The 284,813-nt window shown below is 51.0% G+C and overlaps 4 protein-coding genes across 5 annotated transcripts; 2 read left to right on the top strand and 2 right to left on the bottom strand.

The window, feature by feature from the left end:
• Positions 1 to 80,050: 80,050 nt before the first annotated feature.
• Positions 80,051 to 219,072, bottom strand: PI4KA (phosphatidylinositol 4-kinase alpha). The gene is made up of 55 exons (XM_062182106.1): positions 218,872 to 219,072; positions 189,519 to 189,635; positions 186,168 to 186,261; positions 181,352 to 181,440; positions 176,894 to 176,966; positions 175,766 to 176,025; positions 175,299 to 175,365; positions 170,207 to 170,355; positions 165,691 to 165,756; positions 163,241 to 163,337; positions 160,965 to 161,156; positions 160,203 to 160,303; positions 158,592 to 158,721; positions 157,498 to 157,630; positions 156,497 to 156,592; positions 155,946 to 156,129; positions 154,805 to 154,908; positions 151,529 to 151,697; positions 150,495 to 150,545; positions 129,072 to 129,180; positions 126,993 to 127,129; positions 126,774 to 126,907; positions 123,741 to 123,823; positions 117,732 to 117,802; positions 117,526 to 117,650; positions 116,161 to 116,242; positions 115,885 to 115,968; positions 113,387 to 113,476; positions 111,263 to 111,382; positions 109,569 to 109,661; positions 108,921 to 109,077; positions 108,532 to 108,659; positions 100,034 to 100,192; positions 99,705 to 99,856; positions 97,313 to 97,420; positions 96,588 to 96,715; positions 94,988 to 95,107; positions 94,752 to 94,831; positions 94,447 to 94,640; positions 93,412 to 93,502; positions 92,943 to 93,110; positions 92,189 to 92,242; positions 90,253 to 90,373; positions 88,036 to 88,165; positions 86,002 to 86,072; positions 85,187 to 85,259; positions 85,029 to 85,099; positions 84,159 to 84,268; positions 83,726 to 83,830; positions 83,527 to 83,652; positions 82,966 to 83,086; positions 82,543 to 82,702; positions 81,915 to 82,004; positions 81,424 to 81,507; positions 80,051 to 81,008 (listed from the first exon to the last, which is right to left on the bottom strand). The coding sequence occupies exons 1-55, from the start codon at positions 219,043 to 219,045 to the stop codon at positions 80,957 to 80,959; spliced, it is 6,327 nt and encodes a 2,108-aa protein (XP_062038090.1). The 5' UTR covers positions 219,046 to 219,072; the 3' UTR covers positions 80,051 to 80,956.
• On the top strand, positions 135,312 to 146,442 carry SERPIND1 (serpin family D member 1). 2 transcript variants are annotated; one of them, XM_062182108.1, is made up of 5 exons: positions 135,312 to 135,466; positions 140,389 to 141,230; positions 143,227 to 143,500; positions 145,436 to 145,580; positions 146,251 to 146,442. In XM_062182108.1, the coding sequence occupies exons 2-5, from the start codon at positions 140,399 to 140,401 to the stop codon at positions 146,440 to 146,442; spliced, it is 1,443 nt and encodes a 480-aa protein (XP_062038092.1). In that variant the 5' UTR covers positions 135,312 to 135,466; positions 140,389 to 140,398. The 2 variants fall into 2 exon arrangements, with proteins under 2 accessions (XP_062038092.1, XP_062038091.1); XM_062182107.1 differs by lacking the exon at positions 135,312 to 135,466 and adding an exon at positions 139,873 to 139,955.
• A 256-nt stretch (positions 219,073 to 219,328) lies between the features above and the next one.
• SNAP29 (synaptosome associated protein 29) lies at positions 219,329 to 253,845 on the top strand. The gene is made up of 5 exons (XM_062182280.1): positions 219,329 to 219,655; positions 231,106 to 231,302; positions 238,859 to 238,944; positions 243,163 to 243,261; positions 250,758 to 253,845. Exons 1-5 carry the CDS (start codon positions 219,416 to 219,418, stop codon positions 250,913 to 250,915), a joined length of 780 nt encoding a protein of 259 aa, XP_062038264.1. The 5' UTR covers positions 219,329 to 219,415; the 3' UTR covers positions 250,916 to 253,845.
• LOC133752231 (small integral membrane protein 10-like protein 2A) lies at positions 247,265 to 247,608 on the bottom strand. The gene is given in 2 exon segments (XM_062182637.1): positions 247,265 to 247,578; positions 247,581 to 247,608. Coding segments are annotated over 2 exon segments (225 nt in total). The 3' UTR covers positions 247,265 to 247,381.
• Positions 253,846 to 284,813: the final 30,968 nt, after the last annotated feature.

Genomic DNA, 284,813 nt, shown 5'->3' with positions numbered 1-284,813 from the left:
TTTCCCCAGGCCAAAGCAGAGTAGGATCAGAAGTGGAACAGCTGGGACTTGAACAAGTGCCTGTAGGGGATGCCGACGCTGCAGATGGCAGCTTAACCCACTACGTCACAGCACCAGTCCATTTCATTTTATTTTATTTTTTAAGATTGATTTATTTGAAGACAAGAGTGAGGGATATTCCATATGCTGACTCAGTCCCCAATAGCCTCAACAGCTGGAGCTGGTCCAAACCTAAGCCAGGAACTTGGAGCTCCATCTAGGTCTCTTACCCATGTGGCAGGGGCCCAAATATTGGGGCCATCCTCTGCTGCTTTCCCAGACGTGCAGAGTGGGATCAGAACAGAGCAGCCGGGACTCGAACTGGTGCTCTGATGTGGGGTGCTGACATTGCAGGCAGCTAAAGCTTAGCTTGCTGACCCACAGTGCTGGCCTGTAGTTGCACTGTTTTCCCTCCGGATATCTTACTGTTACTGATTCCTCACTTAATTCCAGACAGCAGCATTTGTATGTCTTTTACTGAAGTTCTATCTACGTATCTGAAAGGCGGAGGGGACACAGAGACCTTCTGTCCACTGGTTCATTCACCAGATGCCTGCAACCCTGGATGAAGCCAGGAGCCAGGAGCTCCATCCATCCAGACCTCTTGTACTTGAGGCATCCTGGGGCCTCCCCCTGCTGGGGTGTGCATCAGCAGGAAGAGGGGATGGAGAGCCGGCGCCGCGGCTCACTAGGCTAATCCTCCGCCTGTGGCGCCAGCACACCGGGTTCTAGTCCCGGTCGGGGCGCTGGATTCTGTCCCGGTTGCCCCTCTTCCAGGCCAGCTCTCTGCTGTGGCCCGGGAGTGCAGTGGAGGATGGCTCAAGTGCTTGGGCCCTGCACCCCATGGGAGACCAGGAGAATCACCTGGCTCCTGCCATTGGATCAGTGCAGCACGCCGGCCACAGCAGCCATTGGAGGGTGAACCAATGGCAAAGGAAGACCTTTCTCTCTGTCTCTCTCTCACTGTCCACTCTGCCTGTCAAAAAAAAAAAAAAAAAAAAAAAAAAAAAGGGGATGGAGCCCAGAGTGGGGCATTGAACCTCCTATCTGGGCATCTTAACAACTAACTGCCCACCCACGTAGTCCCTGCTTTTTAACCTTTTTTTTTTTTTTAAAGACTTGTTTACTTGAGGGCACAGTTAAGAGAGGGAGAGACAGACGAGGCCTTGTTGCTTAGCTGGTTAAAGTGCCTGTCCAGTGAGAGGGAGAGACAGGTCTTCCATATTACTGGTTCACTCCCCCAAATGGCTGTAATGGCCGGAGCTGGGCTGACCTAAAGCCAGCAGCTAAGAACCTGAGTCTCCCACGTGGGTGCAGGGGCCCAAGCACTTGGGTCATCTTCTGCTTCCCTAGGCCATCAGCAGGGAGCTGGATCGGAAGTGGAGCAGCTAGGATTCCAACTGGTGCCCATATGGGATGCCGGCACCGCAGGCCAGCCCCACTTTTTAATTGAATTGTTCAGCCCATGTTGAACATAATTATTGATATAGTTGGGTTGAGGTCTGCTCACTATGATTTCTCTGTCTCATCCATTATTTTTTCTATTTTTCCTTTGCTGCCTTCATTTGGATTAGTATATATTTTTTAAAAGATTATTTATCTGAAAGGCAGAGTTAGAGAGGGTGTGTGTGTGGGGGGGGAGGGGAGACAGGTTTTCCACCTGCTGGTTCACTCCCCAGATGGCCACAACTACTGGAGCTGAGCCAGTGGGAAACCAGGAGCTTCTTCCGGGTCTCCCATGTGGGTTGCAGGGGCTGTGGAGCAGCTGAGACTCGAACTGGCACCCAGATGGGATGATAGCACTGCAGAGGGTGGCTTAACCTGCTAGGCCACGGGGCCAGCCCCTGGAGTCATATTTACAAACCTCATTTAACTTACATACATATTGGCTTCCATCTCTCTCCATACGGCTAACTCACACTGTGCCTTTGGAACTGTGTAGATGTGGTTTTCATCACGTCTTGTTAGGTTGGTTGAGTGCCTGAATTTTTAAAAAATGATTCATTTTTCAACTCCTTGAATGGCAGTGTGAGAGAGAGGAGACAGCTTGCTCTCCCACAAGTCAGTGCTGGGCCAGGCTAAAGCACACAGACCAGAACACCACCAGGGACCCCGATGGGAGCCGTCGGGGCCCAAGCACGCAGGTCATCAGCTGAGCATTAACGGGGCGCTGGACAGAAGCATGGGAGCTGGGCCCGGCCCGGCCCTGGCCCCAGCCCTGGCCCTGGCCCCGGCCCTGCGCTCCGATAGGGCGTGCAGGTGTCTCAGGCGGGGGCTTAGCCCAGGGTGCTGCCAGCCACCCCCCTCCCCCGGTTCAGTTTGTCTTAATGCCCACGCTCACTGTTGCCTGGTGACTGGTTTCTTTGCCCCATTTCCTGTGTGCTTCAGGTAACAAAGCCACGGTGGCTGGGGGCTGCTCATGCAGGGACCTCGGTCCCGGAGCACAGCACCTGAATGGCGCAAACACGTGCCCAGGAGAACATGGCTACCCGGAAGGGAGACTGCACCAACCCAGAGCAGCACTTTTTTTTTGCTCCGTGCCGTGTGTGGAGCTCCCATCTGTGAAGCCACATCCTGTGTGCCTATGACCCCAGCGGCCTGGGCTTTACCCTGGGAAAAGATGGCAAACTCCACCACTAGATGTTTTTGGCTTTTTATTTTGTCCCCATTGGTAAAATCTGAAGTTGAATACTTTTTTTTTTTTTTTGACAGGCAGAGTGGATAGTGAGAGAGAGAGAGAGAGAGAGAGACAGAGAGAAAGGTCTTCCTTTTTGCCATTGGTTCACCCTCCAATGGCCACTGCGGCCAATGCATCACACTGATCCGAAGCCAGGAGCCAGGTGCCTCTCCTGGTCTCCCATGTGGGTGCAGGGCCCAAGGACTTGGGCCATCCTCCACTGCCTTCCCGGGCCATAGCAGAGAGCTGGCCTGGAAGAGGGGCAACCGGGACAGAATCCGGCGCCCCAACCGGGACTAGAACCCAGTGTGCCGGAGCCGCAAGGCGGAGGATTAGCCTGTTAAGCTACGGCGCCGGCCTGAAGTTGAATACTTTTTAATACACAAGAAAATACTTCATGTACCTATGAAGTACATGGGAGTGGAAGGAAGTAGTGTAGGTGGATGCTCTCAGAAACACACACATGCATGCACACACATACCTCCCACATGCACGTACTCTCATGCACAGGTGTGCACAAGGCACGTGAGCACACATGCATGTGCAAACACACGTGCACCCAGACACATGCATGTATATACATATGCACACATGCCTGCACGTGCATGTACACATCCTTATGCTCTCATGCGTGCACACACATGTGCACACGTGACCCCACATGCTCCCGTTCATGGGTGTGCAAGGGCACATGTACACACCTGCACACACTTTCGTGCCCCATGAGCACAACCTGATGCACGCTGTACACAGATGTGACAGGGATGGTCCCAAGGTGCCCACAGAGAGAAGCTGGGGGCAGCCACAGCCTGAAGCTGCCGTCCCTAGGGCAGGAGGGTTGCCTGGGTGGCTGCTGATGGTGCCTGCACCCCACCCTCACTGTGGGGCCCCCAGACCACAGGCTGAGAATCCCGCACTCCTCCTGGAATTCTGGGTCTCCTGGCGTGGCACATCTGGGGCTGAGCTCATCACCTCCCGGACACGCCCAGGTGGCGTGGTAAGGGAGGAATGAAGGAGCTGACACTGGCTGCTGGCTGCAGATGTGCCCTTGCAGTTCTGTAAGCTTGCTGCAGGCTTGGAAATTCCCAGCACCTGGGCTCAGTGGACAAGTCTGTGGGACGTGACCTGGGGGGGCTTCTCCGCCCACCACTGGCGGCCTCAGTGTCCTCAGTCAGGAACATGTACGAACTCACGAGGGGTGCTCGCAGCAGCGGTACATGCAGTGGGTGGTTCACAGATTCACACGTGTGCCAGTGAGGCACAGGGGCTGTCCTAGGAGCCTCAGCTATCCCAGGACACTCAGGGGCAAGCAGGGTTAGCATCAAGGTCGAGGTCAGGGGCCCCAAGAAGCCAAACACCATGGAGAAGACAGGAGTCAGCCTCATAGTCCCCGGGGCCCCATCTTCCGGCAGCGGGGAAGGCCACTGAGTCCCTGCACAACCCTGCAGTGGACAGATGTCCAGCAAGCGTGCAGGCTGACAACAGGGGAGGGGCCCCCTTTCCACAGACAGCACCGCCGTGACCACAGCCTCCAGGGTGGGGACACTGGAACCCACCACGTGGCCAGTGAGCGAGTGGAAGGTCGCATGAGCAGCAGACAGCCTGTGGGCTCTTCAAAGTGGGAAGCCAGGAGACAGGAGGGTGTGGGCATATGGCTGTCCTGGTCAGCGGTGGTCAGGACACGTGCCCCTCACGTGGGATGGCTGACACAGCGAGGTCTACCCATGTCCCTGAGGATGCCGGATGACGTCAACAGTGTGAGCCGTGAGGACAACACACCGTGGGAGGCCAGCAGCATGAGAGACACAGGCCACAGGAGTCTGCTCCTGGGAAATGGGAAGAATCCACCAGAGCAAGAACAGAGCCTGGCTGCTCCACTTCCAGTCGAGTTCACTGCTCTGCGCCTGGGAAAGCGGTGGAAGATGGCCCAAGTGTCTGGGCCCCTGCACCTGCATGGAGACCTGGAAGAGACTCCTGGCTTTGGCCTGACGCAGCCATGGCCATTGTGGCCATTCAGGGAGTGAACCAGCAGATGGAAGACTGACTCTCTCTCTCTCTCTCTCTCTCGCTCTCTCTCTCTCTCACACACACACACACACACACACACTCTACCTTTCAAATAACCGAATAAACGGAAGGAAGGAAGGAATCGATGGGTACCTATGGGTGGGTGTTGGGAGTGGTACGTGGCTGGAGGTGGGTGCACGAATGTTCTGGACGTGGAAGTGGTAGCCGACACCCAGCTGTGGAGATGCACTGAACGCCAGCCAGCTGTGCACCGTGCCTCTGACACCATGGACAGAAAGAGCCTCGGGGTCCTGCCCTCATCCAGGGCCTGCACAAGCACATCACGGCTGCCCTACACCCTGGGGAGACAATGAGGAAGTCATTTTTCATCTGGTTTGACCTTCAACTTTATAGTAAGGGGCGATGTGTGCAGCTTGTGCGAACGTTGTCTGGGCGATGTGGAAGTGCAGTGTTGTCGTCGGGGCCACAACTGACGTGGATGTTGGTAAGCACATGGAATTGCACACAGCAGAGTCCCAGGAACTGGCACCCTCCTGGTCTCTGGGCAGGAGACATGCTCAGAGCATTCTAGAATGCCAAGCCCAAGCAGGAGGCACCTGCTGTCCCGGTTCCTGGGTCTCCTCCTGGTCATGGTGGACGCATGGCGTTCTTCTGCCATCCTCGCTTGGCCCACAGGTCTGAGGGAGGGAGGAAGAGAAGGGCGAGGGAAGGAGGAGGGGACGGCATGGGAGGGGAGGGGGAGGCCCACACAGGGGCCTGCTCCTGGCTTGTTCCAGGAAAGAGCACCTTGGAGACTGCCCAGGAGCAGCCTCCCCTGGTGGGCTGGGCCAGTAGTGGGCGTGCGGCTGCCCCTGGGATACTTGCCCACAGACCTGTGTTGTCTGGAGGACACACTCCTGGCAGGAGGCACTGGGCATTGGGTGCTGCACTTGCAGCTGTGCCCTTGTCTGTCCTGGCCCTTTAACCTTCACCCTTTAACCTTTGGTGAGGCAGGGATTTTAATCTGCCTGCTTTTAGAGTGTGCAGGGGTTGATCTGTTTCCCTAAGTGGAGAGTGGGTTTGACCCGGTTATGGTGCCAGTCCCCTCCCCAGCGGGGCCCCTGCTGGGCCAGGACGATGCTGCAGGCACAGCTGGTATCCTTCAGAGAGGCGGACGGGGCCGAGGACAGAGCTGTGCCCAGGAGGAGGCACCAGCCCTCGCGCCAGGTGTGCTCTTGGTGCTGGCTCAGCCAATTCACCTCAAGAGACACAGGTTGGTGGCTGCCAGGCAGAACATACAGGCGCATGTGTGCTCCGTGTGTGCACGCTCATTTTGTGCATGCTCTGGGTGTGCACTCTGTGCTCTGGGTGTGCGCTCTGTGCTCTGTGTGTGTCCTGTGTGTGCACACTCTGTGTGTGTGCACGCTGTGTCTGTGCTCTGTGCCTGCTGTGTGTGCGCTCTGTGCTCTGTGTGTGTCCTGTGTGTGCATGCTCTGTGTGTGTGCACACTGTGCTCTGTGCCTGCTGTGTGTGTGCATGCTGTGTGTGCTCTGTGCCTGCTGTGTGTGCACGCTGTGTGTGTGCTCTGTGCCTGCTGTGTGTGTGTGCATGCTGTGTGTGTGTGCATGCTCTGTGTGTGCTCTGTGCCTGCTGTGTGTGTCCTATGTGTGCATGCTCTGTGTGTGTGCACGCTGTGTGTGCTCTGTGCCTGCTGTGTGTGTGCACGCTGTGTGTGCTCTGTGCCTGCTGTGTGTGTGCACGCTGTGTGTGCTCTGTGCCTGCTGTGTGTGTCCTATGTGTGCATGCTCTGTGTGTGTGCACGCTGTGTGTGCTCTGTGCCTGCTGTGTGTGTCCTGTGTGTGCATGCTCTGTGTGTGTGTGCACCCTGTCTGTGCTCTGTGCCTGCTGTGTGTGTGTGCATGCTGTGTGTGCTATGTGCCTGCTGTGTGTGTGTGCACACTGTGTCTGTGCTCTGTGCCTGCTGTGTGTGTGTGCACACTGTGTCTGTGCTCTGTGCCTGCTGTGTGTGTGTGCACGCTGTGTGTGTGCCCTGTGCCTGCTGTGTGTGCTGTGTGTGCACGCTGTGTGTGTGCACGCTGTGTGTGTGTGCACACTGTGTGTGTGCAGATCAAGCATCACTGACCACTAAGCGCCGTGAGCGCCAGTGTTTAATTTCTGGTTGCCCATTTAGCAGCTATGGCAACCTCTCAAGCCCTCCGTTTTTCTGCCTGGGAAATGGAGCTATTGGGCTCCCTGTGAAGGTCACTGTGGACACAATGGCAGGGGCCTAATGAGTGGGGGCCCATGGGGGCATGTAGCAGGGCTGGCCAGCTTCCAGGGGCAGACATCTGGGGCATTGGGGGAGCTGGGGTGTAAGCAGGCATGCACCCTGTGGGTATAGTGTGTCCACAACACAGGCTCCTGTGAGCACATGTGTCTGTTGGAGGGGAGGACAGCAGGGGAGGGGGTGGAGGGGGAGGGGAGATGGGGCTGGGGCATGGAGGGCGTGCTCCAACCTCCTCCACCTGCCTTCTATCTTCTCCCTTAGGGTCTGCCCTGGGGTCTCCGGCTCTGTCCTGGGGAGGGGGTGTCTGGCCATTTGGGGGTGGGGGTGGGGGCACCGCCTCTGCCTGGGAGAAAAGGAGCAGATTTCAACAGGTGAGAGGGAGATGGGGTGAAATTCAGGGGTCAGAGGGCGCTGCCCAGCAGAAAGTGAGAACAGGCCACAGGGCCTGGCAGGACAGCCCCAAGGCTGGGCTCCCCCGAAGGCTGCCTGGCTCCCTGTGCACGGACTCCTGGACAGGAGGGTTCCGGGGAAGGCCTCTGGTCTTCCCCGCCCCGCTTTGGTCCGAGAGTCCCAGAGAAGGTGGTGCTGTGTCCTCCATCCCCAGCACACAGTGCAGGATGTCAGCCTCTCTCACCACAGCCCGCGGAACGCCAACAAGGTGCAGGGTCAGGTGGAAGGATCGCCTGGCACAGGAGGTGGCACTGCAGGCAGGTCGGAGTTTATGGGCTGCGAAGAGGCTGCCATGCCCAGCCGCTCTCCTGGCAACCTCCCATGCCATCCGGAGGCCTGTCTCCGGACCTCCAACGGGAGAGATGGGAGGGATGCCCCAGGGGGTGACCCCTCTGTAGCGGCTCCCTCCCCTTTGGGGGTGTGCGCAGCCGTCGGGCAATCTCACTCGGCCCTGAAGTGGGGGTGCGGGGTCGCCTGGTCCCGGAGGCAACGGGCAGAGGCTCACGCCTGGTGTGGGCCAGAGACCTGGGTTCCCCCAGCCCCACTGCCACAGCTCCGGAGACAGCCCACAGCTCATGGCCGGGCGAGGGCACTCTAGAGCTTGATTTTGATTTTTTTTTTAACCCACCGGGAGCTGCCCTGAGAGACATGGCTTGGAGCCTGTGGGTGCGATTTCGAGTCCCCCAGGGATTCAGGAGGCGAAGGAAGGGAAAATGGCAGTGGTGGGAGAATGTGTGCCCCAAACCTTCCGGGAATCGCCAGGTGCCGGCCGGATCTGCACGCCCCACCGGTGGCACATGGGGCGGTGGCGGGAGAGGTGGGCAACCTTGGGGGAGGGCAAGGTCCCCGGGGACCGGACCACCCCACACGCGTCTACCTTCACGCGCGCCCACACAGGGTCTGACTTAGGTCAACTTCCACGCGGATCCTGGGGTGTGTACGGCCCTGTTGGCATGCTAGCACTTATTGCCGTCAAGGGTCTCGGCCGCTGGGAGCATCTCTGAGGCCTTGGGGCACTCAGGCTGGACCGGCAGGACGCAGGCGGTGCTGTCTCCAGCTTCCCACCCGCACCCCCCTGCCCTGCTCTAGCTCCAACTGACTCGCGAGCGGCCACGCTCACGGGAGGCAGTGTTGTGGGCTCTTCCCTGTCTGCGTTGCCTGCTGGCACCCCGGGGAAGGCTGTGTTCCCCCATCCCAACCCCCAGCTGAGAGAGGGAGTGGGGGACAGAGCCCAGCCCCCCACCAGCTTGGCGAGTCCACCTCCCAGACCTTCCTAGCCGCTCGCAGAGTGCCCCAGAGCGAGGCATCACATCCGCCCCCACGCTGGGTCTGGGGTCACCGAGTGCGGTGCTGAGTCCTGACAGATGTCCCAGCAGAATCAGAGTCAGAATTAATGACTTCGGCGCAGGCGGCCTTGGTGGCAAGGCTTCGGGGGAGGGGCGACCCAGCTGGAACTCAGGGGCCCAGCCGTGCGTGCGCCTCCCCTGGGGGCGGTTGAGGGGTGCAGCTGAGAGGTCCCGACTCCTTTGTTTCCAGTCCAGGAGCCCCTAAGCGCCAGGCTCCGCTCCGCAGGAGTTCCGGACCCCTAGGCATCTGGGCACGCCTCCGCGGATCCCTGCCTCTGGGTAGCCCAGTGCAGGTCAAGGGCACTCAGACCTGGCCTGGGCTGGTCACACAGCGGGAGGGTGCTCACATCCCCTGCCTTTGGGGGTCCTGAGTGAGCGGATGGCTCTCAGCACAATACCCCCAGGCAGTGACCATGCTCCCTCCCGGGGTGGTGGGGAGGGAGCTGAGGCTGCCTCTGCCCGTGCCCACCCGTGGCCAGCTGACCATGCTCTAGTGCAGGGCCTGCCAGACCAGAAGGCTACTCTCCTAGGCCTGCCAAGAGTGACCCGGGAGGCACCGGGCATTCAACAGCCAGTTGGAGCCCAGGAGGCCTTAGACGGGCAAGGAAGACCCTCCTCCCAGCACCTCACACCGGCCAGGCTTGACCCAGTCCAGCTGCTGTGTCTGGTGGCTAAGCAAGGGCCTATTGTTGGCCTGGGCTGTGTTGAGGACACTGCTCAGGTACCTCCCATGCCCCGTCTGCCCCTGCCCTCAGGACTGTTTTTGGCACCCCTCACCCCGTGCTTGTCTGTAGCTGCAGGGGACACAGCGACCTCAGTACCCTGGGCGCCCTGCGGGAGCACAACAGCACTCAGAGGTCCGGAGGGCCTGGCCTGCCACAGCCTCCTGGGGCCCCAGGAGCCCAGGGTGTCCGGGCCTTTCTGCGGGCGTTCCTTCCTCCTCTCCCATCCCAGACACGGTAGGATGATCTTGATTTGCTGCCTTTGAATGGAGTGGAGTCTTCTGTTCGCCTGGTGAGTCGCCCAGATGCTGGCGAGGAGCCAAGAGCGAGGGTGCTGGGGGTACAGAGTGCAGGGAGTCAGAGGTGGGCGGGACAGGAAGCGGGAAGGGCAGGGGCAGCGAGGAGAAGGGTGGGCCCGGAGCGAACTGGCTGGAGAGCCCCCCAGCTTGCCTTTGGATGGGCTGGCGCTACTTCCCGGCCGCTGCTGCCTCAGTTTCCCTGCTGCACAGGGCGTGCGCCTGGACAGAGCCCCTGGGCTTGGCGTACACGTCAGGGTGAAGGGTGGCACCGCGGGGCCGGGGGCGGGGAGGAGGGGGCAGCCTTCCTCATGCTCCGGATTCGGGCGGGACAAGCGGGCGCGGGAAGTTCCGGCTACAGCTGTTGCACCCCTTCCCCGACCGTTCAGACGTGGGTGCTAGGGGCCGCGAGGATCTCCCCCCACCCCACGCCGCGCGTTTTGAGGCGGCCCCTCTCCCAGCCCCTGAGGGTGGGCGGGAGACGCTGCCCTTCCGCGGTGGGGAGCAGGGATAGCTCAAGGCCGGGAAGAAGCGGGGCGGGTGGGACTCGCGTGGGCCTGGGCCGGAGGAGCCGGGGGCGGGCGGCGCGCGGATCCAGGAGCAAAGCTGGGCTGGAATTTCGATCAAAGCGAAGTTGGAGCTACCGGACCACGGCGGACGCAGCCCGGAGCGGTGACTAAGCCAGGCGGGGCAGGTAAGCGTGGGGCCCGCAGAGTCAGCGTGGAGCCCCGAGGGCTTGGGACCCCTGCTCTCCTCGGGCGGCCACACATCTGGAGACCTCGCGCCCCTGTGAGGCCCCTGCGCTTCCCTGCGCCCCGGGCCCGGCGCCAGATCTGAGCGCCTCAAGCAAGTTTGAAGGCGCTGGCCCCGCGGGGCAGACCAGGGGCCCGGGTCGCAATCCCGTCCCCAGGCGCTGTCCCCTCGTGGTCCAGCTCCGCCGCCAGCGCCCTGGGACCGACGCTGACGTCCTTCCGTGGCTCTGCCCTGGTGGACACCCCCTGGGCCCTGAGCCCCGAGCCCCTGATCCCCTGATCCCTGGCCAGGCGGCATCCCCTTCCCTGCCAGCTCTGGGCGCACACACGGGAGGCGCGCGTTTCTTAGTTGGGGGAGGAGAGTCAGCGCCTGACCTGGACAAGGGCTCTGCTGGGTGTTCTCCACCAGCCCCCACAACCACGGACCCAGCTGTCCTCTTAGGGCGTGTGGGGGGGGGGGGCGGTGCCCGCCTCCAAGGCAAAAGGCCTCCACTGTATGCATGGAAATCGTGGGTCAGCTGATTCCCGCTCAGGGTGGAGCCCCCTCTCCCCCGCCCCACAACGTGAGCCTGACAGCATTTCAGATCCACGTTGGCCTCTTCCTTGGGTCGTGTATGGGACAGCTGGGAGCCTCAGTGTCCGTATCTGGAGAACAGGCATGTCAGGGAGTGAAGGCTCAGGGCCGGGGTCGGGGCAAACCGCTCCCAGCCAAACCTCAGGTGTGCCAGCAGGTCTTCTGCACCGTGAACACGTGTCTGCGTCTCCTCTCTGGGGCTGCGGGTTTGAAGCTCCGGGAAGGACAGAGATGGGAGAGGGAGCGTCCACCTCTGTCTCTGGGGTTGCCTCCCAGAAGCACCCCCCACCCCCAGCCCTGGGAGTAGACAGCAGGAGTGGGGCTTCTGTTCTTTGAAAGCCACAGATTCCCTTCTTCTGCCTGGACAGCTGCCTGCTCTTCTCTGCCCTGTGTCCCTGAGCAGGTGCAGAGAGAGACTTGTAGGTCCCAGGTCCCTGGGGGTGCCCACTGCGACCAAGGCCAAGGGGCATGTCCAGGTGGCCCTGTGGGTGAACTTGGGGCATTTTTGTGAAGATTAAAAGAATGAGCTTAATGCCCAGCATACAGTAAGTGCTCAGCGAACACCGGCCCCCCGCCCCGACCTGGTTGGGCTGCCTGGACTCAGCAGGGCAGAGCAGGCTTAGCCCTGAGATCTGACTCAGCTCCGCAAGGGCCCCTGTGCTGGTCCTCACCTCACAGATACTTGCTGCATGAACAAGTAAGTGAAGTCGTGGCTTTTCCAGCGACCTCCAGACTGTACCTCCTTACGATGAGGTCTCTTCTGTAAGCAGCCTGGCCTGCTCAGGTCCTTCAGGTCCTGGTTGTGGCAGAGAGGAATGGTGGGAGGGAGATGGTCGCTGGCCATTGTGTCTGCACATGGCCACCATCTGCACCCCGTTACCTAGCCACAGACCTCTGTGGGTGCCAAACTGCAGAGCCCTGAACGTTGGGAGGGACTCTGAGCGTGGATCCCTCATGCTAGGCTATTCTTGGAAGCTGAGCCCTGCACCTGCCACTGGGAGATGAGTCACGCTGAGGGTGAAGGCTTGATGGATTTCTCCATGAAAGCAGCTATTTTTCAGGGTAGATCTTTATTCCATGGATCCTGGAGGGAAGGACGCAGCTCTCACTCCATGCTGCTTAAAGGGAAACCACCCTCACTCTGATCCTTGCACTGTAGCCAGATGATAACACTGGGGACCTCCTCCCCGTGCAAACACCCCCATCCCCTGTCTTCCAAGATTCTGCCCCCCACCACATTAGGTGTGAGCAGCCCTTTGAAAAGCTTGTCAACTGTTTTCCAGTCACATCTCCACCCTCCAAGCCAAGGCAGCCCATTCATTCATTTATCCATGTGCTCATTCCCTTCAATCCCATGTGGGATGCCAGCGCCACAGGCGGAGGATTAACCAAGTGAGCCACAGCGCCGGCCCCTGAATGTGGTTTTGAATTAAGTTGCCTTCACTCGGAACAACGCTCTGGTGGCACCTGTGGGGAACAGAACTTCAGAAGTGTGAGGTGGGCCTGACTCCTGGGTTCCATCCTTGCCATGTGGAGTTGGGAGGAACAGAGGACACCAGGCACGTGGACTGAACCAGGTGCCTAAATCCCATGTGGCAGATCCCACTCCACTCCTGAGTGGCTGGCCCTGGGGCTAAGTATGGGAGGTCTCATCATGGTGTTTTTTTTTTTTTTTTTAAGATTTATGTATTTGAAAGAGCTGAAGAAAGAGAGAGAGACACAGAGAGAGAAATATAAATGGAGTGGGAAAAAATAGAGAGAGCATGCACTATCTGGGCATTTCGTAGGAAGGATGGATTTGGCCCGGCTGTGGGATGCCCAACATAAGAAAAGGGGAGGGCGTAACTGTACCTCCATGACAGCCTCACCAACTCCAGGGAGACAGAAAGGCCCAATTCTCAGAAAACAAAACTTCGTAAATACTCCCTGAAATTCGTGGTCTCCCACTTCTTCGTGTGACCGCTTCCTGTGTGACACGTAGTCCCCAGGCTGCTGAGATGCGCCAATAAATTGCTCAACCCTAGGCAGCTGCCGTGTAAAGAATAAGGAACTAGCCCGCGTGTGCAGTGACGGATGAGCTCTTGCACGCAAGCGTATAAGAACGCTGAGAAGGAGCGCGGCGGGGCTTCTCACCCCCACACTGCACTGTGTTGTGTGCGTCGGTGGGAGCCCCAGCCAGCTGCCAGTAAAACAACCAATGCTCTTGCTCTCGCATCTGTGACTGTCTTGTGGGTTAACTGGGAAAGGTCTCGGACCCATAACTCAACAGTAAGACATTGTATGTCTCTCCCCATTAGAATGACAGCTCAGGGAAGGCAAAAAGTATGGTCACTTTTGATTACTGTTATATACCAGGAGCAAATGGTTCACAGCAATCATGTATTAAAGACTTAAAACTGGCAGAGTGAGTATACTATCCTCTATAGAGAGGAGTGAAATAGGCGTGGTGCAATAAAAGAAAACTGTGGCCGGCGCCGTGGCACAATAGGCTAATCTTCCACCTGCTGCGCCAGCACACCGGGTTCCAGTCCCTGTCGGGGCGCCAGATTCTGTCCTGGTTGCTCCTCTTCCAGTCCAGCTCTCTGCTGTGGCCCGGGAGTGCAGTGGAGGATGCCCCAAGTGCTTGGGCCCTGTACCCACATGGGAGACCAGGAAGAAGCACCTGGCTCCTGAATAAGGATTGGTGTACCGCGCTGGCCGTGGCGGCCACTTGGGGGGTGAACCAATGGAAGGAAGACCTTTCTCTCTGTCTCTCTCTCTGTCTCACTAACTCTGCCTGTCAAAAAAAAATAAAAGCAAGAATATATATATTTATATGAAGTGTATATATATATATACGTACATATATCAATAAGAAAATGGAGCCGGCGCCGTGGCTCAACAGGCTAATCCTCCGCCTTGCGGCGCCGGCACACCGGGTTCTAGTCCCGGTCGGGGCACCGATCCTGTCCCGGTTGCCCCTCTTCCAGGCCAGCTCTCTGCTGTGGCCAGGGAGTGCAGTGGAGGATGGCCCAAGTGCTTGGGCTCTGCACCCCATGGGAGACCAGGAGAAGCACCTGGCTCCTGCCATCGGAAAAGCGCGGTGCGCCGGCCGCAGCGCGCTACCGCGGCGGCCATTGGAGGGTGAACCAACGGCAAAAGGAAGACCTTTGTCTCTCTCTCACTGTCCACTCTGCCTGTCAAGAATAAATAAAAAAAAAAATGGATGAAATAAAGATGAAAAGTAATATAAGAAAAATATAAATGATCAGTAAACACAAACAGATGTTCAGCTTCTTCTAATAAGCTTCCAAATATTAAATGTTCCATTTTTTGGCCTGACTACTTAATTAAATAAATATTTGATAACATTCAGTGATAGTGAAAGAGTGATAGTATGATAGTACTCCTTAACACTTGGTGTGGGTAGATATGAGTTTTGAAGAGCAGCTTGGAAATACATTTGAAATTTTTTTTTTTTTTTTGACAGGCAGAGTGGACAGTGAGAGAGAGAGACAGAGAGAAAGGTCTTCCTTTTGCCGTTGGTTTACCCTCCAATGGCCGCTGCGGCCAGCGCATCATGCTGATCCAAAGCCAGGAGCCAGGTGCTTCTCCTGGTCTCCCATGGGGTGCAGGGCCCAAGCACTTGGGCCATCCTCCACTGCCCTCCCGGGCCACAGCAGACAGCTGGACTGGAAGTGGAGCCACCGGGACTAGAACCCGGTACCCATATGGGATGCCAGCGCCACAGATGGAGCATTAACCAAGTGAGCCATGGCACCGGCCCCAGTCACAGGAGTAGGACTGACCAAGTCAACATAATGAATTTCACTGTGTAAATTAGGAAAAAAATGAGTAATAGATTATTTGCTTTTGCTCTAAGTTTCAAAAGCAAGAGAAAGAAAAGATGGTGGTATTTTTAACATGAACCTATGTATTTCATAATTATATCAAATTAAATAAAATCAAAGCAGCCTAAATATATGGAAGAACCAAAGCAGACGTGTAGTTGGATGGTGGCCCACTGAGAAAGGCTCATCCCTGGAAGCCAAAATTCAAGAAAGCACAAAGTTAGCGCCAAAAACCTAGTAGGTAAATCCAGCACGACTGGATTAAACCTCAGGACGGGGTTTCTAGAACGAGCTTTCCCAGGTCTGTATCACATTCTCCCAAAGATCATGTCAGACATCAATATTTATTCAATATCAGCATTTGTTACTTAAAAATAATAAATTAATTAAATAAATAAAACTGGAGGAAGTCCGGAAAGCTCCAAGTATCCTAGAAACCGAGGAGGAGAGGGGTCAGGGGTGGCCTGGTTCCTTTATTGGAACAGCAGCCACACAGTCACAGCTCCAGAAGCTGCACGTTTCACCCTAGGCCCAGGGCAGAGGGCCCTGCCTTGTTCTACTAGATCACACACTCTCTAAATGCAAAGGAAAAAGGCACAGAGTGTCACTCCTATTGGAACCTTATAGATCTCTAAATGTAGCTACATATCAATGGCACTGATACTCAACTTTGGAAGCTTGTTTTCAGGATTGTTGTCAAGATACGAGGGGAAGAAACAGAACTGAATGCCCATCATGGTGGTCTTTCTCCAAAAGTGGCCTCAGAGAGTCTCTTTCTCAAACTACCTCCCAGCTTCTTGGTTTCTAAAGCTCCTGAGTGGATCAGTTGTTTATTCAGTAATTTTTTTCACTCAATTAACTGATACTGATAAACTGTTCTTGGCCAGGCATTGTCTTCAGTATTATACTTCTTCAATGGCTCCCCATGTGTCTGCCTAGAAACTCCTTATAATCTGGTGAATTACAAGCAAGTGGTTATAGGACTACATGAGCTGGACGCACGAGGAGCTGGAGAGAAGAATCCAGAGGTCGAGAGAGAGTTCTCAAAGGAGCGCCATTTTAGTTGATGTGACACCATGGGTGAGTATGTCCTAGGTGTGGGTTCGGAACGGTGAGATAGACAAGTCTTTAAGAGAACCGTCATCAGATCATTGTGGCTGAACTGCAGATCTGCAATGGAGAAGTGGGGAGACAGAATCTCCCCGTGAGCAATGATCGTTGAAGAGCAGCGCACATGTGTCTGTCTGCAGTGACGATAGGATAATGAGATCAGACAGACAAAGCTGATAACTGTGCAAAGGATGGACTGGGGATGAGGGTGGTGAGCTGGAGTTGGGGACACAAAAGGGAAGCCACAATCCAGAGGAGAAATGGTGATGTCTTGAACTGAAGACCTTCCTGGCAACACAATTCTAATTCCATGTTAGAAATAGACAAGGGGGGGAAAAAGGAACTCATAGCCTCCAAACAGAATATCTGCAATGTGGTTAATGTTCTGTCAATGCTATTTTCCTAGCAATTCAACTTCCAAGTAGGTCAATGTTAAAAACATTGAGGCCAAGTTTTCATTATTTTCCATTAGCTACCAGTAAAAAGATTATATTAATGAGGGATTGACCAAGTCTACCGGGAAGGTAACTAATAGTCCTGTGTTTGAGGGTACCCACAAGTTTCTACACAGCTCTGAAGGTCTTTACTTATCTCGTCTCTGACATAGTTCTGGGGTTTTCAGAAAAGTGGCGTGCGACGTCAGCTCTGTACTGAAATCGTAAGCATCCAACCCTTGGGAACTATCACGTCATCAGGCTTTACTACTGACAACATAGCACAGTTCAAGGGGAGCTACTCCAGATGGTTCAGGTCACACTTAGGTAATATTTTGAGTGAGATGAAGACAGAGATTTTCACCCAAACGACTCCTTTAAATGGCCTACATTGTGTACCAGATTATGTTATTGTGTGAAGTCAACCAAGGGTAGAAGAACGCTTCCTTCCCAAGAACGGAAAGGTTCTTTGTGTTGATGAGGTCTAGACAATACAGTCTCAATACATTTCTTCCAAAAAGAAACAGAAAAAGGGACATTATTTGTGACCCCTTAAACTTCTTCATAGAATTTTTAAAGCAGTTGACCCCACAGGTCTTTGGGATCCACAAATATTCTTTCATTTGTAGTTCATCTTGGAGGTGACATGTAAAAATCAAAAAAACCCAAGGTGAATAATTATGCTTTTTCTTTTTTTAAAAATTAATTTAGTTATTTGAAAGGCAGAGTTACAGAGAGGCAGAGGGAGAGGTCTCCCATCTGCTGGTTCACTTCCCAGAGTGGGCAATGGCTGGAGCTGTGCCTATCCGAAGCCCAGAGCCAGGAGCTTCCTCTGTATCTCCCACACTGGTGCAAGGGTCCAAGGGCTTGGGCCATCTTCTATTGCTTTCCCAGGCCATAGCAGAGAGCTGGATCAGAAGTGGAGCAGCCAGGACTCGAACTGGTGCCCATATGGGATGCTGGCACTGCAGGCAGCGGCTTTACCCACGATGCCACAGCGCCAGTCCCCTGATGCTTTTTCTTGTGTGTGCTAATAAGGAAGTTTTCCAAGTGTTGAGTGTGTTCAGTCACCCCCAAGATGCTTCTGCATCACCTTGGAGATTGGCTGGCCCTCTGCCTCACAGGCTGGGCTGGTCCCCAAGGTGACAGAACCTTTCTGCTTCCCCACTGGGGTATAGAAAAGCAAGACGTCTTGGGCCCCAAAGGACATTTACTTTCAGGTGCTCAATAATTCCTCTGCTTCTTTCAGAAGAGGAGGAGAAGGCGGGTAAGGAAGTGGGGGAGTGTGCAGCCAACTGACTGCTGGCCTGGACAGCAGTGCGTACACCACACGCCCAGGAGAGACTCGGGGCTTTTCCCTGCAGCAGGGCTCCAAAGCAAAACTTAAAATAGTTCGCTTCCGATCATGCAGGCTCCAAGCCGAGTGACTGCCCAAAACCAGCCTGAGATGATGCCTGAAGGACTTAGCAATGTCTCATTTCCATCACCTTCCAGTTCCCCAAGTGGAAAATAAAGGCCTCCCAGGCCTGTGTATTTCAAGCTCAAGTACCTGCCGGGGAGAGAATTTTTTTGGCACTGTAGCATAGCATGCAGAGGCCAGCAATGCCGGAACGGACCCTCTATGTGCCCCTGTAGTTTATTGGAAGTGATTCAAATAAGCTGAATTTTCAAATGGTAACTAACTTCTGAAGCTGTGTTTCTGTGAGATCGTAAGTTCCGCACAGCGATTCACAAACTGCATCCTCTTCCTTACCTAGAAACAGCTGCAGCACTTGTTATGAGGCCATGGTAAAAGTACAAAATGATGAGTCTAAAGTGAAATGTGCCATGTGTTAGGCACAAATAGTCATTGCGTAGTTCCAGAAGTATGTTTTGCTGGTTTATAGAGTCCCCTTTGAACGAGGTTGGGCAATTTTTTTCCGCTGCAGTTTGCGCTGCGACCGCTAGATGGCGGTGTCCGGATGGAGTCACTGCTGCCGGTGACCGCGCACCCCAGGGCCCTAACTCAGCATTTCAGGGCCGGTGCCCTAGCGCAGTTTGTAAGGCAGTTATCCCAGGTGCTCACCGTACCGAGCGATGATTTTCCGGGGAGCTGCACATCGTTTTTTGCTTTTGCTTGTTCCAGGTAATTAAGATGTCTATTTCTGTATTCCCTACAGAGTCTCACTTCTCCAGCACTTAAACATATTTTCCGGTTTTTCACTGGTGTGGTTTTTCGTTCTTTCTTTCTGTTTTTTTGTTTTTTAATCTTTGTGCTTCCCCTTGCCACCTGGTTTCCTGGGAAGGGAGGGCCGGGACTGGGACGGCAGTGCTCCTGACCTACGTGGTCCCACGCGCCGTGAATGCTGGGAGCGATCTGCACTTGCTCCGGAGGTCAGTGAGTGGTCAACACTGCATTGAGGAGTTTATGGGAAAACAGAGCGACAAAACAAGGAAATCTTTCAGGCTCCACCGCCCCAGCTGAGAGTGGCAGAGTCAGCCATTTTGATGAGTCAGTCAACAGGGTTAGAAAACATCTCTCTGCTGTGGCCCGGAGGGCAGTGGAGGATGGCCCAAGTGCTAGGCCACTGCACCCCATGGGAGACCAGGAGAAGCACCTGGCTCCTGGCTTTGGATCAGGAAGATGCGCCGGCCACAGCGGCCATTGGAGGGTGAACCAACAGCAAAAAGGAAGACGTTTCTCTCTGTCTCTCTCTCTCTCACTATCCACTCTGCCTGTCAAAAAAAATAAATAAATTACACTGTGTAGTAATTATAAATGTTTAGGTGTATTTGGTATACGATGATTAACAACAAAATGTCTTTTCATGTTTCTCTACACCTAAGGCTGGTTTAGAAAGATATTTTTGATATAATGTATTTTTGATGTAGGCTAACTTTCTTCAGGTTAGGAAGGTATCACGAATTTAAAATAAGTGTTATTTAAAATAAATTCATAGAAACAAGTAGTTTTTCATATTATGTCATTTTCAGTTTTTTTAAAGATTTATTTATTGAGAGGCATAGTTACAGACATGGGGCAGGGAGAGAGAGAGAGAGAGAGAGATCTTCCATCTGCTGGTTCACTTTCCAAATGATCACAACAGTCAGGGCTGTGCCGGACCAAGGCCAGGAGCCAGAAGCTTCCTCAGGGTCTCCCATGGGTGCAGGGGCCCAAGGACTTGGCCATCTCCCACTGCTTTCCCAGGCCCAGCAGAAAGCTGGATTGGAAGTGGAGCAGCCAGGACTTGAACCGGCGTCCATATGGGATGCCGGCCCTGCAGGCGGCAGCTTTACCCACTACACCAGAGCGCTGGCCCTGTGCAAGGTGATTTTCTAAGTGGCACAAGAGCCCCGCTTCTCAGCAGCCATTGTCAAACCTACGCTCTCCCCCCCCCCCCCCCCGCATGTCTGTGTGCCTGTATGTGCACGGGGTGACCTTGTGCACCACAAGCAGCCCCAAAGCCTCTGGAAGCCAGGAGGCGGTGCCCAGCTCCTCTCCCTGCTGCCGCTGCCCCAGGCTGGCCCACCTAACATGCCTGAATGGAACAACAGGAGACGCTGAAAAGCAAAGCATTTTCTCCAGTGGCCGGAGATGGGGCCGCGAGGAGATCTGAAGCTTGAAGGGGCATGGCCACTAGGGGGCGCCTTCTTTGCTGAGCTGGAGGTGGCGGTGGGGTGACAGCCTGGAAAGGAACCCTCGATGACAGCAAGCCACCAAGCGGCAACCTCAGTCCCACGGCCACAAGGAGCCAAATCCTGCTGCCAGCCAGAGCGAGCCGGGAGGTGGAGTTGTCCCCGGGGTCCCCAGGCCTGTCCTGGCGTGCCCTGGTTTTAATCTTGGGGGAGCCCTTGGCAGATACCACAGTGGAGACCTCCCTGCCACCCCAGAATCCAGAGATGGCAAGGTGGATGGACCTGCCCTGCCCAGAGGTCACGTTCCCTTTCTCTACGGCTGTTGTGGAGCGAGGCCAGGCAGGCTGCAGGCTTCCTGTGAGGGCCGGGTGCAGCCCACAGCCGGGCCAGCGCCCCCCCCCCCCCCAGATGATTTCTCTCCTCTCTTGTATTCTCTTTTTTTTTCTTTTTATTTATTTCTCTCTTTGTTTATGTTGAAATCACGATAGATTCACAGGCGATTGTAATAGCAATGAGATCCCTGTGTAGCCTTCACCCAGCCTCCCCAGAGCTTCTGTCTTATGTACGACAGAGCACCAGCAAAACCGGGAATTGGCATTGGCACAAGGTGTATGTGTGTGTGTGTCTGTGTGTCTGTGTGTTATCTGTGTGTATCTCTGAGTCGGTGTGTGTATGTGTGTCTGTGTGCATGTATCTCTGTGTGTCTGTGTATGTGTGTGTCTGTGTGTGCATCTGTGTGTGTGTGTCTCTGTGTGTGCATGTGTGTGCATGTGTGTTATCTCTGAGTATCTCTGAGTGGGTGTATGTATGTGTGTCTCTGTGTGCATGTATCTCTGTGTGTCTGAGTGTATGCGTGTGTGTCTGTCTCTGAGTATGTGTGTATGTGTGTGTGTCTGTGTGTGTGTCTCTGTGTGTCTGTGTGTTATCTGTGTGTATCTCTGAGTCGGTGTATGTATGTGTGTCTCTGTGTGCATGTATCTCTGTGTGTCTGTGTATGTGTGTGTCTGTGTGTGCATCTCTGTGTGTGTGTCTGTGTGTGTCTCTGTGTGTCTGTGTGTTTCTGTGTGCATTTATGTGTGTCTGTCTCTGTGTATGTGTGTGTGTGTGTGTCTCTGTGTGTATATCTGTGCGGGTCTGTGTATGCATGTATCTGTGTGTGTGTTTATCTGTGTGTCTGTGTGTCTGTGCATATGTGTGTATCCGTGTGTGTCTATGTGTGTATCTGTGTGTGTATCTGTCTATATCTGTGTGGGTCTGTGTGTGCATGTGTGTGTCTGTGTGTGTCTCTCTGTGTCTCATTGTGTGTGCGTCTGTATCTGTGCGTGTGTGTGTGTGTGTGGCTCGGAGGACTTGGCCGTGACATCATCTAGGCCATCCTCGTGCGTTCCGTGGCTCCATGCTCGCTTCCTGCTCCATTTCCCAGACCCAGTGGGAAGGTCCTGGCCTTACCTCATCCCACGTCCCAGAAGCACCTGGCCCTCTCCCTTCTCGCACGTCCCCGGTCGGCATCTCTCCTGGTTTTCCCACCACAGCAGGGCGGCTCTGAGTCTTTTTTCTAGAACGTTCTCATCGTCCCAGCTGTTGCACTGTGGGCTTCGGTTTTCACTCTGGTCCTAGGTGGTCCCGTTTGCGCTCATGGACCTCATTGTCTCCTTGAGGTCGATGCTGTGGATGGCAGTGCTCCCAGCTCGGACCTCTCCCCCAGCTCCGGGACGTAACCGCCTCTGCGTCCTCCACGCAGGTGACAGCTGGCAGTCACCCGCAGCCTCCGCTCCCATTCCCCATCCGAAAATCGACCTCTGAGTCTCCACTCTGTTCCATCTCTCACCGCTCTGGGTGACTTCATACTTATTCTGGCCGGCTCTGTGGCGTGGTAGGCTAAGCCTCTGCCTGTGGGGCCGGCATCTCATAATGGGCGCTGGTTCGTGTCCCAGCTGCTAAACTTCCGATCCAGCTCTCTGCCATGGCCTGGGAAAGCAGTGGAAGATGGCCTTTGGACCCCTGCACCTGCGTGGGAGACCCGGAAGAAGCTCTTGGTTCCTGGAGCAGCTCTGGCTGTTGTGCTCATTTGGAGAGTGAACCAGAGGATGGAAGACCTCTCTCTCTGTCTGTCTCTCTCTGCCTCTCTCTGGCTGTAACGCTGCCTCTCAAATAAATAAATAAAATAAAACCTTTTAAAAAATACTTATTCTGACGCTCGCCAGCCTCTCAGCACGTCGGCCCAAACACCACCACCCTCCCATCTCCCCACCTCGGGAATACCCGTTAGTCAGTTAAGTAACGGGCCCTCCCATCACACGTCGTATTCCGTGGCGTGGCACCAGCCCCTGGGACTCTCATAAAGCACATAGTTCACCTTCCATTTTGAGCAGCCCCTGCCTCACTGTAACCGCCCCACTGGGTCTGCGTCTACTCACAGCCCCAAGTCCTTGGACGCCCTGCCACTCGCCTACCCCCGCCATGCCAGGCACGAACCCCGGAAAAGCCAGCCGCTCCTGCCCGTCTCCCCTCCTGGCCTGCAGCATGGAGCAGAGGCCGGCAGCTGTGTGCCTTGGCTCCCTGCTCGCCTCTGCAAGCCCCCAGTGGGGCCCCAGCCGCTGTTCCCAGTCTCCTGCCCTCCCAGCCCACGAGGCCACCCCCACTTCCTGAACTCACCACAGACGAATGCGTTCGAGAATTTATCGAGAACGTCATCCGACAGTGACACGCTCACCTCCTCTCCCCTTCTCCCCGCGATGTCTCTGTCTTCCCCCGGCCTATATTTTTTGGAGAAATAGCCTCCCGCTTTCCAAGACAAACTTCTCCCCTGGCCTTCCTCGTGACTTCCTGTCCTCCTTCCGTTTTTCTTACAACTTCTCTTTCCAAATGTAAAGTTTTTTTAGCCTTAGTGAAGCGTAGTTGAGCTACGAAAGTGTCCCAGTTTTAATGCACACATCTTGAGGAGTCTGGGCACCTGCACACACATGTGGCATTGTCACCGTGACCAGGACACTGAGCACGTCCGTCCCCTCCAGAAATGTCCCTGTGTGTTCTTCTGTGGGTCGTCTGTTTTGGTAAGAACACTTGACATGAGCTCTGTCCTGAGTGGATTCAACATTGCGCAATACCACATTGCTACCACTAGGGACCATGGTGCACACCACCTCTCCATAACGCACTCCGAAGATCCAGTCCCCATGTTGCCCTCTGCTCAGTCCCTAGTGGGCAGCTTCCTCTCTCCTGCTTCTAAGAGTTTTGCCATTTTAGATGTTTCGTGGGAGAAGCATCCTCTGGTGCAGACCCTGGCGTGCCTGGCAGAATGCCCGCTACGTCCCTCTGTGTTGTCACCCAGGGCGGGACTGCCTCCTCTGTCAGGCCGAGTGATAGCACTTGGTGTGTGTGCACCCCACTTCCTTCTTCATTCGTCCGTTAGTAGACATTTGGATGGCTGCTACACCTTGGCTGTTACGAAAATGCTTCGGTGAGTGTGGGGTACAGTGACCTCAACGCTTTCGGATGGCCACTTACGATTGGGATGGCTGGGCCACGCGGCAGCTCCAGTGTCTACTGTTCTGTACCCCACAGTGGCTGCACCATTGTGTGGTCCTAAAATAGTGCACGAATGTTTCAGTTTCTCCACATCCTCTCTAACACTGGCTATCGTTGTCTTTGTCTAAAAAAAATTATTTATTTATTTGAAAGTTATAGAGAAAGAGGGGGAGACAAAGAAAAAAAGACGTTCCATCCGCTGGCTCATTCTTCAGATGGCCTCAATGGCTAGGGCTGAGACAGGTCGAAGCCAGGAGCCAAGAGCTTCAACCAGGTCCCCATGTGCTTAGGCAGGGCCCAAAGACTCGGGCGATCTTCCGGTGCTTTTCCCAGGCCGTTAGCACGGGGCTGGATGGGAACTGGAGCAGCCAGGACACAGCCAGAGCCCATATGGGATGTGAGCATCACAAGCCGCGGCTTTCCCAGCTGCACCACAATGCCAGCCCCATCATCTGTCCTTCTGATGATAAGTGCGAGGTGATAAGTCATTGTGGTTTTGACCGCATTTCCCTGATGATCAGTGAGACTGATTACGTCTCCATAGACCTGGGAGTCATCATCTGTCTTCTTTGGAGAAATGTCTGTTCAGGTGCTTTGCCCATTTTTAATTGGGTTGTTTGTCTTTGATATTGAATTGTAGGAGATTCATAGATTTGGTGGTGTTAACCCCCTATCAGACAGCTATGTTTAAAAAGATTTATTTATTTGAAAGAGTTACGGAGAGAGGTAGAGACAGAGAGAGAGGTCTTGCATTTGCTGGTTCACTCCCCAGATGGCCGCAACGGCCAGAGCTGCCCCAATCCAAAGCTAGGTACCAGGAGCCTCCTCTGGGTCTCCCATGTGGGTACTGGGCCATCTTCTACTGCTTTCCCAGGCCATGGCAGCGAGATAGATCAGAGAGGAACAGCCAGGACTAGAACCGGCACCCACATGGGATGCTGGCGCTTCAGGCCAGGGCTTTAATCCGCTGCGCCACAGTGCCGGTCCCACAGACAGCTATTTTGCAAATATTTCCTCCCATCCTATAGGCTGCCTTTTGACTCTGCCTGTCGTTTCCTTTGCTGTGCAGAATTTTCAGTCTGATGTGCTCCCATCTGCCTGTCTGGGGGCTTGTGCCGCAGATGTCAGATCCTAGAACCACTGCCAAGACCAGTGTCGCGAAGTCGTCCCCCTGGGTTTTCCTGACGGAGTTTTATAGCTTCGTGTCTTACGTGCCTAATCCATTTTGAGTTGCTCCTCGTGTATGGTTTAGACAAAGGGTCTTACATCATCCTCCTGTGGATTTCCATGTGTCCCAACACCATTCCCTGTTCTGACTATGTCTTAAATGTACCTTCTTCCGCACAACTCATGAAAACGTAGCTTATCCACTCCAAGCAGTTCCTGGACCCTGTGATCGCCCAGGCTCCTGCCCCCCCGCCCCCGCCCCAGGCCCTCCATGCTTGCACAGCTGAATGGTGAGCTCCACCATGGCAGCTCCCACCTGGCCCTCCGTTTGCTCTTGGACCACAGGCCTCATGGCCCAGCCCACCTCAGCCTCTGAAGACCAAGGAGTCCAGTGGTTCCCGCACGGTTCCATCACCATGGTCCCACCGTGGTTCCCAATCTGCCTCCTCCACAGCGTGGTGTGCCTTCCTGGGGCTCAGTTGCTCTGTTGCCACACGTTCCAGCTCTTCCCCCATTGCATGGCAGCCCTCAGTCTCCTTCCTGGAAGTCTCTAGAATTCTGCCCTCATCCCTGCTCTCTTGCCTCATTGGCTAATGATGCTCAGTGCGGAGGCACGGCCCTTTGTGAGCTGTCGTCCAAGCAGGTGCATTTGTGAAAGTGGTGTCATCAGCCATTATACGGGGCAGTGGGCACCAAGGGTGACTGTTCTGGCCACTGTCCACATGGGCTGGTACAAGGGTACCGGAGATGTGATGGGACACACGGGGCTCAGAAATGATGGTCATGCAGGAAGGTTCTCACGGGCCCCTAGAGACCAGAGGCAGGGGCACAGCCTGCAGGGTGGCATGGGGAAGCCCCGGGGCTGGTCAGTGGGCAGCAGGCTCCACTGTGATTTCTTTGGGAGAGGACAGGCTAGACAAGGCTGGCAGGTGTAGGACTGGCAGGTCTGAATACTTTCGGGGAACTCTGGGGCACAGGGGCTGCCCTGGTTGCCTTAAACCTGACTGTGGGGGTGATCAGGGCAGGTGGATAGTGATCTAAAGTATGAGAGCCCAACACTGGAGGTGCCAGGGGCAGAGAGTTCTTGGGCCATTTGTTCACCATCTTTAGGGAGGTGCAGCAAGGCCCCAGGCCGTCAAAGCTTTGGAATACAGAAAACCAAAGCCATGGGTCACACAGGAGCTATCAGTCACTGAGAGGCTGTTTCCAAAGACCATGCTTCGCTCGCACCCTCTGCGGTGGCCTTGGAGAGAGGACAGCAACAGCAGGGCTGGGGGATGTGCAGATACGGCTGCCCCTGGCCCCTGCCATGAGGCTGACGGGGTGTGTGGGTGGGTGGGAGTGCAAACCTCACCCCCCCACCTCAAGCTTTCCCAAACAGAGCTATGGAGGCAAAACCACCTCCTGGATGCTCTCACTCCTCAAATGACTATGTTTTATGATGTGCTGAGTTGGGGGGGCGTGGGAGAAAATCCCTCCAGCTGTGGACTCTCCCAGCTGCAGGCAGCCCAGGGCTGGGGATTTATGAGCTGCTGAGTGCCAGCTGTGTGCCCGGCTCCACAGAGCACCTGGGAGGGGGAGGCCTGCCCAGGGTGCTGCACTCACACCCCAGGGGCCACAGCCCCTTTGAGGGTGGGTGCCTGGCGGCCTCCAAGCTGGGGGCTGTTGGTCTGCGACAGAAGTCAGTGACCCACTGGGATCTCTCAGGGCCAGGCATCGGTCCCTGGAGAGTCCTCAGCCAGAGAAACGGCTCCTTCAGCTGCAAGCTGCCTCTCCCCCAGCCAGGGTGAGCAGGGCTTGGCGGTCCTGGAGCCCAACAGGTGACCCAAAGGCCTTTGCTTCCAGCTGCTCTCAACCTGGGGTGAGGCTGCTCCCCGGCTTCCCCGCACAGAAGGCAGAAGGCAGTGCTGTGGAGAAGGCCCGCCAGGGCCGGTGGGAACTCCACCAGGCTGGTAGCATCACCTCCTGAGAGGTGTCCCTCAGACACTGCTCTCCAGGGACAGCCCGTGCAGTGGACACTGGGGGAGTGAACCGCTGGATGGAAGACTCTCGCTGTCTCTCTTTATCTCTCCCTGTCACTCTGCCTTTCAAACAAATACATAAATAAATATTTTAAAACATGTATTTAAACTTGAGTTATCGAATGCTTGTATTTAAATAGTTTCATGCTTTCTTTATATTTGTACTCATATATGTGCCAATGCAAGTTTCACATTCATACCCTAGAAGAAGAGCACTTAACACTGTATAAAGCCACGATTTCAAATAGTCAAAAACATTTCCATTCGGAATTCACCTTCCGAGAATGAAATGCAATCAGTACTTCCATGTTTAATTGTTGTATTTCTCTGGAAAAATTAAAAATTTAGTCCAACTGTAAAATTATGGGACACCCAATATAGAGATGATATGTTTAACATCAAGAACTGTGAAATCTTGGTTTACAAGAACATTTAAAGAGCCATATAAATAAAAACACTTCAGGCAATCCATATGAAATATTTTCATTTAAATAATAGCACAGAATCCTTATTCAGAAGCTTGTTATACATTATGCCTATTATTTTACAGTAATAAAAAATAGGTACAAATATTATAGGCAAGTCATTAAAATGAAACTGGTTAGCACTATTATTTTTATGAGCAAAGTAAATAGCTAGAATCATCGATGTGATTTAATGTCAAACACATTTCTTATCATTATTTTTAAGTGAGAATTATCCAATTCAACCAATTCAAGTATTCCTTCAGCCAAAAGAAACCACTTAGAAATTGAAGATTTGCAGAATATTACAAATTTTCTCAACACATCAAATATTCTGATCTGCACTGAGCTACACTGTACAAAGACATCTGTCAACTGCTTTGTAGCTTATAATTACTCTGGTCACCAAAACTCCTCGACCAAAATGTAATTATATGAGGCCAAGTCCTATAGTAACAATGGCCAAGATCTTTTCAAAACAGAGTGAGGAAGTTTTCATTTAACAAGCATGAATTTGGTTTCCCAAAATCCAGTTCCCAAATCCAACTTCTAAATGTTTCAGCAGAGTGGGGCAGTCATGGAAAGAAATGACTTAATGGAATTCTGGAAAGAAAATATCCTAGATCTTGGTTTGAAAACACATCCCACGTAACAGCTACCACTAATGACTCAGAATTATGTAATAATGCTTATATCAAAGTTTATCGGTGAACTAATGGGCAGAGTAATAGGCAAGTAAAATGTAGGATTTGCTTTTAACAAAGCAGACTGAGTAATATGTTAAGTGTTAGGGTGGGACCGGAACAAACTCAGGCAGGCAAACGTTTCCTCTTGGGCTTCCGATGTAAACATCTATTTAGTTCTGGACTGTTCACCAAGGTGCCTACAGGATGGAGAAGAGAACTCAGTCCACCCATGAAACCCCTCCCAAACCAACAGGGCCTTGTCCAGCTCCTCCAAGGAGTTCCCTGGAGCCCCACAGGAGTGTGGAGTAAGGAAAAGAAATTCAATGTGTACCCAAGGTTAATCCAAGGTTAAATTGGATTTTCAACTGGGTTTTTCAACTACCAGTTAGAAGTGCACTCTTGTTAATAAACATGGATAAATGTTTGTTTGAAAATGCCTTTGGCCAGCGCTGCGGCTCAATAGGCTAATCCTCCACCTTGTGGCGCCGGCACACCGGGTTCTAGTCCCAGTCGGGGCGCCGGATTCTGTCCCGGTTACCCCTCTTCCAGGCCAGCTCTCTGCTGTGGCCCGGGAGTGCAGTGGAGGATGGCCCAAGTGCTTGGGCCCTGCACCCCATGGGAGACCAGAAGCACCTGGCTCCTGGCTTCGGATCAGCGCGGTGCGCCAGCCGTGGCGGCCATTGGAGGGTGAACCAACGGCAAAGGAAGATTTTTCTCTCTGTGTCTATCACTGTCCACTCTGCCTGTCAAAAAAGAAAAAAAAATGCCTTTAAAAATCGTGCAGTGAACCATTGGCCCTCTATTCTCCCAGAATAAGGGCTTATAAAGTCTTGGAAATCCTCCGTTCCCTTTAGTCACTTTTCCAAATAAAGTCTTAGTGGATATGTTTTAAGTTCTTTACGTAGCTAGGCTGTGTTACTTTTGTCTCACTGGGAAGCCTAGGAGGGTATTTTGATATTGTTTAGTAAGATTCATGGGTAAACACTTTTCACCCCACATCAACTGCTGCTGCCTTAAGCGAGCTTTCAGGAAGAAAATCCGTGGATCCAACCAGCACGTTCTGTTCGCAGCAGAACCCTTGGCGCAGCTCCCACGTGTCCTTTGCGAGGGAGTTCCAAGCCACTTCATCATCTCAAGCCCAAAGCAACAGGAGTCTCTTTTAATCCAAAGTGAAAAGCTTCTGAAGAACTTCAATTGCAACTTGACAACAAAAGCTGTATCGCTCCTATATATGTACATACAAAACACAGCAGGATGTTAAGTAATTCAATACTGATCTCTACTTTCAGAGAAAACATTTGTAATTTTCAAATGTTTTGAAAGAAAGCAAACATTTACCTACAATCACTTGAACAGTGACTCTATGCAAAAATGTTTTTAAATATATGAGTGAGATAAATCACTGTGATATAGTTCTCGGGCTCTCATCCTACAGCCAGTGAACTGAAGGCTTAACTGAACTAAGGCAAATGGTTCAGTCTCAACTTCCTTACGTTTTCCCTGGCTAACTCAAATTCCAACAAGTCTCTTACATGAATCAATTATTTATATTCTCTTGGTCTTCTGATTAATCTATGATATAAACAGTAATTTTGTATCATGCCAATAATTTTGACATTATAGTGGCAAGTCAGTATCTCAAACTGCTACTTGAAATGTATTAAAAGCAATGCTTTGTATATCACATGGACTACAAGGCACACATTTGGGCATCCGAAGACTTCAGTTTGCCCCCCGGCTCCACCCATGGCTCTCCAGGGGACCCTATGGGCAGACTTCTGCCGCTCTGAACCTGAAATACTTCATCAGGAGTATCAGAGCAAAAGTGATGCCTACCAAACTTCAGTGGGATCATGAGGGAAGAGGCTCACGAGCTGTGAAGTGCTGCACGTTAACCTTGCAGTCCGTCACCCGCACTAGAACTTGCGTGGGGAAAGCTTACCTTCGTCTTAACCATGCCACGACGCTGCCGTCTCATGTGGGTCACTGGATGTTGAACTGTTAACTAGGCCACAGTGATGCTGTATTAGCCACGTAGCAGGTGAAACACAAACTCCGCATTACCAGATGAGTGCCCCGTACCTCTTTTCAGTAAAAGATCTCAAGAGTTAACCACTCAGGTCTTAATCACAAGAAAATGTGCTATATTTTTAACGTAGTTCAGTGAGTAAGGAAGACATGTTTTTTAGGAGAAATGGGGAAGCAACCGCTTAATAATAAGAAACGCTCACCAAAAGAAATACCAAAGTTATCCTTGTGTATACCTTTTGGTTATCCAAAGAGAGACCTAAAAGCAGCACTGTAATTCTGGAAAACACAGAAGATGTTCTCTGCCCCCAAGAGCAGCACAGCTGTTTCCCCTATAAAGAGTGCAGTGGAGATCCTGAGCAGCAGGCGCCCGGCACCTGTGGAGAGTGGCATGCCTGTGGCTGAACTGGTGCCGACCGCAGGGGTGGGTCCAGAAACGTGGACTGTGTTTGGAAACTCTTATGGCAATCTGATGCTAGTGCAATCCGCAGAGCAAGACAGAGACCCTCTCTCCTGCGGCTGGGCGTGCCTGCCGAGTGCCACTGCTGCGGTCTGAGCACCACTCGGGGACGGCAAGGCCATGGTGCTGTCAGCACAATTGTGTGCAGTTGTCAAGAACTATCTGACATCCCTAATGTGTCAGCGACTTAACTCAGCAACACAGACACAATCAATACGGTTAGGAGATGCTCAAAGGGTCTTAATGGACAGTTCTCAAAAGATGAAAAGAAATGGCCAACAAATATATGAAAAAATGCTCCATGTCACCAGCTGTCAGGGAAATGCAAATCAAAACCACAGTGAGGTGTCACCTCATCCCTGTGAGAGTGGCTAAACTCCAAAAGACAGGACCAATCCTGCGAGGATGTGGAGAGGGGACACTTGTACCTGATGGAGAGGATGTAAGTTACTACAGCCACTGTGGAAAACAATGTGGAGATCTCTTAAAACCAAACCCAAACCAAACAAACAAACAAACAAAACAAAACAGCTAGAAACAGACTTGCCGCATGCTCCAGCAATCCCACTTCTGGATATGTACCTCAAATTCATGAACACATTGTACCAGAGAAGTTCCTGCACTACCATGTTTATAACAGCACGGCTCACAATAGCCACGTTTACAATCAACCTGGGTGTCCATCTTCATCATCATCAAAATTGATCCCACCGGGGACTTCACGCTGAGTGACGTCAGGTGGACACCGCAAGGCAAATACTGGATGTTCTCCCTTATACGTGGGAGCTCAACTTGAAAGAAAAAAGTGAAAAAACAAAAAGAAAAGAAAAAGAAATGCCTGTGTGTGTCAATATTGCATATACAGCTTTGTAAACCTTTGTTTTACACCTTTGTCAAACCAGTGGCTACTAAGAATGCTATATCATTATTGTAATAATGAGCTGTGATTACTGCAACATGTATTGTATATGGGTAAAATGATCATTTTTCAACTCAATTATTGTTTATAGCCATTGCCTGTATGCACACTGAACTAGAGTCTTTTTGCTTTTATTTGTTAAACTTATTTGGTAAGCATCAAGCCTTTTTACTGTAATGTAAATTTAAAATATTATCTCAAAAACTAAAAAAAGAAAAAGGGGAAGGAGGAAGGAAATAAAATTCAAATCTTATCTACAAACTATTGATTATTATTTTTTTTTTTTTGACAGGCAGAGTGGACAGTGAGAGAGAGAGACAGAGAGAAAGGTCCTCCCTCACCGCCAGTTCACCTTCCAATGGCCGCCGCGGCCGGCGCGCTGCAGCCGGCACACGGCACCGATCTGAAGCCAGGAGCCAGGTGCTCATCCTGGTCTCCCATGGGGTGCAGGGCCCAAGGACCTGGGCCATCCTCCACTGCACTCCCTGGCCACAGCAGAGAGCTGGCCTGGAAGAGGGGCAACTGGGACAGAATCCGGTGCCCCGACCGGGACTAGAACCCGGTGTGCCAGCGCCACAAGGCAGATGATTAGCCTATTGAGCCACGGTGCCAGCCAACTATTAAAAACTAATTAAATATTTTAAAAACATTTACTCATTAAAATGTTTAAAGCATTGTTTATTTTTATGATGTCATTTTAATAACAAAATTTTAATTTTTTGAAAAACTTATTTTCAAATATTGATACACAGTAAGCAAAGTGGTCCTATGTATCCTTCACTCAGTTTCTCCCAATGGTAACACCAACAGGATTGACATTGGGTCAATCCATTTTATTTGAACTTCACCAGTGTTACATGCGGTTTGTGTGTGTGTGTATGTAGTGCTATGTAGTTTTATCAGATGTAATGAGTTATGTAACTGTAACTGTAACCACAGACAAGATATAGAATTGTTGCAACACAAGACTTCCTTGTCCTATCCCTTGAAAGACACCTTCACCCATCCCAACCCCTAATCCTTGGCAACCAACGGAAGGAAGACCTTTCTTTCTCTCTCTTTCTCACTGTCTAACTCTATCAAATAAATTTTTAAAAAAAGAAACATTACATTGTACTCTAAAAGCAGGTACATATGTACCAATTAAAATAAAATTTAAAAAATAAAAATAGAACTTGCACAAAATCCTGCCATCTCACTTCTGCATATATATTCAAAGGAGGGGAATCAGCATCACAAAGAAATATCTGAACCCCCCCCCCCATGTTCTTCACAGCACTACTCACAATAACCAAGATATGGAAACAATGTGTCTATTGATGAATGGACAAACAATGTAATAACATTCCATTGGACAGAAGGAAATCCAGACAGTTGTAATGAATCTGGAGGACACTGCACAAGTTAAATAAGCCAGACAGAAAAAAGATACATACTGGCCGGCGCCGCGGCTCACTAGGATAATCCTCCGCCTTGCGGCGCCGGCACACCGGGTTCTAGTCCCGGTCGGGACACCGATCCTGTCCCGGTTGCCCCTCTTCCAGGCCAGCTCTCTGCTGTGGCCAGGGAGTGCAGTGGAGGATGGCCCAAGTGCTTGGGCCCTGCACCCCATGGGAGACCAGGAGAAGCACCTGGCTCCTGCCATCGGAACAGCGCGGTGCGCTGGCCGCAGCGCGCTACCGCGGCGGCCATTAGAGGGTGAACCAACGGCAAAAGGAAGACCTTTCTCTCTGTCTCTCTCTCTCACTATCCACTCTGCCTGTCAAAAAAGAAAAAAAAAAAAAAAAGAAAAAAGATACATACTGTTTTATCTCAACTTACATGTAGAATCTTTAAAAAGTCCAAGTTATGAAAAAAAAAGTCCAAGTTATGAAAGCAGAAGGTGCCTAGGCTTGAGGGTAGGGTAACAGGGAAATGTGTGTCAAAGGGCATAGATGTTCAGTTGCAAGATGAATAGGTTCTGGGGATCTAACATACAGCATAGTGACTAAGTACCATGATTTAATAATTAATATTAAATCAATATTAAATTAATAATACTATATTGTTTATTGGAATTTGCTATATGAGTAGATCCTAAGTGTTCTCACCACATACACACACAATTGACAAACATGCTAATTAATTTGACTGAGATAATCAATTTAGAAGCAGACATGCATCAAATCACTGAACTGGTGGACTTGTGGACTGAGGGTCTAATGGAGTGCGTGGGCTCGCCCATTGGTCTGTGCCTGCTTTCCGTGTCCCTCCACAGACCCCCAGTGAGATGGTGAGGCTTCTCAAGGGAAGGCCTGCCCTCGAGGTTGTGTGCCGAGTGCCGCTGGCCGCAGCATGGACGTCACATGGTCTCATGGGAGCAGGTCAGACGTGTGTACCTCCACCTGGGTGGGCAGGGTCTTGTGTGCTGTGGGATGGTGCGTCTGGATGCACCAGATGGCTGCTGGCTGCCCCTCACCTGCTGCCAGGCACCACCGGGACATGGTTAAGAAAGCAGCTGGCCCTCTGTGACTGTCTCAGAGGGTGAAGTGCCGTAGCTCAGACACCGGGAAGTCCACACAGAGGTACACACCTTGCTGTGGAAGGAGACGCAGAGCCTGCTCACAGCCTGCACAGGGACCCGTGGAGAAGGGCAAGCTTGGCTGTGTTCTGACAGGAAGGAGTCTACACGTCACCGGGCCACAGACTGGGCAGCCGGCAGCTCTCACTGAACTGCTTCAAGATCCTGTCCAGCTTGTCTGGAGAGCACACACAGATGGCGTCACAGTAGCACACGGAGTGACCATAATCTGTCCCTTTGCTGCGGTGGGTGTGCAGCAGGAGCCTCTGTGTAGCAACAGACTGTGTACAGTTCAGAATCAGAGAGCGCTACGGAGGCTGGGAAGCGCTCCTAGCGAGTGTGTGCAGCCACCGCCCTTGAGTGGCAAAGCTGCCCGCCCCAGGACAGCCCCAAACAAGCCACCTTGGACCCGGTGATTTCTGTATTCACTCACTTCAGCATTATTCATTATGTTTCATGGAAAGACAAGAAGACAGATCTCCCATTGACTGGATCACTCCCTTTGAATTTGCCTCACTTGACGTTATCGGACTGCCTCTGGTCATGTTGCCATTCTTCGTGTGGCAAGCACTTTGTTGTGTCTGTCTTGTGGAGACTTGGTACCCTTTGCTTTTTAATTTGAAGGCACCTTTATGAGACTTCCAGTGGGCCGCCTCTGTGGTCCTCCAGGGCTCGTGGTCTATGTTACTGGGACCTGGCTGGCCTTCAGATGTCATCCAGCATCCACCTGTGCCACGATGTTGAGGCCATCATTTCAGCTGGTAATCAAGAGGAGGAGGAAAGTAGGAAAAATGGGCCTGGAACAGCAGCAACTGACTTCCTGACCCAGTGGCTGGGGGCCTTAGTCCCAGAGATGAGCGCTTGCAACCTCAGATTTTTGGTCTATATTTTGAAAAAGGAGTTCAGAAAAATTCATCACAGATCCACATGTATCTCCTTTTCCTCGATGATTCGCTTTCAACCCAGGAAGCCCAGCATAGTTTACTTCCTAATGACACCAGCTTCCTCACCCCTACTGGATCCTAAGACCCACCTGTCTCACCAGTCACCCACAAGGATGCGCCTTGGTCCGGTGTACTTCCGAAGAAAAAGCTAAGGACTGCTCTGTGGATAGCTTTTGGTTCTGAGGGTCGCATGGGTAAAGGACTTCAAATTAGCTTGGAGCTTTTAGTGACACAGAGAGTTTGGACTACCTCACCCAGAACTGTGAGCCGGGCCCTCCAGCCACTGAGAATCTCTTGTGAAGTGGAAGTGCTATTTTCAGAGACCAAGCAAAGTCATACCTGAGGGGTCTGTGTGCTTGATGAGGATGTCAGCCTCTGACGCGTCGTCTATTTGGAGAGCCACCATTCGTCATCTCACACCAGACGCCTCCTTCCAGATACAGGGGTTGTGTCATGTGTCCCAAGGCGCAGAACTTGTGAGCCTCCTGCTGGTTCCTGAGCAGCGCACCCTCACCAAGGCCATCTTGAACTTCATATGTCCACCAATTCTTGGGACATCACCAATTGCTAGTGGCCTTTGTGTGGCCTCGAACTGGACTGTCCATACCCTTACACCGGAGTACCTCCTTGGTGGGGCACTGCTGCTATCTGTGCTACTGGCCTCGCCTCCCTGACCAACTCTCAGCTGTTTTCGTTGCCAGAATTCGACTGCCTTTTAAGGTAGCAAAATAGCTGCATCCTTGCTTTCACAGTGGAGCCTCCCAGCCTTGTGTGCCTTGGGACATCATAGGCCCGTCAACTTGGATTTCAGCTTGTAGCTTTCCTGTTGTATCCCAGTCAGCTGTAGAAGTGCCTCAGGAATGCCTGCTGTACAGACAAAACCGTCATTCCTCTTTCTCTCATGGTCGTATTTAGAGCGGTGACTACTCGCATGCTACCTGGCAGGTGCATTTTAGTGACCTGCTGTGGCAAACGGCAGGTGCTTACTGTTGTGTGAGCCACACCAGACTTCGTGCTTCTTTCTTCAAGGCTGAAAACGTCATCAGAGTCTAAGTGCTTCATCCCCGGTGCCTTAAACATGGGGCCAAAAGATTCTGCAATACTTACTTCCTGGCTGTTTGGTGTATACACAGTGATGCAGTTTCTAGTTCATGTGAAGATTAGTTTTTTGAACATGTTGAAATTAACAATAGTTGTACAGACGTAAGGGCTGCTGTGTGATATTTTGGTACACGTCTGCAATGTGTCCTGATTAAAACTGGGATGATCAGTATTTCCCTTTACTGGTCAGTGCTTATGTGTGAAGACTTGGAATGTCTTCTGTATGCTCATACAACACACCCTCAGGTACTGTGAGCTGTGCTCTCCATTGTTCTGTGTAACATTAGGAAGTTACTCCTTGAGCTAACTCTGCTTTGGTACCCACCATCCAAACTCCTCGAATGTGCCCTCCAACCTCTCACATCCTTTCCAATCATTATGTATTCAGATTGGTGTTTTTTGAAGATGTATTTCTTTTTATTTTTCAAGGCACAGCAACAGAGAGCGGGGAGGGACAGAGAGTTGTTTCCCTTCTGCTCATTCACTACCAAAATGGTGGCACCAACAGCAGTGGAGCCCATTGGAGCCAGGAGCCAGGAGCTTCTTCTGGGTCTCCCGCAGTGGATGCGGGGCCCGAGCACTTGGGCCATCTTCCGCTGCTTTCTCAACCCATACCCAGAGAGCTGGTTCCGAAGAGGAGCAGCAGGGACATGCACGGAACCCACATGGGATTCTGGCACCACAGGCAGAGACTTTGCCTACCATTCCACAGCACTGGCCCCCGATTGTTCTAGCCTGTGCTCGTGAGGGAGTGGGCGCGGGATTTGTCTTTCTGTGTCTGGATTGTTTACACCCACTTCGAGTTCCATACTTGCTGCTTCAAGTGACAGGATTTCATTCTTTTCAAATGGCTGCATAGTATTCCATTTTGTATATACACAACAAACTCTTGAGCCCTTCATCTGGTGAACTCTCAGCTCATTTTGTTTGCCAAGATACATTTCCCTTTTAGTGAGACAAAAATGCAGTCTGCTTTATCTACATCCCTGCCCTCATGGTGGAGACCGTGGTACCAGAATGAGTTTCTACCCCCGGGCATATCTGATTTGGAGACATCTTATGCCTGTCAATTTGGATTTCTGGTTGTGGTTTTCCTATTCCATCCAACTCAGTTGGAAAAGTCCCCCAGGAATGTAATGTCTGCTTTGTAGACAAAACTTACATCATTCCTTTTTCTCCCGTGGTGGCACTTGGAGAGGTGATTACTCGCACGTGCCACCCGGCAGGTGGAGTTTATTGGTCTGCTGTTGCAAGAGGCAAGTGATTATTATTGTTGATGACCACACCAGACTGCTCCCTGCTCTTCCCTTCATGGCTGAAAATGTGCTCCAAACGTGGGACTAGAGATACACGAGCTACTTAGTTCCTTCCTATGGGACTGTACCCAGTGGTGGTGTTGCTGGTTCGTGGTATGGTTCTGTGTTCTGAAAATTTGGACATTAACATGATTTCACACACTTAAAGGCTACAGTATGATGTCTCGGTGCCTGTCTGCAATGTGTCCTGGTGAGAAATGGGATAATCAGCATTTCCCTTTCTTTGCCAATATTTTATGACTGAAGGCTTGGACTTTCTTCTGTGTGTTCGTACAATACACACTAGGTCGTTGTGAGCCAGCCTCCTCACTTGCTGTGCTACAATGGGAACTTAGTTCTTTGAGCTAATTCTGATTGTGTGCCCATCATCAAAACTCTCTCCATCCCCCTCAGTGCCTGCCGGCCTTTATTAATCATTACGCAGTCAGGTGTTTAGCTTCCCTATGTGAAGATGTGCATGTGTTGTTTGTCCTTCCGTGTCTGGCCCTTTTCAGTTAACATCATATCCTCCAGTTGCATGCATTTTGCTGCAAAGGACAGGATTTCATTTTTAAATGGCTGGATAGTACTCCATGTAGTGTAGTTTTTTAAAAAAACTTATTTATTCACTTGAGAGGCAGAGTTACAGACAGTGAGAGGGAGAGACAGAGAGAAGGGTCTTCCCTGCGTTGGTTCACTCCCCAGATGGCCACAATGGCCGGAGCTAGGCCAATCCAAAGCCAGGAGCCAGGTGCCTCCTCCTGGTCTCCCACGCAGGTACAGGGGCCCGAGCACCGGGGCCATCCTCCACTGCCCTCCCCGGCCACAGCAGAGAGCTGGATTGGAGGAGGAGCAGCTGGGACTAGAACTGGCACCCATATGGGTTGCCGGCACTGCAGGCAGAAGATTAACCTACTGCGCCACGGTGCTGGCCCCTTCATTTAGTATACATACAACACATTCTTGATCTCTTTATCTGATGATGGCTACTGGTTGATTCCACATCTTGGCCATTGTTAACAGTGCTGCAGTAATCCTGGTGGAGCAGGTGTCTCTTAGATACAATGATGTCATGTCTTTTGGACATATACTGAGTATTGAGATTGTTGAGTCATGTGGCAGTTCTTTTCTTTTTAAGAAATCTCCGCGGTGTTTTCCACTGTGGTTGTACTCATTTGGATTCCCACACTCAGAATATTTGAGTTCTCCTTTCTCCATATCCTTGCTAGAATTTTTTACTTTTTTCTTTATGATAGGCATTCTATCATTATGAGGTGACATCTCATTGGGGTTTTGATTTGCATTTCTTCTTTTAAAGATTTTTTATTTTTTTGAGAGGCAAAGTAACAGACATACAGGGAGGCACGCAAAGGTCTTCCATCTGCTGGTTCAGTCCCCAGATGGCTGCAATGGCAAGAGCTGAGCCCATCCAAAACCAGGAGCCACGAGCTTCTTCCAGGTCTCCCACGTGGTTGTAGGGTCCCAAGCACTTCAACCACCTGCCACTGCTTTCCCAGGCCATATGCAGAGGGCTGGATCAGAAGAAGAGCAGCCAGGAGTGAGCCAGGCCCACATGGACACCAGCCCTGCAGGCATAGGCTTAGCCTAGCATGCCACAGTGTGGGACCCTATTTTCATTTCTCTGATGGCTAGTAATAGTTTTTTTCATGTGTTTGTTGGTCATTTGTATTTTTTCTTTTGAGAATTGTCTTTTTAGGCCCCCTGTGCCCATTTCTTGACTGCATTGGATGCTTTATTTTGAGTTTGTTGAGTTCCTGATATATTCTGAATATTAATCCTTTGTTGGATAAGTAGTTTGCAAGTATTTTATCCCTCTCTATTGGTTGGGTATTCACTCTGTTACTGTTTTCTTTACTGTACTGAAGCTTCAGAGCTTGATCTAGTTTTACTTTTGCTGCCTGAACTTCTGGGGTTTTAACTAAAAAGTCATTGCCTCTACCTATTTTAAGAGATGTCTCCCTATGTTTTATTCCAACAATTTTGTATTTTCAGGTCTCAGATTTAGGTCTGGTCCATCTGAGTTGATTTTTATATGTGGTGAAAGGTAAACATTTAATTCTGTATATGTATATCTAGTATTGTCAGCACCGTGTATTGAAAGTACTGTGGGATTTCCATCAAAAATCAGTTAGCTGTTATCTATGAATATTTGTATTTATGTATTTTTTCTCTGTTTTCATTGACCTTTATATCTACTTCATGCCAGTTTCATCCTATTTTAATCACTATACCTTGGTGAAATCAGGTATTGTTATGCCCCCAGCTTTATATTTTTTGTGTGTAGGATCGCTTTGGCTGCTCTTGGTCTTCTGTGATTCCATATGAAAGTTAGAATTTTTTTCTGACTGTATAAAGAATGTCATTGGTATTTTGATAGGAGTTGCATTGAATCTGTAGATTTCCTAGAGAAGATGAACATTTTAATGTTAATTCTTCTAGTTCATGAGCAGGGGATATCTCTACATTTTCATGTGTCTGATGATTTATTTCATCAGTGCTTTGTAATTTTATTGTGATCTTTCACTTATTTGGTTAAATTACTAAATATTCAATGTTGTAGCTATTGTAAATTTAAGTTTCTTTTTTCCTGTCTCATACTTTTTATTTTATTTAAGATACACAGATTTCATGTATTTCATATATACAGATAGAGGAAGATGGTGACACATTCCACTCCACCCTCCACCCCTCCCGTGTTCCCACCCTTCTTCCTCTTCCTTCTCCTATTCGCATTCTTACTTTTTACAAAGATCTTAAACTTACCTTTAGAGAGGATCATTATTGGTGTGGAAGAATGCAACTTTTTTTGTACATTGATTTTGTATCCTGTGACTTCCAGGTTTATCACTCCCAACATATTTTTACTGCAGTGTTTTAAGTTTTTCCATCTAAAATCATGTCTTCTCGAAAAACTGATATTTTGTCTTTCTCCTTCCCAACTTTCATCCTTGATTTCTTTTCTTTACCCGAGTACTCTTGTGAGTACTTGAGGTATTACATGGACTAAGAATGGTTTATGTGGGGTTCTTCTCTTGCTCCAAAACTCAGGGGAATTGTTTTCTGCTTTTTCCCATTCGGTGTGACATTGGCTCTTGTTTTATCATATGGATTTGATGATTTTGAGCTATGTTTCCTCTGTGCCTTGTTATTTGAAATGTTGTCTGTAAGACCCCGAAAGGTGTCTCACGATCCGACCGACCCCAGAAACACGAATTCCATTCCAATCGATGCAAAGTGCATGAGGAAGTTTATTACATCTGCGCAGATGGGCCAGCTCTAAGCACAACAGCACCCTCTAGTGCAGTGCGAGAAGAGAGGCCTCGATCATCAACCGCACAAAGTATTTAAGGCTTAAAACCACAACATTAGCATATCTCCACAGCATTACAAAAGATCACAAGATAAACCACAGTATGACAAATTATCACAAGATAAATTTTTCAGGGTAAGGGACAAAGACCTTGAGCAAGCACAAACACGGGGTCATCATGACCAAAAACTTAACATAGCTCCCAAAATAATTGTCACATGCTCAATTATCTCATGAAGGCATTAACACATCACATGCTACAAGTTCAGCTACAGTTTAGTTATCTTTAAAAAAAGCATTTTGCAAGCCCAGCTATTTTGTACAAAAGCAGAACAATATGCAGTTAGCCAAGCGACTCCATATTAAACCCAGCCTGCCTTATTCTCTCTCATTGTCATCACGAAGGGACGTTGAATCTTGTGGCAGAAGCATCCTCTGCATCTGCTGAGCTGCTCACTTGTGTCTTGTTCACTCTGCTGATGTGATTGCATTGATTGTTCGTAGATGTTGGACCAGACTTGCATTTCTGTGATAAAACCCACTTCATCAGATTACATCATATTACACACACACACACGTCATAAATATGTATATATATGACATCTTGTTAATGTAGCGTTGCATTCATCATGTTTCCAAAGCCTTACAGCCTAGAAATTATTTTAAATAAGAAAGCTTGAACTCACTACCAGTGCTTTTTCATTCACAGAAAGTCCAAAACGTTTTCCCAAGGCCACAGAATGACAGAATGTACTCAAGAAAATATTCAAAACCTAATTCCAGGGACTAGCACTGTGGTGTAGTGTAGTAGGCTATGATTCCACCTGCACCACTGGCATTCCGTATGGGCACTAGTTCATGTCCCAGATACTCCTCTTCAGATCCAGTTCTCTGCTATGGCCTGGGAAAACAGTACAAGATGGCCCAAGTGCTTGGGCCCCTGTGCTCATGTAGGAGACCCAGAAGAAGCTCTTGGCTCCTGGATTCAGTTTGGCCCAGCTTTGGCTGTTCTGGCCATTTGGGAAGTGAAGCAGTGGAGATAAAACCTTTCTCTCTGTCTTTCCCACTCTTTGTCTATAACTCTGTCTCCAGATTCTGTCCCGGTTGCCCCTCTTCCAGGCCAGCTCTCTGCTATGGCCCGGGAGTGCAGTGGAGGATGGCCCAAGTGTTTGGGCCCTGCACCCTCATGGGAGACCAGGAGAAGCACCTGGCTCCTGCCTTCGGATCAGCGCGGTGTGCTAGCCATAGCAGTCATTTGGGGGTGAACCAATGGAAAAGGAAGACCTTTCTCTCTGTCTCTCTCTCTCACTGTCCACTCTGCCTGTCAAAAAATAAAAATAGAAAAAATAATAATAAAATAAAAAAACTACTTCCAGTGACAGTAAATCTCTCTGTATGGATATAACAATGTTAAGTTCCTTCTGTATGGATAAGAATAAGTTGCATGGTCTAGTTTTGTATTCATTCAATAAAATGGCTTTTCATACATTTCAAACTTAACCATGAAAAATTCACAAATAGTTGGGAATTTAAATCAAATGAATAGGGGCTCATATAAATTTCATCAAGATTTTTCTAAAGCCATGAGAACAAGCATCCTGACAAAAGGAACTAAAAATGTCTTCCAGAATTTTGGTAGAAAGGAATCATGTTTTCCTTGGTTGTTTCTACACAACAAGCAGTAGCTTTCTGCTGCTTATATTCTGAAGATAATATATAATATATATACAAATATATCTTCTATATGCACTTCTATTCGGAATCCTCTGATAGGATCGCTGGCCACAATCAGCCAAGCGCTATCAGGTTTGCATGTTTGCTGCATTACCTGCTGTCTTTCTGTGACCTTGGGAAATGTCTTCGACTTTCTGGGATTAAAAAAGCATAGGCAGCGAGTTCCAGCTCTCTGATGTCAGTTACTGTCTAGGCTGAGGCTCTGGGGATGTTATGAAATCTCAGTTTGGTTGTACTATTGTGTGACTCTTCAAGTCTGAAATGATTTCCCATAAACAGTGTAGAAGCATACAGTGTTTATGAGTCAGCACACACGTGAATGAAACCCTCACGTCATCAGATTTTTCTCTGCGTTCATTTTTTATAAAATACCTATTTTCAACCTTATCTAGTTGAAGGGGTGGGATGTTCTAAGTTCAGAGTCTGTTTATCATAAAAGTCATGACTTTTGTTTGTTCAAACTAGGGAAATGATCTTTGTAGCTAATCTCGGGTGACACCAAGTTGGCATTCTATTTCTGGTTAAATTAAGAGCTTCTAGGCCGGCGTCACGGCTCAGTAGGCTAATCCTCCGCCTTGCGGCACCGGCACACCGGGTTCTAGTCCCGGTCAGGGCGCCGGATTCTATCCTGGTTGCCCCTCTTCCAGGCCAGCTCTCTGCTGTGGTCAGGGAGTGCAGTGGAGGATGGCCCAGGTCCTTGGGCCCTGCACCCCATGGGAGACCAGGAGAAGCACCTGGCTCCTGCCATCAGATCAGCGCGGTGCACCGGCCGCAGCGCGCCTACCGCGGCAGCCATTGGAGGGTGAACCAATGGCAAAAAGGAAGACCTTTCTCTCTGTCTCTCTCTCTCACTGTCCACTCTGCCTGGCAAAAAAAAAAAAATTAAGAGCTCCTTCATTTTCCTGATTACTAGTATATTCGTAGTCAAGGGCACACAGCTGAATGTTTTAGGATATTCATCTGTCTGTTTCAAAGGTAGAGTTAAAGAGAGGGGGTGCAGAAAAAGCAGCTTTCCATCTGCTGGTTCACTCCCCAAATGGCTGCAATTGCCAGGGAAGGACCAGGCTGAAGCCAGAAGCCAGGAGCTTCACATGGGTCTCCCAGAAGGGTGCAGGGGCCCAAGAACTTGTGCCCATCTTCCGCCGCCCTCCTAGACGCATTAGCAGTGCACTGGATCAGAAGTGGAGCAGCCGGGACTCGAACTGCCGCCCAGCTGGGATGCCAGCACTCCAGATAGTGGCTTATCTCACAGCACCAGCACCACACCATTGAATTTTTAATTTTATGCTTATCTGCCAACATCATTCCTTTCTTCAGATAGAGGAAATCTCTCTCTTTTTACAAGGACGATTAAATAAAGGAGTTGAAAGGTGCTTCTGTTGTCTTTTCAGATTGTTTGGTTATCTTTGCAATAAATTCCTTTTCCTTCTCAGAAATAAACATCGGAGGAGTTATGAAATGAACATTTCCATTTCTTTATATGTTCGGAGTTTACTACCATCGGAGGAAGTCTTCATTGATTTCTCTCATCAGTACAATCCCAGACATCCACCTTAAAATCCACCTCAGCAGCTGGTTGTTCTTTACGGTGAGAGCTCTTGTGTTTAGATAACTAACATTGTAGGGGTTCCAACGCTGTGGCATAACGGGTAAAGCCACTGCCTGCAGTGCTGGCACTCCATGTTGGTGCTGGTTCAAGTCCTGGCTGCTCCACTTCTGATCCAGCTCCCTGCTATGGCCTGATAAAGCAGTAGAAGATGGCCCAGGTCCTTGGGCCCCTGCACCCGTGTGGGAGGCCTTGGAAGAATCTCCTGGCTCCTGGCTTTGGATCGGTGCAGCTCCAGCTGTTGTGGCCAACTGGGGAGTGAGCCAGCGGATGGGAGACCTCTGTCTCTCTCTGCCTCTGCTTCTCTCTCTGTGTAACTGGCCTGCTGGGTCTCTTTGTTGGCAGATCACTGTGCAGACCAGCCACTATTGGCCCGCCACCTATCTTTACATCGCTTCTGATGACTGGCTTTCTTTTCCTCCTGGTTTTTGTGAAAGCAGACCAGAGGATGAGAATCAACGCGGTGCTCAAGTCCCATCTTTAATCATCAGTGGCCTAAACTAGAAGTCTACAGTCACAGGCATGTTCTGATAGTGTTTTTTTCTGAGGTGGACAATACCCATGAGGAAAGCTATGTCCTCACTTAACACTTTGTCTCCCTTTGTTTGGTCTGAAAGGGAGGTTTTGCCTGTTTACTGTGTCTATGGCAAAGTAAATCTAGCTGTGATATTATAACTAAATCTCTTACTTTGGCTATGCTATTACACCTAAATGATTTAAGATGCTGATATTATAATCTCTGAATTCAATTAACATTCAAATTGCATTCATATAAAACAATTACTAATTAATCATCGCTATTTCATTGAATACTGATTACCTGGAAACCTGTTAAAATAAATTGCAAAGTAAGTTCAGCAAGTTACAAAGCAATATTCTAAAAAGGCAGTGATCTACCTAGATTCAAAGAGAGAAATTTCTTCAAACTCAGTGTCTAGTTACAGTTGCTTTTTTTACACTAAAAACACCTTAGGCCCATCATAGTCAGCCACATGGGGTTGCCTCTGAAAAATGGTTCAGGCAGCTGCAAGACAGTTCCCAATGGTGATGTTGGGCCAGAGGCAGGACAAGAAGTGGAGGTCGAAAGACCTGATTTTTGTGTCTGGCGTGCTCATGATAAAACAAAAGAGCCAATCAGAAGGGTGGGGTACCCAATTTGTTTCTCAATAAGCAGGGAGCTCACAAGGATGGGATTACTGCTCCCTCCCTTGCTATTCTTATGGTAAAACTGCAACAAGAGAGGGAGGGGCTACGACTCGTTGGAGGACGTGGGCTGAGCAGTGAAAGGTGGAGACATCCGTTCCCTAACTTGCTGGAGGGTCACTGATAAGACCGGAGAGTCGACTTTGAACCAGGCCTGGTTCTAAGATAAAGCCGGAATTCCTGGGTGGGAGGGGAAGGTACAGTGAGGCAAGATAGTGAAGAGTTGGGGCTACAAACGCAGGAGGCAGAGGTTTCAGCTCAGGCCTTGACCTCTGGTGGAAACTGGAAGCCAATAGGCCCGGGATGGAGAGCAGGAAGTGCACATAGAAGGTTTAGCTCGAGCCTGTGGGTCTTCCATTTCCCCACTGAGAAGGGATCAGGATCTTGAATGCTGTCAGGCATACCTTGGAGGGGCCGCTTTGATTGACTGTTAAGGTCAAACATGGGCCGAGCTCCTACAGAGGAAGATGAGGCATCGACGTTTGTGGGCGGGAGCCAATTTGAGAGGGACCATATTACTTAGGGGGCTACCAAGCGGAGAATCAGACAGAATGTGGTAAGAGAACCCATTGTGACTAAATAGAGTCAGATCAGTCGATACTGAGCATCCTTGAAGTCCTGGCCATCTGACTATCGAGAGGATATGAGAGCAGAGGGCGGGGTCATCACCCAAGCACCTACTGGAAGCCCAGGGCTTAGCCTGTAGAAGGGAAACAGGAGGTTGAATAATCACCCACACCCACTGGTGCCTGGACATAACGTCCATAGAGACTAAAAAGCCTTTGGGAGTTGTGGTTGGTGCCCAGTACTAGGACTTTCAGACAAATGTAGACGAGAGTAGAACCACAAGGAAAAGTAGAAGTCACTGTGGGAATGTCCCGTTCCATGTCTGACCTCAGCATGTGGAAGGCCGGGGTGTGGATGGAGGTCATGGAGCATCAGTGGTGTGGAAGGAGCTCTGGGGGTGTGTCTTGTGACTGACAGAAATCCAGGATCCCAGAGAAGCTCAGAGATCCCAGAAGGGAGAGCGAAGTCACTGGGGAAGCCTGGATCCGAGTCACTGCACCAATGGAAGGCCGCCACAAAACACACCGAACGCTGGAGTGAGGGAAAGAGTTTGTTTTGGGAAACCCGACAACCTGGAGGGGAGGGGTGACGAGGGACAAGAGGCAGGAGAGTGAGAGAGAGAGACAGAGACAGAGCTCCAGTTAGTTCCAATGCAAAAATCATGATATGTTTGCTTCAATCCAGAGAGGGATGTCAGCAAGCTACAGTTTTATATAAGGCTTAAGATAGCAATGTTGTCCTTGAGTCATGTGATGTGTATAGCTACTTTTTTACCATAGATAATTTCATAAATTCTCAAAAAGGAGCCTAGTGTAAAAAATCAGAGCATTGGGAAAAAGATCCATGCTTTGTTTAGGATGCACACTGTATGTATTTGCAATCATGACAGTTAGGGATAATTTCTCCCAGTTGCAAATTTGCAAGTAGTATCTTTTCCCATACATGCTCCAAAAATTTGCTGTTTTTTTATTTAATAAATGTGAATTTACAAAGTGCAACTTTTGCATTGTTGTGGCTTCCCCCCCCAACCTCTCCCACTCCCTCTCCCATCCCACTCTTCATCAAGTTTCATTTTTAATTATCTTTATATACAGAAGATCAACTTAGTATATACTAAGCAAAGATTTCAACAGACTGCACCACACAACCGCACGAGATATAGAGTACTGTTCGACTAGTAGTGTTATTGTTAACTCTCATAGTAAAACACCTTAAGGAGAGATCCTACGTGGGGAGCATGTGCAGTGACTCCCGTTGTTGATTTAACAATTGGCACTCTTATTTACGCCGTCAGTAATCACCCGAGGCTCTTGCCATGAGATGTTGAGGCTCTGGAAGCCCCTTGAGTTCACCAACTCTGAATTTGTTTGGTTAAGGCCATATCACAGTGGAGGTTCCTTCCTCCCTTCAGAGAAAGGTGCCACCTTCTTTGATGGCCCGTTCTTTCTGCTGGGGTCTTGTTCACAGAGATCTTTCATTCAGGTTGTTTTTGCCACCATGTCTTGGCTTTCTATGCCTGTGAGACTCTCATGGACCTTTTAGCCAGATCTGAATGCCCCAAGGGTTGATACTGAGGCCGGAGTGCTGTTTAGGGCATTTGCCATTCTAGGAGCCTGCTGTGTGTCCTGCTTCCCCCGCAGGATCATTCTCTCCCTTTTAATTCTATCCTTCATTATTTGCAGACACTGGTCTTATTTGTGAAATCTCTTCGACACTTACCCTATCTTTTTGATTGGCTGTGTATTTATACTTATCACTTTACCAAGTGAGCTGGCATTGGTACCTGCCTCCTTGATAAGATTGAATTGGAATCCCCTGGCACATTTCTAGCTCTACCATTGGAGGTAAGTCCGAGTGAGCATGTGCCGACCCGTGTATCTCCTCCCTCTCTTATTCCCACTCTTATTTAACAGAGACCACTTTTCTGTTAATTCTAAATGCCTAAGAATAATTGTGTGCTAATTACAGAGTGCAACCGGTGGTATTAAGTAGAACAAAAGGAATAACAACAAAAAGATAGTAAAAGGAATAAAATAGTAAGTCGTCCCTCAACAGTCAGGACAAGGGCTGATCCTGTCATTGTCTCTCATAGTGTCCATTGCACTTCAACGCGTTTCCTTTTAGGTGCTTGGTTAGTTGTCATCGATCAGAGGACATATGAACAAGAATGGTGCCAGAGGGGGTGCCAGTGTCTGAGGGTGTGGCTTTCCATGTTGTCCCACAAGGCTGGCCCCCTCTGGGTCACTGCCACATTGTCCAGGATAGGAATCCTCACAGTGGTGATCTGCACTGGCCCCTGGTGCTGTACAAAGCATCACACATGCGGTTCACAAATGCTGGTTCCTTTTAAAATGGGAGGGGAGGGGCTGGTGTCAGGACACAGCGGGTTGAGCTGCTGCCTGTGACACCAGCATCCACACTGGAAGGTGTGGTCTGACTGCCTGACGGAGCTCCTGGCTCCTGGCTTCAGCCTGGCCTAACCCCAGCTGTTGCAGCCATTTCAGGCATGAACCAGCAGATCTCTCTCTCCCTGACTCTCCCTGTCTCTGTTGCTCTGCCTTTAAAAATGATTATTTAAACATCATTAAAAAAGGTCCTGAAGGACCCTTATGGGGGAGAGGGACAAGAAACTAGGCCTGGGCAGATATCAGGGGCTTCTTAAGAGGTTAGATGTTCCCCAGGGTCCAGCGGGCACGTTCTCTGGGAAGGAAAAGTCTATCCCCTTTAGAGAACCTCTAGGCATGCCCAGAGCAGAGCTGCCACTCCCCCTTCGGAGAATCTCAGCACTCTCCTCAGCATTCTCCTCAGCTGGTTCCCTCAGCACTCTCCTCAGCATTCTCCTCAGCTGGTTCCCTCAGCACTCTCCTCAGCATTCTCCGGTATGCTAATTGTTCCTCCGAACCGGCCAATCCCATATGCTAATTTGTTGACTATATAACCTGTGTGAAACTGCCGCTCAGGGCTCCTCACCGCCTTAGGTGGGGGCCCGTTTGCGCAAACGTACAATAAATACCTCATGCTTTTTGCATCAACTGGTCTGGAGTCTGGATTTTTGGGCGTCCTCTCGAGCAAGTGGGCATCTCTACAACTGAGAGGTCCAACATTTTGGCGCCCAACGTGGGGCTCGAGGTCGCCCTCAGACCCATTCTCTGCAGGACCAGTTGGAGGTATAATTAAGTGTTTTCTGTTTGTTGTTCTTCGTCTTGAGTATTCTGACTGGAGTATTCTGACTGGCCAGTACCTGACCTGACTCTGTGGGACCAGTGGGGGAGGCAGGCATGCCCAGCAACCCCTGGTCCGTTCCCCGGAGGACGCTCCGGGTTATGAGGGGAAACCCTCGGTCTGTTCCCCCGGAAGACGCTCCCGGGGTGGTCTGGAGGTGGGTCGGAGACCAAGTCTCCCTCCTTCCCGGGGAGGGCTGGTCAGGCAGCCGCTCCCAAAACTAGCGCAATAGCGTTCGATTTGTCCTAGCCATGTGGTTTGTCTTGCTTACTGTATATGTTTGTGCATTGGCTGTTCTTTTTGTTTGGGCTAAAATCCTTGCACACATGGGTCAACAAATAATCACCCCTTTAAGTCTCACTCTAGATCACTGGAAGGACGTTCGAGAACGCGCGCGCCACCTCTCATTGGAGATTAAAAGGAAACAATGGGCAAAATTCTGTTCCTCAGAGTGGCCGGCCTTCGAGGTCGGCTGGCCAAGGAACGGCACTTTTAACCTCGATATTATTTTACAGATTAAGGCGCGGGTCTTTCAGCCAGGATCCAATGGACACCCTGATCAGGTGCCCTACATTACTACGTGGGAGGATCTTTCACGTAATCCCCCTCCCTGGATAGAACCCTTCTCCTTCCCGACGGAGCCCATACGGACCCCGTTACCCCCTCCTCCTATCCCGGTTGTGCCAACCTCCTCCCTATACCCTCTGAAGGAGATTCGAGATCCAAAACCTGACAAGCCACCGGTTCTTCCGGCTGATCAGGACTTTCTGCGCTTTGACTCTCCCCCACCCTATCTTCCCGGCCAGCCTGCTCCCCCGCAGGGACTCCCACAACAACCAGAGCGGGATGTGCAACCTTCTGCACCATCCCCTGATTCCACGAGGGCAGGGGAAGAAGTCTCAGCGCCTTCCCCGCCCTCCAGCCGCCTGCGCCTCCGTCGGGGGCAGGCAGGGGGCTCGGGAAGCGTTTGGACTTCACAGGCTTTTCCTCTTCGCTCGGTGGCTGGCCAGATGCAGTACTGGCCATTTTCTGCTTCCGATCTTTACAATTGGAAAACCCATAACCCCTCTTTCTCTCAGGACCCCCAGGCTCTGACTGGGCTGATCGAGTCAATTTTATTGACTCATCAGCCCACCTGGGATGATTGTCAGCAGCTTCTGCAGACCCTCCTCACTACTGAGGAAAAGCAGCGTGTCTACCTTGAGGCACGGAAAAACGTCCCTGGAGCAGATGGCCGACCGACCCTACTGCTAAACGAAATCGAGGAGGCGTTTCCCTCAACCCGTCCTGATTGGGACTACACCACCGTTGCTGGTAGGGAGCGACTTCGTCTTTATCGCCAGATTCTCCTTGCGGGTCTCAGAGGGGCTGGAAAGCGCCCCACCAATTTGGCCAAGGTACGTGCAGTAGTACAGGGGGCTGAGGAAACGCCGGCAGGCTTCCTAGAAAGATTAATGGAAGCCTACCGTATGTATACCCCGTTTGACCCCCTGGCAGAGGACCGGCAGGGAGATGTAATCATGTCCTTTATAGGACAGTCAGCGCCGGACATCCGCAGTAAATTTCAGCGGCTAGAGGGGCTTCAGAGGTATACTATACAAGATTTAATAAAGGAGGCAGAAAAGATTTACAACAAAAGGGAGACCCGAGAGGAGAAGGAGGAAAGGATCCGCAAGGAGCAGGAGGAAAGGGAAGACAAAAGAGACAAAAAACGTAATCGAGAGCTTAGTAGAATTTTGGCCACCGTAATGCAGGATACAGAAAGGAGTAGACCAGGACAGAATAGGGACTTGGGAGACAAACGAAAGCCTCGGATGGAAAGAGATCAATGTGCCTATTGTAAAGAAAGAGGACACTGGGTCAAAGACTGCCCGAAGAAAACACAGGGACCAAAGAGGAGACCAGTTCCAATCCTGTCCCTGGAAGAAGACGACTAGGTGAGTCAGGGCCAGGAACCCCCCCCCCCTGAGCCCAGGATAACCCTTGAAGTGGGGGGCAGACCGGTAACCTTCCTGATTGACACGGGAACCCAGCACTCGGTACTGACTTCAGAAAAAGGGCCTTTAAGCTCCAAGATTTTCCTCAGGCCTGGGCAGAGACTGCGGGAATAGGGCTGGCCATTAACCGGCCTCCCTTGATCTGAAGCCCACGGCCATTCCCGTGTCAGTTCGTCAATATCCGATGGGCAAGGAAGCTAAGGAAGGTATCCGGCCACATATCCAGAGACTGTTACACCTAGGCATTTTAAAACCTTGTCGTTCACCTTGGAGCGCCCCCCCTACTACCAGTAGAGAGGCCTGGTACGGGTGACTGCCGCCCGGTACAGGACTTGCAGGAGGTTAACGGGAGAGCGGAGGATATGCATCCCACGGTGCCCAACCCCTACAATCTGCTAAGTACCTTGCCTCCGACCCACGTGTGGTGCACTGTGTTGGATCTAAAAGGTGCATTCTTTTGTTTAAGACTGAGCCCTCAGAGCCAATCCATCTTTGCTTTTGAGTGGAAAGACCCAGAGACCGGGTTTTCAGGACAACTCACCTGGACAAGGTTGCCTCAAGGATTTAAAAACTCGCCTACCTTGTTTGATGAAGCTCTGCACCTAGATTTGGCCGACTTCCGAGTCAACCATCCGGACCTGGTCCTCCTGCAATATGTGGACGACCTCCTCCTTGCCGCTGAAACTGAGCAGAGCTGCCACTCTCCTCAGCATTCTCCTCAGCAATTCATTGCCCCGGGCACCAACGAGGAGACGACCCCGTAGCAAGGGGAAACAGGATGGCAGACGAGGCCGCTAGGGCGGCAGCCCTGAGCCAACAGGTGCTCCCGTTAAAGACAATTGAGCCCACCCAAGTATCGAGGGAACCACCTTTCCTCTATTCGGACCAAGACTTAGATACGATTCAGCGGCTCGGTGCAGAGTATGATGAACAAATAAGGGTTTGGAGGCTCGGAGAGAAAATAGTCCTGCCACACCAATTGGCTAAAGAAATAATTACCAGCCTCCATCAATGGACTCATTTGGGACACAAAAAGCTAAAAGCAGCCTTACAGGAAGATAGGCAGTCTTACTACATCCCCGGACTTGACTCTTTAGCCCAGCAGGTGACTGAATCCTGTGTTCCGTGTGCCAAGGTAAATGCCAGACACCTCAAGCTCCCGGAGGGAGCTAGGGTAAGAGGAGACCGACCAGGAATCAACTGGGAGGTCGATTTCACTGAGATAAGGCTGGGCAGTTATGGGAATAAGTATCTTCTAGTTTTTGTAGACACCTTCTCCGAATGGACTGAGGCATTCCCCACAAAACGGGAAACCGCCCAGGTGGTCGTCAAGAAGATCATAGAGGAGATCTTCCCCCGGTTCGGCTTGCCTAAGGTAATCGGGTCCGACAATGGCCCAGCGTTTGTCTCCCAGGTAAGTCAGTTGGTGGCCAAAGCATTAGGCATAAATTGGAAATTGCACTGTGCCTATAGACCCCAAAGTTCAGGACAGGTAGAAAGAATGAACAGAATAATTAAAGAGACCTTGACCAAATTAGCGTTGGAGACTGGTGTTAAAGACTGGGTCCAACTCCTCCCTATGGTGTTGTTCCGGGTCCGAAACACGCCCTCTCATTGCGGGCTGACACCATACGAAATCCTTTATGGAGGGCCCCCACCAGTAGCAGGCTTGCTTGACCTTGCTAGTGACTCCGTTGCCGATGCCCCTAAGTTACAGGCCCGGTTGAGAGCATTCCAGATCATCTAGAACCAGGTCTGGAAACCTCTTGCAGCAGCCTACCAACCCAAGACGACAACCATCCCACATCCTTTCCAAATCGGTGATGCTGTGTATGTCCGAAGGCACCAATCTAAGACTCTAGAGCCCCGGTGGAAAGGCCCCTTCACTGTGCTGTTGACAACTCCCACCGCTCTCAAGGTCGACGGAATCGCTGCTTGGGTCCACGCCTCACACGTGAAGCGAGCACCACCTCCCCAGGGCCCCGAGGATCCGGATAGACCAGCCAAATGGAAGCTCCAGCGCACTCAGAACCCACTCAAGCTAAGACTTTCAAAAACTGTTTAATATTTATGATGTTCCTGGCTTTTCCCCATTGTTTTTCCAATCCCCATGCTCCGCAATTGTTAACGTGGAACCTAACCCAGTCCAGCAAGAACAGAGTTTCCTCCCTCCAGTGAGGCAGGTTCTCCCCAGGCCGGTTCAATAGATTTTAAGATTAAAATCTTTGCAAAAAGAAAAGGAGGGAATGAAGGACCCTTATGGGGGAGAGGGACAAGAAACTAGGCCTGGGCAGATATCAGGGGCTTCTTAAGAGGTTAGATGTTCCCCAGGGTCCAGCGGGCACGTTCTCTGGGAAGGAAAAGTCTATCCCCTTTAGAGAACCTCTAGGCATGCCCAGAGCAGAGCTGCCACTCCCCCTTCGGAGAGTCTCAGTACTCTCCTCAGCATTCTCCTCAGCTGGTTCCCTCAGCACTCTCCTCAGCATTCTCCTCAGCTGGTTCCCTCAGCACTCTCCTCAGCATTCTCTTCAGCTGGTTCCCTCAGCACTCTCCTCAGCATTCTCCGGTATGCTAATTGTCCCTCCGAACCGGCCAATCCCATATGCTAATTTGTTGACTATATAACCTGTGTGAAACTGCCGCTCAGGGCTCCTCACCGCCTTAGGTGGGGGCCCGTTTGCGCAAACGTACAATAAATACCTCATGCTTTTTGCATCAACTGGTCTGGAGTCTGGATTTTTGGGCGTCCTCTCGAGCAAGTGGGCATCTCTACAACTGAGAGGTCCAACAGTCCTAGGAGTGGGTGGAGGAGGGGTAGCGTTGTGCCATACTCCGATAAGCTGCTGCCCAGAGTGCCGCCTCCACAGTGGGCACCGGTTCCTGAGCAGGATGCGCCACTGCTGACCCAGCTCCCTACTCAGGGCCCACGTTCTTGGGGCCCTGCCAGCAGGTGGGAGACCTCAGTGAAGCTCCTGGCTCCTGACGTTAGCCTGTCCTGGCCTTGGCACTGTGGCCTTCTTGCAAGTGAACGAGCTGATGAATCTCCCCCCCACCCTACTTACTCTCTTTCTCTCTTTAGCTCTCTCTCTGTCCTCTCTCTCTAACTCAGCCATTTAAATCACTAAAAATGTATGACGGGAAACACATTCCCACCAATTTTGGCTGCTTCAGGAATATTGTAACAAGATGTCTCCCCATTTACTTCTCAAGAAACGTTTTCAACCTATCCCGGCATACCTATTGTTGAGTTCTAAAATAGATGCAAAGTAAAATGTACTGATGAACTCGATTTTCAGATTTTTTTTCTTTGACAGAACCAAAGATAGTATCACAGTTGCAAGAGAGTGGGTTAAATGACTGTCAGTGTTTCTTGGCGAGAATTTTGAAAGGAATCTGAAGTGTTGATTTCGTCCTTTTGTTCCCTTACCCAGCACTTGAGTTTTGTGTAGGCAATAGAGGATGACTAAGATGTCACAGTCTCCTCAGACTGTGACAGGGAACCCTTACAATGAAGATTTCTCCCATCCAAATGTCTGTGTTCATATGAGAAACATAGGAAAGCTACCAACCAAGCTAAGGAACTTTCGAATGAACTTTGTTCTAGCTCCCCACCTGGATAGAAACTTGGAAGGCAGGTTTTAAATACCCAATTATTCCTTAGAGCTTCAAACTACTGAGGGAGCCCCGGGCTCATGGCCTGTCCTGCCCCATGAGGGGCAGGTGTGTGGACATCCACTAGGTCTTATTCCCGCTCCGCCCGTGCCTTGTCCGGTGTAGGAGGCCACACCCTGCGGAGTCTGCCCTCAGAAAGACTGGACTAGGAACCGGTCCCTGCACAAGGCCTGCACGCAGGTGCAGGGCAGCGTCAGCAGAAGATGCTGGAGTGTGTACAGCAGGGTCCAGGCCAGGACGTGGAGGGCTCCAGCCTGGGCTGCTCCTCTAGATCAACCGTCTGCGAACTGCAGTCCTGCAAGTTCAAAGTGGAAAGCGAATCTGAAATAACGTGCTGTTTAGTCCTGCTCAGCACTGCAAGCATTAGACAGTCCTGGGAATCTGGTATTTCAGTAGAGTTGTGAAACAGCCTGCTGTTTGTTTTACACATTAAATAATAATAACTTAGAGCACGCTAAATACCAGCGCTTATTTTACAGTGACCAGGTCAGACGTATAGTCATATCAGAGCTAAATTCAGGAATAAAGTTAAAGATGAGATTCTCCAAAATATCTAGCAAGACACTTATTTCCCAGGAACTGACCATAAAACGCTACATTTAGTATTAACACAAATTTTATTAATACAATGAACTGAGCTGCCTCTTCAAATTGCATCTGGAATTTGAATATTTAAGAATTTTCTCAGAACTTTGAGTCCCACACTTGTTGAAGGTGTATTAATCAAGTATTATTGGGCAAAATGACCAATTCATTTTATATTTCAATAATAAGTATGGAAGGAGAATTCAATTCATTCTTTTATCAAATTGTTAAGATAATAATTATTCTTAATCGGATCTTAAATTTGACCATAGAAATGTTAAAAAAACAAACTGCAGTTTATCAAATTGAAGAACAGTATCATGATTTTGAAAATTACTGCAATAAGAATTTGCAGCAGTTTGATAGAATTCTAATGTCTAGGTTTCAAACATAATCGTCTACTTCAACTAGAATTGTATAGCATGTTTCCAGAGAAATATTCTCCCCTCACACCTGGGATGTTCTAGTGTTTATTCCGTACCAGAAATATTGAAATTCTATGAGATTCCTACATGTTTTTTATTTATTTTTATTTATTTATTTATTTTGACAGGCAGAGTGGACAGTGAGAGAGACAGAGAGAAAGGTCTTCCTTTACCGTTGGTTCACCCTCCAATGCGCGCTCGGCCGGCGCACCGCACCGATCCGAAGCCAGGAGCCAGGTGCTTCTCCTGGTCTCCCATGCGGGTGCAGGGCCCAAGCACTTGGGCCATCCTCCACTGCCTTCCCTGGCCACAGCAGAGAGCTGGCCTGGAAGAGGGGCAACCGGGACAGAATCCGGCACCCTGACCGGGACTAGAACCCGGGGTGCCAGCGCTGCAGGCAGAGGATTAGCCTATTGAGCCACAGCGCCGGCCCCTACATGTTTTTTAAAGTACTCTATCCACAAAACATTTAATAGGTGTGTGTGTGTGCAGATAGAAGAGAGGGAGGAAGAAGAGGAGGGGGAGGGGTCATGATTACATTATACTTCCGTTGTATGGGTTCCATGAAGAGTGTTTTTTAAAAGATTCATTTATTTATTTCTGAAAGGCAGAGTGACACAGACAGAAGGAAAGAGAGAAAGAGAGAGAAGGCGCTTCTATCTTCTGTTTCACTTGGCAAATGGTCCCAATGACTGGGGTGGGGCCAGGCTGAAGCCAGCAGCCTGGAATCCCACCCAGGTATCCCGCCCGAGGGTCCCAGGTACTTGGGGCCGTCATCTGCTGCTTCCCCATGTTCATCAGTAGGGAGCTGGGTTAGAAGCTTGGAAACCAGGACGCTCCCCTGGGTTTAACCTGCTGCACCTCAGTGCTGGTGCAGGGTATTCGATGAGGTGTATTTCAAGAGAGATGGGAGGGGAGCAGGGCTGTGCTCTGGAGGGCAAGGAGGGGAGCGGGGCCAGGCTCTGGAGGACTAGGGAGGGGGCGGGGCCTGGCCCTGGAGGGCAGCTAGTGGAGCGGGGCCCGCCCCTGTAGGACAAGGAGGGGAGCGGGGCCTGGCCCTGGAGGGCAGCTAGTGGAGCGGGGCCCGCCCCTGTAGGACAAGGAGGGGAGCGGGGCCTGGCCCTGGAGGGCAGCTAGTGGAGCGGGGCCCGCCCCTGTAGGACAAGGAGGGGAGCAGGGCCTGGCCCTGGAAGGGAGCGAGGCCCGTGCCTCAGGAGAGGGGGGCCCGGCCCTGGAGGGCTGTGAGGGGAGCTGGGCTTGGGCCCTGGAGGGCAAGGAGGGGAGCAGGGACCAGGCCCTGGAGGGTGGCAAGGGCTACACCCTGAGGGAGTGGGGCCGGCTCTGGAGGGCAAGGAGGGGAGCAGGGCCAGCCCTGGAGGGTGAGGAGGGGAGTGGGCCTGGACCTGGAGGGTAAGGAGGGGACCAGGGCCCAGCCATGGAGAGTGAGGAGGGGAGCAGGGTCCAGCCATGGAGAGTGAGGAGGGGACCAGGGCCCAGCCATGGAGGGTGAGGAGGGGAGCAGGACCATCCCTGAAGGCGAGGAGGGGACCAGGGCCCAGCCATGGAGGGTGAGGAGGGGAGCAGGGCCATCCCTGAAGGCGAGGAGGGGACCAGGGCCCAGCCATGGAGGGTGAGGAGGGGAGCAGGGCCATCCCTGAAGGCGAGGAGGGGACCAGGGCCCAGCCATGGAGGGTGAGGAGGGGAGCAGGACCATCCCTGAAGGCGAGGAGGGGACCAGGGCCCAGCCATGGAGGGTGAGGAGGGGAGCAGGGCCATCCCTGAAGGCGAGGAGGGGACCAGGGCCCAGCCATGGAGGGTGAGGAGGGGAGCAGGGCCATCCCTGAAGGCGAGGAGGGGACCAGGGCCCAGCCATGGAGGGTGAGGAGGGGAGCAGGGCCATCCCTGAAGGTGAGGAGGGGACCAGGGCCCAGCCATGCAGAGTGAGGAGGGGAGCAGGGCCATCCCTGAAGGCGAGGAGGGGACCAGGGCCCAGCCATGGAGGGTGAGGAGGGGAGCAGGGCCATCCCTGAAGGCGAGGAGGGGACCAGGGCCCAGCCATGGAGAGTGAGGAGGGGACCAGGGCCCAGCCATGGAGGGCACCACGGCCCATGGCTGAGGAGAGCTGTGCCTGTTCCTGCAGGGTGGCCAGCACTGCCTGAGGGGAGCGGGCCTGGACCTGGAGGGCAAAGAGGGGAGCGGGCCTGGCCCTGGATGGGGACCAGGGCCGTGCCTGAGGGGAGCTGGACCGGGTTCAGGAGAGTGGCATGGGCTGCGCCCTAGGGGAGCGGGGCAGCGTCTTTAGTCCAAGGAGGGGAGCAGGGGGCCAAACCCTGGAGGGTGAGGAGGGGAACAGGGCCGGCCCTGGAGGGCGAGCAGGGCCTGGCATTGGAGGAAGGAGAGGGGAGCGTGGCCAGCCCTGGACGGTGGCCAGGGCCCCACCTGAGGGGAGTAGGGATTGGCCCTGGTGGGCAAGGAGGTGGGTGGGGCCATGCCCTGGAAGGTGGCCAGGGCTGCACCTGAGGGGAGCAGGGCCTGGCTTTGGAGGAGAGGAGGGGTATGGACCTGGCCCTGGAGGGCAAGGAACAGAGCCGGGCCAGCCCTGGAGGGCGAGGAGGGGAGCAGGGCCTGGTCCTGGAGGGTGAGGAGGGGACCAAGGCCCAGCCATGGAGGGTGAGGAGGGGAGCAAGGCCAGGCCCTGGTGGGTAGCCAGCACCCATGGCTGAGGAGAGCTGGGCCTGCTACTAGAGGGCAAGGAGGGGAGCAGGGCCCCGCCCTGGAGGGCAAGGAGGGGAGCAGGGCCCCGCCCTGGAGGGCAAGGAGGGGAGCAGGGCCCCGCCCTGGAGGGCAAGGAGGGGAGCAGGGCCCCGCCCTGGAGGGCTAGGAGGGGAGCAGGGCCCCGCCCTGGAGGGCTAGGAGGGGAGCAGGGCCCCGCCCTGGAGGGCAAGGAGGGGAGCAGGGCCCAGCCCTGGAGGGCTAGGAGAGGAGCAGGGCCCAGCCCTGGAGGGCTAGGAGGGGAGCAGGGCCCAGCCCTGGAGGGCTAGGAGAGGAGCAGGGCCCCGCCCTGGAGGGCAAGGAGGGGAGCAGGGCCCAGCCCTGGAGGGCTAGGAGGGGAGCAGGGCCCCGCCCTGGAGGGCTAGGAGAGGAGCAGGGCCCCGCCCTGGAGGGCAAGGAGGGGAGCAGGGCCCAGCCCTGGAGGGCTAGGAGGGGAGCAGGACCCAGCCCTGGAGGGCTAGGAGGGGAGCAGGGCCCCGCCCTGGAGGGCAAGGAGGGGAGCAGGGCCCAGCCCTGGAGGGCTAGGAGAGGAGCAGGGCCCAGCCCTGGAGGGCTAGGAGGGGAGCAGGGCCCAGCCCTGGAGGGCTAGGAGGGGAGCAGGGCCCCGCCCTGGAGGGCTAGGAGGGGAGCAGGGCCCCGCCCTGGAGGGCAAGGAGGGGAGCAGGGCCCAGCCCTGGAGGGCTAGGAGAGGAGCAGGGCCCAGCCCTGGAGGGCTAGGAGGGGAGCAGGGCCCAGCCCTGGAGGGCTAGGAGAGGAGCAGGGCCCCGCCCTGGAGGGCAAGGAGGGGAGCAGGGCCCCGCCCTGGAGGGCTAGGAGGGGAGCAGGACCCAGCCCTGGAGGGCTAGGAGAGGAGCAGGGCCCCGCCCTGGAGGGCAAGGAGGGGAGCAGGGCCCAGCCCTGGAGGGCTAGGAGGGGAGCAGGACCCAGCCCTGGAGGGCTAGGAGGGGAGCAGGGCCCAGCCCTGGAGGGCTAGGAGAGGAGCAGGGCCCCGCCCTGGAGGGCAAGGAGGGGAGCAGGGCCCCGCCCTGGAGGGCTAGGAGGAGAGCAGGGCCCCGCCCTGGAGAGGGAGGAGGGGAGCAGGGCCCCAGCCCTGGAGGGCAAGGAGAGGAGCAGGGCCCAGCCCTGGAGGGCAACGAGGGGAGCAGGGCCCCGCCCTGGAGAGCGAGGAGGGGAGCAGGACCCCGCCCTGGAGGGCAAGGAGGGGAGCAGGGCCCCGCCCTGGAGGGTAAGGAGGGGAGCAGGGCCCCACCCTGGAGGGCTAGGAGGGGAGCAGGGCCAGGCCCTGCAGGAAAGGGAGGGGAGCAGGGCCCTGCCCTGGAGAGCGAGGAGAGGAGCGGGGGCCAGGCCCTGGATGGTGAGGAGGGGAAGGGGGCCTGGCCCTGGAGGACAATGAGGGGCACAGGGCTCAGGCCCTGGAGGCTGGCATGGCACCAGCTGAGGGGAGCGGGGCCTTTCTCTCTCTCTCTCTCTTACTGTCTAACTGCCTGTCAAAAAAAAGAGAGAGAGAGAGACCGGAAGGCAGTTAGGAAGATATGAAGACTGACTGGATACTGTAGTCATAGCAACATTTGAAGGGTGGTGATGCTCGTGTTTAGAAAACAATGCCAAATTACTAGTGCACGCTGAGATACCTACAGCTGCACTTGACTGTAAGTTATTTGCCACTGGGGGAGTGGGTGTGTGAGCCTGGGAAAGAGACTGCTTCAGCTACCTGTAGGAACTGTGGCGATGGAATGTGGGCTGTGTCACACTGTTCATTCCTGATTGTTGTGATAGATTGGCTTAGTCAAAATAAAAAGGGCAGAAATATGAGATCACAAATAGTAAAACAGGGCCTAATTTGGATGGCACTTACCCTCAATGTATTCCATGCCTATCCTAGTCCAACCTGATTGTGCTCCCGGCTAGCTCTTGGTGGTCATAGACCCTTCACTCTGCACTCCGGCCCTTCTCCCAACCTCCAGGTGGCCGACACTTCCCACGACCTCCACTCCCCAAGCTCTGCTCTCCAGGACACCTGTTAAATCACAAGATAGGGCCGGCGCCGCAGCTCTCTAGGCTAATCCTCCACCTGTGGCGCCGGCACCCCGGGTTCTAGTCCCGGTTGGGGCGCCGGATTCTGTCCCAGTTGCCCCTCTTCCAGGCCAACTCTCTGCTATGGCCCGGGAAGGCAGTGGAGGATGGCCCAAGTGCTTGGGCCCTGCACCCCATGGGAGACCAGGAGGAAGCACCTGGCTCCTGGCTTCGGATTGGCGCAGCGCGGCGGCTACAACGCGCCAGCTGTAGCGGCCATTTGGGGAGTGAACCAACAGAAGGAAGAAATTTCTCTGTCTCGCTCTAACTCTGCCTGTCAAAAAAAAAAAAAAAAAAAAAAAAAAAAGAAGCACAAGGCTAACCCTGTCTCTCTAGGGCTGGCCTCTACCTTCACCTCAGGGGTTTCCAGTCTACATCACCCTAACACTCTGAGGCTCCTTCCCATCTCACCTGCCTGCCCCAGGACCCCCACTTCTGTCCCTCCACTCTTCCCACGACCACCTCCACGTCACACTCTAGGGCTCAGCTTCCCTGCTGGCCCCCGGAGCCCCTTGTTCTGATGTCCAGACAGAAGGTCTTCCCCAGATCCACACAGGTCCTCCAGAGCACCTTGCTCTGGGCAGCATTGCTGTGTTTGCTGCCTTCATTATTAGTGAATGTCCTGGTCCCAACTGCCCCAGCCTGGGGCTTGGTAGCCCATAGCTTCTGAGGACGATGATGGCTGATCTTTGTGCTAGGAGAGTTTTGGGTATATGCTGGTAACCACATCTTCCAGACCCTTGACCCTTTCCGGGACTCCCATACCTCTCCCAAGACCCCTGACCTCTCTCGGGATTACCTTTATCTCCAGGAAGCTAGGGTATCCCGTAGTACCCCTAACTCCTCTCCCACATGTGACCGTAGCCTCGAGGTAGGAGGTCTCTGTTCTTGGGCCTGGTGTCAGTGCTGGGCCAAGCGTCACAGAACAGCCCATCAGGGAGAGAGGCAGGCTCTCTGTCACGGAGTGTGAGTACCCATGGCCAGCCAAGTCTGGGAGAGTCTGAGAAGGGGCTGGAGGAGGTTCCGGAGAAAGGAAGGCAAGTCAGGGAGGAGGCCCTAGAAGTACTGGCCATCCCTTGGGCTGCACTTTACAACGGACGGGAGACTTTGGCTGTGACAGTGTCTGGCTTGTTAGCGCTGCCTGTGTGAGAGCAGGTAGAGGGCCCGCACCTGGTGTTTTCCTGGACTCTTGGTCTTTACCTTGTTCACGTCTAGCAGCAGTGTTGACTTCTTCCCCCACCCCTGGGCAGTGATCCCCGTGTCTGTCTTGTGACACAACTACAAGAAAGGAGAAGCTTGGGTGAGACAAGGCCCCAGGGATGGAACAGGATGGGTGGAGAAAAGCCTGCGGCACTTCGAGCGTGGGAGCCCTGGGCTCCATGGTGTCTTGGGGGAGGCCGGCTCTGCCTGGACTCTGGCAGAGCCCCCTTGTCTGGGGCGGGGCTGCACTTGCCGTCGGCTGCCCTTCCTGGGCAGAGTCCTCACCTCTGCTGGAGCGTAGTGAGGGCTGCTCTGAGAAGGGCCGGGCTGCCCAGGAGTGGGTGGGCTCTGCCCTCACAGCAGCTGCTCCCTGAAGTGGCCTTGACCCACAGTGACAGGGTCTGGGGGCCTAGCCGGAGCACTGCTTGCTGCTGAGAGCCTTCCATCTGGGCACCCACCCATCCTGGTGTTGCCACACCCCATGGAGGATGCCCCCTTGTCTGCCTGCTTCTCCTGTATGCCTGGAATGCATCGCGCCCCGTCCTTGTTGGCCCCAGACACTGTGACAGTGGCCACACTGGCCATGGCCATTCCTTTGCTCTGTGTCCTGTCAGATACTCAGGCAAGCTACCTCCCATCTCCCCTACATGGCTTGCAACACCTAAGTCCTCCAGCAGTAAAGGTGGGTTTTTTATACACTTCCAGAAAAATCCCCCGGGGCACTGTTCCAGGTGCTGTGCTGAGCCCACCTCCTAGTGTCTGTGCGTCTGTCCAGTCCTGGGATGTCAGTGCAAACAGATTCAAGTCCTGCGTCTTCCGCAGCTGGTCCTCCTCCCAGCACAGAACCAAGGGCAGGTCACTGTGCACTGCAAACCCGCTTGTTCTGCTCTCCCTGGGATGGGTCCCTGGGCAGCTTCTTAGCCCCCAGTGCCACAGCCATGGCTGTTCCTAGGACCCTTCTCCAAGAGGCCTTTATCCCGACCCTCTGGGACCCAGGGACCTGCTGGACACCTGCCCACAGGCCAGGCAAGGCGCCCCTCACCCCGTGGCTCCATGCTCTGGAATGTGGCTGAACTGGTCTGGCTCCACCAGAGACAGGGGGGACCTGCAGGCTGCCCCCTCCCCTTGGGAATCCCTGAGCCCTCAGCACCTGCTCTGCCTCAATGCTGTCCCTACCAGCCCCCTGCGTTGCTCGTGAGTCACTCAGCTCTGGCCTAATGCTGACCAGGGTGAGCACTGCGATGGGAGCTGGGGACAAGTTCTCAAACAGGTGAACACCTGTCCTGCTTCAAGGGATGAGTATCTGAAAATGACCCCCCTCCTGGGACAACATGGGGACAGAAGGCTCGCCGCAGGATCCACAGCCTCCCCAGAGCCAGGCAGTGGCTCACTCCTTCTCTTCCCCAGGCTCCACCTGTGCCCCTCCATGGCGACTCTGCAACCAAGGAGGGGGCCTGGAGAGAGGCCATGGCCACTCAGGGCAGCCCCTCGGTGTCCTGTGTCCTGAGGAAGCCCACGACCCTGCCTCCATGGGGGCAGTATGTGAGGCAGATCCCTGGCTCATCCATATGCAACCTCCAGTTCTGTACCTGCTCACACTCAATGATGTCTTCTGCCTGCTGGGCAAGAGAGACCTCCAGGGCCCACAGCTCTCTGGAGCTGAAAGGCAAAAATCCTTTCATGACACAACCCCAAAGAACCACAGGGAACTGCTCTGCGTAGCTCCTGGCCATCAGATCAGAGGGGTCAGCCCCACAGGCAGTGCCTGATGCCCAGGTCCCAGAGGACAGGGACCATGAATGGCCCCAACCCCACTTCCCTAGGAAGGTCACTCTTCATCCTCCTTGGCCATCCAGCTGTCCTCCCATGACCATCACTGCGCCTGTGCAGAAGGCTCCCTGGGAACCACATGCCTGGTGGACTCACAGATGGGCTCACCCCACACCTCAGTTCAGTGCTCACCATATTGCCTGCCCAGACATCCGTGTCCTGACACAGGCTCATACCCAGGGCACACAGGCACCCTCGCTCCGTGGTCACTCTGAGGAAGCAACGCCATGACTATATCCATGGTCAGCATACAAGGAGCACCACTGAAGACTCAAACAGCATCACCCTCAGCAGCAGCCCAGAGAGGCCTGGGCCACCCACCTGGAAGCAAATGTCCCCAAGTCAGCAGGACACGCAGAGAGCAAGTGCTACTCATGTGAATACTGGACCCATCCAGCTCTGCCAAACATGCCTCCTGTCTAGAAAATGAACCCCAGTCAGTCAGTTACTGGACACACTGGTGGCCTCTAGCTGCCAAAGAGCGTGGAAAGAGGGGGTTCTGGATAATGGTAGCATTGTGGAGTTCTACCAGCCCTGTCCCCGTGGTGCCCTCCCAGGCCAGGAGGGCCCAGTATCAGCCTCTTCAACCTCAGAAACAAAACCCCCTCTAGGGGGCTGCTTTGGTCTTTCCAGGGCTCAGGAAAGGGGAGAACTGTGGCAAATGTGCCATGACACAGCTGTGCCACCACTCTGTCACCTGCTTGATAAAGTCACAACCCTCTGCAGGGCTCTACCTGTAACCTGTCCTCTTCCTCCAATACACTTCTAGTTTGCAACAATGTATTATATTATTATTAGTTTTATTTGCAAATCAAAGCAACAGAGAAAGAGAGAGAGAGAGAGATTTTTCTAACCTCTGGTTTACTCCTCCAATGGCTGCAACAGCTAGGTCTCAGCCAGGCATTCTGTCCGCTTACATGGGTGGCAGGGACTCGAGTCCTTGGGTCATCCTCTGCCACCTTCCCAGTCACATTAGCCGGGAGCTGAACTGGAAGAGGAGCAGCCAGGATTCAAACCACCACCACCACCACCACCCGCCCCGTATGGGATGCCAGTTTCCCAAGCTGTAGCTTAATCTGCTATGCCATAAAGCTACCCCTTGTAACAACTTCTAAAGCCTTGACATTCTGAATTCCAGTTCGTGCAATGAGCTCCCCCTACACACGTCACTCAGCTGCCTGAGTTCAGTGTGTGCCCACCGCTGCAGTCAGCAGGACCGCCAAGGCTGCAAACTTCTGACACAGGACAGGTCTCGCCCTGCTAGTCCATTCTGTGTCCGCTCACTCTGTTCCCGTCCTGTGCCTCTGTGTTGCTGTCAGCCTTGGTCACCAGAGTTTCCCAGGGAGAACGGAAAAGGAAGAAGATGGCTGAGCATGGCCTTCTTTGGGTCCTGTGTTGGCCCCACCTAGTCTGCCTGTGGGAGGAACAGGGCCCCTGCCCGGGTGCAGGTGCAGGTGAGGTGATTTCAGCACAGATACCTGACACACATGCAGGTAACCCTGAAGCCAATGCTGACAGTAATGGCGTGGCAAGAGTGCGGGGAGGGCAGGAGCACCTGCGAGAGCTGGGGGCTGGGGAGACCACCAGGGAATGCTAGGGATTCCAGTCACTAGGAGCAGCTCAGCCTTCCCTAATGCTGTGCTCCTCCAGGTCACCTCTGGCCCCTGCAGAAGTGTGGAGAACCTGGTGGGCTTGGACCAGCTTTGTGGGCTTGCTTCTGCTGCATTCCAGCGGCTTCTGCTCTTCCCAACACAGCGGATCCTGAACTGCATTCCCCTGTGGAGTGAGCCTGTGTGAACCTGTGTGTATGTGTGTGTGTGCATATATGTATGTCCTAGCTGTGTGGGTTCCACTGCTCCAACTGGGCCTGGCTGCTCCACACATTAGCATACAAGTCCTTGTCACTATCACCAATGGCATGAGTCTGTGGATGCTCCCCAGTTTCCCCACCACATTTTCCTGGGACATCCTAGGAGCACAGCTGGAGGTTGGTGGATACTCCCGTTTCCCCACCACACTTCCCTGGGACATCCTAGGGGGTACAGATGGAGGCTGGCAGAGTTCACAGCCCCATGATTAAGATCAGCCTCAGATGGGGCGGTGCAGGTGGGTGTCAGGGGCTGGGTCTACCCAGCACGGCAGGAAGCCACACACACGTTCAAGAATTCAATTCTTCCTTAAAGCAGTTCTTCCGGATGGACGGTGCTGAGATGAAGTGCCCCAAGCTGGTGGGGGCCAGGGAGTGAGAGGTCTGTCTATTCTCAGCCAAGGTCATGGGGCAGCGCCTGACTTGGTCCTGCTGGTGTAAGCTAGGGTTAAGGCTATTCAGGAGGAAGGTGGTCAGACTCACCTGAGGAAGGTCACGTCTGTTCTGTGGGATGTCAGGTTGTGTGTCGGGGGGTCCAATCTGTCTTCTCCACCTTCTCCATTTTTATGAACCCTGCAGAAGAAACGGAAGTGAGTCAGGGTAATGTTTCACTCCAGCCCCTGCCACCATGGCCCCAGGCCACCCTTATCTGCTCTTCAAACTCTGCCCTGTCATTGATAACCCCAGACCCATTTGTGTCCTGGGCTCAGGCACACAGCCCTTCAGGGAAGTGAGGCAGCACCTGATTCTCTCGCCAGAAGGCCTGCTCCTTTGGCTGACAGTTGTTCAGGCGTCACCAGTGATGCTCTTAGATCTGGGTCCCTCAACGTCTCCATTACAACACCTTCCTGCCTGTCACCTCCTCTTGGTCCCGCCTCTTTTTGCTCACCTGCTGTAACCACTAACCTTTCCCTGACACAGGGACCACAGTGTCCAGAGACCCTATGGAATGATGTACTCCATGCCACATTCTGTTCAGGATGCACCACCAGCTTCCCCATCCCGTAGACACCCACTTGTCTGCATGAACCCACCCAAATGCCCCACTCACTCCCTTCTTGCCCCATTTTCAGTTCCCCAAACAGCACTTGCTGCCCCTTCTAGAAAGTTCTCTCCAGGCGGGGAGTGGCGAAGCTTCTTGAGAACTCTGGGAAACTTCAGAGCTATCCTAGCCACCCTTACTCTAGGTTCTTCTTGATACCTACTCTGCGCAGCTGCCGCTCGTGTCTATGTCCTTACTTCTCGAAAGCCACAGGCAGGGGTGATGTCTTTCTAGTTTGCGTCTTAGTGTCTGATGCATGGCCAAAGCCTAATAAATCAAACACATTGAAAAATGTATGATTCACAAACACAGCGGTGTTGAGTGGCACTTTAGGCAGTAAAGAATCCACCTAGGTTTGATGTGCAAGCATTTCTTACAGCTCATGCTTCAAAGCTGTCAGCAGCTGGGTCCAGGGGTCAGAAGAGCTGAACTGTGACTTCCACGCCCAGGCCACCTGCTCCACGCCTACTACCCAAAGTGATTTACAGATTCAGTAAATACCTACTAGTAATTCTACAGCATTTTCCAAAAAATAGGAAAAAAAAACTACTCAAATGTGCAGAGCCAAAGTAATCTTGAGTGAAAAGTTGTAGGAACTGCCTGACTTTAAAATATACTACAAAGTTCTGGCAAGTAAAACAGCATGATATTGTCACAAAAGCACATACAGCAAAGGAACAGGGGTCAACACTGTGGTGCAGTGGGTGAAGCTGCTTCCTGCAATGCCAGCATCCCATATGGGTGCCAGTTCAAATCCCAGATGCTCCACTTTGGTTTCAGCTCCCTGCTAATGTGCGAACATTGAGTATGTCCTAAGTCCTTGAACTCCTGACCCACCTAGGAGACCCAGATGGAATTATAGGCTCCTGGATTGGGCCTGGCTCAGTCCTGGCTGACGTGGCCATTTGGGGAGTGACCAGTGGATTAAAGATCCCCCCCCCACTCACTCATTCACTCACCCCTCCTTCCAAGTAAATAAGTAAATTTAAAAAATCTAAAGAAACAGAGAGCCTAGATATAAACCCACATATTTATAGCCATGTGACATTTGTCAAGGTGCTAAAAATGTACATTGGAAAACCAATAGTCTCTTCAACTGAAAATCATTTGGGAAAACTCGGTATCGCATGGAAAAGCATGAAACTAGATGCTATCTCTCAACATGCACAAACATAAACCAAAACGGATTAAATATCTAAATTTAAGACCTGAAACTATGAACTAGTAGAAGCAAACACAGAATTCTTCACCACATTGGAATGGGCGACCATTTTCACCACACCCTAAAAGCATAAGAAAGAAAGGAAGCAAATGTAATCAAGTGTGATTTCATCAGATTAAAACGCTTCTCCATCACAAAGGAAACAAAGAGACAACTTACAGATTAGAGGAAATATCTGCAAGGTACACATTGAGAAAGGATTAATAATAATATGTAAGAAACTCAAATCAATAGCAAAAACAACATGATTCTATTATAAAATGCACAGATCTAAGCAGAATTTATTTCAAGGAAGACAGAAGTGACCATCAGGTGCACGAAGAAGTGTTCAACATCACATCATCAGGGCAATGGCGATCAAATCCACAGTAAGATGCCAATCACGACACTCCAGTTATCTCGGCTATCATCAAAAAGACAAAGATAAGGGCCTCGGAGGACATGGAGAAAATGGAATCTCTGCGCACTGTTGTTGGGAATGCAAACTAGCATAGCCACGGTGGAAAAGAGTACGAGGTTCCTTAAAATATGAAAAAAACAGACCTACTGTGTGATACGGGAAAGAAAAGAAATCCATTCCCCTAAGAGATGTCTGCATTCCCTTGTTTATTCATCACTCTCCGTAATAGCCAAGAGAGAGAGACAGCCCAAGTGTTTAGTAGCGATGGATGGATAAAGAAAATGTTGAGCACATGCCCAGTTTTATCATTTAAAAAGAAAAAAGAATGAAATGCTGCCATTTCCCCAACATGAATAGAACTAACGGTCATTACGTCAAGTGAAATAAGGGAAGCGCTTCACACGAACACAACACGATTGCAGTTTTACGTGGAATCTGATACAACTGACCCCTTAGAAATTGGGAGCAAGCCGGCGCCGCGGCTCACTAGGCTAATCCTCCGCCTTGCGGCGCCGGCACACCGGGTTCTAGTCCCGGTCGGGGCACCGATCCTGTCCCGGTTGCCCCTCTTCCAGGCCAGCTCTCTGCTGTGGCCAGGGAGTGCAGTGGAGGATGGCCCAAGTCCTTGGGCCCTGCACCCCATAGGAGACCAGGATAAGCACCTGGCTCCTGCCATCGGAACAGCGCGGTGCGCCGGCCGCAGCGCGCCTACCGCAGCGGCCATTGGAGGGTGAACCAATGGCAAAAGGAAGACCTTTCTCTCTGTCTCTCTCTCACTGTCCACTCTGCCTGTCAAAAAAAAAAAAATTAAATAAATAAATAAATAAATAAATAAAAAGAAATTGGGAGCAGATTCGCAGCTACCAAAGGCTGGGGGAAGGTGGGAAGGGGAATAGGAAAAGGTTGACTAATGGGTTCCATGTTATATTTAGACACTGAGCTGTACACAGGAGATGGAAGTGGTTTTCTGTTTCACAGTAGGGTGACTACAGATAATGATAATGTGCTGTCCATGAAAGTTATTAGAAGATAGGACTGTGAATATATTCACCATAGATACTTGTCTGAGGGGATAGGTTTGTTTACCCTGATTTGAACTTGTGTGAAAGCACTGTGGACACATCTAAAAGATTTGTTTATCTGAAAGGCAGAGTTACAGAGAGAGAGAGAAAGGGAGGGGGGGTGTGTCTTTCGTCTGCTGGTTCACTCCTCAAATGGCTGCAACGGCTGCAGCTCCGCTGATGTGAAGCCAGGAGCCAGGAGCTTCTTCCAGGTCTCCCACGTGGGTGCAGGGGCCCTAGGACTTGGACCATCTTCTACTCATTTCCAGGCCATAGCAGAGAACTGGATTGGAAGTAGAGCAGCTGGGACTTGAACCTGTGCCCATATCTCATTCTGGCATTGCAGGTAGCGGCTTTACCCGCTACACCACAGCATTGGCCCTGGGAAAAATTGAACAAAGGACATACCCCTATGCTAAGAACAAAATATTACTGTGAGAATTTTAAAAAGATCCAGTTGAAGCAGAGAGACATACGCTTATTGGTTTAAAAACAATGTTTTTGTGATGTCCATTCTCCAAAATTGATTTAATATATATAGAAATGCTATCAAATCCTAAACAGTGTGTATGCATTCATGTGAAAATTCATCTGCTAATTCAAGTTATTTAAAAATGCATAAAACAAGAAATAAGCAGATTTTGAAAAAGAACAAATATCATGATATTAAACTGTCAGTATCAAAACTTACAACAGAGCTGCACCAATACAAACGTATGATCACAAGAAAAGATGAAGGAGTCAAGGAAGAGACAAAGCAGGCAGGGCAGGAGACGTCTGGGCACAGGCTTAGGGGATCCCAGGCCTGGTTCCTGGGCGCCTGCTGGTGCCAGGTTCTCCCAGGCCTCCATGTCCACAGGCCCAGCGGTTTCTGAGAGCAGCTCTTTTTGTCAACCTCAGACCAGCTGGCAGAACCTTCTGAGAAATTCTTAGCTGTGAGGAGACGAAAATGTGTTCTGTTATTTATTTGTTTACCTGACTGAGCCACAGTATTTTTAAATTTTTTTGAAATTTTTTTTTCTCAGAACTAGACAGTTTTGGAATTAAAATGTGGTAACCATGGAAATTAAAGTCCTTGGCACCTAAAAATTATTTTAGGTGATACAGTAGTTCATTTCTATAGTGAGCTTATCAAAATTATTTTAAAGTCTTTAATTCTTGTGATGTGTGGTTGCTGAAGTTTTTATAGCATTATCTGTGGTCAGAGTGTTTCTGATATTTTGTTAAACAGCAAATTGCTGCAATCACTCCTTTAAACAAGGGCATTTCTGGTGGTTGGGATGGTCATATTAGGAAAAAGAGTTTTCCTGAAGTTGCTTCTGATCCTGGTTTCTAACCTACTGTTTGCGCCAATGAAATGACATGTCCATGAATCTTCCTAAATCAACATTCCATGTGGGACCTTCAGTTCATTTTATAAACTTAAGGGAAGATAATTTTTTACTTATGGTCTGTGAAATAGAAAGGTTTTACTCAAGAAAATAAGAAAGTTTGTTACAGATTATATATGATTTTGTCATTAAAAGCAATGTGGAATGGAAAACCAACAGGAAATTTTAACCAGGAGTGTATAAGTTGATATAACTTATGAATTTAAAGCGCATTGAATATGGAATATGGAAAATGGAATACAGAGGGTTAAGGGTATAATATGTCAGATTCTTATAAGAGATACATTAATACAAGACTATTAAGTGAATCAAGACTATTGAAATTATTGTTTTCCTATCGTCCAGAAGAGAGATTGTTGTGTATCAATTGATGCAGAACGTTGATATGGAGAAGTGGATGGAATTGAAATCAGGTTTGGATGTAAAGTCAATAAAACTATTGATTAATTGAACATCTAGGGTTACTCAAATATGATGGATAAGTGTGTGTGTGTGTGTGTATGTGTGGAGAGAGAGAGAGAGAGAGAGAGAGAGAGAGAGAGAGAGAGTGGGTGTTCAGAGGGAGAGGAAGAGGTATAGAGAGAGTCAGACACGGGCACCAAGAGCTGTACCAGGTACGTTTGGTGCTTCCTATTAGACATACTTGAATATGTCATGTAGGGGAGTGAATTTAGAAGTGAACGCAAGTGGTTTCAGCTTAGGGAGAGAGGACACCCAGGTTTTATCAGCCTCCCAGTGGTCTCTAATGTTGGGGGACTGAGGAAGATCCCCCAGGATGCAAGTGTTGACCCAGGAGGCTTGTCTTGCCCTTTCCTGCAACAGATCCAAGACACAAAAATCTGTCATTTCTTACAGCTTCCAGTGTACACGTCACTCCTGAGGGCAAGTCTTCGTGAGTTTTGCCCAATCGGTGTTAGTGTGTCCTTCTCCAAGTCCTCTGTAGACAGCAATACATGCCTTTGTCACTATACTCATAGTATTGCTTCATGCATAGAGATGTCTCCATAGCAGTCTTCCCCACACCTCTGTGGGCTTCCCGTGGGTGTTCACGCACTACTAGTTCCAGGAATTCTGCTGTGCTCTGTGTGCTAAGGCTCAGCTCAGTGTTGTATTTGGGGGAAGAGAGACCTGATCCGTCCCCGCTGAGCACATTGGCCAGTCCTGGGGACTCTCTGTAGAGAGATGATCACAGTAAAATCAGGAGAGGAAGCCTGTAGGACCTTGCCATGTTGATTTACCTGTATCCTTGAGGACATGCCTTTTGCTCAGGATGCACAACTGGATTATTTAACAGCACAATCTGTTGTGGCAGCAGTAGCCTCACTTGGGGACCTTGGACTTAACAGTGGCAAGCATGGACCAGAAGAACCCAGATCTCCTGACCTCCAGTCTAACGTCCACCCAACCAAGACACCAAAATTGACATAGGTAAGTGAGTTCTTGGCTGAAGGACTCACTTCTAAATACTCTACAGTGTTACGTAACGTCATGGGCTCAGGAATTGGGAGTAGGCCGAGACGCTCCCTTTCTTCCCTTTCTTCATGGAGGTTATGGATGAAGAAGATGTGAGTGGAAATGACATAATTACAAAGCATGGCCCTACAAATCCCAGCAGTCGAGGTTGATACAGAGTTCAGGACATGTTGGGTGCTGTCTGAGGAGTATTTGCATGTAGAAGTATTTTTATTCTCACCAGTTTTGGCAGTGGAGTCCCTTAAATCCAGGATAAAGCCTGTAACTCCTCTGACCTGGTGGTGTTAGTATAAGCTGAGTGCCCCACATCACTGGACTTGTATGAGTACTGGCTTAGGGGCATTTGGATACTTTCCATGGGGAGAGTATAGAGTTGACATCATTAGAAAAATGACCTGCTGCCCTAACACTCTGGAGGCTCCGGCCACTGTCTCCTGAACCACACAGCATGACCTGCCTGGCAACCTGTAACCACGACCCCTAGGCAAGGCTGTGCAGGCCCGGTCTTTGCTTTCTGATTGGTTGGAGTCTGTGGGTGGTGATCCAATCAGAGTTGGCATACTCCGTTGGCTACCGAGTTTGTGTAAGGGCTGCTCAGGGACGCTGTTGCCCTTTGGCATCCTTGGGCTCCCACGTCGCGGCTTGCTTTCTTCAGGTGGATGCTGAGTGCAGGTGTGGCTCCACGGCGCAAGGAGGTGAACGGCGAAGAACCACAACTGCAGGAAGAGCAGTCCTGCTGGTGGAGGAGGCGTGGCAGTAGGTTCACCGGAGTCCACAGGGTCATCCATCCTGGCCCGGTAAGCCCTGTGGAAATCTGTGCACGTTCCCTCTGTGGGCCCTGGCCGCAGGCCCAGGAACTCGTGCCTTCAGGAGCGGGAGGAGGAAGAATAAATTGTGTATTACATTGTATGCTATAAATGGTAGATTTGATTGTATATTATGAATTGTCTATTCCATTATATACGCTAGAGTGTAGGTTACATTGGCGGGATCATGTACAGTTGCAGGATTTAGCCTACCTGTTTGCCTTCTGATACTAGGTTGGGGGAATGTCAGGTGGGCAGTCTGCTGTTGAGTGCGGGAATCAAGATGCCCTGACACTGTGTTAATCTCTACCACTTTTCAAGTTATTCGAGTACTGATGCCATCCCCCCACTGACCTCTGATTCTGCCTCCGTGATGTGCAGGGTTTTCATAATTATGTGAAAAGTTCTTGAGGAACATATCCTATTATAATTGCCTGTTTTCTATTCATGTAACAAATGTGGTAATATGAAGAGACATATCATCTAAAAATCTACATCTTCCTTGCATATTTTTACATTGACTAAGAATATGGGCACTGTTTATCATCAGAGGCAATTCTATTAGAGAACTCCTCCAAAACTATAGGAAGTAATGGCTGCTGGCTGAGTACTCATTTTGGGAAATTTTAGGAAGTAATGGTCAATTGCTGAGTATGTTTGTTGCAGAAAGCTGTGAAAGTGTAAACTCTGATTAACTAAAAATAGATTATTTTTTTCTTCTAAGCTAGATTTTGAAATATTGAAATAGTACCACTATGGTACTATTTTTTAGACCTGAGGGAGAAAGAGGGCAAAACACAGTTGTATCCACAAAGGGTGGCATATAATTGGTGCAAAAAATTGAGTTGAGGAAATGAAATCCCTGCTTGTACCTGTAGTTTAAAAAGACAAAATCTCAAACCCACAGGTGTTATGCTTTGTGGATTGCTTCTCACGAGATGTGGTGAACTAAGCCGTTGTTCCCTTGGTCATCAGTAACTGGTGGTGGCATCTGAGAGTCTTTCTTGGGCTTCATCTTTTTGTTTTTCAAATATTTTTTGACAGGCAGAGTGGACAGAGAGAGAGAGAGAGAGAGAGAGAAAGGTCTTCCTTTGCCATTGGTTCACCCTCCAATGGCCACTACAGCTGGTGTGCTGCGGCCGGCCCGCCGCGCTGATCTGAAGGCAGGAGCCAGGTGCTTCTCCTGGTCTCCCATGGGATGCAGGGCCCAAGGACTTGGGCCATCCTCCACTGCCTTCCTGGGCCATAGCAGAGAGCTGGCCTGGAAGAGGGGCAACCGGGACAGGATCGGTGCCCTGACCGGGACTAGAACCTGGTGTGCCGGCGCCGCTAGGCGGAGGATTAGCCTGTTGAGCCATGGCGCTGGCCTGTTTTTCAATTTTTAATTTTATTTATTTGAAAGACAGAGGTACAGAGAAGGGTAGAGAAAGAGAGAGATCTTCCATCTGATGGTTCACTCCCCAGATGGCTGCAATGGCCAGAGCTGAACCGATCAAAAACCAGGAGCCTGGAGCTTCTTCCGGGTCTCCCACGTGAGTGCAGGGGCCCAAGGACTTGGGCCGTCTTCTACTGCTTTCCCAGGCCATAGCAGCAAGCTGGATCAGAAGAGGAGCAGCCGGGACTAGAACTGGTGCCCACATGGGATGCTGGCACTGTGGGCCAGGGCTTTAACCTGCTGTGCCACAGTGCTGGCCCCAGGCTTCATATTTTTTTTTTTGTTTAAATTCTGTTTCCAGCAGTTTTTTTTTAAAAAGATTTATTTATTTATTTGAAAGTCAGAGTTAACACAGAGAGAGAGAGAGAGAGAGAGAGGTCTCTCCCCAAATGTTTGCAATGGCCAGAGCTGCACTGATCTGAAGCCAAGAGCCAGGAGCTTCCTCTGGGTCTCCCACGTGGATACAGGGGCCCAAGGACTTGGACCATCTTCTACTAATTCTCCAGGCCATAGCAGAGAGCAGGATTGGATGTGGAGCAGCTGGGACTCGAACCAGAGCCCAAATGGGATGCTGGCACTACTAGTGGCAGCTTTACCCACTACACCACAGTGTGAACCCCTGGATGTGTTCTTGATAGGCTTCCCCCTATCTTTAACTTTTTGAATACAAACCTCTTAAAATTTAGGTTAGTCAAATTTATGAATATTTTAAAAATTATTTCTGTCCCATGAAAACTTCCTAATCTACTAAATGTAAGCCTACTTTCTTTCAATTTGATTTGTATTTTAAAAGTAGGTACCTATTTTTTTTTGTTTTGTTTTCCTGATTTATTGTAGCATAATTGACTAAAAAGTGTATATATTCAAGGCGTGCAATGTGTCTTTTGATATGAGGCTTCTTAAAAAGTTCAAGTAAATTTCACATTATCTCTATGCATCATTTTCACTCAAACATTTTGGAGTCTCCTGGTACTTCCACACTGTGAAAAGATTTGTCCAATCAAACTAATTAACATATCTAACAGTGTTTTTTTTTTCTTTGAAAATTCCAATTATACAATACAGTGTTAACTGTGGTTACTGTGCTGTATATATTAGATATCCAAACCTTTATCTCATAACTGTAAATTTGTATTGTTTAACATCTGTTCACTTCCTTCAGTCCCAGTCCGTCACACCCCCATCCTGTCTTTTTTTTTTTTAAGATTTATTTATTTATTTGAAAGTCAGAGTTACACAGAGAGAGGAGAGAGAGAGAGAGAGAGAGAGAGAGAGAGAGAGAGAGGTCTTCCATCCGATGGTTCACTACCCAGATGGCCCCAACGGCTGGAGCTGTGCCGATCTGAAGCCAGGAGCCAGGAACTTCTTCCCGGTCTCCCACGTGGGTGCAGGGGCCCAAGGACTTGGGCCATCTTCCACTGCTTTCCCAGGCCATAGCAGAGAGCTGCACAGGAAGTGGAGCAGCCGGGTCTCGAACCGGCGTCCATATGGGATGCTGGCGCTTCAGGCCAGGGCATTAACCCACTGTGCCACAGCACCAGCCCTCCTGTCTTAGCTTTTGTAACTTTGACTTTCTTGTATTCCACATATAAATGAGATCTTATTTCTGTGTTTCATTTCACTCAGTGTAATGTCCCCCAAATCCAAACATTTGAATGCACGTTGTGACAAAGAGGATTTCCTTACCTTTTAAGATTTGAAAAAGATGCTATTGTATGTGTATCACATTTTCTTTTTTCATGTCAATAGACACTTGGAGGCCAGCGCCACAGCTCACTAGGCTAATCCTCTGCCTACAGTGCCAGTACCCCGGATTCTGTCCCAGTTGATCCTCTTCCAGTCCAGCTCTCTGCTATGGCCTGGGAAGGCAGTGGAGGATGGCCCAAGTGCTTGGGCCCTGCACCTGCATGGGAGACCAGGAGGAAGCACCTGGCTCCTGGCTTCAGATTGGCACAGCGCGCTGACCATGGTGGCCATTTTGGGGGTGAACCAATAGAAGGAAGACCTTTCTCTCTGTCTCTCTCTCTGTCTCACTAACTCTGCCTGTCAAAAAAAAAAAAAAAAGTCACTTGGGACTTGGGTTATTTCCATATTTTGGAATTGTGAATAATGCTGAAATGATCATGGGGGTGCAGGTAATTCTTTTAGTTGGTGATTTTCTTTTGGATTCATAAGCACTAGTGATAGTTCTATTTTAAATTTTATTTGGAGAATTTCATACTTCTTTTCATAATGGATTTAGCAATTTACATTCCCACCAGCAGTTTTTATTCCCTTTTCTCTACATTCTGTCTGTCCACACTTGCTATTTTTTGAATTTTGATAACAGTCATTTTAACAAATATGAGGTGACAACCATTGTAATCTTGATTTGCATTTTCCTAATAATCAGCAGTGTGGAGAACTGTTTCACATGCCTGTGTTGGCTACAAAGTGTGTATCTTCGTTGGAAAAACTGACCTGTGCTTTGGCCATTTTCACTATTCTTGGCTTTTTTCTTTTTCTTTTTTTTTTTCTTTTTGACAGGCAGAGTGGACAGTGAGAGAGAGACAGAGAGAAAGGTCTTCCTTTTGCCGTTGGTTCACCCTCCAATGGCCGCCGCGGTAGCGCGCTGCGGCCGGCGCACCGCGCTGATCCGATGGCAGGAGCCAGGTGCTTCTCCTGGTCTCCCATGGGGTGCAGGGCCCAAGGACTTGGGCCATCCTCCACTGCACTCCCTGGCTTTTGATTTGTACGTATTACTCTCTTATTCAGATATATGGTTTATTACATTTTCTGTTTCTTGTTTTGCCTTTTTATTTTACCGATTTTTTTCCTTTATTGTACAGAAACTTATATTAGTTTCTTGTAGTTCCATTTCCTTATTTTTGCTTTTGTCTTTTGTGCTTCAGTTGTCACATCTAAACAACCATTGTTGAGAACAATGTCAAGGATGTTTCTTTTTTTCTAGGAGTTGTGAGTGTTGAGATTTTTCTGTGTAAACCTTCAGTCCGAGTGATTTTAATGCATGGTGTAACAGTGATATAGTTCCACTTTTGGACACGTGGATGTGTAGTTTGCTTCTGCCTCAGATGTGATCCCCAGGTCCAGTGATATTATCTATCTATTATCAAAATTGGGCCACCTTAGTGGGCCGGTCTTCCTGGTACCATGTACTGGATCCATTACCACAGATGCTGCAGTTGGAGCTGAGTAGGAATCTGGTAGAAGCTGGCAAATGCCAATTTGGCCTTAACCTGCTGCCTCATGGTCTGCATTTGTTGCCTCAAGCCTGTCCTTCTGTGCCTTGCTGACCTGTTTTGTCTGGGTTACAGGGTCCAGCAGGTGACACTGAGCAGCATGGCATGCTGGGGTTGTCAGGTGGAGACAGACTTGGTATCCACATACCAAAAGTTGATGCTGTATTGTTATACTATACACAAAAGTGGAGGCGATAGGCTGATGGGGGATAAGAGATCATATCACAGTCATGTGTGGAGGAGTGTGAAGTTAAGGCGAAGCAGGAGACTACACAGCGATGGAGTGGACCCAGAGGACTATGGCTCATTCCCTGGAAGCTGGAGATCTTTCAGAATATTTCTGAAAGTTTGTGGAATGACAGGCATTTGGCATTGTGAGAAAGACTCTGCTCTGGATACCAGGGGCAGTAGGTAATGAATTCCCAACTCCCAGTTTCATTTTGGCCCAGATCAGCCCTGCTTGTTTTGGACATATGGGGAATGAGCCAGTGGAAGGGGTGTCTCCCTCTTTCCCTCTCTCTCCCTCTCCCACACACACATGCACACATATTCTCTCTGTGTCTTTGCCTTTCAAACAAATGCATTCTTTAAAACTATACAGGAAAACATTTTGGATATTTGGTGCCAGAGTTACATCAAAGGAGTAAGTTCCCAGTGTCATACAGTATAATTGGGTGACTAGTTCACAGTAATCTATTACCTATTTTGTGAGAAAATAGAAGAAAGGAGCTCAAGGACTTCAACCATAGAATAATGTCAAAGAAGAATAAATGTTTATTTGATCAGCATATGCCAATGTCTTGTAGGGTTTCCCCGAAGTTCTCTAGTAATCTGATGGTATTATGGTGAGGATTTAGGTCTGTGATCCATTTTGAATGGATTTTTGTGTAAGATGTAAGGTAGGGGTCTTGCTTCATATTTCTGCACGCAGAGAACCAGTTTTTCCAGCAGCATTTGTTAGAGACTTGTCTGCTCCAGAGGTGGTTTTTGTACCTTTGTCAAAGATACGGTGGCTGTAAATGCATGTATTAATTTCTGGAGTTTTTATTCTGCTAAATTGGTCTACACGTCTGTTTTTGTGCCAGTGCCAGGTTGTTTTGTTTATAACTGCCATGTAGTATGTTTTGAGGTCCGGTATTTTGGTTCCTCCAGCTTTGTTTTTGTTGCTTAAGATTGCTTTAGCTATTCAGGGTCTCTTCTGTTTCCATATGAATTTTAGCACCATTTTTTCTAGATCTGAGAAGAATGTTGTTGATATTTTGATTGGTATCACATTGAATCTATAAATTACTTTAGGTAGTATGGACATTTTGAAGATATTGATTCTTCCAATCCATGAACATGGAAGATGTTTCCTCTTTTTATTGTCTTCTGCTTCTTTTAATATTTGGTGATTTCATTGTAGAGATCTTTGATACCCTTGGTTAGATTTATTTCAAGATATTTAAAAATTTTTTTAGCAGATAGACCCCAGGCAGGACATAGAGTTCCCTGCCCCCACTCCATGCTGCTGCTCCCCCACCCAGCTCCTGCTTCCCAGCCACCGCGAGGGGTGGGGGTCTCCAGGCCTTGTCCATCGCAGGCCTGGGGCAGCAGGGACTGGGAGCAAACAACCTACTACTGACCCCTACTCAGTAAGCTCACCCCCAAACAGGAACGCTGCTAGGAGGCATGTGGGTCAGGGCCCATGAGCCCCAAGACCATCTCTCCTGCAGCCCCCGCCGACTCAGAACACAGTGCCTGTGCCCCTTGCTGTCTGCTAACTTGAGGTTCAGGACAGAATGGGGCTGGGCTGTGGGGGATCTGCATCTTTACAGTGGGCATCACCTCTCTGGTCAGGGTCCCTGAACACGGCTGGCAGCTGAGTCACCAGAGTGTCCCCAGGCTGGTCCCAGCTTCCCCCAAACTCTGGGGTCTGCCAGGACCCTGCCACACACCCCCATACCGCTGTGACAGCTTTATGCAAAACAGCCCTGTGCTCATCCTGTAGACCCCATCCCCGTGGTCCCCGTGTCCTGTGTCCAGCTCAGCCTTTCTAGTCACCTCAAACCACAAAGGCTTCCCGAGCCCTGAGCTCTGGCCTGGGCCTCAAACCACATGTGGGCTTCTTCACTGTCTGGGGGAGGTGTGGCCTCAGCGACAGGTGGCAGGGGAGGGGTGGCTCCTAGCCCTGGATGACCAAGCAGAGCAGTCGAAGACCAGGCAGTGCCTCCCGGATCCGCTGTCCATGGTGGCAGCCCCTGGATGGTCAGCGCTGGGACAGCAGCCCTGCTGGAGGCTTCCCCCACGGAACCCAGACCTGCTGCTCCTTCCTCTCCTTTCTCCCGCCCCCACGGGATGAAGAGAAGGAGGCCGAGACAGGCGCAAGGCTGAGCCCCAACCGGGTGCTGCGGACACCCTAGCATTTCATGCTGGGGATGGAGGGAAGGTCCCCTGCACTCCCAGGCCAAGCCCCCTGGCCTGGCCTTGGCTGGCCTGGCTCAGTGCATCCCAGCCCAGCCCCAGCCCCTACCCTAGCCCAGCCTAGCTCAGCTTGCCCCAGCCTAGCTCAGCTCAGCCCAGCCCAGCCCAGCCCAGCCCAGCCCAGCCCAGTCTGCCCTAGCCCCAGCCCCAACTTAGCACAGCCACAGCCACAGCCACAGCCACAGCCAGGTTCTCATGGCAGCAAGTTAATTAGATTCACAAAGTTGATGAAAAAACCAGGATATAAATAAATATTCATAGTCCACTCCCTGCAGGTGTGAACTTAGAATAACTGGACAGAATTAGGTGGAGGACTCATCAGAACATATTTTCTCTCCTTTTGCTAATTCTGGGTTGCATCAGTGTCAGAACCTAATCAACTCCAGAGGTCTTAATTGACTCTTGGGAAACGCCAGTCATGGGAGAGCTTGGGAGCCCCTGGGGGGTACTGGTGCTGGGTGGGGGTCCCAGGTGCCCCTGGGGGTGCTGGCAGAACCCCAGACGAGCCCCTGAGTGGCAGGGGTTTTTACAGAGGTGCACGTGGTCATCAAGGTCTCTTTGAAAAGGGGAGCCTGGAGCCCCAGGACAGGGCCACTGTGAGCAGGAGAGGACAGGAAGTGGGGGAGTCAGCCTCTAGTGTGTGGAGTGCTGTGTGTGCGCCTCATGACCACACGTAGGCTGGCTGGGGAGACCTGGGGCTCGAACCAGCCCACACAGTCTCCCTCCATGAAGCTCGAAGTGGAGGCGACTCCCTCAGCCTCCCCAGCCTCCCCAGCCCCGGCCCTGCCTGTGGGTGCCAGTGAGACAGAGGGAATGTGTCCAGTGCAAAGGAAGGGTCACAACTGTGCAGATGGCACCCATCCGATTGTCGCCGCAGCTCGCTCTCTGTGACACGCCCCTGGCCGTTCAGCCGCTCTGACCGCGGGGCGGGGTGGGGGTGCCACCTGGAGGGACAGCTGGGCTGAGTGGAGGCGGGCGCTTGGCTCCATGATTGCAGGGCAGCTTCTGGCCGGGGCTGCACGGCCCCGTCAGTAGGGGATGTCATTCTGATAGTACTGGATCATGTCGTAGGTCCGGCTCCTGCAAGGCCGTGGGCAGAGCAGACAGGCCGTGAGGGGCTGCCCAGCCTCGGGCTCCGGCTCCCCGCGGTGATGGCTGCCTTCTGCATGGGGGAGTCGCCGAGCCCAGGAGGTCCGCGCACCCCTTGTGCTGCCGCCCAGGGACGCTGCCTGAGCCTCCCCATGGCTGCCCTGGGCCACCTCCACCTCCGCTGTGTTCAGGCCTCTGGCTCCAGCCCTCCTGGCCTGGCTGTGGAGTGTCCCCCCGACCCACCCCAGCACTGGCCAGCTAGACCCCTGCCCGCCCTCCTCATCACTGCCTGCACAGCGGCAGGGACGGAGAGGTGGGGCCTGACTTCCTGACTGCAGCATCCTCGCCCTGCTTCCGCCCTGCGCCCCCCGCCCCGCACCCTGCGCCCACGCAGCCGGGCACGTGCCTGTTGCTGAGGAAGCAGCTCTGGATGACCTTCAGGATGAAGTTCGCAGCCTCCCGCTCCGTCATGTTGGGGCTAAACCTGTGCCTGCGAAGAGACCGAGTCCGGGGCTGCTGCTGCCCGAGACCTAGGCGACCCAGGATGACAGCAGTCCCACCTGGGGGCTGGACGCCGGTGCCTGTGGGACTCCCCTTGCCACGAGTGCATGCTGAAGATGGGGCGGGCTGGGAGGGCCACACCTGACCTGCCGGGCCCTGGCCCGGGCCCAGCGGCCTCCTGGGGGGGAGACTAAGCCTAGGGCGCTTCGCCGCAGGGACGTAGGGCCCAGAATGGCCCGTGTGGCCGGCAGAGCTGGGACTTTCCGGAGTCTCGCCCAGGGACCCTGATGGCTCTGGGTTCCAAGGAGGTAAGGCCAGTTACAATCACACCACAGGTTCCCATCTCAGCCAGTGGACATGGGCCCCTGGGGGCCGCGCATCTGCCGAAGAACCTACTTCAAGAGCTTGATTGTCTGGCCGCGGAAACAGGGCAGGCCCGTGTCCAACATGAGAGTGACCAGGGAGACGACTGCATCCATGTAGGGCCTGGGGGAGAAGGTGGGAGGTAGACAGAGGCCAGCCTGGGTGACGGCCCTGCCTGAGGTCCTGCAGCCGGGCCGCTGCCCAACTGCCCCACGCCAGCCTCGCCCCACCTCCCGACGACACCGTCCACATCCCTCTGTGGAAGCCCTGCTGCCCCGGTCCCTGACACCCCCACAACATGAGGGGATTCCAGCTGGGGCATTTGCTCCCTACTGGGGGAGGCAAAGACGCCCTGATCATCCTTTTCCTGAATGGTGGTGGATGCTGAGTGGGCTGGGGTCCAGGTGTCACCATACTCCACTGTGTGGCTTGGCCAGGTGACCCTTGTGGGATCAGGACAGTGCTGGTGTCCACTGTGTGGCTGGGGGGTGGCAGATGCTTTGGCTTTGGTGGTAGGGTGGGTGGGGTGCCCAGGAAGCCATACCGAGGAGAGGCTGCTGGTACCGGGGCAGAGAGGGGTAACTACCAGGTGCCCTAGCTCTGCCTTCCTCCATCCTAAGGAGGGCCTTAAGGACAGCCCCCATGGAAGCCCCAGGCTCACCGCACGGCCAGGTAGCCACGGACGCACATCTCCATGAACCACTTGAAGGGTGTGGCCTCCATCTTGCCCCCCATGATCATCACCATCTCGTCCGTGAGCTTGATGTCTGGCTCCCAGCCCAGGTTGCCGCCTGGTGAGCTTTCAAACATGAAGCCGAAGTCTGCCAAGCCCCAGAGCGTGTGTTACAGCAGTGCCCAGATGTCTGGGCGAGGAGGGGAGGCTGGCTGGTGGACACGCGCCAATGCGCCACCCCCAGGCCACGTGTTCGCGGGGATGGGGGCGGGGGCGGGGGCGGCAGGCAGGGGTGCTTTCACCCTGTCGCTCCAGAGGCCACTTGGGCAGGGCGCCCCTGCCGCAGGGCTCGCGTGTCCACCGCGCCCCCGCCCCCGCCCGCCCGCAGGGTGGGGAGGGGGCCCGGCTGACCGATGTGGATGATGTGGCCCTTCTTGTCCAGCATGATGTTGCCGTTGTGCCTGTCCTTGATCTGCAGCAGGAACAGCAGCAGGCTGTAGGCGGCCATGCTCCGGATGAAGTTGTAGCGCGCCTGCAAGGAGAGCCGCAGGTCACGACGGCTTTGCCCACGGATGCTTCCCCGCTCCGCACCCCCGGGGCCTGCAGCACTTCCCTGGATCGGTGCAGCCCCCTGGGAGACAGAGTCCTGCAGTGAGACCTGGGCAGCAGGGGCTACCACTTCCCTCTGGCTTCCAAGGGAGGTTAGAGGTGCCCTGATTTTTTTTTCCCCATTAACATATTTGAAAGAGTGACAGAGATTCCGTCTACTGGCTCACTCCCCAGATGGCTGCATCGGTCAGGCCCCACGTCAGGGGCAGGGCCCGGCCACTTGAGCCATCACCTGTTGCCTCCCAGGATGCTGGGCTGGAAGCCAGGCCCCCGATGTAGGACGCGGGCATCACACCGGCAGCTCAGGCCGCTGCACACAGCAGCCCCTGAGGGACCTGCTTCTGTGAGGACGCGGAAGCGCACCTGCTGGAAGGCCAGGGTGGACTCGTCCCCGTACTGGCGCGTGAAGTAGTCGTACATGCCGAAGTCCGTCTGGCGGCCCAGCTGGTCTCGGGAGGTGCAGTCAGGGATGCACTCGATCACGCCACACTAGGAGGAGGGCTGTGTCCAGAGGCCACCAGGGCGCGCGCCGGGGCCGCCCCTGCCGCGCTTAGGCACTTACCCCAGGGGCGGTGGCCACCACCCGGTAGGGAAAAACGAAGAGGTCCAGGCCGACGAGCTGGAAGATGTTCTTGAACAGGTCGATGATCTGCAGCGCCAGCATGTCCTAAGGGCGGGGGGGGGGGGGGGGGGGCAGGGGACCTGGTCAGCTGGCCTCTGCGGCCCTCACAGGTCAATCGGACCGAAGCTGAGCGCCCAGCGTGGGCGGAGGCCACGGCAGAGCCAGAGTACGGACGGCCTTGCCTCCCTTCCCAGCGAGGCTGCCTTGCCCCCACTTTCCTCGGGGTAGGTGCTGGAGGTAGAGTGGGAGGGGGGCAAGGAGAGGCCTCGGTTTGGTGGCAGTTCTGATTCACTCTGGGACACCCGAGCCAAACAAGGGAAGCGGTTTGTGTTTGCTGGTGCGGTCTGCCTCTTGTCGGGGAAGCCGCCATCACCTGCCGACAGTCGTCTCCCACTTTGAAGATGGCTGCCTGCCAGCAGATCTTCTGGCCGTCGGCCTCCTGCTCGCAGCCTTCTTCCTCAGAGTCGGAGCGGCACCGTAGACCTGTGCGTGGGCAAGGCCACCCGTCAGCCTGAGGGCAGCGGTGCAGCCTGTGAGGGCGCTGGCCTACCCTGCTTATGTGTCCAGGAGGAACCCCAGGGTCGGCTGTGGGCGTCATCTCTCAAAGCCCCATGGAGGCCGATGGGAGGCCTAGCAGGGCCCGGGAGAGGTCACAGGTCAGTGGGCAGAGTCCCGGGCCAGGAGGTCTTCTCCTAAGAACGTTTACATTTAAATGGAACTCAGATCCCAGTCCCATTTTCATCTGAAGTGAGGGCCCAGGTGTGCCTGGGGGCGGTGCTGGGCACTGTGAGCTGAGGGCATCAGGGGAGTGCATCTGCTCCCGGGGTGCCTGGCAGGGCTCAGGGCCAGAATGTGGCCAAGGTCCCAGACAGTACCCCTACCCTGGCACAGCTGTCGCACCCCCTCTGAGGTGAATCCCCCTCCGATTCATGCTCCCCAAACCGTGGGCTGTGACCACATCTGGAAACAGGGTCTCTGCGGATGTGGCCATTGTGCAGCAGCCCCGGAAGTGGACACCCACCAGGATCCCCCAGCCTTAGGAAGGGGCCTCCTGGATGTGCCGGCTGACTGGGGCTGACAGGTGGGCCCATCCACCACTGCCCGCAAGTTCCCCGTCGCGCCCTGAGGGTGGCCGGACATCATCTTCCATGGGGAGCTGGCGCCACACGGAGCAGGGCAAGGGCGAGGACCATTCATGAGAAAAGCATTTCGGCCCGAAACTAAGTTTGAATTCTTCACTGACCTTCCTTCTCGAGCTCACTAACTCCACATCGCTTCACCTTGAACTTGGCCAGGTACGGGGCTTTCGCAGCACTGCAAGAGAGCAACACAAGGGCCGTGGCAGGTGATGGCTGACAAGCTCCTGCTGAGGCCGCGGGGCGGGCGCGCGCGCGCGCTCACCTCTGCATCGGTGTCCCCGACTTGTAGTCGATGTCTAGAACGATGGCCTCCGGGTTGCTGGGCAGGTAGCAGCCTGCGCGGGACAGAGGGATCATGGAGAAGCCACAGCCAGGTTGCAACATGCAGAGCCCATGCCTGGCGCGGAGGCCGCCGGTCCTTGTCCCTACCACTGTGGACGTGGATCCTGGGGCCACTCGGGGTCCTCCCTCCCTCTGTCCTTTCACAGATCCCCCAGCGAGACTTCTCTATGAGGACACACCGAGCCACGTTCCTCACAGACACCCCTTCCGTGTCCTTCCACTCTGGTGCCCTGCCTGGCTTCCCTGGGCGGCAGCCTGGGGTGGGGGCGGACATGCCTGCACTGCACAGTGCCATCCTTTCTGTCACCACCCTCCCTAGAAGCTGTGGCACCCCTGACAATGGGACAGAGGCTCTGAGCGCGTGTACGTGAGATGTGCGAACTGTTTGAAAAGACGAGTTTACACCACAGCTCCAAACGGAACAGAGAGGTGAAGCCTGGATTTCCATCTTCCCTTTACCCCACATGGATCTGACACCACCAAGCAGTTTCACACAGCAACAGCCAACAGGCACCAAGGAACAGATTCCTCTTGGGGGCCCAGCACACCACCCTCTCGGCCCTGCACCCGGCACCGTGAACTGGGGACTTGGGAGCCCTCTCCTGGGGGGACAGCTGCCGAGGACGGTGTGTAGCCTTCAGAACGCAGTGTGTGACTCCGGCTGGCCAGCCACCGCCTCCCTGCCAGCCCTGCGCTGTGCTCTGCGCTCACCAGCCCCTTCGGGCCACTGCTTACCTGGTTGCACCTTCACTTCAGACAGGGCTGACAGACAAGCCTTCTTCCTCTCATCACCTTTAGGGTAGGGTCTGAGAAACAAGACAGATGGTTTGCTTTGTCCCCTGTAAGAACTGACCTCTGGGAGCTGGTGCTGTGGCACAGCAGGTTAATACCCTGGCCTGAAGCGCCAGCATCCCATATGAGCACCAGTTTGAGTCCCAGCTGCTCCACTTCCAATCCAGCTCTCTGCTATGTCCTGAGAAAGCAGTGGAGGACGGCCCATAGTCCTTGGGCCCCTGCCAGCCATGTGGGAGACCCAGAAGAAGCTCCTGGCTCCTGATCGGCACAGCTCCGGCCGTTGCGGCCATCTGGGGAGTGAGCCAGTGGATGGAAGACCTCCTCTTTCTCTCTCTCTGCCTCTCTGTAATTGTCTTTGAGTAAAAAAAATGAATACATCTTTAAAAAAAAAAAAAAAAAGAATTGGCCTCTGTAGCACAGCCCAGAGCCTGCTCCTGTCTGGACTGCCGTCTTCATCTATTTTCATTTTATTTAAGGGGGGTAGGAGGGAAGTAATGGAGAGGGAGAGAGAAGAGAAAAATACAGATCTTCCATTCACTGGTTCACTCCGAATGCCTGCAGCAGCCATGGCAGGGCCAGGCTGAAGCCTGGAGTCGGGAACTAGATCCGGGTCTCCCAGACGGATGGCAGGGGCTCAAGGATTTGAGCCATCAGTGCTGCCTCCCGAAGTGCACAAGAGCAGGCACCTGAACCATGTGAGGTGTGGGTGTCTCCAATGGTGTGCCAGCCACTGCACCACACCCTACCCCAGCTACCCTGGAAGGCCCTGCCAGGCCCGCTCCCGCCAGGACACCACTGGCAGCAGCCCTCTCCGGCTCAGGCCCTCGGGTCCCTGGCCGGTACTCCTCATCCAGAAGCCCAGACAGCCCGAGCGGAGAAGGTGGAGCTGTGTTCTGGCTGTCTGCGGCCCTACTCGCGTGAAGTGTGAGCAGCTGCTCTGGGCGGGGCCGGGCAGCCTCAGGCTGAGACACTGGCCCCGTTACTGACCTGCCGCAGGGCCCTGGGCAGCCCTGTGGGCTGCTTGCCTTCAGATGAGGATGAGAGGTACAACCTGGGCAAGCGCCTGCTGTGTGAGGCGGCCCAGGAATGCCATCCCCGCCCCCACCAGCCCAGCATTGCTGCCCTCTCAGCGCCCAGCCCAGGGAGAAGTCTCGGGAGATGTGGGCAGGCCTCGTGGTAACCAGGGTAAGAGCCATTGGCGCTGGAGACAGCCCAGGCCAGGAGGCTGCTAAGAGCAGTGCCCAGTGTTTCTTGCCTGGGCTCATGGATGATGTTGGATCCACAAGAGCCAGGGCCCAGAAAAGCGATGACGAGAGCTGCACAGTCTAGTTTTCTGGACTCTACGTAGGGCCCTTTGGAGCTTGGAGAGAACAGAGTGGCCTCAAGCTGGGTACAATGTGTGGAAGATAGCTAAGACCTGTTTTCTGAAGTTAGCAGTGCACGCTGCCTGGAGTCCTCCAGCGTGGTGCCTCCTCCCAGGCTGTGCCTGAGTCAGCGGCGGTCATGGTTACCGCCAGTCACTCCCATTTATCTGGTGGGGCTGGCCTGAGTCTAGACCTGGTTTTTTTTATTTCAAAGGAAGAGCTACGGAGAGGGAAGAGGAGAGAGAGAATGCTTTCATCCACTGGTTCACTCCCCAAATGGTGGCAATGGTCGGGGCTGAGCCAGGCCCAAGCCAGGAACCAGGAGCCTCCTCCTGGTCTCCCATGTGGGTACAGGGCCCTGAGCACTTGGGCCATCCTCTGCTGCTTTTCCAGGCTCATCAGTAGGGAGCTGGATTGGAAGTGGAGCAGCTGGGACTCAAACCAGCACCTCTGTGGGATGCTGGTGCTGCAGGTGGTGACCTAACGCACTGCACCACAGAACTGGCCCCTGGACCAGGGTATTTTGTGAAGCCCCCCAGGGCAATGGCAATGAGCAGCAGGGGTTGGGAGGAGACATCCCAGAGATGGCTTCTGAGGCACCGCCACTTACTTGATGATGGCCGACACGTTGGTGATCTTGTTAAAGAAATCGAACTCCCGCTGGTAGAAATCCTTGGCTGGACCCGACAGGGAGCCTGTGATCTCCTCCACTAGCTGCTCCAGGAGGTCGCCGATGTCAGCTGCCAAAGAGACAAAGAGCTGAGCCCCTGTGGGTGCTGCAGGCGGCTCCTGAGGAAAACCCCAGCCGGGGGTCCCAGCACCCGGACCAGCGGCTCACGCAGTGTGCCCTGCAGACTTGGCGTGGGGCCACCCCAGTGCCGTTTGCCCTTCCCTGGACGGGGAGGCAGCCGGCGCCTGAGCGGAGCTCTGCTGCAGCAGGAGCGGAGCCGGTGCCCCTTGCAGACGCGCTCGGTGCGGCAGCACAGCGTGCTGTACGTCCTGCAGGTCCACCCGAATCTGTCTCCGGCACGTTCTGTGTGATCAAACAGGACGAGGACCAGCGCCCCTGGGGGGCCTGAAGCAGGCGCTGTCCTGAGAAGCTTCCAGCATTTGTCTTGCTTTCGAGCTGAACTAACCTCTCAGGCAACGTTTTCTTGGAAGTGATAAAAAAAAGAGTCTGCCACTTAAAGGAGAACAGCTTATAGGCTTTTCGAAAACTCTTCTGCCAGGAGCTCAACAGCTTCCTGGTGACTTGGGGGTGTTAGCTAGCAATGCTGTACAATGAATACATCCACACCTGGGTAACCCCCCGTGTTCTTTGATACACAAGCCCTGCTGAGGTTAGTGAGGGGGACCAGGGACTGAGGGGATCAGAGCATGAAAAGCCACTTTGTGAGTAAGCCTGAGACTTACACTTGCCAAACCTGATGTGCAGAGCCAATGAGCTGACAAGACGATGAAAATGCCCCTCCCCTCCCAGGGGCAAACCCACGCAAGGCTGACTTTTCTACATTTGCTTCTGCTGAAACAATGTATGGAAGAAACACAGAATAGAAAGACGAGGCAGCCAGAGTCCAGCCGTCTTTGATGAGGCCAGAAACGAATTTTTTTTATTTATTTGACAGAATTATAGACAGTTGAGAGAGAGAAAGAGAGAAAGGTCTTCCCTCTGTTGGTTCACCCCCCAAATGGCCACTACGGCCAGAGCTACGCTGATCCGAAGCCAGGAGCCAGGTGCTTCCTCCTGGTCTCCCATGCAGGTGCAGGGCCCAAGGACCTGCGCCATCCTCCACTGCCCTACCCGGCCACAGCAGAGAGCTGGCCTGGAAGAGGGGGCAACAGGGACTAGAACTCGGCACCCATATGGGATGCCAGTGCTGCAGGCAGAGGATTAACCAAGTGAGCCACGGCGCCGGCCCCAGAAATTTGTGAAAATGTAAATAAGTGCCATTCTTCTCGCTCATATTTGAGTTTTTTGGGAGAAAGCTTACTTTTTTTTTTTGACAGGCAGAGTGGACAGAGAGAGAGAGAAAGGTCTCCCTTTTTTCCGTTGGTTCACCCCGCAATGGCCGCTGTGGCTGGCGCGCTGTGGCCGGTGCACCGTGCTGATCCCATGCAGGTGCAGGGCCCAAGGACTTGGGCCATCCTCCACTGCACTCCCGGACCACAGCAGAGAGCTGGACTGGAAGAGGAGCAACCGAGACAGAATCCGGCGCCCCGACCGGGACTAGAACCTGGGGTGCCAGTGCCACAGGCAGAGGATTAGCCTATTGAGCCACAGCGCTGACCTAGAAAGCTTACTTTCTAGAAAAAGGTGTTACTTATGGTAACATGTAATGAATGGCTTATTTTTTAAGCTGTTTTAATTTCTAATTTTAATTTCTAATTCTGATCGGCACTGACAGCTGATGGCCACATAGACTACAGTTCTTTGGTGGGGTGTCTCAACAGCTTCTAGGAGGGCCTGAGACCTGCTACCCTGGTGGGGTGTCTCAACAGCTTCTAGGAGGGCCTGAGACCTGCTACCCTGGTGGGGTGTCTCAACAGCTTCTAGGAGGGCCTGAGACCTGCTACCCTGGTGGGGTGTCTGTCGTCACAGGCAGCCGCAGCTCTCAGCGGGAAGCTCTCATACACACTTGGACACTGCGGGGTGGAAGCACAGGAGGGGGGCTGCTCCCTCAAGTGTTGAGACAGGGAGAAGCGAGAAGCACCTTGCCAAAGGATGGGAAGTAGAGGGATCCGCAGGCTGGGACAGCACGCACGCTGCAGACTGTCCAAAGCTCTGGGCAGCCGCTGGCGGTGCCAAGGCGGGGAGGGAGACACTCACGGTCTTTCTGGTGCCCCTCCTCGTCGAGGTAGATGTTAGTCTTCATGTTCCAGATAAACTGGTGTGCCAGCAGCTGGGATCTGGATGCTGCCCACAGGATATACTCGCGCACGTAGCCCATCTGCAGGAGAGCACGGCCACTGTCACCCCAAGCATGGGCCCCCCCACTCTGGCAGACCCAGCCACAGTGAAGCCACACCGTCCGTGTGGGTATGCTCCCCAGGGCTGGTGGGCGGCTGGAGTCTGCAACGTGGGCTGGCGTTGGCATCTGTCTCCTCCCACAATTAGGAACCATGACGTGCAAACCAATTTTTGAGACTGTCAGATATGAGAAACAAATGGGCCAGGAATCAAAAGCTCGTTTGGAAGCTGGTTGTTTAGAATAATGAAGCAAAATGATGGGCAGGTTCCAGAAAACTAATACAGAGATAGTGCTTCCCTAGGCAGACCTGCAGTCACCCCCTAGACATCTTGCACCTTCTTCCTCTCCGGTCCTTTTCTGCTTCCTCTGCCACTCGCTGGAGTAACCCCAGTTTAATGGGAAGACGCCTGTAGGAGAGGCCTCGCCTCACCCCACCCCTGCCACAGTCCGAAGCCACCCTCTGGTGGGTGGGGGTGCAGGTTATCACACAGGCAAGACTTCAGATACCTTGCTGCTATGGGTTTCCCAATCCTAACTCATACATGGACCTCAAGACAAACCATAAATGTTCAACCTGCAGTGCTTTTAAAGACACTTTTCTTGCTTATGTAGGGACGTATAAACCATGAGGCTAAAAAAACAGGGAGGGAGAAGAACAGGCTGGAAGCGGCTGATGCTGTTCATGTTTAAGAGAAGCAAACTTAAACTGACTCCAGGGGTCACACACAGGAGGTGGGTGGGCTTGGAGTGAGGCGCTGCCCTGGGGGTATGGCCCTGGGCCCGGGGTGGTCCCCACCATGGTATTTTCTGTGGTGTGTCAGGGGCATATAAAGGACAGGTCCACCACTATGGGCCAGTGTCCCCCAAATTCCTGCTGAAGCCAGGGGACGGAGGAGAGGGCCCATCCAGTCTGACTAGTGTCCTTAAGAAGGGAGATCAGGACCATGTGAGGACACAGAAGGTGGCCAGGACAAGCCCAGGAGAGGCCCTGGGAGAAGCAGCCCTGCAGTCACTCCTGTCTTGGACTTCCAGTTTCTAGATTTACATGAAAATAAGGGGCTGGCATTGTGGTGTGGCAGAGAAAGCCACCACGAGGGACGCCAGCATACATATGAGCATCGGTTCAAATCCTGGCTGCTCTACTTCCCATCCAGCTCCCTACTAATGGCCTGAGAAAGCAGTGGAAGACGGCTCAAGTCCCAAATACCTGGGCCCCTGCCACCCACATGGAGACCTGGAAGAAGCTCCTAGCTCCTGGCTTCCGCCTGGCCCAGGCCTGGCTGTTGTGATCATCTAGGGAGTAAACTGGCAGATAGAAGCTTGCTCTCTGTCTCTCCCTCTAACTCTGCCTTTCAAATGAATAAAATAAATAAATACGGAAGTAAATACAGGACAAAAGAAAAGAGTAGGTCTATTGCTTGCACTGCCCAGCCCACACTAACACCCACATCACCTCGTGGGCTCCTCTTCGCCACACTGAGAGGGCTGGACTTGGATTTCAGGTGACCTACGGAGACCTCATCCGGAGGAGCCCAGGCTGCCGCCCAGAGGAAGAGGCTGGCAACAATCCCAGAGCCCGCCCGCCCTGCAGAGCACAACTGGGCCTCAGGGCAAGGCGGCAGCAAGTCTGGCTCTCCTGTCAGAGTACTGGTGACTGAGGGGCAGCCCTGGGGTGCAGCACTCAGGGATCTGAGGGAGGCGCTGCAGAGCCTGAATGGGGGGCACAGGCTGGGTGTGGGGGCAGCAGTGCGCACAGCCCTGGGGTGGGGAGGAGTTCGTATCCGTCCAGCCTACCTTGTCATACCTGAGGGCCTGCACGATCTGGGGGATGTAGAACAAGATGGCGTCCTGCAGAGGAAGAGTCGACCGTGACCTCTGAGGTTAGGAGCAACACAGACGACACATGCAAGGGGCCCTGAGCCCCATCCCTGCTTCTGCTCTGCCCTCAGGCTGCTGCTCTCCTGGGAGCCCCACAGCAGGGCTGAGAACTAGGGAGGGCCGGGGGCAGCAAGAAAACGACCCATGGCTTGAAACCCTTGCTGGGTGAGAAAACCGAAGGCAGGCTCCTGTGCCTACGATGAGAAGGCTGCCTCTGGGAAACCGACCCAGGATTAGGGCATCTAGTGCTGGCCCTGCAGTGGGTCAGGCTCTAGAACATTCTATAGACACCCTCGCCCGTCATCACAGCTGTCCTACAGGGTTCCTGTGAGCATTCACTGGCAAGGTAAAGAGGCATGGGTGGTTACCACGGGGGAGTATGCTTACGACCGACCCATGCAAGGCCTCTGAAGCCAAACTCAAGTAAACTTTATTTCTAAAACACCTGATTAAAGCTGAAAAACAAACGCTAACATCTGAACTAGACTGACATCCGTCCTCTACATCTACACGAACAAAATTGGGGAATGATGATGCATTCTAGGTTGGACTGGTGTTCAGTGCAGTGCCTTCCAGGTTGGCCACAAAGCCCTGAACCCCCTCCTCCGTCCACTCAAGCACTCCCGGAGGGGCCCACCCCAGGCCTGCTCTGGAAGAGCCCCAGGCTCACCGGGGGGAAGGACCGCAGGACTTTCACCCCGTACTGCGCTGTGAGGGGGTGTGGGGGGTACATGCTGGAGAAGTAGGAGAGGCCTGTGGGCGGGTCCGTGGGTGCCCAGCACAGCACGTGGCTGAGCTCAGGAGCATCGGCGTCGATGGTGTGCCAGGTGACGAGGAACTGGGGAGAGCAGGAGACGGGTGGCTCAGGGGAATGGCCACAACAGGTGATATTTATAAAGGTGCTTGTAACTGTGCTGCTACCTGACACGTTACGTGTAACAGTGTAACTGCAATCAGAGTGAATACATTCCATTTTTCCTATTGCAAACACAAGTGCCACATACTAGGAGTGGAGAACACATCATTAAGGGAAATCATTCATTCCAATGAGGTCACATTGTTTTGTTTATTTTCTTGTTTCCTGGTGCTTCTGTTTTTGTGCAAGATAGACCTAGGCCCCTGGGCATGGGTTATGTTACCTTGATAGCTTCAGGGACATCGCTAACAGCTCCTGGGTCCAACCGAACCAGACGGGTCACTTCATTCCCGATGGCCTCTGTGTTCTTAAACCTATGACACACAGAGGGTGTGGGTGGGGAGGCCTCCCAGCCTCCATGGCAGGAGGGAAGCTGGAGGGTGAAGCTGACCTGGAGGGATTCTGGCTGATCTCGAATGACGAGTAAAGGTTCTGTGCTATGAACGTATTGGTAAACCTCGACGCTAGGGCTGAAGAAGTATGAGCCAGATCTTTTCTTGAGCAGGAGCTGCCACTGTGCAGTCCCTGCCTTTAGAACACCCAATCCTAGCCGGCGCTGTGGCTCACTAGGCTAATCCTCCGCCTAGCGGCGCCGGCACCTGTCCCGGTTGCCCCTCTTCCAGGCCAGCTCTCTGCTATGGCCAGCGAGTGCAGTGAAGGATGGCCCAAGTGCTTGGGCCCTGCACCCCATGGGAGACCTGGTCTGGTCCTGCCCTGAGGATCAATTCAGGACCAGGGGGGAGGAAGCAGTAAGGAGGCAGCTCTGGGCTCACAGTGAAGCAACATCCATCTGCCAGAGGAGCTGCGGCCGCCTGGCGGGACTGCGCCATGGGAGTCTCTGCAGCCCTTCTCTTTTCATCGGCCCGTTCGGTCCCTTTGAGGGCTGCCCCGGGACGGTTCCCAGGACACTGCTGCTCAAATGTGACATCCAGGAGCAAACCCAAACCCTCCGGGAGACCACCTCTGCGGCCTACATCCCGAGAACGACAGCTCCTGGCCAGCCCTCTCCTCCATGAATCAGATCTCGGCACTGGGTTCTCCCTGATTTGCCTCCTCAGGCTCCAAAGTGCTGGGCCCCCAGGTTAACAGTCTCACGAGACTGCAAGGCTGCCGTGCGGCCCTTCAACATAAAGATGGCCTGAATGTCCTGGGCAAGAACTGGCTGCCACACAGCTTCCTGGCTGTCCTCGGACTCGTGACCCAGCAGGCAAGCGCCCCACGCTGGACGTCTGGCCAGGCCCTCGGCCCGGGGGCCCACCTGGCTGGCAGCTGCACGGCCAGGTAAGGAGAAATGCTCCAGGCGAGGTTCACATTGTCCTTCCACTGCTTCTCGCTCAGGCTGATGTACTTGGACCTCCAGTTGGCCACGCTGTTCTCTCCAGCCTGGTCCAGCTCCAGCTCCGGGGCCGACAGTGGATTGTACCATGTGATGAGACGCTCAATCTCGGTGGCCTGGTGAGACCATACACCGTGCCCTGAGTGCCTTCTACAGGCCTGCACACGCCACTCCCACCCTGGTGTACTGTCTGCCCAGGGGGCAGCGGCCATGCCTAAGGGCCTTACCAGCAGGGAGAGCAGCAGCGTCCTGCGCTTCATGTAGTACTTGTGCAGCTGGGAGCCCCGGTTGGTTTTCTTAGACATGCCTAGGGAGGAAAGCACAGGAGTGGTCCCGGGAGCCCCGCCCACCCTTTGCTCCTAGAACCAAGTGGGAGCTGTCGTCAGTGCTCTGTTCTGCCCTGCAGTGCATGTCCATCAGGTTGCCAGGATGTGGCGGATGTAGGAGTGAACCTCCCACCGACCTGACTTCTTGGAGATGGTCGACATGCCGCTGGACAGGGGGTAGGTGTTGATCCAGCCTTGCGTGGCTTGTTGCCGGGAGCCCACAGTAATGTCCAGGTTGCTCCGGGTGTCTTGGTTATCTGTGGGCAAACACAGCGTCGATTCTGGGATGAGTCGGCTCAAGGAAAGGCAGCACAGAGAGAAATGTGCATTTTCACCAGGGAAAGGCCAGTGGCAGCCCAGGCACTTTCTGCAGCACGGGAGTTGGCGGAGGCGGGCTTTGCAGGACAAACTCTCCTGGATGGCGAGAAGTTGTTCATCTTAATTATTCTAGGTGGACAGCTTTCTAGAATTCACTGGGCTCCAGCTAGCCTTTCGAGCAGAATCAAGCAGGCATTTGGTGCAGCGTTCAGCTGCGGCTTGTCACAGTGCCTCGGTTCAAGTCCTGGATCTGCTTCTGACTCCAGCCTCCTGCTAATGCACACTCTGGAAGCCAGCAGGTGATGAGGGCTCAGTACTTGGGTGCCTGCCACCCACATGGAACCTGCATTAAGTTCCTGGCTCCCAGCTTCGGCTTGGCTCAGCCGTGGAGGCACTTGGGGAGCGAGCCAGCAATGGAAGATCTGTCTCTCTCTCTGCCTTTCTGATTAAAAAAATGAAAATATATAAATCAATGAATCATTTGTCTGCTTTTTCTTTTCTTTCTTGCAGTTGGGGTGTCAGCTGTGGGTGTGGCTAGAGAAACCCATCTCATCTCTCAATCCATGGTCTGCAATCAGCCACAGGCCCAGAGAAACTAGGACAAAGTTTCCTTTGGAGGTGGGCTGCTGGCTTACGCTTCAGTGTGGCTCCAGGAGCGCGCCCTCACGCAGGGCTCTTTGTCCCTGTGCACTCTGCTAGTCCTGTTCATCCTTCCAGACTCAGCTCAGATGTCATTGCTCCCAGAAAACCGTCTCTGACCCCCAACTCTGGCTAGACCAAGTGCCTATCCGTGATGGGTGTTCCCGAGGTTCTCTCATATGGCAAGCACCTGTCTGTCTCCCTCCTACCAGATGGCAAGGCCCCGGTTTTTTTTTTTTTTTTTTTTTTTTTGACAGGCAGAGTGGATAGTGAGAGAGAGAGAGACAGAGAGAAACGTCTTTCTTCCTTTTTGCTGTTGGTTCACCCTCCAATGGCCGCTGCGGCGGGCGCATCTCGCTGATCTGAAGCCAGGAGCCAGGTGCTTCTCCTGGTCTCCCATGCAGGTGCAGGGCCCAGGGACTTGGGCCATCCTCCACTGCCTTCCCGGGCCATAGCAGAGAGCTGGCCTGGAAGAGGGGCAACCAGGATAGAATCCGGCGCCCCAACCGGGACTAGAACCCGGTGTGCTGGCGCTGCAAGGCGGAGGATTAGCCTGTTAAGCCACGGCGCCGGCCAAGGCCCCGGTCTTAAGTCATCTGAGCACACTGGCCTGAGCCCAGCACTGGCTCAGCGGGTGCTGGGAGCTGAGCTGGCACGTGGAGAAGAGAAGCCGTGGCGAGGGGGTGTCTGAGGCCTCCTGTGCTTGCCACACTCCTTGGCACACCCGTCCCACCTGTCCCCACCCCTGTGAGCGGGTGCACTACTAAGAGCAATGGTTACCTGGGGGGACGAGCTGGCTGGCGGTCAAGTACTTCTTATCTGAGAACATGGCGGTCCAAAACTTAATCATTATGCTGATGTCTTCTCGCAGCCGCTTTTCTCCTTGAGTAGGGAACTTTGGGGGACAACTTCAAACAACCACAAGAGGACCAGAGCTGAGCGCCTGGGGTCAGGGCCGGAAGCCAGTCCCATAAAGCGGGGAGAGGTAACATAGTGGTCTCTTGACAACAAGAGGTTAGCACGGAGCTGGTCACCAGCACCAGGGATGTCACGGACTCCCACGGGAAGGTTCTGGAGTCCTCTCGTGCCCACCCCCGCACTACCCTCAGAGACTTCCAGAGCTCTCCACTGGTGATGTGCTTGGGCAGACGGACAGCAAGCAGCACCTGCACAGCCCCGGGCACTGCATAATACAACTCCTCACGTGCTAACTACTCACACTGACAGGAAACACAAATGGCATGCACTCGATCTCTTAAATCAACTGAACAGAGAGGAGATCTGCACACATCTCCCAGGAGGTTAGCTCGCAGCACACGCATACACACAGGTGTATCCACAGGGCACGCACGCACGCACACGGACACACACACAAGGGCTGAAATTATGTACATCAGCGGCATCAAGGCTAACAAACACGGAGGTTGGTGACCATACAGCGGGCAAACTGTGGCTCCTGTGGGTGACCTCCGGGGCACCGGGCTGTCCTGGACCCTGTGAAGTACCTGAAGTAGTCGAAGGCCGTGGAGTAGATCTTCTCACGAAGCACGTTGCGGATGGTGGCATTCGGAACCACGTCGGCATGCAGCAGTGACAGTCCCAGGGTCAGCAGCCTGGGAGGGAGCGGCAGGCAGGGCCAAGTCAGTGGCAACCCTGGACGGGGCTGAGCTGTGAGGGTCCTGGTCTCCCACGCAGACCATGTGGCCTCTGGGTACAGGGCACACATCTGGATGGAAGAGCCTGGACTGGGACATCAGCCAGCTGATTACTGGTCACAGGTTTTTGTTTGCTCGTTTAAGTTTTTGAAAGACAGAATGACAGATTGGGGGGGGGGGGGTGAGTGGGAGGGTATCTTCTACCTGCTGGTTCAATCCCCAGATGGCTGCAACAGTTAGGGCTAGGCCAGGTGAAGCCAGGAGTCAGGAGCCCCATCCTGACCTCGCTCGTCAGCAGCAGGGACTCGAGCCTGTGCTGCCGTCTGCTGCCTTTCCAGCGCATCTGGGGGAAGCTGGCTCAGAAGCGGAGTAGCTGGGACTTACCTGAGCTGGCACTCAGCTGATACAGGATGCCAGGGTCAAAGCAGAGCTTTGGAAATTTTTTTTTAACCTTTACTTTTGTTGGAGAAAAGTGTGTAACTGGTGTGGTAATCTGCCTGCCTGGGCCACAGACTTGTCTCATAAACTATCTGCAGGCCCCCACAAAGGTAAACCATCTGATTCAAGGTAAAAAGAAAAAAAAATTCAAGCACCTGGTTTCTGTTGAGCCAGGTCCCAAGCAACGTGGTATTAGGGACTGTGGGGGAGGCACCATTCCTGCGGGCAGTGAGTTTATAATCTGGGGTTGGGTCGGGGAGATCAGGGGTCTTCCTGAGCAGTTTCTACAGAGTAAAAAGCCCGCTGAATCTTACAGAAGGGGACTCTCCGGGGCATAGGCTCCAGCTACTGAGTGAGGTCTGGAAGGGCTGGCAGTGAGATGGGCCCTGAGCATCAGTGTCTTGTTAGGCAGAAACAGGGTGCCCAGGTCCAGAGGCGGGTGGCTATGGGAGCCAAGGCTCAGGCGTAGCCAGTGCTGGGGCATCATGGACATTCAGGCTGTCCCCAGGTGTAGTGTAGGAGAAGGGATGGTGTGATGAGGCCACCCTACAAGAGAGCCATCCCAGCCAGCCAGAGCAGCACCTGCACTCCTGTACGCAAGCCACAGGGGCCTGCCAGGGTCAGGTGTTGGGGGGGTGGGGCAGTCACTGCTGGGCAGCTGGCTAGTCCAAGGAGATTGGTGAGGAGAAACTGAGGCCACAGACACGAGGTCAGACATCCTGCCTGGAAAACCAAGTGCCTACACCGGGCACACCTGAGGACCGGGGCCAGTGGAAAACCAAGTGTCTACACCGGGCACACCTGAGGACCAGGGCCAGGGAGCCATCCTGGAGGATGCAGAGGGAGGCAGGAGGGCCAGTTGAGGGTGAGGCAACACCCCTGTGTACATCTACAGGGCTGCAACCGCACTGCATAGGCACGGAGACCCACAGGGAGTGCTGTCCGCTCTGTGACAACTGTCCATTGCTGTGATGGCTCACTGAGGACTGTTTTTCAGTAACGCATTCTCATTTTATAAGAACATAGCTCAAGGGGCCGGCACCATAGTGCAGGTTAATCCTCCACCTGCAGTGCCAGCATCCCATATGGGTGCCGGTTCTAGTCCCGGCTGCTCCTCTTCTGATCCAGCTCTCTGCTGTGCCCTGGGAAAGCAGTAGAAGATGGCCCAAGTGCTTGGGCCTCTTTACCTGTGTGGGATACCAGGCAGAAGCTCCTGGCTCCTGGCTTCGGATCGGTGCAGCGCTGGCCGTAGCGGCCATTTGGGGAGAGAATCAGTGGAAGGAAGACCTTTCTGTCTGTCTCTCCCTCTCACTATCTATTACTCTACCTTTCAAATAAATAAAATCTTAAAAAAAAATTAAAGAATATAGCTCAAGACAGATGAGAGATGAGGAGGCAGGAGGAACTGGCCTTGCCTATGGCTTTCTTGAGAAGCACAGCCCAGTGGGTGGCCCGTGTTTTGAGGGGATGTGAGCTGGGTGCTCAGGGGAGGGGCAGACGGAGCAGATGGTGGCAGTGAGGGCCCCCACTGCAGCGGGCTGCGGGGACTGGGTGTTGCAGTCCTCACAAGTAGGACCTGACTGTAGGAGTGGGGGTGGGGATACTTTAGCAAACTCGATCAAGTTCATGGCTTTGTGCAATTAGGAAGGATGCCTCCGACAAGCTTCTCCCCATCACCCTAGGGATGGCGTTAAGTCCCACGCCACACCCTACAGAAGCGAGACAACACACGCCAAAGACCCACACCGTATGTGATCCCCCCAACCGCACCTGGGACCCCAGAAACCCCAAGAAGAGCCCTCACTTGAAGCGTGGTCCGATGGCTGCCACGTGCCGGTTCATGCTGCCCTTGGCCCCGCCGATGTTCAGGGACAGCGAGCGCTGCAGCAGGCTGGAGAAGATCTCCACCTGGTCAGAGCTGCAGTACTTGGCGATCTCAAACCGCTGCACCAGGAACTGAATGAGAAGGCAAACAACGCCGTGTGAGGCTGGGCCAGCGCAGGCCTGGGGCCGCCTAGCAGGGGCCCTGGGCTCCGAGGTGACAGGAGTGGTGAACAAGGTGGGGCTGTGGAGGGGGTGAGAAGGCACCCCCCCCCCCAGGTCAGGCTTGGCGTGGGGGAGGTGGCTACGTACATCAATCCAGATGTAGTGGGGGGTCACTTCCGGAGGACAGGGTCTGGGCTGGCTGGCTTCCGAGGCTGCCAGGGGATCTGCCTCCTTTATCTCAGCAGAGAACAGGCCAAACTTCTGCTCCACGGTCATATGCCAGGCCCCAGCCATCTCCCGCATGAACTGCGAGCAAAGGGAAACGTTAACTCCTCTGAGGAGCACAAAAATGGGGCCAGCGTTTCTCTTTTAATTACAGAAAGAATGTGTATTCCTGGAGTGAAACCCAGAAACCAACGAAAGTAGGAAGGAAAAATAAAGATCACTCCAGCCCCCAACCCCACGGTCTTCCACGTCCGTGTTTGGGGCTGGAGTTTCCAGCCCACATGCTGTGCCCCAGTCTGTGGAGCCTGGCAGGGCCGAGTGGGGAGTGGCAGCACACCTGTGACATGCCAGATACCACAAGGGTCCTCCACCTGGGAACGCTTTTTACTGCCAAGGGCCATTCAGACGTTACTAACATCATTCCAGGGCCATACTAAAGTATCAGTTTATCATTTAGCCTGCTAAACATTTCCTGAATTTTGAGTCCCACCCGTGGTTGCCTTGGCAGGGTCAGGCCAGCGATTTCTTGGGAGCTTTATGGTCTGCAGGCTGGATGTCCCCCGCCCCTGTAAAATCTCTCCAATAATCCTGAAGGCCACTTGTGGTTGCAAGGTAAGACCGCCGGCTCGGGGCCTCCGAGCTGACAAGGCAGGACCCGAGCCTGGCTGCAGAGCCCAGTTCCTTTCTTTCAGCTCACACAAGGCCTTCATTCCCCCAGTCAGAACTGGGAATGCGCAAGGGAGTCAGGGGAGGCCTAAAGCCACTGTGGCTGGGCTGCTCCCATGGCCCAGCCACACTCAGCCTGGCCCTCTTCTGGGTGAAGGGACGGGATGCCCAGGCAGAGCCAAGTGGTGGCCTAGAAGGGATGTGGGTGTGGGAGGGAGTACCTGTGCTATGGCTCCCAGGTGGGAACCTGAGTTACAGGTGTTTCACACAGAAGACCAGGAGGCAGCATCTGGGGCTGGGCCAGCAAGCTTTCATCCCTCTGTTGGCCCAAATGATGCCAGCTGGCTACCTGGGCTCCAACCCTGAGCAGAGTGGCAATAGGGCCAGGTGGGAGGAGCAAAAGCTCTGGCTCCCTCTGTCACCATCCCCCTTTCCTCTTGATGTGGCTCAGGGTGACCAAGTGGCCAGTCCCACACACTGTCCCCCAGGCTTGCTGCCGGGTAGGGTGGCCCCAGGTGCTCAGTGGCACTACTGAGCAAGGCGGGAGTGAAATGGGTGAGCCCCAGGAAAGCCAGGCGTGCTTCTGAAGGTCAGAGCATATAGCAGGTATCCTCTGTCTGGCATGCAGCAGGTATGCCTTCCTGTCTGGGGCTCAGAACCTTCTAGAGGCCATGAAGATGAGGACAAAGGATGGCAGAACTGCTCAACGGCCCCGGATACCCACGGGCCACTCAGTCTGCACTTCCCTGTGAGCAGCCTGTGACACAGAGGAGAAACTCCTTCTTGTTTCCCACAGCCACGTGTTAAGTCTTGGTATGACAGAGGAACAGAAGTGGGGGGAAGAAGGAGAGCCAAACTGATGGGGTAAAGGGCCCCAGTGAAAGCCACATTCCCACTCAATAGTCTGACAGCCATGTCCTGATGGCTGCCTTGGTGTTGGACTTTCTGGGGTCTGGGAACAGAGCTGCAGCCACGAACAAAACAAAAATCCACATGGTCTATGGTGAGGGCCATGGACAAGAAGAAATAAACGATGGACATGGGACACTGACAATGCTGCTTTAATCTGAGTATTAGTGTGGGTGCCCCCAAAGGCCCACGTGTGAGAGGCTTGGTCCCCAAAGTCTTAAATCCATGGTTAATGGATTAAGGGTGGAGAATTAATCCCATTGTGGTATCAAGCTGCAGACTTCAGGAAGTGACCAGGGAGATTGGATTGGACTGGATTAAGCTGCTGAGATGGAGCCAGCAGTTGGATCACCGTGGCTTTAGACAGAGATACCTGGACACGAGGACAAGGGTCCTTCCTGTGTCTGCTCACGCTCATAGACCCTAATCAGTCACCAGACGACTGCGGTCCCCTGACCCTGGACTAAGAACTGGAACTAATTTCTCCATAAGCAGCCTAAGTATTTCACGTGTAGTAACTTGGAGCTAACAGTTGCAAAACTGAAGAGTAGAGCAAACAGGAGTGTGTGTGTGAGATGTGGACTGGGTGGCCATGAAAAGGGACACCAACCCCAGAGGAGACGTAAGAGGGAGGCGTGTGCCCTCAGAGGAGAGGGGACAGCAGACACGGCCTGTGTTCTGGAAGGCAGGGCTGAAACACAGGATCCCAGGGTGGCTTCGGAGGAGGAGCGAGCATGTATTTGTGGCAGGCCACTGTGCATCTGAGTAAGTGGTGTTAGGGGCATTGATGGAGGTGGGCACAGAAGGGACCTGACTGGGCCTACGTCTTACTGCTGGCTCTCACTGCATGTGGAGAAGGCTGAGAGGGGTAGAAGCAGGGAGACCAGCTGCTTGAGGGACAGTGTTCGGGATGCTGGGAAATTAGGTTCTAGATCTATGTTAAAGGTAAAAGATAAGGCCAACGGTTAGTGGGGAAATGGGAAAAGGGGAAGGGGGTCAGAGCTGGCTGAAAGGACTTGGTCTGAGCAGAGGAAGGGTGACGCTGCAACTTCCTGCAATGGGGACAAGTGGCCAGTAGAGGTGGCATCGAGGGCTGATTCTGGGCCTGTCTGGCTGAGGTGCAGATCAGCCAACTCCATGGAGTTGTGGGGCAGGCAGCTGGAGGAACACACTTGGCCTGGAGGTGATGACCCTGGCAAGACCACACATGCTGATAGTCCCACCTGACCCTGAGAAGCATTCACAAAGGCTGGGGACGGGGGTGGGGGTGGGGGTGGGGTGGATCTGCAACCCAAAACACTGTCGGGGCTGTGAGTAGCTGGCCCTGGGCTAACCTGTCCTCCTACTGCCTGGGGCCTGTGGGTGAGGTCTGGGCTCACCCTCCTTGCCACCAGGGATCCTTAGGGGCTCTTCTGAGCCACCTGTATCTGAAGACCAGATGGTGAGATCAGAGGTTCAGGGGCACCCGAAGCCTCAGACACGATGTGAGGGCTGGCACCTTCCTGCCCTGTGAAGTGAGAACAGCCACAACGCTCTGCTCCGAGGGTGTGTGTGAGGTCTTCACCAGGCACTGATGCATCCTCAGGGCCATAATCTGTGGTGGAACCTGAGCTTCCAGAAGAAAGCCCAAGAGGAGGCCTATCCTGGTCCCTTCCTGGGAAGTGGAGGTCCCCAGACAGACAGGGTGCAGGCGGCTGGTGCTTTGCTCACTGCAGGCGCTGGTGGGGCTGGCAGGCTCCAGGTGGACGATGCACCCTTGTGCTGTGCAGCTATGCTTGCTTGACAAAAGGTCGGATGTCCCTGGCCCCATCAAATAATCACCCAGCCACCAGCATGACAACCAAATACCACAGGAAGAATTCTGGTGAACTAGAAGGGATTCTGGTTCCAAAAACAAAGTCCCTGAAGCAAGAGCACTGGGCTGAGGCCTGGAAAAGTCCTCAGGGGTGGGCGTGGGTGTGGGTCAGGCACTCCAGAGCCGGTGCCTCCTGAGGACTGCACTCCTGGGCCACAGCAGAGAGCTGACCTGGAAGAGGGGCAACCGGGACAGGATCCGGCGCCCCGACTGGGACTAGAACCCGGTGTGCCGGCGCCACAGGCGGAGGATTAGCCTAGTGAGCCATGGCGCCGGCCTGAAACAGTCATTTTCTTGGCACATAAAAAACCTTTCTGGGATCAGCGCTATGATACAGCTGCTGAAGCTGCTGCCTGCAACACTGGCATCTCGTATCAGGGCAATGGTTTGAATTCCGGCTGTTCTGCTTCCAGCACAATTTCCTGCTAATACACCTGAGAAGGCAGCAGATAATGGGCCAAATACTTGGGCCCCTGCCACCCACATGGGAGACACGGATGGAGCTCCTGCCTCCTGGTTTCCGCCTGGTTCAGCCCCGACTATTGTGGCTATTTGGGAAGTGAAGTAGCAGATGGACGATCTCGGTCAATCTGTCTTTCAAAAAAGAAAAATTACTTGCACTGACTCCTCTCTCAATTTTGTTGGAAATAAAAAGAAAAGAAGTGAAGGTGGGATGAGAAGCAGAAAGACCCTTCCCCTACTGCCAAGACTAGCCCCACCCCTACCCCAGGGGCACCCTTCCCCACCATACCCCAGGGTCAGCCAGATTAGACCCTGGAGAAACAGAATTAGCAGAGCTCTTCAGCAGGCAGGATTTCTACGCACAGCCGGCCCTGCACACACACAGGTTACATATCTGGAGCCAAACAACAGTGGGGCAAAAATATCTGGGCAAGGGGCCGGCGCTGTGGCATAGCAGTTGAAGCCGCTGCCTGTAGTGCCGGCACCCCATGTGGGCGCTGGTTCAAGTATTGGCTGCTCCACTTCCAATTAAGCTCTCTGCTGTGGCCTGGGAAAGCAGTAGAAGATGGCCCAAGTCCTTGGACCCCTGCACCCACATAGGAGACCCGGAAGAAGCTCCTGGTTCCTGGCTTCGGATCAGCTGAGCTCCAGCCATTGTGGCTATGTGGGGAATGAACCAGTGGATGGAAGACCTTTCTCTCTCTCTCTCTCTGCCTCTCTGTAACTCTGCCTTTCAAATAAATAAATAAATCTTAAAAAAAATATTTTGGGAAAAAAGTTGGCATCTGCACTGAACATGTACAGAATTTTTTTCTTCTGGTCATTTCCTAAACAATACAGTAGTATTACTACTTGCACAGTATTTGCACTGCATTAGGTACTAAAATCTACAGCTGATATAAAGTACAGGGGAGTGTGTGCGTAGCTTCCATGCAAATGTTATGCCATTTTCTATGGTGGATTTGAACCAGTCCCAAGAATGCCAAGGGCCAGCTGCACAGTGTCCAGGATACAATCAGAAACAAAGGAACAAATGAATAGAGATTGATCTAAAGATGACACAGACACTAGAACTAACACATCAGATAAGGACTTAAAAAATAATTGTTATAGGGGCTGGCGCTGTGGTATAGCAGGTTAATGCCCTGGCCTGAAGCACTGGCATCCCATATGGGCACCGGGTTCTAGTCCCGGCTGCTCTACTTCTGATCCAGCTCTCTGCTGTGGCTTGGGAAAGCAATGGAAGATGGCCCGAGTCCTTGGACCCCTGCACCCGTGTGGGAGGCCCAGAGGAGGCTCCTGGCTCCTGGCTTCAGATCGGCACAGTTCCGGCTGTTGCGGCCAACTGGGGAGTGAACCAGCAGATGGAAGGCCTCTCTCTCTCTCTCTGCCTCTCCTCTTTCTGTGTAACTCTGACTCTCAAGTAAAAAATAAATAAATATTTAAAAAATAATTGTTTTAAGTATGTTCAAAGGTTTATAAATAACAATACAAAGAGTGGGTGAGAAGAGCAATAATCTGAGTAGAAAATACAAACTGTAAAAGTAAATAAATAACTAAATACAGGGGGCCTGTACTGTGGCATAGTAGGCGAAAAGCCTTCCGCCTGCAGCAGTGGTATCCCACATGGGCACCGGTTCGAGTCCTGGCTGCTCCTCTTCCGATCCAGCTCTCTGCTATGGCCTGGGAAAGCAGTAGAAGATGGCCCAAGTGCTTGGGCTCCTGCACCCATGTGGGAGACCTGGAAGAAGGTCCTGGCTCCTGGCTTTGGATTGGCCCAGCTCTAGCCATTGTGGCCATTTGGGGAGTAAACCAGTGGATGGAGGACCTTTGTGTCTGTCTCTCTCTGTAACTCTCTCAAAAAACAAATAAAATCTTAAAAAAAAAAAATAGAAATCCTATATCTCAGAATTGAATCTGAAATAAAGAACACATAAGAAAATTTTATAGCAGAATGAACAAGGCAGAAAAAAAACAGTACACAGGCCTGAAGGGAAGCTAAATGCAATAGGGAGGGGAGAGGGATGAGAGACTCAGGAGGACGTCAGTGACCTGAAGGACAACCGACCTCAAGTCACCAACACGTGTGTATGGAATCTCAAAAGGAGAAGAGAAAGGGGTAAAAATACATTTAAAGAGATACTGCCTTAAAAATGTTCCAAGTCCGATGAAAAAGCTAAATCTCTCCATTTACGCTTAATGAATCCCAACAGCATAAATACACAGGAAACCACACCTTGGGGCACAGCATAGTCAAACTACTAAGAGCCACAGATAAGGAGATTCGTCCTGAAACTAGCCAGAAGAAAAACAGTAAGGACTGTTGACTTCTCCCTAGAAACAACGCAAGGCAACAGGCAGCAGAAAACATGACACGCCAAAAGCAGTAACACAAACTGTCACCTGGATCTAGGAGAAATATCTACATGCATCAAAAACAAAAGGTGACAGCCGGCGCCGTGGCTTAACAGGCTAATCCTCCGCCTTGCGGCGCCAGCACACTGGGTTCTAGTCCCGGTCGGGGAGCCAGATTCTATCCCGGTTGCCCCTCTTCCAGGCCAGCTCTCTGCTATGGCCCGGGAAGGCAGTGGAGGATGGCCCAAGTCCTTGGGCCCTGCACCTGCATGGGAGACCAGGAGAAGCACCTGGCTCTTGGCTTCGGATCAGCGTGATGCGCCGGCCGCAGTGGCCATTGGAGGGTGAACCAACGGCAAAAAGGAAGACCTTTCTCTCTCTCTCTCTCTCTCTCTCTCACTGTCCACTCTGCCTGTCAAAAAAAAAGGTGAGAGTTTATTTCCAGCAGACCTAGGGGAAATGCTAAAAAAACAAAAACACACACGAAAAACCTTGTGTATATAGGAAGACTTAAAGAGTAAGAAACAGCAAATATTTGGATAAACTTATAAGGCTTAAAAAAATCCTCTTCTTGATTTCCTGGAAAGACCTCTGACTTTTAGAACAACAACAACAACAAAACATTATCAGGCACAATCCATGCAGCAGGAGACACGCAGGCTGGGGGGAGATGAGGCTGTACAAACAGCATGGGCTGTGTACAGTGGTCCAGGGCTGAATGCAGAATCTCTCTGGCAATAATGCCAACTATCGTAACAGCAGCAGTCGGCGTTTACTGGTCACTCCCAGGGTCAGGTGATTTTGCTGTGACTGTCACCATACAGATTAGGATTCTATATAACGCTGCTTTGGGTCAACCCTGCAGGCTGCTCACTTGTCAGGAGAGCCAATCATGCTGGCAAGCCACGCTCACCTTAGCCCCACAGAGAAAGAGGGTTCAGGAACCACTGGGGGGGCCAGGTCCCTGTCGCCTTCTTCCAGCCCCTCCCTAATGAAGTCAGAAGCCCACTGGACTCAAATGTTGCCCCGCAATTCTGAATGGTGTGACTGACACAAACCCACACAGAGGCAAATGTGAGATATTACAATGACTAACATCACTACCTGCCTGGAACTTCTAATTCTGCCTTTTAAAGTCATCATTTCCCTGAGAGAACAAGAAAAATAAAACACTCTCTTTGGACACCTATCTCAACTGATCTTAAGAAACAGTGGAAATGGCCGGCGCCATGGCTCAATAGGCTAATCCTCCGCCTGCAGCACTGGCACACGGGGTTCTAGTCCCAGCCGGGGCATCGGATTCTGTCCCAGTTGCCCCTCTTCCAGTCCAGCTCTCTTATGTGGCCCGGGAAGGCAGTGGAGGATGGCCCAAGTGCTTGGGCCCTGCACCCGCATGGGAGACCAGGAGGAAGCACCTGGCTCCTGCCTTTGGATCAGCGCGGCAAAGGAAGACCTCACCATTGGAGGGTGAACCAACGGCAAAGGAAGACCTTTCTCTCTGTCTCTCTCTCACTGTCCACTCTGCCTGTCAAAAAAATAAAAAATAATAATGATGAAAAAAGAAACAGTGGAAAATTACACCCTTGACCTCATGTGACAAATTGCATCAAAACTTGAGGTGCACTAAAAATACTGCAGAAAATTACCTCCAGGCCATGTGTATAAGGCACATATGAGACAAATGAAATCTGGGCTTATATCTGGGTCCCAGCCACAAGAGATCTCATTGTGCATATGCGAAGATTCAAAAATCCTCCAACGTTTTACAGTCAGCACACCGACATCACAGCCTGCCCTGCAGGCCCAGGCAGGAGAAGGCTCAGAACTGACTCACAGGAAGGCAGCTCATCCCAAAGTTGGCAGGTCAAGAAAAACAGCCTTGACGACAATCAGCTGCTCCCAACCAAACCTGAAGTCAACAACGTTCAGACCGCTGGGTCCTCCGATTTAAGCAGAGAAATGGCTCCCCCTACCGAGAGCTTGAAAAATATCTGCCTGTAGGCCCCACTAGGATGCTTTTAACAGATTGTATCTACTCCCTGGACAGTCAGGCATTCATAACGCAGACTAGAGGGAGACAGGTGTGAGAAGGTGAGGGGTTTGCCTGGGGTCTGGCGGTGGAGCGACCCTGACCCCGCCCTATCCCGGAGCTGACCCTTGGTCAGTGTCCTACCGGCACTTCCACTCCATTCTTGCCGGCCAACAGCCACTCCCAGCAGGCCAGGGCAGTCTCCATGCCGTGCTCGTTGAACATGCGCAGGGGGCCCCAACACAGATGATGCAGGAGCTGTGGGTCACAATCTGGAACCAAACACACGCTGTTCAGAGGTCTTCAGCCCCGGCTGCACCCAAATAGGGCTTTCCTGGGTCAAAAACAAAGAGCCCTGGCCTGGGCCCATGAGGACCTTTCCTTTCCTTTCTATGAGAGAGTCCACAGGGGTCTCCACCTGGGGCGAGTCGGGGAGGAGCCAACTCCGGCCCCTTCCTTCTCCAGGACTCCACTGTTAGGACAGACATTCATCTGGAAACGACCCAGCCCTCACGGTTCGTGCTGTATGTTACCTCTGCAGCTGATGAGCATGGCGGTCAGCTTGAACATGGCCTGCGTGTAGTGCTGAGGGCTGCTGAGCTCCAAAGCCGAATTCAGATCCTGGACCAGCATCTTGTTCAGGTCGGACCTCTGGCCTGTGGCACCCGAGAAACGGATCATTCCGTACACCTGCAAGAAGCGCGCTTGTCAGCAGCCCCGCATGTAAGCCAGGCATGTGGGTGAGGGCCTGGCCGTGACCTGACCACACTCTTGGCAGGCCCAGAGGGTACCTGCTGTCCCAACATGCAGCCCACGCATGCAGAGCGCAGGCTCGTTTCACTGCTTCTACCACTGCTCACAGCTTCTTTCTCAAAGAATTTCTCTTCTAGAAATGCATGTCGGACCATCTCTGTACTCGGTGCCGTCCAGGATAAAGCAAACGTTCGTTACCACTTTCAACAAGAGCCCAAAGAACAGAGTTCTCAGTGGTGGCTGGTGTGTGGGTACCTACAGTCACCTACTGTGGAGGTGGTAAGCTGTCCTAAATGCACAGGCTGGGCCCTGTGCCCTTCAAACCCGCCAGCAGTTGGTGAACTCCCTATCACACAGACCCTGCCATCAGTGGCACCAGAACACGAGGATATTTTGAAGGGCCTTGGACACAAGGGCAGGAGAAGTACCTCGCCTGCGTAGCGGTTGCGCAAATTCAGGGATGCCATGAAGTTGGAGTAATCTTTCTTCACGCAGGCTGGGCGCTCTGTTAGCTGAGTGGCCTACAGACGAAAACAGCAAGTTATTTTAGACTGCCACAACATGGCCATTTGCTTAGGTTTACCATGGCTAAATTTAAGTCCAATTCAGAAGTTAATTTCAAATTTGTAGGGTTATTAAAAATTCTCAGGCCAGGCAATTTAATACAATGAAGTACTGTAGAACATGCTGCTGTCTGATAACGTACCAGGGGCAAACTGTTTTTCTTAAAAAAATATTACTTATTTAAAAGGCAGAGAAAGGCTGGCGCTACGGCTCAATAGGCTAATCCTCTGCCTGTGGCGCCGGCACATCGGGTTCTAGTCCTGGTTGGGGCACCAGATTCTGTCCCAGTTGCTCCTCTTCAAGTCCAGCTCTCTGCTGTGGCCCGGGAGAACAGTGGAGGATGGCCCAGGTCCTTGGGCCCTGCACCCGCATGGGAGACTAGGAAGAAGCACCTGGCTCCTGGCTTCGGATCAGCGCAGTGCGCAGGCTGCAGCGTGCCAGCCGTAGCGATCATTGGGGGGTGAACCAACGGCAAAGGAAGACCTTTCTGTCTCTCTCTCTGTCCACTCTGCCTATCAAAAAAAAAAAAAAGAAAGAAAGAAAAGAAAAGAAAAAGAAATAAAAGGCAGAGAGAGAGAGGGCTGGCGCCATGGCTCACCAGGCTAATCCTCCGCCTACAGTGCCAGCACCCCGGGTTCTAAGTCCCGGTCAGGGCGCCAGATTCTGTCCTGGTTGTTCCTCTTCCGGTCCAGCTCTCTGCTGTGGCCCAGAAAGGCAGTGGAGGATGGCTCAAGTGCTTGGGCCCTGCACCCGCATGGGAGACCAGGAGGAAGCACCGGCGCGGTGCGCCGGCTGCAACGTGTGGGCCGTAGCAGTCACTTAGAGGGTGAACCAATGGAAAAAGGAAGACCTTTCTCTCTGTCTCTCTAACTCTGCCTGTCAAAAAAAAAAAAAGAGAGAGAGAGAGAGAGAGAGAGAGAGAGAGAGAGAGAGAGAAAAGACAGGTGTTCTATCTGCTGGTTCACTCCCCAAATGGCTGCAACAGTCAGGTCTGGGCCAGGCCAGAACATGTGGTTCCTCACATGTATGACAAGGGCCTAAGCGCCTGGGCCATCATCTGTTGCCTTCCAGGTGCATTAGCACAAAGCTGAACTGGAAGACGAGCAGCCAGGACTTGGAACTGGCATTCTAATATGGGATGCTGGTGTTGCAAGCAGTGGCTTAACCTGTGGTGCCCCGACAAAAATTTTCTTACATTTTCCTATGAGAAATGTCTTCGCAAGCCAGTTAGGTGAAAAGAGCTTTGCAAGAGAGTCACTAGAGGAACCGCGAGGAATGGCAGCCCACATTCCAAACAAGTGTGGCCATGGAATGTGCTCTCAGCCCTTCCTCTGGGTGTGGAGAGGCTCAAATCAAAATCCACTCTCATCAATGAATCAGGCTTTGGGCTCCACAAATCCACATGCTCCAAGTACAAAGCCACCTCTTCTTTAGGCCGTGCCGACAGACACACACGTGTGGCCTGTGGGTGCCAGGGGCCTATTGTGAAAAGCCACACGTGAGCGTGAGTCCTCCCCTGGTTTAAGGGGTTCCTGCTCTGCAGGAGGCCTGCACGTACCCCAAGAGTTGTGTTCTGTTTGTTGTAGCCGGCAAAGTGCAGGATGCTCTCGGTGGCCATGGCCAGCCCTGTGTGCTGGGACAGGCCTGACACCCAGTTCTGATGTTTGTTCAGATATTCCTGCAAAAGAAGAAAAACATGCTATTTCACTGAAAGGGAACAATAAAATGTCATTCTAAGATGTGGAGTGGAGGAGCAAACCCCAGGCTTTGATCCCAGGCCGACCTCCACTCCAGCTGTGCCACCGTCACTGACTTCAGGCCGCTCTCACCCACTACTGCTCATCTGAGAACGTGGGCAGGGCCCGATTCCCAGACAGCCACCACACAGTGGGTGCACTGCCACGTGGTCAATGGGCCAAGGCCATTTATTTAGCACATCCTTGCTGGGCATCAGCCATTTGCCAGGTGCTGTGCTGAGTGCTGGCAACAGGCTGTGAGGACTTAGTGCTCTGTCACTGCGTGGATGGCCTGTGTGGCACCCTGGTACAGGCCACCTGTCCACCACTGCAGTGTCCCCGTAGCACCTGAGAGGCAGGAGTGAGGGACAAGAGCGTAGAACAAGCACCTGATTCTGCTTGGTCCACCACTGGAAGAAGAGCAGGGGCAAAAGGACACCTGACAGAGCCCAGAGGTGTGTGGGGGCTCCTGCTCTGGGGAGGACGGGGCCTCAGCACTCAGGATCACCAACCACCAGAGGGTATGGGGCAAGCCTGGGCCAGACACAGGCTATGCTGGAAAGGCCTCTAGGCCTGGGAAGGCAGTTAGGGTGACTCATAGACCCTTTGCAGTGAAGTGTACACAACTCTACACCCCAAATTGCATCAATGATGTTGGGGGATTCCTGGAGCCCCAGAAACCCACTTATGTACCCCCATGGTGAGGGAAGTGGCTAAAGGTGAAAAGGGAAGTACACTGAGCAGATCTGATCTGCTATTTAAACTGTACGAACCAAAGGAAATCAGACATTCCCTAAATACTAATAGTGTGAGAAACAGCGCCGTCTGAAGAATTCGCGTGTGCAGCAAATGGCAAAGGTGGCCTAGATATGAGGACCTGCTCTGTCCAGCCTCACCTGTGGGCTCACCTCCTCCCATCCACCCCCCAACTCAACTCTCACTGCTCGGCACTTTGGTGGGGCCCAGCCCATGGGCTCCTGCACGGTGCACTTCCAGACGGCCTCAGAGGCCCAAAGGCAGACACCCCGTCCTTCCTGGGCTCCACACACACAAACACTTCCAAAATCTGGCTTCACCTTGGAAAGTGGTCCTGAGGTCAGCTTCCAAGCCGCTCCCCATGGCTGCTCCCTGCTGACCAAGACTTCTCCTACAGGCCTTTTTCTTATCTTTGACCCCTTTCAATGTGACTCTTTCCTCGTGTGTCATGTGCCATTTTTGTTCCGTCTCTGCTTGACCAAGTCCAGACAAAGGCTGACCTTGCAGCCTTCCGTGTTTTGCACCCCAGGGTCGCTGTCTGTAAAGACTCCCCCGCCCCTCCATGTGCAGTCTGGGTGGGGCCGTGGCCAGACACAAGTCCCTGTTCAGCCTCCACTTCACAGCCCCTGCCGAGCCCATGCTGGGGGTAGAGGTGCAATGAAGGCCCCGGTCCTCAGATGGCAGGACCTGGTGGCCATCCACACCTACCACACTGTCTACAGCCCCTGAGTACTGTCACACACTCTACCCCTTACCCTGTGTTGAGTGGTCAGGTTCTCTGCCCCTCTCCAAAGCCCTGTGACTCTGAGCCTAATAACAAAGTGGCACTCTTTGAGGACATGAGGCGACGCCACAATCATGCTGGCTCAATGCAGACTTGAGAGAACATGACCTGGTGGCTGAAAACCTCTCTGGCAGTGAACGCAAGAACACAGGCAGAAGGCTGTGAGGGCCGGTGCTGAGAAATCCCTGACGGTCTCCTGCTCGCTGGCCCCGACCAGCACACTCACCCCTGCAGGTGCTCCAGCACAGTACTGCCGCTGGGCACCTGCTGCTCCCAAGCACGGACTGAATGTCTGGTCTCTGTGCGGGCCCACGGTGCAGTGCTGTCTGGGTTCTGAGTGCTGTCTGTAAAGCTCTCTGGATAGTGCACAGCTTACTGAGAACCTTGGACGATGCCAAGCAGGTACCTGCAGGTGGGACTTGGTGACTGTGGGCGCCCACTTCATGGCCTCCTGCAGGATCATTCCACAGCGCGCAGCGAAGTCCTTCACAATGCTCTGGAAGGGGAGAGGTGGCTTTTCAGAAGTCTGAAATGAGCTCCTCGGGCTGCTGTGGCGACTGACGGGCTGAACTATGTCTCCTCAAGTGCCTACCCTAGGAGCCTGAGGGTGGGTCTGCATTGGGGGGACAGGGCAGGTAAAGAGGTGACTGAGTAAACAGGCCCTTCGGGTGGACCCTAACCCAATCTGGCTGACGTTCTTACAAGAGGAGGAAATCTGGACACGGGCACAGAGGGATGTGAGCACAGGGGAAGGCCGCGTGGGAACTCACGGCGAACGCAGCTACCTATAAGCCAAGGACTTGTAACACTGTGGACCTGCAGCACGTAGACACATGAGAGGATGATTTCCATTAGTTAAGCCACCAGTCGATGGCACGTTGCCACAGCAGCCCCAGCAGACTGACACGACCATGTCTGAGCCCAAGGCTCATGGGGACAGGAAGCCCACAGCCACTGTGGTCTGGGATTCCTGCAGAGCTGTGTGGCAGAATCTACATGATCAATACACCACACTGTCCTGGGACAGTGACTGCAGGAGAAGGCAGGTGACAGGTGCAGGAAACAGGCGTCACTTCACTGTGTGGGGAAACTCCCCACAGACAACCTGGTCTGTCTGGGAGGCTGGAGTTGGGATGTGACCCTGCCCCAGGGTGAAGGAGACCCAAGTTGAGCTGAGTCAATCCCAAGTTAGACGCCTGGCACACCTCCTCAAGTTGAGATACTCTCAACCCCCTTTGTCTGCAGGAGACATGTTCCAAGTTCCCCAGGGGACAGCCTGAATCCATGGAAGTACTATACATACACACACATCCCCCCCCCCCAAAAAAAAAGTACATGGAAGATGGAATAAAAAGTCTAAGTTTAGGGGCAGGTATTGTGGCATGGTGGGTTAGACAGCCACATCCTCATCAGCAGTTCTGCTTCTGATCTAGCTTCCTGCTAACGCCCTTGGGAAGGCACAGACGATGGCTCAAGCACTTGGGACCCAGATGGCAGTCCCTGGCTTCTGACTTTGGTCTGGCCCAGTCCTGGCTGATGTGGCTATTTTGGGGGTGATCCAGTGGATGAATATCTCTGTCAATTTGCCTTTCAAAAAGATAAATAAAAATAAAATAAATAATAGATAAATCCTTTTTTAAAAAAAGGCGTGAGTTTATTTTGGTGCCAAAAAACTTTTTTTAATATATGGAAAATGTGCACGGATTTCAAACTTTCATTTGCACCAAAATTAACTCATACTTTTTAAAGATTTATTTATTTGAAAGCAGAGTTACAGAGAGGCTGAGGCAGAGAGAGAGAGAGAGGGGCGTGGCGGGGAGGAAGGGAGGGAGAGTGAAAGTTGTCTTCCATCTACTGGTTCACTCCCCAAATGGCCACGATGGCCAGAGCTGGGCTGATCTGAAGCCAAAATCTGTGAGCTTCTTCCAGGTCTCCCACGTGGGTACAGGGGCCCAAAGACTTGGGCCATTTTCCACTGCTTTTTTCAGGCCATAGCAGAGAGCTGTATTAGAAATGGAGCAGTGGGGACTTGAATCAGCACCCATATGGGATGCTGGCACTGTAGGCTACAGCTTTACCTGCTATGCCATGGCGCAAGCCCCAAATTAACTCATATTTTTAATTGCATTTCCCACGTACTTTCCGAAGTAGCTTTGTGCTGTATTTTTTCCTGTACGTACATACCTGTGCTAGTGTTTAATCTATAAATTAGGCACAATAAGAGATTAAAAATAAGAAATAACAATAACACAGGACAACTACAACAAAACACTTGAGTGACAGTTACATAATGTGGTCTCTTAATCTCTCAACTGCCACCAGCAGGTGGTACACACAGCATGGTTATTGTGGACTAAGGGCTGATGTGTGCTATGGGAGGAAGAGTGTGACATTTCATCACACTACTCCGAACAGGAATTATTTCAGGAATTTTCTACTCCTATTTTTGGGCTGTAGTACACAAGGATAAATGATACCACAGCAAAGCACAAGTGCAGATAAGAGGAACGGCTGTACTTCCTCTGCCCTTCCCCACAGCACAGCGTGAAGCCAAAGCCATGTGACTCCAATACCATAATAACAAGGTCAACCGCTTGGAGGAAGCAAGGTGGTATGAAAGGTAGATTTGACAGGACATGAACTGCATTGTAGCTGAAAAGCTCTGGCAGTGAAAGCGAGACTACAGCCAGGAGTCAGCGAGGCCCGGAGGTGAGCATGGGCCTGGAGGACACGTAAGCCTGTACGGGGGATCTCAGCACAGCTCATGGCTTCTCTGTGGGCCGGGACCACCCACACTGCAAACTGCTGGGGACAGAGGGTCTGCCACACCTCGGGCACCTGCCCTCACACACTTAGGGAATGGTGGTGAGAACGGCCCTTGCTGCGGGACCGCGCTGGACCTACCTCCCGGGCTTCACATGTGTCGGGAACGGTGATCCGATAGGGGGCGTCGGGGATGTCATAGTAAGGCTGGTCCTTGTGAATGTCCTGCAAGCACAGGGAGACTCCCTCTCCCAAACCGCCTTCCCCAGGCCGCCGCCGCGTCCCCAACAGGCCCCCACCGCTTCCCACCACATGTCCATCTGGGCAGGCTCCCCAGCTGGCGGGGGCTTACTGCGAACACCAGGGTGGGATTTGGGCCCCATTCCCAACTCAGCAGGTGCAGGGGCTGACACTCACGGCGCTCAGCGACAGCGACAGCGTCTGCAGGATATCTAGCATGGCCTTCAGGACGGTCCCGCTCCACAGCAGGTGGGGAAACCTGCACAGAGAGCCGGCTCTCAGGGCCCGTCCCGCCTGTGCCTTGGCGGGCGCCCCACCTCTGCCGCCTTCCCTTGCACCACTTGCTGCTGGCTGCTGAAAGTGGGGGTCAGGAGGCCCCGAGGCAGGACACCCCTACCCCAGGACTCTGCAGTGAGGTGGGTAGTGAGTGCCAGCTCAGAGATGCTCTCCAGGCCCCGGGCAGTCCCACTCCTCAGGGGCAGACACAGTCTAAGCGGCCTGCTCTGACAACACCAGCTGGCCTGGTTATATAGCAACCAGGCCACAGCCTTCTCTCCCCAGAGGACTTCTCCCTCCATGGCACAAACAGAAAACAGCAGTAGCTGCCTGACAGCCCCAGGGTAAACAGAGGGTAGGGTGGGGTCCCTTATCAGAGGGCCTGGGTTGGAGTCCCAGTTCTATTTCCTATTCCAGCTTCCTGCTAATGCACACCGCGGGAAGCAGCAGGTGATGGCCCATCCACATGGGAGACTGGGATTGAGTTCCTCGCTCCCCCAGCTTTGGCCTGGCTCCGCTGCTGTGGGCATTTGGTTGGTACCTCCGTGAATGGGAGCTCTCTCTCTCTGACTCTCAAACAAAAATAAATTTTAAAAAACATTTCAAGAGAAGATGAAAATGACAGGCTCTGGCAGCCCCATAGCTGCAGGAATGGTATCCCATGTGGCTGTAACTCATCATGGCCCACTGCTCAGGGAGCCCAGCGCCAACCATGCCAGGTGTGTGTTGGACTGGCTCTCATGGCCCCTGGCTGCCTGGACCCAGCATGTGGCGTCTGTGGCAGGCTCGGTGTGCCTGTCTGTCGCCTCTGGCTTTCACGTCTCAGACGCTGGCCCTGCCCACCTCTGACTGGCCTGCAGAGCTGTCCTAGGTGGGTCTGCTCCGGCTCCCAGCACGGAAGGCATGAAGCAGAAAGGGATGAGCATGGGCTTTTGTTTCTGGACGCCCTGAGGACACCAGACCTCTGCCTGTGCCCTTGGCTAGGAGATGGTGGGCTGGGTGGCACCAGGGTGGGACTCAGAGACACAGGGACTGCAGCCCCCTGAATAGTGAGACACACTCTAACAATGACAGCTAAGAGTGGGCGGCTCTGTGGCAAACTCACCACCATTCTGTGGGAGCAATGCCCTGAGCGTTTTCACTCTGACTCCACTGTTGTCTGTACTGCTGAGTCAGGGAGATTTTTGCTGCATTCTGGATCACAGCTGTGTACACACACACACACACACGCGCGCGCGCTCCACGTGAGCAGGAACATGAACTCACTTATCCACCAGGCCAGACAGGTATTTGTCCGCCACCCTCCTGATCCTCTTGTGAATGTGGTTGAAGTTCACCAGCAGGAACTGCGCGTGCCGCTCCAGTTCCTCCTCATTCTCCTTGGTCTTTGCCTGGAGATTCAGAAGAGACAGGTGCGCCGGCGCCCTTTGAGGGCCCCAGAGGACACACGCTCACACTCCGGGGAAGCTTACTTTGTCCGCCATCATGTTCAGGAAGGCATCGAATACTTTGTCTGCCACGGCAATCACACACTGCATCATTCCTGGAACGAGAAGGTTTCCACGGATCAGGCGCAGCAACACAAAGGGTCTGAGCTTGGCTATTTGCAAGTGTTTTCTTTTGAATGATTTTACAGTTCAGAGCTGTCGAAGATGGCCAGGTTCCTGCAGACCCTTCTCTGGCTTCCCCAGATGTTAACATAGGCTGCAACCAAGGCTGCGTTTGCCAAAACTTTAGGCTCCACCTGCATTTTCCCAGTTCTCCCAATCATTTTCCTCTCTGTTCGAGGAGCCAATTCAGGATGCCCAGCCTCTGCTGGTTCCTTGCTCGCCCTTGTCTTTTGCCACCTCGACACTTCTGAATACAGGGCTTTTTAGAATTCCTCAATTCAATCGTCTGGTGCTCAGATCTGGGGAGAGCAGCACTGTGGCCCTTCTTGTCACATCCTATCAAGGTACATGCCATCAGCATCTCCTCTCATGGCTGGGTCAACCTTGGTCGCCTGCTTTCAGGGATAACTTTCCCTTTCTATTCTCAGCTCTTTAGAAGCCAGTCACTGGGTCCAGCCCACACGTAGCACCAAGGGATTCAGTGCTAGTCCCTGAAGAGAACTTGTGGATGAGAGTTACAAGTCCCACAGCAACTGCCCAGCACTTGGGTAAGACACTGGAGGGCGTGCAGAGATGTTGTTCCTCTTTAAAGTCCTGCTCACCAGCAGCCATCAGCGGGTTCTCCTGCAGGGTGCTGGCCACCCCAGGCTTCCCTATTTTCCTCATCCTATAGAAAGGAGAAACTTACAGGAATTCTTGGGTTTGTCCTTCCTTCTCTAACTCTTGTTCAATGATCTAATATGGATTTGTATGGACTTGTGGAATTTTGCCGCAGAATTTTCAACACCAGCTACATTTCAAGTCATTGTGTTGGGGCACTGGGGAGTTTTCAATTAGCAGCAATTGTGCCTTGGATGCATCTCATTGGTTATGATACTGCCACTGGGCAAAGCTTGACTCGTGGGTATGTTATTCATCAGGTTATGATCGATACTATCATTATTTTGTTTGCTCACATCATTCCAGCTTTGGGGTTGGCTCCTGTGGCCTCTGACACTCCCCACGCCTTTTCTGCCCCTTCTCCTTTCTTAGCACATACTTACTTTCTGGCACGACAAAGGACCCCAGGCTCATCTTATATTTCCCTTGTTCCAGCCCTCCCTGAAACAAGCCATTTCTCCAAAGAGCCCCAGTTCCTATGCTGGAGACTGGCATTTAGAAACCAAGGTCTGAGCACCAGGCGTGTTCGCTGTCACAGAAGCATGAGCAACAGCCTTTGGCCTAGAGGTTAAGACACTGTGGCTGGGTCACCCGTAGTCCATGCTGGAGTGCTTGGGTTCGAGTTCCAGCTCCACCCCTGAAGCCAGTGTCCTGCTAACGTGCACCCTGAAAGGAAGCAGTGATGGCTCAAGTGGTTGGGCCCCTGCCACTCATTTGGGAAACCTGGATTGAGTTCCTGGCCCTTGGCTTTAGTCTGGTCCTGGCTATTACAGGCACTAGGGGAATGAATGGGAGCACTGTTTCTTAAAAAACAAAAACAAAAATCACAAAAAGCAACAGAACACCCTGAGAGTGATAGCCCAGAAGCAAGCATCTTAAGATACACCAATTCATACCCCACAATGCTGTGCTCTACCCAGTGTCTTTCCTTTTTTTAAAAAATTTTATTTATTTAATGTTCACAAGAATCAGAGATGGACCATGCTGAAGCTGGGAGCCTTGTACTTGCTCGGACCCAGGTACTTGGGCCATCTTCTGTTGCCTCCCATGGTGCACATTAGCAGGAAGCTGAATTGGAGACAGAGGAGCCAGGACTTAAACCAGGCGCTTGGACAGGGGACAAGGGTGCCCCGAGCAGCAACTTAACTGCTATGCCAAAGGCCTACCCCACTTGCAGTGTCTTTAACTAGGATGGCTAAATAACAGGGCTGTCTTCTGTAACAGCAGAGACTAGGCATGACTACCAGCACTGTATCCCTGGGCCCAGCTCAGAGCCTGAGACATAAAAAGGTATTCACAGCTGTTTGTTACAAGGCTGACTGGGTCCTAACACAGCAGTCAGCAGTCTGAAAAGTGTGCCCCAGACAGAGGCCTAAGGGTAGACACAGGCTTTTTTTTTTTTTTTTTTTTAAGATTTATTTATTTTATTTGAAAGTCAGAGTTACACAGAGAGAGAAGGAGAGGCAGAGAGAGAGAGAGAGAGAGAGAGAGAGAGGTCTTCTAACTGCTGGTTCTCTCCCCAGTTGGCTGCAACGGCTGGAGCTGCACCAATCCTAAGTCAGGAGCCAGGAGCTTCTTCCGGGTCTCCCATGCAGTTACAGGGGTCCAAGGACTTGGGCTGTCTTCTATTGCATTCCCAGGTCATAGCAGAGAGCTGGATGGGAAGTGGAGCAGCCGGGACTTGAACCGGCACCTATATGGGATGCTGGTACTGCAGGTGGCGGTTTTACTGGCTACACCATAGTGCCGGCCCCAAGAGGCTGCTTTCTTAAGAGGGTGGCTGGGGTGGGTGAAATTTTAAGGATATATATTATAAAATTTTTCCATATAGTTCTTAGGAAACTAAAACTGTATGTTCCCTAATTTAAAATAATCAGCGCTGGATGCCAATCACTGTCACGCAGTGGCACCTAAGGTTGGCTCTGGACTCACTGTGTACTAACTAGACGGCTGGCAGGTGAGCGGCTCCTGCCCTCACACCCCCACGCAGCCAGCAACATGTGGAGGCAGAGTTCACTCCTGCGCAGAAGAGGCAGGGGCTGCTACACTTTCATAGGCCACCTCCTGGGTCAGTCCTGAAAACGCGTGAGTAACAGAGGTCTCCTTCCTACCTCCCTCGTCTTGGGAGAGAAGAGGAAGGGAACAAACCCCAGAGCTGCATGTGTGCTGGCTTAACTCAAGTGCCACACTCAGAACAAAAACAAACAAACAAACAACTGGAGCATGAAGTGCCGGTGGAGTGCGCCTTTCCCAGCGCAGCTTCACTTCCTCCGAAGACACAGTAACAGGAGGGCGGGTGAGACGCCAGCGTCTGCAGGGCTCTCATTCCACCCACAGATGTTCCCTTGGAGGCTGGCAGAATGTGCCAGGTCCTTAGGTCCCTTAGGGATTGGCAGCTTCACATTTTATTATTTCTTTTCCTTCTCACTCTCCCTGCTGGAGCCAAAGCATCTCAGGGTGAGCCAACTGTCTGGCACAACCAGCTGCAAATGGGGGTGGGGTGGGGACGGACAGCGCCTCCTCTCCACCCCAAGGAGGGTGTGTGAGAGCCTCGGAGCGGGAGGCTGCTTCTGGGGTGTTCTCTGCCCTTCCTTCCATAGAAACGGCCACTCTGGCTCACTCCAATCCTTCCAGCAGAGGGAACTTCTAAAGCCCTCACCTCCTTCTTCCCGGCCAAGCCCACTGGTCCCCAGCTGCAGAAATAAATCCAAACACCTCCTTTCCTGGCTGGGGTGCAGCAGTGCGAAGGGCTCTGTGAAGGGCTTTTTGGATCAAAGTCTTATGTGAAACAGCATCTCAAGAGTCCCTAGAGTGGCTTTTTAAAACACATTTTCTTCAAGCATTGATTTTTCAACCCAGGGGAAAAAACAGTATCCAAAGTACCTGGCGATAACTCCACCACTACAAGAACAAACTGACAGATTCATCAATGTGCCAACAGCTTCAGGCATGAAAAAGAAGGACTTCTGGCATCAACTACTCACTAGTAGTTGTACTTAATTGATACTAAATTTGTTCACGTTAAGACTTTATTAATCAGGGCCGGCGCTGTGGTGTAGCGGATAAGCTGCCGCCTGCAGAGCCGGCATCCCATATGGGCATCGGTTTGAGTCCCAGGTGCTCCTCTTCTGATCCAGCTCTCTGCTGTGGCCTGGGAAAGCAGTAGAAGATGGCCCAAGTCCTTGGACCCCTGCACCTGCGTGAGAGACCTGGAAGAAGCTCCTGGCTTTGGATCGGCTCAGCTCCAGCTGTTGTGGCCAATTGGGGAATGAAAAAGCGATAGAAGACCTCTCTCTCTGCCTCTCCTTCTCTCTGTGTGTAACTCTGACTTTCAAATAAATAAAATAATTCTTTAAAAAAAGAATGTATTAATCATTATTCCTCAAAAATTGTGTCTATACTGTTAATCAAAAATTTGTGGATTCTACCCAATTCCATTGCATATTTAAACATGATCACAAAAACTAATCAAATTACTGTAAGCATTTAATTAAACCAGGTTTAATATTTCAACATCTCAATTTGTTTAAAACCTTATGAATTAGACATATTAGTCTCCTTAAACTAAAATTGGTCAAAAAGTGTTTGTATCACTCATTTAACTTTTTTCTTTGCTGTATCTATCCATTTCACTATCTCTTCTTCTTAGGCTAAACTTTTCCAAAACTCTAGTGTTAGTCTTTTGAAACGCTTAAAAACTGAGGTACAACTTGCACATGTGGCAATCCACAAACTCCTGGGTTTAATCTGAGGACACGAAACAACTGTATTCACCCATTTAGGCACCACCCAGACGAGGTGCAGAACATTTCCATCCCTCTGCCGACTGTGTGTCCCCGGCCAGTGTCTGGTGCCTTCCCAGAGTTCCTGTCACTTCTCTGTCCTCTGGGTGGGGACCGCTGACAGCCGAGGCCCTCTGTGCAGGCAGCTGCAGCTAAGACTTGCGTTTCATCAGAGCTCCACGTCCTGACGTGTTCCCCGCAACGACACAGGGCCTGGCCTGCTGCCTGGTGGCCCTGAGTGGGTTCTCTCCCTACTCTGCAGGGCTCCTGGGGTGTGCAGACGCTCACGATGAGGGCTGAGCTCACTGCCAGCTCTCCGTGGAAGCTTCAGTGCGCAGAGCATCTTTCACTGGCTATTCTGTGCAACTGGATGCCCACTGGACACCCTTTCTGCCTGGTCACTGAGGCCAACGGTAACAGTCCCCTGTTGCTGGTGCTGGAACTTTATTTAGACCGTGTGGCTCTTTCCTGGTGTCTTCTCTCTTCCCAGCTTATTAAAAAGAGAAACAGCTACATGTCCCCACTTCACAAAGACTTAATGGAAGAAACAAACATCATGTGTGTATAGTTAGCTCTCCACTCTGCATCCCTGGATGCAACCAACTGTAGGCCGAAAATATTTGGGGAAAAAAATTATGCCTATACTGAACATGCACAGACTTTCATGTCATTATTCTTTTAATAATATGGTATAACAATTATTTACATAGTACCACATTAGGTTATTAGAAGCAATCTGGAGATGATCAAAGAATATGGCAGGATATATGCAGATCATATGCAAACACTTTGCCATTTTATAAGGGACATGCGCATGGTGGTTTTCGGTATCAACGGAGTCCTGGTACCAGACCTCCAAAGATACCAGGGGATGCCTGCGTTCTTTTTGTAATTACAACCATCTTCTGTTTTTTGTTAAGTTTTGCTTATTCTGGAGTACCATTATGAATTCATACTTTCTAGGATAAATTTCTTTCAAATAAGTAAAGTATTAAGAACGTCTTACTTATGTTCACAGTAAGCTAATCTGTCCACCAAGGGTTCCTTTAAATTGGTCCCCCTGGTCCTCCCAGCCTGCTCCTGACATATACAAAGCAGGGAGTGCTCTGCCAACAGCGAGGTCCTCCAAGTCCAACAATGTGAGTGGCCCTGCAGGACAGCACTGGGGCCCAAGTCTGGGTGCTAGTGCACACTCGAGCATGGGTGGTGGGCTGCTTCTGCTTGGGCCCCTCACAGCAGTGGCAGGGCTGGAAAAAAGGTCATTTTTAAGCTCATATGCTTCATACTGATCTTTTCAATGCACACAACTGCCTAATGTATATAACTACCTAAACTATTTTCTCCAAGCAGACAAAAAGCATGAAGCAGCATTCCTTTTCATCCCATGAAAGCGCAATTGATTATGCAAATACCATAATAATAAGCTTACCCGATTTGTCTTTCTGAATAGCTTTATCCTCAAAGTAGCAGAACATTACCTGGAAGCGGTCAGGATCTGTTGAACGCAGTACCCTAACAAGGAGAACAGTTTTAAACTAAATTGTGAAAAACCCAGGCCCTCCCTGTCACCTATCCGATACTGCCCAGTTCCTGCTGGGGCTGCAGGAACACAGGTCTCCATCAATTTACAGGAGCACACTCCCACGTGAACACTGCAGGGTAAGGGTGACATGCACCATTGAGCACAACCCCCCCCCCCCCTTTTGACAGGCAGAGTGGACAGTGAGAGAGAGACAGACAGAGAGAAAGGTCTTCCTTTACCGTTGGTTCACCCCCAAAGTAGCCGCTACGGCCGGTGTGTTGCAGCCGGTGCACTACGCTGATTCGTCTGGAAGAGGAGCAGCCGGGACAGAATCCGGTGCCCCAACTGGGACTAGAACCCGGTGTGCTGGCGCCGCAGACGGAGGATTAGTCTAGTGAGCCGCGGCGCTGGCCAAATTCCCTTATTTTCAACCAGCAACCCTACCACAAGGATATACCTTAAGGGTTATATCCTCAAATGGCTGCAAAAGCCAAGTCCGGGCCAGGAGCCAGAAACTCCATCCGGGCTCCCATGTGTGTGGCAGGGCCACAGGCACTGAGGCCATCATGTGCCGACTTCCTAGGTGCTAAAGGAAGCAGCTGAATCAGAGAAGTAGAGCAGCTGGGGCCTGAACCAGCACTCTGATATGGGATGCTGGTGACACAAGCTACAGCTTAAACCCACTGCACCACAACGCTGGCCCCTGACATTATTACTTTTACAGGAAAAAATACCTTTAATCTGAGGGAGAAAAGGAAAGAAATGAGTGTACTTTGGTTCAACCACGGCTCCCCTACCATTGACCTCCATGCAGCTTTTCAAGAGTTAAGCCTCAGGGCCGGTGCTGTGGCACAGCAGGTTAACACCCTGGCCTGAGGCACCGGCATCCCATATGGGCGATGGTTCAAGTCCCGGCTGCTCCTCTTCCAATCCAGCTCTCTCTATGGCCTGGGTTAGCAGTAGAAGATGGCCCAAGTCCTTGGGCTCCTGCACCTGCGTGTGAGACCTGGAAGAAGCTCCTGGCTCCTGGCTTTGGATCGGCACAGCTCCAGCCATTGTGGCCAACTGGGGAATGAACCAGCGGGTGTAAGACTCTCTCTCTCTCTCCCTCTCCTCTTTCTGTGTAACTCTTTCAAATAAATAAATAAATCTTAAAAAAAAAAAAAAAAAGAGTTACGCCTCACTGGGGTAGGCCAGGTGGCAGGAAGCACGTGCCTCCTCGAGTGCTCATGTTTACACGGCTTGACTTCCCACGTTTTCCACTTGGTGGTTTTAAAGCTCTCCTAGTGACCAGGGGCTGGGGAAGCTGAGCCGGGTTCTCGCCCGAGGCTTTGGAGTTGTCTCTCCACACTAGGACACGGCTCTCAGGGAGCTGGCAGGCAGCCCAGGCCGGGGCAGGGATCACATAGCTGCCTGTGGGCTGGCCTCTTAGCATCCTCGTCTGCCAGTTACCTCGGAATCTGTCCCAAGAACCTGAGACCAGCACTCAGGGGCACTGGCTGCCATGGAGAGGCTGCAGCCAGGCCTGCCTTGGAGCACATGGGCTTGAGGGGGTCTGGAGACATCTCTTCAGCCATCCACACTAGGGCTAGAACTATGGCTTTGTTCTGTTTTGTTCTGGCTTGTTTTTCTTTGAAAACATACTCTTAGCAAAAAAAAAAAAAAAAAAAAGAGTATAAGGGGCTACATTAATATGCTACAGAGGATGGTGGTGAGCTCAATGACTTCTTTTCCCTTGTACTAATAATGGAAGTTTTTGTGCAATGTTCCCAAATGACTTTTATAGCTGAGAATTTAGAAAAAAATTTTATAATGAAAATAGAAAAGAAAGTCAAAATTCTCTAGGTTCTGTGGGGCTCTGGGGAGAATGAGTAATTAGTTTTCAAATTATGCTCTGCCCTCTGGCTGCTGAGAGGAGCAAAGGGGACTGGGGGGGGGGGGGGGGCTGCACTCCCACTCAACCAAAACACCTTTATCTTTTTTACATTCAAGTAAGCTACTTCTTACCAGAGTGTTTCATGGCACCAAAGAAAGGTTAAAAAAACGTTTTCCAAAAATATCTCCTTTTAAGAACTTACATTGTTCTTTCTCAAATCACTTGGAAAAGAAATTATCATGTGGTTTATTGCAGCCTTCCTGTGACAAACAAGCTAGGTGTAATGTGACCGTCACAGGATGGCAGGAAAGCATCGCTCTGTTAAGCTATCATATTTGGGCACAGTCCTAGGGTGCCTCAGCCCTCCCACAGTGGGTCTGCGGGACCCATGCTGGCCAACTCCAGGCAGCTGGGCTGTGGGCTGCTTTCTCCAGTCTTCACTTAGGACAGGCTGCAGGGCACAGTGCTCAGGAGACTGCCTGCCTGGGCTTCAACCCACATCAGGGATTAACCCTTGAGCAGTTACGGCCTAGTATCTCCATCTCCTTGTCTGTAGGAGTATGTAACAGCGCCACCTCACAGACTGCTGGAGGACGAGTGCATCAATACGGTGACTCAGCACAACGCTGGTGCAGCCTGAGCACTCAGTCCACGCCAGCTCCCGACGTTACTGTGGCGGCAATCAGACTTGCTAGGATGGCCGCGCTCACAGGGGCACCCTCAGCGTTAGGCCACCTGCAGGACGCTGAGGATGCCAGCCTCCCTCATCGCACCTGCTGATGTACTCAACTATGGACCAGCTCAGTGAGAGCTGGCTCCTCAGCAGGGCCCTTGTCCAATCAGGGATCGGGGACTGAGCTTGTGGCTGTGACTGCTCCCGTGAGAGAGGGGGTGGTGAAGTTCAGACACCGGGATGTGTTGTCAACGTGCTGTTTGGCACTCAGGAAGGAGGGTGCTTTGCACTTGTGTGGAAGGGTAGTAGAAACAAGTGCCACGGCTAGAAGGACGTCAGAGAGGAACACCTGCTCCGGTGTGGATGGGCATGGAGGTGCGGGCTGGCGTACCTCATGTACTCCAGCCGGTACACAGACAGGAGATAGGTGGACATAGCGAAGTCCAGCTTGCTGATGAGGGCGGACACTTCAGGAGCGGGGTCCAGCAGGTTGATGATGGTGCTGCGGAGCTCGCTCAGCTCAGCCTGCGGGGAGACAGGACGATGACAGAGCCGCCAGAGCATTCCACACCACGGCGGCCCCGCGCGCAGACAAGAGGAGAAGCCGTACGGGGGTGACCGTGTCGTTCTTCATGGCTGAGTTGTACTGCAGCACGGACCGCAGCGGCTCCTTGCTGGGGAAGGTGAGCAGGGGGGACTTGGTGGCTATCTCACAGACGCCCTCGTACCACTCTTCTGGCCAGAGTCCTGTGAGAGAGCGAATGCAAACGGAGACAGTTGCCATGGCTGGGCAGCACTGCGGTGGGGCACATGCTGACTACTTCTAGAGGTGTGGCTCCGTTGAGGCAACTATCCCAAAACAGGGCACAGAAATGCGGCTGGGAGAAGGCATCTGGCCCAGCGGTTAGATCCACCGTCCCACGCTGGAGTGCCTGGGTTCATCCTCAGCTCCAGCTTCTGGCCAATGTGGACTCAGGGGCGCAGCAGACGAAGGCTCAGGTAATCGAGTCCCCATCACCGACCTGGGAGGCCTGGACTGAGTTCCCGGCTCCCGGCTCTGGTCCTAGCCTAGTCCCTGGCCGCCATTGTGGACAACTGGGGAGTGAGCCAGAGGAAGAGAGCTCTTGCTGTCTCTTTATTTACTTATTTATTTAAAAGCTTTTATTTATTCTAGAGACACAGATAGAGAAGGAGACAGAGAGAGAGAGAGAGAGAGAGAGTTCTTCTATCTGCTGATTACTCCCCAAATGGTTCCAACAACCAGAGCCAGGCCAGGCCAAAGCCAGAAGCCAGGAGACTCATTCACGTCTCCCTCGTGGGTGCAGGGGCCCAAGGACTTGGGCCATCCTCCACTGCCTTCTCAGGCCATAGCAGAGAGCTGGATTGGAAGTGCAGCAGCTGGGACTTGAACTGGAGCCCATATGGGATGCCGGCACTGTGGGTTGTGGCATAACCCACTGCACCACAGTACTAGCAGCTATTTACTTATTTTTAATTAAAGATTTATTTACTTATTCAAAAAGAAGAGCAATGGAGAGAGAGGGGAGAAAGAGAGAGAGACAGGTGTCTTCCATCTGCTGGCTCACTCCTCAAATAGCTGCAACAGCCAGGTCTTGGTCAAGCTAAGCCAGGAACTCCGTCCTGGTTTCCTCCCTGGGTATCAGGGGCCCAACCACCTGGGCCATCTGGATTGGAAGAGGAGTAGTCAGACTTGAACTGTTGCTCTGATGTGGGATGCCTGCATAGCAAGCAGCCATTTAACTGGCCATGTCCCAATACCAGCCCCTCAGATCTTTTTTTTTTTAAGATTTATTTATTTGAAATTCAGAGTTACACGCACATACACACACACACACACACAGAGAGAGAGAGAGAGAGAGAGAGAGAGGTCTTCCATCCACTGGATCACTCCCCAGTTGGCCACAACATCCGGAGCTGTGCTAATCTGAAGCCAGGAGCCAGGAACTTCTTCTGGGTCTCCCAAATGGGTGCAGGGGCCCAAGGACTTGAGCCATCTTCTGCTGCTTTCCCAGGCCATAGCAGAGAGCTGGATGGGAAGTGGAACAGCCAGGACTCAAACTGCCACCCACATGAGATACCGACACTGCAGGCGGCGGCTTTACCTGCTATGCCGCAGTGCTGGCCCCCTCAAATACATTTTTAAAAATGTAAAACTTAGGGCCGGCGCCGTGGCTCACTAGGCTAATCCTCCGCCTTGCGGCGCCGGCACACCGGGTTCTAGTCCCGGTTTGGGAACCGATCCTGTCCGGTTGCCCCGCTTCCAGGCCAGCTCTCTGCTATGGCCCAGGAAGGCAGTGGAGGATGGCCCAAGTCCTTGGGCCCTGCACCCCATGGGAGACCAGGATAAGCACCTGGCTCCTGCCATCGGATCAGCGCGGTGCGCCGGCCGCAGCACGCTACCGTGGCGGCCATTGGAGGGTGAACCAATGGCAAAAAGAAGACCTTTCTCTCTGTCTCTCTCTCTCACTGTCCACTCTGCCTGTCAAAAAAAAAAAGTAAAACTTAGCTACCTTGGGCAGCTTTTCCCTCCCCCATGTGGTATTCTCAGTACCCTAAGCTCCATCTGGGAAGTATGTTTGCAGCTGCATTTGGTCTCATTCGCTGCTCATGGTCACGATGAGGGAGACCTGCCTGCCTCTGTTTCCACTGGAGAGGGATCGCCCCCTACCTGACCCTTCCACAGCGAACCCCATCAGGACGGAGTAGAGCCAGAAGTCCCGGAAGAGCTTCTGTAACCGAGGTTTGGCTTCCTTGATGGGCGGCAACCGTCGAGTGAGCTGAGGCAGAGGGAAGAGAAGAAAGCAGGTTATCTGCTCACACACCTTAACACCTGTCGGTGTAGACTACCCCAGACTTGTCTCCAAGACCTTTCCCGGAGACTCGCGCAGTCAGACTGGGTGGGAAAAGGCACACTGAGCAGCGACAGATGCGCATCGATAACATTGCCAATCCAAGGTTTGTTTGTTCTCCATTCAGCCATGCACCGAGTTCCTACCGTGCACCCAGCACTGTGCAAGGGAGGTGAAGAGCTGCACCCTGCACTGCCAGGGCTTTCTATGCAGTGTGGAGGCAGGGACGACACAATCACAGCACAGGGCAGACTTCTCGGAGAAGGTGCCGTGGGCCTCAACTGACAGGCGAATGAGGTAAGTCACTGATGAGGGGCATCGAGTGTGAAGTCACGGCTGCAGAGCGCAGGAAGCACTTGGGAAAAGGCGATGGACAGGGGCTGGTACTCAGAGGGGGGGTGCGATCAGGGCCCAGAGATCGACCGTGAGAAACCTTGTGGGCTAAGAAGCGGTTTTCAAATCTTGATTTTTTAGGGGTATAACTTCTTCCAACAGTATCTTAGGCAAAGTCCGTCCCTGGCACGTACAACAGGCAGAGGCGGAGCTGCTTGGCAGCAGGTGTGAAGTGCTGATGCTTCGCGGTTCTGCTCCCCTTGGTATCCGGCCGCGAGGCGAGCCCAGGAGAGTCACCTACAACGGCGAAATCTGTGTACCACACCCAGCTGGGCAGGTCAGTCCTCACAGACCCCCAGCAGAGGTCAAGCCTCTGTACAGCGACCATCCGCCTGCAGGGAGGGGCTTTGTGATCCAAGCACAGGATGGGCCAGGCCTGGCCAGGGACGCAGAGGTGGACCGATGACCATGCTCGTGGAGGGCACGTTCACACTTAGCTGTAGAACTACGAATGGGCGCATGCCTTCCTGAAAGCAATGTGGCAATATTCATCAAAAATCATAAATGTCCCCAACCTGTTTCACCCAAAATCTCATCTATAGGAATCTATCCAAAAATATTCATTGATTTGGGCACAAAAATGTTGTAGCATTTGTTTTTAACACTGAAACAAATGGAAAAACACTAAATGTCTACCCAAAGGGGGAATTTAAGTAAGTTACAGTATATTAACAATCATCTTTTCCAAGACTATCTAGTATACAGGTAGAATCCACAATATTTCAGGTGAAAAAATGCCAGATGTAGGCCGGCGCCGTGGCTCAATAGGCTAATCCTCTGCCTGCAGCACCAGCACCCTGGGTTCTAATCCCGGTCGGGGCGCCAGATTCTGTCCCGGTTGCTCCTCTTCCAGGCCAGCTCTCTGCTGTGGCCCAGGAGTGCAGTGGAGGATGGCCCAGGTCCTTGGGCCCTGCACCCGCATGGAGACTGGGAGGAAGTACCTGGCTCCTGGCTTCGGATTAGTGCGGTGTGCTGGCCGCAGTGTGCCGGCCGCAGCGGCCATTGTGGGGTGAACCAACAGAAAAGGAAGACCTTTCTCTCTGTCTCTCTCTCACACTGTCCACTCTGCCTGTCAAAAATAAAAATGCCAGATGTATAAATATGATGTAGATTTAAAAAGAATATGGTTGGGGCCGGTGCTGTGGCTTAACAGGCTAATCCTCTGCCTTGCGGCGCCAGTACACTGGGTTCTAGTCCCGGTCGGGGCGCTGGATTCTATCCCAGTTGCCCCTCTTCCAGGCCAGCTCTCTGCTATGGCCCGGGAAGGCAGAGGAGGATGGCCCAAGTCCTTGGGCCCTGCACCCGCATGGGAGACCAGGAGAAGCGCCTGGCTCCTGGTTTCGGATCAGCACGATGCGTCGGCCGCAGCGGCCATTGGAGGGTGAACCAACGGCAAAAAGGAAGACCTTTCTCTCTGTCTCTCTCTCACTCTCCACTCTGCCTGTCCAAAAAAAAAAAAAAAATATATATATATATGGTCTGAATAGATATGCATAGAACAAAGATGGGGGAAAATAGCTATGTATTATTAGTTATTTTTATCTTTAACTTTTATCTTTAACTTTATATTTCCTAAAGTTCTGCTGTGACTGTGTGCCTCTACAAGCAAGAGAAGACCCAGATGCTGTTCAGGGCTCAGCAGCCTGTGCAGGAGAGGGTGTGGTCTTTGTTTAAGGGTAACAGGGTGCTGTGTCCTTGGGGAGAGGGGACCAAAACCTGGGGGTGCAGGGTGAACTCTGGGAAGGCACCGAGATGGGCTGGGGGAGAGGGCAGCAGCGGATAGAAACACCACAGTGCAGGAAGCCCAGAGCTGCACAGGACATTGGCCACAAAAAGGACAGCTGCCTGGGATGAGGCTCCAAATGATGGTCTGGGAGAGACGGGGTTTCCAGACCGCAGAATTGAAGGCGTATGAGCCTAAGAGGTTCTGGTATCTTAGAGAACTTGCCTATGGGGTTATGGAGAAAGTCAGGCTTCCAGAAGGCTTCACTCTCTGTGGAAACAGAGGCTCCAGGTGTCTAGGAAGCCCACTGTGTTTTTTCTTTTTTCTTTAACAGGCAGAGTGGACAGTGAGAGAGAGACAGAGAGAAAGGTCTTCCTTTGCCGTTGGTTCACCCTCCAATGGCCGCCGCGGTAGCGCGCTGCGGCCGGCGCACCGCGCTGATCCGATGGCAGGAGCCAGGTGCTTCTCCTGGTCTCCCATGGGGTGCAGGGCCCAAGCACTTGGGCCATCCTCCACTGCACTCCCTGGCCACAGCAGAGAGCTGGCCTGGAAGAGGGGCAACCGGGACAGGATCGGTGCCCCGACCGGAACTAGAACCCGGTGTGCCAGCGCCGCAAGGCAGAGGATTAGCCTAGTGAGCCGCGGCGCCGGCCCCCACTGTGTTTTTAACACAGGTAAGACAAAGTGACTCAACTCCACCAGTGTTTGGGTTCCTACTCCTAACCCTGTGGACATCTTAGTTCCCTCCAAGGATCTGGCTGTCCAGTGGCCCTGCGGTTCTCCCTTCTCTTAGGCTCCTGGTCTGTTGGCCATCATCACAGCTGAGGCTGCACTGACCCCCAGAAAAACTAGGGTCGCATCAGAAAAAGTTTCAGAGGCGCTTTTGCTATGTCCTGAGACAGAGACCTGATAAAACTATGGCTGGTTAGGACCCCGTGCAAGGAAATATTCCTGTGCTTCCAGAGAGACAGAAAGAAGCTGGCATGTTCTAGAAGAGTCTGGCCTGGCCCCTAAGGCAAAGACAGAGACTACAAGAAAACTGGAAAAAAAAAAAAAAAGGTCAGGGGAAAGACTGACTTGGATAAAGGACTCTCGAGAGACTTAATGGCCGACACATGAATTCTGACTGGATCTTGGACTTAAAGGAAAAAATAAAAAGCTGTATGACATTTTTGGAAGTTACAGAGCAATCTGACTTGGACTGGATCCCTGACACACATGAGGGCTGTGATCTTCCCTGGAGCAGCAGGGCAGGTGCCCTTCTGTCTAAGAGGAACAGGTGCCAGTGGCCACAGCTGACGTGCTGCCCTGTCCTCTGCCCTGCCAGCACCCCAGGAAACAGTCCCCCCAAACATGTCACCAAGCAGATCTGACAAACCAGTAACTGCTTGACTTAGGCGGCTGCATGTTCATTATTCAATTTGCCAACTCGCTTATTTTCTAAATTTCATATTCAAAAGGTGGGAAAAAAGTCGAACCATGAGGTAAAAGCTTTACACTGGAATAAAAATGATGGAGGGTGTGTGACAGGAGGTCCCGCTTTACAAGGAGGGCTGAAGCCCCCACTGTTTCCTTTCAAAGGGGAGCAGACTGAGAAACCAAAATGTTAAGAAAGAGACCCAAATCCAGCCTTTTCAAGAGTGGGTGTGCGACCAAAAAGCTGGATATGCAGGGGATGCCACGGGTACTAGTTTAAACAACAAAAACAGTGCATACTCACAGCCAAGAAACCCCAGTCTGGAAGTATGCAGAGTAAGAAAGGAAGCGCCCTGTGAACATGACGTGCTCAGCATGCGGGGCACCCGGCGCTACTCTGCTTTCCTCGCATTCACGACTCTGTTCGTGCTCACAGCCACTTCATGTGGCAGGGGACTTATCGCTCTCGTTTTATTTTCTAAAAATGTATTATTTCTTTGAAAGGCAGAGTGACAAAGACAGAGAGAAACAGAGATCTTCCGTCCACCGGTTCACTCCCCACATGTCCGTTAGCAGCCAGGTGTAGGTCAGGGCAAGGCTAGGAGCCAGGGGTCCATCTGGTCTCCCACGTGCGTGGCAGGGGCCCAAGCACTTGAACTATCTTCTGTGGTTTTCCCAGCAGAGATGGCAGGAAGCTGGATTGGAAGCAGAGCACTCAGGACTAGAACTGGTGCTCCGATATGGGATGCCAGTGTGTAAGAGGCAGCTTAACTGGCTGTGCCACGATGCTGATCCCTTTTTTTTTTTTTTTTTTTTTTTTGACAGGCAGAGTGGACAGTGAGAGAGAGAGAGAGACGGAGAGAAAGGTCTTCCTTTTTTTGCCGTTGGTTCACCCTCCAATGGCCGCCGCGGTAGCGCGCTGCCGCCGGCACACCGCGCTGATCCGATGGCAGGAGCCAGGTGCTTATCCTGGTCTCCCATGGGGTGCAGGGCCCAAGCACTTGGGCCATCCTCCACTGCACTCCTGGGCCACAGCAGAGAGCTGGCCTGGAAGAGGGGCAACCGGACAGGATTGGTGCCCCGACCGGGACTAGAACCCGGTGTGCTGGCGCCGCAAGGTGGAGGATTAGCCTAGTGAGCCGCGGCACCAGCCGATCCCTTATTTTCATTAAGACAATTATCTGTCTATGTGAGAGGCAGAGAAAGAGACAGACAAAGCCTCTAGGCACTGGTTCACTCCCACATGCCTGCAGTAGCTGGGGCTAGACCAGGAGCCAGGAGCTATCTGGGCCTCCCACATGGGTGGCAGGACCCCAGGTAAGCACAGCCTTCCAAGGAGTACATTAGCAGAAAGCTGGGGATGGGATCCACAGCCAGGAGTTAAACCGAGGCCCTTGATGTGGGACGTGGACCTCTCAGCCAGTGTCTTCACTGCTGGGCCAAACCCCTCCCCAGCCTCATTTTCCAGGGAGTGTGCAGAGCGGGAGATGGGAGCTGTGACTTCACCAGGGTAGCTGGCACGGTTCATTGAATGGAGAGGCAACAGTGAGAGCGCAGTAGCCACAGGCCAAAGCTCTGCCCAGACTGGGTTAGAACGTGTGAGAACAAGACAGAGAGCCAGGGAGCAAGCAGGAGCAGAATCTAGCAGGCTGAGCAGCAGTCTAGACACGGGGGACAGCCTCTCTGAGCCGCATGGTGTGGCCACGCTGGAGACTCAGGACTGAGTTGGACAGGTGGAGGCTCTGAGGACACAGCTCTGCAAAAGCCACAGAGCACTACGCCAGACTCCAACCCAGCCACTTTCTGTGTCCTGCACACAATGGCCCTTTACATGCCAGCATTTCTCATGCCGAGCCACATACACTCCCACCACGTGGAAGGGCTCTGGGTGCCAACACAATGCTCTCAGGCCCAATCTCAGGGAGCAGTGCTCTGGGATGAGCTGGTCTTCCAGACAATCCGGAATGTCCTCACAGCTTTTTAGATCATAGAATTAAAAACACAAATTAAAGAAATGTATCATGGCTCACAGATCCTTGTGAATCCCTAGGCGGACCTGAGTGTGGGAAGGACTGCTCAGGAACACCTCTGTCCTACAGCAGAGCAGAGCGGGGCTGCAGGTTCCGGCAACCACACAGTGATCCCCGGTTGAAGAAAGGCCTATGCCACGGCCTCGCTGTCGGTGAAGTCACTAATCTCATCTCATTTTCCTGGCTCCATTTCTCACTGAGGCGCAAGCTCACGGAAGGGTGGTGACAGCTGCCTAGTAGTCGAACCAGAGACAAGACCAGGGCAAGGTCAGGTGCTGCAATCATCGCAGAGGGGTAAGACGCAGTTTCAGGGCAGGCACGGCCTCTACTTTCCAGGGAGCTATAAGCTACCCCGTTGCAGCACCTCGGTGACGTGGTGCCCCGGTGGGGGCTGCTCCTTGCAGTGACGCTGCCTACGCACAGCCAAACTTCAAAACATCAGCTGCATACAAATGGGCTGGGAGTCTCCACCCAACAGCACAGACACTGGCGAGGGGGTTTGTGCTGACAAAGCTACTTGAGTGGTGTTTGAATTGGGACATATTTACTTTGGAAAATACCCAACAGCCCAGCAATCAAAGTTCACAGTGAACGCCTGCTGGTGATCTTAGCGGATTTTGTCTCTGGAACGCTACTTCTCTGAAGCATAGAGGTAAGTTCGGGTTTACCATTTTGTCAGTAATATTCCTAAGTTCTTATTTGGGGCACACAAACATGGGCAACTGATTTGCTTCTCTATTGAACCATGAGTCCAAATGCTTTCTACGCTTAGAAATGGGGAAAAAAATGTTTATCTCACAGCCTGGCGATTTCTGTTAGCTATATTGTTAGGACGCTGGCAAGGCTCGAGCAGGAACTGTGAACTAGGTGAAGGCGCTGCACCTGTGTTGTCAAGCGGGCACCTGTCATGTGCTCCTGAGAAGGGAAGGACCCTGATCTCAGCCACTCTCCCTGAAGGGTTCATGTTAGAGAGACATGGCACAGGAGACCTCTCAGTGGTTCAGAGAACAAAAAATGTGTACGTGTGTGCCTGTGTATACACACACAAGTGAGCAGACGTGTACAGGAAATGCAAAAACCTGCTGAATCCGGCGGCCGTTCTATTACACTATTGCTTTCAGTTTTTCTTGAAGTTTGAAATTATCTCAAAATGCAGACTTTTCCAAGCTCCAGGAAGCTACTTCTCTCCCGTTCTGCCTGCTCTGGGCTTGAAGACTAAGCTGTGTGTGTGTGGGGGGGGGGGGGGGGGGGAGGGTGTGTGCTCTGCCCTGATACAACGACAGTGGAATGCCCAATCTCACTCCTTCCAGCTAGCAGGAAAGCGCCATGTGAGGTTCTCAGAGACACAAACTCTGGAATGGTTACCCTCCAAAATGTACTGCTTCTTGAACACAGTAATCCGGGTTTAGATACAACCTAGTGATGCTCTCGAATGCCTCACCTAGTTGCCGTTCTACTAAATAGCACCAAGGAAGACTGACCTCCAGAGTCTTCATTTCAGAGATACGTTCTCCTTCCTCTGCGAAGGAACAATGAACAGTGTCTGGCATTTGATCACAATGTGTAGGAAAGGAGTGTAAGAAACTTCTAAACTATGCCCTGGGAACCACGCACGATAAAAACATGAATGTCTCCACCCTGCCTCCCCATCTGGCCTCAGATCCGTTCCTGAACACTTATTTATTCAAGCTGGTTTTTTTTTTCTTTAACCTTATTTTTTTAATCAGAGGAGACACTATACACTATTAAGTGCAATCAAACAAGCAGACTTCTACTAAGTTGTTAACCTTCTCCTCTTCTTTGTCACAAGTGCATTGTCGCTGACACCCATGCCTGATTCTGCCTGGACACTGGGCCAGGTTCTATTCACAGCCAAACACATCAGACACGTCCCTTGCATGCAGACTGTACGTGTGGCCCTGGACCATGAGCAGGGTGCTGAGAGGGGGAAGGCTGGGGAAGACAGCAGACATTTTCAAAGTCAGAAACTAAGTGACCTTCCCTTTCCAAAACGGGCAGCTCACAAGTTTCCCAGTGGCGAGGCAAACAATGCTTGAGTTGAGTATTTGAACAGGACAGAGGACAGAACATGGCAGCAGGGAAACCAGGCTCATGTTACTCCCCCAGCCTGGGCAGCTGGGAACATCCTAGAGCTCTTGGCATAGGGGACTTGGGGGACCGAACCAACAGGACCAGATTTAGCCGCTGCCACTTGTTAGTGACAGTGACAAAGGCTCGGTCTCCTGATGTAAACTGAAGTTACACAAAGGGCCTTGTACAATGTCTGGCATCCAGCAGAGGCACCATTAACAGCTGTTGCCATTCTCAGCACCCACAAAACCAAGTTGGATACCTGTACAGTTAGCCCCATCTTCAAATATCTGCCCAACAGGAGCCAGGAACTCATAGCGGGTCTACACTGGCAGCAGACATTTGGCCCCCAAATATCTACCTAACAGGAAATGGCCGTGGATATACAGTAAACTTAACAAAACACAGTGCTTCAGGCCGGCGCTGTGGCTTAACAGGCTAATCCTCCGCCTTGCGGCGCCAGCACACTGGGTTCTAGTCCTGGTTGGGGCGCCGGATTCTGTCCCGGTTGCCCCTCTTCCAGGCCAGCTCTCTGCTATGGCCCGGGAAGGCAGAGGAGGATGGCCCAAGTCCTTGGGCCCTGCACCCGCATGGGAGACCAGGAGAAGCACCTGGCTCCTGGCTTCGGATCAGCTCGATGCGCCGTCCGCAGCGGCCATTGGAGGGTGAACCAACGGCAAAAAGGAAGACCTTCCTCTCTGTCTCTCTCTCACTCTCCACTCTGCCTGTCAAAAAAAAAAAAAAAAAAAAAAAAAAAAAAAAAAAAAACCACCACAGTGCTTCTTAGGATGATCAGAAGTTGGGATCCAGGGCCAGCAGTGTATGTATTTGTGTGTGTGTGTGTGTGTATATATATATATATCTTAAAAATTATTTATTTGAGAGGCAGAGAGACAGCAAGAGAGAGGGAGACAGAGATGTTCCATTCTCTGGTTTACTCCCCCGATGTCTACAACAGCCAGGACTGGGCCAGGCCAAAGCCATTAGTAACTCATCTGCATTTCTCCCATGGGTGGCAGGAGCCCAAGTACTGGAGAGCCACTGTCATCTTAACCTACATCTTAACCGCTAGGCTGAACGTCTGCCCCTGGCTCAGCATGATAAATACCTACATCCACTGTGCTGGCCAAATCATGGGTGCATCAAATAACACCTCATTTACTAGGGTACAGAAGTAAGAAAAAGACAAAGGCATGTGGTGGCCAACCTGGATTTGACAAGCCAGGTCAATCCTCTTTGGAACAAGGCAGGGGAAGAGTAAGGACAGGCTAGCCACAAGGCCTATGTGTTACATATCTTGTTTACCTAAATAAAGAGAACGCCCCTCGGGCCCTCAGTGAGAGTTTTCTGACATCCACCTTGCAAAGACAGGTAGATGAGAAGCAGTGAAGGAGAACATATTTACCCTCCCCTAACACCTGTGGGAGCCAACTGGCTAAAGATACAAAAAAGCACACCAGCGGCAAGTCAGGAAGGTACTGCAAAAGGGTCAACAAAAATGAAACGGAAAGATCAACTTTGGTTTCAAAAAACTGAAATTCATGCATAATTTTTTTTCAAAGTACTCATTTCCATCAACTTTTAAAAGTACCCTCATATGCATGAATCACAAAGTTTTTGCACCAAAATAAATTTAACTTTTCATTCCATTTTTCATGAACTTTTGAAGTGTCTTCAGAAAACCTCATAGCCTCTGGAGTTGGCAGTGTGTGACAGGCCACCAGCCACACCTCACCAGGCCTCAAGGAGGGGCTTAGCATTAGAGACAAGTTCCAAGTCTTATGGAAATTAAATAACCCCAAATGACTGCATAAATTTCAAGTATCTTGAGGATATCTTGTTTTCAGAAAGCCTGGCCCATGCACACTTTTCTTTCTTTCTTTTTTTTTCTTTTTGACAGGCAGAGTTAGACAGTGAGAGAGAGGTTGGTTCACCCCTCAAGTGGCCGCTACGGCCGGTGCACTGCGCCGATCCAAAGCCAGCAGCCAGGTACCTCCTCCCGGTCTCCCATGCAGGTGCAGGGCCCAAAGACCTGGGCCATCCTCCACTGCACTCCCGGGCCACAGCAGAGAGCTGGACTGGAAGAGGAGCAACCGGGATAGAATCTCGCATTCCAACCAGGACTAGAACCCAGGGTGCCAGCGCCGCAGGCGGAGGATTAGCCTAGTGAGCCGCGACACTGGCCAATGCACACTTTTCAACACCCCTGCTTCAAGGGTGGAGTAGTTTGCGGAGTGCAGGTAGGGAAGAGTTCAGCCACTGGAAATTAAGTGCTGAGGCCGATCTCTGTCTCAAGCCTCAAGCCCTAGTGAAGCTTCCCCGCTGTCTGTCCTCCCCACGCCTGCTATGCAAGGCAGAGCACTCACAGGTCCTGGCGCTGTGATTCTGGGAGCCCTTGCTTTACTGTACGTGTCAATATGTACAGTAGCTCAGTGGCCCTTTAGTTTGGATCTCTGCAACTCTAGTGTAAAGTAAGCTATCTGGAGATGGAAGACAATGGTTGGTGCATACATGAAAAACAAACCCCAGGTGGCATAATGGGTGACGCAGGCATCCATTTGAGCATTAGTTCATGTCCCAGCTCTACTTACGATCCAGCTCCCTGCTAATGTGCCTGGGAAAAGCAGGAGAAGATGACCCAAGTCCTCGGGCCCCCCACACCCATGTGGGAGACACAGATGAAGCTCCTGGCTCCTGGCTCCGGCCTGGCCCAGTTCCCAGCTGTTGTGACCATCTAGGGAGTGAGCCAGCAGCAGATAGAAGATCTTTCTCTATATCTCCCTCTATCTCTGTAACTCTGCCTTTCAAATAAAGAAACTCTCTGAAACCTCTGAGCTGCCAGGATTCTAGAAGGGTAGTTTTGCAAACCTTTATTTTATTTTTTTAAAGATTTATTTATTTATTTCAAAGGCAGAGCCACAGAGAGGCAGGGGTGCAGAGAGAGAGAGCGAGAGGTCCTCCATCCGCTGGTTCACTCCCAAGATGGCAGCAACGGTTGGAGCTGAGCTGATCCAGAGCCAGGAGCCAGGAGCTTCTTCTGGGTCTCCCACGTGGGTACAGGGGCCCAAAGACCTGGGCCATCTTCCACTGCTTTCCCAGGCCGTACGAGAGAGCTGAATCGGAAGTGGAGCAGCCAGGACTCAAACCGGCGCCCATATGGGATGCTGGCACTGCAGGCGGCAGCTTTATCTGCTATGCCATAGCACTGGCCCCTTGCAACCCTTTAAAGAGGGGATTCTGATCTAGGTAAGGGTCCATGGATCATTTGGGGAGGTTTATGAAGCCCACACAAAATATTGTGCATGTTTATCTCCATCAGATCATTTTGAAGTCCCTAATCCTAAAATGGTTTTGAGTTGGTGCTGTGCCCAGACGTCGCTCTCAGCCAGAGCTGCAGCAAACCTGGTATCTGAGTGCTGCAGTGACGTGGGGGTCCGCCTGGCCACCTCTCACTGTGTCCTCTGTTTTCACTCTTGGTTTCAGCTCTGCAAAAATGCACCATCGACCCCACCTGCTTCTCATTTCTCTCACCATAATGTCTGTGTGTGGTGGGAGCAGAGGTCTCACGGATAAGCTGAACAACAAGAACCTGACCATGCCCATGCTGCCAATCGAGTTCCACAAGGAAAACACGGTCACCAATGACTGGATTCCAGAGGGGGAGGAGGACGACGACTACCTGGACCTGGAGAAGTTACTCAGTGAAGATGATGACTACATAGACATCATCGACGCCGTTTCCCCGACCGACTCGGAAGCCAGCGCCGGGAACATCCTGCAGCTCTTCCAAGGCAAGAGCAGGATCCAGCGTCTAAACATCCTCAATGCAAAGTTTGCTTTCAACCTTTACCGAGCACTGAAGGACCAGGCCAATGCTTTTGATAACATCTTTATAGCGCCTGTGGGCATTTCTACTGCCATGGGGATGATTTCCTTGGGTCTGAAGGGGGAGACCCATGAACAGGTGCACTCCGTTTTGCATTTTAGAGATTTTGTTAACGCCAGCAGCAAGTATGAGATCCTGACCATCCATAACCTCTTCCGGAAGCTGACGCATCGCCTCTTCAGGAGGAACTTTGGGTACACACTGCGGTCAGTCAATGACCTCTACGTCCAGAAGCAGTTTCCCGTCCGGGAGGACTTCAAGGCTAAAGTAAGAGAGTATTACTTTGCTGAGGCCCAGGCGGCTGACTTCTCGGACCCTGCTTTTATATCAAAAGCCAACAACCACATCCTGAAGGTCACCAAGGGCCTCATTAAAGAAGCGCTGGAGAACGTAGAGCCTGCTACTCAGATGATGATTCTGAACTGCATCTACTTCAAAGGTAAGAACAGCTGCACAGCTCGCCAAGCAGGCTCACCATGTCCTCTTCCCAGTGCGTGGGCAGACACAAGGCAGAGACAGCAGCTCAGCTGAGATACAGGGACAGGGGATACTGTTGAGGGGTGAAGCATAGTGAGTCCTAACTCTGCTTCACAGTCATCGGATTTCCAGCACAACCTTGTGAAATCGTCACTGGACCAGTGTCCCCACTTTGACAGAGCCACCAAGGCGCAGAGAGAAAAGGGTGCTCCAAGGGCCCTTGGTAGTAAGGGGCAAGGCCAAGGTGGAATCCAGACAGGTCACCTCTAGTGGTTCAGTCAACCAGAACAATGCAAAAAAACTTTTTAGCATTTGGCCAACCTCGATCTGAGTTGGTTTTTTTTCCATTTTCTTTCCCAATTATCAACACTCAGCATACAGACAGACAAAAAGCTGAAGAAACACGTGAAGGGCTCAGCTTGGCGAGCTGACACCAGCAGCTGCTGCTCCTTCTCAGGACACTGCCACACTGATGGCCAGGCGTGAGACTGTTCAGAGAGGGCTTCCCCTCCCCTTGACTGCACCCCCCAACAAGCAGGATCTCCTCCCCACCCCCATCTGGAATTCTAGGGAAAAATGGGCTTGGATCCAGACCTCGTCTTTCAGATGCCCTACTGGGACGTGTTCAGAAAAAACTTCTCCTTCACTCTCTAAGTCCCACACACACTCTCTTAGGAGCACACACAAGGATGCTTTGGCATCAGAGCCAAGAGCAGTGACACATGGTCCATCTCCCCTTTGTCACCAAACACACCTTGCTGGAGCTGAACTGGTCCAAAGCTCGGAACCAGGAGCTGCTTCCCAGTCTCCCACGTGGGTGGCAGGGGCCCAAGCATTTGAGCCAACTTTATTGCTCTCCCAGGCGCATTAGCAGGAAGCTGGATCAGAAGTAGAGCAGCCGGGACTTGAACCTGAAATTTGAACTGAACTTGAACTTGAGCTGGGAAGCACAGTGATTCCCAATGGGGCCCTGGCAAACGCTGGAAACCCGGGGTGAAGGAAGGAAGCACTGCTGCTGGCTAGAGTGGAGACCAGCAGTGCTGCTCAGCACCCAACGAGGCCTAGAACAATCCCCCACCACAGAGAACTGTCTGCCCAAACGTCAGTAGTGCTGAGCACCACCACGGGCAGGCAGGAGCTGTCTGCTTTCTAACCTCCTCCTAAGGCACCTCCTGTTTCTCATCCTGGCTGCTCAACCCACGAGCGGGAAACCTTGGATAGGTTACTTCAGGTACTTGTGCTGTCTCCTCATCTACAGAACAGGGATAGTAACGAAAAGCACACACCTCCTAGGTTTGCTGGGAGCGGAAAAGACACGATTCAAGGGTGTTTCAGAAAGTTCATGGAAAAAGTAGAATGAAATGGTAAAGTTTTCTTTAGTCCCCAAATTTTTAAATACCTTTGCATATTTTTCGTACTATGCATTTTCCATGAACTTTTTGTGAAGCCCTGGTATAGGAGAGGCGCTTAGAGAAGAGGAGCCTGGCATGTCAAGCACTCATCTGCTGGTTACCCAGCATTACTAGTTTCAAGCATCTCAGAGCATCTTTGGACTTATCCCTGGATACACTGTGCCGCACCCACACCTATGGTGAAGACCCCGTAGGCAACACCACCTCATCCACATATCCTGCTGGTGGCTGCGGAAATCAGAGTGTGGGAGGGAAATCACCCACACAGAGCAGCTCCAAGCCACTCACCTTACAGATGAAGCGGAAGCCCAGGCAGAAGCCACACAACTCATCAGGGTCAGGTTCAGAATCTCACTCAGAACCCACTTCAGTCTATTTAACCTCACTCGTTAGAAATGCAAATTCTTGGATCAAACCAGATCTAGGGAATCAAAGATCATGGGATGGGTGCTGCAAAGCCCTTCAAGGACTCTGGATGCAGCTCAAGGGTGAGGGCCACTGCTCTCGGACATTCTAATAACAGGCCCATTCCTATTGGCATTACAGGAACCTGGGTGAATAAGTTCCCCGTGGAAATGACACACAACCACAACTTCCGGCTGAATGAAAGGGAGGTGGTCAAGGTTTCTATGATGCAGACCAAGGGTAACTTCCTCGCAGCAAATGACCAGGAGCTGGACTGTGATGTCCTCCAGCTGGAGTACGTAGGGGGCATCAGCATGCTAATTGTGGTCCCACATAAGCTGTCCGGGATGAAGACCTTGGAAGCACAGCTGACACCCCAGGTGGTGGAGAGATGGCAAAAAAGCATGACAAACAGGTACGTCAGGACATGAGCTAGTTCTCTCCACCTCCCAGAGGCTGGGGGTGCCCAGGAGTCCTGGGACTCTGGGCATCTTAAGAAAGGGGAGAAGTATGACTACGCACCCAAACCTGCCACAAGGGCTGTCTGTCCATCTGCTGCTTGGCGATGCGATCAGCGTACCCGAGAAGCTGTCACCTGCTCTCCACGGGGCCATTGCAGAAGTGGAGGCAGGTGACTTAGAGTGAGCTCAGAAACAATCCCACCTCTGCTATGCACTTGCCGTGTGGCTCTGAGCCCCAGAGCCCCAACTCTAAAATGGGGACAACTGTATTACTTTCCAGGGTCACTAGGAGAAATAGACAGAACAAGGGACTTGGAACATTCCTCCCAGCATCTGGAACCCAGGTGGTGTCCAACAAGATTAACTGCCCTTCCCTCATCAGGAAACTCCAAGGTCCTCTCAGCCCTCTGAGGATGCATCGTTTACAATTTCCTCCTGTTATTTATTGCTCCAGAGTTAAAACTGCAAGTCTGAAATCTGGGGGTACTTCAAAAAGTTCATGGAAGATGAAATTCAAAGATAAGTTTATTTTGGTGCAAAAAAGTTAAAACTCATGTGTAATTTTTTCAAAACATGCATTTTCCATGAATTTTGTAAAGGTCCCACGTATTAGTTTGCTAAGGCTCCTGTAACAGAGAACAACAGGCTGGACCGAGGCTTAGCAAGCACTGAGGACTTCAGCCCTGTCGGGTATACATATGACCAGAAAACTCAACTCTGGTCAGTAAAATAAGCGTCTGAAGTTAGGGAACCACACAAGAGGACCGTTTTATATACCTTCTCAAACATGCTGCTGACTTTAAAGACAGTAAAGGAACCACACAGCATCAAGGAAATGGCCACACAACAGTAAACAAGCCCCAATTTTAAGTTACAAGGGTCCCTTGGTATCCATGATGGCTGGGCTGGTTCCAGGACTCCCTGTGGGATACCACAGTGCATGGATGCTCAAGGCCCTTAACACTTCAAAATATCTCTAGATTACTTACAATATCTAAAACACTTGTTATGTAAATAGTTTCTACACTGTATTTTTTGGGGGTGGGGGAATAATGACAAGGACAGATGTAATTTTTTCCTCTGACTGTATGTGAGCTCCAACTTGTTGAATCTGAGGATGTAGGTCTAGGCCTGGAGGGCTGCAGGTAACTACAACCACAGTGTGGGCTGGAAGGCTGCCGTGACTGAATTCTGGTGGGACAGGGGTGCAGATCCAGTGAGTGTGGAAGGCTAGTCTTCCCAAACGCTCACTTTACAGTACCAGCACATACATACTTTTTTTTCTTTTTTTTTTGACAGGCAGAGTTATAGACAGAGAGATAGATAGAGATAGAGATAGAGATAGAGAGAGAGAGAGAGAGAGAGAGAGAGAGAGAGAGAAAGGTCTTCCTTCTGTTGGTTCACTCCCCAAATGGCCACTATGGCCAGGGCTGTGCTGATCTGAAGCCAGGAGCCAGGTGCTTCTTCCTGGTCTCCCATGCAGGCACAGGGACCCAAGCACTTGGGCCCCTGCACCCACATGGGAGACCTGGAAGAAGCTCCTGGCTTTGACCTGGCCCAGTCCTGGCTGTTGGGGCCATTTAGGGAGTGAACCAGCAGAAGAGTGCTCTCTTTCTTTCTAAGTCTTTCAAAAATAATAATAGTAATAAATCTTAAAAAAAAAAAAAAAGAAGAAGTGGAGGTAGGACTCGATCCTAGGTACTCTGATATAGCATGCAGTGTCTTAACCTGCTGTAGCACAACACCTGTCCCTAGCATATAAATGTTAACAAATGTTGTGTCAACTCTGGTAAGAGCAACCTGGGGAGTAGGCTCTGGACATTTAAAGGGAAAGCATAATTCTCTCGTAACTTGTAGTTCAATAAACAAGGCCCTTCTGCTCTGTCTAGAACCCGAGAGGTGCTCCTTCCTAAATTCAAGCTGGAGAAGAACTACAACCTGGTGGAGGCCCTGAAGGCAATGGGGGTCACAGAGCTGTTTGACAAGAACGGCAACATGTCAGGAATCTCAGACCAAGGGATCACCATGGACCTGGTAACCATCCCTTCTCTCCTGTCCCCAGGGGCCACTCTCAGGACAGCCCCCACTTCCACTTGTGCTCCAGCTAGCACCCGCTGTCTGACTCTCCATGTTGGGGGGCCCTGGGGGTGGCTCTCCTGGCTTGGCTGTGACACATAGAGCACTCAGTTCTGCAGCTGCCAGTGGCGGGTGCGGGGTGGGGGATCGGGGTGGGGGCACTGCAGTTGCCAGGCACTCAGCCGGCAGTGCTGCCACAGGGAACAGCCTTAGAGTGAGCTCCACTCCTGACACCAGACGGGGAGGCGTGTGCTTCAGGCTGTGAAATAGCTACCAGTCTCAACAGTGCAGCAGATTCCAGGCTCTCGCACTCCTCTCGGTTGCTGCAGGGGGCGGGGGCAGGCAGGGGCACCTGTGTTGGTGCCCCAAGCCTCACAGACTGTGGGCAGGGCCAGGAGAGAATGTGGTTCTAGACTTTAAAGGGATTTGCTACATGACACAGCCTCCAAGCACAATTACTGCACTCGACAAGTAATGACAGATATTATCAGGCTAACTGTGACCAGCTGTGATTTTCACGGCTCACGTGGTCTTCAGACCCCTTCCCGAATGAGATGGGACACTAGATTCTCTGTCCTTCTGTGTGTCAACCTACGGAATCTGACACATTCCCTTCCAATTCGAACAGTTCAAGCACCAAGGCACCATCACGGTGAACGAAGAGGGCACCCAAGCTGCAGCTGTGACCACGGTGGGGTTCATGCCACTGTCCACCCAAGTCCGCTTCACAGTTGATCGCCCCTTTCTGTTCCTGGTCTACGAGCACCGCACCAGCTGCCTGCTCTTCATGGGGAGAGTGGCCAACCCTGTCAGGTCTTAAGGTGGAGCTCTGGGCATCTCACGTGTTCTGGGGACGTGCTGTGGTTCTGCTTCTGTTCCAACAATGAGGACACAGATTTCCGGCACCATGACCTCCGTGGTCTATGCCTCCAATCTGAACCCGAGGCCAAACAAGAGAAGAAATGTGCTAAGGACTGAGAAGCAGGTGGGAATCAATGCTACGGAGTAAATCACGCCGAGAACCCACAGGAGACAGGTCACTGCAGCACGCAGCTGCTCCCCCAAGGGTCTCAACAAGAGCCAGACCACCTTCCTGCCCCCTTCCTCCAAGACACCTGCACAGCACGCCCTGGGCACCTCCTTCCCGGGCAGCCTGCAGGGTGTATCTACTTCTGTCACTCAAAGCCTTTCTCAACTAGGGCCCCTTTCTGAGCTCAGAAATGAGGAGTGTGACAAAGTGTTCACCATCTGTGGTGTTCCCAAGGGAGAAGCAACCTTGAGACAGACAGGAGTGGAGTGCCCTGGGCTAACAGAGGGCTTAATTCTCTCAAGGCCCGACTTTCCAAATCCACGTGGAGTCATCTGTCCCTCCTGCTGGTGCCTCGCTGCGACCCAGAGGACAGTGCAGCACGTGGCCATGTCTTCCACCCTAAAGATGAATAAATGTAGCCACTTTTCATGTGACTTTGGCACAAATTCTGTCTTTTGAAACTCAAAGAACAAGGGCCACACCCAAAAGAGCTGACGTCCTGAGAGTGACGAACACAGAAAGTCACTCAAGGGCCACACAGTGATGGTGCACTACCCAGGGCATGTTCTCAGGACCAGCCCAAGTGTCACACAAACCCAAGGTTCCCAGAGTCTACGTGGGGAAAGTGCTTTGGTGTTCATCCCTGGGATCCGATCCTATAGGTCTAGTTTGGTAAACCAGGCGGCACATGAAGAGCATGTTTCTGGATCCTTCACACCTGGCTAAGACAATCGGAAGGGAGCCCACAGAACTGTTCAGGACGCAGGAGCAGCATGCTTTCCTCGAGGGGGAAAGCCAGCAGCCAGCAGGTTATTGTCTATAGCCCCTAGAGCCTAGCAGGAGAGGCCTCATCTTCCCCACTTTGCAGGAGCGCAAGACAGGGCTGACAGGGTTCTGAGAGCTGCTGTAGTATGTGGCAGGGCTGGGGTTCAAGGGCGGGTTGGCCTGACTCCAGGGTCATGCTCACAGTTTTGTCACAGAAGGTTTCTAAACAACAAGACCAATACCAGTAACAGGGTAGAGAAAAGGGGAGCATGGAGCATTTGCGATGTAACACACATGTAGGAACTGCTCGCATGGCTGTGTCTGTGGGTCATCTCACTGAGTTCTCAAACCAACCTTGGGGGTGGGCAGGGTCACGCTGTTAGCAACTCTTTTTCAGCTGAAGACACAATTAAAGTTCACAGAAGGGATCCAAAATCAGGCAAGTGGGCCCTGGAGCCCCACTTAACCCTCTTTACCTGCTCCTGTCCTAACTTCCTGTGCCCAGGGCTGCCCCGGGACTTGACTGAGCAGGGACAGCACAGGGCTGAGGCCAGGTCTCCCCGTCACACGCTCGCAGCCTCTCAGTGACACCTGACGGTGCTGCTGATCCGTTCTTTCACCTTTTAGTCCATTTGCCTCGGCACTGTTCTTCCGGGGCCCTTGTCCCGTATCTCTCCTCTTGCTGCTGCTTTCTTTTGCTCCTCCCTTGACTAAACATAGTTGTCTCCAAAAGCTCTCGGTTTTGAAGTCCTTTACCAAGTCTGTCCCCTCCCCAGAAAGGCAATGGTCTCACTGCCAAGCCCCTGCCTGACCTCTGCTACAGCCAGTCCAGGCTCCCCTGTGCCCTTGCCCAGGTTGACGGCATTCTCCCCCGCCCCACTCCCTGCGCTCTGGTTCACATTCAGCCACTCAGAATCCCTGAGGACCCCCTCCTACAGACACCAGACCACCCACTTCTCAGGCAGCAGAGCACAGACTCCAAGCCAGGCTGCCTGGGTCTGAATCCTGGCTCTGACATTAAGCAGCTGTGGGACTCGCTGCCAAGTTCCCGCTGCAGGGTTCTCACCTGCACAGTGGCGATAAGGAAAGGGAGTACGTGGCTTTCAAAAAGGGTGTATGACCAGGAAAAAGTTAACTTGCAAGCCCCATTTTACAGGCACCGAGAGAATAAGTAACCTGTGCAAGGCCACAAAGGCCACCAGTGACAAAGGTAAACGTGCAGTCAGGGACGTACGGGGTGCTTTTCAAGCAAGAGGCACTTCTTAATCGAAGCACCACTTCTCCGCAGTAGAGTGACTAGATAACTCAAAACGCTTAACCAGTGCGTTAGATAACAACAGGAACGACTGAGTCAGTGATACTTCTGAAGAAGCATTATTAACTAAGGCACAGGACAAAGATCACCAAACCAAAGCAGGAAGGAGGCTCAGAGACTATGCGACCTGCCCTCTCGGTGACTCTATCCAGCTTCCCCAGGTCACCAGGGAGTGAACAGCTACCTTTGGACCAGAACCCAGGCTTCCCAACCCACTCAACAAACTAAATCCCTATACCATGTCATCAAAGGCCAAAACAAAACAAACAAAAAAGCAAAGTGCAAAAACCCACAAAAGAGAAATGCCTTTGGATATTATACAGCTCCTCGCTGATGGTCCGAGGGGTGAGCATCCAGCAAATGCCAGAACCTGTGATCTCTGCTCTCTGTTGAGCAACACAAGCAAATATTTGTTTCCTCCCCCATAACATAACCATTAACTTTTGTTAAAAACACCTTTTTCATGTAAAGATCAGCAAGAAGTATTTACATGGCTGTGTTCTGAGCCGCCACTGATAACCATAATGCCAACACTGACCCCGCCGTGTGGCAAGGCGCAGACGCCACGTGGGGGCCACACACAGGACCAGCAGTTCAACCTGGGCCCTTGTGACCCTGAAATCCATATGCTCACAAGCTAACCTCACTCCCCAGCAGTGCCCCCAACAGGTTTCTTCTAAATGACCATCACTAGACATGTTTGCAAGGTCACAGGAGTAAGGGTCACGGCAGCCTAGTGTTCAAAGACACCAGACCTCACCAAGCGTCACCCAGCTCCTCCCTCTCTGCTCGAAACCTGCTCTCCCGCGGAGCCAGTGGCTGAGCCCCTGCCCCTCCCACAGGCTGTAGGCCTCCAACTTCCCTGTCACCCCTTCCTCTAGGCCAAACACAAGGCACATCTAACACACAGCTGCAGACCAGTTCACGATGACTACACGATAAGCACTCGGACTGGTGGGGACACAGGAGCCACTCTCTACTGAGATGGGGAGTAATGTTTGTGCATGCCCTCAATTCTACCTGCCTATCCAACCTCTCAACCCCGGTTATCCCATCAACTCTGCGGCCAGGTGGACTCCTTGTGCACACGGTGAAAGAGGCACCCTAAGTGCTCAAGACACGCCTGCTGGGGGCTGGCAAGGTGGGAAGGCACTGGTTGGTAGAAAATAAGGGATGAAAACAAACATGAGAACACAGAGACCCTGGGCTCAGGAATGCAGTGGGGAACAACTGAAATGGGGAATAGGTCGCATGGGAAGAGGCGGACACAGGCTAAGATGGACATGATGGAAATGGCACCTCTACACGGTGGGGCTGCATCTAGAGGCTGAAGCTATGCCCCCATGCTCCAGGGGCTCTGGAGGCGTAGGCAACAAGAAGCCTCTAGGTCTCATCTGGCAAGGAGGAGCTGAGGAAGGGACAGAAACAGAGCTTGGCCCTGGAAAGGTCAGAGACCAGCACAGGAGGATGGAAGTGAGTCAGACCCCGGGCCTGGGGGCCCTGCGGGCCCTGCGGGAAGGGACCCACAGGGAGTTCCAGTCAGGTGGCTGCCGAGGTTTGGGTGCGACACAGAGGTCGGGTGGGGAGTGTGGCCGCAGGTGACACACGCCAGTGGGTCTGACATGGGAGAGCTGATGGTGGCCACGACAGCCACATCCAGAAGCACTGGAGTCTCCAGAGAGCATTTTTCTAAGGAATTTGCCGCACGCCATTGAAAACACGAGCACGGTGTCTGGTTTAGCTGTAACTGATGACCACTCACCACAGCTATTACAGGAATGAGCACTCCCAAGTTCCCCGCACTGCTAGAAGCCTAGAAAAGAACAGAACTGGTGTCACTGACAAGCATGTGTTGCTTGCAATACAACAAACAAGACGAAACACAGTGTTGGGTAAATCTGGAATTCTTGACTCTGAAGAAATGAAGAGAGACATACATAGAAAGACAGGTATAGATTCTCACCCAGCACAATTTTAAAAGCAAAAAAAACAAACCAAAACAAAAACCAAAACACTGAAGCATCAAACATGAACAAGTATCTGCATAAGTCACAGTACTTGTGCAGGGAGCAGCTAAGTTTTATGGGTGTTTACCACCGCCCACGACTGTGCTCACGCTACTACGGCACGGCTGAGTAGCTGCAGGAGACCCCATGGCCCACAAAGCATCAGATATTTAGTCTGGGCCTTTCCAGAAAAAGCGAGCTGACCTCTGACTTAGGACAGTGGCAAAGAACAGGTGAAAAGCAGCGGTCTGGGGAAGGAAGAAGATCCAGATCCAGTAGAGGGACCTGTGCCCTGACACACCAACGGGAGGAGGTAAGAAGCCTCCCCTGCTGCGACCCCCTCCCAAATCTGAGTGAGTACTAAACATGTGACGTCTCGTCTGTCCCGCAGACCTACCTTCCTGGATGGCCTGAGGTTAGGACAAATCTTGCTCTTCCTGTGTTGTCACCGTTTCCATGACGGACACTTAAAATCCTCCTAGGCCCAGCCACTGTCCTCCTGCCCTCCCCCCCAACCCCGGCCTGGGCTTTAGGATGAAGGAAAGAAAGGAGGGGCTCGGAAGCTGGGTTGTTGTCAAGTTGCAATCTGATGCAAGCAGCAGCAGCCCTCTCCCCAACCCACACCAGCAACTCTAAGAAACAAGACTCACCCTCCCCTTTCTTGCATTCAAATCACATAACCAAGAAAGCACAATACTTCAACTAAGACGGTGCCCTGAGACTGAGTCAGCCCAGGCCAGCATGGACAGATGCCCCGATGGGAAGCTGGTGACAGTCCCCTCCTTCCTACCTTCAGGGCCGGCCCCTTCTCACTCGCCCGCTCACTGGCTCGCTTCCCTTCCAGCCCCAGCTGCACGAACAATTCCAGCAGGTTCATGAGCAGCTCATCCACAAGGTGCTCCTCCTGGATGTTGGCTGCGATGTTGGCCAGGGCATTAATCACCGCCAGGGAGCAATGCCTGCAGGGGACAGAGCACAGGAACACTGGCAGGCTCTCCTTCATGCAAGGGTGAGGCAGCTGACTGTTGGGAGCCCGCCTGCCTCACCATGCTCCTCTCAGTACCTGCAGACAGAAGAGCCCTTGAGGCAAGGAACACTCCATCTTCATGTAGAGGACCCCTAGAAGAAAGGCTGCGGAAATGACCGTGAGCTTCTCTCCTGAGATGTACTGAGGGCCCCCAGGGGGCTGGAGAAGGCTTGTGAGAGTCTCGGGACACTTCCCTCCCGATGTCAAGGGCCTGCCACACTGCCACTGTCCCCTCTGCCACTCAATGTGTACCAGTAAGGCTGGCCAGGCTTCTGCAGTCCTGCGTGACCCTGGGAGGGTCACCTAAGTCTTTGAGCCTCAGGCTGCTTCCTAAGTGATACACAAGGATGACAATAATTTCCTCTCACAGGACTTCAGGAGGAGTTGAACACGCTGTGAAGCATCAAGCACGGGTTTGGCCCCCAGAAATCTCAGAGCAAATGGTAGCTGTGGACAATCAAAGGGTAGTCAGTGCTACCCACGGTGAGGCAGAGGACAAATCATTTGTGGTGGCAAAAACAAAAAGTTTTGGGGCCAGCATTGTGGTGTAGCAGGTAAAGCTGCTGCTTGTGGTACTGGCATCCCATATGGACGCCTGTTCAAGTCCTGGCTGCTCTACTTCCGATCAACTCTCTGCTATGGCCTGGGAAGAGTGGAAGATGGCCCAGGTCCTTGCACCCCTGCACCCATGTGGGAGACCTGGAAGAAGCTCCAGGCTCCTGGTTTCAGATCAGCACAACTCCAGCTCTTGCGGCCATCTAGAGAGTGAACCAGCAGATGGAAGACCTCCTCTCTTTCTAACTGTGCCTCTCTGTAACTCTGCCTTTCAAATAAATAAATATTAAAAAAAAAAAAAAAAGAGAGAGAGAGAGAGAGAGAGAGAGAGAGAGAGAGAGAAAGAAAGGAGAGAGAAAGTTTTATGGAAGGAGGGGCAACTTGAGCCAGGTGGAGAACGGCAGGCACCCACTCACAGCAGGGATACAGAACAGCAATGAGGATGCACTTGAGGGTCAGAGAAAGCCGGCACAGACAAGCACAGGGAAGGAAGGCACCAAGGAGTGAGGAGCCCAGCAGAAACTCTCAGAGCAAGGAAGCGACACGGGGAGAGGTGTGCGGGCCCGCGCATCAGGACGAATGGAAGCAGGAGGTGAGTCTGGTCCTGCCATTCTCCTGGTCCTCAGGTTGGCCATGGTGGCAGTGTGAAGGCTGAGACCTTGTAATGACTGACAGCTTTCACATATATGATCTCATGCCACAACGCTAGCCCCATTCTTCTTTTTTAAAGAAAATTATTTTATCTATCTGAAAGGCAGAGTGAGAAAGAGGGAAACGCAGAGAGAGAAAGAAAGATTTTCCATTTGCTAGCCACTTTATAACTGCCATGATGGCCCGGGTTGAGTCAGGCCAAAGCAGCCAGAAGCCTAGAACCCCATCTGGGTCTCCCACATGGTGGCAGGTGTGACTTGGGCTATCTTCCACTGCTTTCCCAGGTGCATTTGTAGGGGGCTAGATCAGAAGCACGGTGGCAGGGCCGGCGCTGTGGCTCACTTGGTTAATCCTCCACCTTGCAGCACCGGCATCCCATATGGGCACCAGGTTCTAGTCCCGGTTGCTCCTCTTCCAGTCCAGCTCTCTGCTATGGCCCGGGAGGGCAATGGAGGATGGCCCGAGTGCTTGGGCGCCTGCACCTGCATGGGAGACCAGGAGAAGCGCCTGGCTCCTGGCTTCGGATCGGTGCAGTGCCAGCCATAGCGGCCATTTGGGGAGTGAACCAACGGAAGGAAGACCTTTCTCTCTGTCTCTCTCTCTGTCTATAACTCTACCTGTCAAAAAAATAAATAAATAAAAAGAAGCACGGTGGCCATTACTCCGATATGGGATGCTGGCATTGCAGGAGGCAGTGACAGGGGATAAGGTAGCTGGCTGAGCCTCAGGACACAAACCACAGCCACAGGGCCCTGCCCTGTGTAATTCTAGCCTATCTGTCTGTCAGAACACTCCATTTCCCAGGATGCTTCATTTCCTTCTGGGACCTAGGGAAAAGGAACCGTGTAAACACGTACATTAGCTCCATGTGGAGTTTTACGGAGGTGCCATAAACCTCCAGGTGAACACACCACCTCCTGAAACACCGTGCTGGCAGGTGCTCGCTCTCTTCTGGAGACCAAGGGCTGCCATCCCTTCTCTGCTTCCCTCCTCCCACTGCCTTCTCTCTCTGGTCCACTCCACTCTTCAACTGTGCCCACGTGTGTCTGTATGTTTCTTTCTCATCTTTTAAATAAACTTTATCACTTTGTGCACCGTATCCATGCCTGAACTTAAAATGCTTTTTAAGTAATGGCAAGGACCTGGATTAAAATTAAACCCCACTTCTCCCACATCAGCAGTTTAATCCACTGTACCACAATGCCAGCCCCAAGGCTACGATGCTTCTGATATGGCTTCCTGCTGCTGTGCTGGGACATAGCAGATGATGGCTCAGGTACTGGAGTCCTTGCCAGCCATATGAGAGACTTGGATGGAGTTCCTGGCTTCTGGCTTGCCCAGTACCAGCTGTTGCAGGCACTTGGGGAGTGAACCAGCAGATGAAAGATTTCTCTCTGTCACTCTGCCTTTCAAATAAATTTAAATATAAATGCTCCTAGATAAGCATTTGGTTTGGTAGTTAAGACAGCTAGGTTAAGATAAGCTAGGGACAACCAAATCGCATAGGGTGCCTGAGTTCTAAGTCCCGGCTCCACTTCCGCTCCTAGCTTCCCACTAATGTGCACTCTGAGAGTAGTGGTGATGACTCAACTGGGTCCCTGCCACCCAAGGAGGAGACCTGCACTGAGTTCCTGTCTCTTGGCTTTGGCCTGGTTTAACCCCTGCTTTCACAGGCATTCGAAGGAGTGAACCAGTGGATGGTAGCCCTCCTTGTCTTCTTCTCCACCCCTCAAACAAACAAACAACAAGAAGACAAATGCCCAAGCTTCACATATTCTAGGAGAATTAAACACTTTCAGGGTCTGAGCAAGACCGAGGTCCAGAAGCCATTACCTGTAGCCGTGGTCTTTGTAATCTTTGGTGGCCGAGTACACGACGGAGCTGGCCTTCACGCTGATCTGCTGGAAGAGGTTCCACACTTCCTGATAAATGTATTGCTGGAAGACAGCCAGGGGCACTGTTAGCACGCTGCGCCTCCTGCACCAAGCCCAAACAGGAGCAGCTCTGGGATCATGGATCACAATGGCCAAAAAACAGCAAGGGCAGCCATTTCTAAAGCTTGAAGTAAACTCAAAACTCAAAATAGCTTTAATTAAATCTTGTTTTCCATTATTTACATTGGCAAGATTTTTTTTTTTTTTTTTTTTTTTTTTAAACAGGCAGAGTTAGACAGTGAGAGAAAGAGACAGAGAGAAAGGTCTTCCTTCCAATGGTTCATCCCTCAAATGGCTGCTACGGCTGGCGCTGCGCCGATCTGAAGCCAGGAGCCAGATACTTCCTCCTGGTTTCCCATGCGGGTGCAGGGCCCAAGGACTTGGGCCATCCTCCACTGCCTTCCTAGGCCACAGCAGAGAGCTGGACAGGAAGAGGAGCAATACGGACAGAATCCGGTGCCCCAACCAGGACTAGAACCCGGGGTGCCAGCACTGCAGGCAGAGGATTAGCCTAGTGAGCCGCGGCACCAGCCAGAATTTTTTTTAAATAAAAAGATTATTTATTTGAAAGGTAGTCAGAAAGACAGAGAGAGACTGAACTTCCATCTGTTGGTTCACTCCCCAAATGGCTGCAACGGCCTGGGGTGGGCCAAGCAGAAGCCAAGAGCCAGGTACCCCATCCAGGTCTCTCATGTGGGTGACAGGAGCTCAAGTACTTGGGTTATTCTCTGTTCCCGTCCCAGGCACATTAGCAGGGAGCTGGATGGGAAGCAGAGCAGCTGGAACTTGAACAGCATCACAGCTGGTGGCTTAAACCCCCTGTGCTGCAACACCAGCCCCGGCATTGACAAGAAAGTACATTGCTTTGCTCCCAGCACTCAGGGAACCATTTTATTATTCTCACTAATCAGTGTTAAACCAGTTGTGAGCACTCAGCTCATTTATCTACATTTTTAAATTCCCCATAGTCAATGGATGTTAAAGGGGCTGTTTGTGTAGGGTGAGTGGGGCTCATGGGCCCAAGGCAGGGGCCCCCTTACATTCCCGGTGATGACCAGGCAGCCCAGCTGGTCGATGATGAGCACGTCGAGGGGTGAAGGCGGCTGACAGAACTTCTGCTGCAAGATCTGCAGAATTGGCTCCATGACCTTCGGGGTGTCCCTCAGGGCCACGGCGATGTGTCCCAGGGCTCGGATGGTGTGGTCGGGAATCAGGTGAGCATCCCTACAGGGGAAGAGCAGGAGAACCCTAGGAACACAGCTCCAGCACACCAGGGTGAAACCAAGCCCGGAGGTCATGATCTGGGCATCAGTTCCACCATGGTCTTGATGAAGTATAAATCTGTTGACAGCCTAGGATCTCTGCCTACTGGTGAAAACACAGAGCCCAAGGTGCCAGGCTAGGGGACAAACACCTTTACTCCCATGTATTGGTCCAGGGTGGACATACCTACAGGGCTTCACCTTAAATTTTCCGACACATCCAGTGCAGCCCTTGCTCTAAGACCAGGAGAGAGGCAGATACGCACAATGCCAGGTACCCCCCGTGAGTCAGCTGAAACACGCGGCTGCCCCGAGGGACGGGCACGTACTTGTCACTCTCCTGGGAAATGTAGAGCCGGTTGGAGAGGCTGGCCAGGAAGGCCTCCACGATCACAGAGTCCACCGTCAGGCCGGCCTTCAGGCACCTGAGCAGCAAAGAAACCCGGGTGGCATCAGGAGCACAACAATGAAGTGAGCTGCTTTCAACTGTTCTTTTCTCCGATTTATAAAGCGTCAAGAAGTGCTTTGCATTTTCTGTCCCACAAATGTGGATGAAAGTCATTACACAGAATGAATTCACAGAATTGCTGCAGATGGCGCGCATGTGATAAGTATCTCAGCTGGAAACAATACCTTCATTATTTTGCCCAGAACAGTTTCCTGTGGAAGGAAACTCACCCTAATCCCATCTTACATTTCTCGTGCTGTTCATTAACAAGTCACATGACTGATTCAAGACGCAGAGGGTCCCGGGATCACTCAGGAAATATTACAATTACAATTTAAAATTGGAATAGTAAGGAGAGATGCTTCTGTTACAGAAACAAGGGGGATATTTTAAAAGCCCCTAAGAACATAAAGCCCCACAAGGAATCTCCCCATCTGTTTGGTTCCCAGTGTCACAGAACAGCAGGAGCCTGATGGGGCGGGAGCTACCGTCTGGATCAGGCTCTGGGAGCAAGGAGCCAGAATCTGGAGGAGAGAGATGCTTTCAGGAAAACTGGCATGCGTTTGTTCCCGGAGTCAGGAAAGCAAGAGTTCATGTGGCAGGAGTCTGGGCATCAGGGATACCCGAAAAATTAAACAAAAAAACCTCTCTCATTTATATTAAACATTGCATGGTGCGGGGGGAGATCAAGAAAACACAACATGCTGTTACTCTGGTTGGTGGGTTAATGGATAACTGTTCTTCTTCTCTCTATATCACATATTTTTTCTAATAGATGTTTCTATTTTGCTTTTTAAGCAAACAGGTAATAATGAGAAGTACTTCTCATTTCGTAATAAGCCCGTGTGGGAAACGCAGCGCCCGCCCAGTCAGGCCTCCCACCTGCAGATGTTGTCGATGGCGATGTCCCGGAGCTGCTCGTACATGGAGGGCTGGTTCTTCTTGCCCGACATGACATTCAGGGTCGGCTCGGAATGCTCATTGGTGACACTGATTTTTATATCATTGCCAGCAACTAAACAGAAACACTGACATCTGTATCTGGTTCAGCTTCACTCCCCAGCCTCCTCTTCGTCATTTCAAACCCAAGATAATCTGCTGAACATTTTTTAGCTTACAAAAACAATCATCCTGAAAACATCTGACCAAACACTTCAGAAACAAAAGATCCTGAGAGCAACAGGAGGGCTGACGTGAACATGTTTCAATTAAAAGGAAGAATATTTAGGTTACAAAGTGATAGGACTGAAAAGAAAAAAAACAGCGATTTCTCAATAAATTGCTCAAAAATATGGATGAGCACCCATACGACTGGTGAGTGAGGCATGGTCCTGTCCCAGGGGCAGACCAGGGCAGGGGCCCAGCATCAGGGCAGGAGCATATCAACCTGAGAGCCTTCCTGGCTATAAGATCCAAGGGAAGTCTTTCAGCTGCTCTGAGTTTGGGTTTTGTTCTCTGAAGGGAGGAGATGAAAATGCCCACCTGCATAGGAGAGTGGGTCGGGTGAGCCAGGGCCGCTAATGAGAGCCTCCAGCACACAGCTGGTATTCCCTGTCAACCACTGTTGACATTTCCAGACTCTCTGAGCCCACAGCCTCACCCGTGGAAACACTGCGATTCTCTCCTGAGGTCAGCAGGTACTGGATGAGAAGAGGCTGTCCACATGAAGCTCCTGGCCCACCACTGGGAGCACAGTGTACTCACACTACAAGCCATCTCAGAGAACGAGAAATTCCAAAAAGAAAATGGGGCTCGGAGGGGCCTTCAGCGGCAGGGGTACAGGATGGGGGATGAAGCAGAAGGAAAGGTCTATGGCCGGAAGGGAGGCGCACAGGGATAAACGAAGCAGAGGTATGGAGGAGGAGTGAGCCCAAGGACATTCACAGAACCCTTCAGGGCTCACACGGTCCCAGAGCCTCAAAGGCACACAGGGACTGGATGCTGAGGATAAGGCAGGACCTAGGGTCGTCTGTTACCTGTGTGGTACTGACTGTGGTACTTATACAGTTTCACCAGCACTGGGGATGGGATGACCAGGAAGTCTCGCAATGACGGTGTCACCGAGTGTACCACCACCGGGAACCTCTCACACAGGCGGCCCAAACCCTGCAACACACCATGACCGGTCATGAGGCCTGGAGGGGGTCTGAATGAGAAGGCCTGAGCAGTGAGAAGCTCCACCCTTCAGACACTCAGGTTTTACAGGAAATTTCCAAGGTCAAAGCTCCCAGAGGCAGGTGGCCTCTGGGAACCATGGACGGAGGAGGAGGATGGTGTGGAGTTTTCTCTACCCAAGTGGGACAAACGTGAGAAGTGTGCTCATTTCTGGCAATTCTCAAACATCAAGACAGTGTTTGTCATATTATTATTATTATTACATTGGATGCAATTCAAAAAGCTGAATGACAAAATATATATTATGTTAATAAACTGTCTACTGGAAAAAAAAAAAAAGTGAGTAGGGCAGGCGCTGTGGCACAGCAGGCTAAGCAGTAGCTTGGGATATGTGCACCTCATACAGGAGTGCCTGAGACTGAGTTCCACCTCCATTTCTAATCTAACTTCCTGCTAGAGAACCCAGGAGGCAACAGGTGAGAAGGCGAGTACTTGGGCACAGGCCACCCTAGTGAGACACAAATGGAGTTAATGGGTCCTCACTTCAGGCAGGCCCTTCCCAGGCTGTTGCAGGCACTTGGGGAAATGAACCAGCAGATGGGAGAGCTCTCTCTCCGGCCCTCCCTGTCTTTCAAATAAATAAAGCTTTTTACTTTTTTTTTTTTTTATTTATTTTATTTATTTGAAAAGCACAGTTAGAGAGAGAAAGGGAGAGTCAGAGAGAGAGAGAGAGAGAGAGAATCTTCCATCTGCTAGTTCACTTCCCAAATGACCACAACAGACAAGACTGGGCCAGGCCAAAGCCCCAAGCCAAGCCTGGAACTCCATCCAGATCTCTCACGTGGGAGACAGGGGCCCAAGCACTTGGCCCATGCTCTGCTACTTTCCCAGGTGCATTAACAGGGAACTGAATCAGAAGTGGAGCAGCTGGGACTCAAACTGGCACCCATATGGGATGTCAGTGTTGTAGGTAGCAGCTTACCCTCTGTGCCAAAATGCCAGCCCTAAACAAAACTTTTTTTAAAAAGTGTGTTCATTGCTTTTGGAAGCAAATTTAGGGAGAAAGGTTCAAAATATGCTTTGTAAACAATGTCAGGAGTGTTCACTAGGACCTACATTAAGGCAGAGGAGAGCTAAGCACTGAAGTCGTCAGGAGGATGTCATTTCTTATTCCCTATGGCATGTGTCCATGGCCTTCACCTGTTGGCCTTGGCCGTGGCCCAACAGATGTGGGGCAGCCTCACAACAAAGGAGGGCTAAGGATGACGCCCCCTGCAGGAATTCCTGCCATCCCGTAGAGGGCAGCGCTCTCTCCGCGATGACCTGTGCCCACGCAGGCTCTCCTAGAGCTACTAAAGACAGCAGCTCAGAAAATACCGTCCCTGCGGCTCCGCCAGCCCCACCCGAGCACCATGACGAGGGGCACGCCCTGTGGATGGGATTTAAGCCCCTTAAGGGCCAGTGAGACTGACCTGCAGACAGCAGATGAGCAAGGGCAAATGGGCAATGATGACTTTGCTGGAGGTCTTGGACTGCAGCTTCTCAGACAGCTTGATGCAAAGATTTTCTGCGCCTTAGTTCAAAATCAGGGATTGGTACGAAGGATGAGTAGATTCCAACAACCATAAAGCAGCCGTTCCTCAAGTAATCACATAATCTACTACAGCCCCTCACACATGCTGTTTGTAGGCTGGCTATTACGGACAGACCGCACCAGAAACTGTCTGGAGGCAGGAATCCTGCACTCACATCTCCCCCTTTGCTCCTCTCCTGCTGCTGTGCACCACCCCCCTGCGTCGTGTGACTACTCTCTCCTCTCTGCTGCGTCCAAGGCCCTCTTTCCCACCAGCTCCTAGTCTGAAGAACATGTGCTTCCCATTCTGCCCTCCCCCAGGCAAACCCTTCCCCCTCCAGCACCGAGTCCCCCTCCCCCATCTTCAGGAAAGGCCTAAAGAACCAGCAAGAAGCAGCAGAGAGGACACACGGGCCCTGTGGTCTTGGGCTTCCCCTCATCCCAGGGACAGCATCCTCTACTGCAGGACGGAACAGCAGACATACAGGGTCAGGCAAGAACAGATGCTCAGTTCTGCCCGTACCCAGGAAGCAAGCACTCCTCACGTGACTACCCACGCTGGCCACAGAGCCAAGCATTCGAGAAGTCAGTTGGCGTGCCTGGAGCTCCCAGGGAAGGAAAGGCAGTCTGCTGGCCACAGGACCCTGCGGGCAGCACTCACCCTGCTCGTCCTTCACAGCCCACACCATGAGGTCCACACAGGCGGCATTGGCCTGGCAGCGCAGCTTGAGGGGGCTCAGCTCGTTGTGGATCCGGTCTGCATCGTGGAGAATCTTCTGGAGCTCTCCCTGGCTTGTGTTGAACTGCTCCAGCACGAAGTCATGGACCTCCTTCACAAAGGAGGTCGGGAGGTCTGTGGGAGAGAGGGCGGACATGCCAGCTGGCTGCAGAACCGCGTGAGGCCCAGGCGGCAGCTGTAAGCCACTGTGGTCTTTCCCTCAGGAGCGGCGTCCGCTGGCTGCTGCAGGGGAAGAACTCCCTCAGCAAGGGCGGGGTGGGCCAGGCACGTGCTCCCCCACACGCACCCACCTGGCAGGCCGAGCCGCATGCTTGAAGCAGCCGAAACACTAAAACCTGCACATACGGACACATGAACAGGGGGTGTCATTCTGGAATCGGTTCGCCTGACAACAGGAAAGTTTAGTGATGTTTAGAAAAGAAAGATTGTCAGTCAGTTACCAGGGGAAAAAACTGACTGCAGCCCAAAGGAGAGAATTCTCCGGGGCTCTGGAGCACCTGGAGTTCACAGACTCCTCCAACTCTCACCCTGGAGTCTGGACATTCAGGACAGTCACTCTGACAGAGAAGCCAGACCGGCCTAGGAAGCCAGGCACAGACATGGGCAGGAGGGGAGGACTCAGAGCCTCCAGGAGGCCAGGCTTGGCCAAGGATTTCCTGAAGCCTCTCCTGAGTGACGCTGAGAATCAGACTAGCAAGGAGTTAGCTAAATTTTAGAATATCTACGTGACAGAATATCAGGGGGTCATCAGAATTTATGTCTATTAAGAACACTCAAAAGCATGAGGGAAGGACACAGGAAAAAATGTTTTTAAAAATGCCAAGAGGGGTGGCCATTTGGCCTCCTGGTTCAGTGCCCTGTGTCTACTCTCAGAGTGCCTGACTTTGATTCCCAGCTCCAATCCTGATTCCAGATCCTATCGCTACAGACCCTGGGAGGCAGTGGGAATGGCAAGCAGTTGTGTCCCTCCCCCAGTGTGGGAGACCTGGACTGAGTTCTTGGCTCTTGGCTCTTGGCTCTTGGCTCCTGGGGAGTGAACCAGCAGATGGGAGCCCTGTCTTCCTGTTTCTCTTTCTTGCTGTCTTTCTGTCTCTTGAATTAAAAAAAAAAAAAAAAAAAAAACACAACAAGGCCGGCGCCGCGGCTCACTAGGCTAATCCTCCGCCTTGCGGCGCCGGCACACCGGGTTCTAGTCCCGGTCAGGGCACCGGATTCTGTCCCGGTTGCCCCTCTTCCAGGCCAGCTCTCTGCTGTGGCTAGGGAGTACAGTGGAGGATGGCCCAGGTCCTTGGGCCCTGCACCCCATGGGAGACCAGGAGAAGCACCTGGCTCCTGTCATCGGATCAGCGCGGTGCGCCGGCCGCAGCGCACCTACCACGGCGGCCATTGGAGGGTGAACCAACGGCAAAAGGAAGACCTTTCTCTCTGTCTCTCTCTCTCACTGTCCACTCTGCCTGTCAAAAAAAAAAAAAAAAAACCACAACACTGAAAAGAATACTAAGGTATTAAGATATTATCTCTCAGGATTTTTTTTTTTTTTAAGATTTATTTGAAAGGCAGAGTGATAGAGAGGGAGAGACTGAGAAAGAGAGGTATCTTCGACTTGCTGGTTTACTTCCTACATGGCCACAACAGCCAGAGCTAGACCAGGCCAAAGCAAGGAGCCTGGAACTCCATCCAGGTCTCCCATATCAGTGGCAGGGACAGGTGCCCAAGCACTTGGACCATCTTCTGCCGCTTCCCAGGCACATTGGTGGTGCGGGGGGTGGGGTGGGGGGCTGGACTGGAAGCAGAATAGCCAGGGCTTGAACTGATGTTCTGATAATGGGATACTGATATTGCAGGTGGTGGCTGAACCCACTGTGCCACAAGGCTGGTCCTTATCTCTGAGTTTAAGACTATGAGTGCCCCACTTTCTTACGTTCTAAAATATCTGAAGAGAACATGTAACCATATTTGTATATGTACAATATAACATGTACATGTTAGAGAAGCACCTTAAATAAATCTACCAGGGAAGCCATTATTGATGGTCCTGGAGTCACAGGACCATGGACAGATATTTTCTCCTATTTTCCCCCCACAAAATGTCAGTCACGTGACCATGTAGCTCTTCTGTGTGTCTCAAGCAGCTCCAGCAGAAAGCGGCCTGGGAACCTGCCTCCCCACCCTCAGGCGTGTGCGCCAGGAGTCCTCACCCTTCATGTAGTACAGAGTGTCGCGCAGCATCTTGAACATGGTCAGGTAGAGGGGGTCGCTGAAGCTGGTGTAGTAGAGATCGGCGCTGGGGTTGGCCTGTGGGGGAGGCAGGGGCAGTGACCACACTTCAGAAACCCTCTGCTAGCCACCCTTGTCCCTGCCTGTCCACGTCCCACCGAGTGGCACTTATACCCAAGACCTAGCGTTCTAAACGGAAAAAGCGCTGATCCTGACTCATCACTTGGGCACTTTGACTTTTCTCCGCAGCAGGAAAGCTTCAGGCCAACGGAACAGGAGGCTCTCACGGTCCAGAGAGGCCTGCCGGGAACAGCCTGCCCTGGAAGAAAGAGCTGCCTTCCTGCCACTTAAAACCATCTTTGGCCTTCTTTGGTCCAAACAGGGACATGGAAAGAGGAGGAGAAAGACAGCCAAGGGCCACCAGACCCAGGGACTTACCCACCCTATCACTCCAGAGAGACTACAGCCAGGGCACCTTCAGATTCAGCTCATGTTTTGTAATTAACACTCATTTTAGATTAATCTTTGGCAAACAATTCTGAAATGCGGCACTGTTCTTTCTTTGGGGAAAAATTCCACACAAGGTCTCATGGGTTACGTAAGATGCAGCCCTTAGCTTCTGTTCATGCCCCACTTAGCAGGACAGAAAGGCATGGTTCATTACAAGTCTTGACACATGCCCACGTGTAGAAGGGGTGGAGGCTGGGCGGGACAGGAAGGGACCTGCAGGACGAGGCTGGTGGAGGGTTGCGGGGGTTGTGAGTGAGGTCACACGGGACTGGTTTCCGGGGGCCACACTGACAGGAAGAACAGCTGCTAGGCCAAGTGCAAATTGACGGGTGCCACAGAAGCTGTCTACAGACGCACAGTCCTCACAACACCCCCGCAGGGCAGGGATGAAGAAGCAGGACCAGGAGAGGTGAAGGTGGCACAAGGTCAGATTCCAGGAATCCAGGACGGAAGGAAGCTTGAGGGCTTTGGAGCCCAACAATCCAACAGCTCAGCTCCATCACTCATAGCTACGTAACTCAAGTTCCTCAGCTCCCTGTAAGCCTCAGCTTCCCCACCTATAAACTGAGTTTGTTGCTGTGGGATTCTAGAAGCCAGTGAGCGAAGTCTTATCAAATGTTTTGCACACAGTAAGGCACACACAGCTGTTAGTGACTGCTACAGTATTTATGGATAATGATACACTGTGACTCTAGTCAGGACTTTTTTTAGCCCCCGAACAATTTCTTCAAATGGATATGTATACTGAAATCCTAACTATAAAACAAAAATACCAGAAACTGCCTTGTTCGGGGCATAGGGTCTCACAGTTCTCTGTCCACAGACAAGTCCTGAAGGCATCCCCACAGAGCTCAACTCTGCCCTTAGTACCAGGACTGACTCTCCTCAGCAGAGATGAGCGGAGCCAGCAAGTCTCCAGGTGCTGAATTCCTGGCCCTGGCCTTCCTGGCCTGGGTCCCACGTGATCACACACTGACTATGGTAACTGAGAGCCTCCGAGACTACAGGCACAGAGGGAGAGGGTGAAAGAGCTCACTGGCCAATGTACAGTACCACAGCCTGCAGGGAGGTAGGAAATGACAGACTGCAACCTGGAGTTAAATGAACAGTGAACCATCCAGGAACCAAGCACAGCAAATCACAGCCAGCACACGCATCTGCCATCTGCCAGAAACTTGCTGGCAGGGGCAGGGGAGGAGGGGACATGAGCTGCAGCACAAGAGGGCTCTTGCCAGTTCCCGCCCCACTTCAGACCTGGGCCCCAGCGGTACCAGGCACTGTGTGTCTCATGATCAGGAGGGAGAAAGAACACCGGTCAACCAAGGGACCTGGGTCAAGTCACACCCATGGCAAGATCCAGCCTGGCAAACAGCAGTGTCTCTGGGCCCTGCACTCAAAGGCCCCTGCCTCAAATGTCCCCTGTGACATTAAGATCTCCCAGCACCAGCATGTAATGACTTCATAAACAATGTTGGCGCCTTGGCTGCAAATACGTTAAAGACAAAAGTTCCCTAGCTACATAGGCCTGTATGTGCCTAGACAGCACAGTTCCAAGCCCAGAGAAGCAGTTTTGGAAACACGAAAGGAGCAAGGAAGATGGAAGGGACAGGCCCAGCTAGACTCCTAGTTCCCACGGTAACTGTATAACGTGGGCACACTAGTGTGTATCCCCTGTACCTTCCAGGTGTGAAAGGGAGACACTGACCACTGGTCAGAGGCACTGTGAGGTGATGCATTTACAAGAGCCACCTGTGGCTCAGGTGGCACGTGTGTTGCTATCACACAGGACTAGAGAAGTTAAAATGAAAAGTCACTGCCAAACCCTTTTCCCTCTGGCTCCCTGCATCAACTCCTCCTGCTTGGTCCACATAAGAAAGGGGAAACGGCTGACCGTGGGGCAGTGCCCTCAGAAGGGACGTACCTCCATCACGCTGGTCACAACCGCATCCAGGGATTTGAGAACAGGTTCCTCGACAATCTTCTTCACCTATCAGCGAAACACAGTCTCATGAGGCAACTTCAGTTTGCCAAGGATAAATCATCAACAGAAGAAACAAAGTGGGGCGGGGAGGTGTAGCGTAGCAGATAAAGCTGCCGCCTGTGACATCAATTCAAGAACCAGCTGCTCCTCTTCTGATTCAGCTCTCTGCTATGGCCTGGGAAAGCAGCGGAAGATGGCCCAAGTCCTTGGGCCCCTGCATCCCCTTCGGAGACCTGGAAGAAGCTCCTGGCTCCTGGCTTTGGGCTGATCCAGCCCCGGCCGTTGTGGCCATTTGGAGAGTGAACCAGCAGATGGAAAAATCTCTCTCTCTCTCTGTGACACCTTCAAATAAATAAAAATAAATTAAAAAAAAAAAAAGAAGAGAAAAAAACCCACAGCACAAAAATGTGATGGAAGTAACAAGCCAACAACACACAACTACACAAATCACGGTGACACATGAAATCATCACATGTGACTTCTTTCCATACCATGGACAGACAGGACATAGAAACAGAAAAGGAGCCATCAAACTGGCTGGGGGAGAGTCTCATCTCCAGGAAGTGAAAGTGTTCAGACTCCAGGCACTGCTGCCATTTCAGCCACTTGCAGTGAGCAAGCACAGCTGTGTGACAGCCACCCTCAGACCCCTCCTACTTGTCCAGGCCACCCCCTCAGACAGTCCTTGGACAGTGACAGCTCTGCCAAAGCTTCCCAGGTACTCATACTGGAGCACAGGCTTTAAATTCTTAACAGAAGCAATTGTTAGTTTGTTTTGTTTTGTTTTGTTTTGGACAGGCAGAGTGGACAGAGAGAGAGAGAGACAGAGAGAAAGGTCTTCCTTTTCCATTGGTTCACTCCACAATGGCCGCTGCGGCTGGTGCGTTGCGGCCAGCGCACTGCGCTGATCCAAAGCCAGAAGCCAGGTGCCTCTCCTGGTTTCCCATGGGGTGCAGGGCCCAAGCACTTGGGCCATCCTCCACTGCACTCCTGGGCCACAGCAGAGAGCTGGACAGGAAGAGGAGTGACCGGGACAGAATCCGGCACCCTGACCAGGACTAGAACCCGGGGTGCCAGCGCCACAGGCAGAGGATTAAACTATTGAGCTGCAGCGCTGGCCAGAAGCAATTGTTTTCACCTGTTCTGTACAGCATTTAGTATGGGAATGAACTGTTCTGTCAACTGCAGAACCACCTGGTAAAAACTGCCCTGCCCCACAGCTGTTGTATTTGCTGAAGACAGGGGTCACATGCCAGGGGAAATTAAGCACTTCCTTACAGAAAGCACAAACTAGGAGAGAGAGGCAGAGACAGCGAGCTCTCATCCACTGGTTCACTCCCCAAATGCCCGCAACAACTCCAACTGGGCCAGGGCCAAACCCCAGGAGCTGGAAACTCGATGCAGGTCTCCCACGTGGATGTCAGGAATCCAATGCCCTGAATCATCACTGATGCCTCCCAGTGCCTGCACTAGCAGGAAGCTGAACTCCAGAGTTGGAGCTGAGAACTGAACCCAAGCACTCTAACATGGGACACAGGTGTCCTAACCACTAAAAGCCTGACTTTATTTTTTCAAAATGTTTATTTATTTTCATCCACTTGAAAAGCAGAGCAAGAGGCAGAGAGACAGAGACAGAGACACAGAGAGAGAGAGAAAATCTTCATCTGCTGGTTCACTCCCCAGATGGCTATAACAACCAGGCCTAGGTCTGGTTGAAGTCAGGAACCAGGAACTCCATCTGGATTTCCCAAGTGAGTGGCAGGGCCCAAGCACTTGAAACTCATCTGATGTCTCCCAGGATGCATGAATAGAAGCTGGATCAGGACTTGAACCAGCACTCTGATACAGGCATCCCAAGCAGCGACTTAACTTGGCACGTCGCCCATCCCTAAAGGCCCCATTTTCAGTCTGTCCTTGATGTGCTACCACCCCCTCTGCTCAAACCTGCCTTAAACCATCACAGCTCCATCACAACTTCAGAACCCTTGGAACTGACCAAAGATTGTGTTTCAGGATCCAGATAACAGCACTCAAGTCTTCTCTGACATCACCCCGAAGGTTGTCCAGGGGCAGCCAAATATGAAAAAGTTAGACTTTGCATGAATCCAGATAAGAGCAACCCCTAAGGGGGAATCACTGGACTGCACCCAGCCCTGCCCTGTGCCGGCATACACTTGATGTGTTTGACATCGACCTCCTCATCTCTACACGGGGATGCACAGGGCCTTCCCGCACGCTCACTATAAAATCCAAAGTGAAAAATATCTCCATGAATGTTATTCTCCTTCTTTAACCTAAGTATTCGAGACTGCAAAATAGGACTTTGAAATAACCTGAAAATCCAAAACTGAAATGCTCTAAAACCCAAGGCTTTATGGGTATTAATTTGATGATGCAAGTGGAATATACCACACCAGACTTCCTACAATGAGTCCAACAAAATGATTACAAATCCTGTATAAAACTACCCTCAGCCTATGTGTATAAAGTACATATAAAATATAAAGAATTTTGTGTTTGGACTTGGGTTCCATCCTCAAGATATATTTATGCAAAATTCCAAAGTCTGAAAAAATCCAAAATCTAAAACACTTCCACAAGTACTTTGGGAAGGGGACCCTCAACCTGTACGTTGAGTTTTTCTTTTGAAAAATTCAGGCTTGGGGGCCGGCATCATGGCATAATGTGTTAAGCTGGGGCCGGCGGGTGGTGCAGCGGACTAAGCTACCACCTTGGACGCTGGCATCCCACATGGGCACCGGTTCAAGTCCCGGCTGCTCCGCTGCTGATCCTGCTCCTGCTAATGCGCCTGGGAAACAGCAGAAGATTGCCTAAATGCTTGGGCCCCTGCTATTCATATGGGAGACCTGGAAGAAGCTCCTGGCTTCAATCTGGCCCAGCTCCAGCCATTGCAGCCATTTGGGGAGTGAACCAATGGATGGACAAGCTCTCTTTCTCCCTCTTTCTGTGTCTAACTCTGTCTTTCAAATCTTTTTTTTTTTTTTTAATGTGTTAAGCTGCCACCTACAAGGCCAGCAGTCCTGACTGCTCCACTTCCGATCTAGCTCACTGCTAATGTACCTAGGAAAGCAGTAGAAGATGGCCCAAGTCCTTGGGCCCCTGAACCCACATGGGAGACCAAGATGAAGCTCCTGGTTCCTGGCTTTAGCCTGGCTCAACCCCAGCTGTTGTGGCCAATTAGGGAGTGAACCAGTAGACAAAGATACCTCTTTCTCTCCCTCTCTTTCTAACTCTGCCTTTCAAATAAACAAAATAAATTAACCAAGGGGGAAAAAAAAGGAAAGAAAGAAAATACAGGCTTGAGCAAGCACTGGGGAACAGCAGGTTAAGCTACCCTTCGGGACACCCACATCCCATCTAAGAGCGACTTGTCTGAACCTGGATATTCTGCTTCCAGTCCAGCTTCCTGCTAGCGTGCACCCAGGGAGGCAGCAGATGACCGCACCTGAGTCCTTGGGTCCCTGCTGCCCGTGGGGGAGACCTGGACAGAACTCTTGGCTTGGCCTAGCCCTGGGGAGCATCTGGGGAGTAGCCCAGCAGATGGAAGATTTCTGTCTCTTTATCTTTGTCATTCCTTCAAGCAAACAAAAACAAACCAGCAAACGTTAAAAAAAAATTACAGGCTGGGACTGACACTGTTGTGTAGCAGGTGAAGCCCCATCTGCAGTGCCGGCATTCCATATGGGCACAGGTTCGAGTCCCAGCTGCTACACTTCTGATCCAGCTCCCTGCTAGTGTTCCTGGGAAAGCAGTGGAAGATGGTCCAAGTGCTTGGGCCCCTGCATCTACATAGGAGACCCAGAAGAAGCTCCTGGCTTCAGATTGGCCTAGCTCTGGCCGTTGGGGCCATTTGGGAGGTAGGTGAACCAGTAGATGGAAAATCTCTCTCTCTCTGGCTCTACCTCTCTGTAACTGCCTTTCAAATAAATAAATATTTGTTAATATTAATAATATATTAATATATTGTATATCATTTAACTAATAATAAAGAAAGAAAGCCTTTTTTTTTTTTTTTTTTTTTTTTTTTTGACAGACAGAGTGGATAGTGAGAGAGAGACAGAGAGGAAGGTCTTCCTTTTTGCCGTTGGTTCACCCTCCAATGGCCGCTGTGGCTGGCGCATCACGCTGATCCGAAGCCAGGAGCCAGGTGCTTCTCCTGGTCTCCCATGCGGGTGCAGGGCCCAAGGACTTGGGCCATCCTCCACTGCCTTCCCGGGCCATAGCAGAGAGCTGGCCTGGAAGAGGAGCAACCGGGACAGAATCTGGCACCCCAACCGGGACTAGAACCCGGTGTGCCAGCACCGCAAGGTGGAGGATTAGCCTGTTAAGCCACGGCGCCGGCCAAAATCCTTTTCTTTTTAGATACAGGCTTTCCCCACTGACATTTCACTGACAGGTATCCCCACAGTCGGTTCACCAGGACTGCTCTGCTTACCAAGTTCAAGAGCTCCCGCAGCATTTCTAGGGGAATACTGAACTCCTTACAGGTGATGCCGTTGAACAGGGGCGGGACTGAGAAACTGGAACTGATGGTGGAGAAGTAATACTCGGGCTCCAGGGCAGTCCCATCAGGCAGGCAAGAGGCTGGTGGGAGAAAAAAAAAACCGTGAAGTTAGCCATGGCCACACACAACTAGGACACTTTCTCAAGCTGATTTCCTGAATAACCAACAAAGGCATAGATTTTGCTGTTGTTTAGAATCTAATCCCTTGCTTGTTTTTAAATTAAGAAGTAAAGGCTGGGTTGCAAATCCTTGGGAAACAACACCTCTGACCTGAGTGTTTCAGGTCAAGGGGCTCAGATGCAATCATGTCCTAATGTTTTCAGCCCAGACAACATTCCATGTGGGAAAAGGGCGAAAATTACATATTTTTGTTTGTTCGTTTGCTTGTATTTAAGGCTGGGAGATGTCAAAGATCAGGGTCTTCAGGGCCTCAAACATATTTTATCCCAAAATTAGGAAAAAAAAATTTAAAAAGTACATACTACCAGAAGATTCAACATCAGAACTAGTAAGTCAGTCACAAAAAGACAAATACAACATGACCTACTTATCTAAACAACACACCAGGCATTCATGGTAGTCAGATGAAAAGAGATGGTAGGATGGGGGTAGCCAGGAGCCAAGGCGGAGGCAGAAGTAGGGAATTACTGTCTAACGCCTGCAGAGTTTCAATATTACAAGATGGAAAGAATTCTGGAGATGGACTGTGGTGATAGCTGCACAATATTATTGATGCATCTAGCATTTTCAAATGGTTAACATGGAAGTTCTACATTATGTGTATTTTACTGTAATAGAAAAAAATCGAAGCAAAAAAACAGAACAAAAGAAAGCCAATCAGTCTAAAGTTTATTTAACAAATAAGAACCCAAAAGTGGGGCTGGACTGTGGCACAGTGGGTTAAGCTCCCCCATTTATGACCCCGACATTCCATATCTGAGCACAAGTTCAAACTTCTGATCTGGCTCTTTGCTAATGTACCTGTGAAAGCAGCAAAACATGGCCCAAGTACTTGAGCCCCTGTCATCCACATCGAAGACCCAGATGGAGTCTGGCCTGGTCCAGCCTGGCCATCTGGGGAGTGAACTAGTGGATGGAAAATAGCTCTCTCTGTGTCTGTCACTAAGTTTTAAAAAAAAAAAAAAGGCAAAAATAATTATTTGAATATCCACATTAAACATTATAATCAAAAACTATGATGGGAAAAATAAATTTTTACTATTTTCCTATTAAGTAATGACAGACCCTATCGATCTATAAAAAAATAATAATAAAATCTCATGACTTTCAAACACTAGCGCATAAAAAAAGTGCTGTATATTCAGCCCTGATTGTGTCCGTTCTGGGATGTGTTCTGTGCTGCTGTGGATTCCTTGCCAACCTCACCAATGATGGCCACAAACCAGCAGCTTACAAGAGAAGGGGCGGACTGCAATATCAGGGCCAGCCACTGAGGGAGGGAACAAGTGCAGGGTGGAGAGAAGAGCCAGCTTAAACAGTGTAGGTGGCAGGTCAGGCATTCAGCCTAGCGGTTAATGGCTGCAATGGCCAGAGCTGGGCCACGCTGAAGCCAGGAGCCAGCAGCTTCTTCCAGTCTCCCATGTGGGTGACCTGTCCCCCAACCTGAATGCCTGGATTTGATGTTCAGCTCTCGCTCCTGACTCCAGCTTCCTGCTGACGCAGACCCCGGGAAGCAGCAATGGTGGGTTCAAGTAATCAGTTCCTGCAATCTAAGTATCTCTGTGTTCTTGGCTCCCAGCTCCAGCCTTGGTCGTTGTAGGCAAATAGGGACTGAATCACTGGACGGGAATTCTCTTTCTCTGTCTCTCTACCTCTCAAATAAATAAATCTTTAAAAAAAAAACAAACATTTTATTTATTTATTTATTTGAGAGGTAGTTACAGACAGTGAGAGGGAGAGACAGAGAGAGAGGTCTTCCTTCCACTGGGTCACTCCTCAAATGGCCGCGACAGCCAGAGCTGGGCTGATCCAAAGCCAGGAGCCAGGAGCTTCTTCTAGGTCTCCCACACGGGTGCAGGGGCCGAAGCACATGGGCCATCTTCTACTGATTTGCCAGGCCATAGCAGAGAGTTGGATTGGAAGAGGAGCAGCCAGGACTAGAACCAGCACCCATATGGGATGACAGCACTGGGACTGGTACAGTGGCATAGCTGGTAAAGCTGCTGCCTACAGTGCCAGCATCCCACATGGGTGCCAGTTTGAGAACTGGCTGCTCCTGGCTCCTGGCTTCAGATTGGCCCAGCTCCAACCACGGCAGCATCCCATATGGACACTGGTTCGAGTCTCAGCTGCTCCACTTCTGACCCAGCTCCCTACTGATGTGCCTGGGAAAGCAGTGGAGGATGACTCAAGTCCTTGGGCCCCTGCACCCACATGGGACACATGGAAGAAGTTCCTAGCTCCTGGCTTCAGCATGGCCCAGCCCTGGCCATTGCAGCCATCTGGGGAGTGAACCAGTAGATGGAATAGATGGAATACCTCTCTCTCTCTCTCTCTCTCTCTCTGCCTCTGGCTTTGCCTCTCTGTAACTCTGCCTTTCAAATAAATAAAATTTTTTTAAGTAAATGATTATATTTTTTGCTTTAAAAAATAATTCCTGCGGTTGACATTATGGCGCAGTGGGTTAAGCCACCACCTGCAGTGCCAGCATCCCATATCGGCCCAGCTGCTTCACTTGTGATCTGGCTCCCTGCTAATGCTCCTGGGAAAGCAGCGGAAGATGGCCCAAGTGCTTGGGCCCCTACACCCACGTGGAAGGCCCGGATGAAATTCCTGGCCTCTGGCTTCAGCCTGGCCCACCCCTGGCCACTGCAGCCATTTGGGGAGTGAAAGAGCAAATGGAAGATCTCTCTGTCTCCCTTTCTCCCTCTCTGTAACTCTGCCTTTCAAATACATAGCTAAATCTTTAAAAAATTAAAATTAAAATAAGAAATCATTGAAATCTTTTTAAGGCATGTGAGCAAACACAGAAGGAGCAGTGCTTACAGCTGTCTCCCCTCCAGTGTGGTGCACTTCAGAGGGCAGGCACGCAGCCCTCCACCACCACCACAGACCGGACGGTGGCTGGATCTGCTGAAGGGGACACACGAGGCTGACCCAGACAGCCGCCGCTGAGTGTGAGCCGAGCTGGCCACTCACTGGGTGTACTTAAGGAGGGCAGCTGCTACGATGGGGCCCTTGACCCTGAAGGTGGATGAAGAGTGGCTCGCCAGGGAAGAGAAGCTGTCAGCTTGCTCATGGCTGTGCTCACATCCCCCACAGCAGGCAGGTGGCAGAGGAGTTCTAAGAGCCCGGAGGAACAGACAGTGACAGGTTCTGAGACCTCCCTCAGATACCCAAATTGATGGATGCTCAAGCCCCTTACTTAGAATGGCATACGATTTGCATGTAACCCATGCACATCCTTCCATACACCTTAGATCATTTCTAGGTTACTTATAATACCTAATACAATACAAATGCTACATAAATAGTTACCCTGTACTGGTTAGGGAATAATGAGAAGAAAAGTAAGTCCAAGGATGGGTGTTTGGCCTCACAGTAAAAACACTGGTGTGCTTAGGTTCGAGTCCAGCCTCCTGATTTCAGCTTCCTGCTGATATGCACCTGGGGAGGCAGAAGGTGATGGTCAAGTACTTGGGTTCTTGCCACGCACATGGGAAATCTGGATCGACTTCCAAGCTCCTGGCTTCAGCCTGGCCCAGACCTGGCCATTGAGGCCATTTGGGGAATGAACCAGCAGATGGGCGCTGGGTATATGTGCGTGTATGTGTCTGCCTATCAAATAAACACAAATTTAAAGTTTACATCCTTAAAAAATAAAGGAAAAGACGTCTGAAGCCTATGTATGTATAGTCCACACGTAACCATCATACGCCTAATGACATTTTCAGTCTGTGGTTGACATTAACTGTGTTCTACACCTGGACGAGTAGTTCTCTCTGAGAGGTGGGATTTTGAGTGGTTAAATTCATCCTTACATTCTAATAAACAGAGTGAGAGACAGTGTATACAAAGCTACCAGATTTATCTAAGTTCAGATACTCCCCCCATTTTAAAAAATTCTCCTCAGAACTGTGAAGACCATCTTGAACCGTGCTCTTCCGGCAACTAACATCATCCAGAAACAGAAGGAACCGCAGATCGAGGCTCGGAGTCCTGGCTTCCCATGCACTACCACTCAATCTGGTCCACCCTCCAGGAGAGAGTCGAGGTAATTTTAACATGTACAGCATCACAGGGTGGCCAACGGGTCAAATCCAGGAAACTATGCAAAAGTACTTTGTGAATAGCAAAGTTCAATAAAAACCTACTAGTAGTATTACTGTGTTATGTAATTGTATCTACATACTTAATGACCCTTTAAAAAGTACACAGCATTAGCACCTCTACCTGAAAACCACTGCTTTCACAAGTTAATGTACGGAAACTCTGATGGCAGGCATATGAAGGTCTGAAGGCTACTTTCTGCACTTTCGTCACTACAGAAAATAACTGAAAGCTACTTTTTTTTTTTTTTTTTTTTTTTTGACAGAGTGGACAGTGAGAGAGAGAGAAAGGTCTTCCTTTTTGCCGTTGGTTCACCCTCCAATGGCCGCTGCGGCTGGCGCATCGCGCTGATCCGAAGCCAGGAGCCAGGTGCTTCTCCTGGTCTCCCATGCGGGTGCAGGGCCCAAGCACTTGGGCCATCCTCCACTGCCTTCCCGGGCCATAGCAGAGAGCTGGCCTGGAAGAGGGGCAACCGGGATAGAATCCGGCGCCCCAACTGGGACTAGAACCCAGTGTGCCGGCGCCACAAGGCAGAGGATTAACCTGTTAAGCCACGGCGCCGGCCTGAAAGCTACATTTTAAGAAATTTAAATGAACACAGAAGATAAGTGCTTTCCAAAAGCTCGCCATTCTAGATCCACAAAGCATAGAGATCTTCAGCATCACAAGAAGTCACTGTGCACTTGCTATGCGAGTGCTGGGTCAAGACTCCTGGCAGGGAGGGGAGACCCACCTTCAAAGTAGTGAAAGGCGGATCCTCCAGGCGAGCCGGGAGGGGGCATGCCACGCTCAGGGCTGACCTGAAACACAGACACAGCAGAGATCAGATTGTGCACTGGCTACCACCTACTATACTGAAAAATTTTCTGTGTCAAGTCATGTATTTTATACTTTATTACTGAGCTGCACTGTTCTCACTGTTTTTGCACTTTCACCTTTTCTCCATGAGTCAATTAGGTACTTCTTAAGGGCACCAAGATTTCCCACTTAGAACAGACTTTGGCACCCAAATGCTATGAAGCAGATACTTCATAGCCACAACATCACTTGTAGATCTTAAAAAGTTCAAGGTAAGCCTTTGAATTAAAGTGAATTCTGAAGAGAATCTTTTGTGTTTCTTCAGTTTCCTCAAACTACACAGAAGTGGGCTGCTCTTCGCACGAGCACGGTTGAGGTCTTCTCCAAGGAGTGCAGCCTCACCTGGGAGATGCTAGACACACTGCTGGTTTTCCTCTTCAGGGTTCCCTCCTGACAGACAGTCAGCAGATTGCTGGGGAGGATGGAGCGGAAGTCATTGAAGGAACGCCTCCGGACACCTTCGAGCTCTTCTGGGACGCGGAGGGAGTGAGGAGGGACTTTGGGAAAGAGCTTTGAGAGGAGAGACTCGTCCGTGTTGCTGTAACGTCCAAACGCTCGTGAGATTCCTATCAGGCAGGGTATTGCATACTTGCAAAGGTATTCTAGAAGGTCAAGTGAGAATGTTACAATATGAGAAAGTCACCTGTGAGAGACCCCTACTGTACCAACTTGTAATGTACTAACATTTCACGCACTAAAAATAGGAAGGCTCAGAATAAGCCACAATAAGAGGTTTAACTCCAAAGGTGATGTGGTATTTTCAACCTGTCATTAACAACAACTTCAGACTAAATGTCTACCCCACATAGCTAGCTGCTCTCCTTGGAGAGTCTTGACCTAGTCATGGTCACACAAATCAATAACAGCTTGTCACGTATCAGGTCCATTACCTAATTAATGTACTTAGACTTGTTAGGGTCACATTAGCAGCCGTACACCATAGGAAAAGTGACTGCTGGAGGTCAACTCTGACCACACATGTGGTAAGTGAAGAAAGAGTGAAGTTACTGATCCAAGGTCACCCAGATTTTAGGTAGTAGAGCTGTGCTCATGACCTTGTGTGAGCTCTGAATCTACTCACACACAACTGGAGCCACCTACTATTGAAAGGTTTTCTACAATCAGGCACACATATAGGCACTGAAGAACAGAAGAACCCCAACACTTAAATAGCTATAGAGAGCATGCATTTGGCCTGGCTGACGAGGACCACGTCTCGTAGCAGTCCCTGAGGGAGCCTCGGTCCAGACTCCTGACTCCAGCCTTCTGTTAATGTTCAGGTGACGGCTCAGGTATATGGGCTCCTGCCACCCCATGACAGACTTGGAAGGTGCTCCAGGCTCTGGCTCCAGCCATTACAGGCGCTGGGGGAGTGAACTAGCAGATGGGAGTTCTCTCTTTCTTCCTGCCTCTTAAATAAAGATTAAATTTAAAAAAATTAAGCCTTAAGGCTTAAATCTGGAATCATACCTTTTTCTTGAATCTCCACGGCCTGGCACATTCCCAAAAGAACATGTAAAACCTGTAAAAGCGCCTCCAAAATCTATAATAAACAAACAGAAAACACGTAAATATCACAAAAATTAATAAATACCACAGAACGAGTTTAGAATCAGAAGGAACTTTAGGCATTATCCTGCCCAACCCCGATACATTTCTCCACAACAGCCGTGCCAAGTGGTCACCCCATCGGCTCTTGGGGACAGGAAGCCTCCCTCTCTGGGCTGGCACAGGGTCCTCCTAATACCGGCCAGCACGGTTCTCCAGGGAGTCAGAGGCAGCAGCCCCTTGCAGTAGCTCCCCAAATCTCTTTTCATGGTTAAACACTCCCATGTTGCAGTTGATTTCTCAACAATGTTGCAGTGGATTCGTTTCTGAGAGGAGGAGCATGGTGGGGGCAAGAGGTGCGGAGTCACCACACAGACTCCGGGAGTCAGGTGAAAGCAGGCCTGAGGCGAGCAGCCCGCAGACTCTTTTATTTCAGGTGGTACAACAGCTTATACAGCCAAGACCAGCCAATCCAGTCAAGGGGCGGTCTATGCCCCAACAAATCACAGCCTGTTGCCAGGCAGTTTCCAAAGCCATCCAATCACAGCCTGTGGCCAGTCAGGCTCTTGTCGCCAGGCAGTTTCTGAAACCATCCAATCACGGCCTGCCGTCAGTCAGGCTCTGTTGTCATGTGGTTTCCTCTGTTGTCATGTGGTTTCCGAAGCCATCTAATCACGGCCTGTTGCCAGGCAGTTTCTGTTGTCAGTGGCCATCTTGGCATGACCTTTTCACCTCAGCGGCCATCTTGGCATGACCTTTTCATCTCATTCCACCGCACTCTTAGTTCTTTTAAACCTTTTTTCTAATAATCATAAGTTCTTTGCAATGTGGATTGACTGCTTCTGATTCTACTGTAGAAACCATCTGTCTGGACATGTGGAGCCCAGGATATAAGAAGGATCCCGGGGATGCTGGAACTCACCCAGGAAACTGCCACACTCTTCACACATCCCAGACTGACACATAGCTTGACCATTAGTTTTTCAGTAAACATTCAAACAGCTTACAGGTAAATAAAACCCTTAAATCCTCTTCACACACGTTGCTCCGAAGCTATGCAACTACTTATGTTGTTGGTATTTTTTACTTTTCATTTATTCCTATGAAAGCTCATGATGGTATGAGGGTTAGCTCACTAGACCAGTCTTCAATTCTCAGTTGTGTGCCTTCTAGATCTTCACTTCAGCACGGGCTTGCTTTGTTCCAATTGCAGGAGGTAGGCCCCCAGAGGCTCCTGGTAGGCCCATACCTCACCTGTCATCCTTTGGTATGGCAATTCAAGCAGTTCCCAAAACCCACAAATCATTTTGGCACTCAGCCCACACAATTTGGTCCTGGATGTCAGGAAAGGTACTTGTCTTCCAAAGCCTTCATGAAGATCAACTAGACTACATTCACCTCAATTCTTTAAACCAGCAGTCTTGGAAAAATTGAGCAAATAAGAAAATGAAGTTGATCTAACATGCTTTATCCAAATCAAGCCAGATTTATTACATTTTCCTAATGTTAAATAATGTTGACTAGCCAATGAAGACCTAAAATACGATGCAGGTTGAAATGCTTGGGACAAGTGTTTTGAATTTTGGAATATCTGCAAATGCATGAGATATCCTGGAGATGGGACTCAAGTCTAACATGAAATTTACCGTTTGTTTCATATACACCTTATACACACAGAGAGAAGGTAATTCTATATAAAATTCTAATACACCTGCATTTTGACTGTGACCCATCATGAGGTCAGCTGTAGAATTTTCCACTTGTGGTACAAAGTTGAGGAACAATGCATTTCAGATTTTGGAGCATTGGGGATTTCAGTTTTTCAGATCAGGATACTTAAGCTATACTTTTCTCATTTCATACATTAAAGCCATTTCATCAGTGCAGTGCTGATTCTAACATCTAATTATCTCTTCAGCCAACCTACAGGCAAACGAAGAACCTAAATTAGAAGGAACTCAAAAGACATCACCAGCTGGGGACATTAAACACGTAGGTAAACAAGCAGGCACTCCATGGCAGGACCTGAGAAAGGCTGCATATCAACTCTGACTTCGAGGCAGGCATCGAGAGCAGCAATTAACACACCACTTGGGACACTCACTCCATACTGGAGTGCCTGGGTTTGAATCCTGGCTGCTCTAGATTCTAGATTCCAGCTTCTGGCTAATGCACACCTGGAGGTAGTAGGTAATGGCTCAAGTCCCTGGGTCCCTGCCACCCACAAGGGAGACCTAGGTGGTATGGCTCCCAGCTTCAGTCTGGCACAGCCTTGGCTATTGTAGGCATTTGGGGAGTGAACCAAGAGATAGAAGATACTTGTTTGTCTATCTCTTTCTGGCTTTCAAGTAAAATGTAAATAAATAAAAAATTTAAAAATAATAAAATCTGATTCTCTAAATGATAAATCTGATTTTTTAGAAGTTTAAATTATGGTCATAATCTTTGTTTAAAAAAGAATGGAAGGGGAGCCAGCCTTCCTGGATTAACAGGTAATGCCAGCATCCCATATAGGCCCCAGTTCAAGTCCCAGTTGCTCTGCTTCCAATCCGGCTCCCTGCTAATGAACGTGGCCCAAATGCTTGGGCTGCTGCACTCACATAGGATACCTGGATGAAGCTCCTGGCGCCTGGCTTCAGCCTGGCCTAGCCCCAGCTGTTGTGCCCATTTGGGGAGTGAATCAGCAAATGAAAGATCTCTCTATATATATAGATCTACCTCTCGCTCTCTCTCTCTCTCTCTCTCTCTCTCTCTCTCTCTGTCTCTCTGTAACTCTGTCTTTCAAATAAATAAAATAAAGCTTAAAAACGGGGGGGGGGGGCAGTGTTATGGCACAGCAGGTAAGGGCACAGCCTACAACATCCATATGGGTGCTGGTTCAAGTCCTGGCTGCTCCACTTCTGATCTAGCTTCCTGCTAATGCACCTGGGAAGGCAATGGACGATGACCCAAGTGCTTGGACCCCTGCCACCTAAATGGGAGACCAGGATGAAGTTCTTGGCTCCTGGCTTTGGCCTGGCCCAGCCTCTGCCATTATGGCCATTTGGGGAGTGAACTAATAGATAGAAGATCTCTCTCTGCCTCTCCATCTCTCTAACTCTGCCTTTCAAATAAATAAATAAATCTTAAAAAAGGAGGAAAGTATGAAATACAGATAACATTTCTAACAAAATTATCTAAACTAAAACGGGGTGGGCATATGGCACAGTGGTTAAGGCATCACCTGGGATGCCCACATTCCATATCGAAGTACCTGGGCTCGAGTTCTGGCTCCACTTACAATTCCAGCTTCCTGCTAACAGACACCTGGAAGGCACAGGTGATGGCTCAGGTACTTAGGTCCCTGCCACCCACATGGGATACCTGGAAGAAGTTCCATGCTCCTGGCCTGGTCCAGCCCTGGCTTTTGTGGGCATTTGGGGAGTGAACCAGCAGACAAAAGATTTCTGACTTTCTTCCTTCCAAGTAAAATTAAAATAATACATTAATTAATTAAACTACAAGGGTCTGGGCCCTCAAAGGTAAAAGCTTCAGCTATCTCAAAGTTCTCATGTAGAAAAGGAAATGGAAAAGCTAATTGCCTGATCTGATCAGTTTACACTATGTACACTGTATGTATGTGTTGAAATACTGCACTGCAGGGCTGCTCCATGGCGCAGTAGGTTAATCCTATGCCTGCAGTGCCGGCATCTCATTCAGGTGCCAGTTCTAGTCCTGGCTGCCCCTCTTCCAATCCAGCTCTCTGCTATGGCCTGGGAAAGCAGTAGAAGATGGCCCAAGTCCTTGGGCCCCTACACCCGCATGAGAGACTCGGAAGAAACTCCTGGCTTCTGATCGGCACAGTTCCGGCTGTTGTGGCCATTTGGGGAGTGAACCAAGGGAAGGAAGACCTTTCTCTCTGTCTCTCTGTCTGTAACTCTACCTCTCAAATAAATAAATAAAATCTTTAAAAAAGAAAAAAGAAACATTGTACTGCATCCCACAAAAATGAACAAATATTACATGTTACTCAAAAATAAAAAAGTAATGTCTCACAAAAATGAACAAGTATTACATGTTAATCAAAAATTTTTAAAAAGTAGTACGAAATCTTAATCAAAAAACAAGAAAGGAAAAAAAAAAGTATCTGCTATGAATGACTTCAATCCCCTGCCTTCCTCACAGGGCTTTCAGGAAAGTGGAAAGAGAGAAGAAGACTTATCAGATCCTGAAAAGTACTGCAAGAAAGAATTCAACACTTCTTAGACCAGTTGCTAAAAATATAAAATAAAATCAACGTGAACAATCCAATCACACTTAGGCTTTCTTGTTTTTAAAAAAACTCTTCTCATCATTCTGCAGCTCTCTTCTACCCAACAGAAACGGGAAAAGCACACTTACCTCATCTCTGAGACAAGGGTCCCGATAAGCCACGTCAGACAGCAAAGTCACCAGGCAGAAACTGAAGCTCTCTGCAACCGGGAGGGCACCTGGAGACGGCAAGACAGAAGTCAGACCAAAGACCAGCAGAAACCAGACGCCAGCCACAGCTCCCCAGGCGCCCTCTCCCACGGGGCCTGCCAATGGGTCACTTCACAGTGGCCACCCTCGCTGAAAGGAACCCACAGGGGCCCAACGTACTTGCTGAGAAATACACACTTACCTTTTCCTTACGTGTGTGTTTGGTTCAAGAAACTTAAATGTTTCCTGAGCCAATGTACAATTTGAGATTGTAGAGCCTCTCAATATGACAGACTCTCTTTTATTCCCTACCTAAATAAAAGTGAAAAACCATTCTTGACAGTATAAGAGACCAGGCATGGAAGTTGTCCAATACCTAGTACCACCTTAAACTGAAAAAAATTTTTTTTCTTTATATGTTCTTTCCTCCTTGTTTTGGTAAAGAGGAAAAATCCTAAGAGCTACCAAAACTTTGCTCTGTTCCCCATATAATTTCTTTTTAAGATTTATTTATTTGAAAGGCAGAGCAACAGAGGAGAAGGAGAAGGAAAGAAAGAATAAGTTGAAAAGAGAGAAGGAGAGGGAGAGAAGGCAAAAGAGAGAGAGAGATCTCTTATCTGCTGGCTCACTCTCCAAATGGCTGCAACAGTCAGATCAGGGCCAAGCCAAAACCAGGAGCCAGAACTGCTCACCTTCGACACGGGTGGCAGGGGCCCAAGCACTTGGGCCATTTTCTGCTTCCTTTCCAAGCACATTAGCAGGAATTTGGATCAGAAGAAGGGCAGCTGGGACTGGAAGCAGGACCTTGATATGAGAAGCCAGTGTCTCAAGTGATGACTTAACTCACTGCTCCACAACACTGGGCCCCACAAGATGATTTGACCCTCTGTTGCTAAGCCTCCTAGCCGGGAGATTCTTAGGAGCACACACTAACCTAGGAAGGAGCAGAGTGCTGTAAATAAAGGACCAAGGGCTGTGCAGCACCTCGATCAGGTGCACGTTCAGATGCTAGAACCACAGCCACTTGGTTCAGTCATGATTAAGAATGTCATCAAGGGGCTGGCACTGTGGCATAGTGGGTAAAGCCACTGCCTGCTGTGCTGGCATTCTATATGGGTGTCGGTTTGAGTCCCCGCTGCTCCACTTCTGATCCAGCTCTCTGCTATGGTCTGAGAAGCAGTAGAAGATGGCCCAAGTTCTTGGGCCCCTGCACCCATATGGGAGACCCAGAAGCTTCTGGCTCCTGGCTTTGGATCAGGGCAGCTCCGACTGTTGCAGCCTTCTGGGGAGTAAACCAGAAGATGGAAGACTCTCTCTCTCTGCCTCTCCTTCTCTGTAACTCTGCCTTTCAAATAAATAAATGTTTTCTTTAAAATGTCAACAATTCTTAATACTGACTCAAAGACAAGAGTATGGCTCTGATATGGCAACTGAGAATTTCCATTTCTGACAGGTTCCCAGGTGATGCTGATGCTGCTGGCTCAGGGACAACACTTTGAGTACAACTGTTCCAAAGTTTAAAAGCTAAGCTATTGGGGCCAGTGCTAAGGCACAGCAGGCTGAGCTGTTGCTTGCAAAGCTGGCTTTGTTGCTTGCAACGCTGGCTTCTGGTTTGAGTCCCAGCTGTTCCAATTCAGATCCAGCTCCCTGCTAATGCACCTGGGAAAGCAGCAGAAGATAGTCCAAGTACTTAGGTCCCTGCCACCCATGTAGGAGACCCAGAGGAGACTTCTGGCTCCTGGCTTCAGCCTGGCCCAGCCCCAGCTGTTGTGGCCATCTAGGGAGTGAACCACTGGATGGAAGATCTCCCTCTCTGTCCCTCCCTCTCTATATATAACTCTTTCAAATAATTATATAAATCTTAAAAAAAAAAAAAAAAAAACCAAGGCTACACTGCCTTATAATTAAAAAGTGAAAAGTTGGGCCAGTGCTGTGGCATAAATAGGTTAAGCTTCCACCTGTGGCGCTGGCATCCCATATGGGTGCCGGTTCGTGTCCCAGCTGTTCCTCTTCCCATCCAGCTCCCAGCTTATGGCCTGGGAAAGCAGCAGAAGCTGGCCGAAGTGCTTGGGCTCCTCTACCTGGGTTTCCACTGATTGAGTAACATTTCACTTTTCACTTAAAAAAAAAAAAAAAGATTTATTTATTTGAGCAGCAGAGTAATAGACAGAGAGAGGTCGTCCATCCAGTGCTTCACTCCCCAGATGGCTGCAACAACTGGAGCTGAGCCAATCAGCAGCCAGGAGCTTCTTCCAAGTCTTCCATGAGGGTGTAGGGGACCAAGGACCAGGGCCATCCTCCGCTGTTTTCCCAGGTGCATTAGCAGTGAGATAAATCTGAAGTGGAGCAGCTGGGACTCAAACCAGAGCCCATACGTGATGCTGGAACTGCAGGCCAGGGCTTTAACATACAGTGCACAACGTCGGCCCCTCTAACAATGCTGTTGTTATCATTGTTATTTTTTTTTTAAAAAAAGACTTATTTATTTATTTGAAAGGCAGAGTTACAGAGAAGCACAGGCAGAGGCGCAGAGGGACAGAGAGAGAACTCTTCCACCCACTGGTTCACTCCCCAGATGGCTGAAACAGCCAGAGCTGCGCCAATCCAAAACCAGGAGCCAGAAGCTTCCTCTGGGTCTCCTATGCCGGTGCAGGGACCCAAGGACTTGGGGCATCTTCTGCTGCTTTCCCAGGTCATAAAAGAGCTGGATTGGAAGTGGAGCAGCTGGGACTCGAACCGGTGTCCATATGGGATGCTGGCACTGCAGGCTTGCAGTTTCACCCACTCTGCCACAGTGCCAGCCCCAAAATGTTTTAAATAATGTTGAAACTTTCATTCAAACGTAAATCCATATAGACTGGACTGATCTTTGTTTTGCTATTTGAAGGAAACAAAACAGCACCAAGACCTACAGATACTCTACTTCTCCTCCGGTGAGATGACACAATGGGGGACGCAGATATCAGACTTTCAGTAGCAGCGCTCCATTTAATTCACAGTCCTTCAAACTGCGAGATGCAGTTGCTCCTTCCCATTTGTGGGCTCTGCATCCCTGGATCCAATTGCGGTGCTGTAGTGCAGCAAGTAAAGCCACCACCTGCAGCGCCAGCATCCCATATGGGTGCTGGTTCAAGTCCCAGCTGCTCCACTTCCGTTCCAACTCTCTGCTATGGCCTGGGAAAGCAGTGCAGGATGGCTCAAGTCCTTGGGCCCCTTGCACCTGCATGGGAGACCCAAAGGAAGCTCCTGGCTCCTGGCTCTTGGCTTCAGATCAGTGCAGCTCTAGCTGTTGTGGCCAATTAAGGAATGAACCAGCAAATGGAAGACGCCCCCCGCCCCCGCCTGTCATTCTCTCTCTGCGTAACTCTGATTTTCAAATAAATAAATAAATAAATCTTAAAAAAAAAAAGCATTATGTCTATATTGAACATACAGACTTTTTTCTGGACCTACATAAATATTCTGGAAGTAGGGGAAGGAAGAAGGCAAAGAGGGAGGAAGGGAAAGGAGTATAACTGAGGGGAGGCAGGGTACAGACTATGCAACTTTATTTATTTTTTTTTGGGTTTGTTTTTTTGACAGGCAGAGTGGACAGTGAGAAAGAGAGACAGAGAGAAAGGTCTTCCTTTTGCCGTTGGTTCACCCTCCAATGGCCGCCACGGCAGGCGCGCTGCAGCCAGCGCACCGCACTGATCCGATGGCAGGAGCCAGGTGCTTATCCTGGTCTCCCATGCGGGTGCAGGGCCCAAGCACTTGGGCCATCCTCCACTGCACTCCCAGGCCACAGCAGAGAGCTGGCCTGGAAGAGGGGCAACCAGGACAGAATCCGGCGCCCCGACTGGGACTAGAACCCGGTGTGCCGGCGCCGCAAGGCAGAGGATTAGCCTGTTGAGCCGCGGCGCCGGCTCAACTTTAAAAGTTAAAAATAAATACACATTGGGCTGGCATTGTGGCTTAGAAGGCTGAGCCTCCGCCTGCAGTGCCGGTATCCCATATGGGCACCTGTTCGAGCCCCGGCTGCTCCACTTCTGATTCAGCTCTCTGGTATTGGCCTAGGGAAGCAGTGGAAGATGGCGCAAGTGCTTGGGTCCCTGCACCCATGTGGGAAACACAGAAGAAGCTCCTGGATCTTGTCTTCAGATTGGCCCAGCTTTGGCCTTTGCAGCCATTCGGGGAGTGAACCAGTGGATGGAAGACCTCTGTCTCTCCCTCTCTCTGTCTGTAACTCTCTCTCTCAAATGAGTGTATCTTTTTTAAAAATAAATTAAAAAAGAAAAAAGAAAAGCACATTAATTCCTTCCACTACGGGTGATGCACTCAGCATCAGGAACGAGGTGATGAACTCTTCTGTGAACCTCCTGGTTGAGCCCCCACATCTATCTCACCCTTTCAGGAGGGCAGCAGTGCTCTGGAGAACAGACCTCATCCCAACAATGGGTCCAATCTAGGGTAACAGTGACTGGTTCGAGGATGGGCAAATGGCCAGTTCTGGCCAGTGAGACATGAAAAAGGTTCCTTCAGGTCTCAGAGTTCTCCCTCACTCCCAGAAGAGGGCAATGGCAGCCAGCCTGCCCAGCTGCCCTCACCCATGGGTTCCACACCACAGTGACTGCCACAGGCAGGCCGCTGTCCCACAGCCAGCAGTGGGAAGAGCTAGAAGCATGCCATCCGACGGGCCGGCATAAAGAACCGGATCCCCACACACACTGAGCACACACGGCTTTTCCTTGCATTCAGGGAAAACAGACAAAATTACCTCTGCCTTTCCGAGCTGTGCTTTCTTCTACCCAATACACTTTTGGAAGACCTTTGAGAAGCCGAAGAAGGTAAGGCACCACACAATCTTTGTGCTGTTAAAAAAAAAGAAAAGAAAAAAACGAGATCATATTTAATAAAGTAAGCGATTGGTGGTATTTTCTTTTAGCATACATTAAGTCAAATGCAAAGCACATCCACATCCTAATCCCTCAAAGATTCTCCAGGGATAATATAGGGCACATGTCAGTTCAAATGGCTTCCACACAGCACAGCCCACAGGCTATGAGTTCAGTCTGTACCACAGGGGCCTAAGAGAAGGCTCCGCCCCCTGGAGGTGAATGTCCATCTACCCAGCTGCGCAGGCCCCTCTGTGGGCCTCTCTAGAAGATAGGAGTGCACACACACTCAAAATTGCCTTCAGTGACAGGTTCAGAGAGCCACAAAACTCATTCATAGCCATAAGACAGATGAACTTCTTTTTTAAAGATTTATTTGGAAGGCACAGGTACAGAGAGAAGGAGAGACAGAGACAGATCTTCCATCCACTAGTTCACTCCCCAAATAGCCACAACGGCCAGGGCTTCAAAGCCAGGAGCCGGAAGCTTCATCTGGGTCTCCCATGTGGGATGCCAGGGGCCCAAGTACTTGGACCACCTTCTGCTGCTCTTCCAGGAGCATTAACAGGGAGCTGGATCAGAAGTGGAGCACCCAGGACACGAACTGGCACCCATATGAGATGCTGGCATCACAGGTGGAGGCTTAACTTGCTGTGCCACGCGCTGGCCCCATGATCCATGGGATAAGATCCTCAGGACAGGAGAGAAGCTCAGCCACATGCTTCTCAACTTGGTGATGCCTTGTGTTGTTCATGTCCCTCGTCTTCTTTCCTTTTCCTTTTTCTTCTTTTAAAGGTTTATTTATTTGAAAGGCTGAGTGATATGGAGAGAGGAAAGGAGAGAGGGAGGAAAAGCAGGAGAGAGGGAGGGAGAGTGAGCCAGTGAGCAAGCAAAGTTCCATCTACTGGTTCACTCTCCAAATGCCTCCAACAGCCAGGACTGGGCCATGCTGAAGTCAGGAGCTTGGAACTCCATGTCAGTCTCCTTTCTGGGCAGCAGGGATCCACATACTTGGGCCGTCATCCACTGCCTCCCAGGCACATTAGTAGGGAGCGCCACCAGAAGTCTGGAGAAAGGGCTAGCGTTGTGGCAGAGAGGGTAAAGCTGCCACCTGTGACACCAGCATCCCATACAGCTACCAGTTTGTGTCTCAGCTTCTCCACTTCCAGTCCAGCTCCCTGCTAATGGCCTGGAAAAGCAGCAGAAGATGGCCCATGTGTCAGGGTCCTTGTCACCCACGTGGGAGACCCAGATGAAGCTCCTGGCTTCGGCCATTGCAGCAGTAGCCACTGCAGCCATCTGGGGAGTAAACCAGCAAATGGAAGATTGCTCTCTCTGTAACTTTGATTTTCAAATAACTAAACAAATCTTTAAGGGGCTGGCACTGTGGCGCAGTGGGTCAAAGCCCTGGCCTGAAGCGCCAGCATCCCATATGGTTGCCAGTTCAAGACTCGGCTGCTCCACTTCCAGTCCAGCTCTCTGCTATGGCCTGGGAAAGCAGTAGAAGATGGCCCAAGTCCTTGGCCCCGACACCCACATGGGAGACCTGGAAGAAGCTCCTGGCTCCTGGAATCGGATCAGCAGAGCTCCAGGCATTACGGCCAATTGGGGAGTGAACAGAGGATTGAGGACCTCTCTCTCTCTCTCTCTCTGCCTCTCCTCTCTGTAACTCTTTCAAATAAATAAATAAATATTTTTTAAAATAAAAAATAGGCCGGCGCCGTGGCTTAACAGGCTAATCCTCCGCCTTGCGGCGCCAGCACACCGGGTTCTAGTCCTGGTTGGGGTGCCGGATTCTATCCCGGTTACCCCTCTTCCAGGCCAGCTCTCTGCTGTGGCCCGGGAAGGCAGTGGAGGATGGCCCAAGTCCTTGGGCCCTGCACCCGCATGGGAGACCAGGAGAAGCACCTGGCTCCTGGCTTCGGATCAGCACGATGCGCCGGCCGCAGCGGCCATTGGAGGGTGAACCAACGGCAAAAAGGAAGACCTTTCTCTCTGTCTCTCTCACTATCCACTCTGCCTGTCAAAAAAAAAATAAAAATAAATAAATAAATAAATCTTTAAGGAAAAAAAGAAGTCTATGATCAAAAAATTTATCTATTACTAGTAAACTGTCTTGTTCTAAAGAAAGTAGTTATGTCCTAGACATAAATTATGTAAATCAATGTTATTTTATACCATAAAAAGTATCCAGATAAGTAAATAAATAAAAGATCTTACAGTCAATGCTCAATCACTTGCTTCAATCAGCTTTGATAATACATTTAAAAAATGGTCACACCATTTTTGTTCAAGTCACAAGGCTGGTTTTTAAAATCCTACTGAAGTGGTCGGCGCTGTAGCGTAGTGTGTAAAGCTGCCACCTGCAATGCCAGCACTCCATCCACATGGGCACCGGTTTGAGTCCCAGCTGCTCAACTTCCGATCCAGCTCTCTGCTATGGCCAAGGAAAGCAGTGGAAGATGGCCCAAGTCCTTTGGCCCCTGCACCCACATGGGAGACCCAGAAGAATCTCCTGGTTTCGGATCAGCACAGCTCCAGCCATTGCACCCAGCTGGGGAGTGAACCAGAGGATGAAAGACCTCTCTCTCTCTCTTTCTCTCTGCCTCTGTAACTCTGCCTTTCAAATAAATAAATAAATCTTTAAAAACACATAGTATGTTCACACAGTTCAGGAAAACCATTTTTTAAGAAGATCCACATTAAGAAGTTTCATTCGCACCTGTTTCATCCACTTTGATTAGGGTCAGATGCATTTTTTAGTATTGCTTCAGGCAAAAATAATCAGACATGTATTTAAATGCTTATTATATACCCCCTTTTATTTTTTTTTTGTTTTTTTTTTTTAATTTATTTATTTTTTATTGACAGGCAGAGTGGACAGTGAGAGAGAGAGACAGAGAGAAAGGTCTTCCTTTGCTGTTGGTTCACCCTCCAATGGCCGCTGCGGCCGGCGCACCGCGCTGATCCGAAGCCAGGAGCCAGGTGCTTCTCCTGGTCTCCTATGGGGTGCAGGGCCCAAGCACTTGGGCCATCCTCCACTGCACTCCTGGGCCACAGCAGAGAGCTGGCCTGGAAGAGGGGCAACTGGGACAGAATCTTGACGCCCTGACCGGGACTAGAACCCCATGTGCCGGCGCCGCAAGGTGGAGGATTAGCCTAGTGAGCCGCAGCGCCGGCCTTATACACCCCCTTTTACACTGCAGAAACTTTTAATTACAGTAAAGATTTACCTGAAGATCAGACTCTACAAGAAAAATGCCCAGTGCAATCACTGCATCTCTCCGTCTTTCATCCAGCTGGAAGATTCCATGGAAGTCTACTGGGCACATGCAAAGCAGCTTTTGGACCTAGAAAATGAGGCAAAAAAAAAAAAAAAAGCTTAAAAATATATAAAACCATATTCGGAATAAACCAGTGCCATAAAAGCTCAATCAGTGCATAAAATCAGTAAGTCACTTTTTTTCAATTAAAAGATCTAATAAAGAACAAGTCTGGGTGTTGAAATGATCATATACCCACCCACCCCAACAACACATACACTCTCAGGAGTGTATGTGTATGGGCTGAGGGCTGAAATGACACATACATGTGCATCAAATGTTAATAGCTCTGAGAAGCAATGTGACCAGTGGTTTACTTTTTTCTAAAAAAATTGTATTTGGGCCCAGTGATGTGGCACAGTGGATAAAGCTGCTGCCTGCTATACCTATACCCAATACATGCATGGGTTCATGTTGTGGCTGCTCCACTTATGATCCAGCTTCCTGCTAATGGCATGGGAAAAGCAGGGGAAGACAGCCCAAGCAGCTGGGCTCCTACCACTCACATGGGAGACCTGAATGAAGCTCCTGGCTTTGGCCTCCCCAGCCACCATGGCCTTTGCAGCCATCTGGAGAGTGAACCAGCAGATAGAAATATCTCACTTTCTGTTTCTCTAATTCTTTCAAATAAATCTCTAATTCTTTTAAGTAAATACAGAAATCTTTTTTAAAAATTATATTGTTGCGGCCGACACTGTGGCATAGCAGGTAAAGCCACTGCCTGCACTGCCGGCATCCCAAATGGGCACTGGTTCGAGTCCTTGCTGCTCCACTTCCAATCCAGCTCTCTGCTGTGGCCTGGGAAAGCAGCAGAACATGGCCCAAGTCCTTGGCTCCTGCACCCGCGTGGGAGACCCGGAAGAAGCTCCTGGCTTCTGGGTCCAGATTGGCCCAGCTATGGCTGTTGCGGCTAACTGGGGAGTGAACCAGTGGATAGAAGACCACTCTCTCTCTGTCTGCCTCTTCTCTCTCTGTATAACTCTGGCTTTCAAATAAATAATAAATCTTTTTAAAAATTATATTTATTGAGAGGTAGAAAGAGATCACACTCCCCAACTGCCTGTAAAAGCCCACACTGGGCCAGGCCAAAGCTGAGAGCTGGGTGTCTCACACGGATGACAGGAACCCAATTACTTAAGCCGTTACCAGGGTCTCCATTAACAGGAAACGATAGTCAGGAGCTAGAGCAGGGTACTAAACCCAGGTATTCTGATTTGGGGTGCATACATGTTAACTGATCCCTTAACTCCTAGGCAAAATGCCCACCCGCTGGTATAACTTTCTATAAAATGTTTTTGTATGTTTTGCAAAATATGTTTCATGGAAAATATTATTTACATAATCAAGAAAAATATCCAACAAACTAAAATTTAAAATATACATAAGTAGAAAGATTGTACTTTTATGATTAAATATTTAGCTAACAAGGCACAGAGTAACAGACAGGAGATGAACAGAAAAGTGCTAAATTTCTACTTTTCTCGCGTTCCTCCATCAAGGGGAATGAACTTCACCATCAGTGAATGCAGGAAAACAAGAAACAAAGAGCCATGCACGAACAACAATAGAGTGATGATTTCCAGAACTCTAGCGTCTTTCAAAGTGCTCATCAGTGAATCACACTCTATCTTGACAGGAATAATAAAACCTCTCAAAATAAACTGTAAATAGGAAACTGAAAGAAGATGGAATCACAAGAATGAGTCAGTGAGACTCAAAGAATGCTGATTAGCGACTCAACATCAAAACAGAGGGAAGAATATGGGGCCCTGTTGAAGTCTGTGACCTTTGCCCAGTCTTGTGCAATACTTCATCACTACCCTGCTCTGGCACACAGGAGACACACAAAGCCACATACCTGGACAGGGGAGTGTACGTGCTGGAAGACTGACTGGAGACTCAAACTCATCAAGATCAGCACAAGGCAACCAACAGAACAGGAGAAATTACTTGCAAACTATGCAATTGATAAAGGATTAATAATAACCAGAATATATAAAGCAATCAAGAAACTCAACAACAAAACAGCCCACCTAGTTAAGAAATGGGCAAAACACTTAAATAGGCATTTTTCAAAAGAGAAAATCCAAATGGCCAACAGACACATGGAAGAATCACTAGCCATCAACAAAATGCAATCAAAACCACAATGAGGTTTCACCTCAGCCCCATTAGAATGGCTCTCAGACAGAAATCAACAAATAATAAATGCTAGCAAGGATGTGGGGGAAAAGGTACCCTAATCCACCATTGGTGGGAATGTAAACTGGTACAGCCACTGTGGAAGACAGCATGGATATACCTTAGAAATCTGAATGTAGACCTAACATACGACCCAGACATCCCACTCCCAGGAATTGAACCATGGGAAATGAAATCAGCACATGAAAGAGTTTCCTGTACCCCCATGTTTATTACAGCTCAGTCTATAATAGCTAAGATATGGAATCAACCCAAATGTCCATCAACTGAAGACTGGATAAAGAAACAATGGGATATGTATACCATGGAATACTACAAAGAAGTAAAAAAAAAAAATGAAATTCTGTCATTTGCAACAAAATGGATTAAACTGGAAAACATCATACTTAGTGAAATAAGCCAGTCCCTAAATGACAAATACCATATGTTCTCCCCTGAACTGTGGAAACTAACATAGCACCTAAAAGGTAATCTATAGAAGTGAAATTGATGCTTTGAGATGTGATGACTTTGAACAGCCCTTGTCTCGACTGTTGAGGAACAGCTTTTTTTCATACTATTTGTTGAACTCTTTACTTAGTATAGTTAATCTTATGTGTATAAGGTTAACTGAAAATAGATCTTAGTAAAAAATAAGAATGGGAATAGTAGAGGGAGGAGGAAGAAGGGTAGGCCTGCGGGTGGGAGTGCAGATATGGTGGGAAGAATCCCTAAGTTCCTAAAGTTGTATTTATGAAATGTATGAAGTTTGTATATCTTAAATAAAAGGCTTCTGGGGGGAAAAAAAGAGAAAATTATCAGGATAATTAGAACCAAAAATAAAGCTCTTTACATAAGCTTGAAAAAATAATCACCATGTCATTATTAAACATGGAAATTGTGTACAGAAAAGATAATTTACCAAAAGTCCCACATGCTAAACACATACACTTAAATTTTAAAATATTTTTTGCTCTCAGTGGTTTTCCCTGTCTCTATGATATAGGCAGGCAGAGAGAATTAAGTTGATTAGATCTGTGAGCTAGAGACCACTCCTTCGTCCTGCCCCCTTTTGAGATCTCATGCACCTACCTGACCTTACCTGTACACCCACCTGCCAATCAGATTATGCAACCACTCCCCTTTGGAAATGAATAAAAGACCTGGAGCGCCATCATCCCCCCCTCCCCACCCTGGCTTGTTGTCCCACACCTTCAGCGAAGCAGCCTTTTGGCCACCTCTCTGCCTCTACTTTCCTGCTCGCACTGAGCTACCTGTGCCTGCTCCTAATTGCACACTTTGCTCCACATGGCTCCCGGCCTGCTCTCTGCCTGGTATGGACCCAACTTACAATTCTAGACTTCTTCCTCCCCTAAATAAAGCCCTCACTTTCTGTGTATTTCTTTTCTTTTTTTTTTTTTTTTTTTTTTTGACAGGCAGAGTGGACAGTGAGAGAGAGAGACAGAGAGAAAGGTCTTCCTTTTTGCCGTTGGTTCACCCTCCAATGGCCGCTGCGGTTGGCGCGCTGCGGCCGGCGCACCGCGCTGATCCGATGGCAGGAGCCAGGTGCTTCTCCTGGTCTCCCATGGGGTGCAGGGCCCAAGCACTTGGGCCATCCTCCACTGCACTCCTGGGCCACAGCAGAGAGCTGGCCTGGAAGAGGGGCAACTGGGACAGGATCGGTGCCCCGACCGGGACTAGAACCCGGTGTGCCGGCGCCGTAAGGCGGAGGATTAGCCTAGTGAGCCGCGGCGCCGGCCCTGTGTATTTCTTTTACTGAATAAATGCTAAAACCTTACCATGTTACCTGGTTTATTCGAGCTGATATTCAGAATTCTTATCTGAATAGACAGCAAGAACCCTCCAAATATTAATATTAAAAATTTTTAATAGGGCTAGTCAATTTCACCTAGCGATTTCTCTGGAGGCATAGTTTGTTTTTCTGTTGTCTACAAGTGTAAGCAAATCTAATACTGTCAACTTCCAGTGGAATGAAGTGCACATGGACTTTGGAATTACAGCTTGAATCACATCCTCGCACTGGCACAGACTTGCCGGAGTGACATGGGAAGCCTCAGCTTCTCTGGCTATACAGCAGTGTTCATGAGCCTGAAGGAGATACTGAGTCTGGCACAAAGGCACAGCCACTACCTCTAGTCACTACTCAGCAGCATGTGACAAGCATTTGCTGTGACTGTTCTTCAGTGGTACCCTTCGGATGGCTTACACAAGAGTCCACCAAGTCAATAAGGATTTCATTCTTTCATTTACTATTTACTGGGCACCTATTTCACACCAGGTTCTGCCACAGGTACTGCAAATACAGAGTAAACGAGGACTATGAAGAGGGCTCCTGCTCTGAGTCTATGGGACAAACAAATCCGACAAATATCAGAGATGTGATAGTATAAGAACAAATATAGATTAAAACAAGAGGTTTAATTCTCGGCTGGTGTTTCCCTAGCACCCAGCACTGGAGTGCCTCAGTCTGATGCTCACCTTCTGTTCCTGACTGTGGCTTCCTGCTCATCAGGACCCTGGAAGGCAGCAGTCACTGCTCAAGTAACTGGGCTCCGGACACTCACATGGGAGATTTGGATTGAATTCCCAGCTCCTGGTTTTCCCTTTCTCCTTTCGCTTTAGAAAAATTCTAATTGTAGATACTTTCTCCTTTCTTTGAAATGTACAAGGATACTTCCAAAAGTTCATAGAGGGTGGGCATTTTGCCTAGTGGTTAAGACACCAATATCCCGTATCTGAATGCCCCAGTCCATTACCTGTCTCCTGCCAATGCTGATCCTTGGAGGTGGTGGTCAAAGCGGCAGCTCAAGTACTAGGTTCCTGCCACCTATCTGGGAGACCCAGATTGAGTTTCTGACTTCACTTAGCTTGCTCCCAACCCCACCCTGCCAAGGCCATTGCAGGTGTTTGGGGAGCAAACCAGCAGATGGGAGCTCTTTCTCTATCTCTCAAATAAGTAAAGAATTTTTTTTTTTTTTTTTGACAGGCAGAGTGGACAGTGAGAGAGAGAGAGATAGAGGTAGGCGCGCTGCTGCCGGCGCACTGCACTGATCCGATGGCAGGAGCCAGGTGCTTCTCCTGGTCTCCCATGGGGTGCAGGGCCCAAGCACTTGGGCCATCCTCCACTGCACTCCCTGGCCACAGCAGAGAGCTGGCCTGGAAGAGGGGCAACTGGGACAGGATCGGTGCCCCGACCGGGACTAGAACCCGGTGTGCCGGTGCCGCAAGGCGGAGGATTAGCCTATTGAGCCGAGGCGCCGGCAGTAAAGAATTTTTTAAAAATATTTTTATGTGATTGGAAGGGGAGAGGGAGCGGGAAAGGGGAGGGTTGCGGGTGGGAGGGAAGTTATGGGAGGGGGGAAGCCATTGTAACCCATAAGCTGTACTTTGGAAATTTATATTCATTAAATAAAAGTTTAATAAAAAAAATTAATATAAATGGAAAACATAAAATGATAGTGAAAATAAATCCAAGTGTATTAAAAAAAAGAATATTTAAATTTTTAAAAACATTTTTAAAGAATATTTTAAAAAATATTTTTAAAGTTAATGGAAAACAGAATTAAAAGATGTTTATTTTGGTGCAAAAACTAATTTTTCCACAGTACATATTTTCCGTGAGCTTTTTCAAATCTCTGTGTGTGATCTTTTTGAAGACTGGATAGTGTTTTGCCAGTTTATGACCAAGGCATGTCTCTCTCAAGAACCTGGGAGCTATGAGGCTTAACTTCCACAGGCAGAAAACACTCCAAGGTAGAAAACAACCTCCTGTCTTAAAGGTATGGGTAGTTAGTTTTTTTCCTCTGGACAGGACCAAATAGCTAACACAGATCAACAGGCAGTCAGGATAAACTATGCGTGGCAAATGGTGCCCTCAGGTCCTCACTTGAAGACATTATGTCAGGGTTGTATCTGCTTGGCTATGTAAAGGGATGAAGATTTTTCCAACTGTTGGTGGATCCCTGTGATGCACACCATGGCAACGCTTATTCAGGAAGGAAAGCATTTTCCTTCTCGTCTGCCTTTGTGGAGAGTGTTTCGGGATGGGAGATTCTGTTTTAAATTCTATTTCTCCAACAACAGTGTCTGAAACACTACTTCTCATGGGTAATCAGAGAAGGCCTCTCTAAGGTGCCCGTTAAATTAGGATTTGATTAAGCAGGAAGAAGCAAACAGCCAGAACACAACAGGAAAGAGAGTACAAGGATCCCCAGAAATTTAGATCAGCACAGTTCCTACAGGGTCCTGCCAGCAGGGTTGGGGCCTGGATCATATTTTAATAGCCAGTGTCTCTGGCTTCCCCTGAGCTCTTAGCCACTCTTGAGTTCAGAACTGAGGTTTAGAGGAATCTCCCTGGCTGCCACAGAGAACAGATCTTGGAGAACCACAGTGAAATCAGACAGATGGGTCAGGAGACCCTGCAGTAGTGAAGGCAAAGATGATAGTGATCAGAACACAGGCGGGAAAGATCAGCTCAGGACATGCTTTGGAAGGTTTGGTGCGGACAGCATAGGGCAGTGAAGGCAAGACAACTTTAGTTGTCTTTTTGCCCAAACAGAAAGTGTTCAAAGATGGACGCCGAGGACATGAGGGATCTAAAACATTCCATGCAAGGAGTGATTAAAGGAAGGTTCAGCCTGGAGACCATCAGGTTAGATGTGAACACAATTGCTCTACTCACATATCTGAAGGGCTCTATCAGCCACTCCACTGTCAGTGCTTCAGTTACTACCACCTCTATAGGCCTCTCCACCCAACTGCCAACTAACTCCTTAAGGGCAAAAACCATCTCCAGGGGCTGGAGCTGGAGCTCAGTGTGTTAAGCTGCCACCTGCAGTGCTTGTTAGGAAAATGGTGCAGTTTTATCTATGGCGCAATCTACACACCTGATCTACATCCTATGCCCTGGCTCCCACCGCCATTGCCGAAAGCCAGGTAGCCACATGGCCCAACCACCGGTGTCAAGCTCCACCCCCTTCCTAATGGGATTCGCTGTTCCTGCTTCCCTGCCCGCCCTCCAGCGAAGTTTTAAAAGGGCCTGTTCCTGAACACGTGGCTCTCTTGGCTCCTCCCGTCTCTCTCTTCTCTCCTCTCTAGCTCCTCTCCTCTCTGTCTCTCTCTTATACTCTCCTCTCCTTTTTTCCCTCTTCACCCTTTCCCTCCAGTCTGCTGGATTTTCCCCAATAAACCCTTTCCCTTACTCCAGTGTTCAGTGTTTTGTGATGGTATAACAGTGCTGCCATCACACTGGCATCCCAGCGGTACCCACATGGGAGACCTGGATGAAGCTCTTGGCTCCTGGCACTGGCCTAGCCCAGCCTTGGCTGTTGTGGCCATTTGGGGAGTGAACTAGCAGATGGAAGATATCAGTATCTCTCTGTCTCTCATTCTCTCTCTAACTCTGCCTTTCAAATAAATAAATAAATCTAAAAAAAAAAAAAAAAAAAAAAAACTTTAAGTGCCCATCTTCTACATCATGGACAAGGGTGATGCACATGCCAGAGACACCCACGGCTGTGGGCCCTTGATTGCCATTCTCTGTTTCCACCCAGACCTCACTCAGATCAGTGCTGCCAGGTCTCCTCTCAAATCCTGATCCACCTCGAGGGTATCACCAGGCCCTCTTGGCACCGGCCCCAGAGGCCAAAGGCTAACTCAAAAGCCTCCTTCTTTACACAAAGCCTGAGAAAGAATTTCCTCTCTCAGGGTAGGTGTTCTAGGGTGGGTTTGTTGCTTGTTCCTTTGTATGTTTGTTTGTTTTTGTTTTTTGGGGGTGGTGGATTCTTTCTGGAAACTAATACTCAGGATGGCCAGCTCTAACCATACTCCAGGATAAGAATTCAGCTGTTCAAACCTTACTGCCCACACCAAGCAGAGGGACCTGACGGCAACAGTGTTCACAACCCTTCTCTCCTCTGGAATGCCAGAGTCTAGCCCCTCTGCCTCAAATGCCTGGAGGTCGAGGGAGGGGGAGGACCTCTGTGCTACTCTGACTTCAGACCTCCCTCCCAGTTCTTTCCACTAAAAGGTAAGTGAAAATGATGCATGACAATTCAGAAATCCAGCTTCCTGCTAATGCACACCCTGGGAGATGGCCCAAGTACTTGGGTTCCTGCAGGTATGAAAGACCTGGATTGAGTTCTTGGCTGTGAGCTCTGGCTGGCCCAGTCCCAGCTTCGGCAGACATTTGGGGAGTGGACCAGCAGATTGAAGATCTCTACTTCTCTCCCTCCCACATCCCCATCTGTCTGTCTCTCTTTCAAATAAAGTAAAAGTAAAAACAACAAGAAAAAAAAATTTTTTTTTAGTAGAAGAGGGAGGCAGAAGAGGAGATCAGAATGATCCGATGTGAGGACTTGGCGCACTCTTGCTGCCACTGGAGACAGAGGAAGGGGTCATGAGCCGAGGCACGTGAGCAGCTGGGAAGGGCCTGGAACTGGGTTCTCCTCTGGAGTCTCAGGAACACAGCCCTGCCACCATCACCTCGAGTCCAGTCGAGGGAGACCTGCGCTGGGCTTCCAATCTACAGAACCATGAAACCACAAATGTATGTTCTCCTAATCCACTGAATTTATGGTAATTTGTTTCACTAGCAATAAGGAACTAATATTAACTGTTCACAGAGTATCAACCAAAACTCAAAGTCTGAATTGCCTATAAAAAGACAGAAACACAAGCAATTAGATTACAGGCAACTTTTATTTTGTTTATTCTCTTCTGTATTTTTATATGCTCTATAAAGAAAATTGATAACTATAGAATCAGAAAAAAATTAAAATGGCAGAATTTTTTAAATTTCCTTTTTTTAAAAAATATTTATTTATTTATTTGCAAATCAGAGTTACACAGAGAGAGGAGAGGCGGAGAGAGAGAGAGAGAGGTCTTCCATCCGCTGGTTCACTCCCCAATTGGCTGGAATGGCCGGAGCTGTGCCGATCAGAAGCCAGGAGCCAGGAGTTTCTTCCAGGTCTCCAACGTGGGTGCAGGGGCCCAAGGACTTGGGCCATCTTCTACTGCTTTCCCAGGCCATAGCAGAGAGCTGGCTCAGAAGTGGAACAGCCTGGACTTGAACCGGCGCCCATATGGGATGCCGGCACTTCAGGCCAGGGCGTTAACCTGCTGCACCACAGCACCAGCCCCAAATGGTAGAATTGATGTAAATCTTATTGTTTTTAGATTTAGAAAACATTTTTTCAATATATTTTATTTGAAAGGAAGAGCGACAAAGAGAGGTTTCCCATTCGCCAGCTCATTCCCTAAATGCCTGAAACAACCAGGTTAGGACCAGGCAGGTGCCAGGAGCCAGGAGCCAGGAAGCCAACCCAAGCTCCCCAGGTGGGTGGCAGGGACCCAAGCACTTCAGCCATTAGGGTGTACATTAGCAGCCGTCCCAATGACATCTTAACTTCTACACCAAATATCTGTCCACAATCTTATTTTTAAAAAGACAAACGACATTAAAATGAAATGCATATATCAAAATAGAGTGAGTAACCCAAGAACAGAGTAACAAAACTGAAAGAATACCTGAGTCAGCTAAACAAAGCACACTTGTTAAGTATACAGTGGTTAAATATACAATGGCTAACAAGTTCTTTCTCCTGCATATCATCAGTAAAACAACTCCTACTGAGGTAAAGCTTCCTGGAGAGTCTCAATCTCGGTAGAAAAGTTTCTCTCCTCAGTGGGGCGGGAGGCACAGCCAGTGCAGCCAGACTGCAACTCCCACAGTGCGACAAGACGCACAGCCGACATTGCTGCACCTGTGACAACAGACGGGGCACACACCCAACCGGAAACACGTGGGGCTTCAGAAAGCTCATGGGAAAACTATGCGCGAGGATTGGCATTGTGGCATAGCGAGTTAAGCCACCACCTGTAATGCCAGCAACCCATATGGGCTGCTCCACTTCTGATCCAGCTCCCTGCTGTGGCCTGGGAAAGCAGTGGAAGATGGCCTAACTCCTTGGGCCCCTGCACCCACATAGCAGACCTGGATGAAGCTCTTGGCTCCAGGTTTTGGCCTGGCCCAGCTCCAGCTGCTGCAGCCATTTGGGAGTGAATCAGTGGATGGAAGATCTCTCTCTAACTCTGCCTTTTGAATGAATAAATCTTTAAAGACAAAACAAAACAAAAATTATGCATGGATTTTGATTTTCTTTTGTACCAAAATAAAATTATCTTTTAATTCCATATTCTCAAACTTTTTGAAGACAACATTGTATTTTACAGCTTTCTGTAGACAAAGGCAAATTTAGGGGCTGGTGCTGTGGTGTAGCAGGTAAAGCTGACATCTGCACTGCCAGCATCCCATATGGGCACCAGTTCGAGTCCCAGCTGCTCCACTTCCAATCCAGCTCTCTACTATGGTCTGGGAAAGCAGTAAAAGATGGCCTAAGTCCTCAGGCCCCTGCACCCTAATGGAAGACCCCGAAGAAGTTCCTGGCTCCTGGCTTTGGATCCGTCCAGCTCCAGCTGTTGTGTTCATTTGAGGAGTGAACCAGCAGATGGAAGACCTCTCTCCCTCTCTGCCTCTGCTTCTAACTCTGCCTTTCAAATAAATAAATCTTTAAAAAAAAAAAGTGAATTTATTAAAGTAACTCATTAATCAAAGAAAAAAAATCACAGGGTTTGGCATTGTGGTGTCAGGTAAAGCTGCAACACTGTGACACTGGCACCCCACATAGGTGCTGGTTAGAGTCCCAGCTGCTGTACTTCGGAAACAGCTCTCTGCTACTGAGCCTGGAAAAGCAGCTGAAGATGGTCCAAGTCCTTGGGCCCCTGAATCCATATGGAAAACCCAGAAGAAGCTCCTGGCTTCAGTCTGGCCCAGTCCTGGCCACTGTGGCAACATGGGGAATAAACCAGCAGATGTAAGACCTCTCTCTTGGCACTGGCGCTGTGGCACAGTAGGTTAAGCCTCTGCCTGCGGTGCGGGCATCCCATATAGACACTGGTTCCTGTTCTGACTGCTCCTCTTCCAATCCAGCTCTCCACTATGGCCCAGGAAAGCAGTGGAAGATGGCCCAAGTGTTTGGGCCCCTGCACTGGTGTGGGAGACCCGGAAGAAGCTCCTGGTTCCTGGCTTTGGATTGGCTCAGCTCTGGCCATTGGGGCCATCTGGGAAATGAAACTGTGGATGGAAGACTTTTTTCTCTGTTTCTCCCTCTCTGTAATTCTACCTCTCAAATAAATAAATCTTTTTTTTTTTTTTAAAGGACATCTCTCTCTAACTCTGCCTTTCAAATAAAATCTTTAAAAAAAAAAAAAACAGAAAAATGTAACATGACACTCAGCCGCCCCACCCTCCTTTCTGTAAAGAAATACATAACAGATTGGATAACCACCAAATCCAGAGAGCCAAATGCCCTACACACCTGGCCACAGATTTTCCCAATTAGAACTGACCTAACAAGCTCATCCTCTGAAGCACCTGTGGCCACCAGGGGGTTTCATTCTGTCCCTGCTACAGCACAGCTACTTCAACACCAGATCAGAAGTTAGCTAAGACGCCTGGGGATGCTGGCATTCTCCCTGGAGGAGGGAGGGAGGACATTTACCACGTGGGGAAAGGAGAGCAATGGGAGGGCAAGGAATGCTGCCAGCTCTGCAGCTCTGCCTGAGACCCCTGATGTTCCAGGATCGTGGCCGCCACGGATGCGGCACAGGACCGAGGAGGAGGGACAGGAACAGGGCACTGGAGTTCCTAGGGACAGAGCAGCTACAACCAGCAAGAGCCAACAGGAAGCTTGGTACGTTCTGAAGACAGCAGAGACCCAGGAGGCAGAGCAAGGGCAGCGGGCAGATCAGAGTCTGGAAGCTGACGGTAGTCGTGCGTGGAGATCGGTGTGGAAAAGCTTCTTTCTTTCTTCTTGTCTCCTTGTCTTCTCCCCTTCTTCTCCCAGAGGGAGACAGACAGCTAAGGACTAAGTAGGACTTGGTGCAGAGGGCCACACACACGGTGTCCTGTGAGGTGGGTCCCAATCCTAGGTGAGGCTCAGGAGTGGGGACCCCTGTCTTGGGAATAGCCCAAGAGGAAAGGTCAAAGCTCGGTCAGGGATCAGAGGGCAGATGCCCAAGAGTTCTCTACACATGGCCGGAGTCTGGTCACCAGGCCCGGAACACAACAACGGAGGAGAGGGGCCGGCACTGTGGCTCAGGGGTTAAACAGCTGCCTGCAACACCGGCATCCCACGTGAGTGCCAGTTCAAGTCCCAGCTGCTCCACTTCTGATCCAGCTTCCTGCTAATGCTCCTGGGAAAGCAGTGGAGGATGGCTCAAGTCCTTGGGGCCCTGCACCCATGTGGGATGAAGCTATGGCTCCTGGCTTTTGATCAGCGCAGCTCTGGCCATTACAGCCAACTGGGGAGTGAACCAGTGGACGGAAGACCTCTCTCTCCCTCTCTCTCTCTGCCTCTCCTTCTCGGTGTAACTCTAGACTTTCAAATAAACAAATAAATCTTTTTAAAAAAGATACAAACGATTGACACAACAACCAGCATCAAAACCAAACAATGGAGAGCTCTGAAAGCCTGGCACAAGGTCCTGACTTTTTAAAAAAAAAAAAAAAAAGATTTATTTATTATTTATTTGAAAGTCAGATTTACACAGAGAAGGAAAGGCAGAGAGAGAGAGAGAGAGAGAGAGAGAGAGAAAGAGGTCTTCCATTCGCTGGTTCACTCCCCAGATGGCCACAATGGCCAGAGCTGCGTCAATTTGAAGCCAGGAGCCAGGAGCTTCTTCCGGGTCTCCCATATGGGTGCAGAGGTCCCAGGGCTTAGGCCATCTTCTACTGCTATCCCAGGCCATAGCAGAGAGCTGGATCAGAAGTGGAGCAGACAGGTTTCGAACCAGCGCCCATATGGGATGCCAGCGCTTCAGGCCAGGACGTTAACCCACTGCTCCACAGTGCCAGCCATGAGGTCCTGGCTTTGATGCAAAGATCCTCAGAAACCAGGACTCTTAGGAAAAAGATGTCTGAAGACATGCTCTGGGTTGTATGGCAGTCGTCACACATCACATGAGGGAGAACCAATCCTGGGGGTGCCATTCTCCAAATAAAAATAGCTAACAGCTAACACTAAGCATTGACTGTGTGTCAGGGGCTGGGCTGTCGTAGCCCATGAATCATCACAGCTATTCACGAGGGAGACAGTATTCATCATCGTCCTGCAGGTGATGAAACGCGTAAGAACAAGGTCCTAATGCAGAACAAGGCTTGTGAACCACCATCTTTTGAAAAATGGAAAGAAAAAAATATCAAGTGATTTTTCAGAGTTTTGTAGCAAACCAGCAAGCTGCTGCTTTTCCAGGCTTTAAGGAGGGAACGGGCCATTATAAAAAGTTATTAAGTTCTAAATCTGACCAAGATGGCCGGCGTCATTCCATTGCTCTCACGTTGAGGAGGCCAACGAGCCAGTGTGCGGAGAGGGAACAACGGATCCGACTCCAGCTTGGACAGGAACTCCCGGCAGCACTTTAACTCAACGGTACTGGAAGGTGTCACAACGTGAAATCTGATTGCCAAGGTAAGGAAACAGAAGGTGAGATGGCTGACAAGTCCAGACGATCGGGCGGAAAACTGCGGATGAGAGGCACCCACAGCAGAGGACGAAGGTAAGGCAAGTAGGCCAACATAAAGCCACAAGAGTGCCAAAAAAGCTGGCTAATTAAGCGACTCTGAACAGAAGACAACTTCTGTTATCTGAAACCTCTGAGAAGAGTGAGTCTTTCCAGTGAAACAAAATTCCCTGAGAACTACAGACTAAGCTTTACGTGGACAAATTAGTGGTAAGCTTTTTGTTAAAACCTCTAAAAATTGTCTTCCTCAAATATACTGACCCCTTGGAACACTGAACAACAATGATCATTTCCTCAGTGACTCAGAGCCGTCGTGATAAAGGTGACTGTGACATGATGCACGTGGAGCTACAGCAGTTGGGCGGAACAGCACCTGCTCCTACAAGCAGCCCTGGATAATTAAAGACGCTCTTGGGGTCATCTGCAGGCGGATGCGTGATCTGGACAATCAACACGGCCTCCCAAGACATTCCACACAGGCAGCATCGCTCCTGCTTCACACATAATCCATGAGTTAAAGGTTCGAGAACATTAACGGAAGCCCCATTCCTGAGCCCTGCTCACGTGCCTGGGAGGGGACAGCACACACAGATATACATATCTGATTCCTAATACCGCACCATTCCAAAGGGCAACACTCCAATAGTTATGGAAGCTGCTGGTGTTCAATCCAGCTTTGCCTCTTCTTTCCCAAGAGACCCTGGTAAGTGACAAAACCTACCTGAACAACTCTGCCTTTATTATTATTCTGTAAAACGTGAACAAACACCAAGTATGTGTAGAGGCAAAAATAAATGGACAAATACACTAAACCATTGGTTTCATACACTGTGGTCAAGCAGCACAGAGCTGTACCACCTGGAAAAAGCACAAAGTAAGCCCCACCACTGCCCTGGTTTCCTGCCAGAGATACACGCTGGACCACAAAGTGGGGAGGGCGTCCAGGCAGATCATGGTGGCCTCACCAAGCTGAATAAACAGACATGAAGGAACAGGAAGCCCGGGCAGCTGTCAAGAGCAGAGAGCTAGATGCCAGAAAAGCTCCAGAAATACAAGACAGAGCGCCCCAAGACACTTCAGTACAGGGCGACAGATCAGGAAGTTGGCAAAGAACACTCAGGGAATGCTGGTTCCCAGAGTCCACACAGAGCTCAAAGAGTGTTGGTTGCTGCCAGCCACAGTGGAAAGCCCTCAAAACATTCAGGATAGACTTCAGAAGGACCACACCTGAGTAGTGGACCTAACTGTCCCTATAACAAAAGCTATTTTTTTGGCCTGCTCTAACAAAGTTCAAAAGTAAGCTTTAAGATAGACATAGAAAAAGCAATTTTAAAAAAATTCAACACCCAGTCATGATACAAAAAAAAAAAAAAAACACATTCAATTAACTAGGAATACAAGGAACTTCCTCAACAAGATAAAGGTCATCTATCAAGGGGCTGGAACTGTGGTATGGCGGGTTAAGCTACCTACCACCCACTGTGGTGCCAGCATCCCATGTGGGCATGAGTTCAAGTCCCAGGTGCTCCACTTCCAGTCCGGCTCCCTGTTAATGCACCTGGGACAGCAGCGGACGATGGCCCAAGTCCTTGGGCCCCTGCACCCATGTGGGAGACCTGGAAGAAGCTTCTGGCTCCTGGCTTTGGCCTGGCCCAACCACAGCAGTCATTCCAGCCATCTGGGCAGTAAACTAGCAGGAGGAAAATCTTTCTCTTTCATGCTGTGTTAACTCTGCAAACTAGACTAAGCCTCCACCTGCAGCACCAGCATCCCATATTGGTGCCAGTTAGTGTCCCAGCTGCTCCTCTTCCAATCCAACTCTCTGCTTTTGGCCTGAGAAAGCAGTGGAATTTAGCTCAAGTGCTTGGGCCCCTTCACCCATGTGGGAGACCTGGAAGAAGCTCCTGGCTTTGGATCGGCTCAGCTCCAGCCATTGTGGCCATTTGGGAAGTGAACCAGCAGATGGAAGACTTTTCTCTCTGTCTCTCCCTGTCTCTGTTTCTGTTTCTCTCTCTCTGTAATTCTACCTCTCCAATAAATAAAATCTTAAAAAAAAAAAAAAAAGGCAACATAGCTGGGACTTGAACCAGGTGCTTCCACATGGGATGTAGGCATCCTAAGCAGTGTCTTAACTCTACATCAAACACCCATCCCTGAAATGACATCTTTAGAGTACTAAAATAAAAATATCTGTCAACCTATAATGCTATTTATTTATTTATTTATTTATTTTGACAGGCAGAGTGGACAGTGAGAGAGAGACAGAGAGAAAGGTCTTCCTTTGCCGTTGGCTCACCCTCCAATGGCCGCCGCGGCTGGCGCGCTACGGCCGGCACACCACACTGATCCGATGGCAGGAGCCAGGTGCTTCTCCTGGTCTCCCATGGGGTGCAGGGCCCAAGCACTTGGGCCATCCTCCACTGCAGTCCCTGGCCACAGCAGAGAGCTGGCCTGGAAGAGGGGCAACCGGGACAGAATCCGGTGCCCCAACTGGGACTAGAACCCGGTGTGCTGGCGCCGCAAGGCGGAGGATTAGCCTAGTGAGCCACGGTGCCGGCTAACCTATAATGCTATATACAGTAAAAATAAAGCTGGAAATTTTCCAAAGGCTGAAAAACTTCCTCACATTATCTGACACACACTAAAAGAAATGCTAAATGATACCAAGTTTAAACACAAGTCTACATAAAAGAAGAGAAAATCAGGCCGGCACCGCAGCTCACTAGGCTAATCCTCCACCTGCAGCGCCAGTACTCTGGGTTCTAGTCCCAGTTGGGGCGCCAGATTCTGTCCCGGTTGCTCCTCTTCCAGTCCAGCTCTCTGCTGTGGCCTGGGAGTGCAGGGGAGGATGGCCCAGGTCCTTGGGCCCTGCACCCACATGGGAGACCAGGAAGAAGCACCTGGCTCCTGGCTTTGGATCAGCGCAGCGAGCCGGCCGCAACACACCAGCCGTAGCAGCCACTTGGGGGGTGAACCAACGGAAAATGGATGACCTTTCTCTCTCTCTCTCTCTCTCTCTCACTGTCTAACTCTGCCTGTCAAAAAAATTAAAATAAATAAAAAAAGAAGAGAAAATGAAAATAAGTAAATGTGCATGTTTTCATCTTTTTACGATTATTTAACTTAATTATAACAAGGATTATAGAGTTTATAAGAATTAAAAGTAAAAATATGACAACAATCATATAAAAGATGGCAATGGATAAAGAATACACAGTTTGAAGGTTATTACATTACATTGCAAATAAGGCAGTATAATGTTATTTGTAAGAAGACTCTGATAAAGATGCATATACTAATCCTAGAGTAACCACATTTTAAAAAATGAAGAGATATATAGCTAATAAGCCAATACTGAAGACAAAATGGAATACCAAAAGTATAATTTATTAGAAAGAAAGAAGGAACAAAAACCAGATGGAACAAATAGAAAACTAATATCAAGACAGTATATTTAAACCCAATATATCAATAATTATATTAAAAGTATATAGTCTAAATAATCCAACAAAATGGCAGGCATTTGGATTGGACAAAGAACAAGAGCTAACTATATGCTATCTATTAGAAAATCACTTTAAAGACATAGGCTAAAAGTAAAAGGATTGGAAAATATACCCTAAGCAAACACCATTAACAAGGTTGAATAGCCACATTAATTTCAAAGTAAATTTCAGAACAGTGGGGGGGGGGGGCACTTGGCACAGCAGTTAAGTCACCATGTAGGATGCCCACACTGGATTGTCTAGGTTTGAGTCCCAGCTCCACTTTATCACAGCTTCCTGCTCATCAGGAATCAGATAACGGTTCAGACACCTGGGCCCCTGCCGCCCCTGTGGAAGTCTCAGATTGAGTTCTAGCTCGGGGAAGAATCAGATAACGGTTCAGACACCTGGGCCCCTGCCCCCCCTGTGGAAGTCTCAGATTGAGTTCTAGCTCGGGGAAGAATCAGATAACGGTTCAGATACCTGGGCCCCTGCCGCCCCTGTGGAAGTCTCAGATTGAGTTCTAGCTCGGGGAAGAATCAGATAACGGTTCAGATACCTGGGCCCCTGCCGCCCCTGTGGAAGTCTCAGATTGAGTTCTAGCTCGGGGAAGAATCAGATAACGGTTCAGACACCTGGGCCCCTGCCGCCCCTGTGGAAGTCTCAGATTGAGTTCTAGCTCCTGGCTTCAGCCTGACCCAGCCATAGCTGCTGCAGACATTTGGTAGCAAGCAAACCAGTGGATGAAGGATATCTCTCTTTGCCTTTCAAATAAAGTAAATAAATAAAACTTTTTAAAATTTCAGTACAAGGACTATTACTAGGGACAACAAGGAACATTTAATGAGGAAAAAGGAGTCAATTCATGACCAAAACACAACAATCATAAATGCATGTGCTCCTAAGAATCAAGTTTCAAAACACATACAGCCAAAAACTAACAACTCAAAGGAGAAATCAACAGACACAAATTATAGTTGGAGACTTTTAACATTCATCTCTCAGTAGCCAATAGAGCAAACAGGAAGCCAGTAAGGGTAGCAAAGGCGTGAAAAATCCTAATTTGACCTTATAGATAGCTACAGAAAACCCTACCCAACAAAACCAATAAATTTAAAAGAATAGAAATGCAACAGACTATGTTTTCTGACTGCAACAGACTTAAATTAGATAATAATAACAGAATTTGTCAACTAGACCTCAGTAAGGCTGGCAGTAAAAAGAAATCAATAATGGAAAAATATTTATAAAACCAAATTTCTGGAAATTACACAACCTACTTAGAAGGCCAAAGAAGAAATCATAAAGGAAATTAGAAAATATTTTTAACATAAGGTTAAAGAAAACTTCATACAAAAATGTGTGGGATACTCTAAAGCAGAACTTGAAGGGAAATCTTTATCTTTAAATGCTTTATTAAGAAAATTTGAAGTCCTGTGATCATACAATTATATACTATGATTTTAATGATAAATTCCCTCAAAAGGCCTAACACGATTCTCTGAAGTGAGAAGACGTTCAGAAAACCACTTAGCATCCATTCCAATGTAACTTACACACACCTGAAGCGGGGCTGACGTTATGGCAGAGCAGGTGAAGCTGCTGCTGCTTGCAGTGCCAGCAACACACATCAGAGCACCAGTTCAAGTCCCAGCTACTCTGCTTCCAATCCAGTTCCTGCTGATGCACCTTGAAGGCGGCCGAAAATGGCCCAAATACCTGGGCCCCTGCCACCAATGTGCAAGACCAGGATGTAGTTCCTGGCTCCTAGCTTTGGCCTGGCCTAGACCTACATGTTGTGGTCATTTGGAAACTGAACCAAGGGATGGAAGGGGAGATATCTCTCTCTGTTCCTTTCTATTTCTCCTTCTCTCTGTTTTTCCAAATATACAAATAAATCTGTTTTTTAAAAAATCTATTTAAAGTGACTTTAAAATGTCTCCGTAGGGGCTGGCATCATGGCCTAGTGGGTTAAGCTGCCACCTCTGACAGCAGCATCATATATCCAAGTGCTGGTTTGAATCCTGGCTGCCCTGTTTCTGATCCAGCTCCCCGCTAATGTGCCTGGGAAAGCAACAGAGGATGGCCAAAACGCTTGGGCCCCTGCACCCACATGGGAGACCTGGCTCCTGCCTTCAGCCTGGTCCAGCCCCAGCCACCTCAGTCATTTGTGGAATGGATCAGCAGAAAGATCTCCTTCTCTCTGTTTCTCCTGTCATTCTGGTTTTCTAATAAATAAAATAAATCTTGTTTCTTAAAAGTCTATTAAAGTTTTAACTAGGACACTATTTTTTGTTATTAATATTTTAGATGTTTCACCAATATCCTGAAAGCTAGTAAAGCATTACGTAGCTTTTAGGATAACATCCAAAGCCACTCTCATGAACTGCCCTGGGTGATCAGGCCCCGCCTACTTCCCCAGCCTATTCTGGTGCCACCCTCGCTCTCTAGGCTGTGACCGCTGCAGCCTTAACGTCATCAAAGAAGTCAAGAATGTTCCTGCTGGCGGCCTTTACAGAAGTTGCACGTTCCGCCAGGAGTATCTCCAGGACACATTCCACTGGCTAACTCTTATTCATCCTTGAGCTGTCCCAAGGTTTCTGTTTCTCATATTAATCAGGAGCCCATTTTTATTGTTCCTCATATCATGTACCGCTTTTTACAATTGAGATAAAAATTTACCAACACCATTTACTTCTGCTTCTGGGCACTTGTAATCATTTTAAATCATATTTACTTGTAACTGTTTGTTAGTGCTTGGTTGTCTCTATTGTAAAGTCCATTACAGCAAGACCATGTCCATTTATCATATGCTTAAAACTTTATTAATGGGGCCAGCGCTGTGGCACAGCAGGTTAAAGCCCCAGCCTACAGTGCTGGCATCCTATATGGGTGCTGATTTGAGTCCCGCTGCTCCATTTCCGATCCAACTCTCTGCTATGGCCTGGGAAAGCAGTAGAAGATGGCCCAGGTCCTCGGGCCCCTGCACCCACGTGAGAGACTAAGAAGCTCCTGGCTCCTGGCTTCAGATCAGCTCAGCTCTGGCCCTTGAGGCCATTTGGGGAGTGAAGCAGCGGATGGAAGATCTCTGTCTCTTTCTCGCTCACTCGTTCTACCTCTCTCTGTAAATCTTTCACATAAATAAAATACATCTTAAAAAAAAAAAACTTTATTAAAAGGGTAGATCTCATGTTAGATATTTGTGCCACAGTAAGTATGAAGTTAGAAATATTATGTTCTTGATCCACAGATTCACAAAATAACATTTCAGAAAGATGTTCTTTCTGAAAGGACCAGTACTTAAAACAGAATAAAGGGGACTGATGATGTGGCACGGTGGGATAGGCTGCCACCTGTGACACTGGCATCCCATATGGGCACTGGTTTGCTCCTGGCTGCTCTACTCCTGATCTAGCTCCCTGCTAATGTACATGGGAAAGCAGTGGAAAATAGCCCAAGTGTTTGAGCCCGTGCCACTCACATGGCCAACCCAAATGCCCACAACACCGAGGGCTGGACCAGGTCAAGGCATGGAGCCTGGTACTCTATCCAGGTCTCCTATGTGGGCAGCAGGGTCCTGAGTACGGAGCCATCACCTGCTGCCTCCCAGAGTGTGCATTAGCGGGAAGCTGGATTAGAAACAGAGTAGCCTGCGCTGAACCAAGCACATTCTCCACAGGGACTCAGGCACCCCAAGCACAGACAGCCACTGCAGCACAAACATGTCTGTCCATCTCTCCAATGCCAAGGTCTAGCACAGTGCCTGGCACACAGCAAGCACTCCAAACTGAATGAACAGGGGCAGGCATCGTGGCACAGCACGGGAATGCCTGCTGCCATCTTCGGCTTTCCTAGTGGTGTGGCCTCGGAGCTTCGGCTCTGCTGAATCTGGCCTTGCCGAGCAGCTACACCGCAGAAACATCCAGCACAGACAATGGCTCCTGCAGCCCAGAGCCTCCCACTACTCAGGAAATAAAAGCAAGTGAGCCCCGAGGGTTTCTGCCTCAACCCTGCAGGTACTCGCCAGGGTACACCACAGAAAGGGGAGCCGTGTCTGGCTGTCTTGGCAGTGTTCAGCAAAGACCAAGATATTTTCCAATATGCCAAGATACAGGAAAGCAAATACAAAAATAAACAAATAGTGTAAATAAGTAATCAGGAAAAGGAAATGCACAGAGGAATTTTGGAAGTTAGAACTAACAATGGGAACAGCTGCACCATCACTGGGTGCAAACCGCAGACGCTGCAAGCTGCGAGGAGTCAGAAATAGAACACTTCTGCCCTCTGGGGGAGCCGGCAGCTAGTGACTCACACAGGCACAGAAGGAAGAGCCAAGGAGGCAGCCAGCCCTCCCAGCCAAGGAGACAGGCCTCAGAGGAAAACCACACAGCTGACACACCGATCTTGGCCTCAGAGCCCGCAGAATTCTGAGGCAATAAATGTGTCTTTGTTACGACAGCCCAGCAAACTAGTACCTATACAGTTAATGTGACTTGATTACAGTTAAAGATTTTTTTTATTCTTCCATTTCTCCTAAAATATTTTAGGGTTGACCTGGTATTACTGGTTCTACATTACTATCAAATGCCAATACCCTCTCCTGACCTTCATCCTCGCTCTTCTCACTGTACGGTCTCACAAGGAAAAGGGAGAGGCAATGAGCAAATTTTGGCTTCATGATGTTGAAAAACACCAATACCTTGATTTTCGATTCAAGGGCAAACCACTGTTAGGGGCAGACTAGACAGCCACCAAATCCAGAGAGCCAAATGCCCTACGCACCTGGCCACAGATTTTCCCAATTAGAACTGACCTAACAAGCTCATCCTCTGAAGCACCTGTGGCCACCAGGGGGTTTCATTCTGTCCCTGACAGCACAGCTATTAAACACCAGATTAAAAGTTAGCTGGGCCGCCGCCCTGGCACAGTAGGTTAACCCTTTGCCTGCAGCGCTGGCATGCCACATGGGCGCCGGTTCTAGTCCCGGCTGCTCCTCTTCCAATCCAGCTCTCCACTATGGCCCAGCAAAGCAGTAGAAGATGGCCCAAGTGCTTGGGCCCCTGCACCCACGTGGGAGACCAGGAAGAAGCACCTGGCTCCTGGCTTTGGATTGGCTCAGCTCTGGCAGTTGCAGCCATCTGGGGAATGAACCAAAAGAAGGACAGAGTTTTCTCTCTGTCTCGCCCTCTCACTGTCTGTCACTCTAACCCTCAAATAAAATTAATAAAATCTTAAAAAAAAAAAAAAAGGTTAGCTAAGACGCCTGGGGATGCTGGCATTCTCCCTGGAGGAGGGAGGGAGGGAGGGAGGACATTTACCACGTGGGGAAAGGAGAGCAATGGGAGGGCAAGGAATGCTGCCAGCTCTGCAGATCTGCCTGAGACCCCTGATGTTCCAGGATCGTGGCCGCCACGGATGCGGCACAGGACCGAGGAGGAGGGACAGGAACAAGGCACTGGAGTTCCTAGGGACAGAGCAGCTACAACCAGCAAGAGCCAAAAGGAAACTTGGTACGTTCTGAAGACAGCAGAGACCCAGGAGGCAGAGCAAGGGCAGCGGGCAGATCAGAGTCTGGAAGCTGACGGTAGTCGTGCGTGGAGATCGGTGTGGAAAAGCTTCTTTCTTTCTTCTTGTCTCCTTGTCTTCTCCCCTTCTTCTCCCAGAGGGAGACAGACAGCTAAGGACTAAGTAGGACTTGGTGCAGAGGGCCACACACACGGTGTCCTGTGAGGTGGGTCCCAATCCTAGGTGAGGCTCAGGAGTGGGGACCCCTGTCTTGGGAATAGCCCAAGAGGAAAGGTCAAAGCTCGGTCAGGGATCAGAGGGCAGATGCCCAAGAGTTCTCTACACATGGCCGGAGTCTGGTCACCAGGCCCGGAACACAACAATGGAGGAGAGGGGCCGGCACTGTGGCTCAGGGGTTAAACAGTTGCCTGCAACACCGGCATCCCACGTGAGTGCCAGTTCAAGTCCCAGCTGCTCCACTTCTGATCCAGCTTCCTGCTAATGCTCCTGGGAAAGCAGTGGAGGATGGCTCAAGTCCTTGAGGCCCTGCACCCATGTGGGAGACCCGGATGAAGCTCTTGGCTTCAGCCTGGCCAAAGTGCTGGTGCAGCCATTTGGGAGGTGAACCAGCAGTTGGAAGGTCTCTCTCTCTAACTCCGCCTTTCAAATAAAATAAATCTTTAAAAATAAAAAAATAAAAAAATGGAGGAGTCTTACAACAGGTCTGACTTGTTGCTGATCACCTGAGCAACCAGGAATGCTTTTATTTACCTGGCCCAGCACATACCTCAGCCTGGGATCACAGTGAGTGACTGGAGTAAGTAAACACAACTGCGGCACACAGAGAGACCCAAGGAGGGAAGGTCACTAACGTGCCTCAAGTGCCACTGAAAGCATGGCAGGGCTGCCAGAGTGACCACTGTCGAGCTGGGATGTCAGGTTGTTCAGTAAACTGTGCCCTCCCTGGGTCAGCCTTATCTGCACCAAGCCCCAGCCGGTCCTCTGCCCTCTCTCTAGAAGAAAGGAAAAGAGAAAAACAGAACACTGCTGGGGGCAGCGGGGTTGGTTTTTCAACACTCATCTCCCACCTAACGTCTCCGACTATTATCCCCGGCAGGTGCTCAGCCATTCCTCTACTCTTACGAACCTCAAGAATCTTTCTGTTGAGGAAGCAGAGGGGTTCTCAGCAATCGTTGTAAAGTAAGGGAATGCAGCAAACAGATACGTATAATAGGGCTACACAGTAAGAAACGAGCCCTTGCCTGTTCAAGTCTCCAGATCCTCGATGGGGATGAGAGGAATGTGATGCATCTGATGGGATCAGCCACCTACAGAGCCTCCTCCATGAAATCAGTTACTCCAGGGGCCCCCAAGACCACCCCCATGCAGATGAAGGTGCTTCAAAAAGTTCATGGAAAATGGAATTAAAAGACCAGTTTATTTTAACACAGAAGAATTCTTTTTTAAAAGATTTATTTATTTGGAGCCGGGGCTGTAGCGCAGGTTAATCCTCTGCCTGCAGCACCAGCATCTAATATGGGCACCGGTTCTAGTCCCAGCTGCTCCTCTTCCAATCCAGCTCTCTGCTATGGCCTGGGAAAGCAGTAGAAGATGGCCCAAGTCCTTGGGCCCCTGTATCTGCATGGGAGACTCGGAAGAAGCTCCTGGCTCCTGGCTTTGGATGGGTGCAGCTCCAGCCATTGCGGCCATTTGGGGAGTGAACCAATGGAAGGAAGACCTTTCTCTCTGTCTCTCCCTCTCACTGTCTGTAATTCTCTCAAATAAAATCTTAAAAAAAAAAAAAAAAAAACAGATTTATTTATTTGAAAGGCAGAGTTACAGAGAGGCAGAGAAAGAAGCAGAAGCAGAAAGAGATCTTCCATCTGTTGGTTCACTCTCCAGGTGTCCAAAATGGCCGGAGCTGCACCAATCCAACGCCAGGAGCCAGGAACTTCTTCCGGGTCTCCCACACAGGTGCAGGAGCCCAAGGACTTGGGCCATCTTCTGCTGCTTTCCCAGGCCATAGCAGAGAGCTGGATGGGAAGTGAAGCAGCCCGGACTCAAACTGGTGCCCATATGGGATGCCGGCACTTCAGGCGGTGGCTTTACTTGCTAAGCTATAGCGCCAGCTCCAACACAAAAGAATTTTGAGGGGCTGACATTGTGGCACAACGAGTTAAGCTGTCACCTGTGATGCTGGCATCCCATATGAGCGCTATTTCCAGTCCTGGCTACTCCATTTCCAACCTGGTTCCCTGCTAACGCACCTGGAAAAGCAGCAAAGCATGAGCTACCCACATGGGAGATCCAGATGAAGCTCCTGGCTTTGGTCAGGCCCAAACCAGGCCACTGTGAGGAGTGAACTAGAGGATGGAAGATCTGTGTGTGTGTGCGTGCATGTGTGTGTGTGTGTGTGTGTAAATCTGCCTTTCAAGTAAATAAAATAAATCTTTTAAAAAAATAATTTGACCCAGTGCTGTGGCACAGTAGGTTAATCCTCTGCCTGCAGTGCCAGCATCCCATATGGGTACCAGTTCTAGTCCCAGCTGCTCCTCTTCCAACCCTGCTCTCTGCTATGGCCTGGGAAAGCAATAGAAGATGGTCCAAGTCCTTGGGCTCCTGCACCCATGGGGAAGACCCAGAGGAAACTCCTGGCTCCTGGCTTCAGATGGACCCAGCTCCAGCCATTGCAGCCATCTGGGGAATGGACCAGTGGATGGAAGACCTTTCTCTATCTCTCCCTCTCACTGTCTGTAACTCAACATCTCAAATAAAATTAAAAAAAAAAAATCTTTTCAAAAAAAGAATTTGAGGGATCAGCACTGTGGTACAGCAGATTAAAGCTCCTAGCCTGCATTTAAAAATTAAAACAAGGGGCCACAGCCAGTTAAGCAGACATCTGCAATGCCAGCATCCCATGTGGGTGCTGGTTCGAGTCCCGGCTGCTCCACTTCCAATCCAGCTCTCTGTTCATGCACCTGGGAAGGCAACAGAAGATGGCCCAAGTCCTTGGGCCCTTGCACCCATGTGAGAGACCCAGAAGAAGTTCCTGGCTTTGGCCTAGCTCAGCCCTAGTCACTGCAGCCTTTTGAGACGTACACGAGCAGATGGAAGATCTCTCTCTCTCTCTCTCTCTCTCTCTCTCTCTGTCCCTACCTCTCTTACTCTTTCAAATAAATAAAATAAATCTTTAAAAAAAGAATTTAAAATTCATGCAGTTTTTCCATAATACACATTCCCATGAACTTTGTGAAGACCCTTTGAATATGTGTGCATGGCTAAATTTTATTACAATGAAGGACATCACCAAGGGGAAAAGATACAGGTGGAATAGGGCACAAGCCGTGCACATGTGTCCTTAGGCTCTCTCCCTCCCACGAGGTATTCACCAAGTGTTCTCCCTTCTACAGCAGCAAAAACTGCCATAATACAGAGAATTGTTCGTGCCCAGAGAAGTCCATTAGAGACTCTGCACTCAAGGGTTTTGTTTTGTTTTGTTTTTTTCTCTTCCCAAGAGGCAGAGAGAGAGAGAGAGAGAGACTCATCTCTTCAAGTTCATTCCCCTAATGCCTGCAGTGGCTGAGACTGTGCCAAGCCAAAGCCCACAAGTCAGTCCACGTCCCCCATATAGATAGCAAAGACCCAACTACTGGAAATATCATCTGCTGCTGCCCGCATCTGTACTGGCAGGAAGCTGGGAGCGGAGCCAAGTACTCAATCTGAGTGTTTGGATATGGGAAGTGGGTATATTAACTGGTGTCTTAAGTGCCAGGCCAAACACCCACCCCAGCAACCAAGGGTTTCACTGGGGGCTTGTCTCACCGGCACTGTCTGCATAGCAACTCTCTAAATTTCAGACTCCCAGAAAGAAAGCAGGTGTTCAACATAAATAATAAAATGTATGCAGAGGCTAGGTGCAGTAAACCACCCTCATCAGTTAGAGAATGAAGGGCAGAGTGCAAGTGCCGAGATGCCAGCCCAGGGCCGATCTTGTAAGTAGCCCCTTTTAAAGATGGCAGCCTCAGACCCCCTCTGTTAACCCTTTGGCACTGGAAGTGATTGGTAAATGTGCCAGTAAGACCAAAGTATCTCCCCAGCTAAGATGGTTAGGGAGCTGCCAACCTGAAGGCCACACTAATGACAATACTGCCCTCTTGACACTGCAGCAGCTCTGACAAGATGCAAAGCTCACAATGCTGCAGCTACGGGATGCTCCGACTAGTGCCCAGGCAGACGCAGGCACAGTGAGCTCCAGGTGCCCTTCCAGACTGACCGGGCTGGAAGGGGCACCACCACCACCAGGGAGCTGCAGGACCCTCTTCTTACAGAACATCCAATTCCCTGCACTCTCTTCTCTTCTCCCTGAATCCAACAATCCAATTTCTGACACGCTTGTTGGTCCTCCTCCTAAGACCATATGCTGCCTGGCTAGCAGGAGCTTGAGTTAATAAACCAGCACTGTGGCCGGCGCCGTGGCTTAACCGGCTAATCCTCTGCCTTGCGGGGCCGGCACACAGGGTTCTAGTCCCGGTTGGGGCACTGGATTCTGTCCCGGTTGCCTCTCTTCCAGGCCAGCTCTCTGCTGTGGCCCAGGAGTGCAGTGGAGGATGGCCCAGGTCCTTGGGCCCTGCACCCCATGGGAGACCAGGAGAAGCACCTGGCTCCTGGCTTCGGATCAGCGCGATGCACCGGCCGCAGCGGCCATTGGAGGGTGAACCAACGGCAAAAAGGAAGACCTTTCTCTCTGTCTCTCTCTCTCACTATCCACTCTGCCTGTCAAAAATAAAAATAAAAATAAACCAGCACTGTGATCCAGCAGTCGGGCTCATCGAGCAACACTAGTGATCATTCATGAGGGACCCACGGGCCTAACTATTCATATCATTCTGCTGATTTTCACAAGACTCCTGTCAAGTACCGTCCTCTGGTCCTACACAAAGGCAGAGGACCAGAGTAGGGAACTGACCTGCCTAGACCCACACTAATGAAGCAAGTTGGGGGGGGGGGGGGTAAACCCGGATGGTGCTACCCTCCCAATCTCCCAATCTTTCCATTCTATTCTATTGTACTCCCTCTTGAACTAGAAGTTAGGTTGGTGGGGGCCGGCGCTGTGGCGAGGCGGGTAAAGCCACCATCTGCAGTGCCGGCATCCCATATGGGCGCCAGTTTGTGTCACGGCTGCCCCGCTTCCAATACAGCTCTCTGCTGTGGCCTGGGAAAGCAGTAGAAGATGGCCCAAGTGGGAGACCCAGAAGAAGCTCCTGGCTCCTGGCTTCGGACTGCCCCAGCACTGGCTGTTGCAGCCATTTGGGGAGTGGACCACTGGATGGAAGACCTCTCCCTCTCTCTGCCTCTCCTTCTCTCTGTGTAACTCTTTCAAATAAATAAATAAATGTTAAAAAAAAAAAAAAAAAGAATAAGGTTGGCATCAGTCTCCTCCCAGGACCTTCTCACCCTGCAGGCAAACGACCAAATCGAGCTTGAGAAGCTAACAAAGCTAAGGAGCAGGTCATTCTGCCAAAGTGCCCAAAACAGCCTTTCAGGTCCCAAACCACTTCCAGCTGCAGCCACTACCGCTGTCCTAAACCACTCAGAAAACGTCCTCTTCCCACCTCCCAGAAAGGTGAGAGGACCCCGTCTTTCCCGGGCCAACACGCTGACCCTCACAGGCCCGGGGTGTGTGTGTGTGTGTGTGTGTGTTCGTTTACTTACTCTGGGAATGGCCAGAGCCAGTCTCAGCCCCAAGAACCACCTCGTTTTCTCAAGACGAGGGGACAGAGGCTCCGAGGGCTCCCGAAATGACGACACACGGTCAAGGGACAGTGGCAGGGACCCCATTTAGATGTCAGGTTCTCGCATCTTCCCGGGCACACCTCTAAGCTGCCTCTCTCCTTGCTCCCAAAACAAGGCCATCCTCCGTTCAGTTCCCTGTCCACGGACACAGAGGTCCCTCCGCCTCTCCGGCCACTGTCCCCATCTCCAAACATCTTTTTTTTTTTTTTTTTTTTCTTTTTTTTTCCAGCCTAACGCCCCCGGCCTTTGCAACAACCATGCGCAGCCGCCTTGCGGTTCAGACAGCAGCTTCAGCCAAGCGTTCCACCTGCCCCCCACCGCCCACCAGCCGGTCAGGGCGGGCAAAGCAGCTTTTAAGGGAACCCGCGGTTTTACGACAAAAGCCTCTCCCCCAAGGTCACCGAATGAGAAAAGCAAGGGCTCATCAGAACCAGAGCCCCACGTTCGGACCCACGGTCCTCGGCATCCCGCGCGTCCCACGGACACCCACGTCCCAGCCGCCCCCTCCGCGATGTCCCAGGACGCCCACGTCCCTCCCACGCCCACCCCTCCGGCCCGTTCCTTTACTTCGGCAGCCCCCGAGACGTCTCACCTCACCGGCTCCCTCCGCCCAGGGCGCCCTCTCGGCACAGGCTGCCCGCGACCCCCGCCCAGGCCCCTCCTCCTGTCAAGCCCGCGGCCGAGCCCGCCGCGGTTACCTTCTCCAAGGATGCCGGTCTCTGCACCGCCAGGGAGCGCGCCAGCGACAGGACAGTATTGAAATAGAAACCCCGCGAGGCGCTGGAGCCGGAGCCCGAGCCGGAGCCGCCGCCGGAGCCGCCGCCGGCGCCGCCACCGCCGCCTCCCCGGGCCGCGGCCGCCGCCGCCATCATCGCGCGCGCCGCGGCGCTGCCCGCCCGCTCCCCTCGGCCAGTTCGCGAGCTCCGGACCTCACGGCGCAGGCGCTGCCGCATCCGGCTTCCCCGCCACGTGACCCATGTGTTGCCTACAGTGGGTGGGGCGTGGCCGCAGGGCGATTCCACCGCTGTGGTGGGGGGGGTAGAGAGGACACGCAGTAGGCCGCGATGGCGCGCGCCGAACGTGGTTCACCCCCGCGCCGGCAGCCTCCGTTCGCGATGGTCTGCTCCGGAGGCGGAGTCGAGAACGCGCGACTGGCGGAAGCAGCTCCCACAGCGGCTACGGGGGTCGACGCGGGCCGCGCCTCCTTCTGCTTGGTCCCGGATCGGCCGAGACGCCGGGACGATGTCGGCGTACCCCAGGAGCTGCAACCCGTTTGACGACGACGACGCGGAAGACGAGGGTGCCCGGCCGGCCCCCTGGAGGGATGGCCGCGACCTCGCCGACGGGCCCGACGCGCCCGTGGATCGGCAGCAGTACCTGCGGCAGGAGGTGCTGCGCAGGGCCGAGGCCACGGCGGCCAGCACCGCTAGGTCTCTGTCCCTCATGTACGAGTCCGAAAAAGTCGGGGTCGCCTCCTCCGAGGTAAGCCTGGGGCAGGGCTTGATCGGCCAGGCCCCGAACACGTTCCCCTAATGGTGTTGCGAGTGCTTCAGCGGCCTCGCGTGGGCTCTCCTCCTGCAGAGATGTGACGGTTTGTAATAGCCTGGTAACTACGGAAAGAAACGTGGGGTGCTTGAAAGGGGGCGTTTTACCTCGAGAGTCTTAGCTGAGGTTGTTTTTCTTCTTTTTTATTTTCCTTTTACGTCTCCGTGCAGGCTTTGGCCGCTGGGTAAAAAACTCTCAGCAGCAGGGCCTGGGTTAGGGAAATGAAGGGTTTCTCTCTTTTACATAATTTCCTGTGCAGATCCTTTTGACCGTTGCTGCCACAGAATGACCTAGAAAGAGTAGGTGCGGTGTGCGTCCCTGCAGGTGTAGGTCATGCCCGAAGCATGAACAAGTGGGCCTCGTGTTCTTCCCACACGAGTGACCACTTCCTGGCCGAGTATGGTGACTGACTGTTGAAGCCAAAGCCCGAGTTGAGTCTAAGGCTTAACCTTTACCTCCCAAATCCTGGGCGAATAGACGATGTGTGGGCTCTGACACCTGTCGCTCCAGTTCGTCTTTACCGGAACCTTCCATAGAAGACTTCCGAGAGCTGTACCTTCATTGAGGATTGTTTCTGATACACCTTGTTCTCTCCTCAGCCCACTAATGTAGCAGTTTTGTTCGGGCAGAGGAAAAAAAAAATGTTAAACATGTAACAGGTTACTGATTGGTCTACTAAGAAAATCTCCAGGGGCCGGCGCCATGATTCACTTGGTTAATCCTCCACCTGCGGTGCCAGCATCCCATATAGGTGCTGGGTTCTAGTCCTGGTTGCTCCTCTTCCAGTCCAGCTCTCTGCTTGGCCCGGGAGGGCAGTGGAGGATGGACCAAGAGCTTGGGTCCCTGCACCCGCGTGGGAGACCAGAAGGAAGCACCTGGCTCCTGGCTTCGGCGTAGTTCCAGCCGTGGTGGCAATTTGGGGAGTGAACCAACGGAAGGAGGACCTTTCTGTCTCTCTCTCTCTCATTGTCTAACTCTATCTGTCAAAAGAAAAAAAAAAAAAAAAAGAAAATCTCCAGCATTTTGTAGCTTTGAAATGTAATATTTTTTAAAAAAGATTGATTCATTTATTTGAAAGTCAGCTACACAGAGAGAAGAAGAGACAGAGAGAGAGAGAGAGAGGTTTTCCATCTGCTGGTTCACTCCCCAATTGGCCACAACAGCCGGAGCTGTGCCGATCTGAAGCCAGGAGTCAGGAGCTTCTTCCAAGGTCTCCCATGCGGGTGCAGGGGCCCAAGGATTTGGGCCATCTTCCACTGCTTTCCCAGGCCATCACAGAGAGCTAGATTAGAAGTGGAGCAGCTGGGGCTCAAACCAGCACCCATATGAGATGCCAGCACCGCAGACGATGGCAGCTTTACCCGCTATGCCACAGTACTGGCCCCTGAAATGTAATACTTGGAGCTAAAGCCTTCCCTGGGTCTCTTCCCAGTTCTTTTTCCTGTGGTCAAGTAAGTTCACGCTGACCTGTCCACTTCCATCATTTTCCCACTGCTGCATTCTTGGGGTTTTTCCTTTCCCCACTGCTAGGGCTATCCCCCCACTGATCCAGCTTCCGGTGTGAAGCCCCGCTGAGGGAGTTGTGCTTGTAATTCTTCACACCTCACAGCGGTGGGAGTCCTGTGTTCCAGTCTAAATGGAAACTCGGCCTCAGATCTTGGGACCTGCCTTGATTGATTCCAAAGAAGCCATCTAAGAACTCTTGGAAAAGACGTCTTTGGAAACTGCAAGAACAAAGGAAACGGGCAATCACAGTGATACAGAGAAGGGCGTCCTGGGGCAGAGGGTAAACCGGAATCTGGCCTTTACAGCTGACGACTGTTAGACGGACAAGAAGCGGGAGAATGAGGGGTGTCCCAGGGAGGAGAGGTGAACACGTGCACTCTGGCCCAGGAATGTGGCTGGAGGCTCCTGTAGGGACGAGAGGCCAGGAAGAGTAGAGGAAACCATTTGGAGACAGCTTAGGGCTTTGGTGGCCAGAGGAGAGATCTGGGAGAGGGAAAAATATAATGGATGTAAACTGTTCGTCCAGACCGTGTCCATACCGCATGCTGCCCCCAAGGTCCTCTCTATGCAGTGGGGACTGCCAGCGCACAGGCAGAGTGGCGCCTCCGACATAGGCTAGGCCTGGCTGGTGGCTGTGAGAGGTTCAGTGTGACCGTGACGGAGCAGGTGACGGCTCTCATCAGCATAATGACACGTTGAATTCTTCCAGGATTGAATCAGTTCTCAATTAGGAGACGCCCTGGGCGTCAGGGAAAACCAGCATGCCCATCCTACTGCAGCAAACTCCACTTTGAATCACTCTGATCATCTTTCATTCCCTTCAGTGTTGGGGCGGGGGCGGAGGGGGTGAGCTCCTCCTGCCACGCAGTACACGGGGTGACTCCAAACAGACCTGAGTGGACCCTGCTAACTTCCCATCTCAGACAGGCGACTGCTGGATCCGTAGCACTGTGAAACATGCCAGGACAGGGTTTTTGGAGGACTTCATAAATAACATTAAGTTGGGAAGACCATCTTCTGCCCCAGCTTGGCGGAAGTAGGAAGTGTACTTACTCTGATTACCCTTACTGAAGGCGAGCTGCCCTCCAACTGTGAAACCTCGCGAAGAAACAAATGGCCATAGCCACCAAAGGACAAAGAAAGAAGTAGAGCTGGCCTGCTAAACTAGAGAGCATTTTGTAGGCCGTTCATCTCTTGCTGTATTTCGTGCGTGTGATTTCTGCATTTCTCTTCCTGAGGCTTAGTTTCTGGGAAGATGTTAAACAATCACATGGATCAAAATTGAAAACCTGGCCGGCGCCGCAGCTCACTTGTCTGATCCTCCACCTGCAGCGCCGGCACCCCGGGTTCTAGTCCCGGCCGGGGCGCCGGATTCTGTCCTGGTTGCTCCTCTTCCAGTCCAGCTTTCTGCTATGGCCCGGAAAGGCAGTGGAGGATGGCCCAAGTGCTTGGGCCCTGCACCCGCATGGGAGACCAGGAGGAAGCACCTGGCTCCTGGCTTTGGGTCGGCGCAGCATCGGCCGTGGCGGCCATTTGGGGAGTGAACCAATGGAAGGAAGACCTTTCTCTTTGTCTCTCTCTCACTGTCTATAACTCTACCTCTCTCTGTTTCTCTCTCTCTCACTAACTCTGCCTGTCAAAAAAAAAAAATTTGAAAACCTACGAACGGGTGTGAGATCTCCCACACCATGCCTTAGCATGTCTCTGCCCCCAAGGAACCACCTACCATCACCTCCTTCGGTGTCCTTGGGGTGATAGCTTGTGTATAAAGAGTCTTTTGTTTTGTGTGTATGCGTGTATACCTGTGGCTGTTGTTTTCGAAAGATTTATGTATTGGAAAGGCAGAGTTACAGAGAGATCCTCCAGCTGCTGGTTCCCTCCCCTAACAGTGGGTATTTGGGTCGTGTGCACCTTTTAGTGAGCCTAGTTAGTTGTGGTTCTGTAAATGCTTCATTACCCTGGCCGAGGAAACCGGCCTGCAAACAGAACTCTCTGCTTTCTCTCTTTGAGCTGCATACACTTCAGGGAGGTTTTGCTGGGCCCCCATTCAATGGAGTCCAGCACCAAACATCGCATCAGGGCCTGAATGACTGGTGCAGTAACATCGGGGTTGGGCCTGAGGTTTGGTAGATTCAAATGTGGCGCACTCAGCCCTCCCGGCTCATGCCTCTTCCACACCATCTTCTGCAGGGGTAGAGGTGGGGGTGGAGGGCACTCTCCTTCTTTGTGTCTTGCTAGCACTTGACAGTCAGTGGAGCCATACCTGGCATTCAGGTGAGAGAGGTGGGACTCCTCATCCAGGAGCAGAGACCGTCCGGGTGGTCTGTGCAGGATGTCCCCGTAACTCGGGGCAGATATGTCACCTGGGAGTGGTACCCTCATCCTTTGGGAGGCAAGTGTTGGGAGCAGCCACTCCAGAGGAGGGACTGTACTGATCAGAGCTCCCGCCCACTGCAGGCAGCCTGTGATGATTCTGAGCAGAGCCTGGTATGGGGGAAGATGAGTAGATTAACTCACTCTGCAGTAGGTTCCTAAGTGTCATCTGTGGAAGAGCAGCAGTCTGTTGCCCATATGCTACTCAGCTTTCTGCCCCTGCCCGTCTCAGCACAGTGTCCTGTTTGTGTTAGGGGTTTGTCAGCCAGGCATGGTTGACTTGAGTCTGTAACCTCTCCAGAGGTCAAGTTGATGGTGTATGGAGCCCAGGCCCAGTGTTAGCATAAACTCTCCAGCCTGGCCCTAAGAGCTCAAGGAAACAAAGATACTCTTATCAGACAGGACTTTCCAAGGGCAAGGAACCAGGCAAGGGCCAGCCTTTTGTTTAGATTGTGGAGGGTGTGGATGACCCAGACCTGAGTCAGTCCTTGGCTTAGCTCCAAGTCAACTTGTACCCACCTTTGCCCTCAGTGAATTTTTTAAAGGTTTATTTGTTTGTTTATTTGAAAGAGTTGCAGAGAGAGAAGGAGAGGCAGAGGGAGGGAGGGAGAGGTCTTCCATCGGCTGGTTCACTCCCCAGTTGGTCTCAACAGCCAGAGCTGGGCCAATCTGAAGCCAGGAATCAAGGAGCTTCTTCTGGGTCTCCCATGCAGGTGCAGAGGCCCGAGGATCTGAGCCATCTTCCACTGCTTTCCCAGGCCATAGCAGAGAGCTGGATCGGAAGTGGAGCAGCCGGGACACGAACCAGTGCCCATATGGGATGCTGGCACTGCAGACAGGGGCTTTACCCGCTACGCCACAGCGCCGGCCCCTCGATGATTTCATGCAGCCAAAGACCCGATTAGTGTTTCTGTGTCCACCCCATGCCCTGGCTACTGCAGGTCTGAGTGTGTTCAGTGCACGCTCCCGTGGGAAGGGACAGGTGTGATGGAGGACAGAGGGAAATTTCAAATTTCTAGCTGCAGCTCACTGACTCCAGACTGACCTATGTTTATTGATCATATGCATTTGTTTTTTAAAATATTTACTAATTTATTTGAAAGGTAGAGTTAGAGAGAAAGGAGGAGAGACAGAGAGAGCTTCCATCCACTGATTCACTCCTCAAATGGCCGCAGTAGGCTGGGCCGAGCCAGGCCTAAGCCAGGAGCCAGGAGCTTCTTCCCAGACTCCCATGTGAGTGTCAGGGGCCCAAGCGCCTGGGCCATCTTCAGCTGCTTTTCCCGGGCACATTATGAGCAGGGAGCTGGATTGGGAGTGGAGCAGCCAGGACTGCTGATTGTAATTAATAGCTCGGTACCAGAAACTTAGTCCTGAGCCTCTCCCTTGGGAAGCTGGAGAACTCTCAGTCCGGCTAGAGGATGAAGCCCCTGGCTTGGCAGTGAGTAGTGGTTGGGGTCTGGTTATCACTGCTGCCCTTGGGTGGCCTTACATCGCCCCCTCTGCGCGCTCCTCTTCATCCTGCGCAGGGTTGGGCCCACTCCCCTCCTGTGCTCACACAGTTCCACTTCCCCTCTCAGGTCCCCAGCTGCCCCGGGCCCCTGCCCTGCACAGGCTGCTTCCTCTGCTCTGGGCTCCTGCCCAGCTGCCACCTTTTTGACTCCCAAGCGTCTCAGCTTTCAGCCTCTCGTCTGACCTCATCAGGAGGCTGCCCCGACCTCCCCTCCACCCCACACTGAACCAGGCGAGGGGTCCCTGAAGAGAGGCAGCCATGCCTGTGTGTGCCAGCTCACCTGTGTGTGTGTGTGCTGCCTTGCCTTTGTGCCTCCCCCATGGGACCATAAACTCAGTGAAGCAAGGTCCCATCTGCCGCCTTTGGGTTTCCACCACTGCAGTGTTGTCAACAAAGAGAAAAATCAGACTGAACCCCGCTCATCTTGCCCACCCCCAACCGTAAGCTTGAGTGGGGGGGTGCTTAGTTTCCTACTGAACTGCTGGCTCGTGGGCCAGTGCCTGGGCAGAGAGTCAGTGGGTGCTCAGTCATGTCCCTGGGCAGCGATCTTGGGGTACATCTGTCACCATGCGAGGGCTCTACCACGGGGGTCCCCTGATCCCTTCGGTCCTCCCAGTGCTGTTGGGCAGGATGTGTCTGCAAGGTATCTCCTCGCTTTGGCCAGTGAGTGTGTGCCTCCATGGGCTCTGGCTCTGTCCTCTGCTTCCCCTTGCTCTGTCAGGGACCCCTCTACTTGGCAAAAAGCCACAAGCCAAAGAGGAACTGAGAAACGCCCTCAGAGTGTGGGGGGCCACCCTTGGCATTGTCCCGCCAGCCAACCAGATCCTTTCTCTGACCGTATTTTCCCAGGGCAAGGGAAGAGATTCCGCCTGTGTTGGCGTGGTACTCACCTGAGCAAAGTAAGCACTCTGAGCAGCACTGTTTACGTTAAGGGCACTTTCTGGAACGTGCTTTCCTCGCTGCCACCCTGGTCTCCTTGGTGGCCTCCTTGTCACAGAGGCAAATGGAGGCAGTGTGATGTGGCTCCACTGCCATGGGGTGGGAGCACGCCTGGGACCAGGAGTGTTTGACCCTTGTCTTTGCACTGGCGGGGTGTCCTCAGACCACAGATGGGATGGCCTTTTCCTGGTAGTCCTAGCATTTGCCCGGCCAAGCCCTTCCTCCTCGAGCACTGGAACTCGGTCACGAGAACGCTGACTCGGGGCATTTCCTCTGCCTCCCAGGGAGGGTTTTAGCAGAAGCAGCTCCCCTTCCTCTGCTGGCTCGTGACCTCTGGTAAACACCAGCTTTCAGCACAGAGAAACTGTCCGAGATCAGAGCAGCAGCCACGTGCAGGACAAGCCACCTGCTGTGCACTCCCGAGTGAGGAGGGTAGGAAAGCTGCTAGGAAGAGCTCGCCATCAGGGTTACAAAAGACCTTCCAGGCGTGACAGCAGCGTCTTGGGCCCCCAGCCCCAGTTGCTCTCGGCATCTCTGCAGCTTCAAATTCTTCTACCATCTGTGGCCCGGGAAATAAGCCAGGACTGGACTATGTAGAATTACATCACCTCAGGCCTGGGGTTGTGGCATAGTGGTTAAGCCTCTGTGGTGCCGGCAGGTTCGAGTCCCAGCTGCTCCACTTCTGATCCAACTCCCTGCTGATAGCCTGGGAAAGCAGCAGAAGATGGCCCAAGTGTTTGAGCCCCTGCACCAGCATGTGAGACCCAGAATAAGTTTATTTTGATGCAAAAGAAATTTTTTGGCTGGCGCCACGACTCAACAGGCTAATCCTCCGCCTAGCGGCACCGGCACACCGGGTTCTAGTCCCAGTCGGGGCGCCGGATTCTGTCCCGGTTGCCCCTCTTCCAGGCCAGCTCTCTGCTATGGCCCGGGAAGGCAGTGGAGGATGGCCCAAGTGCTTGGGCCCTGCACCCCATGGGAGACCAGGAGAAGCACCTGGCTCCTTGCCTTCAGGTCAGTGTGGTACGCCGGCTGCAGCGCGCCTGCCGTGGCGGCCATTGGAGGGTGAACCAACGGCAAAGGAAGACCTTTCTCTCTGTCTCTCTCTCTCACTGTCCTCTCTGCCTGTCAAAAAAAAAAAAAAGTTTAAAAAAAAAATTTTTTTTTGAGAATTAAGTTGTTTATTAATTACATGTGGTAATGGATGATACAGAGTTTCGTTCCCCTCTGCAATTTTATCTGGTACCATTATCCAATTTAGATATGTGGCATAGGATGTGCCCACAATAACTTTATTTATTTATTTATTTATTAACAGTCAGAGATAGACAGTGAGAGAGAGATAGAGAGAAAGGTCTTCTTTCCATTGGTTCACCCCCCAAATGGCCGCCATGGCTGGTGCGCTGCGCTGATCCGAAGTCAGGAGCCAGGTGCTTCACCCTGGTCTCCCATGTGGGTACAGGGCCCAAGCACTTGGGCCATCCTCCACTGCCTTCCCAGGCCACAGCAGAGAGCTGGACTGGAAGAGGAGCAACCAGGACCACAATAACTTTATAGCCAGATAATCCTGTGACTTTGCTTGGGTGACTCTTCAATGGTGAACATCAGAAGTCAGAAGGTAACTCAGTATCTGAGGACAATGGCTTCTCCACCCAAGCAGTTTGTAAATAAATTTCAAATGGAACCTGGCATAACCCTGAAGAATTGTAACTTTACAGTTCTAAGAAGTTTACCAAGATGGCTTCAGAGTAGACTAACATTACACAGCATAGTTTTATTTATTTAAAGGCAGAGTTACAGAGAGAGAGCTTTCATCTGCAGATTCACTCCCCAAATGGCCTCAACAGCCAAGGGTGGTCCAGGCTGAAGCCAGGAACCTGGAATTCCATCCGGCTCTCCCACATGGGTGGCAGGGGCCCAGGTACTTGGGCCATCTTCTTCTGCTTCCCTAGGTGCATTAGCAGGGAGCTGGATCAGAAGTGGAGCAGCTGGGACTCTAACCAGCGTCCATATGGTTTGCTAGTGTTGCAGGTGATGCCGTAACTCGCTGCACCACAATGCCAGCCCTGAAAAGCAAATTTTTTTTTAAGGATTTATTTATTTATTTGAAAGGCAGAGTTACAGAGAGGCAGAGGTAGAAAGAGAGAGGCCTTCCATCTGCTGGTTCAGTCCCCAGATGGCTACAACAATTGGAGCTGAGCCAGTGAGGAGCCAGGAGCTTCCTCCAGGTCTCCTATTGTGGTGCGGGGGCCCAAGGATTTGGGCCGTCTTCTACTGCTTTCCCAGGCCGTGGCAAAGAGCTGGATCAGAAGTGGAGCAGCAGATCTCAAACTGCTGCCCATACAGGATGCCAGCACTACAGGTGGCAGCTTTACCTGCTATGCCACAGCGCTGGCCCCCAAAGCATATTTTTTAAAGAGACACATTTATTCAGGGTTATGATCAGACTATTACATTTAACTGATCAATAGCCTGAGTGTTAAAAAAAACAAAAAACAAAAAAACAAAAAACCACTACATTAAAACCCTTTGTTGGAATGTGTTACACTTTCCACAGAACAGAAACTGGAATAACTTGGTATACGATTAATCACAAACACAGTCCTTGAGGGGTTTTTTTGCCCATATCCGTGAACATTGTCTAAAACATGTTTTCCTTTGTTGCAGCGAGGCCCTGCCACAACTGTGCCTGTCAGAGGTCCCAGATCTGTTGTAGCCAGTAGCTTCCCTGTCACTTCTCTGGCTCTCCTCCCCTGCTAGGATTTGCTTCTTGTCAGTTATGAAAACCTTCTGCCTCTGCCGTAGCTACTGCTGCTGCTAGACCCACCACCACACCTTGATTTTGTGGTTTGGCAAATACTGGCCACCGCCACCATCGGGCCAGAGTTTCTGGCTCCAAATTTTCTTTCTCTCGTGAGTCCAAGATTTGAAAAGTGGTTATTGGGGCCGGTGCCATGGCTCACTTGGTTAATCCTCTGCCTGTAGCACTGGCATCCCATATGGATGCCAGGTTCTAGTCCCAGTTCCTCCTCTTCCAGTCCAGCTCAAGTGCGTGGGCCCCTGCACCCGCATGGGAGACCAGGAGGAAGCACCTGGCTCCTGGCTTCAGATCGGCGCAGTGCCAGACGTAGCGGCCATTTTGGGGGGTGAACTAATGGAAGGAAGACCTTTCTCTCTGTCTCTCTCTCTATGACTCTACCTGTCAAATTAAAAAAAAGAAAAAAAAAAGAAAAGTGGTTGTAATTGCCAAAATAATTGTAGCTTCCACCACCACCTCTAAAATTGTTTCTACTGCCGCTGCCAAAGCTACCTGTGCTGCTGTTACGGCTGTCATAGCTGCCACTCCCACCGTAGCACTGCCCTGGTTTCCACAACCCAGCCCTCCGTTAGCACCATCGTTACCAAATCCATGGTAGCAGCCCCACTGTGACGCTCCCTAGCACCATCTTGGCTGCCACCAGCTCCACCGCGTGAGCACCGGAGCTTCCAGAACCACTTTGATCTCGGAGTGGATGAAACACTAACCATCTCCCGCCTCAGCAAGGCAGCCCTGCCTTCACAGCTGTGACCATTCAGTGCGCTATTGCTGAGTACATCTTAGCCACAGACTCCTGGCCATCCAGGGTCAAAAAGCAAAACCCCTCTTCTTGCCACTGCTTCGTGATCCCAGGCACTTTGTTTTCCCCAGGCAGGTGAAAATTATGTTCTGGGGTGAGGTCCTTCAGTGTCTCCTGTAATGCCACCTACAGTGTAATGCCACCGTTAGGTGGGCCCTTGGTCTTTGAGAGTCTTCTCTCAGACCAGCCCTCTTTTGTTCCACCGCCCTTCCATTCACCTTGCATGGCCACATCCATCCACCTCCTCCATGCTGGCACAGGTGACAAACCCAAAGGCCGCGGAGCTCTTGGTGTTTGGATGGCTCTTTCCCGTAGCCTGGGAGTGCCCCATAGCTCACAGTGGCGCCTCACCCTGTCCTTGATGGTCTCAGAGCTGCGCCCTCTGATGCAGAACTTCTGACTGGTGTGTGACAGTGGTAGACAGACTTCCATGGTGCTTTCTTGGTGGCACACACAGGCAGAAAGTAGTGAGCCAGCCAAGGTACCTGCTAATTTTTGAAATCCATCCATACATGAAGTCTTGAAAAAGTTCATGGGAAATGCATATTATGGGGAAAAAGAAAACTGCATGGATTTCAAAAATTTTTTGTACCACAATAAGCTTATCTTTTTTTAAAAAATATATATATATATATTTTGTATACTTGAAAGGCAGAGATTTTCTACCTACTGGTTCACTCCCCAAATGGCCGTGGCTGGGCCAGGCTGAATCCAGGAGCCCAGAACTCCATCCAGGTCTCCCACGTGGGTGGTAAGGATCCAGGAAGCACTTGGGCCATCTTTCACTCCTTTCCCAGGTGGATTAGCAAGGAGCTGCATTAGAAGCAGAAGAGCTAGGGCTTAAACTGTTGCTCCTGTGGGATGCTGGCATCTCAGGCAGCAGCGTAACACATTACACCGCTTCGCCAGCCCCTAAAGTTATCTTTTAACTCCATGAACTTTTTGAAGTACACATATTTTTATGTTTTCCTCACCAAACATCAAGAACTCAGGTTACAGGTCAGCGCTGTGGTGTAGCAGGTGAAGCCACTGCCTCCAGTGCCGGCATCCCAAATGGGTGCCGATTCAAGTCCCAGCTGTTCCACTTCCCATCCAGCTCTCTGCTCTGGCCTGGGAAAGCAATGGAAGATGGCCCAAGTGCTTGGGCCCCTACAACGCAGTGGGAGACCCAGAAGAAGCTCCTGGCCTCAGATCAGCTCAGCTCCGGCTGTTGCAGCCATTTGGAGAGTGACCCAGCCAGATGGAAGTGCTCGCTCTCTCTAACTATGGCTTTCAAATTAATAAATATAAATCTTTTCAGCAAAAAATGATGGTGTGCCCTTCACAGGTGACAGCGTCTGCCCCAACACGTGCTTCACACTTATGGAGTACCCACTGTGTGGTTCTTCTGGGCCGGGGAGAATTACCAGAAGGATAACGCCACTGCCACGTGTCTTTCCTAGGAGCTCGTCCGTCAGCGAGGAGTCTTAGAACGCACGGAGAAGATGGTGGACAAGATGGACCAAGATTTGAAGACCAGCCAGAAGCACATCAACAGCATTAAGAGCGTGTTCGGGGGCCTTGTCAATTACTTCAAATCCAAACCCGCAGAGGCGCCCCCTGAACAGAATGGCACCAGTACCCCCCAGCCCAGCAGCAGGTGAGTGTAGCAGAAGTGGGCTTTGGCGTGAACGGAAGGCTTCCAGGCCTTGGCCGAGCCATGAGGGGATTCAGGAAGCCTGTAAGTTCTACTTCAGGAGGGTTTTGTGTTAATCCATCTTCCCACGCCTGATTATATGTATTTGATTGGCACCTAGTCTGCAGATTGTATGTAAGTTGGGTTTCCAGTGAATTCCTGCTGTACTGATTGTCACCCCAGTACTGAGAATGTTCACCTCAGAAAGATCAGGCTGCAAGGGACTCCCTACACAGTATCTGTATTTATTTATTTATTTTTTTAAAGATTTATTTTATTTATTTAACAGGCAGAATTACAGAGAGAGGTAGAGACAGATAGAGAGGTCTTCCATTCACTGGTTCACTCCCCAGATGGCCACAATGGCCAGAGGTGTGCTGATCCGAAGCCAGGAGCCAGGAGCTTCTTCCGGGTCTCCTACGTGGGTTCAGGGACCCAAGCACTTGGGCCATCTTCTACTGCTATCCCAGGCTGTAGCAGAGAGCTGGATCGGAAGAGGAGCAGCCAAGACTAGAACCGGCCCCCATATGGGATGCCGGTGCTTCAGGCCAGGGCGTTAACCCGCTGCACCACAGAGCTGGCCCCAGCAGTATCTGTACTTTAAAAAGTCGTTTTTCCCACCCAGCTTTTCTACATATAATTCAATTTACCCATTGCTTTTTACTTTTTTGTTTATTTATTTTCATTTACTTAAAAGATACAGGGGCAGACACTGTGGCACAGCAGGTTAAAGCCCCAGACTGCAGTACTGGCATCCCATATGGGCACTGGTTCAAATCCTGACTGCTCCACTCCCAATCCAACTCCCTGCTAATGTGCCTGGGAAAGCAATGGAAGATGGCCCAAGTCCTTGGGCCCCTGTAGCCACCTGGGAGACCCAGAAGAAGCTCCTGGCTTCGGATCTGCTCGGCTCCAGGCATTGAAGCCATTTGGGAAGTGAACCAGCAGATGAAAGACATTTCTCTCTCTCTCTCTCTCTCTCTCTCTCTGTCTGTCTCTCCATAACTCTCTTTCAAATGAATAAAAACAAATCTTTAAAAAAATAATACAAAAGGCATAGAGGGATTTTTCCATCCACTGGGTTACTCCCCAGATGCCCACAACAGCCAGGGCTAGACCAGGCTGGAGCCATGAGTCGGGACTTCCATACAAATCACCCACAGAGCTGGCAGAGCAATAAGGCCTGGAGCCGTGTCTGCTGCCACCTGGGAGCCTTAGCAGGAAGCGGGATCTGAAGCAGAGGAGCTGGTCCTCAAACCAGCACTCTGCTGTATCGGGGCGTGGTCTTCCTGAAGCTGAGTGGGTCTGGGAAGAAGGGAATGTCGGTCAAGAGCCAGTAATGGAGCAGAGAGAAGAGGCAGGGGAGGCTCTGGGCGTCTGGAGCGGAAACTGCAGGGAGGGAAGCAGGCCTCTGCAGGTGCCCTGGGGCCACACCCGTAGATGCACCAGGGTTGATTTGTCTGGCTTAGGCACAACCACCAGTTTCAGCAGATTTTCCAGCTTGACCCTGATTTTAATTAATTACTTCTGAGATTTATTAATTCATTTATTTGAAAGGCAGAGTTACAAAGATAGAGAGAGGGAGAGACAGAAGCAGAGGTTTTGCATCTGCTGGTTCTCTCCCCAGATGACCATAACAGCCAGGCCTGGGGCAGATTCAAGTCACGAGCCAGGAACTTCATCCGAGTCTCCCACGTGGGTGCAGGGGCCCAATTACCTGGGCCATCTTTGCTGTTTTCTCAGGTGCATTACTAGGGAGCTGGATCAGAAGTGGAGGAGCTGGGACTCGAACCAGCGCTCATAAGCAATGTCAGCCTCACAGGCGACAGCCCTACCTGCTATACTGCAATGCTGGCCCCGACCTTAACTTTAAATCCCTGTCACTCTTTCTCATAACAGAATTGGGTTTTCCTTTGGCTGCTTTTAATTATAGATGAGTATCCCTCATCAGAAATGCTTGGGACAGAAGTGTTACAGATTTTAGGTTTTTTTGGATTTTAGAATATTTGCATAGACTTTACCAATTGAGCATTCCTAATTCCAGAATGCTCCAAGATCTAAAACTCAGCAGTGCTCAAGAAGTTTCAGATTGGAGCAGGGCAGGAGTTGTGGCACACCTGGGACCCCACATCCGGTGTCAGAGCACCAGTTCGAGTCCTGGCTGCTGTGCTTCTGGTCCTGCTCCCTGCTAACGCTCCTGGGAAGCAGCAGAGGTGCAGATGAGTCAAGTACTGGAGTCTGTGCCACCCACGGGGGAGACCCAGAGAGAGCCTGGCTCAGCCCTGACTGTTGGTCGTCTGGGGACTGACCCAACAGGTAGAAGGTCTCTTCCTCTCCCTCTGCCACTCTACCTTTGCAAATCAATCAATCAGTCTTTTTCTAAAAAGGTTTAGGGTTTTGGAGCATTTAGGATTTTAGGTTTTCAGGTTAGGGATGCTCAACCTGTGCCACAGGAAAGGTAGGATGTTCATTTAGTTTATTTTTTTTTAAAGATTTATTTATTTATTTGAAAGTCAGAGTTACACAGAGAGGAGTGGCAGAGAGAGAGAGAGAGATCTTCCATCCCCTGGTTCACTCCCCCAGATGGCTGCAATGGCTGGAACTGTGCGATACGGAGCCAGAAGCCAGGAGCTTCTTCTGGGTCTCCCCTGTGGGTGCAGGGGCCCAAAGACTTGGGCCATCTTCTGCTGCTTTCCCAGGCCACAGCAAAGAGCTGGATTGGAAGTGGAGCAGCTGGGACCAGAACTGGCACCATATGGGATGCGGGCACTGCAGACAGCAGCTTCACCTGCTACACCACAGCTTCAGCCCCTCATTTAGTTTAGACTGAGACAGCCTCCCTGCACAAACCCAGGAACTGAGCGAGCCCTTGGAGGAGTAGAAAGCTGGCGAGTTGGTGATTGGTTCCCATCCTTGTCCCATGTGCCTCTTTCCACAGGCTGCTTCCCGGGGATCTTGGAGGCCTCCACAGCCCTGAATTCTGCTACAAAAGACTTTAAGGTTGTGAGGCTCTGACAAGGGAGGGCTGTTTTCTTTTGGGAAAACATCTCAAAACCTTGGGGCCCTCATACATTTGCAGTATTTCAGTGAGATGGGCTTCAAACATACTCTGCCCTGCCTTCTGCCCACCAGCCAGCCCCAGTCAGCTATAGCGTTCTTACTATCACCTAACAGATGCAAGAGAGCAAAGTTCCAGATGAAACAACTCCTGGTACTTAGCCGTCACCCAAATGTGCATTGAATTACATCTGTGTATCTGTGGTGTTGAATTTTTGTCTTATATTTGAAAAGCACAGATACAGAGATTCCAGCCACTGGTTCACTTCCCAAGTATAACAGCTGGGGCTGGGCCAAGCCAAAGCCTGGAGTCTGAAATCAAAATGAATCTCCCACCTGGGTGGCAGGGACCCAAGTACTTGAGCCATCATCTGCTGCTCCCCAGGGTGTGCTTCAATAGGAAGCCAGAAGCAGAAGCGGAGCTGGGACTCCAATAATGGGATGTGGGCATCCCAAGCTTTGTCAGCTGCGCTACCAAGCACGTGACCCGAGAGTGCGTGCGTGTTGTAGGAGAGGCCACTGCAGTAGTGTTCCGTGTTTCTCCCTTCCTTGCGTCCTGAGTGCCACACCTGTGTCTGTGTGTGTGTGTGTGTGTCTGTTTGCCTGCTGGGAGTCACAGCTGCAGGAGGACAGCCTGCCGGGCGGAAGGTGTGGGGGAAGCAGACAGTCAACAAGGATACAGTGGGGGCCCTGAGGAAGGAGACGTGCTGGGGAGAGTGGCTGCAGGAGAGCCAGAAGAGGAGGACTAGGTGTTTTAACGGTGTAGCAGACTCTTGACACCACAGTATGTCCTGCGGGTTCCTCAATCCCTCAGTTTGCAAAGGTCACTGCAGTACGTACCCTCTTCCATAAGATGCATAAAATTGTGAGTGAAACGTTTGTGATCCTCAAGACCGTTAGTCCAGAAATACACGAGTATTTGCATTGAAAAGCTTTAAGGGGCAGGCATTTGGTCTAGTAGCTAAGACACCCACACTCCACATCCGAGTACCTGAGTTCAGTACCCACTTCTGCTCCGGCTCCTGACTCCAGGTTCCCACGGATGCAGCCCAGACCCTAGGAGGTAGCAGGTGATGGCTTAAGTCACTGGGTCCCTGCCAGTGAGTTCCGGATCCTGGCTTCCACCCAGCTCAGCCCTGGCCGTTGTGGGCATTTGGGGGGTGACAGTGGATGGGAGATTGTTCTGTCTCTCTAACATAATTCTTTTTCTTATTTTTTTAAAGAGCTCTTAAAATATGCTTCTCTTAGCCACACTTCTGCTGAGTTCTGTGTCTCCTGGGCACATCTCTGGTGCACTCACACTTCAGCTGTCTCTGCAGCCTGTGTCTGTCCTTGCTGACACAGCGTCATGGAGGCCTGTCTACATCTGCGTGTAAACTTATGGGGGATCCATTGCTGTGGATATGACCACCCCTAATTTGAAATTTTTCCACTGACTCAAGATATGGTACGTGGTTTCTAATCTGAAACCACCACCCCTCTCTTGGCTCTCTTCTCCATTTTCTTTTTCTTTTCTTTTTTTTTAAGATTTATTTATTTGAAAGTCAGAGTTAGAGAGAGAGAGAGAGGTAGGTCTCCCTTCCGATGGCTCACTCCCCAGTTGGCCACAATGGCTGGTGCTGGGCCAATCTGAAGCCAGGAGCCAGGAGCTTCTTCTGGGTCTCCCACGTGGGTACAGGGCCCCAAGGACTTGGGCCATCTTCTGCTATCCCAGGCCACAGCAGAGAGCCGGATTGGAAGAGGAGCAGCCGGGACTAGAACTGGCGCCCATGTGGGATGCCGGCGCTTCAGGCCAGGGTGTTAACCTGCTGTCACAGTGCCGGCCCCTCTTACCCATTTTCTCACTTCAGTCGCCATCCCTGGAACTTGGCTTTCTTTGGGGAAGCCATGTTTCACCAAGAAACTAAGTTTTCATCTTTTTTTTTTTTCCCCTAAGATTTATTTTATTTATTTGAGAGGCAAGTTACAGACAGAGAGAGGTCTTCCATCTGCTGGTTCACTTCCCAAATGGCCACGCCTGCCGGAGCTGCGCCAATCTGAAGCCAGGAGCCAGGATCTTCCCCTGGGTCTCCCAGGTGGGTTAAGGGGCCCAAGCATTTGGGCCTTCTTACAGTATTTCCCCAGGCACGTTAGCTGTGAAGCTGGATCAGAAGTGGAGCAGCCGGGACTCGAACTGGCGCCCATATGGGATGCCGGTGCTGCAGGTGGACACTTAACCTACTATGTCACAGTAGTGGCCCCAAGCTTTCATCTTTTGTGACCACTACATGCATGACATCATACAGAAAAGCTAAAGACAGCTCCTAGAGACACAGACCGCTGGTGTCCAGGTGCCCGGCCCAGCAATGCATGGCTCACAGAGGCACTCAAAGGAAGCCGACCACAGATTTTAGACCTGTAGCTGCTTCTGGGTGATGACAGCCTAAAGGGTTAAACCCTATGTTTCAAGACTCTACTGCATGCTGCCAACATGGAGCCTGTGCACCTGCAAACCTGTTAGCCTGCAGGAATGTGGATTGGCTCTTCGAGTGAATTGTTAAAGACGGGGATGGTGTGGCACAGTGGGTTAAGCCACCACTTGGGACACTTGCATCCCTTGTCAGAATGCTGGTTTGAGTCGCAGCTAAATTCTGTTTCCAATCCAGCTCCCTGCCGACATGCCTGGGAAGTAGCAGTTGATGGCCCAAGTACTTGAATCCCTGTCGTCTACGTGGGAGGCCTGGATAGAATTCCTGTTTCCAGGCATTGGCCTGGCCTAGGTTCAGCGGTTGCAGGCATTTGGCATGTGAACCGGCAGATGGAAGATCTCTCTGTCTCTGTCTATCACTCTCCCTTTCAGATGAGTAAATAAACATTTGAAAAAGACTTAAACCAGAGAGGTGCTGCTGTCGGGATTGCTTTAGAAAGCCAGCACGTGGGGCCAGCGCTGTGGTGTAGTAGGCTAAGACTGCCTACAGCACCAGCATCCCCTATGGGCGCTGGTTCTAGTCCTGGCTGCTCCTCTTCCCATCCAGCTCCCTGCTAATGGCCTGGGAAAGCAGTGGAAGATAGACCAAGTACTTGGGCCCCTGCCACCTACATGGGAGACCCCAAAGAAGTTCCTAGCTCGATCAACCCAGCTCTGGCCGTTGCAGCCATCTGGGGAGTAAACCAGTGGGTGGAAGACCTTTCTCTCTGTCTCTCTCTCTCTCTGTGTAACTCTGCCTCTCAAATGAATACATAAAAATTTAAAAAAAAAAGCCAGCACGTGAGGGGAGTCAGGTTGGAAAGGAGGGTTCCAAGTAGAGACACTGCCATGATGCACAGAGGGAGGTGAGGCCCGATTTCTTCTGGGGATGGAAAACTAAGGGGATGTTTGCTTGTCTGGATCGCTGGGAGCAGCACTGCCTAGAGGGAGGGCAGAAGTGAGGAAAACTGAGACCAGGCTGCCGTGCAACAGAGGCAGAACACGGTGCGGTGGCTCAGCAGGGCGGCAGGCACAGTCCGAATGGTTCTGCCCTCAGCCGAGTGGGCTTTGTGGGTGAGGAAGCAAAAGCAAAGATATTCTGTAGGTATTCACATGAGGAGACCTCAAAAAGTGCACGGGAACTTGAATTAAAAGATGTATATTATGGTGCAAAAACATCTTTGAAATCCATGATGCAATTTTTTTCATAATACAGTTTTTTCCATGAACTTTTAGAGGCCCTCTCCTTGAAGAAGAAAAAAAACCAAATTTCTACCAAGTTTTAGTGACAGGATTCAAAAGAGCAAATCATAAGGGAGAACATTCAGCCTTACGGCTAAAACGCTACCTCTCACATCCCAGTGCCTGCGCTCAAGTCCTGGCTGCGCTGCTGGCTGCAGCTTCCCGCCAGTGCGCACCCTGGGAGGCAGCGGTGACGCTCAAGTTACCGGGCCCCTGCCACCCACGTGGGAGACCTGGATGGAGTTCCTGGCTTCCAGCTTCGACCTGGCCCAGCCCCAACCATTGACACATTTGGAGGGTGAACCAGAGGATGGGCAAGCCCTCCCTCTTGTCTCTCGCTCTTTCTCTGTCTCTCAAATAAAATGGATCACCCACCATGATATTTTTTTTAAAAAATCATAGCTGAGTCCAGTGTTTGGGGAATAGAATCTAACAAGAAGAATGAGACTGTTAGCGAAGGTTCAGTGTCAGTTTGCCGGTCATCTAGCCGAAAGCAAGAGGTCTTCGGGAAAAGCCACTGTGTGCTCATTGCCACACAAAGCCAGGTGATGGGATTCTATGTGTGTTTTATCACAATTTAGGGGAAAAAATGGGGGTGCGGAAACAAAGCAGACGGTGGGCCAGATTTGGCTCACGGGTAACAGTTGCTGTTCTCAGGACAGGGCTGTGGTCCCAGGGGCTTAGCACACAGGAGGCACTGGAAGTGGCTGTGAGCCACAGCACAGGTGTGTTTCATTGTGACCAGTTTCCTTTTCTTCCCGCCTTTCATCTACAGGTTGCAAGAAGCCATAACTACAAGTAAAGAGCAGGAGGCGAAATACCAGGCCAGCCACCCAAACCTCAGGAAGCTGGATGATGTGGGTGAGTGGGTTTGGCAGACCTGCTCAGGTTTGGCGTTGGTCCTGGGCACGGTGGGGGGCACCAGTGCACTGTCACACTATCATGGGCGACGGGCAGGGGCTCCAGTTGCTGGCTTCGCTCATCCTGAGTGAAAGGCTGTAGGGACCCAGGCTGCTCTTAAGAGCTGGGGGTGTGCTACGCTGGGGCTCCTCCCTCCCTCCCTCCACTCCACCATGGAGGGTGGCATAAGAAAGTAGGGACCTAATAAATAATTTTTTTAAACCTTGAGCTCACCGCCCACCTCCAGCTCCCGACTCCAGCCTCCTGTTAATGCAGAGCCTGAAAGGCAATGCTGATGGCTCAAGTGACTTTAGCTTCCTGCCCCCCCCCCACAGGAAACCTGGATTGCATTTCTGATTCCTGGCTTCGGCTCTTAACCCAGCCTGGGGCCATCTGGGGCATGTGGGGAATGAATCAGCAGGTGACGGAATGTTCTCTCTCTCTCTCTGCCTCTCAAATAACTTTAAAAAAATTTTTTTAAGTTTGCACAACAATGGAATTCGAAGATGTTTATTTTGGTGCAGAATAACTTTGAAATACACACATGGTTTATTCAAGATATGCACTTCCACAGCCTTTTTGAAGTACCCTCATATAGCCCCGAGCCTAGCATGAACAAGGCATGCAAGAAAAAACGTTTTCTGTGTCAGATCATCCCATTAATATCAAACAGTAGGCTCGGGAACAGGCCTTATCAGAAAAAGGAATTCAGGGCCTCCTGGGCCCTGCAAAGGCCCCTAGAAAGCCAGGTACGTAGAGATGACGCTGGGAGCCAGCTTTGTGGTATAGCAGGTAGGGCCACTGCCTGCGATGCTGCCATTACGGACGGGCTCACATCCCAGCTGCTCCACTTCTGATCCAGCTCCCTGCGAATGCACTGGGAGAAGCAACTGAAGATGGACCAAGTGTATCTTTTTAAAATTTTATTTTTTATTTGATTTGATTTGAAAGAGACAGAGAGATCCCCTCCACTGGTTTAGTTCCCTGATGCTCGAAACAGCTGGGGATGGACTTGGCCAAAGTCAGGAGCAAGGAACCGAATTCATGTCTCCCACATTGGTGGCAGGAACCCAATTACTTGAGACATTGTCTGCTGTCTCCCAGGCATGTTAGCAGGAAACTAGGTCGAAAGGAGAGGCAGAACTTGATCAGACACTTTGATATGGAATGTGGGCCATCCCGGGGGACAGCTTAACCCACAGCACCAACACACCCACCCCAATAAACTTACTCTTTTAATTCCATTTTTCATGAACTTCTTGAAGTGCCTTATATATTTTTGCACCCTGCTTTTTTTTTACACTTATATCTTGAACACTTTTTTAAAAAACACTTTTTAAAAAAGATTTATTTTATTTATTTGAAAGAGTTACAGAGAGAGGTAGAGACAGAGAAAGAGGTCTTCCAGCCACTGGTTCACTCCCCAGATGGCCACAACGGCTGGAGCTGAGTCAGTCTGAAGCCAGGAGCCATGAGCTTCTTCCGGGTCTCCCACGTGGGTACAGGGGCCCAAGCACTTGGGCCATCTTGTACTGCTTTTCCAGGCCACAGCAGAGAGCTGGATCAGAAGAGGAGCAGCCGGGACTAGAACCAGTGCCCCTATGGGATGCTGGCACTTCAGGCCAGGGCTTTAACCTGCTGCACCACAGCGCCAGCCCTTTGAACACTTTCATAACCACAAAATTTCTTTGAAAATCACCAGTAGCAGGTAAAGCTGCCACCTGCAACGTTGGCATCCCATATGGGCACTAGTTTGAGTCCCACCTACTCCACTTCCAGTCCAGTTCTCTGCTAATGTACATGGGGAAGCAGAAGATGGCTCAAGTGCTTGGGCCCCTGCACTCATATGGGAGACCCAGAAGAAGCTCCTGGCTTTGGCTTGGCCTAGCCCAGACTGTTGCAGCCATTTGAGGAGTGAACCCCCAGATGGAAATAAATGTTGAAATAATATAATTATAGTAATAATAATATAATAATAATTAAAAAGCACCACTTTTAACTGTTCCATCCCACTTTTTTTTGAAGATTTATTTATTTATTTGAAAGGCAGAATTACAGAGACAGAGAAAGAGAGATCTTGCATCCACTAGTTCACTCCCCAATGGCCTCAACAGGTGGCGCTGGGCTGATGCACAACCAGGAGCCACGAGCTTCTTCTGGTTCTCCTTCGTGGGTGTAGGGCCCCAAGTGCTTGAGCCATCTTCTTGCTGCTTTCCCAGGCGCATTAGCAGGGAGCCCATAAGGGATGCTGGTGCCACCAGCAGTGGCTTTACCCAGTTTGCCACAGGATTCCGTTTTTAAACATTTAGGTTGCTTCCATTGTTTGCTATTGTAAATAATCCTTTGGCCATCCCTCTGTCAAATGCCTACTTGTGTGACATGCATGAAGAGACTGAAAAGCAATTCACCCTGTGTATCTAGAACGGCTTTAGCAGGTCAGGGCTCCAGGATATACACAAAATCCAAAAAAGAGGATTCCCCAAAAGAGGTGAGCCAAGATGGCAGGGCTTTTCTTTGTGTGGTTAGAAACTGAAATTCAAGGAGCATTTTTTGAAGCAGACACATGTTATATAACATTTCTTTTTACTTGTTTGAGAGATCAAAAGCATAGAAATATATTTTAAAAATAAAAAAAAATACTTCCTTGACATGAGTTTTGATTTTTTTTTTTTAATTAATTTATTTATTTGAAGGGCAGAATTACAGAGAAAGTGAGAGCGAGATCTTCCATCCACTGGTTCACTCCCCAGACGACTCCAATGGCTGGCCTGGGCCAGTCTGGGGCCAAGAGCTTCTTCAGGATCTCCCACGTGGGTGCAGGATGCCAAGCACTTGGGCCACCCTCCACTGCTTTCCCAGGCGCATTAGCAGCAAGCTGGATCAGTAGAGCAGTTGGGAATCGAACCAGTGCTCATACGGGATGCCAGTACCACAGGAGGCGGCTTTACCCACTGTGCCACAGGGCCTGCCCAAGAGTTTTGATTTTTAAAGCTTGTCTCTCGGACCCTGTCCACGAGCCTGCTTGGTGTGGACTGCTGCAGTTCTGCTGTGAGGCTGTGACGTGTGGGCATCTCAAGCCTGTGTTCCAGCAGCTGCCCCAGTGACCTGGCCCACAAACCTATTCTGTGCTCCTCCAGTGCAGTAATTCCTCCCACCCTTGTCCCTCGAAGACCTCAGAACAGCCACCTCATTCCTTCTACCCATTTTCCAGATTAAGACCCATTTTGAGAAGCAGGGTTTGAAGGAATGTTAGTTAATCTTTTTCCTGGTGTGTGTTTCTTTCTTCTTTCTTTTTTTTTTTTTTTTTTTTTTTTTTTTTAAGATATTTATGGGGCCGGCGCTGTGGCACAGCGGGTTAAAGCCATGGGAGACCAGGAGAAGCACCTGGCTCCTGCCATTGCATCAACGCAGTGCGCCGGCCGCAGCGCGCCTACCGCGGCGGCCATTGGAGGGTGAACCAACGGCAAAAGGAAGACCTTTCTCTCTGTCTGTCTCTCTCACTGTCCACTCTGCCTGTCAAAAAAAAAAAAAAAAAAAAAAAAAGCCCTGGCCTAAAGCGTCAGCATCCCATATGGGTGCCGGTTCTAGTCCCGGCTGTGCCTCTTCCAATCCAGCTCTCTGCTATAGCCTGGGAAAGCAGTACAAAATGGCCCAAGTCCTTGGACCCCTGCACTTGCATGGGAGACCCGGAAGAAGCTCCTGGCTCCTGGCTTCAGATCGGCGCAGCTCCAGCCGTTGTGGCCATCTGGGGAGTAAACCAGCAGATGGAAGACCTCTCTCTGTCTCTATCTCTCTCTGTAATTCTGTCTTTCAAATAAATCTTTAAAAAATATATATTTATTTATTTAACTGAAAGGCAGAGATACAGAGAGAGAAGGGGAGAGAGAGAGATAGCTTCCATCTGCTGGTTCACTCCCCAGATGGCCAGAGCTGGGCCAGGCGGAAGCCAGGAGCTTCTTGGGTCTCCCACGTGGGTGCAGGGGCCCAAATATTTGAGCCATCCTCCACTGCTCTCCCAGAACATTAACAAAGTTTGACAGAACTTTACATGGGTGAACTGATCATTTTTCCATTTGATTATTGCTCACAGCCCTTGCCTATATTCCTGCTGAATTAGTGTCTTTTACTTTTTCCTTGTTGAACTCCTTATTTAGTGCTGGTATTTCTTTCTAAACTCAGACTCCGTCCCTGGAGGGGCTGGCTCTGCTGTGAGTACTGACACTTACCCCAAGAATGCACAGCTCCGGGCCTATCACCAGAAGATCGACAGCAACCTGGGTAAGACCGAGAGCCCCACGAGAGCCCCACCCGCCTCCCTCGGTCACCTCCAGCAGCCCCTGCCGAGCTCCGCCCTTGTCCAAGCCACTAGCTCTTCCCTCCTTGCATGCCACACCCTACCCCAAGTCGTGTCCAGTTGATGTCTGGGATCTCTCCACTTCCTGCACCTGGTACAGCCAAGCCACCCATACCTCTCACTGGGATCTAGACAGTAGCAGGGACCCCGTAGTCTCTGAGGGCCATGGAGCAGCTGGGATGCAGCCACGCACTCCATCCTTCCCACGTGGCTACTCGGGGCTCCATCTTCCTCCCCTGTGAAAAGGGGTGCCTCTGAGGACTGGGGCGGGGGGCTGCGTGCACCCATGTGTCTGATCAGACCATAAATTCCAGGGCAGTGAGGGAATGTTTCCATCTTGTCACCAAATGGGCCCAAAAGGCAGCCCTCGGTGGGTTTCCATTTACTTCTTTGAGAAGAACTCTCATCTGCTGGTTTACTCCACAAATGCCCACGGCGTGGCCAAGGCTGTGTTGTCCAGAACTGAAGCTGAGAGCTGGGGATTTGATCCAGGTCTCTTATGTTTGTGGCAGGGACCCAGTTATTGGAGCCATGACTGCTGACTCCCAGCATCTGCATTAACAGGAAGCTGGAGTCGGGTGCACGGGCAGGTATGGAACCCAGGCACTGCAGTATGGAACTCGGGCATCCTAACCCACACCTTGACCACTGGGCCAGACACTCTAGAATGAAGGGACAAGTCGGTCATTTGGAGGTGTTGGCGTGTGTGGACAGGAGTGTGAGTTTCAGTGGATTCTAAGCAGTGCCTCGGATCTGCCTCCCTTCTCTTTCCTCTGTTGCTTGGACAGAAGCTCTGTCAGTCTCCCAGCCCCTGTAGGAGCTGGCAAAGTGAGCAAAATCACAAGATTTCCCCCTGGCTCTTCATTTTGGTGTACAGTTGAAACTCAGGAAGATGCATTGTGGATGTCCGTGCACCGGTTTCTGCAACAGTGAGGGTCAGTGTGGCTCTCCCAGCGTGGCGCCCCGCCACAAGCCAGTGCACAGGTGACGTGTTAGTCAACTGCCTGTGCTTTTTCTTTCTAGTACCATTTTACCTTTCTTTATTTTTTATTTTTTATTTATTTATTTTTTTGACAGGCAGAGTGGACAGTGAGAGAGAGAGAGAGAGACAGAGAGAAAGGTCTTCCTTTGCCGTTGGTTCACCCTCCAATGGCCGCCGCGGCTGGCGCGCTGCGGCTGGCGCACCGCACTGATCCGATGGCAGGAGCCAGGTGCTTCTCCTGGTCTCCCATGCGGGTGCAGGGCCCAAGCACTTGGGCCATCCTCCACTGCACTCTCTGGCCACAGCAGAGAGCTGGCCTGGAAGAGGGGCAACCGGGACAGAATCCGGCGCCCCGACCAGGACTAGAACCCGGTGTGCCAGCGCCGCAAGGCGGAGGATTAGCCTAGTGAGCCGCAGCGCCGGCCTTTACCTTTCTTTCTAAATAGAAATACACAGAAATATGTACATAGAAAAATACATAGATATTGACATGTATATAAATATATATATATATATATATAATTGACTATAGAAAATTACAGAAGTGAGGCAAGTGTCCTGAGGAAATAGTCACCCACAATCCTCCTGTCTACCTACAGTAGCCACTGATTTGGGGTCATTGCTTGTTTTTCCTGTTATATATGCATACATGTGTGAGTCTGCACAATGTCAGATATACTTGAGATCATTCTTTTCTTTTCTTTTTTTTTTTTTTGACAGGCAGAGTGGACAGTGAGAGAGAGAGACAGAGAGAAAGGTCTTCCTTTGCCGTTAGTTCACCCTCCAATGGCCACCGCGGCCGGTGCACCGTGCTGATCCGATGGCAGGAGCCAGGTGCTTATCCTGGTTTCCCATGTGGGTGCAGGGCCCAAGCACTTGGGCCATCCTCCACTGCACTCCTGGGCCACAGCAGAGAGCTGGCCTGGAAGAGGGGCAACCGGGACAGAATCCGGCACCCCGACCGGGACTAGAACCCGGTGTGCCGGCGCCACAAGGCGGAGGATTAGCCTAGTGAGCCGCGGCGCCGGCCTCATTCTTTTCTTAAAGGGATCTTCAAAAAGTTCATAGAAAATATGTTATCAAACCATGACATTGGCCGGCGCCACGGCTCACTTGGCTAATCCTCCGCCTGCAGCATCGGCACCCCGGGTTCTAGTCCCAGCTGGGGATTCTGTCCCAGTTGCCCCTCTTCCAGTCCAGCTCTCTGCTGTGGCCCAGGAGTGCAGTGGAGGATGGCCCAAGTGCTTGGGCCCTGCAGCCCATGGGAGACCAGGAGGAAGCACCTGGCTCCTGGCTTTGGATCCACGCAGCACACTGGCCGTAGCGGCCATTTAGAGGGTGAACCAACGGAAGGAAGGCCTTTCTTTCTGTCTCTCTCTCTCTCTCACTAACTCTGCCTGTCAAAAATAATAATAATAATAACTGCATGGATTTCTGAATTTTTTGTGGCAAAATAAACTGATTTTTTGTTAAGATCACTTATTTCTTTATTTATGTATTTGAAAGGCAGATAGGGATATCTTCCATCCACGGATTCACTCGCCACATGCCCACAATAGCCAGGGCTGGGCCAGGCCAAAGCCAGGCGCGAGGACTCGGCCCAGGTCTCGCACATAGGTGGGTAGCAGGAACTGGAGTACTTGGGCCATCGTCTCCTGCCTCCGAGCCCCTCCAGTATGGGATGTGAACATCCCAAGCAGTGGCTTAACCCCCTGTGCCACAACCACCGCCCCAGTAAACCTATCTTTTAATTACATTTTTCCATGGACTTTTTTTTTTTTAAAGATTTGTTTTATTTATTTGAAAGGCAGAGTTACAGACAGCAGGGTGGGGGAGAGGTTTTTCATCTACTGGTTCACTCCCCAAATGGCCACAACAGCCAGGGCAGGGCCAGACCAAAACCAGGAGCCAGGAACTCCATCCAGGTCTCTCACGTGGGTGCAGGGGCCCAAGCACTTGGGCCATCGTCCACTGTTTTCCCAGACGCATTAACAGGGAGCTGGATCAGAAGCCGAGCAGCCAAAACTCCAACCGGCACCCATGTGGGATGCGAGCTTGGAGGCAGCAGCTTAACCCACTCACCGGCCCCTCTGTGAACTTTCCGACGTGCACTCTTAAAAATTAATAATAATAATAATAATAATAATAATAATAACAACAGCAACAACATTTACTATGCTAAAGAACCTTTCCAAAACACTAAAATAGCATGTGGGGTAGGAGTTCGGCACGCATCATAAATTGATAGTTGCACTCAGTAATCCTCCGCCCCCGCAAATGGCTGCTTTCAGCCTCGCTTTGGGAGTCCTTAAAAACTCACGCTCTTAAATGAGCATCATTAAAGTTACCTGCTGAAGGGAAAAACCTGGGTGTGGAAGACGCCCTTGGGCCGCACGCTCGCCACAGGGCCTCGGCCCCGCTGCAGAAACAGTGGCATCCACGGATGCTGGAGGACCCGGCCCCAGTCCCGCGGAGCCGCAGTGGGGCCGTGGACTCGCGGCCTCCACGCGCACGCACCCGAGCTGGGATTCCGCAGGGGCCGCGCGGTTGGCATTCCGACTTACCGCGAAAGAAACCATCCGAGGCCAGCTGGAAAAGTAATCCTGCTATTTTTACTGCACTATGAGTGCCTCAGCGCCCACCAGACGGATCCGCTGGTCCCCAGGGCGCCGGGGCGCGCGCCTCAACACCCTCAGAGAGGCGGAGGTCCTCCCCGCACACGGACGCGGCTCCTCACGCTCAGCGCCTCACCCTTCCCCCCAACCCTGTGCTCCTGCCGGCCCATCCCGCCCGACCCCCACACAGCTCCTGGAGAGCAGGTCCAAGGTTCCCCCCTTACCCCACCCCATGGGCAGCAAAGGTGGCAGCTGAGTCTCTTACCCCCGGTTCTTGCAAGGACGGAAGCATTTGGTGAAGCCAGAGGCCTGGCCCGCGAGGACCCCCTCTCCATCCCAACGACCACGCCTCGCAGGGCCAGGGCTATCTGGCATCTCACAAGGCCATGCAGGAGCCCGTCCCAGCATCTCCTCCCTCCCCCAGGCCCCCACTGCCGTCCCTCGTGCTTAGTGCTCCTCGGTGGGTCTGGGGAGGACCTTCGGTGGGTCCTCAGTGTGAACCTGCAGACGCACGTTGAGCATCATGGAAGCCATGGTGTAGAGGTAGAGGAAGTTGACGTGCAGCCGCCAGGCCAGGTGGAAGAAGACGAACAGCGTGCAGGTCAGCCCCTTGTAGGAGACCCCCTAGGAGCTGGCAGCCACCAGACAGCCAGGCCCGTCAGAACTGCAGCCATATAGAGACCGGGGCTCCCACTGCCCACCCTCCCTCTCTCCCTTCTGTCCCCTGGACTCTGCCCTCTGGAGCCAGAGATTCTGCAAGGCCCAAGGTGTGTGTACCCAAGACCCAAGCACTCCCAGGAACCCTGCGGGGCTTGGAAAGCCCTCTGTCAGCGTCGCCAGGGTGCTCAGTGGCCGTGCCTGCTGCCAGACACAGGAAGAGGAGCTGTTTAAGCATGGCTACTGAACGGAAGGGCAGAAGGGGCTGCGTGCTGCCCACCACCGGGGGCGGGGGTGCCCAGGTGGCTCTGAGGGCTTGCAGTCTGAGCTGGGCCGCAGGCTCCCAGGGTGGAGCAGAGAGCGAGTGGAGGTGACTTACTCAGAACCCAGCTCTGGCCCTGCTGACACAGGCCATGCCAGCTGCCGTCAGGGCACACCACGCCCTCGCCCATAGTTCAGGGACTCTCGCGAGCCCCTGTGACTCCTGCTCCCTCAGCAGGTGGCTTCACTTCATCTCACTGCTAATCTCAACCTAGCTGTGTGCAGATCCTATGCCGGCCCAGATCCCAGAAGCTTCCTCAGGCCTGGGACAACCTCACAGGTTTTTGTTTGTTTATTAATTAATTAATTTATTTATTTGAAAGAGTTACAGAAAGGCAGAGAGAGAGAGAGGTCTTCCATGCACTGGTTCATTCCCCAATTGGCCGCAATGGCCACAGCTGCACCAATCAGAAGCCAGGAGATTCTTCCCGGTCTCCCACATGGGTGCAGGGGCCCAAGCACTTGGGCCATCTTCAGCTGTTATCCCAGGCCATAGCAGAGAACTGGGTCAGAAGTGGAGCAGCCGGGACTTGAACCAGCACCCACATGGGATGCCAGTGCTGCAGACTAGGGCCACAGCACTGGCCCCTACCTCGAAGGGTTTACTGTCCATGGAATACAAGGTCATGGGTTTCAAGAACCTCAAGAAGCCTAAAGCCAAGACTATCTTTTCTTAAAAGTGATTTGGCTTAGACCTGTGCCAGTGCAAAGTATTTGTGTATGCTGACCTTTCTTCACTTCCCGTTTAATCTTTAATTTCACAAGGAAGAAAGCTTACAGGGCTCCGCCTCCCCTCCCTCCCTTCCGGCTCTGGGCATGGCAGCAGGCATGCACACACACACACATACACACAGGTAAACAGTCACCAAATGAGGAAAGCGGCATCACCGTCCACCCTGGCAGAATCAACCTAAAATCTTTGCTACCTTTGGGGCAGCCCCATCCACCTGGGGTGCAGTCTCTTGCCATTTCTCACCCCATCCCTCAGTTCTCCTCACTCCACTCCTGAGGCCGGCCACATGCTTGTAGATATCCCCCTCTTAAAAACAGATGTGGAATGTCCTGGGCAGGCCAGAGCACCCCTAAGGCTCGGGCTGCGGCTCAGAACTGAGCAGTGGAGTTGACCTGGGCTCCTGCGGCCCACCCATACTGCTCTTCCCCCTGTGGCCGTGGGGCTCGCGCTCATGAGCGTTTGCTCTGAGTTTTCAGCAGGAATAGTGGGCTGTCGTAAGCGCTGAGCCTTTGCCAGAAGTCACATGCTCAGTGTTACCTGGCGTTCAGCCCAGCAGCGTCACTGAAGGAACTCAGTGCACTGGGCACCTGGTCCTTTTCTTTCTTATCATTTATTTATTTATTAACGCTTTATTTTATTTGAGGGAGGCAGCCCTGTGGCACACTGGGTAAAGCCACCATCTGCAGTGCCAGCATTCCATTTGAGTGCTGGTTCGAGTCCCGGCTGCTCCACTTCAGATCCAGACCCCTGCCTGGGAAAGCAGTAGAGATGGCCCAAATGCTTGGGCCCCTGCACCCTTGTGGGAGACCCAGAAGAAGCTCCGGGCTCCTGGCTTCAGACCGGTCCACCTCCAGCCATTTGAGAAGTAAACCAGCGGATAAAAGATCTATCTCTCCCTTTCTCTCCCTGTAACTCTGCCTTTCAAATAAACAAATAAATCTTTTCTTTAAAAAAAAAAAGATTTGTTTGAAAGACCAAGTGACAGAGAGGGAAAGACAGAGATAAATATCTTCCATCCAGTGGTTCACACTGCAGATGGCTGTGGAGCTGAGCCATGCTGGAGCCAGGAACCTGAAACCCCATCCAGATCTCCTACATGAGTGCAGGGGCGCCAGCCCTTGGACCTCATCTGCTGCCTTCTCAGGCACATTAGCATGGAGCTGGATCAGAAGCAGAGTAGCCGGGACTTGAACTGGCAACTCCAGAATGCCAGTGTCACAAGCAGTGGATTAACCCACTGTGCCTCAGTGCCGGCCCTAGCTCCTGCTGCTTTGGCCTGGAGACCCTAGGCTGCAGGGATCAACTGCACGCCTGGCCTGTGCAGCGACCGCCGTCGTCTCACTGCAGACAAAGGCAGCGGTGCCAGCCCGGTTCTGAGGAACTTGGGCTGACACACCCAGCACGTCCACCGCGTCGGAGGGTTCATGGATCTGGGAGGCGGCCTCAATGAGCGAACACATGTAGGGACACGTGAACAGAACGACATGAGTAAGGGTTTTCCCGGCATTCGGGTCCTGTGGGAACGTCTGGAGCTCATGTTTTCAGAAGAGCAGCCCAGGTAGCAGGACAGAGATGGAGTCACGGAGTCTCCTCCCTTCCCCTGCCACCTGCAGCCTTTCCTGAGGAGAGCCTGGGGCCAGAGCTGTCTGGTACAGGGGTTCCAGTTGGACAGGGCTCCCCCCATTTGCCATTTCAGATCTGTACTGGATGTAGCTTTAGGGAGGCAACAGTGATGGCTCGGTAATTGGGTCCCTGCCACCCACATGAGCGACCTGGGTTGAGTTCCAGGCTCTCAGCCTCAGCTCAGGCCCGGCCCCAGCTGTCATGGACATTTGGGAAATACACCAGCAGGTGGGATTGATGTCTTTCTCTCAAGTTTAAAGATATCAGTCAAAACACCATTAAATTAACAGTAGTATCTTAGGCGGTTGGGAGATGACCTTCACATACTACTGTTTGTTGAGTGGACAGATTTGCTTGTCATTTGCACATATTTGGGGAAATGAGACCAAAACGCTGGAGGTGATGCCGGAGATCAGGGGTTGAGATAAGCATCTCCAGGTGCTGTGACTGCGTTGGCTCAGACCTCCGTGCCTCTTCTTCCATCCACAGATGAGCTGTCCTTGGGACTGGGCCGCCTGAAGAACATAGCCCTGGGGATGCAGACGGAAATCGAGGAGCAAGACGACATTCTTGACCGGCTGACAACCAAAGTGGACAAGTTAGACATCAACATAAAAAGCACAGAAAAAAAGGTTCGGCAACTCTGAAAGTCAAAAAAGGATTTCCACTCCGTGGTGAGGAAGGGAGTTCCACCGATCTTCTCTTTAAACGCCCAGGAAATGTCCTTTCTTATTTTAGTATGTAATTTAATGTGCATTTGCGAATGTTCTAATAGAGCGGGGCCTGAGAGGTTTCTTGTTGCCGTGAGGAATTGTGTGTCCTGCGTTTTCTTAGGGCTGACGCCTCTCTTAAGTTCTTTCAGCCGACGTAAAGCCTTTGAAGACCATGTTGGAATGAGAAGCAAAAGTTGTATCTCTCAATTTTCCTCCGTACGTGGAAAGATGCGGGCAGGACTTCAATCTTGGGCCCGCCAAGTCCTGCTTTCCTGTTTGATATATTACTCATTCCTAGGCCTTAGTGAGTCGGGATGTTCAGGGACCCTGGGAGCCAGTTTATGTGGGGAGGGTCACCATCGTGGTAAGCAGGCACATGCTGTCTCTCTCACACACACAGCACATCCTGATGGTTCTCTTAGCCCCTGGAATGGGGTCAGTGTTAGGTCTGTTAGTAAAGTGTGTCACATCCCTTGCTCTTGTGTTGACGCAAGAGTGTCCCTTGGCATGCATTTTCATAGGAAGGTTTCAGATCAGCACTGGTCAACCGTGATACCTGGAAATGTGCAGGCGATTGGGCAAGCTCCTCTTCCCCCACCTACTTCTCCTCTCCAACCTTCCATCCCAGTTGGAAACATGACCCAGATGTGGATCCTGGTCTAGTTTGTGGGAATGGAGTGTCACACAGATGTGGCCACACCCACTGGTCTTTCTCCTTCAAGCCCTCTCCCCGCCTTGGCCAAGGCTCAGTGTGGCTGAATATGTCTTCAGTTCCTGGGCTCCCCTGAGCTGTGCAGGGCTGCACTTCTTGGCCTTCTTGCAAGATAAGTTAAACCATTACCTGGTTCTCAGCCATCAAGTGTTGAAACTGTCACTCCACAAATTATGCTGACTTCACGTAGAAGGATTTGGCTAAAGAAAAAAAAAATCCCAGGTGTTATTTTAAGCAGCCTAGCTTATTCTCTCATTTTACAAAAGAAATCGTTTAGAAGCGTTAATTACAATTGATTTCTACAATTTTTAAATTGATTGGTCTTCAGTGAAATTGAAGCCACAGGCCCTGTCTCTTTTCAAAAACAAATGATTTAGAACATCTTGAAGATGGTGTAGGTCAGAAACTTTCAAGTACAGTGCCTTTCACCTTAAGCCGTGGCACCCACCTGTGGGAGCCGTGCCAACCACTGATGCTTTCCTTCGAGAGTCTGCAGCCTATAAAAAGTTGTCTCAGAGCAAAGGAAACCTCTGGGAGGGATGCCAGCAGGCAGTTCGCATCCCATAATCCATGGCGTTCCTAAAACCACTGAGAGCCTCCGTAGGCAAACACAGCTTCCTCTGAATGGTGATCAGATTCAGATGCACATGGCTTTGACCCCTGGAGTGTGAGGACTCGATTCAAGGTAATAAACCCAAACGATATTCAGCGGAGGAGCTCAGCATTCCTATGCTCTCGACAACTCGTGAGAGAAAAAAATGTTAAGCACAGTTCCCATCCCAGGGAGAACCAATGCACGGGGCTTTGGGGGAAAGGACTGCTCAACAGCTTGAAACACAGAGTGCAGGGCAGCCCACGTGTACGATTCCACCTGCCCCAGCGACCTCTCCGGTGCGTCATGAGAACTTTCTCTTAGTCATCATCAGGCACAAACTTGTGAGAATTAGTCGTGATACTTCAGGCCCAGGCTTCTCTGTTCATTGCCTCTAACAGCCACTACAAACCATTCTCAGCAGCCGACCACCTCCCATCTGCAGATGGCATGAGTGAGCCCACTGACTTGAAGCCAAGTGAAATATTTTATGTCACTTGCCTGTCTTTTGTTGGCTTGATAAAGCTAATCCCTCCCGTTCCCCCCAGCCACTACTTCCCTGTTTTGTTTTTTTATCCTGAGTACACAGAGAGTGGCCTCACTTTGCTAGAAGTGTCTCCCTGGGTCCCGTTCTAGAGGGCCTCCAGTGCCTCGTCCTATTCTGTTCAGACCCTCTGGTTCGAAGTCCTGGGGCGAGGGACCGTCCCTAAGCTGCACGCTGGCCTGCTGCTGCTTCCTGCTGGGTCTGCCCACTCCTTTCCCCACTACAAACCGGCTGCTGACGCCACTCTATGGAGTAAAGCTGCTTGCGCTTCGACCGAGAATGAAGAACTGATGACTGTCATGAGAGAGAAGACGTCCTGCCCTCGGGACAAGTCACATCTCATGGACACACGCCAAGAGGACAGGCCCGGGCGCCATGGACCTTGGTGCCACAGATGAGACGGTGAACAACTCCTGCTTGCCAGACGGGCTCTGAGACAGATTTCAACTTCGACAGTTGCACTGGAAACAAATGGTGCCTTTCACGAACAACACAAAGAACATGGCTTTCCTAACGTTAGGTTGGGATATGTTAACATGTGCTCCTAACTTTGGAAACAAGTGCATTCTCCTAGGAAGGAAACTCCACCAGGACTTTCTGACCTCACAGCCCTGGAGCTGCTTTGTGCATTCTGTAGACAAGGAGACCTAAATTAACTCAGATTGCAAGAGGGGGGAAAATCAGCATTGTAATCTCTCACTGCCTCTTGTGAACATGTAGTTTTAAGGGTACACTACACCGATTGACTTAAAATCTTCACAGCTTGCTTATGTAGGCCTTTCCTGCAGAATTCTAAGTTACCAATGACGTGAAGCACCCTCCCCCTGATGAATCAAACGTCTTGTATCCGCCGTGCTGAGCCACTCATTAAAAGTGCTTGTGATGAGGGGGCGGCAGTGGGGAGGTGGGGGAGCTCTTTGCTCAGAGTCTGGATCAGAACAGCTTGTATCCACCATGCCTTCATCCAACAGTCTCCGTAATCCATACAAATAAAATGTGAAGTTGTTTTTTAATCAGACTGTCTGCTCCGTGGTTATTTTCAAGGAGCTGGCTGGGGAGTCCGTGTTGTGCCTGCGTATGTTGGGTCCTTGAGAACACACATTGCTTCTTTTTGTTGTTTTTATTTAAAGATGAAGCTTGCTTTCTTTTCTTTCTTTCTTTTTTTTTTTTTTTTTTTGAAAGATTTGTTTATTTATCCAAGAGGCAGAGTTATAGACAGAGGGAGAGATAGAGAGAGAGGTCTTCCATCTGCTGGTTCATTTCCCAAATGGCTGCAATGACTGGAGCTGGGCCTATAAGGAGCCAGGAGCTTCTTCTGGGTCTCCCATGTAGGTGCAGGGCCCAAGCACTTGGGCCATCTGCAGCTGCTTTCCCAGACCATAGCAGAGAGCTGGATCAGAAGTGGAGCAACCAGGACTCGAACCAGTGCCCATATATGGGATGCTGGCACCAAAGAGAGAGAACTTAACCTGCTAAGCCACAGTGCCAGCCCCAAGAACACATTTCAATGGACTCTTTTTTTTTCCCCTAAAGATTTATTATTTATTTGAAAGTCAGAGTTACACAGAGAGAGAAGGAGAGGCAGAGAGAAGGAGGTCTTCCATCGGCTGGTTCACTCCCCAGTTGGCTTCAGCGGGAGGAGCTACGCTGATCAGGAGCCAGATCAGATAAATCAACTAATGTGAAAAAAGAAAAGCAGCCCTCACATCACATCGACTAACTTCCCATCTGTCTACACGTGCCCGCCTGAACCAGGCTTGAAAACCTTCTGTACGTTTTCCAGTCTGTTGCATCTGCAGTCATGTGCTGTATAATGATATTTCAGTCGGTATCCAGCCCCATTTATAAAGGTGGTCCCGTTAGGCTCCACTGCCTGGTGGCGTTGCAGCCGTCTTAGGTTGTTTAAGCACTCTGTGATGTTCGCACAACGACAGAATCGCCTCCTGAGATCTGTGATGTTCACACGACAGAATCGCCTCCTGGCACGTTTCTCAGAATGTCTCCCTACTGGGCTGGGGTTGTGGCCCAACAGGCTAAGCCACCACCACCTGCAGCATTGGCATCTCATATGAGCGCCAGTTCAAGTCCCTGCTGTTCCACTTCCTTTTTTTTTTTTTTTTAAGGTTTTATTTATTTATTTATTTGAGAGGTAAAGTTACAGGCAGTGAGAAGAAGGAACAGAGAGAAAGGTCTTCCTTCCGCTGGTTCAATCCCAGGTGGCTGCAACAGCCAGAGCTGCACCTGTCTGAAGCCAGGAACCAGGAGCTTCTTCCTGGTCTCCCATGCAGGTCCAGGGGCCCAAGCACTTGAGCTATCTTCTACTGTTTTCCCAGGCCATAGCAGAGAGCTGGATTGGAAGAGAAGCAGCCGGGACTCGAACCAGCACCCATATGAGATGCCAGCACCGCAGGTGGAGGATTAACCTGCGCTATGGCGCCAGCCCCTGCTGTTCCACTTCCAATCCAGCTCCTCGCTAACATGCCTGGGAAAGCAGCAGAGGACCTGGACCCATGTCGCCCACATGGGAGTCCTGTTTGAAGTTCCAGGTTCTTGGCTTCAGCCTGGCCCAGCCCAGGACTGTTGCGGCCATTTGGGGAATGAACCAGCAAATATGGAAGATAGTTCTCTTTCTCTCTCTCTCTCTCTCTCTCTCTCTCTCTCTCCCCCTCTCTCTCCCTCTCTCTTTCTCTCTCTCCCTCTCTCTCCCTCTCTCTCCCTCCCTCCCTCCTTCTGTCTTTGTAACTCTGCCTTTCAAATAAATAAATCTTAAAAAAAATCTATTGGTGCTGGCATTGTCACACAGCAGGTTAAGCCACTGCCTGGAACGTCAGCATCCCATGTGAGCAATGATGTGAGTCCCAGCTGCTCCACTTGTGATCCAGCTGCCTGCTAATGTGCCTGGGAAAGCAGTGGAAGACGGCCCAAGTACTTGGAGCCCTGAACCCATGTGGGAGATCCTGATGGAGTTGCAGGCTCCTGGCTTTGACTTGGCCATTTCTGGGAATAAACCGGCAGATGGATGATCTTTGTCTCTCTGTGTCACTATCTCTCAGATAAATAAATTTTTTTAAAAAGTATCCCTGTCGTTAAGCAAAGCAAACATGTTACTGGACTCAGCTTTGCCACTGTAGCACAAAAGCCCAGAATAAACAAATGAGAATGGCTGTGCTCCAATAAAATTTTACTTATGACCATTTGCAGTTTAAATTCCATATAATTTTCTCATGTCACCCAATCCAGCTCTTTCTTTTTCATCTACTTTAAAATATAAAAACCACTTAATTCACAGGAGGCACAAAACCAGGGCAGGCTGCGTTTGGCTTGTGGGCCATCATCTGCTGCTTCAGTCTAGGCTGCCAAGAGGCAGTCCTGTGGCGGGTGAGGGGTAGCTGGCCATCGCACTGTGCAAACAGGCTCTCCACCAGGCTCCCAGCACCACCACCCCCAGCCCCTGTCTCGAAGGGTGGCCGTCATCTCCGTGGGTCATCACGGAGAAGGAATGATGAGAGCCTGATCGTGGCAAGGACATGACAGAGGAAAGCATGAGTGAACCTCGTAGCCGTGAGCTGCAAGTAGACAAGAAGGGCTGGAGTTGGGTGGTCATGAGTGAGAGGTGACACGCGGAAGGCAGGCCGGTCCTAACCCACGAGGTTTATGGGCCATCTTGAGGAATCCCAACACTGACCTCCAACTGATGGGAGTCTAAGCACGGCAGGGCCGTGACCACATTCAGGTTGTGACTGTACATACACCTGGAAGCATTGTTCCTAAGTGGAAGAATTAGAAACCATCTGACTAAGGAGATGAGGGAATGACGCTTCACTCTCAAAGGGGCCAGAGACAATTCTGGCTATGAAAACAATCTTGCCATGATTAATCTTATACACATTTCCTTGGGCATGTGTATAAGAGCTTTATTATTATTATTTTTTTTTAATTTGGCAGGTAGTTAGAGAGAGAGACAGAGAAAGGTCTTCCTTCCATTGGTTCACTTCCCAAATGGCCACAACGGCCAGAGCTACGCCGATCCAAAGCCAGGAGCCAGGTGCTTCCTCCTGGTCTCCCATGCGGGTGCAGGGGCCCAAGCACTTGGGCCATCCTCCACTGCCTTCCCAGGCCATAGCAGAGAGCTGGACTGGAAGAGGAGCATCCAGGACTAGAACCTGGTGCCCATATAGGAGCTGGCGCCGCAGGCAGAAGATTAACCAAGTGAGCCACAGCGCTGGCCCCAAAAGCTTTATTATTTTTAAAAAAGATTTACATTATTTTATTTGAAAAGCAGAGTTAGGGAGAGGCAGAAAAGGAGGAGAAAGGGTAGGAGAGGTCTTCCGTCCACTAGTTCACTCTCCAAATGGCTACAACGGCTGGGGCTGGGTCAGGCCAAAGCCAGGAGCCAGGAATTCCATTTGGGTCTCCCAAGCACTTGGCCCATCTTCCACTGCTTTTCCAGTATCATTAGCAGGGAGCTGGATCAGAAGCAGAGCAGCCTGGACTTGAACCGTGGTTCATATAAGATGCTGACGCTGCAAGGTGGTGGCCTACCCTGCTAGGCCAAAACATGGGGCCCCAGCTATGAAGTTTTCAAATGCTTGCAAGATTGGTATGGGGGAAAGAATGGACATAAAACTGATTATACAGTAAGGTCTCAATTTTGTGGAAAAGCAAACCATTATATGAATTTGGAAACAAACCATCTAGGGGGCTGGTGTTGTGACACAACAGGGTAAAGCTGCCACTTGCAACACCCTTATCTCATATGGGCATCCATTTGAGCCCCGGCTGCCTCACTTCTGATCCAGCTCCCTGATAATGCACCTGGGAAAAGCACCAGAAGATGGCCCATGTTTGGGCCCCTGCCACCTATGTGGGAGAACTGGATTAAGCTCCTGGCTCCTGGCTTCAGCCTGGCCCAGCCCTGGCCATGGCAGCCATTTGGGAAGTGAATCAGTGAATGGTAGATCTCTCCCTCTCTCTCTGTAACTCTGACTTTGAAATAAAATAAATCTTATAAAAAAAAGAAAAGAAGAAAAAGAAAAACAACCAAGGCCATTGTGGCACTGTGGGTTAAGCCGCCACTTGTGATGCTGGCATCTCATATAGGACTGGTTCAAGTCCTGGCTTTTGCACTTTCTTTCTTTCTTTCTTTCTTTTTTAAAAAAAGATTTATTTATTTATTTGAAAGGCAGAGTTACAGAGAGAGGTCCTCCCAAAAAAAAAAAAAAAAAAAAAAAAGGTCTTCCATGTGCTGGTTCATTCCCCAAATCAAATGGCCTCAATGGCCAGAGCTCAGCTGATCTGAAGCCAGGAGCTTCCTCCAGGTCTCCCACATGGGTGCAGGGGCCCAAGGACGTGGACCATCTTCTACTGCTTTCCCAGGCCATAGGAAAGAGCTGGATACCAGTACTGCAGGCCGTGGCTTTTTCCACTATGCCATAGCGCCTGCCTTCAGCTTCTCCACTTTCAATCTAGTTCCCTGCTAATGCCCTGGGAAAGCAGTGGAAGATGGCCCAAGAACCTGGGTCCCTGCCACCCATGCAGGAGACCCAGAGGGAGTTCCTGGATCCTGGCTTCAGCTTGGCCCAGCTGGGGTGGACTATTTTGGACGTGAGCCAGGGAATGGAAGATTCTCTCTCTCTCTCTCTCTCTCTGCTTCTCCCTCTCTCTCTGTCACTCTGCCTTTCAAATAAATAAATCTTTACAAAAAAATAAATAAATAAGATAGCCTTGGTGGGTGAGGAGCTCAAGCTTGAAAGAGCCTAAAGAAAAGACTTCATGACCCACGCAAGAACAGAAGATAGTAATAAGACAGGGAGGGCAGTGGGTAGGTTCCAGAGGACATTCACGGGCAAATACTGGTGACTGATTCGCCAGTCAAACATAATAGACGGGAAGGAGTTGAAAGTAGTTCTCAGGTTTCTGGCTGAAGGAAGTAGGAACAGACAGTGTCAGGGAGGAAAATGATGAGTACTGGACAGGTTGAGTTTGAAGAACTTTGGGACTTTTGAGATGGATTCCAGGTGATGGGCCAGGAACTGTGTAAAGGAGAAAAAAATCCCTGCCCTCGTGGAACTTTTTAAAAAATATATCTTAAGAAAATAATAATACATGGGGGCCAGCGCCGTGGCTCACTTGGCTAATACTCTGCCTGTGGCGCCAGCATCCCATATGGGCACCAGGTTCTAGTCCCGGTTGCCCCTCTTCCAGTCCAGCTCTCTGCTGTGGCCCAGGAGGGCAGTGGAGGATGGCCCAAGTCCTTGGGCCCTGCACCCGCATGGGAGACCAGGAGAAGCACCTGGCTCCTGGCTTCGGATCAGCGCAGCTCTGGCCGTTGCGGCAATTTAGGGAGTGAACCAATGGAAGGAAGACCTTTCTCTCTGTCTCTCTCACTGTCTATAACTCTACCTGTCAAATAATAATAATAATAATAATAATAATAATAATACACAAGACAAGTCTAGTGCATTTTTTTGCAGGTCTGAGCTTGCAAAAGATGTGGAGAGGATTTGGAAGCTGTCAGACTACAGTGGTGGACTGGTGTTATAGTGCAGTGGGTTAAGTTCAAGTCCCAGCTCTTCCACGACAGATACAGCTCCCTGCTAATACTCCTGGGAAGGCAGCAGAGGATGGCCCAAATAAATAGGTAGATCTTTTTTAAAAAATGGTTGGTTGACATCATAACAAAATTATTATCATTATTAAAGATTTCTTTATTTGAAAGGCAGAGTTACAGAGAAAGAGGGAGGGAGGGAGAGAGAGGGACTACCATCCACTGGTTCACTCCCTAAATGGCCACAATGGTCAGGGCTGGGCCAGGCTGAAGCCAGGAGCCTAGAACTCCCTCACAGGAGCCTGGAACTCCCACACAGGTGGAGGAGGCCCAAGCACTTGGGCCACCTTCCCATGCTTTCCCAGGCACATTAGCAGGGAGCTGCTTGGGAAGTGCAGCAGCTAAGACTAGAACCAAAGCTCATGGAATGCCAGCGTTGCAGACAACAGCTTTAACCCACTTTGCCACAACTCACGTCAGTTATTTTTAAGGCACTAGCAACATGGGTCGGATTTTTTTAATTTAAAGTTAATTTTTTTTTTTTTTGACAGGCAGAGTGGATAGTCAGAGAGACAGAGAGAAAGGTCTTCCTTTTTGCCGTTGGTTCACCCTCCAATGGCCGCTGCAGCCGGCTGATCGTGCTGGTCTGAAGCCAGGAGCCAGGTGCTTCTCCTGGTCTCCCATGCGGGTGCAGGAGCCCAAGGACTTGGGCCATCCTCCACTGCCTTCCCGGGCCATAGCAGAGAGCTGGCCTGGAAGAGGGGCAACCGGGATAGAATCCAGTGCCCCAACCGGGACTAGAACCCGGTGTGCCGGCACCGCAGGGCGGAGGATTAGCCTGTTAAGCCACGGCGCTGGCCAATTTAAAGTTAATTTTTAAAGACTCTTTCTTTACTTATTTGAAAGACAGAGTAAGAGAGAGAAAAAGAAAATATCTTCCATCTGCTGTTTCATTCCCCAAATGGTTGCAATAGCCAGGTTTAGGCCAGGCCAAAGCCAGGAACGAGGAATTCTATCTAGGTCTGTCCCATGGGAGGCATGGGCCCAAGTATTTGGGCCATCTTCCTCTGCCTTCCTAGGCACATTAGCAAGGAGTTAGATTGGAAACAGAGTAGCCGGGACTCAAAATAGCACTCCCCATGGGATGTTGATGTTGCAAGCAGTGGCTTAGCCGGCTGGGCCACAACAGTGGACCATGTTTGTTTGTTTTTAAGATGTACTTACCTGAAAGGCAGAGTGACAGAAACAGAGAGACCTCCCATCCACTGATTCACTCCCTGAATTGTCACCAGGGCCGGGATTGGGCCAGCCAGGAGCCTGGAAATGTATGAGTCTCCCACGTGGGTGGCAGGGACCCAGGCACTTCTGCGGCTTTCACCCACGTGCATTAGCAGGGAGCTGGGTTGCAGTTGGAGCAGCCGAGACGCAAACTGTCACTCTGCTGTGGACGCTGGTATCACGAGTGGTAACTTAACCTGCTGCACCACGCCAGCCCCCAACCGAAAACTCCCAGTTCTGGAAGCTGAGTGTCTGAAATCAAGGTGTCTGCGAAACTGAATCCTTCTGAGAGTGATGAGGGGCAGAGCTATCCCTGACCTCTCTCCTGGGCACATGGGGGCGCTCCTCGTGTCCACATGGCGTTCTCCCTGTGTCCTCACATGGCCACCCTTCTGTCCACTTCTCTGTCCAGCCAGCCTTACTGGAGTAGGCCTAGTAACTTTGCTTTCAATGGATCACTTCTGTAAAGGCCCAGTCTCCAAAATGAGACATTTTCATGCACAATTCAACCCATAAAGAATATGAGGGTACTTCAGAAAGTTCTAGTTAAGATGCCTGCCTGCCTGCCCCATGGGAGTGCCTGGGTTTGACTCCTGGGTCCAGCCTGATCCCAGCTTCCTGACAATGCAGACTCCGGGAGGCAACAGTGATGGCTCATGTAGTTAGGTTCCTACCACCCACGTGGGAGACCCAGATGGAGTTCTGGGCTCCTGGCTTTCACCTGGCCCAGTCTGACTGTTGCAGGCATTTGGGGAGTGAACCAGCAGATGGAAGATACCTCTCTCTCTCTCTTCCTCCGTCTCCTCCTCTCTGTCACTCTGCCTTTCAGTAGTTGGGGCGGCTTTTGGGACCGTGGTTAAGTTGCTGCTTGGGACACTTGAGTCCCGGATCCATTCCTGATTCCAGTTTCCTGCTGATGCGCACCCTGGGAGGCTACATGTGATGACGCGTGTAGTTGGGTTCCTGCCGCTCACATGGGAGACCAGGGATGAGCTCCCCGCTGCCATCTTCAGCCTGGCCCACCCCCCAGATGTTTCAGGCATTTGGGGAATAAATTAGCAGATGTTAAGATCTGTCTCCCTGCCTTTCAAATAAATTAAAATTTTGAAAAAAGATAAATTTATTATGGTGCAAACATTTTTTGAAACCCATGCATAGTTTTTTTAGTTTTTTTTGTTTTTGTTTTTTGTTTTTTTAAGATTCATTTATTCATTCGAAAGAGTTACAGAGAGGAAGAGGCAGAGGTAGAAAGAGAAAGAGATCTTCCATCCACTGGTTCACTCCCCAAGTGGCCAAAACAGCCAAGGCTAGGCCAGACCTAAGCCAGGAGCCAGGAACTTCATCTGAGTCTTTCCACATGGGTGCTGGGACCCAAGCACTTGGGCCATCCTCCGCTGCTTTCCCAGGCACATTAGCAGGGAGCTGGATCAGAAGTGGAACAGCCAGGACTTGAACCGGTGCTCATATGGGATGTCTGTGCTGCAGGCGGCAGCTTAACCCACTGTGCCACAGCACTGACCCCTAGGTTTTTCATAATAGGCATTTTCCATGAACTTTTTGCAGCCCCCTCCTAAATGTGTAGCTGGAAGGGGCTGCCATGTGTCAGCCTTTATTTCCCTTTTGAGGTGGAAATTAGTGGGAGCTGGCATCAAGGAAGGGAGAAGTCAATCATCGAGGAACAGACTGTTCCAGACCCAGCTGAGACAGGGGCCATGGAAGGACCCTGGATGTCAATCCATTTCATGGAATTTTACAAATGGAGGACTGAGGTTTCCAGCCCTGGGGTCGCCCGTCGGTTTCACTGCTGCTGGACTACAGGTAGGAGAGGCTGCTGAAGTTCAAGAGCAGGTCTCCTGTCCCTGGGCCAGCAAGAAAAGCCAAGAAAGGCAATGAGAGGCCCGAGCTCTGGCCTGAGGGCAAGGGCAAGAGTACGGCTCCTTAACCAGTGTCACCAGGGTCATCATGCAGAAGCCAAGGTGCTGTCTCCACAGCTCAGATCACAGAAGGTCTGGAAGCAAAGCTGACTTGACATTAATCTTAAAAAAAAAAAAAAAAAAAAAAAAGATTTATTCTTTTATTTGAAAGTCAGTGCCACAGACAGGGAGAGAGAGATTTTCCATTCACTGGTTCACTCCCCAGATGGCTGCAATGGCCATGGCTGGGCCAGGCCAAAGCCAGGAGCTTCACTTAGGTCTCCCACATGGGTGGCAGGGGCCCAGGTACTTTTCTCAAGCCATTAGCAGGGAGCTGGATCAGAAATGGAGCAGCTGGGACTCGATTCGGTGCCCAGATGGTATACCAGCATTGCAGGTGGTGGCTTTACTCACTATGCACAACACCACCTGACATTAATCTTTATAATTCAACACCTTAAATTCTCCCAGAAGAAAGTCACAAGGCCTACGCATGAGTGGATTTGAAAATAGCCTAAGGGCCCAGCGTGGCACAGCAGGTTAAGCTGCTGCCTGTGATGCTGGCATCCCAAGTCGGATATCAGAGCACCTGTTTGAGTCCCATCTGCCCTGTTTCTGATCCAGCTCCCTGCTAATGTGCCTGGGAAAACAGCAGAAAATAGCCCAAATGCTTGGGCCTCTGAAGACCTGGGTGGAGTTCCAGGCTCCTGGCTTTGGCCTGGCCCTACCCCTACCCATTGCAGCCATTTGGAAAGTAAAGCAGCAATGAAACTCGATAAAGGGCGGGATGGGAGAGGGAGAGGGAAAGGGAGACGGGAGGGAGGGAGGTTGGAGGGGGGGAAGCCACAACAATACAAAAGTTGCACTTTGTAAATTCACATTTATGAAATAAAAAATTAAAAAAAATTTAAAAAAAGAAAATAAAGCAGCAGATGGAAGATTCTCTCTCCTTCTCTCTTTCTCTCTCTTTCCTCTTTCTCTGTAACTGTCATTCAAATAAATAAAATATATATTTAAAAAAACCACAATAGGCTAAAAGCAGGGCGTAAAGCAAGCAGAGCTGATCAGAGAACTGCTCATTCCACAGAGGCAGCACTTAAAGGGTGTCAGCACTCACTGAGCTCAGACACAAAGGTTGCAACCAAGAGCACCTGTAAGCCGTTTAAAAATTAAAACCAGGGGCCGGTACTGTGGTGTAGCAGGTGAAGCAGCTAGCTGCGGTGCCAGCGTCCCATACGGTTACAGTGGGAGTCCTGGCTGCTCCATTTCCAATCCAGCTCTCTTCCAATGGCCTGGGAAAGCACCAGAGGATGTCCCAAGTGCTTGGGCCCCTGCACCCACATAGGAACTTCAGCACGGCCCAGCCCTGGCTGTTGTGGCCATTTGGGAAGTACACCAGCAGATGGAAGATCTCTCTCTCTCTTTCTCTCTCTGTAATTTTTTCAAATAAATAAATAAATCTTTAAATAAATTTTAAACCAATTTCTGTTGAGTCCATTTGACTTACTAATTCATTAATTATTTGAAAGGCAGAGGGACAAGGGTCTTCCATCTGCTGATTAACTCCCCAGATGCCCACAACAACTGCAGCTAAGCTGAAGCCAGGAGCCCAAAACTCCATCTGGGTCTTCCTTGTGGGAGGCAGGGGCCCAAGCACTTGAGCCATCATCTGCTGCCTCCCAGGATGCGTCAGCAGGAAGCTGGATGGGAAGTGGAGTAGACAGGACTCAAACTGGAGCTCTGATATGGGATGTGGGATGTGGGTGGTTTAATCTGCTGCACCACAACACCAGGCCTTCCCTTTTTATTTTTAATGCGTTTTGTTTCCAGTTTGTTCTCTGAGGCAGGCTAATGTGGATCATGACATTCCACTACTTTAAAACCTCTGCCGGTGGGCGGCGGGCCCTCTGGCAGCGTTGTTTTTGTGGAATGATGGCAAGAAAAGACAGAGGGGGGAACGTGTTAGCGGAAGGTGGCAAGAAGGCATTTCAGAAAGTGAAATTCTCAAAGCCAGCACTGCACCATAGCAGGTATAAGTTGGCAGCCATCTGGGGAGTGAGCCAGCGGGTGAAAGATCTCTCTGACTTCCAAAATAAACAAATAAATCTTTTAAAAAAAAAAAAAAAAGGAAAGAAAGAAAGGGAAATTCTCATCACAACGTAAATGTTCATATTCCCAGCAGACTGAGCCCTGGACAGAACCGGACCACACGCACATTTACATCCCCGATTCCAGCTCCGAGAAGATGCTCGAAAACAGGTGTGCTGAGTTTAGTCATCACTCAAGTGTTTGTTATTTCAGGATCTTAGAAAGCTCTTCTCGAGGGCTGCCACTGTGGCATAGTAAGTTAAGCCTCTGCCTGCAGCGCCAGCCTCCCCCATGGGCACTGGTTCAAGGCCCAGCTGCTCCTCTTCCAATCCAGCTCTGTGCTGATGGCCTGGGACAGCAGCAGAGGATGGCCCAAGTGCTTGGGCCCCTGAGCCACATGGGAAGCCAGGAATAGGCTCCTGTCTCCTGGCTTCAGATTGGCCCAGCTCCGGCCATTGTAGCCATTTGGGAAGTGAAGGAGCGGATGGAAGACCTCTCTCTGTCTCTCCCTCTCTAAGTGCCTTTCAAATAAAAAAAAAAATCTTTTTATTTAGCAGGTAAAAGCAGAGTTATAGAGAGAGGAAAAGACAGAGAGAGAGAGAGATCCTCCACCTGCTGATTCATTCCCCGAAGCGGCCAGAATGGCCAAGGTTAGTCCAGGCCACAGTCAGGAGCCCCGATCTCCTACACAGGTGGCAGAGGTCTAAGTACTTGAGCCACCCTCTGCTGCCTTCCTTGGCACATTAGCAGAGAGCTGGATCAGAAGTGGAACAGCCAGGACTCGAACTGGCGCTCATATGGGATGCTGGCCATGCAGGTGGTAGCTAAACCCACTGTGCCATGACGCCAGCCCCATTGAATTGGGGTTCCTAATACTGCAACTGGAAGTATGCTATTGCATGACAGCCAGGCCGCTTCACATGCTGTGTCATGACCGCGTGGTGAGCGAACGTCTCTGAGACCACTGAGTCATTCTGATGTTGCAGGTACAGACTGACCTGACTGCCTAATCCCCGGAGGCTTAGACCCTGCCCTCAGTCCCTGAGTGCTTTGTGAATAGGTTTGACACTAGGAATTGGGTGGGAGGACCCCAGGAGATCTGGGGGTTTAAACAACATCTTCAGTTTCAGAAGACCAGAGGAACTACTGTAGGATGCACAGGAGACGAAACAGGGCCCTGAGTGAGGAAAAGACATCAAAGATGTCATACTAGCTTTTGAAGTTTTACCTTTGTGTTGAGCAAAGGGTATGGGGGTTGGAAGTCTTCTCTCGGCTGTCTTCATCATTTAAACATTTTTTTCAGGGGGCTGGCATTGTTGCATAGCGGGTAAAGCCATCGCCTGTGGCACAGGCATCCCATGTGGCACTGGTTTAAGTCCTGGCTGCTCCACTTCTGATCCAGTTCCTTGCTAATGGCCTGGGAAAAGCAGTGGAAGATGGCCCAAATCCTTGAGCCCCTGCACCCATGTGGGAGACCTGGACGAAGTTTCTGGCTTCAGCCTGGCCCAACCCTGGCCATTGTGGCCATCCGGGGAGTGAACCAGTGGGTGATTCTCTCTCTCTCTCTCTCTCTCTCTCTCTCTCTCTCTCTCTCTGTAACTCTGCCTTTCAAACAAATAGATACATCTTTAAAAACATTTCTCCCCATCTGAATGAGAGTACAGTGATGGTCAATTATAAACATTCTTCCTTCAGACAAAGATGATCATCATTAGTTTATGTTACCATCTGTGACACCATCGCCCCCTAGGAAAGCTGGTTCAAGCCCCAGCTACTCTGCTTCCAATCCAACTCCCTGCTGATGAGTCTAGGAAAATAACACAAGATGGCTAAAGTGCTTGGGCCCCTGCCACCCAGGTAGGAGACTCAAATGGAGGTCTGGGCTCCTGGCTTCAGCCTGTCCTACTTGGGCTATTGCAGCCATTTGTAGAATGAACCAGTAGATGGAAGATTTTCTCTCTCTCCCTCTCTCTCTCTCTTTCTCCCTTTCTCTCTCTCTCTCCCTCTCCCTCTCCCTTTCTATTTAACTCTGCCTTTCAAATAAATGAAATAAATCTTTTTAAAAAGATAGGGATTGATGCACTTTAAAAAAAAAAGATTTATTTATTTATTTGAAAGGCAGAGTTACAGAGAGGCAGAGGCAGAGAGAGTCTTCCATCCGTTGGTTCACTCCCCAGATGGCCACAATGGCCGGAGCTGAGCTGATCTGAAGCCAGGAGCCAGGAGTTTCTTCCGAGTGTCCCACCACATGGGCAGGGGCCCAAGGAGTTGGGCTATCTTTTACCGCTTTCCCAGGCCATAGCAGACAGCTGGATCGGAAGTGGAGCAGCCGGGACTCAAACTGGCACCCATATGAGATGCTGACACCACTACGCCACAGCGCTGGCCTCAGGCAAAATCTTAACATTGGATGTACAATTTTACCAATATCTATAGCTCTCTCCTCTACTGAGGATATGGACAACATGATTTCCTGCTGCCCCTGAGTTTAGGCTTGGCGTGAGACTCTCTCATGTCCATAAAACGTGAGCAGACTTAGCATGCTTCTCTGAGCTGAGGGGTTCACTAGCTCTTGCCGATACATTAGAGAGACTCACTAGTTTTGTTCCCAAGTTCAGCTGCGGGAGCGGAAGGTCAAGTGTTCGTTTGGTGGAGCCTTTGCAGGACTGGACCACTGGGTCGCTGCACAGAGGAACGCTGCCCTGTCTGTGTCAGAAATAAACTGTCGGGGCCAGCGCTGCATAGGCCCTGCCCGTTCTGACGCACACTACTGATAAGGCGTGCAGAAACAGCTGCTGCAACACAAAATGGTATTAACCTTTATGGAGGGCAATGTAGTCATATCACAGGTGTGTGTTTATACTTTAATCTGCAGTTCCACTTCCGGTAGTCACTCTGCAAGAAATACCTGTGTACACAAACACACCCGTGGCACTGTTTGTCACAAGCGTTTGGAAATATTTTAAACATCTACCTATGAATACTGGTAGAATAAACTACGGTGTACCTTCACAGTGGAATAGCATACTAATGTGCAAACAGATAAGCAACAGAGAAGTCCTCTAAACACTGGTGAGGAGGGGCTGGGCACAGCAATGAGGACGCTGCTTGGGGCCGGCGCTGTAGCTCAGCATCCCACATGGACACCAGTTCTAGTCCCGGCTGCACTTCCAATCCAGCTCTCTGCTATGGCCTGGGAAAGCAGTGCAGGATGGCCCAAGTCCTTGGACCTCTGCACCTGTGGGAGACCCAGATGAAGTTTCTGACTCCTGGCTTGAGACTGGCCCAGATCTGGCCATTGCGGCCATCTGGGGAGTAAACCAACAGATGGAAGACCTGTCTCTCTCTCTCAGCCTCACCTCTCTGTGTAACTCTAACTTTCAAATAAACAAATCTTTAGAAAAAAAAAAAAAAAGATGCTGCTTGGGAGGCCTGCATCCCATATCAGAATGCTTGAGCTTGAGTCCTCGTTCCCCCACTTCTGATCCAGCTTCCTATTAGTGAGCCTGGGAGGCCCAGATACTTAGGTCCCTGCCACCCGGATGGTAGACTCACATGGGAGTTGTGGGCTCCTGGCTTTGGCCTGGCAGAGCCCTGGCTGTTGTGAGTGGGTAGTGAACCAGCAGATGGAAGATCTCTCTCTGCCTTTCAAATAAAATTTAAACCAGAGAAAATATTTTAAAAATAGGCAGAGTTACTGAGAGAGAGGAAGTGGGGAGGATCCTCCATCCACTGGTTCACTACCCAAATGGCCTCAACTGCCAGGGTGGTCCAGGGCAAAGTCTGGAGTCCAGAGCTCCACCCCAGTCTCCCATGTTGGGCCATTATCTGCTGCTTTCTCAGGCACAGTAGCAGGAAGTGCTCTGATGTGGGATGACAGGCGTCCTAGGGGACAGCTTAACCCACTACATCACAACGCCCACCCTCAAGCTTTCTTATTTAGTGCTGCTCCCCAAGCGATCTAATAGCCGCCAATCAGATGTCCTCTAGGCATTGAGAATCAGTACTTTACACCTCAGTATCTGGCGAAACAAAGGATCAGAGAGGCAGTTTCTGTGTTGTGGGTCTGGGTAGTATCTGGTCTTGTGCTCTGAGTTCCAGAATCTGAACTCTGATGGCTAAGTCAGCCTTTATGGATGGAATCCTACAACTGTACAAGGGAGCTCCCTCTGGGACATGTGTCCATGGTACTGTGGGACCTTACGTGGGGACCTGACCATGGGTCATGGGCCAGGCTGTCTGGCACTGACCACTATAAAATAGAGACCCAGCTCAGATACAGAGGTAGGGGAAGATGCAGACTGACAATTCATTTCTTGGGGGTGGGAGTGGAGTGTGTGGGTATGATTAGGGGTCTCTGGGAGGAAAGAGGCCTGTTAGAAATTGTAATCATCACTGTGGCATCGCAAGTAAAGCTGCTGCCTGCAGTGCCGGCATCCTATGTGGGCGCCGGTTTGAGTCCTGGCTGCTCCACTTCCAATCCAGCTCTCTGCTATGGCCTGGGAAAGCAGTAGAAGATGGCCCAGGTCCTTGGGCCCCTGCACCCATGTGGGAGACTCAGAAGAAGCTCCTGGCTCCTGCTTTCAGATTGGCTCAGCTCCAACTGTTGAGGCCATCTGGGGAGTGAACCAGAGGATGGAAGACCTCTCTCTCTCCCCCTGCCTCTGCTTAGTCTAAAGTTGGCAAATACGAGCCTCTGGGCCAGATCAAGCCCACCTATGTTTTTGGTATGGCTTGTAGATGGAATGGGTTTTACATCTTTAAATGGTGGGGGTGGGCATTGGCCCACCAGTTAAGATACTGAATCCAGGTTCCTGCTAATGTGGACCCTGTGAGGAAGTGGCTCAAGTAATTGGATTCCTGCCACCCACAGCCGAGATCTGGGTCACGTTCCTGGCATTTGGGGGTGAACTAGAAGATGAGAGTGCTGTCGGCCTCTCAAATTAGTAAGCAGATTCTTCTCTTTAAGTGGTTGAGGTTAAAAAAAGAAGAAGACTATTTCATGCAAATGAAGATTATGTGAAATTCAATGTCAGGACCCACTAATAGTTGTATTGGAATAATGCTAACCCAACCCCCACATTGGACTAAAGTCATACATGGGTGGTGGCTGCTTTCCCCCCTCCAATGGCAGAGCTGAACTGTCTGGCAGGGAACATACATGGCCTTCTCATGACTGTGCTGCTGCCCAATACACGCTGAGCACAAATACACATTGCAGTCACAACATTGTACCTTAGTGTTTACTGATGATCTTTTTCCTATTTATTTTCATTTCTTTTTCTTTTTTTTTTTTAAAGGCAGAGAGACAGGGGCCCTCCCATATGCTGGGTCACCTCAAATACCCACAACTGTCAGGGCTGGGCCAGGCCCATTTCAGGAGCTAGGAACTCAATATGGGTCCCCCATGTGTGTGGCAAAGACTCAGCTGCTTGAGCCGTCACCTGCCGCCTTCTAGCAGGTGCATCAGCAGGCAGCTGGGATCGGGAGCAGGAGCAGCACCTGGACAAAGGCGCTCTGATACGGGATGCAGGTGTCCCAGGCTGATCTCAGCCACTGTGCCAAATGCCCCCACCCCGTTTATTATTATTTTAAATGGCCAGTGCATATCTATCATCTCAGAAGAAGAAAAGTGAACTTCAAATGTCCTGGTTTTAAAGCAGAGTATGGATTATTATGTCACAAATAAGCATTATGGCAAAGCATTGTATGTTATGCAATGACACTACATCTGTAATAAAATATCCAATATATTTCAACAAAGATTAAAGCCATTATCAGATTCCCAGCTAACAGGAACAGAGCAGTCAGAAAAACTGGAAAATTTCAAATGGAATTAGCTCATCAGAATTTCTGTATGAAAATGAAGCTGTTTACAAGTGGCCTATTTTAGCCAAAGAACATTGCTTCCTGGTTCATTACATTGTGTTTGATTGTAGAAGCCAAAAAAAAAAAAAGTGTCCAGAGGAAATAAACTTGTTTTAAACTATTAATCATTCAGTCAGAACAATCTCAAAGACTTGAGGATATAGCAAGCACCATCAGTAGTCGGATGATGTTGAGTGATTTTCCTTGCCTGTTGATGAGTCAACAGAAGTTAGCAATACAGCCTAGATGCTGTCATTCAAAGTGTTGATGTCAAGTCTCAAGTCTTGTGGTTGCAGCAGGTTCAGCCACTACCTCTGATGCCAGCATTCCATATGGGCACCATTTGAGTCCCAGCTGCTCCACTTCCAATCCAGCTCCCTGCTAATGTGCCTAGGAAAGCAGTGGAGGATGGATGGTCCAAGTGCTTGGACCCCTGCCATCCATGTGGGAGATCTGGATGGAGTTCCACGTTCCTGGCTTCAGCCTGGCCTAGCTCTGGCCATTGTGGCCATTTGGGGAAGTCAAAAAGAAGATGGAGGGTCTTTCTCTGTCTCTCCCACTCTCTCTGTAACTCTGTTTTTCAAACAAATAAATAATATAATCTTAAAAAAAATAACAGAAGTTAAGTCACTGTCACCCCACATTGGAGTGCCCAGTATTAAGACGTGGATCTAGGCTGGCGCCATGGCTCAATAGGCTAATCCTCTGCCTTGCGGCGCCGGCACACCGGGTTCTAGTCCCGGTTGGGGCTCCAGATTCTGTCCCAGTTGCCCCTCTTCCAGGCCAGCTCTCTGCCGTGGCCCGGGAGTGCAGTGGAGGATGGCCCAAGTGCTTGGGCCCCGCACCCCATGCAAGACCAGAATGAGCACCTGACTCCTGGCTTCGGATCAGCACGGTGCACTGCTGGTCGCAGCACGCCAGCCGTGGCGGCCATTGGAGGGTGAACCAACAGCAAAGGAAGACCTTTCTCTCTGTCTCTCTCTCTCACTGTTCACTCTGCCTGTCAAAGAAAAAAAAAAAAAAGTGGATCTACTCCCAGGTTCTAGTCTCTTGTTGATGTACAGCGTTTGGAGGCAGTGGTGAAGGTTCAAGTAGTCAGAGTCTTGGCACCATGTGAGAGACCAGAGTTGAGTTCCAGCTTGTGGCCTCAGCTTGGGCCAGCAGTGGCCATCATGGGCATTTGGGAAATGAACCAGCAATGGAAGCTCTCTGCCGCTCTGTCTCTCCACCTCTCAAGTAAAATAAAATAAATAAATAATAACAATAATAAAAGAGTAAGCCTCTACGAAAAGTATGTTTGGAACAAACAGAAGCAATAATATTATCAATGACATGGAGAACATGCTATTTTCTGAAGTGGAAATGTGTGAACTTGAGTTGAACAAATTTATTTTTTTAAAGATTTATTTATTTGGGCCGGCACCGTGGCTTACCAGGCTAGTCCTCCGCCTTGCGGCGCCGGCACACTGGGTTCTAGTCCCAGTCGGGGCGCTGGATTCTATTCCGGTTGCCCCTCTTCCAGGCCAGCTCTCTGCTATGGCCCAGGAAGGCAGTGGAAGATGGCCCAAGTCCTTGGGCCCTGCACCCGCATGGGAGACCAGGAGAAGCGCCTGGCTCCTGGCTTCGGATCAGCACAATGCGCCGGCCGCAGCAGCCATTGGAGGGTGAACCAACGGCAAAGGAAGACCTTTCTCTCTGTCTCTCTCTCTCTCTCACTATCCACTCTGCCTGTCAAAAAATAAAAATTAAAAATAAATAAATAAATAAAAAGATTTATTTATTTGAAAGACAGAGTTACAGAGAGGCAGAGGCAGAGAGAGGACTTCCATTCGCCGGTTCACTCCCCAAATGGCTGCAACGGCTGGAGCTGCGCCGATCTGAAGCCAGGAGTTTCTTCAGGTCTCCCACATGGGTGCAGGGGCCTAAGCACTTGGGTTATTTTCTACTGCTTTCCCAGGCCACAGTAGAGAGCTAGGTGGGAAGTGGAGCAGCTGGGACTAGAACTGGTGCCCATATGGGATGCCAGCACTGTGGGTGGCAGCTTTACCTGCTGCGCCACAGCGCCAGCCGCAAGTTGAACAAATTTCTTTCTTTTTTTTTTTTTTTTTGGACAGGCAGAGTGGACAGTGAGAGAGAGAGACAGAGAGAAACGTCTTCCCTTGCCGTTGGTTCACCCTCCAATGGCCGTCGCAGCCGGAAGAGGGGCAACTGGGACAGAATCCGGTGCCTCGACCAGGACTAGAACCTGGTGTGCCAGCGCCGCAAGGCGGAGGATTAGCCTAGTGAGCCGCGGTGCCAGCTAAGTTGAACAAATTTCTTTTATTTATTTATTTATTTTATTTTATTTATTTATTTTTTTATTTTTTTACAGGCAGAGTGGACAGTGAGAGAGAGAGACAGAGAGAAAGGTCTTCCTTTTGCCGTTGGTTCACCCTCCAATGGCCGCCGCGGTAGGCGCGCTGCGGCCAGCGCACCGCGCTGTTCCGATGGCAGGAGCCAGGTGCTTATCCTGGTCTCCCATGGGGTGCAGGGCCCAACGACTTGGGCCATCCTCCACTGCACTCCCTGGCCACAGCAGAGAGCTGGCCTGGAAGAGGGGCAACCGGGACAGGATCGGTGCCCCGACCGGGACTAGAACCTGGTGTGCCAGCGCCGCAAGGCGGAGGATTAGCCTAGTGAGCCGCGGCGCCGGCCAAGTTGAACAAATTTCTAAAGCTCTAGAAAGTACAAGGCTTTCAGAGCCTATGGCTAGTCATTGTATTACTCACCTGGAACTAATCTGCAGACCATATTTTGATTTATCATGTGTTACTGAAGTAGAAATATCAACAGTGAACCTCATTTGCTGTCATATTTAACTATCATCAAGTCTGTGAGTTTTTGTCAGAAAGAAACAGAAGCCGGCGCCGCAGCTCACTAGGCTAATCCTCTGCCTTGTGGCGCCAGCACACCGGGTTCTAGTCCCGGTCGGGGCGCCGGATTCTGTCCCAGTTGCCCCTCTTCCAGGCCAGCTCTCTGCTGTGGCCAGGGAGTGCAGTGGAGGATGGCCCAAGTGCTTGGGCCCTGCACCCCATGGGAGACCGGGAAAAGCACCTGGCTCCTGCCTTCGGATCAGCGCGGTGCACTGGCCGCAGCACACCGGCAGCGGTGGCCATTGGAGGGTGAACCAATGGCAAAAGGAAGACCTTTCTCTCTGTCTCTCTCTCACTGTCCACTCTGCCCGTCAAAAAAAAAAGAAAAGAAAGAAACAGAAGCTGAATATCCTGACTTCGTTTCACTGACTTAACAATGGTAATATTTTATAGAGGGTTGTGGTTTTTTTTTGTTTTGTTTTGTTTTGTTTTGTTTTTAGCTCAGAGCCAAGACTGGAATTTTTCAGGACAGGGAAGAATTATTCTAAGCCATTATTATTGAATAATTAATGGCCTTGGAAATTAGCTTTTGTTACAGACTTGGTAATGTTTCTTAACAAAGGCTATGATTATAGAGCAAAGACAGGGCTTGTATGTAAAATGTATACTGCAGTAAAGTCATTTCAATGACAACTAACGTTGTTTTGAATTTCTATGCGGACAAAAATTAAAACAAGAAAGATATCTATGCCCATACAAATTTGCAGCAGATATATGCTCTCAAGTCAAACTTCAGTTGCAGAGGTACCTTTTAGAGCCCAGTGCCAAGTGCAATGGAAATTCCCTATTTCAAAATCCATTTAATTGTGTAATTGAGTGGCTTCCATCTAAGCTTCAACTGCAGGTGATTTATCTGTAACAATATATTGAATGGTGAATATCAAAGGAGGAATGCAAGAGAATTCCACAAATGTCTTCCAACAATGAATATGCTAAATTAAAATTGCATGCTCGTGAACTAATATAATTAAAAAAATATTTGTTTGTTTGAAAGTGGCAGAGGGGGAGAGGGAGGGAGGGAGAGCTTCACCCACTGCACCGTATCAACCACCCTGGATTGCATTATTGGCAGTACCAGCTACAAAAGACATTTTCCATGAAGAAAGATGTACAGTTTCATTACAGATCAACATTAATAGTACTAACTTTGAACCTAAGTAAGCAGAATGTTATTCCAAACAAAAGGATTCCATTCTCAGTATAACTGGATTATGAAGAAATTTTAGTTATTATTCTGAATTTAATCAATACAAAATTAGTAGAAACCACTTTTTTAAAGATTTTTTTTAAAAGATTTTTTAATTTATGTGAAAGGCAGAGATATGAGAGAGAGAGAGAGAGAGAGAGAGAGAGAGAGAGAGAATCTTCCATCTACTGGTTCACTCCCCTTTGGTTGCAATAGCTGAGACTGGGCCAGGCAAAAGCCAGGAGCCAGGAACTTCCTCCAGGTTTCCCACATGGGTACAGGGACCCAAGGACTTGGGCCATGTTCCACTGATTTCCCAGGTGTATTAGCAGAGAGGTGGATCCGAAGTGGAGCAGCCAGGACTAGAACCAATGCCCATATGGGATGCTAGCACTTCGGGCAGAGGCTTATTAGCCTTCTACACCACAGCACCAGCCCCTTAAGATTTATTTTGAAAGTCAGAGAGAGGGAGAGACAGAGACAGAGAGAGAAAGAAATGTATCCACTGGTCACTCCCCAGAGGGTCACAACGGCCAGGGCTGGGCCAGGCCAAAGGCAGGAGGCAGGAGCCTCATCTGGGTCTTTCATGTGGATGGCAGGGACCCAAACACTTGGACCATCTTATGTTGCCTTCCCAGGCACATTAGAAGGGAGCTGGATTGGTAGCAGAACAGCTGGGACTCAAACTGGCTTTCTGGTATGTGATGCTGGCGTTTTCGGTGGTGGCTAATCTACTGTGCCATAACACTAGCCCCTGATATGACCATTTTCTCATCCCTTGGCTACGTCTGGACTGAGGCAAATTCTCTTCTCTCCCACGTACTTCGGAACACTGTGGAATGTCATTAGTAGACTTCTGAGGAAGAGGATCCTTCCACTAGGGAACTCGGATTCCCTCTCACACTTAACACAAAGAAGCCAGTTATGTGCAACTCTTTGGTCAAGGGGTCAGCAAACTTTTAGATGGGAGACCCAGATGGAGTTCCAAGCTCCTAGCTTCTGCCTGACCCAGCCCCAGTCATTGTGGCCATTTGGGGTGTGAACCAGCAAATGGAAGATCTCCCCCTCTCGCTCTCTGTAACTCTGCCTTTCAAATCAATAAAATATTTTTAAAATTATTTTATTGATTTGAAAGTTTATTTATTTGAAAGTCAGAATTAGAGAGACAGGGAGAGACACAGAGAATGTTCCATCTGCTGGTCCGTTCCCCAAATGGCTGCAATGGCTGGGACTGGGCCAGGCTGAAGCCAGGAGCTTCATCCGGGTCTCCCACATGGGTGCAGGGTCCCAAGCACTTGGGCCATTCTCCACTGCTTTCCCAGACACATTCACAAGGAGCTGGATTGGAAGTGGGGCAGCTGGAACTTGAACCGACATCCAAATGGGATGCCAGCACTGCAGGTGGTGATTTAACCCACTACACAACAGCACTGGCCCCCAAAAATAAATGTTTTTTAAAAAAAGAAAGATGAGGGGCCGGCGCTGTGATGCAGCGGGTTAACACCCTGGCCTGAAGTGCCGGCATCCCATATGGGCGCTGGTTCTAGTCCCAGCTGCTCCACTTCTGATCCAGCTCTCTGCTATGGCCTGGGAAAGCAGTGGAAGATGGCTCAAGTCCTTGGACCCCTGCACCCACGTGGGAGACCAGGAAGAAGCTCCTGGCTCCTGGCTTCGGATTGGCGCAGCTCCAGCCAATGTGGCCATATGGGGAGTGAACTAGCAGATGGAAAACCTCTCTCTCTGTCTCTACCTCTCTCTAACTCTGTCTTTCAAATAAATAAAATAAATCTAAAAAAGGAAAGGAAAGGAAGGGAAGGAAGGGAAGGGAAGGGAAGGGAAGGGAAGGGAAGGGAAGGGAAGGGAAGGGAGAAGGCGGAAGGCGGAAGGCGGAAGGAGGAAGGGAGAGAGAGACTGCAAGGAGAAACATGACTACACTTTAGGACACCTGGACAAAGGAGACCAGTACTTTGAAGTTACCAAGAGAGCTTCTACCTAAAGTTACACCTAGGCCAGAGATCACCCCACAGGAGAGGTGATTATTAAGTTGATACTTTAGTTTGGCACAGAAAAGTATAATGAGGATGTGAATATTCTAATTATGATAGCAACAAATAATAGAAGAGCAAAAACCAAAATCATCAATGTGCTTCTGTTTTGTTTTAGGGAGATGAGCTTAGGAATGTATATAAACCATGGGGAGTAGTGATTGAGAACTGATGAGAGACAAAACCTGGGTAAAACCGCTGCCTGCAGTGCCGGCATCCCACATGGGCGCCTGTTCTAGTCCCGGCTGCTCCACTTCCCATCCAGCTCTCTGCTTTGGCCTGGGAAAGCAGTAGACGATGGCCCAAGTCCTTGGGCCCCTGCACCCACGTGGGAGACCCTGAGGAGGCTCCTGGCTCCTGGCTTCAGATCGGTTCAGCTCCGGCCATTGTGGCCATCTAGGGAGTGAATCAGTGTATGGAAAACCTCTCTCTTTGCCTCTGCCTCTCTGTAACTCTGCCTTTCAAATAAATAAGTAAATCTTTAAAAGAAAAAAAAAAAAACAACCTACCACATAGGAGGAATTAGTGAGTAAATGCAGAAACAAAACAAGCCAGCCAATCCTTGTGTCATAACCATTTGAAGGCTGCCAAACTTACCAAGTCACTGAGCAAATAAATACATTACGTAATTCCATCTCTACACTGGCATGCCTCTTAAAAAAAAAAAGATTTATTTATTTGAATGGTAGAGTTACAGAGTAGCAGAGGCAGAGAGAGGTCTTCCATCCACTGGATTATTCCCCAAATGGCTGCAACAGCCAGAGCTGGACTGATCTGAAACCAGGAGCCAGGAGCTTCTTCCAGGTCTCCCACAGAGGTACAGGGGCCCAAGCACTTGGGCCATCTTCTACTGCTTTCCCAGGCCATAGCAGAGAGCTGTATAGGAAGAAGGACAACTGGGACTCAAACCAGCGCCCATATGGGATGCCAACGCTGCAAGCTGCAGCTTTAGCCACCGTGCCACAGCTCCGGCCCCTGGCATGCCTCTTTCGCCCTTAGCATCATTGCTGGAGAAGAATCAAAGGACAAGAAGAAGTGACAGAGGTGTGTTCTGGTGCCTTCAGCAAGAACAGCAACCTAGGAAGTCTGCCTGGCCTTACTCATCTCCCAAGGGTTTGGGCCTGCCCAGGTGGGGGAGATAAAGTCAACAGTGGATCACAAAGTGGTGGCCTTTGTGCAGAGGCAGCATTAGGGTAGGAAATAAGGAATCCAGACAAGTTGCTCAAAAAGCTGTCTGTGTCCTTTGAGTCTAGACTGTAATGCAGTTAGTAAGACAGGAATCTAAGTCTAATACCATCTGGGAATCCTGGGAATGAGCAAGCCAATGTAGGATCACAAATCCATAGGTTATAACCATTTTTTAAAAAGATTTATTTATTTATTTATTTGAAAGAGTTATATAGAAAGAGGAGAGGCAGAGAGAGAGAGAGGTCTTCCATCCAAAGGTTCACTCTTCAACTGGCCTCAATGGCTGGCGCTGCACTGAAGCCAGGAGCCAGGAGTTTCTTCCTGGTCTCCCATGTGGGTGCAGGGGCCCAAGGACTTGGGCCATCTTTACTGCTTTCCCAGGCCATAGCAAAGAGCTGGATCAGAAGAGGAGCAGCCGGGACTAGAACCAGCGCCCATATGGGATGCTGGTGCTTCAGGCCAGGGCGTTAACCCGCTGTACCACAGTGCCGGCCCTGGTTATAACCATTTTTAAAAAATTATTTATTTATTTGCAAGGTAAACTTAGAGGTGGGAAGGGGGAGTGACTGAGAGATCTTCTGTCTACTGGTTCACTTCTGCCAATGGCTACAATGTCTGGTGCTAGAACAGACAGAAGCCAAGGGCCTGGAGCTCCATTTGGGTCTCGCGCACAGATGGCAGGAGCCCAGACATTTGGACCTTCTTCCACTGTTTTCCCAGGTGCACTAGTAATGAGCCAGACTGGAAGTAGAGCAGCTGGGACTCGAACCAGCGTTCATATGGGATGCCAGTGTTGTAGGTGGCAGCTTAACCTGCTGTGCCACATTGTTGGCCCTGTGTTATAACAATTTTTAATCTTTCCTTGCTGTTTCTCCATTCTTCTCTTGGCATTTAGGAATTGGCGTTGTTTTTTTTTTTTTGTTTTTGTTTTTTTGTTTTTTTTTTCTCTTTCATTTTCTTTAAAGCTTGTCTCAGTTGTTCTATGGAAGAATAAAGCCAAGTATTTTTAACTTTTTAAAAAGATTTATTTATTTTAAAAGCAAAGTTACAGAGAGAGAGAGGGAAAGACGGAGAGAGAGGTCTTTCACCTGCTCATTCATTCCCCAACGGCCCCTATAGCCGGGGTCGGGCCAGGTTGTAGCCAGAAGCCTAGAACTCCATCTGGGTCTCCCACATGTGTGGCAGGATCCTAAGTACTTAGGTCATCTTCTGATGCTTTCCTAGGCACATTAGCAGGGAGCTGGATTGGAAGAAGAGCATCCAGGACTTGAACTGGCACTTTGATATGGGACATGGGCATCTTGAGTGGCGGCTTCACCTGCTGAGCCACAACGCCTGCCCTTTTTTTCTAATTTTATTGTGAAAAATTCCAAATGTACACAAAAGTGAACACTTCCACACACATTATGTCATGTGGCATCAACAATTTTCCAACACATGGCCACTCTTTCTTTTCTTTACATGTGGCAATTTTTATTTTTACCTTTTTCTAACCTACTTCCTATTTCCCTTTGGGCTATTTTAAAATAAAAGGAGAGGTTTTGAATCACTCTTCAGAGGAATTTTTTTTAAAAAGATTCATTTACTTATTTACTAAAAAGACAGAGTGAAAAGAGAGGAAGAGACAGAGAGAACGTTCTTCCATACTCTGGTTCACTCCCCAAATGGCTGCCAACAGCCAGGGCTGGGCCAGGGTGAAGCCAGGAGCCAGGAACTCCATCCTAGTCTTCCACATGGGCGGCAGAAGCCCAAGTACATGGGCCATCCTCTGTTGCCTTCCCAGGTGCATTAGCAGGGAGCTAGATCAGCAGCAGAGCACCTGTGACTTGAACCAGCATTCCGAGAGGTCGCTGCCAATGTAACCAGCAGCTATCCCTCTGCACAATGCCAGCCTTCAAGAGGAATTTTTAAAGTGGGGAACATGAATAGCTGGCATTGTGGCGCAACAACTTTAGCATCCAGTACGGGTGCCCATAAGTGTGCCAGTTCAGGTCTTGGCTGCTCCAGTTCTGATCCAGCTCCCTGCTAATGTGCCTGGGTCTCTGCAAGCCTTGTGGGAGACCTGGATGGAGTTCCAGGTTCCTGCCTTCAATCTAGCCCAGCCCTGACTGTTGTGGTCATTTGGGGAGTAAGCCAATTAAATGAAGATCTCTCTCTCTTTCTGTCTTTCCCTCTCTCTGTAACTGCCTTTCAAATGAATACATGAGTCTTTAAAAAAATAAAACAAGGCCGGTGCCGTGGCTTACCAGGCTAATCCTCCGCCTTGAGGTGCCGGCACACCAGGTTCTAGTCCCGGTTGGGGTGCCGGATTCTATCCCGGTTGCCCCTCTTCCAGGCCAGCTCTCTGCTATGGCCCGGGAAGGCAGTGGAGGATGGCCCAAGTGCTTGGGCCCTGCACCCGCATGGGAGACCAGGAGAAGCACCTGGCTCCTGGCTTCGGATCAGCGAGATGTGCTGGCCGCAGCGGCCATTGGAGGGTGAACCAACAGCAAAAAGGAAGACCTTTCTCTCTGTCTCTCTCCCTCTCACTATCCACTCTGCCTGTCCAAAAAAAAAAAAAAAAAAAAGAAGAAGAAGAAGGGATCAAGACACTTCAGCAGCTGAATGGCACTTGCATCTGAAATCCACACTGGGGGGACAAATCCAATTAGCCTATTCCAGGATTTATATCCTTTTTGAGAATAGATGTATCATTCTTGGGTACTTTGTTAAAGTTAATTGTTTCTAAAACAAACAAACAAAAAAGAAGTAAATTAACATTCTTTGGAGGGCATCAGGTTCCCTATCTGCAAGCTAAAGAAAACAGATTAAGTCATCCAGTCTTGTCACAGCGAAATAGGAGACTCTGAGTTCAGATCAACTGATCTGGCTGGGGGTGGCTATTTGATCTAGCAGTTAAGATGCACAGCCCACGTCCCACAGGAAACTGCCTGGGTTCAAGACCTGGCTTCACTGTGAACTCCATCTTCTTGCTAACGTGCAGCCTGGGGAACAGCAGATGATGCAGCTCCCCATGTACTTAGACCCCGGCCACCCACCCTGGAGACTGAGCTTGGGGCTCCTGGCTTTGGTCTGGCCCAGCTCTGGCTATTGCAGGCATTTGGGGAGTGGACCAACAGATCTCTCTTTTTGCCATTCAAATAAAGTGAAAATAGCTAAATAAAAATAACTGAACATGTAAAAAAAAAAAAAACAGCATGAAATAGTTTTTAAAAAGTTAGTTTCACATGAAAGATCTGGGTGGGCGAGATCCCAGTGGAAAGACGGGGCCTTCAAAGAAGAATGTACTTTTCTCTGAAGGGAGGAGAGAACGTCCACTTTGCTTATGGCCTTGTCTGAATACTGATGGAGTCTGTGGATTCAGAAGGTTTCCATTGCCCTAGGCAGCTCATGTCAAGAGCCTCAGGTTGGGCCCGGCGCTGTGGTTCACTTGGCTAATCCTCCGCCTGCGGTGCCGGCATCCCATATGGGTGCCGGGTTCTAGTCCCGGTTCTTCCTCTTCCAGTCCAGGTCTCTGCTGCGGCCTGGGAGGGCAGTGGAGGATGGCCCAAGTGCTTGGGCCCTGCACCCGCATGGGAGACCAGGAGGAAGCACCTGGCTCCTGGCTTCAGATTGGCACAGCGCTGGCCGCAGTGGCCATTTAGGGGGGTGAACCAACGGAAGGAAGACCTTTCTTTCTGTCTCTCTCGCTGTCTGTAACTCTACCTGTCAAATAAATAAATAAATAAATAAACTTAAAAAAAAAAAAAGAGCCTCAGGTGATCACTGACGTCATACACAAGAGTTAATTGTTAAAGTAACAACAGGAGTCATAAGTATGTCTAAGTGCTCACAAAAGATGTATCATTCTTGGGTGCTTTGCTAAAGTTAATTTTTTCTAAAACAAAAAAGAAGTGAAATTAACTTCAAGACTTTGAACAACCCTTTGTCTGGAATGTTGAGGAACAGTTTTTTTGTTTTGTTTTGTTTTTTACCGTGTAAATTGTTGAACTCTTTACTTAGTATAGAGTTGATCTTCTGTGTATAATAAAGTTAATAAAAAATGGATCTTAGTGGAGAATAGGACTGGGAATGGGAGAGGGAGGAGGAGGACAGGTGGGAATGTGATGGGAGGGCGGATATGGTGGGAAGATTCATTATATTCCTAAAGTTATACTTATGAAATGCATGAAGTCTGTATTCCTTACATAAAAGGTTTCTTGGGGGGGGGGGGAATATGATAGTTTCAGGGGCCAGCGCTGTGGCATAGCAGGTAAAGCTGCTGCCTGCAGTGCCGGCATCCCATATGATCACCGGTTCGAGTCCCAGCTGATCCACCTCTGATCCAGCTCTCTGCTATGGCCTGGGAAAGCAGTAGAAGATGGCCCAAGTCTTTGAGCCCCTGCACCCAAGTGGGAGACCCGGACAAAGCTCCTGGCTTCTGGCTCCTAGCTTCAGATTGGCGAAGCTTCAGCCATTGTGGCCTTCTGGGGAGTGAACCAGCAGATGGAAGATCTATTTCTCTCTCTCTGCCTCTATCTCTGTAACTCCGCCTTTCAAATAAACAAATAAAATAAATCTTTAAAAAGTTAGCTTCAAATACATTTTAAAATATATTTATTATCTAATAACAGATAACTACACAAACTAAAATAAATTTTCAGTTTTCTCTGACTTCTCATCTTTTATTTTTTTTTTTAAAGGGAGAGGTCTCTCTCTCTTTTTTTTTTTTAAGGTTTATTTATTTATTTATTTGAAAGGCAGAGTTACAGAGAGGCAGAGAGAGAGAAAGTCTTCCATCCAGTGGTTCATTCCCCAAATGGCCACAATGGTGAGTTGGGCCAATCTGAATCCAGGAGCCAAGAGCTTCTTCTGGGTCTCCCATGCGGGTGCAGGGGCCCAAGGACTTGGGCCATGTTCTGCTGCTTTCCCAGGCCATAGCAGAGAGCTAAATCAGAAGTGGAGCAGGCCAGGATTTGAACCCAGCGCCCACATGGGATGCGGGCACTGCAGGTGGTGGCTTTTACCCACTATGCCATAGCACCAGCATTGTCTTCTTCTCATCTTAAGCCTACATTCAGAAGTACACACTGAATCAAGCACCAGCCAGCTGATTGACAACACCCCCCATCAGAGTCCCATACCTGCCTCAGCTCCTGCTGATGCAGACCCTGGGAGGCAGTGGTGATGGCCCAAGTCCCTGGGTTCCTGCCATCCACATGGGAGACCTCACTGAGTTCCCGGGTCCAGGTTCCAGCCCAGCCCAGTCCCAGCTAGTGCAGGTATTTGGGAAGTGAACCAGCAAATGGGAACTCCTTTCTCTCTCTACCTCTCAAATAAATTTAAAACAATAAATCATTATGGATTCATTAAGTATTATGTGCTGGTCATGTATGTTAGGCACTGGAAATACAAAAAAAAAAAAAAAAAGCTACATTCTGCCCACAAAATACTCAGATTAGGAAGGGAGAGCCACCTATAAAAAACTACAGTAGAATGCGGTAAGAATTAACTTGGGCTTTGACCACCATGTTTGCATAGTAATCATAAGGTGTGTTCAGTTTTTGTTCTACTCTATTTATTTATTTATTTTTGTAAAGATTATTTATTTGAAAGGCAGAGTTACACAGAGAAAAGGAAAGACAGATAGTGATCTGCTGATCTTCTATCTGCTGGTTTACTTCCCAAACAGCCGCAATGGCTGGGGCTGAGCCAGGCCAAAGTCAGGATCCTGGGCTTCTTCCGGGTCTCCTACATGGGGGCAGCAGCCTGTGCACTTGGGCCATCTGCTGCTGCTTTCCCAGGCACATTAGCAGGGAGCTGGATCAGAAGCAGAGCACCCTGGTCTTGAACCAGTGCCCATAGGGACGCCGGCATCACAGGTGGTGGCTTTATGTGGCCCGGCGCCACAATGCTGGCCCCGTGTTCTTTGTCTTAGAATACACATGTTTGGAGTCACCAGTGAGGTCACCCCCAATGCGTTTATGATGATTATAAGTCTGTCAGAGAAGCGCTACAGAGGCGAAGGGCTGAGCCTATTCTACACAAAGAGGCTGAGAACGTATATTTGGAGATGTAAAAGAAAAATCATGTTAATATCACCAGAGTTTAAAAAAACAAGTCTTTCCAAAAGCGGAAGTTTTCAATATAAACATAGGGCCAAGCAGATCAAGGGTAATGATATTTTCAAAGGAGATTTCTATTGACCCTCAAAAACCTAGCCAAGCACTATTTCTAAGCTCTTTCCATACATTAGCTTAATACGGCTGCTTCTACCTAGGAGGTAAGTGCCATCATGATTCCTTAATTCTATTTTTTTAAAGATTTATTTGAAAGAGAGAGAGAGAGGGAGAAGGAGATCTTTGATTTGCTGGCTCACTCCCCAAATGCCTGCAACAGCCTGGGCTGCGCCAGGCTGAAGCCGGGAACATAGGACTTCATCCAGATCTCCCGCATGGGTGGCAGGGGCCCAAGTGCTCGGGCCATATCTGCTGCTTTACCAGGCGCATTAGCAGGAAGCTGGATGGGAAGCAGTCCCCCGTTAGCTGGGACGTGAACCTAACAGCAGCTTAACCCACTGGGCCACACTCCTATCACTCCCATTTTGTTTTCAAGATTTATTTTATTTATTTGAAAGAGTTACAGAGAGAGGTAGAGACAAAGAGAGAGGTCTTCCATCCGCTGGTTCAATCCCCAGATGGCCACAATAGCTGGAGCTATGCCAATCGGAAGCCAGGAGCCAGGTGCTTCTTCCAGGTCTCCCACGTGGGTGCAGGGGCCCAAGGACTTGAATCATCTTCCACTGTCTTCCCAGGCCATAGCAGAGAGCTGGATCAGAAGTGGAGCAGCCGGGACTCGAACCGGTGCCCATATGAGATGCCGGCGCTTCAGGCCAGGGCTTTAACCCGCTGAGCCACAGCGCTGGCCCCTACCACTTCCATGTTATAGATGAGGCACATTATTAAGTCACTGGCCCAAGG

This window comes from Lepus europaeus, chromosome 23 (genome assembly GCF_033115175.1).
Source record: "Lepus europaeus isolate LE1 chromosome 23, mLepTim1.pri, whole genome shotgun sequence".
Lineage (NCBI taxonomy): Eukaryota > Metazoa > Chordata > Mammalia > Lagomorpha > Leporidae > Lepus > Lepus europaeus.
This window is presented reverse-complemented; position numbering and strand designations above follow the sequence as displayed.

Bases quoted from the DNA above. Each gene is read 5' to 3' on its own strand.
- PI4KA (XM_062182106.1), bottom strand. From the start codon at position 219,045: ATGATGGCGGCGGCGGCCGCGGCCCGGGGAGGCGGCGGTGGCGGCGCC. The intron at 186,262-189,518 runs GTAAATCTTTAC...TTTTTTTAACAG, and splicing joins TTGTAGAGTCTGATCTTCAG to CACAAAGATTGTGTGGTGCC. The intron at 127,130-129,071 runs GTAGGGGGCGAT...GCTCTCTCACAG, and splicing joins GTTCGCTGTGGAAGGGTCAG to GACTCTGGCCAGAAGAGTGG.
- SNAP29 (XM_062182280.1), top strand. From the start codon at position 219,416: ATGTCGGCGTACCCCAGGAGCTGCAACCCGTTTGACGACGACGACGCG. The intron at 231,303-238,858 runs GTGAGTGTAGCA...TTTCATCTACAG, and splicing joins ACCCCCCAGCCCAGCAGCAG to GTTGCAAGAAGCCATAACTA. The intron at 243,262-250,757 runs GTAAGACCGAGA...TTCCATCCACAG, and splicing joins GAAGATCGACAGCAACCTGG to ATGAGCTGTCCTTGGGACTG.
- SERPIND1 (XM_062182107.1), top strand. From the start codon at position 139,888: ATGGCAGCAACGGTTGGAGCTGAGCTGATCCAGAGCCAGGAGCCAGGA. The intron at 141,231-143,226 runs GTAAGAACAGCT...TTGGCATTACAG, and splicing joins GAACTGCATCTACTTCAAAG to GAACCTGGGTGAATAAGTTC. The intron at 143,501-145,435 runs GTACGTCAGGAC...TGCTCTGTCTAG, and splicing joins CAAAAAAGCATGACAAACAG to AACCCGAGAGGTGCTCCTTC.